We start from the raw sequence: 288,358 nt of genomic DNA, 5'->3' as shown, positions 1-288,358 counted from the left end.
CATAAATCAATATACATGTTACTACAACCGCAATTTGTGTTACATTGCATATACTGAGTGAATGAACGATACCGGATGGGGTAGAGGCCCTTGCTCGCATCTGTAACCAAGCATTCTTGTCAATAGGTCCCAGCATCTTACAAATGTCTTCAAGTTTCCAACTGTTGAAACAATAAAATCTACCTAGAATAACAAAATGCTTTAATGACACTCACGATGGCATACGTTCTTCAACAATAGCACGATGACATGAAAAGGTACTCACGACGCTTTAATGGCACTTGTTGGAATGTTTGTGCTTCATTGCTTTTTTCCATACTGCCTAACAAAAATGAAGAAGAAGAGAAGACTGTAAAAAAAGATGGTCGACAAATCATCCTCGATGCCCACAAATGATTGAACCAGTCGTTCAATTTATAGTTATCTCCACAAGGTAGGAACGAACCAGGAAAATTTTTTTATCTAAGTGTCTTTCTTTGCTTCTCTTTCTCCTCCTCCTTTTTTTGCCTTTGTTTTTAGCTTGTGCTACAACAAAGGCGGAACGTGCAAATGTATATACAAGGAGCGAGAGGACATTTTCATCCAACGCATATCTATCTTACGGAAGGATATTTTCGTCAAAAGCATATCTACCTTTTTTATATGTTATTTTATTATAAAGTCATTGTGGGCAACATTGGCATATGAATTATCGTGGGTCCCAAGATATTCCTTCGTACACACATAAACACGCAAATTTGTGTTTCGGGGAGAACACACACCACCCTCTCATGTAAATATGTTCATATTCTGATAACAAACTGGTAGGTGTCAGACTAACCCCAACTTTCTATGTTGAAAAAAAAAGGAACCCTCATCGAGAACCAAGTCACTTAATGGGCCTCCCTTTGAAAATATCACATTTGTTTTGCAATTATACCAACATTTGAAACTCACGATAAAATTGCAAGAATTTCAAAAAAATGGTTGATATTTGTGACTATGAGAAGAACCAAAAGGCAATTCCATGCCATATCAACAAACAACTTGGACTGTTGAATGAATTCAGGATGGGGACATGGGGCATTGCTACATTGCTCTTTTAATTTTTTTTGTTTTCCATAGGCATACCATTGGGGTTTGAACTTAACGTCCCAACATAAGGTGATGTGCATTAACTGGTCCTACCAAACAAGCCGAGCCCCCTAATGTTATAAAGGCTAACAGACTTCTGTGTTTGCTGGACATCCATCCACGTTCAACATCCCTATGAGCATTTCTGCTTCACAGTCTCGGGGCAGATTCTATCACCACCTATGTTTCTCACTACTTAGATGGGACTCTTTTCATTCATGTGGCCTGCTTTTTTCTTTTTTTGAAAGGCAGCCTGGGATTAGGCAGGCCCATACCAGTTATACAACTATTCCATTGGGTTTTGAACATGCAACATCCCAACACAAGGTGACGCAGTAGCTACTCCTACCAGACAAGCGAAGCCCAAGCCCATGTGGCCTGCTTATTTTACTTATTATTCTTCGATTCTAACCCCACCTGATCTTGCCCACAAGGGCTCCCCTCATCTGGTAGGGATGACTTGTGAATGTCACCAAGTTGACGGGACGTGATGAGTTCAAAACCCACTGGTGACATTCCTTGCTGCAAGGTCGAAGTTAGGCGTACTCGTGGGCAGGGGAGACCTCAAGGGTTTTTATCAACTGGAGGCTAGCCAATATGCAATCGGTGATGGGGGAACTCCCTTGGATTATTCAATAAAGAAAAAAAAAACACCTGATCTTTTTTTTCCTTTTTACGACGAGGAACCTCGTAAATAGTAAACCCTGGGTGGGTGCCCTAATCCACAAAGGCCACCCATTAAGCACACCACAGCTTCTAGGCAAGACGGTTCCACTATCTTCCCAAGAGCCGCCCCAACCCCACCTGATCTTCACCCAGTTGTTTGTCAAACAAATGGCCAGTACATGTTTGTGGAATGACCATTGTTCTTGATAAAAACATTGCGTTTTCTTAAGGCACATTTGGAAGCCACAAAATGATAGAAAAATGAAAGTTGAAAAGAAAAAATGACAACCTTTCCAACCATTTAAAACGCGAGATTTTTTTTTTAAATGTGATTTTTGATAGGAAAAATTCCTCCACTTTTTTTAAATGTGATTTTTTATAGGAAAAATTCCTCCACCTGGGGGTTGACGAATTTTTTCAATAAAAAATTCTTTTTTATTAGGACAACCATTCACCCACAACACATCTCAGCCCATGGGCTGCCACAAGAAGAGGTTCCTCCATCTTCATCGTCATCCTACCCACCACCATTTTCAGGTCTCTCTCTCTTGGATGTGGTCAACCACCTCTCTATCTCTCTGAGAGGGGGCTGATCGACCCCCACCCCTATCTCTCATTTTTATCATATTTTCTATTCAGTTTTTGTCATGCTACACAAACAAGTGAAAATTTTTAATTTAGAAAAGTTACCATATTAAAACTTCTCATTGGTAAAATTTTCTTTTCTTGTGAGATTTTTTCTTGCTTCCAAATATGCCCTTAAGGTGTAAATGGGCAACCAAATGAGTTTCTAGCCTTAATGGAAAAGCATGGACTTCACAACACTAAACAACCATTGCAATTTAGAAATTAAATTGTGTTTATTTAAATGAGAAGTGATCGTGAAACTTCAAGATTCAGCAGATCATGAACCAAATACAATAAATTTATGTTCCCGCAATCAAGTAATATGTTACTTAAGATCAACCTCCATATTTCTTTGAATTCGTTGAAAAGCCGCCATCATTTTTGAGCGTGCATTCGCTAGCTTCACAATGGTTTCTAGTGCTGCAAAAAAATGTTAAGAATACAGAACTCAATCAAAAGTAGCAGGCAAAAGAAGATAAAATATTAGTGGATGTGTCAATAAACCTGTCTCGAATGAAATTTGGGCACCTCTCAGCTTTGGGGAGACCAAAACTCCATAAACAGACAGCAATTTTGATCTTTGCTTCTGGACCTAAACAAGGAAGAATAACATGAAAAATTGAAACTAGGCTGTTAAGATCAGTACCAACAACCAGCTGTTCCACAAATCAAGGGCATCTTCACTATGATATTAAGTCGACTGCATAATCAAAGTGGAAAGAGAGACGATCTGCACTTTATTCAGACCAGAACACACAGAGTGGATTGCACACCTGAGCATCGGAAGAAAGTGAAACTTCATCAATTGCTGATTGTTCTGTGTGGCAGTCCTCTAGTAAGAGCACGCAACAGACACATTTTATTAATAGCTATGTAGATTCCATAAAAAGTTGGATGGATCTTCTCATTGACTAAATAATACCAGCGTAAACAAGAAGGAAACAAAAAAGAAAAACTCAGTTCACAATAAATTGTGATATTATCACCAGAAAATCGGGATGGAGCCCGGCATCGCAACAGTGCACTGTCAGACTTGTGCTGCATATGTGCTTGTGGCTCTGATTGACTAGGAGTACAACTTCCATTGTCCGTGGATTCCCATTTGGAAAGAGTAAAAAAAGGATGTCCTAGAGATGGTTGACTGCTAATCCCCTCTTCAACTTCAGCAGTCTCATCTGTTTCATTTGAACATCAAATTAACAGAATTAGTACATTGAACAAAGAAACCATGGTCAAGTCCATCATGAAGTCTACAAAGATTAAACAGCAAGGTTATGAGCATAGACCTCTCACTTAGGGATGGACTATGGAAGATCAATGGGACTCTGGGAAGGCCTGACCCACCACCAGTCCAACCCAACCCTTATCAGCCACAGGTTGGACCAGGGCCTTATTGGGCCAAGACTCAGGACCTGGGCCCACATACAAGTTTAACCGGGTTGGGTAGGATGAGGCTCTATGTAAATGTATTTTACCCAGACCCAAGACTGGCCCAATTTGCATTCTGGCTAGGTCATGTCCTGATCTAATCAGGTTTCGGGTTGCACACACAGCCCAAACCCTGCTCCATCCTGGAGGGGTTACCAGTCAATGGCCACTCCTAATCGCACTTCGTGCACCACAAAATATCTCTCTCCTAAAATCCCAAAAAATACCTGACATACTTTCATCTTCTAACTTTACATGCAAAGTTGCAGCAGCAGGGTGCGGTTTGAGATAAAAAACTGCACTAGTTACCCGAGAAGTGCCCATGGAATGTCGTGCACTGGCTAGATCCAGCCATCCCTGCATATAGAATGTTAAAGATGGATGCTAGAGACTATGAATGTAACATGTTCATGTAATTACCAGGAAAACAGTGTTGGAAAATGTAAACAGGGGATTATATGCTGATCAAGGAAGAAGATCAAGTCTCATATATTCTAGTAAACACAATTAACACAATTAAATCAACATCAGAAGTAACTCGAAAAACAAACTATCATGTTTAAATATCAGTAGCAACCCAAGACATGATACACCATTCTTCTATAAGCACTTTTTTCCAACCAGTGAATTATTTATTCCCTCAGTGGATCTTGCTCACATAAGACCTTGGAGTAGTTAAACCACAGAACAGGTTCATTTGAAGGCAAATCTTAATCCCAGGAAAGCTCCCCAGAAAGCTGAATCTTTCAATCTTATCCATGTGTCCAGTTATTCTCCAAAAGTCCTGCCTGCATATGGAACCAGTTTCTGTAGCCATCTAATAAATCTAGCTTAAACTTCAATCAGAAGCCTGAAATCATGGAAAGCATGAAACATTCATCATTGCTAAAAGATGTTGGAGGCTTAACTTGAACAAAAATTTCTAACAAGACAAAAATACATCTCATTGAATATTTAAGTGTCATGATCAGAGTTATCGGAAGCTTCATAGATAGGTGGGAAGTGTGCTTCTCCAAAACTCATTTCGGAAGCACGATACTCCTCGCTTCCGAAACTTTATGGGAATCTCGATTCTTCTACGCTTCTTCTATGCTTTCCACACGTTTCTTTCCTGCTTCGCTACAAGCTTCTCTCAGACATCTTTGCATGTTTTTCATGTGCTTCCTTTCACGCTTCCCACTCACATCCCATGTACTTCCTCTAAATTGGTAATTATTATTTTTTAATTTTGAAAAGAATTTAACTCTTACACTACAAATTCATGAAATTTAAGGATAGTTATTTTTATTTTAGTTTTTATTCCCTGCTCATTCTATTAGCATTCACTTCCCATTTGATCTTATATCACTTTCTTTTTTATTCCTACTTCTCTTTTAAATTGATTCCTGGCTTCCCGCTTCTTATGAATTTAAAAATACCTTTCTTCTCGCTTCTGCTCTTTTCTGCTTCCTAATCTGGTAACCTTGGTCATGAATCATGATAGTACCCAATGCTCAGCCCCTGCTCCTCCCACCGGTGTATTTCTTGATACTCCGCATGGAAACTCATTAATCTATGCAATCCTTGTGCCACTTCTAATGTTCCTGGTTGCATAGTAACCAGATGCCATAATGAATAGGAGACCCCATCATACATGACTATATTGTATGAAATGATTAGACATCACTCTTGTCAAAGTTGTTTACTAGGCCATCATTCTTTAAACCCCTCAGGTTTTAGAGAATGAAGGGTAGACAAGTAAAACCAAAGATAAGGCAAAGTTTTAGAAAAAGGTAAAAACTTAGAAGCTAGAGCACTGTATCTTATAAAATAACAATGCGCTGAAAAAACAGATTGGAGCAAATTCAAGTCGCCCTCCCAACTAACACTATCTCACCTACTAAACAAGCACAACCCATGAGCTTGCATGAACACAAGGCCAAAAAAGAAAACGAATACGAGGAATTCTTGTTCAAAAGTACACCTTTCCTTTAATCATTTAAACAAACACTTGGCACGCATTGACATGAAAAAGAAAACGAGAAACAATGGCGTGTCTCAATCTTTTCAATCCAAATGTTTGAATGATATGAAATTATGAACGAATCAAATGATAAGTAACTGATTGAACAATCCATAACCAATGTAACAACATGAAAATAAACTAGCACGAATCTCTGCAAATTCGTCAGAATACCTGCCGTAGGGTAGAAGACAACGAATCGAAGAGGGTGAGGTAGTCGTCCAAAGAGTCCAGGAATTGCAGGGCGTCAAGAGATGGATCACTCATCTTCGCGTTCTCGTAAAAAGCATACGTTGCTCCCTCGATTTCGGAAATGCCGACGTCGGTGATCTGAAATTACCTCAAAATTTTCCAAAAAGCGGACTGGGTTAAGAAAATATTTCTCAAACAGCCGCCTCATCCAACCACAATGCCTTAACCGTAGTTAGCTGATGCAAAAAGACTCTTTTGCCCTTAAGCTGGACCGTTACTCTCTCTCTCTCTCTCTGCGAGAGTAAAGAAGAAGAAGGCCTTGTAAGCGTGGTACACATCTATCGCCCTCTCTCTTCTTCTTCTTCTTCTTCTTCTTTTACTTTCTTCCTATACCCATTGCTCCTTCTTCCGTGCCGTTCTTTTTCTCGTCCTCTTCCTCCGCCACACCTCTTCCTCTTCCCTTCCAATTCCCCTCCCTCATCATCATTGTCATTATCTTCTTCTCCTCTTCCTCCCCCCTTTCCCCCTCTTCTTCTTCTTCTTCTTCTTCCAAGCCGCAAATAGCCCATCCCACCCTTGGCCCCCTTTTCTTCTTGTTCTTGCCCTAACAACAGTCCCCTCTGGCCCCTCATCATCATCTTCTTCTCCTTCTCGCCCCATTCTGCCCTTCATCATCAGCATCGTCATCTTCTTCTTCTTCTTCTTCTTCTTCTTCTTCTTCTTCTTCTTCTTTGCCTGCCACCATTGTCACTCTTCTTCTTCCTGGATCCTATTAAACAGATATAAACTTGTTGGTAAGTAATGCAAGAATTTTGCGTAGTTTTTTACAATGAGCTATTCTTAGAGATTTATCAATTAGGTGTTATGTTCTTAGGCATGAATTTAAACGATTAATTGTATATCGCATAGTGTACACTTGAGAGAGTATGTGAACAAACTATTTATTTAATATCGTCAAGAATATTTGTTTGTGCTAATTTTGATTTTTTTAGCAAGTTTGTATTCTTGTATTATTTATCCTGAATTTCATTATTTCATGCCATTTCGTACATACATAATAAATGAATAAATAAACATTTAAAGGTGTTATGCAATGACGAAGGCCAAAAACAAACGAGAGAGAGCGTCGTACCTTTAGTTCGCTTCTTCTCTTTCTTATTTATTTCATAGAATATCAAAAAACAATTTAGAACGTAGAATTATTACAAGGAGTCCTAACATTTTATGATTGTTTGACAGGCGAACCAACTTTTTCAATACCAAAAGGCATTTTTGCTCTGATTTGAAGAAATCTTGAACTGTTGTAATGTTGCTACTATTTCCAGTTGTCCCACAATTTGTATTTAAAGTTTTAAACCACCATGTGACACCCTCTTTCTCTTCTTGAATCTTTCAGATGGAGAGGTTAATGAAGAAATATCAAAACAAGTACAAAAGGGCAAGAGAGGAAATGGGTAGATGGGAACAACTCCAATCTCAGTTCCTCACCCAATTTGGAAATGCATCTGCTATTATTGGAAGATTGCCGGTAACCTTTTTTTTTTTGTTTAATCCAACTTCTCTTTTCATTTGTACTTTGAAGTTCTGATTGATCTCTTTGACTGTCGGTCCTAATGAATTAGTTTTTAGGTTTTGCAAGACCCTAGTAACTATGGAATCCTGGGTTGTAACCCTCTCATTAAAAAAGAGCTTTTGGGGAAGCAATTGGAGTCCTTGGAAGCGAATTTCTTGGCCTTGCATGTTACAATGTGAGATACTATCCTCGACTTTGAGCTCTCTGTTCTCATATCTTTTTACATAGCTTTCTATAAGGAGGGAGGGAGGTGTCCATGAATGGTGTGTTTAGTTACAAAGTGCTTGAGCTTATTGGTATAGGCTAGAATTTAGTAGTTCAATGGTGTACTTTTACAGACATGGGTATGTGGTAGGAGAGTTACTAGGTCAATGTGATCTATTAACTAGGGAATTGGATGACCGGCAGGACTGTTTGAGACATTATGAACACTATATTTTCCCTGGATCCTTGGGTAGAAACCAAAATAAAAAGAGGAGAATTATGGGACTGTGTGTACTGGCATGTCTATTTGCTATATCTTCTTTAAGGCACTTGTGTTCAGGCTACATCACTATATCCTATCTTTTAAATATATCATGTTCAATTCCAATTTCATGCATTTGAAGTGTCTTGTTTGACTGTTGCTTGAAAGTTCTTCATACATTTTTTGCTCCTGGGAAACTTTGTAGGAAAGAGTTCCATGTCATTGTAAAAGCCCTTGAGAAGATTTCCCAAGATTCTTATCTCCTTCTAAAAGAGGAATGCAAACAAGTAAGCTTGCAACAGATGGAAGCACGGGTTGGAGCTGGCCCAAGTGTAACAGAGTGCCTGGAGGGTCTTAGAATCATTCATGAAATGCATCTATTAGAGTAACATACTCTTTCCAATAATCTTTTTCCTAGTTTCCATTTGGGTATTGAGTGAAAGAATGGATGGGATTGGTAGATGCTGTATCTTTGTTTTTGTTATTTTTTCCTTGACAGGTAGACTATTTTTATAAATTTCCTTCAGTTGTTAGAATACAGAGTCAAAGAAGGGTATTCTATGATATTTGGAGGTTTATTTTGTGAAGGTGTGCATTAAAGGCTTTTTCTGCTGCTTATTCTCCACCTTTTACATGTGACAAAATCTGGAAGGCTGATGCCTAACATGGTAACCGGAGCTTCTGCATCCTATGAACAATTAAGGAATTGGTCACCTAGACATTACTGCTTAATGGCACAATGAGGATGTATGACTAGGAACTATGTAGATGAATAATTTGCTACTTCAGAAATTATGATTTTAAGGATTTTTTAGCCATGTGTTACATTGGTTAGAGTTCTTAGGGATTTTTTCAATGTGGTTTTCTACCAGTATATTGTTTGTTTTTTCTCAAAGTTTATATGTTTCAGCTTGCCTTGATCTATTGGCCTAAAATAAAACAAGATTGAGGAAGTGAATGTATATATAGTGCATGGAGGGACCAAGCCAAACATTACCATATTTTGAAATCTTTTTTTTTTTTTGTTATTGTACAATATCACAAGAGATGTACAGGATATCAGGCTTTCTTGTGTCTTCTCCATCTTCACGCTCATCTCTTTTATTTTAAAATTTGAGATGGATGCCCAGCTTTAGGATCAGTAACTGCAATGTTGTAAATAAAGGAATTGGTGTCATAACTCTTTTATGTTGGTTTCTGATTTGTAAGCCTTTATCTATGCAATTTATTAATTCAAATTAAATGCATTTTTGATGCCCCCTTCCTGGAACACAGAGTTAACATTTTGATGTTATGCATTGTATCTGCAATGAGTTATTTCGTTGGGCATTAAGCCTGTTATGTTCTCAACTTATAATGTTTTAAACTTGTATTATCCCCATTGAAGTTTTGCATTATTTTAGAATTGATAAAGCCAGAAATTGCAGGATTGGTGTCATTTAGGCTGGGTAGCCACTAGCTTGCCAGTTTCCAACCTCTTTGGCACTAAAATGGTGTTAGGGATGGGGGATTTTTTAGCCTGTGAATCTGTAAATAAAAAGAAAATACTTCCGCTGATTCTGTTGCTTACAGTCTAGGTTTTGATTAGGGGATTTCATGCCTGAGATGATTTCTGCTTTCAGGTACCGCCTGAAGTTGGCTGTGGTTTCGGCCCTTAAATGGACTTCAAGGTCTGTAAATTTTGTTCATGTAGTGATAGTTGGATATGTGACAGTAATATTCTGATATTTTGTGTGAAACATGTTTAACTATTTATATAATTGATGTGAGAGATGAAAGCCAAGGAAAGAAACAAAAACACTGGCTGCTGCTTTTATTGAATTTTTCAACAGAAAATATACTGATTAATTTTGTTTTTTTAAGGCAGAAATATATATAATAAGATGCTGAAGTGTATGTTTGCCCGATCCCTTGATAATAATGTTAGAATTAGGGTTTCAGAGTTCCCTGCAAAGAGAAAAGAAAACAAGCTGAAAACACACGATTCTCAATATGGGAAATCATGCCCCTTGCTTTTCTTTTATATTAACCTTTGATAATATATATACTGGAAATACCCCCATTTACATATGACACAAAGAATACTAAGGAGCGACATTTAGGTCAAGAAGAAAAAAAATAATAAACAACACGTCCCAGCATGGTGTCTAACACGGATCTGGATCTTGATCCGGCCTCACGCTAATAGCCTCCCTCAAGTTGAGCATGGTTATCAACCATGGACAACTTTCTTCTTAAGTAGCAAAACATGTTCGTCGTGAGGCCTTTGGTAAATAAGTCAACTACTTTCTCTTCAATCCATACATATCTTGTCTCTATCTCTTCATCCTCCATTTTATGATGAATGAAGTGTTGATCAATTTCAATATGTTTTGTCTTCCCATGCTGGATAGGATTTAATGAAATATTGATAGCCCCTTGATTATCGTATAACAATAGTGATTTAGGTACAATTTCTCCCAAATCATACAACATGTGTCTAATCCAAGTTGCTTATGCAACTGGAATGATTGTAACGACCCCAACTCATACCCCTTAAAAAGTGCAGAATTTAAAAAAAAAAAAAAACATTGCAGAAACATTCTCAGAGATCGCGAGCCTTTACAGTTCTACTCCTCATTGGATAACTCAACCAACCACAAGGGATCTAACATTTATCATCCACACCATAGCAAACCAAAATTTTATTAATTAAGATAGAGTAGTCTCGAGACAATTGCATAAAGAAATTTAGAGTGCATAAACAATTGAATGTAAAAAAAAGCAGAGCCACGTTGTTCATCTGTGAAGTGGTCTATCAAACGTGTATCACTCGTAGCTCTCTCAGGAGCGAGTCGCTTCACTGATCCCCTGCGACTGCGAAAACCACAAAAGTATGGGTGTTAGAAATTCGAGGAATTCTGTGTACGAATCCCTCTAATGAAATAAATGAGCATAAAGAATACAGATAAGAATTCATGCAATATTATGGAGGAAATGCATTTATGACAGATCTTGAAGATATTTTCTTAACATCTTATAAGCGTCGCTCCTAGAACTACTCTGAGCCTGAAAATGATAAAAATTATAGGAATTAGACTACCACGTCTAAGTAAGAAAACTGTAATTATTCTTGCAAGTGGATCGTGTGTCAGGTAGGTGATGTGGGTGTCGTGTCTGATTTTCAGTCTATACATAAACACATAAAGAAGTCGATGCAACAACAATAACAGACATATATCTAAGTAGAGGAGTAGATTATGCAACATTTATAATTAAGCACGTAAAGCATTTTATGCAACTACAACAATTAAGCAAGTAAGGTATTAAGCAATTAAAGCATATTCTATATCAGAACTAACAGTAACATGCATAACATCTATATAACATCCACAATATGAATTCAATTATCTCATATTTGCACATTTTAGGATATCGTTTCATCACAAGCACCGAATATAAAGCATGCTGAAAGAATATGCAAATGTCTCTTTAATGACTTCATCACAGTGATACCTAACTGTTTTAATTAATGTTTATTTTATCTTATCCCGCGGGTACACACGGGCCAAGGCAACCATCTCAGAAAAGAATGTTCGGGGGTATATTATTCAAGGGTATCTTATTAACCCGAACATTCTAACTGAGACTGAAATCCCAAGGGAGCGACCAGTGACCGAGAGAACCTCCCAAAGGCCGAAACCAAAACAGGATGCATCCCTAACTTCTGCAGAAAAACAAAGAACTACCACCTAGGACACATTGGCAGTCTGGGTCCCCCAACTCCGAGGACTGGGACCAACGAGTCGCTTTACGCTCGAACAAAAACATATGTCCCCGAAGTTTTGTACCACCTATCTTCTCCAAGGTAAGCCTGAAACTGAGTGGTTTAATCTTTTCATTTAATTTATTTCCCGAAGTACAGGGCATTTCCCCAACTTCCTTCTACTACCACAGTAGTAGAATTCCCAACCTTAGTCAATTTACCCAGGGTATAAAACCGTCCCAAACCTTTGTCATATTGTTTGCATAACCCACCTGAAGTGCTCCGGTGCCTTTAAACCAGTCAAGCACGAATGTTAATATTTATGTGGGTATTAACCTTTTTAAACTTGAGTGCCAAGGTAAAACCTTCAAGTACCAGGCTTGGTGATTCACATGCCAGCCTTAAACCATAACAATTACACATAAAGGAAAATTTCTCTTATTCATCTATCACTACCATGGTTTTCTTAACTAAAAGAGTGGTTACAACTTTCTTTGACTTGAATCATCATTAACTTAGCTCGGCCCTTTATAAGGATCAATGGTGATAAACTTTTCTAAATGATAATTGGCACATTCACAAACCCACTATTGATAGTTCATTAATAGGAACTTAAGATTTTTATGCATACTATTTACAACATGTTAAAGGGGAAGGAGGCAACTCCTAAAGATCTTGAAATATTTACAATTGTCGAAACTAACATATGCAGTGTCTATAGCCAATATACCAAAACATAACCTTTTGATGTGCATCACAATGCAGGCCGAAAATAGTAGAGTCTGTAGCATATTCTACCTATTTCAGTTATACAACACAGGAAATTCAATGTACCATAGAGGTGACAACTAGGTATTATTCAGATAGCATACTGAAATTCAAAAAAATAAAAATCCAATATGAATCACTCAGCCATTCTACTATATCCCACAGATTAACTAAGTGAGGTACAGTACGGTGTGTTACACAGAAAATACAGGAAAGAACCAAAAATTCATTCAGCCGCATGTACTAAACACCCCTATTTTTCAGTTCAGCCATCATACAGCATATACATCAAACCATGGTTTCAGCCATTCTACTGCATTTTACAGGATTATTAAGTATTAAACAGCATGTTGTATTATGCAGAACCAAACAAAAACAAAAAGAAACAACTACTAGACATTCCTTCAGAACCGATGGTGTGATCGAGATACTCGGCTGGACCCAAAAACCAAAAGCAACTACCTCTTAAGTTCTCCCACATGTTCAATTCGCAAGGTCAACAACTCGTAAACATATCAATTACTCACGGTAGTAAGACAGGAATCATAAACATAAAGAAACGATTAATTGAAGGCATGCGATATTCATCATTTAAGTATCCAAAACAATTTCAACGATGATTCAAACAATATCAGACCTTCTTTGAAACAGTCATACAAAATTCAGACTTGAAAGGATTGAAAAAGACACACCGACTCTTAGTTAGGGCTTTCAATACCAAGGTCAAGAAAAACCCAATTCGAACTAGAGTTTTCGATTGGAAAGGACATAGATTTCCCATCTAAATTCCAGACAAAATAACTAATCCGAGAATGAGGAATGACTCTTCAAGCCAACACCCAATCGGTTAAAAAGGATCTCCCCGCAGTCCTAAATCCCCATCATCTCCTCGAATAGGGTAAAACACGAAAACCCCTAATCATGGTAATATCTATTGTAACCCCCCCCCAAAAAAAAAACATGAAATACCTACAGAAATAAGCACAGTAACCTACCATTATCCGGCGAGGATGTTGCGGCAGTCACGAGGGGAGGTCGGTCGGCCTGGACAGCACCACCACCGGAAAGGTCGGCTTCTCCCTGCAAGGTCTCGAGCTGCATGCCTGAGATCGGAGGGTGCTTTGAGGGTTAGAGAGGTAGAGGAGAGTGAGAGAGAGAATGGGATAGCGAGAGAGGGAGAAAAAAGGGGTTCGGGGGTCCCCCTTTGTAGGAGGGTGGCCACCCGAAAAGGAAGGGAAGCATACCTTCCCGGCGGCTGCAGTGTGCTTCCCCACCTCCCCATCTCCTTACGTGTTAACACCCGATATATCGGGGGAAGGGTTTCCCCCCCTTTGTTATATTTATCGGGCAACCCCTATCGGGTTGCCCCCCCCCCCCCCCCCTTTCTTTATCCCTCCCTGTAATAAAATTTTACAGGGAGTGGGTCGGGTCCGGGTCCGACCCCCGACCCGCAATGCTGGATCCAATTTCGATTTGGATCCGGGTCGCGTGAATAACAGTGGATCCAGGGGTTGGATCCACTTGGGTCCAATAGTGGGTTTGAAAAGTTTAAAATAAAAATTATTAGTTATTTATTTATAAAGTATTACTATTATATAAATACTTTAATACGCACACATATCTTTCTTTTGGATCCGGGTAACGGATCCTAGGCCCAAATCATGTTAATTATAGAATGTATATATAAACATAATTTCTAAGTTCTGTATAAAATTTGTGGTTGTTACAGGTAGTGTATGTGCTCCATCATATGAGGCACCTGTTTTCATAATCAGTACACCTCCAGCCATCTGCATTAACTAGCACCATACAAGTATAAACAAATAGTACAGGAAAAGGCCTGCAAGGCCACATCAATCTCTTAGGTCTTAACAACATGAATAGTGATCCTCAAACACATCTGGTTTCCCAGGACCTGAGCTGACCATGTGTTGGATAATGTGACAATTTTGATTGTCATTGTACTGAAGGATGATGAAGTATCAAAAGAATGTTACCAAGGACGCTTCACTTGAGAATTCTATTTGGACAACTTTGCAACAAGTATCAGTTGTTCCAATTGACAAGGTCTAGGCCTCCATGTGGTAGGGATTTGATTGATTGACAAGATCCTTTTTCTTACTCCAAACTTTGTCAAAGGGAACTTCTTATCATTGTGCAGTATGAATCCAAAACATTTGTCATGCAATTAAATAATGTGCATATGCATATTCTTCTTGTTAAAAACCATACTTGAATTTTATCGTACTACCAAGCTTGGACAGCCTAGACTTTTTATACTTGGACACCCATGTTGGTGTCACCTAATGCCTAGTTTTGCAGGTTGATGACATTCTCTTTGTTTCTGCTATTGTTCTTGTGTATGGTATCTGAAATTGTTGATTCTTCATCATACTTATGCATTCCTTAATGCTTAAGCACAGTTTGGCTAGGCCTTGTCTTGCACTTCTCATGTTCAATATCGTGTTGGTTAATAATTTAACCTTTACCTATCATTTGTAAAGCAGTTCAGGTGATTTAGCTGCCTTTGGTCATCTCCTTGCTGATCAGCCCAACATCCCCAAAACTCAAGGTGTGGGTGGTAACATATAGGAGAATTCTTATTGTATAAAACTAAATCATACTATCCAAAGCACTCCGTGACGACAACCAGAATTATTAATTGCATGATTACTTTATGCAGTGCAACTTATTTTTAACAAGATATTCATGGACGATACTGGTTGATTATAGCTCTACAAGTATGCGTGGAAGGTAAAGTGATACACTTGCTGCAGACTTCAGTGGGAGATTAAACCTGGAACAAGGAACATGTAGCTTCCCTTTCATCAACAACTGGAGCCTGGTGTTGTTGTTATGCATGTTGGAAACATATATCGTTATCAAATGCTGTCATGTGCTTTTCTTTTTTCTTTCATGGCACTTCTTTGTATAGATCATTTATCTTTGAATCGTACCCTGCATGTTAATGCTTGCTTGATTGTTAGATTCTCTCAAATATCACCTTATCACTGCTACTCAGGATACATCATTCTTTCTATGTTGATTCTTTTGTTGTCTTTTTTTTTATGAATGCCCTATGTTTTAGTCCATTTTGATTTCATTACTGAAACCATTACAATGACTTGCCCGATTTCACTTGATCATGCGATGCTGTGGAAAGCGGAGCCATGTTGTTCATCTTTCCATGGCGGCAAAGTTGTCCTTGAAGTTGTTTCTTGATCAAGAAATTTAGCGGAATTGGAATCTACTTCCACTAAATTCTTTAGCCACTTTTAGACCAGAAAGAGGAAGAAGTGGAATTGGATTCCTGTTCCACTGTTTCCTGAATCCAAATACACACACTAATATGTATCTGCGTTCTGGTTCTTTTGTACTTCACTTGAAGTCTTTACCTCTATTCCAGTAGCAGTGATAAGGTGACCATGTAGGATAAAAAAATCAAGCTATTTCCTTTATGCCTTATGTTTGAAAGTTTTAAGTGAATCAGATCAGGTGATCTGTCAAATCATGGTCGGAAAATGCTCTATCAACTCTACCATCCATTAATCTCATCTAACCATCCTCTATGCAAGTGTTCATACTTCACATGATATGATTTCTCCTTTCTTAATATGGATTCCAACCATTCATGATCTGTGTGTGAATGAGTATGCAAGCGTACTGCTTCAGTTGAAGAATACAACAACAACAACAACAACTACGCCTTCATCCCAAAACAATTGGGGTCAGCGATATGAACCAAAAAAGAAATTCATTTTGGGTCTTCCACATGAATCATTTTCCTCCAATCATTTCTATCCAACGCCATGTCCTCGGTGAGGTTCAAAGCATTCATATCCTTTCCTATCATCTCCATCCAAGTCTTCCTAGGCCTACCCCGACCTCTTTTAACTAATATATTTTCCCATTTCTCCAACCTTCTAACTGGAGCATCATTAGGCCTTCGCCGAATATGTCCAAACCACCGTAAACGATTCTCTCGCATCTTATTTTCAATGGGTGCAACACCTACCTTCTTACGTATCTCTTCGTTCCGAATCTTATCTTTTATTGTATTTCCACACATCCATCTAAGCATCCGCATCTCAGCTACACTCATTTTTTGAATATGATGTCTCTTGGCAGCCCAACATTCCGTACCATATAGTAAAGCGGGTCTAATAGTCGTCCTATAAAACTTTCCCTTCAACCGCAATGGCATTCTACGATCGCACAGCACTCCAGTAGCACTTTTCCATTTCATCCACCCAACCTTTATCCTATGATTTACATCTCCATCAATTTCTCCATACTTTTGAATGATGGATCCCAAATATTTGAAATAATCATTCACCGGTATATCTTGCTCACCAAGCTTCACTACACTCCCATCCCTACTTCGTTGCTTACTAAACCGACATTCCATATATTCAGTCTTACTCTTACTCAACTTAAAACCTCTAGCTTCCAATGTCTGTCTCCATAATTCTAACTTAGCATTAACCCCAGCTCTAGACTCATCAATCAAAACAATATCATCAGCAAACAACATACACCACGGTACATTTTCTTGAATTGATCTCGTAAGCTCATCCATCACTATCGCAAATAGGAAAGGGCTTAAAGCAGATCCTTGATGTAACCCAACCGTTATCGGAAAATTGGTTGTCACCCCTCCACAAGTGCGGACATTGGTTACTACTCGTTTTGCTTCAGTTGAAGAATGATAAAGAAAATTTTGGTAAGTTTGATGTCACGACACCATATCATGGGCAGTTGTCTGGATGCTAGGGATGATGGATTAGTGCTGCAAAACGAGTTTCTCTATCTAAGGAAGGTTAGTCTCTTTGGAGAGTGGAGTAAACAGTCTACTGAAGCTCCTGAGAGCCAGCAGAATAGCCAGAAATGGGTCTTTCAAATCCTTTACCTATGGATGCAGGGAGAAGAGAAGAGCCTGACCCACATGGTTTCCACTGGCATTTTTCTTTTGAGATTTGAGCGGGAATATTTGCAAGAGCTCACGTTTAAGGGGTGCTTGGATTAATTGCATGTCTTGAACTTAAGTTCAGAAGAACATATGATGCATGTCTATGTTTGGTTTTTTATGAGGCATGGACATAGGGGTGCAAATGGGTCGGATATCTGATCCGAGTCTGACATGTTATTTTTAGTTCAGATCCTTCAAGTAAGATCTGAACGTGCATTTTTGGATTTGAATCAAATCTGGGTCAATCTTATAGGTAGGATCAAATTCAAATTTGGATCAAAATTTAACTTTTTGCATTTTTCACATGTAAATAGTTTTTTTTTTACTTTTTTTATCGGATCCAGTATCACCACATAGTTTGGATTTGGATTCAGATTTCAGATCTACTGTTCATATTTTGTATTCAAATTTAGATCTAGCATGATCCAGCTTGAGTCCCATTCATTTGCACCCCTACATCAACATGGATGTATTGGGCTTTGAAGGCCTTTAGGGGGCATTTGACTGCGTAGCCCGCTCATCGCATAGGACGCTGGCTCAGTCAAACTGCAGATGCTCGGATGTCCCATGAGACACGATTTTTCTGTTTCGAAAACCCCTACACCCCCTCCCTAGAATGCTATGGATGAGGAAGTGGGGGGGGGGGGGGGTATATATATGATACATTTGTGCTAAATGAAACATGCTAAACAGGTTTTTTGGGTTTTCTCATTTTATATTTTTAAGTATAATCGTACAGATGTGATCTATGTAATTGATTTTATAGGGATCATCTCTTGAAGTGTTCTGGTACATGGGTGAGTTTTTATAAGGTTCGAAAAATCAACTGTCCAAACTCTGTAAATTTTTTAGGCTTCAAATATCATTTTTTTTCATTGAAAACACATAAACCATGTGTGGATTTGGATTCCTAGTAAATCGACCATGCCCAACACATTTATGCGGTTGGAACCATGAAAACAAAATACTGAAAAAGCTTAAAACCCATTTAGCATGTTTCATTTAGCATATATATATATATTGGCTACTAATGAAGGTGCATAACTAATAAGCTAGAAATCATAGGTGTAAGTTGCATCGACTCAATCTCACCACATAGATGTATTCAACATGGTTTTTTTGCTAAGGATCAAGTCTTGGATCGTGTTTGCCTGATGTAAAAATGTGATCTTTTGAATTATGAAATTTTGGCACATTGTGGGCCATTGATTTTTGGACCCTTTTAAAAACAAAATTACTTGTCATAATCACATGATTCAAAACAAGTTTCTCACTAAACAAACCATGAAGATCACATCTATCATGTTTGATCTACAAAAATTTGAAATTTTTTGAAGAAAAAAGTGTTTTCTACTCATTAGTTATGTGCCTTCATTAGTAGCCAATATTTACAGTCGCACTATACGAATAATTCACAAGGATGAAGGTCAATAGCACCGACTTTTCTCACCACTATAGTCTTATTTATTGTTGCTATAGGTCTATAACGGCAACAAAAAATTGCTGCCAATTTTTTGCCTTAGTTGAGTAATAATGGCAACATTTATAGGTCGTCGTTAATGTGTGACCCAACACTGATGAAGAATCTCGTTGGAACTGGGAACATCGATAACGGCGACCCACCTTATAATGATGACATTTTTTTGTCGCCTTTATAGCCTGCAACATAGAGAATTAACTCGTTGTTATGATTGATAACGACGAGAAGTCGTCATTATAGTCTATAAAAGCGATAATTAAGTTGTTATAGGTTGTAACAGTGACATAAGGTTAAGGCCAACAATGGTGACACAATAATGTTGTCGTTATAGGCCTTAAACCTACAAAAATAAATTTTTTATATTAGTTTTAACATTTTTTTATATTACATTAAATAAAAGAGTAAGTACAATTCAAATATACACTTTAAACCTACATTCAAATATAAACATACATATCAAAAAGCAAACACACTTCAAAAATTAAACATACATCATCTTCAACCCCCTACCCTAAATCCTCTCCAAACTTGCAACAAATACACTTTAAGAAACATACATCCTCTCCAACCCCCTCCCCTACATTCTCTCCAAGCATGCAACAAATACAGAATATAAAAACAAACATGCATCCTCTCCAACCCCCTATCCTACATCCTCTTCAAACCTGCAACAAACACACTTCAAGAATGAGTATAATCGGATAATTCAAAAAAATTTATAAAAAAAAATAATTATGACAATATTAATGATGATGATAGCAATATGAGAATTTAGTCTGGTAACTTATAAATATTTTAATCACATTACGATTGAAGGCTCAATGATGTTTTTACATTTTCCTGTACTTTCATGAGAATCTAAAAAGGCATAAAGATACATTAACAAAATATCTTTTCATATTCAAGAGGATATCAACTCCGATTCAATATATATATATATATATATATATATATATATATATATATATATATCATCAGTTTTACACTAACTACAACATCTCATTATGGTAAAAATTAATACAGGACAAACAGAAAAAAAAAGATATAAACAGATTTGTGTTCTTAGAACATAACATGACATAAAAAACTATGATATGTTTATCCAATAAATAGACATCTAGCAGTCTTGTCTATGAGAAAATAAGAGAGATCTAGGACGGGGGGTTCTATCTGAGAGAATCTATAAAGGTCTTCATCTGCTCTCTGAGCTTCTTAGTTTCTTCTCTCGCTCTAGTTGTTGAAGGAGTCGCTCACGCTCTCTCTCGCTCCCGTTCAACTTTTTTCATCCTTTGTTCTTCTCTTAATTGTTGGAGCTCTAACTATGTCACTGTCAGCTGAGAAGATAGCTCTGAAACACGAGTTTTGTCTTTGAATGGAATGACAAATACACATATCCCTCTCACAAGTCCAGACTGCTCTCTGAGGACTTTGGCAAAGATGTCTTGTTGCGACATCGACATGCCTCCTTGTGAATAACATGTTTTATCACTTTCATTCTCCATAGAGTGCAACTTATTCTGCACATGATTATTAGAAACTAATGATAAATGTATAAAATATAATGAATAAATATGGCTTCTGTTTTGCTACTACAAAGTGTGAGTTACTTACAAATGTGTCTTCTACTTTGCTCTAGATGAATGTCATGTAATATGAATGGGTGTACGTCTCTTCGTAAAATGCACGCGTTGTTAGTTTATGCACTTCAATTTTAGTCTGCAAATAACAAATTTAAAATCTATTAAATCAAACATATTTAGCGATATACTACAATATAAAAAATTTAACTTAGGGAATAAGAAACTTACCTTCGTATGAAACCCCTGGATGTACGAAGATGATCCACTGGTATGTTGGACCGTCTATTTTGCTCTATTAACGAAATTTTCTTCGACATCCGTTATTAACCAAAGGAAAAATCAATTAGTTCACAAAAATCTAAAATTTTGAATATTTATTTACTTATGAATATATATCCAATATTTATCATCCAATAGTCTCCAGTAAAAAGTTGTAAATCCTTTTCCACACTTCAGAGTTGACTCCCTCAGAAGAATGTTTTGTTGCTTTGTCGTGGTTTTCAAACCTCTCATAATGCTTGTAAAAACCTTCTCACACCCTAAAATATGATAGTTGAAGCTACTTATCCATGGTAGCACGATGTTCAGCTATATCATTGTTTAAATCAAACTCGACCTGCACGAAATTATCAAAATATAGTTAGCAACACTTTTTTTATGAATTAATCTGGTTGGGTATGTCCTGATCTTTTGTCATCCCGAGAGAGAGAATGGTGCTACAAGCCTTATAGGACATGTTGTATTTTAGAGGGTTGAAGGCGTCTCTTATCCCCATCCCCCAGAGGTTAGGGGACAGGTCTACCAGTGAGTCCTAGGTGGTAGTACCATAGCTCTGCAGAGTTAGGGATGCATGCCTGATTTTTTGCCGACGATTTTGGTTTGGCGTAGGCCAAGACCTGGGACCATGGGTCTGTTCTATCAACTGCCGCATTGCAGGGTTGAATCGCTAACAAAAGAACCAGTTAAGTCATAAGAGGGCAATTAAAATATATAGAATAATAAATACTCCTATGATTGTTTCTGGATGTCTATACCCTCTTTTGTACCAGATGGGTCTTAATAAACAAGAGAAACAATTAATTAGATTTCTTGGAATCACTACTATCACATGCATAAACATATAGTTATGGACATGTAGAGACTACTAAGGTTTATGATTATTGTATGAGATTTATTATATGTGAATGAAAAAGACATGTTTATGTTGGTCATATGATTTGACATGTTGATACAAGCCATGGGATTGGTTGTTGCACGTGAGGTGCTTGTGTTTGTGAAACACACGAGAAATGTCAAATTAAGGTCTATTCCTTTTATATAATTGGATGCAAAGTGCATAAATGTTCTGAGAAATGCCATGTGAATTTATAAATTAGATAATGCATGTCTTAGTCATGAATTGAACATGAGCATGTTTCTTTTGAGAATGAAGAAAGTGAATATTTACAATATCTTGAACTGTTGCATGTATTTCACTTCGAAGCATGCTAGAATGGTAAACTTTCATTTATTTATGCAAACATTTATCATGATTATGAATAATTGTAATGTTGAATACCGTGCTTGAGAAAGAATATGAGTTTGAGATGCATGCATATGAATTACGCAAGTATGAATGCTATGAATGAATGATGATAAATGAAATTGAATATCATATGCATGGTTCGATGTGGATTCCCCTGACTCTCATTCTAAAATGATGGGAACTGCACTTTGATTGCATCAGTACAACGTAATTGTATTCTTTATATTTAGTTTTGGTTTTCGCAGGCATGTGGTTGATGCCCTATAATATTTACAGATAACCTCATGGAGGATTGAAGCAAAGCGTTGATTGTTGCGTGGCAGAAGACTCTATTCTTACCTAGTATGGTCTCTAGAGGACCCAAACATTTTGGGAGGATTATAAACTTGTCAAAATTTAAGTTTCATGTCTAGATCTTTAAACTTTAAGAATTGTAACATTTTGGAATGAGAAGAATGTTAAATTTTTTCCTTTTCATTTCTGCAATGATTATGCATGTGATTTAGAAATTTTGAATTCTTACGTAACTCCTCAATTGTCTTAAACCTTAGATAAGTTTTGCCTTCCACATTTTTGTATCTTTTTCACATGAGAGCATCCTTAGAGTAATAAACCCAATTGAGATGCATTTATGGATGATTTTGTACTGTATATGATACTAAGAGGCTAATATACACTCGCGCAGGCTAATATACACTCACGCTTGTGCTTAGGTGGGTCGTCTAGTATTTGGAATGGTTGAAATGTGGTCGTAGACGAACTTGTGAGATATTACTTCAAAGAATCATGTGTACTTTTATAATAAATAAAAAGTTTTAAATTTTTTCTCACAAATTTGGGTTTGGGAAAGTTTTTAAAAGGTTGAATTTTTTAGGGATGTTACATCTATCACCCTCTATCCTCCAATTTAGTTGTTTATATGTGATAAGGAACACAATTTAATTTTTTTAAAACAATATGTTGTATGGTTGTTGTAGGTAATTAATGATGGCCTCTGGAAGAGTTAAAGTACATTTTCATATCATTGATCATCCTACTTGGAGATCTATAGTAATCTAAAAAACAACTATAAGAAATTTATAGCATTGATGTCTCATAAAATCAGATATGTGAAAGAGTTATTGAGCCTATGGTATAGTTGTTCTCTTAAAGTAGGTAGCCAAGATATATGGATAGATGTTTTGGAGGAGGATGATATAGAGTCGATGTTATTTAGCGGTGATGTTTACTTAGTTGCTCACAAAGTTGAAGACAAGTTATCACTTTGGGAGTTAAATAAGAAGCAGTTAATGAACCCAATGATGGAAATCCTTTGAAAGTCATCCAATTGTCTCAAACATTGAGCTCAGGCACACGGAGGGTATGCAGTTTCGAGAACCACTTATGGATATAGATGTTCAACATGTGGGCAATGAAGAATGAATAATTGATGTTGTATATGATCAAAGGATCACTGCAGATGATATAAAACCACGTGGGCAAATCAGTGCCAGCGATATTTATTGCAGTAATTTGAATTACATCCAGCCTTCCCGGATAAATGACAAAGTTAGGCACAAGTTCTAATTTATTATTGAGACATAGGTGCAATGATGGATGTGAAGTTTTTATGTTTAATCTTGAATATTGAAAATATAGGAATGTTGAATGCCTGAATAAGTTGAAAGTGATAGATACGACGAATCTTGATTTAGTTTGTGTAACTGAACAATCAATTAATGGCAGCAGTGGAAAATCAGGTGCTATTGATAATGATAACTATATTGTGTCGATGGGAGAGAATGAAGACTGATGACATGGGACAAATAATAGCGGGTGAAAGTGATACACATATGACAATGAAAAAGTCAAACCTTTGGTACGTTGTATAAGTTATATAAACATTTGTTGGGTAGAAGAATTATTTTATTTTTAACACTAATGAGATGTGGTTGAATATGTTCGCATTCAATGGATTCTTATATAATAAAGTGCAATTAAAAATCATTGAAGCAAATACATCTCATTTGTATGACCAATTGTGTAACGAAAAGTTTAACGATTGTGAACAATTTTAGTGGCTAACAACAAGCTCAAATGATCAAGCAATTGTTGTCGAAAAAAGGTTTAATGATCTTCAACATTGTTGTAATGTTTTGAAAGATCATGTCATTAGGAATAACTATAAAACAAAATTTATGACGATATACAATAATTGAGTCATTGTCGTATGCACGAGAAAGAACCTGCAAACTATGATTGTTTGCCCCTAGAAGATACATTGCACAAAGGTGCAAAGGGCAGAGCTCTTTCAAGTGAAGAATTATCAAAGTGATCATACATGTAGTGGATCACTAGGCAACCCTGTAGTGAAAAAAATGTTTCTCAAGTAGATTTCAAGTGTTATTCACAAACGCATACATGATAACCCAAAGATAACTCTAAGAGAAATCATGAATGACATAAGTCACAAGGAAGGAATGTAGGTCACTTATAAACAAGCATGGTGTTAATGAGAACAGACTAAGGAGGTGTTGTATGGTTCATTCGAAGAATCGTTCAAGATGTTTTCAACCTATTTAGATCATTTGATGAAAGATAACCGAGGATCACTAGGGTACATTTAGACCGATCAGAAAGATTAATTTCAGTACTTGTTCTTATTCTTTCTTCCAAGCATTGATGAGTTTTTAAAAAGATGCCCTCTAGTTATTATGGTAGATGGCACATTCTTAAAAAGAAGATACAAGAGTATATTGTTGTCAGTCCATAGTATTGATCCTTGTGAGAATGTTTCTAATAGTATTTATAGTTGTTGATAAGGAGTCAACGAATTCATAATCATGGTTTTTGAAGCATCTAAGGAAAGAACTCATATGCTTCGACGAATATAGAGAGAGATTAGAGCTTACAATTATCTCAGCTAGGCATGAAGGTCTAAAGTATATAGTTCCTCATACATGGCCTACATGTCGTGTTGGATATTGCATAAAGTATTTGACAAAGAACTTTTTTAAGAAATTTGGTTCACCACTCAGTGCACTTTGGTGGAATACAGTTTGAGTAGCCATGAGACAATAATGCAATTATTTTCTTCAAAAAAATTTGGAGCAGGATGAAGCCACATACAATTATATTATCACTGACATGAAACCGGAACATTGGGTTAACACTCACTTTTCAGCCAAAAGATATGGGTGCTTAACATCTAATATAACAAAAAACTTTAATTTGTAGATTCTCGCTATATGTGACAAGCCTCTAATTTCTCTTATTGAAAGGCTTCGTCTCATGCTGATGAAACTTTTTAAAAAATGAAATAATGTCGGGCAGCAAATGCATGGTGTTATGGTGTCGAAGATAAAAGCAAGGCCAAAGGAATTGTAGAGAAAGACACAACAACTACGTGTCATAGTAGTGCATTGCAATCGACATCGGTACGAAGCCCGCAATCGATCTTACGATTGTGCTCTTGTGAAGAGTACAGGTTAGCGAGGTTCCTTGCAAACATGCGATCACATGCATTTTGTATGAGGAAAACCTATCAGAGAATTATTGTGATAAGTTCTTCAAAACTGAATAATATTGGGTTGTGTACCATGAATATTCATTCTTCTCGATGACGGATAATGTCCCACACATCGCTCCATCGACGCTTATACTTGTATATCCACTAAAAGCGATTTGTAAATTAGGGCAACCTAAGGTGAAGAGATAAATAACAAATCACAAGGATATTATGTCATACAAGTGCAATATATGTGGTGAGGTTGGTCACAACATGCAAAAACATGAATAATAATATGTTAGAGTACATATGCTTTGCAAAATATTGGATTTGTTAGGAGTTGTTACATGGTTTATTTTTTTGTATTTATCTAGTATTCTTTAATTAATTGTTCTGATATCTTTTGTCTTTTATGTATATGTTATGTACTATGTATAAATTTAAAAGAGAATGTGACAAAAAGAAAACCAAACCTCCATCCCCACCCCAAGCAAGGAACCAATTGTGGTGCATGAGGAAGATGTGCAACAAAAAACAAAAGAGCATAAATAATATGAATTTGGTGAAGAAACTTTGTTGGAAAGTGGTGTAAGTGTTAAGGTTGCTCGTTTGCATAGTTATTTTTTTTACGTTTGTATGCAAATTCATTTGAATCTAACATAAATGTACCATATAATTTGTCTATGTAGAATCTAGCAAGATTCATAGAAAGAATTCAAACGACATTTAACAAGGACATGTAAAGATGAATGAAACTGCCAACGTCCCTTTACGTTACCATATATTTCTTTGTGAGTCTGAATTGTGAGGTGTCTGTTAGTTTTCTATCGGCTAATAAAAACTAACTAGTAAACATTTTTTATTTACAGAAAATGCTTGCAACTAAAGGGCAATGAGATAGGGCAACAAAGTGCTTAGAGAGCAACAAGTTATCATATCAATTCTTTGAAGCTAACAAAGTATTTGTTAGACAACTTTGCGTACTTATAAAACTTAAATTTTTATGTGCACAATGACTTTAAACTTGATTTATGTTGCAGCTCTTAATTTTTGTCAATTGAGACAACTACCACTGAGTTCTTTGAGAAATGGACATAAAAGAGAAGGTATTTAAGTTATACAATTCCATGTGGTCCACAAATTTTGCAATAAAGAACATCATACAATTAGTACGATAAGATTACTTATTCAATAATACACTCATTTTTTTGCATTTGTTTGTTAACTACTCATTTTGCAAATATTTTTTAACTCATTTTTTCTAGTCAATTTTTTCAGCGTGGTCTAGTTACAATTGTTACAACGATTGGTCAGTTGAGACCAGGAGGGTATTCCTCAACAGGAAAATAGGTAATTTCTTTGTATATGTATGTTAACTCAATTCGTACATGTACATGTTCTTGAGGACTTGGTATATGATTGTTACATGTATGATTGTGATATATTTGTCCTCATGTACATGCAATACTTAGGCATAAATTGATATTTGAACTTCATGTAGGTACATGTTTATATGTCATTTTTGTTTTGGCATTTAGGATGTAAAATATAGTTAGTTGTTTGCTAATAACAATTTTTTCATAAATATGTCACAAATTATAGGAGGCATATGATCAAATCCTACGAACACATGAAGAAGAAGGCTTTGGAGGGTGTCAAAAAGAAGGCTGACAGGGAGGTAAAGAACAAAAATGAACTGTAGCAGAACACAGATGGTACAAAGACCATAAAAAATGTGGAGGTTGAGTAGATGTCAAACAGTGAGGTGTCGACTGAAAAAGTCTCGATAGCTGAACTGTGGACAATTATAGGGAGTTTAGTTTGAATTGTTAATGTAAAACTGTAATTCTAAATTTGTATGAATTCAATGTTGAATGAAATTCATTATAAATTATGATATGAGCTTAAATTTTTTATGTTTAGTATGAATTTGAACTGTGAATGAATTTAAGATGATATCTTCTATAAATGATATGTTTTGTATGGATTATGTAAATGATATGTTCTGTAAATGATAAGTTTTATATTTGTAATAGTTAAAAAATGACTTTGTGAGGAAGTTTGCATATAATATAGGCTAAGATGAAGAAGTATGCATATAATATATGCAAAGATGAGGATGTCCGCATATAATGAGAAAATTTGCATATAATATAAGTGAGGATGAGAAAGTCGACATACAATATAGGCGACATTGAAAGTCCTACAAATAGTTTGTGAATAACTTATGTTATATGCAAACTTTCTCATCCTCACTTATTTTATATGCAAACTTCCTCACAAATTTATTTTTTAACTATTATAAACATATAAACTTATAATTTACAGAACAAATCGTTTACAGAATCCATGTAAAATATATTATTTACATAACATATCATTTACAAAACCCATATAAAACATATCATTTACAGAACATCTTACAAACTCATTCACAATTTTACCTCTTACAAACTACTCAATTCAAATTCATTTACAGTTTTTCATTAAAAAACTACAGAACAATCTCACTTACAAAAAAATTACAAAGCAATTGAAGGTTCTGCGGTCACTATTATAGATGCTTTAGGGGCACTCATAGCTGCTTGTTCACCTTATTTGCGTAATCGAGAAGGCAAGTTTTAGTTTGTAACATATCCTTCAACATGTAGATTTTGTCTAGTGCAAGTGCTAACTCTGTTTTTGTTGTGGATACAGTCTTTTTGTGCTTCACTCCAACTTCCTTCTCATCCTCAATGACCCTCTTTGCGAAGGGATTGCCTGCAACCTGCTGGGATGAAGTGCTGCCATAATAGTTGCTAGAAAAGTGGTTGGTGGAAAATTAGTTAGGGACCACAAAGAACCCTAAAAAATTATGTGAAAATAGCCCTCGAGCATGGAGAATCGGTTTTTATAATCAATCGTTAAAAAATATGAACTTCATATGTATATGCAAAGTTTGTAAGGTATATGCGGACTAAGTAGGATATTTGCAAGGTTACGAGTTTTAGTTTAACAATATGCTTGTACCTATTTTTATGCAAACTTCTAAGGTATATACAAACTTAATCAGTTATTGGCGAAGTTTCAAGGTTTGAGGATGTTCACACCTATTTTTATGCAAACTTCTTATATATAAGCACACTTAATCAAGAATTTGTGAGGTTAGAAAGTTTAGTATTACTGGATGTTTGCACCTATTTTTATGCAAACTTTTAAGATATATGCGCACTTAGTTTGATATTTGCAAAGTTTCGAGGTTTGAGTTTAACAGGATATTTGTACATATTTTTATGCACACTTCCTATATATATGCTCACTTAGTTATAGGGGTGGCAAAACCTGACACGACCCGCCAACCTGCCTCTTAGGCGGGTTCGGGTTTGGAAAAAACAAACCCATTTAATAAACGGGTCGACCCGCCTAACCCGTTTATTAAACGGGTCGGGTTTGTGTTAGGGGTATGCCAACCCGCCAACCCGACCCGCCAACCCGTCGACCTGCCAACCCGACCCGTCAACCCGACCTGCCAACCTGAGAACCCGTTTACCCGACCCAACCCATTTATTAAATGGGTTGGCGGGTCGTGTCGGGTTACACGTTTATTAAATGGGATGGGTTCGTGTTTGCCACAACCGACTCGTTTAATAAATGGGTTGGGTTCGGGTTGAGGTATGCTGACCCGCCAACCCGACACGATTGCCACCCCTACTTAGTTAGGCATTTATGAAGTTTTGAGGTTCGAGTTTAACTGAATGTTCGCAAATATTATTACACAAACTTTGTGAAGTCTGCAAAAAAATGTGCAGACCTCATTTTAAGTGAGAGCTTGCAGCACTTGACGAATGAAGCGATATTTTGCACGAACTTCATGAGTGTCGCATATGCAAAGGGTAAAAAAGACATTTCAAAGCTAGCTAATTAAGATTTTGAACATGGGAAAATTATAGGGCATTTCAAGAAACATATCAAACTATCCATACAATATAGTTGTTTTTAGCTATATATATATATATAGTAAATTAAAAGCTTACCCAATAGAAAACCTCTCAAACCTATAAATAAGAAATATTTATCATATTTTTGTTGTTTTTTGAAATTATGACCTTACAAATGTGTTTAGCATGATTGATTTACTAGAATTTGATACTTGAATCATGTATTTTAGATGAGAAAATGGTATTTGGAGCTTCAAAAATTTATAAAATTGTAGGCCATTGATTTTTAAAACCTTATAATAACATATCCATGCATCAAATGTTGTAGGAACTGATTCCTTTAAAAAACAAATGCATAGATCACATATGTAAGGTTTGAATTTCGAAAAAACACCAAAAATCTGATAAATGTTTTTGATTGTATAGGTTTGAGAGGTTTTCTATTGGGTAGGTTTTCATATATATATATATATATATATATATATATATATATATATATATATATATATATATATATATATATATATATATATGTGGGTGTTGGGAAAATGTCTTGGGTAAGTTGTAACATCTGCGATTTTCTTGATTTCGAGTTATTACGAAATTAAGACTTAAGTTATGAAGAATATTATAAGAATAATTATAAAATTTAAAAATATGTGGATTACACAAGAGAATAAATGATTTTTTTCATATATTTGTATTATGGATCTTGGATTGAATTAAGTTCAGATCCAAACCTGAGTTGGATCCAGTGTTGTTTTGGATTTGGTGTTTAAATATGATTCTTTATGGTGCTTTTCATGTATTAATCCATATTAAGCTAGAATAAACCAGAAATAATAAGATTCCAAAGGTTTTATAATCTTAAAAAGGGTTTTTACAAATTTGTTTTCTGAGAAACCTAAAGTTGTGATGTTTGACATATTTTTTTCTAACCAGTTTCAGAAATAAATCGATAACTCTATGAATACCAGTCCAAAAAATCTAAATAAAATCACTAAGATCATCTACACATCTTGATCTTGAATTTAAAATCTTTTTTCTTTCATTTTGGATTTGTATTAATGCATATATGTCTATTTTAATAGAGCTCTAATTTCTGGCCCTGTTTAAAGGATGATTTCAACCCATCTTTGATAAACGTTGTAAACACCTACAAAAAATAACTCTAAATATTTTATAAAAAATTTGGATAAATCTCAATATCTAATATAAGACTGTTCAAAAAGGGTTTTGTCAAAAATAATTTACAAAAAATTCAAGAAATACTTTAATCGGATTAAAATCTTGCAGATTACAGATTCTTGATCAAAACTCTGTCAGGATAGGGTTTCATAAAAGATTTTTAATTGTTTTTAATTATGCTTATATTTATTATTTTTGTAAATGGTCTATTAGGTTGTATTCTTGACAGGTATAGGTAACCACGGCTAAAATCTCATGATTTTATAAGCAATCTTCTATTCTTGATAGATTTTTTAATATAGGGTCACCATATAAACTTATATTTGTTTTAAATTAGTAATTAATTAAGGTTAAAATAATAGATAATTAAAATAATTATTTAATTAATTAAGAAAATTAGTTGGAATATCCTTAGATTAGGACTCATAGGGATTAGCCTTAGAGAGTTCTGGCTGGGATGGAATTCCAAGAAGGGGGAAGCACCCACTTGGTGGATTTTTATTATATAAAAAAAAAGAGTTATCTCTTATTCTTATTCTCAACTCTTTTGATCTTCTTCTTTCTTGGACCTTTTTTTGCAGTCATTCGAGCTCTACCAAGGTCCTAAGATGGGATACGAAGGTCGATCTATGGTTAGAAACTCGATTAAGGTAGGTACACCAATCGTGTAGACACGGGTTTTTCCAAACACATGAAATATGCGTAAAACGAATTTTAGATCTGAACCAATAAAGGATGGCCTTGAAACACCTCTCTAAGGTTGATTTTCAATCTACATAATACATATTTATGGATCTATGTTATTAAAGAATTAAAAAAAAAAATTTGAAACATGACAATTTGCGAGCTTGTAAAGAAAAAAATGATTTAGGGATAGGTTCTTTAATGTTTTCGTTAGATCTTATTATTCCAACATGGTCAATATGTTAATCTTAGTTTATATTGATGAAATATATGTTTTATATGACTTAAAAAATTGTTATATGCTTGAATCCATGTTGTTGTATGCGAAAGATCATTTTAATGAAGGTTTTGGCAAAAATGTTATTAGGGCTTTGTTGTTTTTGATAATGAAAGTTGATCTAAGCATGTATGATGGATTATTTCATGTTTTGCATGATTAAATTTCATGTTAGTACATACAGAATCCGTGTTTTCATGATTGATTAGGGTTTATTATGATTCTTTCATATATAAAACCTTATTTGAGCTATTTCTTGATGGCTTTACGATTCTCGGATAATGTATGTTATTTATTTTAGATAGCATGAATCTGAGCAAATAATTATTGCATGATGATATAAATATGATTAGAGCACCAAAAAGTCATGATTGTTTGGATCTTTACCTTGAATCTTATAATTTCTAGATGGATCTTGCGTGATTTTGGATCTTGGTTTTTTGTCTTCATTTTTTATCTCGACCTATTTTAGAAAAAAAATTGATAACTCATTGAAAATGAAGTCAATAAATTAAAATAAAAATACTAGAGTGTTCTACATATTCAGGGCTTGAATTTAGACTTATGATCAGTATTAAGGCTGAAATGTCCTTTATAACAGAGCATTAGTTTTCTTCTCTATCTGCAGGAATGTTCTCACTCACGATTTTGTTGATTTTAAATACCCCATAAAAACTCATCAAAATAAATTGGAAAAAATCTGGGAGAAAGAAAATAAGTATAAGAAGATCTTATAAAAAGGGTTTTATAAAAAGATTTTTCTGTAAGATTTGAGAAATTCTTCAAACTGAGATAAATTTCTGCAGAGGACAGGATCTGGTTTATATTTTTCATGAACAAGGTTTAGTCTAGGAATTTTCATGGTTTTTCTACAATGAAGTTTTATGTTATATTTTTTGGACTGTTTTCATAAGACATAAGGGAATTATCAATAAAATTGGAAAAGTGTAATTCAGTATTTGGAAGTTTTGGTGGGTTTTCCAAAAATGGGTTAACAGGGACCCCAATTTACACATGAGGCCATATATGATTGCTTGAATGCATTTTACATTATGCAATGTATTCTATGTTACTTTTGTTTTGTAACCATTCATATGACATGCATATTGATGAATATTGAATATTATAGAGCATGATCAGTGTAAAGTGAATTGTTACACATGTTGTTGATTGTTTAAGGATGATCATGAATTGCCTGTAGTTGCAGCCTTTATTTATGCATGTGAGCATATAACATGGTGATAATAATGTATGATATGAGTAGGTGTGTGGGGCTCGGTGTGAGCCAAGGTTTGGTGGAGCCTATGGGTGCCTATGGTGCACTAGAGACAAAAAAGATATCCATGCACATAATCACATAATTGCCTCGTGAATTCCGAGCTCATAGTGTAAACTGTGAGATCTAGATGAGTCAAAAATAGACTTGCTTATGAAATCTCCAGTAGGGAGATTGGGCTGGCGATCCCGAGTGTGTACGATGAACACATATAATTTAATTTATGAGCCTAAAAATTAAATAACACCCATGACCCATTCAGAACAGGTCCTTTAGACTTTAACCCACTTTGGAGAGAGTGAAGGTACATGCAACTGGGTGACCGTTGAGTTGTTTTGGAGAATGGTGGTGTCTTCTGGTCTTCTATCTCTAGTCGTAGGGGGTCCAGACTACCATGTGTCCTAGGTGGTAGGTCTAAAATCTCTACATAGTAGGAATCGATTCTGTGTTGGACTACTGAGAGTTCTCTTAGTTACAAACCGCCCCTGTGAGACCTCGATGTGAGGTTGCAAGTTCTTTCAGTTCAATAAGGTTAATAAAATACATGGCATAATATATCCCTCATTGAATTGGATGAGTTGAAGTTAAGAACTCGAGAGTGTATGTAAAATCTAGAAATTTTAAGAATTTTCCAGATAAATAAATATAGAATTTTTTGCAAAAGAAATGTGATAATATCATGTCTTTGGAATGAATTGATGAATTGATATTGGATCTGAACTGGATCACATGGATCCATTAATTAGATTCGAATTTGGCAATTGGATTCGAGTTCTAGGAAGATCTGAAACCCAGCCCGATTTTAATTCGATCTTGATGGATTGTAAACACCCCAAATTTTCCTCACTCATTCTCAACCAATCCTCCTCAGGCAATGCCAACCCTGTCAGGTCAGTGTAGGAGTCAAACCCCGAGTCAGTTTCAGAAAATCACCATTTTACCCATTTTTATTAGAAAAATTACCATTTTACCCCTAGGTCATCCCGGACCCCAGTCAGTTGGAGTCAACCAAGCTCATTGGTCAGTTCAAGACAGTTAGAATATCAGTTATCTCAAGCTCATCTAAGCTCATAATGAATAAACCATTTTCATTTCTGACCATTCCTGCCAGAATGGGATCATTTCTTCATAAATGAGCTCATTTCTCACTCGAATCCAAACCAATTGTCTTTGAGTCAATCATTCCCAGTCAGTCATGTTCCCCAGAGTCTAACTTGAGCTCACCAGAAGTTCAAGCACTCCAATTTCAGTTTAAAACCATTTCTAAGTGTCCAGGAGCCCATTTCAGCTCTTTTAGCTGAAATTGAGCCGAGTTTAGTCAGTTGAGCTAGTGTTTGAGCCTCAATTTTAGTTCACCTCAGTATTACTGACCTTTGTTTCAGCTCAAATCCAGTTCAGGTTCGTGATTCACTTCATTCCATACCATTTCTCTAAAAATGGCAGCTTTTCTTGAAAATTCAGTCGGAAAGGTCAGTTGAGTCAGTGCCTGGTCAGTTCATTTGAGTTCTGAAACTCTAAAACCCAGCTCAATCTAGCTCATATCAGTTCAATCCAGCTTGAACCCCAATTTTCAGTGTCACTCTGACCCAGTAGAGTCTCGAAAACCATTTCTTGAGCTATTTTGCAATTTTTTGTCAATTTTAATGCTTTTTAAACTGGTACAGCTGCCAATCGGGGTCTAACATCTAAAATTCTCCATTCAGGGTCTGCATTTCGCATGTCATTTCTCATCATTTCATATCATTTCTCAGCATTTCATAACATTTCATCACATTTCATTTCATTTTCGAAGTCCAGAACTCTAGTTTTATAAATTTCAATCCAGATCAAGTTTCAAAAGCTTTCAGAAATCAATTTCAAACCCCAGGTTTTTCAAAATTGACATTTCTACCCCCGGGAGTCTAAATTTGGAAATATTTTCTCGAGAAAAACAATCTGAATTTATTTCAAACTCAAATTTTCAAATTCTACACTAGATTTGCTTCACAACGGGGTATTGAACTTCAAAATCCGAGCTCGTTCCAAAAACTGCCAAAAAATAGCTCGTTTTGTCTGGAATTTTTTTGAAAAGACTATTTTACCCCTTTAATCAGCAAAATGAATTTCAAAAGTGGAATTTGGACCCGCTCTGAGATGGCCCATCCATTTGCATTTTCTTGTTTTAATTTATAAGAAAAGAAAAAAATTTATCTTTTTCTTTATTTTTTTGGTTTGTTTTATTTTATTTATTTTGATTTTTTTTAATTATTTTATTCTTCCTAAGGTGGGACCCACAAGGGGGTCACCCAAACCTCCAGCCCATTTCCTTTCTTTCTTCCTCCATTTTCTTTATTTTTATTTTTATTTTTATTTTATTTTCTTTCCTTCTTTCTTTCTTTTCTTTCTTTTCTTTCTTTCTTCTTCTTTTTTTCTTTTTCTTTCTTTCTTTCTTTCTTTCCTCCTTTTTTTCCTCTCCCAGCCACTCACATATACCCCTTTTCAGCCCCTTCTCTTCCTTTACCTCCTTTCCTTTCCTTTTCCTTCTTCCCATTTTCTTTCTTTTTCTTTCCCTTCCTTCTTTCCCCTTTCTTCCTTACCTCCTTTCCTTCTTTTTCAAAGAGCACAATGGCTACAGCAATCCACGTACGTGGATTCATAAGATACCTTTAAGAACTTAGGTTTTGATTTTTATCAAAACCTAAGTTAGCATAAAAGCAAAAAGAGGAGGAACGACTGGGGGTTCTCATTCAACGCAGCTCTCTCTCTCCCTTGAACTCTCTCTCTCTCTCCCTTTACTTCTATTCTTCCCTCCTTGGCTGCTCCAGCCACAGCACCCTTTCTCTTTCATCACAGCCTTCTTTGGTGGCAGCAAGAGCCCATCCAGCTAGCAGCATAGAATCACCACCACAGCCCACCATGTTGCATCTTCAGCCAGCTCCACCAGAGATCCACGCCATCTTCAGCCAAGCTCCACCTCCAACAAGCTTCATCATCTACCAACGTCAAGGCAGCCTCCTTCAGCCCATTGATCCCGCAGCTCCATCATCAAACACCACCTTGGCCCAGCCACCTTAAGACCCATCTTCCTTCCATTCTCCAAGAGGATTCACGCTCAGCCATTAGCCCTCTCTCATTAAGCTGATTTGATGATTAAAAACTTAGGACTTGATTGTTATCAAGCCCTAAGTCATTTACACAAGAGCATTCACGTAGCCACTGCTACTTTAGCCAAGACAGCCACAGCAAGGTCCAGCCCAACAATCTCCAAGGTGACGGCTGGCAGCAGCTCATTAGCACCCACTTTGATGCCTTCCTTCAGACGGCTTTCCATTGCAACTATCATTGCTCCCGGTGTATACAGACCTTCCCAGGCTCTTTTCCCTTCGGTTAATCCCAGCAAACACTAAGGAAACCCCCTCTAGCCTTTGCCTCAACCGATCCAAGGTAACAACCTATTCTTTGCTTACACTCTACATAATTTTTATCAATGCATGTTGAGTAGGTTTGATCATTGCCTATTGAGATGAGGGATTTAGCATAAAGTTCATTCAAAACTCAGATTTGAGATCATACGTTTCTAAGTTTAAATCATAGAAAATAGCAGATGTTTTTGTTTCATATGTGTAGGCTATATGAAAGAGGTGATTAATCCCATTCGATGGGTTAAGTCTCCCCTTTCAAGCAGCCAAAATCAATGAAGTGCTTCATGCCTCCCTAATATTTATTTTTTTTTATTTTTATGTTTTATCATCATCATGTAGAGTTGATTTTTTTTTTTTTTACATTTAACGTTGCATTTAGTTTTATTTCTTAGTTTAATAGTTGTTTAGTTTAATTCTATTAATAGTTGATACTTAGTTCATAGGTTTTAGACTCATATGCATAGTTCAGTCGATATTTCATGCAGGAATTTTCGTCCAAAAATCCTAGAAATTTTATGATGGTTTCACATGTTTATTATTGTTTTCCTGCCGAAAATTTGGTTAAATTTGGGTTTCGGAACTCTCTCAAACAAATTAAATCCCAAACTGGGATTTCACATTTTCCAAAACTTCAATTTCAGTTTTAGTAGACAAGAACCTCCGAAATAATCATTGTGGGAAATTCGAATCATCCTCCAAAAATCATAGTGGATTCATAATTAAATCTACAAATAATCTGAAAATTTTGAGCTTTTTCCAAGCAGTTTTGGCCTCTGTCAAAAATCGGATTTTCCAGACTTCTGGGAAAATCTCGATTTTCCTTCGTCAGGGTATAGACAGACCTTAATGCATCAAGTCCGCCCAATCTGTAGCTTGTTTGCAAAAACTTTCAACACAAAAGTTATTCCTAACATTATTTCCTGTCATTTCCCTAAATTAGGGATTTTTTGGATCTGTTTCAGTATTTTGTCCGGATTTTCTCTTTCTCTCTAACAGATTCCAATGTCCAGACATTCTAGAGATTTAGGTCTCTGATAACAGTGTGGCTTTTTCCAAACCGTAACCCGAATCCCAATGGTGTCAAAATATCAAATATTTCTCTGTTTGTCAAGGACATTTTACCACAATTTCAGCCTTTTTCCCATCAGTCTTCTATTTTTCCAATGTTTTCTACCGAAACCTATTTGTTTCTCCTAAATCCTAGAGTCGTCGGATTCCGATCCGACTTGCCGGAGTGGTACAGCTCCGACCATAGGTCAAAACCAGAAAGTGTAAAGGGCAAAAATCTTTGCCTTACTGTCCTCTGTCACCCCATAAAATTTGGGAAAATTTTATAGAATTTTGATATCCTAAAACTCCTTTAGAATCAACATTTTAGGCAAAAATCACAAAATTTAGGATTTTTATTTGAATTTCTATGTTTAAAAATAAAAAAAATAGATTTTCGAGCTCCATTCTGTTTTTAGGGTTATTTTAGGTGTCCATGCCAAATTTGGTTTAATTCCAAGTTCATTTGCTCCATGTGTTAGTTTATCTTTAAATTCAGAAGCGAAAATGAGGCGAAAATCAGGTTAAATTTGATATTTTATGATATTTTCGCCATTTTAGGGTTTTTATCATGTACATAAGCATGTAGAATCATATTAGGGTTAATTTCAATCTCATTTGCATTTCATATTTTTCAATTTTGCAAAATTTATTTCAGAAAACCCTGGTTTCAAGGCCATAATCTTGTTATCGGGGGTATTTTGGTCATTTTGACCTAAATTTCGAAATTTCAATTTCTAATTCTCCAAAATTTCATGCATATCATCATATTTTATCATGTTATATTTGATTCATTTCATTTGATTTTCAAAATTCAAAAATTTACAAAATTTCTTTTAGAAAACCCTGATTTCAAGGTCATCAGGGGTATTTTGGTCATTTTGAGCACAATTTCGAATTTTCAAGTTTATTTTCGAAATTTATTCATTATTTATCATGTTTATATCAAAGGGGGTATGATTTTGGGTTTATATCTGAATAATATCCGATAATTTCCCATATTTTCGGATAAATTCAGAAAAACCTACATTTTTGTGCTAACCTTGTTTTCAAGTTTTGCAGGAACATTCAAGAAGAAGACTTAGTTTTTATTTTTTTTATTTCAATTCAATGTAACCTCAAATGTAATAATTTGGAATATGAGTTACTTTTCTGCTTAGAATAGGGCTGCATTGCATATAGTTTAATTTATGCAAATTTCAATATGTGATGTATGATTCATGCACATTATTTCAAATTCACTATGGTTTACACGAATGGCACGTGCACAAGCTCTTATGGAGTTTATAAACTCGGTGGGATTCGTATTTATGGCCATAGTCAGAATACGAAGAAAACCAAGATTTATGATCTTTATATCAGTCATATTCAGCCTACACTCTTAGGCTAACTTCAAAATGCACTGCATTTCTCAAAGTTTAAAAATGATTTCCCAATTTCTCAATGAATATCCCTTTTCAAATTCATATTCATTCATTCATATCATTCAAATTGCATTATTTTCAAATTCATTTTCCAATTTCAATTTCAGAAAAATCAATTTTCTTAAGGATTTACCAAGTCTTTCTCAGGATTGGATTTTCCCAGAATTCTAAATTTTCACATGAGATTTCAAAGTATTTCCCAAGTTCAAATCAAGATTTTCCTATGTTTTAACATTCTTAAATTTAAAAATCCCAAGTTTTCAGAAATCTATTTTCTCAGAATTCCCGTTTTTCTGAGAATTCATTTTCCCTTTCAAAAATCCATTTTCCAATGAACTTCCTGATTTTCTCAGAATTTTCAAATCCATTTCCTCAGAAAAGCAATTCCAAATTTCAAAATCAATTTTCTAAAGTTCAAATTTTCTTGAGAAATCACTTTCCAATGCAAATTTCTGATTTCCAATAAAATTTAATGATTTTCTCAAGAACTCAATTTTCAAGTACTTTTCCAATCAATTTTCAAGCATATTTCAATTTTCCAAAGCAAACATTATATTTTCTCAAACTTGCATTATTTTCAAAATTTCATAGCACAAGCCTGATTCTTTGTAAATTCTAGGAAAAATAGAGCATAATTTAGCTATTTGAGTCGAGTTAAAGCACATAATTGGTCCTTGGTTCAATTACCCCTGGTAAAGGCGCCAAGAACGGTTGAACCTCGTACCGACAGGCGGATCCCATTCCATGGAATTTTCCCGCAAATTTTCAAAACAAAGGCGAGTAATTTTCAAAACCATTTTCAAAACCATTTTCAAAACTTTGGTCGAGTTTGACTCGCGAAATTCGTTTCTCTCTCGCAAGGGAGGGGGAAAATTTTGCGATGATAACATGGATCCAAATATCTTATGGTCCCTATTCGAGACCCAAAAAGCTAATAACGACTTCTTGTAGGTGTGTAAGAAAAGATGAGATAAACGAAATTGGAAACGTGAAGCCCGTTAGGAGAAAAACCTAAACAAGAGTTTACCTAAATTAAACCAGACAAAACATGCAACGAAATGGAGTGTGGCATGGTGGAGTGGCCCGTTACCTCTTGGGAAATTGACGTAGGATCGAAAATGTGTTTTCCCTTTTGACAAAAATGCATAGAAGCTTAGACGCGTATAAATGAATTAAAAGGTACAATATTTATAGCAAAATAGACCATAGTGTAGTGGAGAGGTTCGTTGCCTATTTGGGGACAGACCCTGGTTCAAAACCGCCTACACACGGGTTTTTACATCTTTGCATTTTAAGACCTTTTTACAAAAAACAAAATGTTAAAACCCTAGCCCCGCGTTTTATCTACTCCTGAAACAAATGACAACATGAGAAGTTACCACTTGCCTTTGCAAAGAATTTAAAATAGCTAAAATCTCTCCCATCCTCCACGGTTTTAGGAGGAGCTTGCATGCACAAATGTATAAGGGCAAGAATAAAAAGAAAAAAAGTAGTTAGGGAAAACAAATGTGCGTGGAGGAATGGCAAAATGGTACTTTGGGTTAAAAGTTATCCAAATAAAGAAAACATGGTGGAGGGATGCACGGTTTTAGTTTTTTAAAAAATTTTGAAACTCCCAACCAAGTAAATAAAACCACCATAGAAAATATCATGATTCACGATTTTGCTATTCTCTCTCTCTCTCTCTCTCTCTCTCTCTCTCTCTCTCTCTCTCTCTCTCTCTCTCTCTCTCTCTCTTCTCTAACCCATCTCATAAAGGAAAAAAAACCTCTAGAATCTCCATTAACTCTCTCACACTAAGAGAGACTCCAACCGGAATTGAAGGGATCGAAGCATTGAAGCAAACAATACCATTTTTTTGGGGGCACAGTTCGTCAAATCGAGGTAAGGGGTGTTATGTCTGTGTGCGTGTGCTCGGTGCCCTGTAGCACAAGTATATTGCAGCACCCTGTGAATGCGTGAAAATGCATACATCCATTTAAAATAGTCATGGCATATGGGAGATCAAATCAATCCTCATTTCAGTGATTGATGGAGTTACATAGACTACGATTGAATCTTCTATCATGGGATGTCGATCTACCCTTAATAGGGAGATTATAGGCATAATCCAGATAGCCATGTCATAGACAATGTTTTCTGTTCATAATATATATATATATATATATAACCCTAATTTTTTTTCTAGCTGGTATGTTCAATTACGTTTTGAATGATACTAAACACAAAGAAAGGTGTTCATGCTGATTTGTATGTCCATGGGGTGATGTATTATACTATCATGTAGTTTTTGAATGTTCACACAAATACATTTTTAACGATCCTATCATGTGTTTTTTTTGTTCTTTTGTGTCTATACAATCATATCATAGAAACGTGTTCACACAAATACATTTTGAATGATCCTATCATGTGTTTTTTTCCTTTTTTGTCTATACAATCATAAATCCTATTTGCACATTATCAAGAGATCATGCAATGCATTTGAAATTTGTATGAATATTTAAATGATATGACTGTATCATGCTATCGGATAACCACGTTAACATATGCATTGTCAAGACCTTCAAATGGTATTTTTTTCTAGATGCATTATTAATATATCTTGGGATGCACGAATAATGAAATAATTGTTTTGAATGACCAAAACAAAGGGGGACATAGCATACACTCGAAGGCATTACTGCTGGAGGTGTTCAAAGAAAAAAATGTAGACATTTAGGGGTGTGTGCAATGGCAATGGGAAAATGGGTAGGGGTTGGCTTGACCCCATCCGTGTTTTCGGGTGTATTTGCAAACATGGATGGACCAGACCATTTCAATCGATCTGCCCAGCCCGACCCGGGTTGATCCAGTGTGGCCCGAGGTAGGCGGGCGTTGCGGGTGTGCTACACGCCACAACCAGTGGCAGGCTACAGACCGACAGGGGTCTGCCATGGCCAGCAAGACTTGAATATATATATATATATATATACATATATATATATGAGGTTAAAAAGGGCAGACTGCTTGGACTAACTATGACTAGTTGGTCGTTTCTGTTCGGGTGGCTAAGTGTCCGTGAACACGATAGACTGGGTTTGTTGCATTGAGTCGGAAGGCAGTTGTCACTGCACCCTTATAGGCATAACAAACTAGGGTCAAACGATACCAGCTCCTCACCAACCGTCAGTGACTGGTAGGGTATGGTATCTTGTTCACCTGCCAATGGCAGCAATCATGAAATATTGTCCTATCGATGGCTCATTGCAGCCCGAGTACGGTCGAAAGATAAATTTTTCATGGAAAAATATTTTAAGAGACAAAAATGTCACTACGGCTTCATATGATCGTTATAGTGCCATAGAAGCACTTATGAAGAGTCATATGCCATGAGGGCGTACGAACAATGGCGTACGAAAGCGTACACCCTAGCCTAGAGATGAAAGTTAAATAGTGGAAGTGCTCAGCTCAGGGTTGAGCCAAATTCTTGCAAAAATGGTTGGTGCCTATTAGGCATTGGTTGTGTAATATGCATACACTGTGATTGACCCAAATGTGGGTCAGGATTTTTTTTAAAATCCCTTGTGGTGCCATGATTCACACAACGAAATAGATAAAATATAAAGTATGATCACATAACCTAACTACAAGATTTTGGGTATACCTGGAAGATGGTATATGTTACCGATTTCTTAGGGCTCTCGATACACAAGAAAGACAGTGTATGTTACTGGACCCATATTCTACCTTGGAGAGGGTAGATGGTACAAGCTCTATGAGACAATTAGTTTTTTTGAGAACTAGGAGTCTCATCCGATCCCCAGTCATCGGAGTTAGGGGGCCAAAACTACCAATGCATTTTAGGTGGTAGATCCAAGTCTTCTGTAAAAGTTAAAGGGTGCATCCTAATTCTAGTTCTAGCCATTGGAGAGTACTCTCTCGGTCATGAACCATTCCATTTGGATATCCGTATGGCTAGTCATATGGGGTATTAATTAAAAAAGCATAACTGACCCCCATGTGATCTCAGTCTGATACGATGTTGAATGCATGTGTGTACCCACAGGGTAATTAACAAGAAAAAAAATAAAGTCAGATCACTTTTAGATCTTGTTAAGTACACTTACTACTTGTAGTTGATAGTTTAAAATTTATAGATGTGAATCATTCGTGTGATGAGTGGCTTTACCAAGATTGTTGTACATTCCAATTATTGTCTTATAATTGCAAATCATGTGTTATAATACATAGTTTTATTGATGATTCCACTTTGAGCAAGTTGTAATACATGAATTCTTAACTCTTCAGTATCACTATGAAAAATATTGCACATATAATTGTACACATGACACTGAGCACATTCATATTGATATAATGCTTCTTACTCAGATGGGGTGTAGTCTGACCCCTTCTGAATTACTATTTTTCAGGTAGCGATTAAGTCAGAGCAATTGCGGATGTTGTTGCGGAGGAAACCATGAGATTTTCATTTTTAATGATCCTGCATAAACTCTGAAAAGTTTTTGGTTATTTCATTAATGGGGTTGTAATAACTTTAGACATAATTCTATTTATTGTTATTGAATGTCATTGAGTACTCTCTTGGTGTTACCCTGTAACTTGCCCAACTCATAGACCAAGCAATTCCGCTGTTTAAAAAAAAATCCAAATTTTTTCATGCAAATTGTTGGAGTGTTACAGTGTACCTTCGGACGTGAGAAAAAGTGGCACATAAGAAATCAAAATAGAATCATTGTAATATTCAGTTTATGTATAAATTGTTATTTTATTAGATTCTGGTAATCGGTTTCAAGCCAAGGTGTAGCATAGGTCACACGGGAAAGAGTCCTAGCCTCAGAGTTTTACATTGCCAACACGATGACCGTAGGTATGGTAGGCTGAGCCAACGCGATCGAGTCTTCGTGGCGAGTGCGGGTTCTTCAGCTTATAAATTCAAAAAAAAATGTCTACGGATACAAACATGTTTAATATGTTGGTGATTATAATCTAGTGGCCCTTTCTATATAACATATTTTTGGAATCAAAAGTGTCCCTTTCTTAAGGCACATAAACTTAAGGGAGTGTTTGTGTAACGCCCCAAAATCGTGGACTTGAAACCTTTTATGAAAAAGGTTGAAAGCTTTGAAATCAATCATTTATCAGAGTTTAAAACAGAAGTTCAGCGGAAGATCAGGTTCAAAACAACAAGTTCCTATACCTTGGGCACATTACAACCAAAAGCTGATTTTCCCTTACAAACCGATTTGCAATTCAAATATATATTTTATTGAAATGAAAAGAAGAACCACATTTTGGTAATACAGTTTTAGAAATCCAGAGTTCAAATCAAAAGAGATGCTTTCAAAGAAACCTTATACCACATCCGTCAAAAGAGTTCCCAGGAGCGCAACGTCAGGAAAGGGCATTGCCTTGAATGCATCGCGTCATCATGCCATCGCAAGCTGTCTCAACCTGTTCACCACCTGCCCATGAAAATGGGTCAGTCTCACAACAGACTAGTAGGGGTGCAAAGGACAAGAAAGAACAAAGGCTGCAATAAACAAGATAAACATTAGCTCAAGTAGGAACAAGCAAGACTAGCAGATCTAATCAAAAGTGTTGTGAAGTAAGCAAAGCTCTAGTAAAGCAGACAGCTACGTACAAGAGCAATAAGGATCAGAGTGCTAAACTGACAACTATAGCAATCTCACAGATATAATAGGTGAAGAGTAACTAACTCTATTCACCAGCCAAGCAAAGCAATTGCAAAAGACAGGTATTTATAATAACACTCGTAATACATATACAAGTACCATAGGATGGCTCAATCCATCGACAAGTGATTACATTAATCGTGAGACACAAGCTATTGTATCACAAGCAATTCATAAGCTACACAGGATAAACAATCAACTAGTATGAGAAGTTAGTTATTACCAAGCAAGGAACTACGTAAGCAGTTTAACCAACAAGGATAACGCCTCGACAGGCGTACCTAGCTCAACGAGTAGCATACCGAACTACCGAGCTAACAAGCAAGCAAGCAACGCACGTCACAACATGCATATCTCATGATCATGTATATAAGTTATATCTTGTCTCATTACTGAGCAGGCCGTTGTGGGTACGCACAAGGCAAAACGTAGAAACAGCCGAGATCGATTCGGGGGTCCATTATGCTATGTATATTATTATACCCCGAATGACTGACTGAATCCACTTCCTAAGGGGACGGTCTGTGACCAAGAGAGTAAATCCCCAAAGGCAAACAAAGGTCCAATGGATGCGCATCCGTACTTCTGCAGAAGTGGCCCAAAGGATTTCCCCTAACCTCCGATGACTGGGGAAGGTCAGATCTTTGCCCGAGATTGCCATATATGACTGTCCATCGGAGTTTTGTACCATCCATCCTCTCTCTTGATGAACCGTTCCGAATAAGCACGACGGAGGGTTTCTTAACCGTCATCCCATTCTCATGCTCTGGTCTTTCAACCCAATCGAGCATCTTGCCTATGAAGGCACATGATTATTATTTAGGTGAGTTATACGCGCCATTGCGCGTTCGAGGCAAGCACACAATTCACATCCTTCTCACCGTAGTATGTATCGTACCTATTCAAAGTATAATCACGATGAAAGAGATCAATCCCCAGTGAGGGTAGAAACATCATTCTTGTGATCTCAAACACATGCCATTGCATGTTCGAGGCAGACATAGACCTCTCATCCTACTCATCGTAGTACGCAACTTACCTGTTCAAAAGTACAACCACGATGAGAGGGGAGTGGATCTCTCGCAGGAAATCCCAATGCTTCTACTTTATAGAAGCCCATAGTGAACTCATTCAGTTCCAACTGATCGTGCTCGGATCCTATAGACAGTCGCGAGCAATCTGCCTATTAGGCGAAAACAAAATAACAGGATTAGCTTAATGTGTCAATACACGTTTAGAGGTTACTATAGACCTTTTGTTCTGCTCTTTGTAGTCCAAACATATCGTACGTGACTAAGGATACAACTACTAGAGGAGGAACATGGATCCTTCGTAAGAGATCCAAGAAGACCTTCATGAAGGAAGGCGCTACAGACATGGTTGAACCAGAAAGCCTAGAAACTAGGTCTCGTATCAGAGGTGAGGTAACGTCGATCTAGTGATGACGCAAGTACCTCGCTAGGATCCCCGCCTCACTCGTGCACATGATCCTAAATAAGGCTATCTGAGTCATATCGAATAGGTGAACTAAGGTTGTAACACACCTATCCTGAATGCATCGATTTGGGAGATATGACCTCTATCACTTTACAAGCTATACATTATTGAAAATAGGATCGCACCTAAGACCATCGTCTTTGAAGACCTGAAGTGCATAAGTGTGTGTCGAGACCTTTAAGACAAGTGAAACGATATACACTATACACTCGAAGCTGCACTCAGGGAGTGCAAGCTGACAAGAGGCAAACTCGTGCACATACTAATACAAAGGCAAAACGAAGGACAAGACTCGGTGGGCGAAGCCGCACCGCGAGGGGAGAACGCTAAAGCTCCACACGAAGTATGAGATCATACCTCGATCATCGTAACGCACAAGCAGGCAACTACGCAAGCGACTCGTGAGGTAGGAGATCCTATACTGACCACGCGATTGTAAAAGATGACTCACGAGGCATGGGGTTGCACCTCGATTTAATAAGTGCAAGCAGAAAAAAGAGCATGCGACAAAGATAGGATACATGCACGAACAAGGCATATGCACGAAGCGCAGTAACACGGTAAAGACGAATACATACAAAAAGTAAGTGTAAGAGCAAGCACGTCAGCACAGGAAAGTGAAATACGAAGAGTAAAGTAGAAGCAAAGCCATGGCGCATAAAGCGCGGGGCAATAAGTAAATACAAGAAGTAAAGTGCAAGAACGTAAAGGAGGACCAGGACTTGCATCCTAGAGAACAGAGCAAACATAAGCAAGTAAATGCCAAGGCGCAAAGCGCGGGGCAACAAGAAAGTAAAGTGCGAGAAAGTAAAGAGGACAAGGATCGCGAAACCGCGTCCTTGAGTTAAAAGACAGGAAATGTAAATACAGGAATGAAAAGCCTAGGCACATATATCGCGGCGGCGACAGAAAGGAAAGTGCATGAAGGTAAAGAGGACAAGGATCGTGAAACCGCGTCCTTGAAGGTAAAGACATACATATATACATTATACGTATACATATATCGTCCTCTTTTAATTATCTTCCTTATTTTAGCATTTATGAGTTCATTGTCCTTTCACGCAAGAATCCCCTACCTTAAGGGTTTGCGGGTCCTCGTACGCATGCAGCGTAGGCAAGCAAGATCTCGAGCCACAAAGGGCGAGCTGGATCCACCATTCAATCTGGAGATCTCAAAACATTAGCATATGCCGAAGGTAAACAAGAAGCAACAAGGCATTCAGGTCTCTTGCCTGCAGGAGGCAGAGACAGGAGCTCTGCATCTTGCAAACAAGGGTGCCAGAGGCAGGGGCCTCATCCCTGCTTGGCAACAACAACAGAGGCAGAGAGCAAGAGCTCCCTGTCTGCCAGGCACAAAGAAAGGCAGGGGAGGGAGCAGAGGCTCCCTGCCACACCTGCCACAACTAGGCAGGGGGGGGGGGGGGGAACACCCCCTGCCGGCTGCAAGGACAGGGCAAGGGGGCAAAGCCCCTTGCTAGAGAACAGCAGAGACGCAGGGGGCAGGTCCCTGCTCGAAAACAAGAAAGCAAGGGGGCTTTGCCCCCTACTGGCACAACGCAGGAGGCAGGGGGCCTTGCCCTCTGCCGGCACAATGCAAGAGGCAGGGGGACAAAACCCCCTGCCGAGGAGCAACAGAATGGTGCAGGGGGCTCCGCCCCTTGCAGGGGAACAAACAGAAGGTAGGGGGCCTATCCCCCTGCCGGCAAACAAAAGAAGACAGGGGGTGAAGCCCCCTGCCGAGAAGCAACATCAAGGCAGGGGGACCCCTCCCCCTACCGAGAACCAAACATAAGAGCAGGGGGGCTCAGTCCCCCTGCTGACCTACTGCAAAAAAGGCAGGGGGGTAACCCCCTGCCGACGAGAGGCGACAGGGGGCTCAGCCCCCCCCCCCCTGTCGATCCAACCTGCACAAAAGAAGAAAAGGGGAGGGTTATACCTCCGAAATTAGGGGAGTCGTCAGGCCGAAAGGTTGAGGGCTACCGTCGGTTAAGCCGCCTCGACAAGGGTGGCGATTAGCGAGATGCTCGATGGCTGCTGTCGACTGAGGTCACCGAACGGAAGGTGGTGGCGCTGCCGAAGCTGAAAGGCTGTCGAAGCGTCTGCCAAACGCAGGGAAGAGCAGTAGAGAGGGGAAAAAGGTCAGCGGCAAGTTGCCGACATCGGCGACACAGGAGACAGCGTAGGGGGAGGCGACGATCGCCGGCGGCTGCAGCACCTAGGACGACGGTCGTGGCTGACGGCGAGTCGTCGATGCTCGAGGACTGCAGGGAGGATCGCTGGTCGGCGGCGGTGAGGATGCTGGCTATCGAAGGTCGGCGGCTGAAGAGGAGACAGCAAGGGGGAGGCGACGATCGGCAGCTGCTCGGGCCGTTGGTGGCCCCAGGGGAAAGCGGCGAAAGCGAAGAGGTGGTGGCGGAGTCGCGCGCCGGCGTCTTTGATCGCCGACGACAACGACGTGAGGGAGACGGCGCAGAGGGGAACAGAGCAGAGATCGAGCGAGGAGAGGGAAGGGGCAGCGATCGGGGACTCACCGGAGCTTGGAGGGGAGGCGGCCGGACGAAAACGCTCGCCGGCATCTCCGATCGCCGGCGGCGGCGGCGTGAGGAGGGCGGAGCAAATGAGAGAGAGAAGGGACGAGGGTTTTGCCCCTCGCCCGAGACACTGTGTCCTTTTAAGGACACCTGCTTCTCGAGAAATCGAGAAGCCGGGGCGCGGGTCGGCTCGAGCTCGGATCCAGCCCAGATCCGGGCCCGACATAGGGGGTCAGACCTTGACTCGCGTCCGACACGTGCCGGGCACGTGTCTGACGCGAGTCAGACACGATTTTTTTTCATGGTCTTTACATCCTACCTCCCTTAAACGAATTTCGTCCTCGAAATTTCATAGGAAGGTGATCTGCCTAGATCGCAGCCTAAGGGAACTAGGTAGATTAGGATGCACGTGCGCACACGAACCCCCAGACACATAAGCTTCTGAAGGGATCAGGACAACACATAATGCGTCCCAAAGAGAGTTTCGAAGTCAACCATCTTGGTCGAACCAAACGTATGTGTGAATTCATTATAAACTTGTCTTCGCAAGAGTTCATAGAGAGCCATAAAAGGAGGAGTTTAGCAGAAGGCTTATAAGAATGCTTATTCGCTATCTTCAAGGATGAAGAAACACAGCGAGTCATCAAAGAAAAAGAATCTAGTAGAAGACCATAGGAAAGGTTAATTCACTAACTTCTACTTGACCCGATAAAGGATGAAGAGACAAGACGAGACATTGCTCTAGCTTGCGTTCCTTGAACGGGGTCTCTAAATCATCGTCAAGACGTCGTGTGTCACACTCGCAAACTCTAACAAACTCTGCATCATGAATAACACAATCTATACTCTCTCAAGGCCTTATGTGGCCAACTGCCACCTATCAAGACTCACTTAAGGCGACATACTTTCTCATAAAAGCCCACTCTTCCATAGAAAGTCGAAAACATGATCAAGATCTAAAAATCAATACAGATCTAATTCTCACATCTGAGCTGGGCATATAATCATACTAAAAATGAATGCCAAATCTATAGATTCACAACTGGCTATACTCATCAATATCAGAAGATCAACAGAGCTCACCATAGCCTTTCATGGAAATCAAAGTCCACAAGTTCCTCGTCGGACCTCCTGATCTGAGAAACGTACAACCTCACAAGGGATTACCGCTCTAGATGGTATACCTGGTCTTGGACAGTACACCTCCTCACAGTTCACCGTCTCCGCGGCTATCCGCTCTTGGACGGTGTATATCCTCACAGAGATTCTACCACTCTAGCCGGGTTACCAAATCTTGGTCATACGAACCCTCACAGAAAACCCTTGGGAACCCAATCCTCAACAAATGCCATAATCAAATAAAATCACTACGATACACACATCAACACAAACGACCGCTCACAGGGTCGATAGCCACTAATAATCAACAAGGTCCACGCCGAATCACCTGGTCTAGGAAAATGTACGACCTCACAAGGAATTAGTGCCCTAGATGATATACTTGGTCTTGGACCATACACTTCTTCACAGTTCACCGTCTTCGCGGCTACCCGGTCTTGGACAGTGCACGTCCTCACAAAATTCTACCACTCTAGTGGGTCACCTGATCTTGGTCATACACCCCCCTCGCAGATAATCCATTGGAGATCAAAACCTCAACAGGCGCCATGCACAGTGATACATGCATCAATACAATCGACTGATCAAAACAATTGACCGCACTCGGGGTCAGCAACCACCAATATGGGCATAAGCATATATACCAACAATATGCATCGTATCACTTCACATGGCAGAACAAAACACAGAATCACACATTCTTCCAACAAGGTTCCACGAACCATAATCAAATATCGAATATAATTATTCATCGCATGCTCTCAACAATTCTTATCACGTGGCATATCAATCACATCACATAGAAGATTTAAACTACGCAACTCATCAATGCCACAAGAAACATTATATCCTCAAATAGGACCTCAAAGCATGTGTAATCAAAGCATGAATTTTATACACAGAAATACGCAGATAACATATTATGAATCAACTAAACTTCAACTTACGTAACTCCTACGTAATCCAATAAATTCACAGGATTCAAGTTGTATGTGCAAATAAGACAATTCAAATCTTTGCACCATCATATGCATCCACAATTCTTACCTCGAAGCACATCGCATTCGACCACTTCAGCGTAAAACACACGCACATATCTACAAGACATCTTAGTCCAATACTCATGATATTCGTCAATCATGCTATACAAAGATGATGAAAATCACACAACCAATCATAATGCGAAACCCTGCAACACAGTTACGTAGGCGTGATGTATCATCAAACTACTAATCATTTGTAGTCGTGAGGTGTCATGCACCTAAATGATCTAAACTAATGATTTGTAGGCGTACAAGTCAAACACCTAAAAGTCAAAATTGATCATTTGTAGGCGTGACACGTCATTCACCTAATAAGCATCACAAAGACACCAAGGTCACACGAAACTCCATTGATAAGCTTTTACTTAACAAAAATACGTAACAAAACACACAAAAGCCTTAAACTAAGACTATCAAAGGTGTCTATTCGACGATTTCTATGTGTTCTGTTGCTATTGCTGAGGAGGTTGGAGCGTATTGCCCACTCGCCGAAGGTCATCCACCTTCTTTATGCGACAATCACGGATAAAGTGGCCCACTCTGCCATAATAAAAGCAGCCACCAGAGGCTCGAGGACATGTATGCCCATGGTGAACACGATCGCATCTCAGACACTTTGGGTTTAACGATCGTTGAGGCTCGTTTTCTTCACTTAGCTTCTGTCTTTTAGCGGGTCGACGCTTGTTGTCAGCACTATCTTTGGCAGACTTTCTGTCGCGACGTTGCTTAAAGTGGCAAACTTCAGCAGAATGACCCACCTTTCCGCAAAAATAACAACTATCGAGGTCCCAAAGGCACATCGGATCAGACAAAACATGAGGGCTGACACCTCGCTCTAAATTGGTGCTCTTGCAAACCAACCTATCAACCTTATGATCCAGGTTCTGGACCATCGCTTGGAGCTGCTCAACTGCTCCGGTTAATGCGTTTATAGATTTGATCAGTTTATTGAACGATATCTAAGCAAAAACACATTCTTTAATTAAAATAACTACAAAACAATTTAAGAGAAATAGATACTCACAGTGCGATGTAGATGGCGGATGATCAAGGATTACCACTTTCCCAGTTGCTCTGATACCAAAAGATGTAACGCCCCAAAATCGTGGACTTGAAACCTTTTATGAAAAAGGTTGAAAGCTTTGAAATCAATCATTTATCAGAGTTTAAAACAGAAGTTCAGCGGAAGATCAGGTTCAAAACAACAAGTCCCTAGACCTTGGGCACATTACAACCAAAAGTTGATTTCCCCTTACAAACCGATTTGTAATTCAAATATATATTTTATTGAAATGAAAAGAAGAACCACATTTTGGTAATACAGTTTTAGAAATCCAGAGTTCAAATCAAAAGAGATGCTTTCAAAGAAACCTTATACCACATCCGTCAAAAGAGTTCCCAGGAGCGCAACGTTAGGAAAGGGCATTGCCTTGAATGCATCGCGTCATCATGCCATCGCAAGCTGTCTCAACCTGTTCACCACCTGCCCATGAAAATGGGTCAATCTCACAACAGACTAGTAGGGGTGCAAAGGACAAGAAAGAACAAAGGCTGCAATAAGCAAGATAAACATTAGCTCAAGTAGGAACAAGCAAGACTAGCAGATCTAATCAAAAGTGCTGTGAAGTAAGCAAAGCTCTAATAAAGCAGACAGCTACGTACAAGAGCAATAAGGATCAGAGTGCTAAACAGACAACTATAGCAATCTCACAGATATAATAGGTGAAGAGTAACTAACTCTATTCACCAGCCAAGCAAAGCAATTACATAAGACAGGTATTTATAACAACACTCGTAATACATATACAAGTACCATAGGATGGCTCAATCCATCGACAAGTGATTACATTAATCGTGAGACACAAGCTATTGTATCACAAGCAATTCATAAGCTACACAGGATAAACAATCAACTAGTATGATAAGCTAGTTATTACCAAGCAAGGAACTGCATAAGCAGTTTAACCAACAAGGATAATGCCTCGACAAGCGTACCTAGCTCAACGAGTAGCATACCGAACTACCGAGCTAACAAGCAAGCAAGCAACGCACGTCACAATATGCATATCTCATGATCATGTGTATAAGTTATATCTTGTCTCATTACTGAGCAGGCCGTTGTGGGTATGTACAAGGCAAAACGTAGAAACAGCCGAGATCGATTCAGGAGTCTATTATGCTATGTATATTATTATAGCCCGAATGATTGACTGAGTCCACTTCCTAAGGGGACGATCTGTGACCAAGAGAGTAAATCCCCAAAGGCAAACAAAAGCCCAATGGATGCGCATCCGTACTTCTGCAGAAGTGGCCCAAAGGATTTCCCCTAACCTCCGATGACTGGGGAAGGTCGGATCTTTGCCCGAGATTGCCATATATGACTGTCCATCGGAGTTTTGTACCATCCATCCTCTCTCTTGATGAACCGTTCCGAATAAGCACGACAGAGGGTTTCTTAACCGTCGTCCCATTCTCATGCTCTGGTCTTTCAACCCAATCGAGCATCTTGCCTGTGAAGGCGCATGATTATTATTTAGGTGAGTTATACGCGCCATTGCGCGTTCGAGGCAAGCACACAATTCACATCCTTCTCACCGCAGTACGTATCATACCTATTCAAAGTATAATCACAATGAAAGAGATTAATCCCCAGTGAGGGTAGAAACATCATTCTTGTGATCTCAAACACATGCCATCGCATGTTCGAGGCAGACATAGACCTCTCATCCTACTCATCGTAGTACGCAACGTACCTGTTCAAAAGTACAACCACGATGAGAGTGGAGTGGATCTCTCGCAGGAAATCCCAATGCTTCTACTTTATAGAAGCCCACAGTGAACTCATTCAGTTCCAACTGATCGTGCTCGGATCCTATAGACAGTCGCGAGCAATCTGCCTATTAGGCGAAAACAATATAACAGGATTAGCTTAATGTGTCAATACACGTTTAGAGGTTACTATAGACCTTTTGCCCTGCTCTTCGTAGTCCAAACATATCGTACGTGACTAAGCATACAACTACTAGAGGAGGAACATGGATCCTTCGTAAGAGATCCAACAAGACCTTCACGAAGGAAGGCGCTACAGACATGGTTGAACCAGAAAGCCTAGAAACTAGGTCTCGTATCAGAGGTGAGGTAACGTCGATCTAGTGATGACGCAAGTACCTCGCTAGGATCCCCGCCTCACTCGTGCACATGATCCTAAATAAGGCTATCTGAGTCATATCGAATAGGTGAACTAAGGTTGTAACACACCTATCCCGAATGCATCGATTTGGGAGATATGACCTCTATCACTTTACAAGCTATACATTATTGAAAATAGGATCGCACCTAAGACCATCGTCTTTGGAGACCTGAAGTGCATAAGTGTGTGTCGAGACCTTTAAGACAAGTGAAATGATATACACTATACACTCGAAGCTGCACTCAGGGAGTGCAAGCTGACAAGAGGCAAACTCGTGCACATACTAATACTAAGGCAAAACGAAGGACAAGACTCGGTGGGCGAAGCCGCACCGCGAGGGGAGAACGCTAAAGCTCCACACGAAGTATGAGATCATACCTCGATCATCGTAACGCACAAGCAGGCAACTACACAAGCGACTCGTGAGGTAGGAGATCCTATACTGACCACGCGAGTGTAAAGGACGACTCACGAGGCATGGGGTTGCACCTCGATTTAATAAGCGCAAGCAGGAAAAGTAGCATGCGACAGAGATATGATACATGCACGAACAAGGCATATGCACGAAGCGCAGTAACACGGTAAATACAAATACATACAAAAGGTAAGTGTAAGAGCAAGCACGTCAGCACAGGAAAGTGAAATAGGAAGAGTAAAGCAGAAGCAAAGCCATGGCGCATAAAGCGCGGGGCAACAAGTAAATACAAGAAGTAAAGTGCAAGAACGTAAAGGAGGACCAGGACTTGCATCCTGGAGAACAGAGCAGACATAAGCAAGTAAATGCCAAGGCGCAAAGCGCGGGGCAGCAAGAAAGTAAAGTGCGAGAAAGTAAAGAGGACAAGGATCGCGAAACCGCGTCCTTGAGTTAAAAGATAGGAAATGTAAAGACAGGAATGAAAAGCCTAGGCACATATAGCGCGGCGGCGACAGAAAGGAATGTGCAGGAAGGTAAAGAGGACAAGGATTGCGAAACCGCGTCCTTGAAGGTAAAGACATATGTATATACATTATACGTATACATATATCGTCCTCTTTTAGTTATCTTCCTTATTTTAGCATTTATCAGTTCATTGTTCTTTCACGCAAGAATCCCCTACCTTAAAGGGTTGCGGGTCCTCGTACGCATGCAGCGTAGGCAAGCAAGATCTCGAGCCACAGAGGGCGAGCTGGATCCACCGTTCAACCTGGAGATCTCAAAACATTAGCATATGCCGAAGGTAAACAAGAAGCAACAAGGCATCCAGGTCTCTTGCCTGCAGGAGGCAGAGGCAGGAGCTCTGCATCCTGCAGACAAGGGTGCCAGAGGCAGGGGCCTCAGCCCTGCTTGGCAACAACAGCAGAGGCAGGGAGCAGGAGCTCCCTGTCTGCCAGGCACAAAGAAAGGCAGGGGAGGGAGCAGAGGCTCCCTGCCACAACAAGGCAGGGGGGGGGGGGGGGGGGGAAACACCCCCTGCCGACAGCAAGGACAGGGCAAGGGGGCAAAGCCCCTTGCCAGAGAACAACAGGAGACAGCGTAGGGGGAGGCGACAATCGCTGGCGGCTGCAACACCTAGGACGGCGGTCGTGGCTGACGCCGAGTCGTTGGTGCTCGAGGACTGCAGGGAGGATCGCTGGTCGTCGGCGGCGAGGATGCTGGCTGTCGAAGGTCGGCGGCTGAAGAGGAGACAACAAGGGGGAGGCGACGATCGGCAGCTGCTAGGGCCGTTGGTGGCCCCAGGGGAAAGCGGCGGAAGCGAAGAGGTGGTGGCGGAGTCGCGCGCCGGCGTCTCTGATCGCCGGCGACAACGGCGTGAGGGAGACGGCGCAGAGGGGAACGGAGCAAGGATCGAGCGAGGAGAGGGAAGGGGCAGCGATCGGGGACTCACCGGAGCTTGGAGGGGAGGCGGCCGGACGGAAACGCTCGCCGGCATCTCCGATCGCCGGCGGCGGCGGCATGAGGAGGGCGGAGCAAATGAGAGAGAGAAGGGGCGAGGGTTTTGCCCCTCGCCCGAGACACTGTGTCCTTTTAAGGACACCAGCTTCTCGAGAAATCGAGAAGCCGGGGCGCGGGTCGGCTCGAGCTCGGATCCAGCCCGGATCCGGGCCCGACAGAGGGGGTCAGACCTTGACTCGCATCCGACACGTGCCGGGCACGTGTCTGACGCAAGTCGGACATGATTTTTTTTTCATGGTCTTTACAGTTTGACTGCTTGTTCAAACTTGGATTGAACAACTGTCCAAACTCATGTAATGCCCTAATTTTTTAAACCGAAAATTTAAGAAAGATTTTTTCCTTTTTTTATTATAATAATGCAACGGTTTCATCAACACACTCGTTCCAACCGTATCAAGTACTGGACGACCCGTCTGAGCGCAAGCACGAGTGTGTCTTAGCCTCCTAGTACCAAGTCCAGTACAAAACCACCATCAACAAATCTGATTGAACTATTACATATATCTATTTTTTTCAAAACTAGTATTTGATCATTAGCCTTGCCTTAACCGAATTTAACTCTAGGGAGTCAATCTGCGTATGTACCAACGTTTAATAGCTCCGTAGAACCAAGTTCGAAATTAAAGCATCCAAATGACAAAAATCTTAAATAATTATTTTTTAAGAAACACAACGAAAACTCTTTTAAAATACTGTTCAAGCTTTGAGCAGGTTACAAACACAACACACACGTATGAAACTAAAATAACTAAATCAAACCATGCATTTAATAAATCAAATACCAGTCTCAAACTTTATAAGAGTTGACGGGACATAATCAAGTAAAAAAATGTCAAAATATTAAGTCCCCTTGAAGCCGTAAAGAACTGCGGCCCTTTTGGCATCACCCTAAGCCTACGGTCATCACCCATCAGCCTATTCATTACCTGAAATATTATAAGTAGATGCATAAGTCCACAGCTTCAGTAGATAATCACCAAAACATGTGAACACAAATATTCCAATCACATAAATAGGCATTAACATATTTTCATATAACATCTACATAATGCAATATCACAATATCAAAATTAAGCATAATTTACAATTACACAACTAATCATGCTTGCATTCATATTTCAGAAATAAATATGCTACGATGCTTCATGCAGTTTGCGCAAAATATCACTAAATTCGTCAGATGCTACAAACTCACACTTAAAATGAGGGCTGCACATTTTTTTTATGGACTTAACAAAGTTCGTGTAATAATACTTGCAAACATCCTCTCAAAGTCTAACAAAATGAGGAAGTGCATATATTTTATATGGACTTCCTTAGGTCCTCATATATTTTATGCGGACTTTCTAAAGTTTGCGTATATATTTTATCATGTTTAGGAAGGCCAGTTTGAGTCGAAATATCATTTGGAAGATTGATTAATCAGTTGTTCAAGTCTACATAACATGTTTCTATTTTAGTTTTGAAATTCAGAAATAGGAACCCTAGAGGGGTTTTCGTTTTTTGACTCAAAACATAAAAGTTATAGGTCTGTGTATCAATTTTTCAATGACTATAAAACACACATTTTTTTATGTCAGCTAAGAGAGTTATAAATATAAGAACAAAGACTGTTATGCAAAAAACAGTCACATTTGAAAGAAAGTTCGCATGTGAGAAAGGTAAAAAAAGTTTTTTAATTCTAGATATTTACAATTTTAGACATGGGGGAGAGTATAAAAATTATAGGGTTTTTAGAACAATATTTCAAATTAATTGTACAGTACAATCATTTTCCATTTCTTTTGATAAGGAGTGTAGACTCAGCTAGGTCTTGACCCAGTTGGTTAGTAACATGGAGCTGTTGGTTAAATCTTTGGCTCTGAATCTGATTAAACATTCAAATTGTTTTGTAGCTTAAGTGTTCAACGTATGGTATCCATAGCTAGGGCTGGGAAACGACACAAGTAGCTTGCTGCTGGCTCGTTTCTAAAATTGAGCTCTACCAGCTCAGCTACAAGCCAGATCGTTTAGGTAAATGAGCTGATCATGAACATGGCAAGCTTAGCTCTCAGCGTGGCTTGATCGTATATGCACATTTTACATATTATATATTTTATACATATATTATACATATATTATAGATAAATGCATATTATATGTTTTTTATAAATGTATTATATGTTATATATATTATTGTTTAAAAAACTTAAAAAAACAAACATTTTAGAAAACGAACCAGCTTGTGATTGGCTCGTAATGCTTGGCTCCCAAATCGATGAGCTCATGTACCGTGCCCGAGCAAGGATGTGGCATTAATGAATCAAGCCCGAACAGCCCAAGCTCAGCCCAAGGATGTGCCATTAATGAATCAAGCCCGAATAGCATGGTGTAAAATCTTGTCACGAGGATTTTCTCGGCAAAAGAAAATCTGACAATAAATTGGAATTTGTTGTTTTTCTGAAGAAAATCTTGGAAAACCATATGTATATTTAAATTTAAAATATAAAAAAAAGCTATAAAAATATAAAAAAATGTATAAAAATCACATTAATAATGTTATACTCGTTTGACTAAAACCGTCTGATGGCTCGGTTAGCAAACCTATTTACGAAGTGTGAAGGAGCTTTGGACGAACCGAACCGAGCCGGACTGCGAGCGGTTGGGTTTGGTTTTGGTCCTTGTTCCTTAACGGGAGAATTGACGAAACGTTTTGACTTTGCGGGCCACGCCGGTGTCTTCTCCTTCTTCTCCACGACCTGATTGGATGGATCTCCGATCCTCGGGAGAGAAAACCCTAGCCCTAATTTTATGTTGAATCCTTTTTTTCTTTCTTGCAGAACAAGAAGCGGTCCAAAAGAAAATCGGAAATATCTCGGATTCTTCAAAAATTTGCACAAGAACTGTTTGAACGGAAAAAAGGAGGAAGGTGAAACCTCAGATTTCGATCCGTCACTCGGAAAATGGGGAGGAATTTCTGCGACGCGAGGATCCTTCTTCTCGTTGCTGCGGCCGCCTTCTTTTACATCCAGGTGAGTTTCCATCTTTTGATCCTTTCTCCTGTTTCTAATTATGGATGCGAGTGCGTTAAAAGACGGGGAATCGTTCGTTTGGATCTTTTCTTACACGTCTCTCTCTCTCTATCGATTTCTTTGGCTTTCGATTGCGAAACGCAGTCTCTGGGCAGCTTTTTACCAGCGTTAAAGGGGAAATATGGTTCATTTGGAGGATAATTTGGCAATTCTTGAGGTAGAAATTAGGGTTTTCTTCATTTGAATGGATTGATTTGTGTTATTCAAATGTTTTTTCACGTTTCCATATGCTTCCAGTTTAATCGGTGGATGGTTTTTCATGTTTCCATATGCTTCCAGATCAATCGGTTGTTCATTAGGGCCATATAAGTGTCAAGAAGGCAAGTCACATGATGCACTGAGCATAATGAGTAATCCTTATGATTGCTGCCGTATTAATCGATCTGGAGCACTGATGAACTCACTCACTAGATGCATTGTATATGCTATTTTCGTCCTAGATGTAGTTAAATAGATCAAACTCAGAACCGTCCACATACCGTTGGATCAGCTAGTGAGACCACATAAATGAAACGAAGTCTCGCATTAGCCTCAATCTGCGTATCGATTCATCGGGGATCCTCTGCTAATCATTTTTCTGGCAGTCAAAATTTGTCTCAAACTTGTGCTAAGACTGGAGACAACCCGAATGAGAATAGGCAATGCAGAGACCGACAAAATACCGAAAATACATAAGCATTTCATTTCAAATTGCTCAGGAAGCTGCTGTTTAAACAAGTTAATGTTGCTAGTAGTGATGATCATATTATCTACACAAAGCAAAAGAGTAAGAAATAAAAGAAAGGAGAAGAAATAAAAGTATCATGTGTTTTAATGGATTAAAAAAGACATAAACAACTAGATCTAATTACAAGTTTATAACTAAAAAATCAAAATGACCTTAGATAATAAAACCAGATAGTACATTGTCGCTACTTATGTTAAAAGGGCAAAAATGGCCATGATCAACCTTCGCAATCAGCAACAATATACACATTTTATATAATAAAGTCAAAGGATGGAAAATAACTAACTATTGCCCCAATATACACATATTATCAACATACAAGAAATTCCACTCTCGCAATTAAGAGTCTAGCAAACTAGACCAAGACATGCTCATCAGTCAGATGGTTTGATGGTTTTTCTAGTGTATCTGTATCATGTTCTTACTAGATTTTTTTTTTCATATTCATTTTTAACATTTTTTTGTTTGACCAGTGTCACCTTTCTAATCTTATCCCATTTCAATCTCCTCATTATGTGAGCACAATGTGCTCATCTTATGCTATCTTTTCAATCTTCAGACAACCTTGAACTCCTTATTTTTCCACACTTTGAGGCCAACACTGCTAAATAAAGTACAACTTTTAATCAATGTAAGGTAGGGGATACCTACAAAGGTGAATGAGATGATTAAATCTTGGATTTTTTTTCTTTGCATAATATGAATATTGTCAATAATTTTCTCTCACTTCTTTGCAGTTGCGTCTTTTTGCAACGCAGTCAGAGTATGCAGACTGTCTTACAGCAGCTGTATGTTATATGCCATTTGTTTTATTTTTGTAGGATTTAGGTAGTTGGTAACAATTATTTTTCATGTTGCTTTCATTCAGTGTGTGTGTCTAAATGATGTCATTGTTCAAATGCTTGCTTGTAATATTTCTTTTATTCCATTTCCATTATCTTCATCTTGTATTCATATATTATGTCTCTTATTGAGTGAGAATGGGCGTGTTTGGTTCTGCACACATTGGCATATCTGTAATTTTGAGAGTTGTGTACTAAGGGTATTGTGGTCATTTCCTCCACCAATTAAGAGTCACAAGTTTGTAATTGTTGGTGTTTTTATTTAATATTAGCCATATCACTTGCCGATGGCTTATGGTATATATTTTTATGCAGTTGTATGCTTTCTTGTAATTACCCATTCAAAGGGTTTCAATATATAATTGAAATTTTTTAAAAACTGGCATGATTGGATATAAACATGGTCTGGGAAGCAGAACAGGCATCTCTTTTTGGTGAGATGGTCAAGTAAAAAAGGGATGGAAATGGTCTTTTATATGGTTCAGGTGGTTATTACACTCATGCTGAATGATATGAAAGAGAGGAATGGGAGGTTGTCTGAAGATGTACAATGCAAGCTGGAGACAATACACCAGAAATTGCAATAATACCTACAATTAGTACTGCATTATTATTGGGGAAATATGTATCTTTCTTGGATTTGGCATAAACAGATAGGAGTTCCAGTTTGTGTATTTGAGTTTTTATTGTAACCTTGACTTTAAGTGACCTCTTGGCACCTCTAATGTTTTCTCTTTTGAATAACTGTATATATAGGGGAAATATTCGATAATGGCAACATGATGTCATGCTGCCTCTCAAAGTCATAGGCGCATGTTGTTTTGATCTAATCAGACCTCATAGATGTGTTCAACATGTTCCAAATAGTAGGAATCCACTTTTGAATCATTCCTTTTCTATTTCAAGTTCTTGATCTTCTTTGTGTCTTGCTTCTTTTTTCTTTGCTCTCCTAATCATTCTTTTCCTTTTCTCTAGTCTTTCTTCTTCCTTTTCATTCTCTCTCTCTCTCTCTCTCTTGCTTCCTTTCTTCTTTCTTTGCTCTTTATTCTTTTTCCTTATTTTCTCTCCTTTTCTTCTTTCCTCCTTTCTTCCTTTCTTTTCTTTCCTTGTTTTTTTTTTGCGCAATAGATCACTAAGGTCACTGCTGCTGTCATCTTGTCCTTCCTTGGACTAGATTGCCTATTTTTGAGTTATTTTAGCTTGTAGGTTTATCTATTTTATCTTTGTTTGTCAGTTGTTTTCTCAAGTTCAATTTTATTTTACACAGATGAATCATTCTTCGTTAAAATCTGATGCAGGAGTAGGGAGCGACACATATCCGGGTCCACAGGTTCCAGTTGTTAAAATATGTGTACTCGTACACATATATGTATGTTGAAATATAATCCTTAAATGTACATGTATATTTATATATATATATATATATATATATATAAAGATACGTATACATATATATATATATATGTATACGTATCTCTATTTATATATATATAAATATATATATTTTCTCTTCCTAAAATACCCTCAAGGGTATTCTTGTAATTTGTCATTTTACGCATATTCCAATTGGAATATGCATGTAATTTTTCTTTTATTTTTAGTTTCTTTTTTATTATTTTTTTGTGGTTTGCGCCACCTAGGGAGGCTCCCCAAAGAGTCATTTGGGAGCCCCCAACGGTCACAAATGTGACCGTTGGGGGCTCCCAACGACTCCTTTGGGAGCCCCCTATGTGGCCCCTTTCTTGTGTTATAAATAGGGCTCTCCTCTTTTGTATTCTTAACTCCTTGGAGGAGCTTATGCTACATCGTATATGGTTTTTACCCTCTTCCTCCTATTTCTTCAATAATATTCAACTTATGACTTTAAGTCATATTTATCCCTTTTATGGGTTTATGTATTAGCACTTGATGTGCTTGTGTTGTTCCCTTAAGTGGGTATATTCGCACTTAATGTGCATGTGTATGGGTTCATTATCGAACGTAAAATATTCAAAGTCACTTTCTAACATGGTATCAGAGCAAGGTTGAGATCGAGTTGCTCTTTGGTGCATCGGGAAGCATGGTATTCAAGAAGTTTTTAAAGAAAAATGGTGAAGTATTCATTTCTCTCTCTTTTCTTTCTTAAAGTTATTCGGTATGCATTCTATCTCTTTAGGTATTATATGAAGAATTTAATATGTTTTTTTTATGTGTACTCTTTGTCATTATGTCTTTTTATAAAAATTTGAGTTACTTGATACTCTATTGAATCTTTTTCGTATACATACTTTTTTGTATGTTTTTCTTTGAAATTTTTTAAAATGATAACTTGTTTGGCGAAAAATTAGATATATGATTGCTCAAAACTTAATGGGTCGGTAAAAATTTATGACCATGGAAGCCTTGAATTTATATTTTAAACCTAACTTTGTTTATAAGAATACCTTTTATATATGGTGAGTCTTTAAAGAAAGGTATGTTAAGATTAATATGTTTGTGAGATGTAGTTTTTCGAAAAATGCTTGGCATATATGAAAAATTACTTAATAAGTATTTGATTCACTTACCTAATGTGTCCTTTTTATATGAGCAACATTTAATTAAGAAAGTTTTTTTAATTCCGGTTGAATTAAGTTTTTAAAATAGTCTTATGGAATATGATGATTTTCTTTGCATCTTTATACTCTTAAAAGATTTTTCAATTTGATTTAAAGAGCTTGTCTCATTATAAAATTTATGGTCTTCACTAATGTTTGTTGCGTACTTATTACATTAGAAGTTGATAATAATCTATTAAGTCATGTTTTTTGATAAAACTTAAGGGCTTTTGAATTTTTCCTCAATAAATGTTTAATTTTATAGATTTATGCCATAGTACAATCTTACTTTATCATAAGGTTTTTTAACAAATCTATTATTCTTCTTTGTTGGGATTCCTCTCACTTTAGTGGAGTTTCCCACTTCTTTGGGAATTTTGTGTGTTTTTTGAGCTCTCTTTAAGGAGCCTTTCGGTCCTTATAATCTTATTGTGAGTATATACTCTTTTATGAAGATTTCATAGTTGTTGTGAGAAGATTGTTTGTGAGTATCTTTTCCCTTGCATAATATCCTTCGAAGATTCATTAATACTTGTAACCCTTTGTGGATCTTTTGAGATTGGTTGTGAGCATCATTTTTGTAAGTGGATTTCATAAGATTTTCAAACTTCACCATCTTTATGAATGCCTATATTGGCCTAAGTTTGTTATTTGCTCATTCAAGATTATTGTCATTTAAAAATCTTGCATTACATAAAAGTGCATCTATTATCATGTGTTTCATATAATATGCGTATGGATCTGGATCCAGATCCATACGCATATGCAAACTGTATTCTAACAGGATCCATAACCCGGTAGGGTTTTAAAACCTTGCCCGAGTGTTTCCCTTTCCTCCCTGTAGCCGCCTCGCACGAGAGGGGCTCCCCGTAACCGACGGAGCCACGATATGCTCCCCCTCTGTGCCTTCCCTTTTAAGCAACAAGGAGGAAGAGGAGGCCCTCACGGCAGCCCCCCTTCTCCTGTCCTTTCCCTTGCGTGCGACAATCACCGACGCCGGCACAAAAATTCCCTCCACGACACCGAAGCAGTCGAGGCCGGTGGAATCGCTCGCCTTCTCACGATAGCCGCAACCCTAAAACGCCGATTTTTGAGGTACGGGTTCTCTCTCTTGAAATCGGGTGAGAAAAGGGGTATGGACTGGATTCCATGTAAATTTTTTTGGAAATCTCATCTTGAAATTCCTGTTTTTTTTGGGCTTTCGGTGGGTCGAATCACATGCGGTTAAATTGCGAGTTTTTCACATCTCATATCTTCATATGTTCCTTGAGAAGGATTTAGTTTCAGCAAGCTAGGAAAATTTCAGCTCGTATAGGTTTAAGGTTTCAGGATGGCTTTTTGAACCTATTATGAATCTGGTTCCTGGATTTAAAACTGATTTTAAGTTCGATCAGTGATTTAATATGAATTTGGGTATCATTTGTTTTGTTGGGAGTTCATGATTAGGATATGGATACATTGATTTTTCTTGTTGTATGATGTCCAAATTTGTGGATTAACCCTGATTCCAATTTAAAGTTATTCAATTTTTTTTTTTAGCATGTTTCAATACACTTTTATGGGTTCACGATTTAATGTTGTTCAACATACCAAATTTTTGATTCGTTTGTTCACCTGTTAGTTTTGGATCCCCTATTGCGTAAGGGATTTATGGTACGTATGAATAAGGTCTGCCAAGAATGTGATGTAATTGGATGCACGCATGGTAGGATCCTGTTATGTCAGGATATATTGATTTTTTTTTTATTGCATGTATCTCAGTACAAAGCTCTCTACCCAGAATTGTGATCTGTGGTTTTGGTAATGGAGCGATTGTTGTCATAAGCTCTCTACCCTAGCAAGTTACCGTGATTATTTCATCTAGATATGCATGTTTTGTTAAAATGTATACTCAAAAACATTATTGTAAGTATAAATATATATACTTATATACATAGAGATACGTATACATATGTTATATGTATACATATCTCTATATATAAGTATATATATTTATACATTTTTCTCTTTTTACCCAAAAAGGGTATTTCAGTCTTTTTACATTTTGCGCGTATTCCATTTGGAATATGCTGTATTTTTTTCCTTTTATTTTTGTAATTCTTTTTATTTTATTTTTTTCCTTTTTGCATATTCAAAAAGGTGCATTGGGGGTCTCCCCAATAGAGTCGTTGGGGAGCCCTCAACGGTCACAATTGTGACCGTTGGGAGCTCCCCAACGACTCCTTTGGGGAGCCCCCTCTTGCACCTCTTCTTTCTTGTATAAATAGGGGTGTTCCCCCTTGTTGTAAAATAAGCTTGAGAGTCTCTAGCACTTGCTTCCTTTTTATGAAATACATGCATTATTGCATGTTTATTATTTATACGTTTTTTGCGTATTGTGTTCAAGTGTTGTGAGAGTGCCTTCGTGCACTTCTTTTTTAAGTATTTATGCTTATATGCGTATTGTCTTTTCGTAGACAATTTCACATGGTATCAGAGCTCGGTTGGTGATTAAGGATCGTGAGATTCTTCTTTTTTCGAGTGCCTCGAAAACCGTGCCTTCGGATTCTTAGAAGTTGAAGTGGTGGATCTTGCTTCTCAATTATTTTAGAAGGATCTTGTGCAAGCTAAAAGTTGAAGCATTGTGTTGGTACGCCTCCTCCTTTTCTTTACTTCTTAATGGGTGAAAAAGAGTCTCACTTCGCTCTTGGCTTCAAGTTGAATGGGTCCAACTACCATATTTGGGCCGGGAACATGGAGGCTCACTATGGGGTTATGTGCAAGGCACAATTCCGGAACCGGAACCCAAAATAACCGTGATGAACGAAAATGAAATCAAGATTCTTGAGGGAGAGGAAATGATCAAAGCTCTTGAAGAATACTCCAAGAAGCACGACGAATGAGAAATGAAGAACTTCAAGATTCTTTCTTGGTTCTTCGCATCCGTTGAAACAAAGATTAATGCCAACATTATCAAGTTCAAGAAAGCATCGGAAGCTTGGCATTATCTCGAGAAAATGTATACATCAAGAGATCTATCCCATAAGTATTACCTTCAAAAGAAGGCCCTCTCCCTTACTCAAGGTGAAATGTTCATTAGGGAATATTATGCCGACCTCTCCTCCATTTGGGATGAGCTTTCCATGCTTGAACCAAAATGGAGTGGAGAGACAATTAAACTCCGCCACAAGCAACTTGAAGAAGACCGGTTCTTCAACTTTTTGAATGGGTTAAGACCGGAATTTGAGCAAATAAGGTCATCACTTCTATCCTCATTTACTCCTCCATCTCTTGAAGATGTTCTCACCAAATTAAGTGGTGAGGAGACTCGTATGAGTTTATGTAAACAAGGATCAAATGTTCTTGTGGTTCCTTGTAATCATGAAGAAAACAATGAGGTCAATGCCGTATCAAGACCCGGAAATAATGTAAAGACCTATCGTCCTCCTCATTTCAAATTCCAAAATCAAGGAGGAGATGCTGGACAAAGAGGAAAGAGGGACTATAGCAAGACTATTTGTCACTTTTGTAAGGAACCGGGGCATATCAAGCCCGTATGTCCCAAATGGAAGAGGCTTCTCGCTATGGCCACCACCGGTGTACCACAAAAGGAAGAGGCATCATCAAGTGGGTCACTCTCGTTGAATCAAATAGTGGAAGCCCTTCAACCTCTTCTCAAGGGAGCTACATCCGGTGCCGCCGTGTCTACCTCTTCCATTTCAGGTAGTCTCTTGGCTTTTGGACTCAGGTGCATCTTTTCATATGTCCCAAAACATGTTTTCACTTTTCGATTTTTCAAAAAAATGTTTCTCCATCCTTTGTTTCCACTGCGAATGGAACCTCTCTTGAAATTAAAGGAATAGGTAATTTTGAAACTCAAGATTTTTCCATTCCAAAAATTAGATTTATACCTAAACTTAACTTAAACCTTCTCTCTATTTCTCAACTCTCGGACCATGGATGCAATATTAAATTTTCATGTGACAAATGTTTAATACAGGATCGCCGGTCCGGGAAATTGATTGGGGAAGACTTTAGAAAAGGAGACTTATACTATATGGAATCTCTCCAAGTTCCAAAATCATTTTGTAATGTTGCCCGGAACAAAGATATAAACATATGACACAAAAGACTTGGTCATCCTAATGTCACCAAGTTATCTTATTTACATTTTGCAAAGGATCTATGTAAAAGTTCATTTTCCTGTAATGATTGTATTCTCGGAAAAATGCAAAGTTTACCTTTTGAGCAAAGAACTATGTTCTCATCTAAAACCTTCGAAATTGTTCATTTCGATGTTTGGGGATCCGCACCTGTTGTTTCAAAAGGAAGCTTTTCTTACTATGTTATTTTTGTGGATGATTTCTCTAGGTATTCATGGATCTATTTCCTAAAGTACAAACATGAAGTTTTTACATGTTTTAAAACCTTCAACTCAATGATCAAAAATCAATTCAACAGTAATATAAAGATTTTTAGAAGTGATTCTGGAGGAGAATATCTCTCCAACCAATTTAAAACATATCTTGAGGATCACAAAATTATTCACCAAAGGTCTTGTCCTAAAACCCCTCAACAGAATGGATTGACCGAAAGAAAACATAGGCACATCATTGAGACCACTAGGACCCTGCTTATTTCTCAAAACATTCCTAAGAACTTTTGGGTTGAAGCAGCCCTCGCTTCTGTTTATCTGATAAACCGCTTACCATCTAGGATATTAAGAAAAATATCCCCTTTTGAGATCTTATATAAACTTGAACCTGATTATAATAGGTTACGTGTTTTTTGGTGTAAATGTTTTATACTTACGGATAAAAATGACAAGCTCTCTCCCAAAGCTATCCCTTGCGCCTTTCTTGGGTATTCCGAAACTCAAAAAGGGTTTCGTTGCTATGATCTTCGAGATGATGAGTTATATGTTTCTAGAAATGTAACGTTTTTAGAAAATGAGAGTGGATTTGAAAAAAATGTTTCTCAACAAGAAAATTTTGATTACTCATTCCTTTTTGATTTATTGGCTAGTAATGATGATGTATCTAATGATGATGATGTATCATCAAATCACGATGAGGAAAATGATGGTGATGTTGAAGAACATAACCCTCTCAATGATCAAGAAAACAAGATTTCAAGTGATCCGATAACCTACTCCCGTAGAAACCAAGACACCTTTAGAAGTGCCATTGACCAATATAGTGAGCTTGTACCTACTCTCGATCACCGAAGATCTAAGAGGAATAGGAGACCGCCAACTCGTTTTGTCTCTTTTGATTCTTTTTCACCCCGGTATAGGGCTTGTCTTAGTGCCATTCACTCTTATTTTGAGCCAAGGAATTTTGAACAAGCTAAAAAATGTATAGAATGGCAAGAAGCCATGCAAAATGAACTTAGTGCTCTCAAAAGGGCTGAAACTTGGGATTTCCAAACTCTACCCATAGGAAAGAAAACTATAGGTTGTCGATGGGTTTTTAAAGTTAAAACTAAAAGCGACGGATCCCTGGTAAGGTATAAAGCTCACTTAGTTGCAAAAGGGTATGGGCAAGAGTATGTAATTGATTATGAAGAAACTTTTGCTCCTGTAGCCCGAATGATTACAGTTAGATGTGTCATTACTATTGCATCTATTAAAAATTGGAACATTTTTCAAATGGATGTGAAAAATGCTTTTTTAAATGGTCATCTTAACGAAGAAGTGTATATGGATGCCCCACCAGGCATGAAGATTCCTAAAGATAAAGTTCTTCGTCTTCGAAAGGCTCTCTATGGTTTGAAACAGGCTCCCAAAGCCTGGTATGACAGATTTACCAGTGTAATGTTAGAAAATGGTTTCTCCTCATGTTATACGGACACTGCTCTATTTACTAAAAAATCTAAGGCAGAGATTGTCATATTATTGCTCTATGTTGATGATATGTTAATTACAGGTGATGATGTTCAAGGAGTCAAGGGTATTAAGTCCGTCTTGACTTCAAAATTTGAGATGTCAGACTTGGGTTTTCTGACATATTTTCTTGGAATTGAGGTTGCCTATTCGCAACGTGGTTATTTTCTATCTCAGTCTAAACTTGCTTGTGAGATTATTGACAGATCCGGGATTTTTGATGACAAAGTATGCGAAACTCCTGAAGTTGTGGGAGCAAAAATGAAAATTGACGATGGTGTTCCCTTAACCGATCCTACCCCTTACAGGCAGTTGGTAGGTTCGTTAATGTATCTTAGTATTACTCGACCTGACTTGTCATATGCTATACACATCGCCAGTCAGTTTCAGCACGCTCCCACAACCGTTCATATGAGTGCTGTTCTTCGCATCATCAGATACTTGAAGGGCACAGTAAATAAGGGAGTATTTCTATCTTTTTCTTCTGATTTAAAATTACTTGCTTATACTGACTCAGATTGGGGAGGTGACCCTAGTAACTGTCACTCCACCACTGGTTTTTGTGTTTTCTTAGGTGAATCTTTGATTTCATGGCGATGTAAAAAGAAACAGAAGGTCTCTCTGTCATCCACTGAAGCCGAATACAAAGCCATGACATCCACTACCATGGAAATTGTATGGATTCGACGCCTTTTGGAAGATATGGGAGTGCCTATCAGAGAACCAACAAAGCTGTGCTGTGACAATAAAAGTGCAATCTATATTGCCAAAAACCACACCTTTCACGAGCGAACAAAACTTATAGAGATGGACTGCCATTATGTCAGGGAAGAATACTTGAAGAAGGTCATTGATCTACCATACGTGACGTCTGAGTATCAACTTGCGGACTTCTTCACAAAAGCTCTTTGTTCGCCTAGATTTCATTTCCTTCTTGACAAACTTGCGGTTATCACACCGTGTTAAAATGTATACTCAAAAACATTATTGTAAGTATAAATATATATACTTATATACATAGAGATACGTATACATATGTTATATGTATACGTATCTCTATATATAAGTATATATATTTATACATTTTTCTCTTTTTACCTGAAAAGGGTATTTCAGTCTTTTTACATTTTGCGCATATTCCATTTGCAATATGCTGTATTTTTTTCCTTTTATTTTTGTAATTCTTTTTATTTTATTTTTTTCCTTTTTGCATATTCAAAAAGGTGCATTGGGGGTCTCCCCAATAGAGTCGTTGGGGAGCCCCCAACGGTCACAATTGTGACCGTTGGGAGCTCCCCAACGACTCCTTTGGGGAGCCTCCTCTTGCACCTCTTCTTTCTTGTATAAATAGGGGTGTTCCCCCTTGTTGTAAAATAAGCTTGAGAGTCTCAAGCACTTGCTTCCTTTTTATGAAATACATACATTATTGCATGTTTATTATTTATACGCTTTTTGCGTATTGTGTTCAAGTGTTGTGAGAGTGCCTTCGTGCACTTCTTTTTTAAGTATTTATGCTTATATGCGTATTGTCTCTTCGTAGACAATTTCACATGTTTATCATACGTAATGAGCATCCGTAGGATTTAAATTACGCTTTCTTGTTAATATATTCATTTTATTGTTTAAGATGCATATAGATCTATTTATCATCTTCATATATGGGGTTCTATTATAACCATGAGTGGTCCAGTAGGTGTTATTTAACACAAGCATGTAATTAAATTGATTCTGAACTTCTGGTTATGTCTATATATATTGACATGGAGCTTTGGGGGTTTAATAAAGTTTACTTCAGATTTATTATGTCAATCTGAATCAGTTATTTGAACCTGATTTGTTAGAATGAATCGAGCTTGCATCCATTCTTAAATCTGATATGTCTTGGTTAACTAAATAATGTATTGAAAATTTATTTTTTTGTTTAGAAACTGTTAAAGCTTAATCGTTTTGGATATTTAATTAAACCTGAGACTAATAGGGGTTGTGCCTAGTAGTTATAAAAAAGAAAAAGAAAAATTTCTAGCAGACTCAGTATTGGCTCAAGTCTGGAAAAAAAAAACCATGTATGCTAACTTTCAGATTGTGTCAAGAGTTGGCTAACTTGCATACATAGACTTCAGAGGTGGAGTGGTTAAATTCGGTGTTTATGTGAGTTTGCATGGTTGTTCACAAGTGGAAGATTGCATTGACAGAAATATGTGCACTAACATGCCGCATACGGGTGACATGAATATGTGCATTTAATGAATACGTGCGCTTGTCCTAAGTAGATGAATTGCATAAAAGCATTACATAAATGACCACACTTGAACACTCGCACATAGTTGGTGAACACGTGCATATGATTGTGGTAGCTGAGGCACATTGTTAAATTGGTATGAATGAATGTGCATTTGAAGCATTTAAAAGTAATGCGTTGTAGTATGTTGTGGTTTTCACATATGGTGCATCGATGATCTAAGTGAATCATCGCGGATCTGGACAGTCTCGAGCTTTGGGTTGCTCCTTTAATTGTTTAAAATGTATCGCAAAAATCACATTTATATTATGGTTTTAATTGCGTTGTTTTATTGTTGCCACGGGTGGTAGACCGTGAAGAGCTGCGCATGCTGATTTGTGAGCTTATCTTTGCATGCTGAATTGCAAGCTTATGTTATTCATTCTGCATGCTGATTTACAAATGAAAAGAGATGAATTAATAACGAGATAAAAGAAAATGAATAACATTATAATTTATGTTTCCTGGATGTCCCTTCTTTAGTGTGAGAATCTTGGAGGTTGCGGTTTGGGGGAAACCTTGAGGATACAAAAACTCCGTGTGCGTTGTTGTTGCCCCTGAACCCAATATTGAGGTTCTTCTCCTGGCCACAGTTTTAGGGAGAGTCCGCCACTTTGCCTGGGGGTGGTGTGTTTTAATACAGATGTTGTTTTGGTATACCAAGAAAGTGACGTCAGTGGATGCTGTTTTTCCTGGTGTTCCCGACATTGGATGTTGTTTTCTAATGTTCCGATGGATGATGTTGTTTCCTGATATCGGTCGAGGGCTAAGTTTGGAACCCGGTAATAAAATACAAATTGTGTGCTAAGCTACCCCGGGAACCCTACCTGACCTCGGGGACTGTACCCGTTTGGTGTATTTGCGGGCAATGGTAAATTAAAAAGAGGAACTTAAAGTTGTGTGCATTTAATAGGACATGCATATGGAAAGAGAGAAGCTTAAATGAAAGATAATAAAGGGGGTTCATGCATTGCACATAAATCACGCATATTCCTGCTATGCATTAGATCATGCATGTTTACTTGTTCCTTTGATTGTTATATGTTGATCAATGCATAATGATGTTCTCTCTTGCTTTTAAATGCCTTATTGATTAAATTATAATCCATGTTACTTACTTCGTGTTCCCTCATGCTAAATGTTTAATTTTGCATGAATGGTTAATTGTCTTATGAATTGGGTATAATTGTATTCCTCTAAAATATTACATGGATCTTATTTATGTTCTTTTTCTTATTTGATTCATTAGGGGAACCTGTACGCAGAATTCTTCGGATTTCTGACCCTCTACTTTTATTGGTTTTTCCCAGACGAGGTGATCAGTGAAATCGACTCGCTTCTGAGGGGATACGAGGGTCACATTTGCTTCAGACTGCTTCATTTATGGACAGAGTGACTCTACTTTTGTTTCTTTTAGTTCTTCTTATTTCCTGCAGTTGTTATTTCACTTTTGAGTTGTGTATGAGACTCTTATTGATTCATTAATAAAAGAGTTTAGTTGGTTGGTTATGGATGATAAATGTAAGTTTGTTTGTGGTTTGTGGTTTGTGGTTATCTAACTAAAATTGGAACTGTAAGGACCCCAGGTCTCTGGGAAGTTTTCCGCAACTCTAAGAAAAAAAATCGCATTTTTCAAAGGTATGAGTTGGGGTCGTTACAGGTTTGGTATCAAAGCCCTCACAAAAACTTGCAATTTTATCATCTTTTGAGTTTTAATTTTTTTTTTATTTTTGGTATAAGAGCCTTGTCCTGGAGCGTCGACAAGTGTGACTCGTCCTCCAGAGCAGTCTCCTTCACTGGTAAGGCTATGATATACTTTTATGAAAGTATGTGAACTTCTTGTGTGTTTATGGTTTATTTCTTAGTTTTTTTTTATGAATTAAGAAATTTGTAATGTGCTTGTATAAGTGTATTTATTGTAATTATGGTAAATATACACGACAAATCCTAAGGGGGTAGGATCGATAAGGGTCTAAAAATTTTTGCAAAAAATTTGTGCGTTGTAGATGTCGTATACACGCAGAGGTGCTTCGTCCTCTACTGCTGCTCCCGCAAACTGGCAAGAGCAAAGAGATTTCATGATGGAGGCCATTCATACCCTGACCGAGACCATGACGGCTCAGGCGACACAGACAACACAGGCGATGCAAGCGGCTCAGACCATACAGGCGGCACAGGCTGCATAGGCAGCTGCGCAAGCAGCGACTTGTGACCCTCCTGTCGATATTGTTTCAAACACGGGTGACGTTTCCTTCGAAAGGTTTCTGAAGTTGGACTCGCCTACCTTTTCAGGAAAGGCCGACCTAGAGGCAGCCGAGAGTTGGGTCGAGGAAATCGAAAAAGCGTTTGATGTCCTACCTGTCCCTGAGGACAAGAAGACACCTTTTGGCACGTACCGTCTAAAGGGCGATGCCAAGAAGTGGTGGGACACCCTGCGAAGGGTGAAGTTCTTCGATATTGACGTAATTCCATGGGAGGTGTTCCGGGAGGAGTTCTTAGACACGTATTTCCCCGTGTACGCTGAGGAGCAGATGCAACAGAAGTTCCTCGACCTGACCCAGGGGAACTTGAGTTTGGTGGACTATACCATTAAATTTCGGAGTCTCGAGAGGTACTGCCCGAACCTGTTCAAGAGTGAGAAGACGAGGGCGATGAAGTATGTGTGTGGGTTGAAGGACGGACTCCGGGTACGGGTTTTGGGAGGCCGACCCACTACACTGGCGGATGCGATTGAGACTGCGACGATCCTGAGCGAGGAATGAGAGAGGTTCAGGGGCGACTCGCGGAAGAAGGGTAGTAATGGGGGTAGTTCGGCTGGTGGTGCGAGAAAGAACCCACCAACAAGTGGGAAGGAGCAGGGAGGCAAGAGGCAGCGAACCCAGGAGGGACGTCAGTAGGGTGCGCAGCACGGACAACCTCAACAGAGGCAGCAACAGGGGAAAGCCTAGTCAATGTGTCGCAGATGTAATGAAAGTCATCCTCAAGGTTTTTGTCCGATATTCAAGGGAGTTTGCTACCGGTGCCAGCAGCCTGGGCACATCGCTCCCTACTGTCCGAACCCGCCAGCAGCTCAAGGAGGACAGCAGCAGCAACAACTACAACAACAGAGACCTCAGCAACAACAAGGCCAACGAGAGAGTTTATGCTGTTACAACTTCCACGCAGAAGGATGAGACTGTTCGGATCGAAGGTATCTTCTTAGTTACCGACCTTTGGGCTCGTGATATATTTGATTTTCGTACCACCCACACTTTTGTAGCCGCTTTAATTTCGAGGACAAAATTCTTTTAAGGGGGTAGGGATGTAATAACCGGAAAATTTTCATGTATTTTCCTTTATAAAATAATGCGAAATGTGCGAATGGGCCTAGGATCCGTATTTCGGATCCAGGACCCATAAGGGGGCATATATATAGTTAATATCATATATATATATATAAAGAAATAATAAATATAAAAGTTAGTGCAGGGATCCATAGGTTGGATCTAAATGGATCCAACCTGTGGATCCACATTTCGAGTAAGTCATGGATCCAATTCACGGACCCAAATCGGCAAAGGATCCATTGGCCTTGATAGTGATAGGATCCCGGGTCCCGGACCCGGGCCGCGCCTCCCTCTTAGCAGGTAAGTAACGAAAAAAAGAAGAAGAAGGGGAACTCTTGGACTCGGGTCGGACCCGACCCGGATCCATATCCCGGTAGGGTTTTAAAACCTTGCCCGAGTGTTTCCCTTTCCTCCCTGTAGCCGCCTCGCACGAGAGGGGCTCCCCGTAACCGACGGAGCCACAATCTGCTCCCCCTCTGTGCCTTCCCTTTTAAGCAACACAGAGGAAGAGGAGGCCCTCACGGCAGCCCCCCTTCTCCTGTCCTTTCCCTTGCGTGCGACAATCACCGACGCCGGCACAAAAATCCCCTCCACGACACTAGAGCAGTCGAGGCCGGTAGAATCACTCGCCTTCTCACGATAGCCGCAACCCTAAAACGCCGATTTTTGAGGTACGGGTTCTCTCTCTTGAAATCGGGTGAGAAAAGGGGTATGGACTGGATTCCATGTAAATTTTTTTTGGAAATCTCATCTTGAAATTCCTGTTTTTTTTTTTTTGGCTTTCGGTGAAACCTACTTAGCATTGAATCTGTTTGTCGAACATTACCTTGAACATTAGATCCGCTGGCAAAATAGATTTTTGTTTTGTTTTTTTTGTATTTCGTTTTAATGAATAAAATTTGTGTGCGCATATCTGTATATTTCTGAATCATGTTAACGGGAACTGTAATGGAACTTGATGAACTGCCAATTTATCCTTTAGTGTTAAATCCAAATACTGATATGCAAAAACGAACTCGCATGACACTAATAATTAGTTGGTGTTTTAGATCTCTGTAATAGCAGTATTTATGTTTCTAGAGTAATTTTTCTTGGTTTATGTCATTCAGGGCTATTAACATTTATATTTTACTAGCATATCATTTAGTAGATCTACTTTGATTTCAGAAACATTCAACAAAATGCTCAGTGGAAATATTTCTAGGAGGCGTGTTGTGCTTTTGACACATTCTGAAAACTTCTGAATATGAAACTGTGGTCTGCGTGTGGGTAATACTTTGATCCTCGTAACGGCAGCAAAATATATTTGGTTTTGTAGCTCGTTTCCAAGAATGAAAATCTGTGTATTTATTTGTCTTTCTGGAAAAATATGCTATTTGGGAATCTTGGTAAAACTTGATAACTGATTCTGAGTGTTCTTTTTGGAAATGTTCGGTGAGATAGGTAATTAAATCCTTCCGATCTACATGTTTATATCAGAAGAATATCTGTAAGATATATTCATTTCCAGCTTGCATGTTTTAGCTTTGAAGTATATATTAGAATCTCTGTTCTGCGTGTATTCCAATACACAGGTTACATGATCAGCGTGTTTCAATTAGGGAATATATTTTAAACTCTGAAATAAATATGTGCTTTCATGTTTGTATTTTCTGCACATTTCTGCAGCACACACACACACTCAGTTTGTGACATACTCTTGCTGCACACATTACTGTGCATACACAGAAGTATATATGTGTTATACACAAATGAAAACTGCGTTTTAATCTTTATCGCCATTAAGAATTGTAATCTGTTATGAATCTGCGTATGGGCATTCGCCTGTGGCTGAAAATGGGTGATGTTACACATTTATGAAAAACTGCATTTTAATCCTTATTGACATTATGAATTGTAACCTGATATGAAACCTGCGTATGTGCAATCTGCTTATATCTGAAAATATGTGATGTAGTCTGCGTACCTTCATGTTTGGCAATGTCTGCATTTATGCACCATTACATCTGTATTTTTGGCATTGTAATCTACCTTGGTGTGTATTGACATTTCTTTCATGCACCTGCGTTTCTACATTATAATGCATTTATGAAGGAATTAGTGATTGCTGAAATTTTAATACACTTCTAGCACATCCTGCAAATTCTTGCTTATAAAATTTAAAAACTGCATAAGACGTTAGTACTATGCCAATCACCAATCCTGTTTATATGAAACTTTATTACAATAGTGATAGCTTAGTGACGGTGGAGTTATGTCATTAGCAATTATTGTTTTTATGAAGTATTGCAACTGTATTGATGTTTAGTACATGTTGAACTAAGTTTTAATCGAGCTTGTGATTCGGTGAATCATAGTGGTGACTTGTGAACACGGGTTACACCCTTATATGGGAATATATGTATCATGGTTTAATGCAGGCACATGAATTGCCAAGTTTGGTACTTGAGGGTTTCGCAGTGGGCCCTTGAGTTTATAAAGTTAATTCAAGTTAATACAAATTTAATATTTTTGCCTGACTGGTTTAAAGGTACTAGGGCACTTGTGCTCGACGGTTTAAAGGAACCGGAGCACACTGAGTGGGATTGCACAAGTAAATTGATTTTTGGTAACCTACTTACCTAAGGTAGGAATATTTGAGAATATACTACAATTGTAGTATGATTAGTTATTTGGCAAACACCCGTGGCTTTAAGTATGTGGTTCAAATCATGTAAAACTCTTAAGAAGCCAAATAGCAAAAGAAAAAAAAAATTATAAGTAATCCACTCAGACTCGAGCTTACCTTGGAGAGGGTAAGTGATACACAACTCTATGGACGGATGTTACATTAGCTTTGAGCGAAAATGACTCGTTGGTCCTTAGTCTTTAGAGTTAGGGGACTCAGACTACCAATTTGTCCTTGTAACACCTTGAAATCTTAACCTAAATTTTGAGATTTTTTTTTTAAACAGCGAAAACAAGAAATACTATAAGGTTAAGTATTCCGAAATATTACAATGGGGAGCAAGATCAAAACATTTATTTCATTTCATTATCAATGAATAATAACATCAGAGTTTCTCAAACTATCACTGGAACAGTAAATCCAAAATCTCGATCTGACGTCTCATCCTGTAGCCGCTCATAAGCTCTACTCTTTACCTGAAAAATGATATATTTATAGGAATTAAACTACAACTGTCTAAGTAGGAATTACTGTGATTTTTCTTGCAGGTATATCATGTGTCAAGTATGTGGTGCAGGTGCCGAGTGTGATTTTCAGCATATACAAGAATAAGCAAAGGTCTACGCCACGACAGTCAACAATTTATCAGAAGCTAACTGATAGGTAACATCGTTAGTAACATTTAAATATCCCATAACCACATATACGAATTCATGCAATAATTCAGAGGAATGCATTTATGACAATTACATAATTCAGGTAAGCATTCATACAACATGGTGCATCTATTAAGCATAAAACATTAATCAATACCATGAATTACAATTCAAGTAGAACAGGGCATTTAACATGCATTATAAATTAAACATCACGCATCCACCAATCATATAACAATTAAGGGAATAGATAACATATGCATGTTCTAATGCATAACATGAATATACATGATTTATGTGTAATGCATGAACACTTTATTATATTTCATTAAAGTTTCCCTTTCCATAGGCATGCCCTATTAAATGCATACAATTTAAGTTTCTTTTTTTAATTAATTACCGTTGTCCGTGGATACACCAAACGGGTAAAATCCCCGAGGTCAAGTTAGGTTCCCAGGGTAGCTTAACACGCAATTTGTATTTTATTACTGAGTTTCAAACTTAGCCCTCGACCGATATCAGAAAACAACACCATCCATCGGAACATTAGATCTCCACATCTAATGTCGGGGATACAAGGGACACCTCACGCCCATAAGTGTCACTTCTTTGATATACCAAAACAACAACAACTGTGTCAAACACACCATCCCCAAACAAAGTGGCAGACTCTCCCGAAAATCATGGTCCGGAGAAATAACCTCAATATCGGGTTCATGAGACAAAATAAAGCACACGGAGTTTTTGTATCCTTACAGTCTACCTAAGACCGGATCTCTAAGATCCCCATTCTCCAGATGAGAGATCCCAGAACGTACATTACATTGTTCTTAATCATTATATTTTATTAAAAGTCAATTCTTTAAGTTTTGCAACACCATATACAAAAGTAAAGGTAAAAGCTCGCATCCACCCCTGCGAGGACCCTTAGGAGACTCCAGCCCGCGAGAACAACAAGAACAGTGTAGTAGTGTGCAATACCAACTTGTATGGTTTAAGTGGTGCAATTAAATATATATGAAAAGCAACCAAGCTCACGGCTCTCCAGACCGATGATGATCCATTAGGCCATCGATGCATCACATATCAAAACCAAAGTAATATGTTATTCATAACACTATACCAATGTGCCAAATGCATGTGCATTCATGCAAAACAAAGCCAATCATAATCATGTAATTTCTCAAATCATATGCATCTTTGCCATGTGTATTTCTTACTTCAATATACACATATCCGTGCCCATGCATACTCCCTTGAGCGTGTGTGCACGTGAACAAACCCGTTCATTTTGCATGTTCATGTTGAATGAAACATCGGTCACCTAGTATTTGCATGACTACATAATTTACATGATTTGTTGCATCCCCATGACACCGACTAACCCAATCAATCAAGAAAAATCACATGAGCCTACATGATTGTAAATACGACAAGATCAAATGAAAATTTGCTACATGTTAGATGACTAATTAGCTACGTCATGATCTTCAGTTGTAGTACTTCATAATAGGAGCATCACTACAATATGTGTTTGAATCCCATTGTTTTCAAGACACATTAATCGACGACACAAACAGGCTCAATAGTTTCACTTTAGTAGAATTTAAGTCTTGCAACAAATTGTATCTGGAAGACTATAATTACAATTCCAGTTTGGTGCAAGCTGGACATTTCATCTTTATTAAGATTTATTTAAATATTTAATTGTCTTTACTAACATTAAATGAACCATGCGACTAATCATATGATTGGATTCTTAGGAATGCACAAGGGGATATCTCTGTTACTCACTTTGGGGTTCACACATCCGCACCTTATTCCTATATATACATGACGTAACAGAATTTGAAATTTAACAAGAGAACCACTAAGCCGGGATTAGCAACCACATTTTTTTTATACCAGCAATACTGCATATGCTCCAACACATAGATCAGAACATTCAAACATCTCACTACACAAGATTTGGGGTTTGTTTCGAATGACCTGCTGTGATATTTAATCTTTTGTCTAGATTTAATAACTTCATAAAGCTGTTTGTTAATGCAGTTTTAACTAATAGTCAAATTCCTTTCTGCATCGGAAGCATTCTTTTATATGAAACAATTAAACATTCTGAAATTTACGTCAGCAGCTGAAAAAAATATAGACCGAAGAACAATCAAACAAACATTGTTTAACCACAGTAGGTATCAAGTTTGCATATCTAACTTCACTTAAATAACATGAGCAAGAACCAATGCCTCAAGTCATATGTATATACATCCATATGTCTGGCCAGGCTATGATCAAACATGGCATTGATTTCATTTGTTTTCTCATATCAGTGGTTCCTCAAAACATCACAAGAGGTTGAGAAACGGGAAATTAGTACGACCTACAGTTGCAAGTGACAAACAAGAACTCATGCCGGAGTTCGACAAATGTAAATGAAGGTTGGCTTATAAAAGGAGTTATCATACATTACTAACAGGAATGACAAATCAGAAATACAAGCAAAAGGATATGGTAATTGGTGATCAAGACCCCAATCAAGATTCAACAACATAAATGAAGGTTGATTCATAATAGAGATTATCAAATTTTATAAATAGAAATTTTCCTTATCCTAACTAATAAATCCAATATCCCACCATAACCCATTCTGCTGCACTTCAACACATTACACTAAGCATGCTGAATTGAAACAGGTATGCATAATATTATTACCAAGATAGTATGATGCATCTTGCTCGACTAATAAAAACACAAATGGATCTTAATTGACATCCAGCAAACAAAGCCCCAATCCCCATTGGCTATTTGAACAAATTCACGTCTGTGGAACACGTTACAGAAATTGTTTTCCCAAACCCAAACCCAAACCCAAACACGCAAGATAGAAATTTAAACCTTTAATATATATTTTGTTTTTTTTTTTGTTTTTTTTTCTTTCTTATTTTATTTGGGGGTGTATACGGCAACACCTTACATGCTTGACACAAGGCACATCGCAAATCACAGAATCATACAAAAAAACCTACATCTCATTGTTATATATATATTTTTATTTGGGTTCATAGTAGCCGAAACCCCCAAATTTTCCAATTTGGGTTTTTACGACAGCCAAAAGAAAAGCACTTCCAGTGATTTTGGGGATTCCCAACACCCCACCACTCATGCTCGACATGGGGTACACCCGCAGAGTAAAACAGTAACCTACACATCCGAAACCAAATACCTTTTAGCTGTGGGACAATCTGAAATCCCCCAAATTAGAGGTTTGGGATTTCGGATTCCCAAATTTCCAATGCTTGGGTTTCGCAGCTGTCGAAACCCCCAACTCGCCGATTTGGGGTTTCCGACAGCCATGAGCCAGGGTTCCATAGCAACTGAAAACCAGAAGGACCCCAGTCGCTCTAGTTAGGGCCTCCCTGCAACCCACCCGAACATGCTCGAACACCCTCAATACCCAAAAGAAAAATTACAGAGATCCTACCTGTTTCGGCAAAGAGGTGGAGAGACTGCCGCGGTTGGGGAGGTCGCCGGGGTCGATTGCTCCACCGTCGAGCGAGAAATCGAGAGAGGAGCGAGAGACAGAGGGTAGAAGAAGACAAAGAGAGAGATAAGAGATGAGAGGGATAACGAGACGGAGAGGTGGATGAGGGTTTAAAGAGGAGAGGGAATCGTAAGAGATCGTGAGGGGGAAAGAGGGGTCAGTTACCCCTTTACGCAGCTACCGCCCCTTCACTTTATAAAAAGAAGAGAAGTAAACCCTACTTAGGGTTTACATTCATTCAATTTTATTTTATTTTATTTTATTTCCATTTAACGCATATGCATGCGCGCATTTGGGTTGACCTTGACCCGCGACTCGTATCTCTTTTTGGGTCCTTTGGAACTTGTCTCGAATCCATCAGTGGGTTCGGATATATATATATATATATATATATATTAGGTATTATTAATAAAATTTCAATTAAGAATCCAACTTATTTTATATGGATTTCAAGTAACTTATAATGGATCCAAATAAAATTTAATTGAATCCCTATCATATTTACCCCCTCCAATGTCCAGTATCCAAATGGAGTAATGTGGATCCAGCCATCACATATGCTATTACGGATCCCTCTAAAATGTTATAGGTCCGACATAGAAATTTTCTCATTAACGTCTAATTTAAACTTCGCGGATCCACTGAGTTCTTCATGGATCCACTATCCAATATGACCCTGATATTGAGGATCCAATATCAGAGATCCGAAACAAGAGATTGGAATTTACTACTAGGTATCCACATAATAGGTTTGTGATCCGATATCTGCGATTTGAATAACATATTAGGGTTTTGACATTAAAGATCCAAACAAGATATCCAAGATCTAAATACGTGTTAAACACATAAAACAATAAAAATATCCTGGTACCAGCTTAAGGACATAAATTTCAAGTTTATTTATTTGATAAAAATCACGGGTATTACAGTTCTAGGTGGTAAGTCCTAGTTCTTCTGCAGAAGTTAGGGATGCATCCTGTTGTTTGGCCTTTGGGAGGTTCTCTCGGTTATTTAACCGCTCCCTTAGGATTTCAGTTTCAGTTAGACATTCAGGTTAATAAAACACTCTGCATAATAAACCCTCGAATGTTCTTTTCTGTTATGGTTACCTTGGCCTGCGAGTACCCGCGGGATAATTAAAGAGAAACTTAAATTAAGTATTTCATGTTCCTTGTTATGTAAAAGTTATGAGATATTGTGCTTGAAGTTATTATCATTTATTTATGCTTATTCATGTGTCATAAATGAGTTATGCTATTAAATGATCAATGCTATTAAATGATCATGTGATATCCATTTAATTGTTCTATGTTATGTCATACTTGGAACTTTCTTTTGATATCCACTAACATTACACATTGTTGTTACAATGTACATTTGCATAATCATTGTTTTCTACTAAGGCTTGTTGTAGTCTGATTCAATTACTTTACCATTTTTCAGGTGAAGAATAAAGTAAATCAGAACGGTTGCAGGATGATGTACGGGCTGTGATACATGAATTCTTGATATTCCTGGGACATTTAGAGATTAGATTAGTTAATTTCATTTATGTTATTATATTGTCCGGACATTTGGATTATTATTTAAATTTCCATAGAATGGAATGGATTGTTTTGCTTTGGTTACCCATTGACGTGCCCGAGATGCTTAACCTGGAATGAACTTAATATTTTCGCTGTAAAAAAAAAAACAAAAAATTCTCAAAATTTGGGTTAAATTTCGGGTCGTTACAGGGGAAGTAATACCATGAGTTTGGATGCCTGAAATGAATCCTTCCTCTTCAACCTTCTTCGTCGTGGCCAAACCTTTGGATATTAAGTCGAAATGGAGAGGCAATAGTGGGCAGCCCTGCCATATCCTCTTGCCATCTTAAAGGGAGTGCTGTCCTAATCATTAATGCTCACTAAAATAGAGACTGAAGTGACCAATTCCTTTATCCGTGCTAACCATCTTGCCTTAGACCCCATGTCTTCAAGGCATTTGAATAGGAAGTCCCATTGAACGGAGTTGAATGCTTTTGTGAGGTCCTACTTCAACATGAAAGTGGGATGTTTGTAATAAGGTGTCTCGCCTCATTGGCAAGGATACCACATTCTTGAGTGGATGGTGTAAATGCACATTTAAATGGTGAGTTCAGATATTTCATTACAGATCTCAACCTCAAAGCCAATACTTTTGCTATGATTTTTAAAGGATAGCCTAGTAGGGACATAGGCTGAAACCTTGTTTAAATGTTTAGTATGCAAAAAATCAGGACTCTCTAACATTGTTGGCCAAAAACTGATAGACTATGGTCTTCTCTTTCTTGTTGAATAATCTGATAATGAGTTTGAAATAGTCTAATGTTGGATATGCTGTGAAGCTTTGGCATTCTCTCTTCAGTAGCAAAATGAAGTGGGTTTTTTCTGAGAAAATGTTCTTTTCCACATTGGTATAAATGATCTTTCGCTTGCATTCAACTAACGCTGATTTTAGATAATTCAAGCAGTGGAATACTTGTAAATATTCCGCTTCTTTTGTTCTCAATTAGATCTGGTTTTCTTTAATGGCAAGCTATTATAGTTGAACTTTTCATTCAATGTATCACATGGTTTTGGTTTTCATATTTTTGAATATTTAGGTCATTATGTGGTAGACTAATTTGAACTAGTGTGATACTGTTCTTTTGACTCTGCTGTTTTCTTGATTCATGTTTTGTCATATGAATTTTAATTCCTCCATATGGTTGTGTAGAATTTTTTCTCATTGTTTAATGCTTCTGTTGGTCTTATGGTTATCTCAAAAGGTCATTACATTGTGCTTTCTTGAAGGTAGCATTAGTTATTTGATTGAATATAATCTGTTTCCTATGTTGCACAACAGGTTGAATCTGAGAACCATTGTACAATTCAAATGCGTTCATTGATTGATCAAATAAGCATACAGAAGGGGAAAATAGTTGCTCTAGAAGGTCTTTCTTGCTTCACTATTTCTATCAAATTGTCCCTCATCGTTGGTCAAATACACATGTAAAATGGAAAATTGTAGCTCTAGCCGGTCTGCTAAATTCCATATTTTTTCTGATGAATGGACTCTGTTGCTTATTTGTTTGGTGATCCAATCATAGTGCGTTGATATGGTTTGCAATAGGATGCTACTGGTTGGGCCAATTGACCCTTGGTGATGGAATATATGCAAATAGATTGCTTCTCATTTTAATTAGATGTACTCTTGGGTGGCTAGGTAGGTATGGCCTGTAGTCCTTGAAAACAAAGTGGTAAAGAGTAAAATGAAGCCAAATGCTCTTTGCGAACCAAAGAGAATGGATACTCAAATATTCCTCTAGATTCAGTACCTTAACCGGTTTTATGGGTTGGATATTATCATAAATCAGTACTTGATGGAAGCATATGGGTCGTAGTGATGTGCATGTACGCAAACCCCATTGCAGGTACGTGATTTTGAGTCATATGTATAGTGACATTGTAATGAAATAACAGAAAATACAAAAACAATGCCACTAAGGGCTTTACAAGTTTACGATCACAAAAGTGCATAAGCACAAACCAATACCATTAAGGGCTTACAAGATCGCAACACAATGTGCACAAGCACAAGTCCACTATAGGACAAAACAATAGCCATCAAGGGGCAACAACACAAGCACCAAGTGCATATAAATCATTAAGGAACTAAATAAAAAAACACTAAATGTAAAAAAATATTCATCTTTATTGAGTATAAATGCTTAGGAGAAGCATTGAGTTACAAGGAGGGGGAACACCCCTATCTATACACACAAAGGAGCCATAGAGCCCTTGGGACACTCTCCAACGACTATAAATGGAGCCATTGGGGAGGTCCCAACGAATTTATGTGGCTTTGACCACTATGCCCTCAACTACAAACTAAATATCTAGTTTATATAAAAAATAAATAAAAGACTACTGTGCCCCTAATGTGCACAACCTATTACATGACTAGTGAAAAGATGAAAATACCCCTATAGGATATTTACCTATTACATCATTATAAATAATATATATACATATATATGAATATATATGTATATATGTACAATATGAAACAAATATATATGTATGAAAATACATACATATATACATGTACAACTTAAAAGACACAACATGATAGACATTGGACACAGGAATATATTCTTTGTTTTTTTATAAATTTTTTATTATTTCTTTTGTTTTTCTTCAAAATTTATAGACCATTATTTGTATTTTTATACTTAACCGAGTCTTGCCTAGTAATAAGAATATATATATATATAATATACATATACATACGTGCATAGATACATACATAAATATAAATAAATAAATAAGTATATATATATATATATATATGTATATAACCTACCTTTTAAACTAATTATACAAGTGTCCTTGTGTCTCATTCCTAGATATTAATTTTGGGATATCATCTACCACTTAATGTTGTATCATACCGTATCATACGATACATATCGTTACTATGAAAAAAATGATACGATATACACTCGAGTGTGTATCGTATATGTACCACATGTATCGTATGACACAACTCTATATCGTACCATATTGTACGATACAAGGTGTATTGTACGGTACACCTTCGGCACACTTTAAATGGGCCGAATTATTTTTTTGTTTGTTTTAAAGACCTCTTGAGGGTCGACTTCCTCATTTGTGTAAAGGCTATTAAAGGGGTATCTACGTACCCTAGGAGTCGTGAGAACGATTTGAGGGCTAATTTGTGGGCAAGGGAGAGGGATTTTGTGATTTGCTCAAGAGTGTATTTCCACTATTTTTTCGCTCTAAGAAAGTGGGTTAAGGTAAAAAATCTCTATTATGAGTAAAATTATAAAACTATCATCCAAAAGATTTCTGCTTCGGGGGCTTATGCTCCCGAACCCCCATTTTACGGGTAAGGTGGCACTGCCCCCTTCAACCTCCTGCCAACTTACTGCGAATCTAGATCCGCAAAAATTAAGGATTTATATCAAGGTAGAAATCAGGCTCCACACTCCAACAAAGATGACATCAATGATCCGACATGTCAATGGGGCACTCAAGTAATGAGTGAAAACCAATTGAAAATCGAGTGCAACTATTGCAATAATATTTTTGTTTATGTAATATGAAAATATGAGTCTTGTGACATGTTATTAATTGCAAAATATTTAATATTTTGCATTGTTCTTGTGAGATAGTTGATGTTTGATGATGTCTTATGCAGCTCATAGAGACATAAATGCTTCATATGTGATTTTATGGTTGTATTTTGTGCAATTCATCATTGTTTCATGTATTATGATTTTTTTTTAAATTATTATTTTTTCTGATTTTTCATGATTTTTTATAATTTTTTGATTTGTTTTATTAAAAAATTAATTTTTTTTATGATACGATACGATACGTATCTTATTTTGTGCCCAACCGATATGGGTAACGATACGATACTTGCAACCTTGCTACCACTCATGCTTAATATTCATGGCCACCCTACTTGGGACAGGCTGATTTTGTGATTTTGACATTTGGGCCCATATATGCTATCATACTATGTTTCTATAGATATGCACTTTGGCATTTTATCACTTGTCTACCAACAGCCAAAATGCAATATTATCACAAGCATTGGCAATAGGTTGCCAAGGAGGGAAGGAAAATCTAGAACCACTGCAGGAAGTGTAAACTTTGGTATCTAATCAACCCAGAGCTTCAGATTCAAAAAGAGAAGACAAAACGTCAATAGGACTGCACCCTCATGATTCCCAATGTGGGAAGTCATGCCAATCCTTTCCAATGTATTGAAACTGTTACATAAAACCACTTAAAAAAATACCCCTTTAATACAATACAAGGAATAAAACAATTTGAGGGGCAAAACAGGAATACAAAGAAATAAAAGAATAAAACTAATTCAGAACATATCCAGGATTGGACATGGGTCAGGTCCAGGATCCATATATATAGAAATATCACATGTCAATAGCCTCCCTCAAGTTGTACATGGGTAGTAGAACCATGGACAACTTGATCTTTAAGTACCAAAATCTTGCTAACCCTCTAGTGTAGAGATCAGCCATTTGTTCCTCTGATACAACATACATCACTTCAATCTCTTGATCCTCAATCTTCCTATGAATTAAATGCTGGACTATCTCAATGTGCTTAGTTTTCCCATGATGCACAAGATTCAAGGATATTTTATTGGCGCTTTGGCTGTCACAAAATAATATGGATTTTGTAATCTTCTCTCTCAAGTCGTTTAACAAGTGCCTGATCCACATTAACTTTGATGTGAATGCCATAAACCTGTACTCTACCTCAGTACTATATCTCGCAATCGCATTTTGCTTATTAATGCTCCATGACATTAAATTTCTTCCAACCAAAACATAGTAACCAGAGGTCGGCCTGTGTTCATTGGGATCACCAGCCCAATCTGCATCCGAAAAGGCCATCACTTCTAAAACATCTTCTCCTTGTGATCTCTTCTCATATACCAGACCATCTCTTAGAGTACCTTTCAAGTACCTCAATTTTTTTTTAAAGCTTCCATATGCCCTGCACTGGGCTCATGCATGAATTTATATACTTGATTTACAATATACACAATATTAGGGCACGTGGATGTAAAACCCACTTAAAAAAAAATTCGGACCCGGGCCGAGTCGGGTCCGGACCCGACCCGGGCCCGTCACCGTTAGGGTTTTAAAACCCGACATAGGAGAAAGGGTTTTGAGAAAAACCCTTTCCCCTGTGTGCCGCAACCCCCCTTTTCGACCCGATAAGGATGGAAATCGGGGTTTCCCGAGTTCACGCCTCCTCCCCCAAGCTCTTTAAGAGCACTAGTGGAGGACAAGGGGAGGCACACCTCCCCCTTGCGTCTCCTTCTTCCCTGCGCACGCCTCCAGTGCCGCCGCTGCTGCAACCCACGCCGACGCCGATCGATGACGTCGGCCTCTTCCCAGGTACATCGTCTCCTCCCTCTTCTCCCCCTCACCCCCCTCTTTGTCACCTCGCCGGGAGGCCGACAGGTGGCGCACGACCCCTGCCGTGCCTCCCACCTCCCCTGTGCCCATCGGAGGCCCGACAGGTGGCCTACGGGGCCCCTGTCGTCCCCTTTTTTTCTCTGGGGGATCGCCAGAGTGCCGGCAGGGGACCAATGGCCCCTGCCACACCCCCTCTCCCCTGTGTGTCTCTCTCTCTCTGCTTACCCTCCGGCAGGGGCCATCGACCCCTGCCCCTCTTCTTTTAAAACCCAGCAGGGGCCGATGGCCTCTGCCATTTCTTTTCAAGCCCGACAGGGGCCTTTGGCCCCTGTCACCCTCCCCTCTACCATGACCTGCAAAGGGGTCGGCAGGAGGCTGATGGCTCCTGCCGCCCCGATCCCTCTCTCTTCGACAGGGGCTAGCCCCCTGCCCCTTCGGTGCTGACGGCAGGGGCTGCCTCCCCTGTTGATTTGCTGCCATCGGCAGGGGCTCGACCCCTGCTGATTCGCCACCATCGGCAGGGGCTCAACCCCTGCCGAATCGTTGCCGTCGGCAGGGGCTCGACCCCTGTCGAATCGCCGCCGTCGACAGGGGCTCGACCTTTGCCGATTCGCTGCCGTCGGCAGGGGCGCGACCTCTGCCGCTTCGTTGCTATCGGCAGGGGCTGTCCCCCCTGTCGATTCGCTGTCGATGGCAGGGGCTATTCCCCTTGCCGCTTCGTTGCTATCGTCAGGGGCTGTCCCCTCTGTCGATTCGCTGCCGATGGCAGGGGTTATTCCCCCTGTCGCTTCGCTGCTGTAGGCAGGGGCTCGTCCCCTGCCGCCTCACTGTCATCAACAATCAGGGTTTTACTCCCTGTCAGTTGTTGTTGGGTAGGGGCCGAGGCCCCTGCCATTTGTTGTTCGGTCAGGAAGGGGCCGAGGTCCCCTGTCGCCTAATTCTACCAATGCCTCAGTCGCACCATTAATTATATTAGCAAAATTGAATATTTAACACTCTTGCATATTTACGCAACAGATCCCGATTGTGCTCCGCGGCTCAACCCTCGTATTATCCTCACGCGTAGGCGTACGCAGTTGCACGACATCCCAAGGTAGGGTAAAGTCGCACAAGGGGCAATAAATCTAATTAAGTTGAAATAATTAAGATGTCCATGCTAGTTGTACTTAGATTTATATTGCTTTTGCGTGGCATATTATTCTTGTCTGCATGTTTATGAGTCGAGGTACGATTTTACTCTTCGAGTATTAATTTGCGTATTTGCTTATGGTTTCACACTTTTTGAAATACATATGCCCTTGTTTGCTTGTATACATTTCTGCCTGCATATTTCCTTTGAGTGAGTTACGACTTCGTGTCTCATGTATTACTTATGACCTTATGTGTTTGCCTATCTAAGTGGTCAAGGTATGGTTTGGCACCTCGTGTGTTACTTATGTGTTTTTCGCTTGATGTGCGGCATCGCAAGTCGAGAGTTGCTTGTCGTCATGTTATAACCTGCATATGCTCACATTTATGGTAAATATGTACTTACATAAATGAAGTCTTGTGCCTATCCTGATTCAGTTGTTTTCAAAACACTAAAAGTTGTACTTGTGCATTGCAGTTCTTTAAAAGAGGGTTTCCTCCTGCGAACCCAGTGCTCTTCAGATGACACAGCTTTTGCAAAGTTAAGTTTTAATCCTCGCAGGAATTCAAAGTTACATTTGAGTCCTCCCAAGTCTGTACACTTGGGAGAAATATTTTATAACCCCGATTCGAGTTGCGACCCAATTCGAATAACCCCAATCAGGGGCATGAGCATATGAATGAGTGGGGTTCTGTTGAAGGACTCATTCTTTATTTATCAATCTAGTGTCGCATGTCGATACTAAGATAAATTTTGGATGCAAGATTGATAGTGATGTGCCTTGTGTGAATGACTTAATGTGGCATTATGGCTTTTAAGGATTAATCGTGCCAAATGAGCACTCCTATATTCTTTGGATTGTTATGAAGTTGTGTGTTGGGTATTCCTTATGAGAAGCCCATACACCTCCCTTGTTCAGTATAGCGTACTTTTAGACATGCACAACATGTTAAGTACTTTGTTGATCGGACGAGAGATCCGAGACGACCTTGCATTATGAGATATGCAAGATATTGTTGAAGTGAATTCAAGACTTATCTTGCCAAACTGTGTTGTATTGATTCTTTTGTAGATAATATCTGTTGGGGTTTCTTTTGTGGAACCATTTCCCTTTCATCGTAGTCGTACTTTTGACAAGTACGACCGTACTTTTGACAAGTACGATCGTACTTTTTGACAAGTACGTCTTCTTACGTTGCGATGATTGGATGAGTAGGTTGTGGCAACCTCAATGAGTGCAAATAACAAAATGTTGTGATCACCTAAATAAGTGATGTTTTCACCTTCACCGGCAAGATACTCGAGTTGGTCGAAAGACCAGAGTATATAGAATGGGTCTTCAGTTAACTACTCCTTATGTACTCATTCGAATCGCTGACTCCTGTGAGGAGAGAGGACAGGAAGGTACAAAACTTCGATGGACAGGCCATTAATGGCAGTTACGAGCAAAAGACTCGACTTCCCCAGTCATCGGAGTTAGGGGAATAGGACTACCATAATTATCCTAGGTGGTAGCTCTCCATGTTTGGGATGCATCCATTGTTTATGCTGCTTTGGGGATTTCTCTCTTGGTCACCGACCGTCCCCTTAGGTGCGGACTCAGTCAGCTATCCGGGTTATCATAAAATACATAGCATAATAAACCCCTGGATCAGTCTAGGTTGTTTCTAGAGTCGTGCCTTGTGCGTACCCACTTGGCCAGTTAATATCGAAACATAATTTAAATTCGATTACACAATTTGTTGAGTTATACGCGTATGAAAGTTATGGTGTACCACCGATTCAATACTTATGGAAGTGTGTGTGTGGTTAATGAAATATTGTATTTTGCTAGTTAAATTTCTTATGCAGTTCTTTGCTTGTAGTAGTTAGCCTACTTGTGCCAGTAAAATACTTATAATAATTTTAGCATTGTGCTCATGATAGTTTGCTCTATGACTCTGCTGAAAGCAAATTGCTATTTAATTGCATGTCTACTTGACATATTAAATTATTCTGCTTAATTATGTTCTATATTGTCCTGTCTGTGCACCTACCAGTTTTTAGTGAAACTGACCCATTTTATGGGCAGGTTTTGGATAGGTAATACAGTCTGCGATGACACGATGGCGTGATGAGATCAAGATAAAGCTCTTTCCCTGACGTTTCGCTCCTGAGGACATGTTGGTAAATTTGGTATAAAGGGTATTTCAAAATTTCTCTTTTTATTAAACCTTGAGTTACTAAAGCTGTTTTAGTAAACTTCTTCTCGGTTTCAACAAACAAATTCTCCATCATTGAAATTGCATTTCAAAACCATTTGATTTCAATAGTTGTGCGGAATTCGACAAATGAAAGTTTACGCTGTAATGCGCTCAAGGTCCATTGACTTGTGGTTTTAAAAATATCATTTTCCGCTGAAGTACTATTTAAACTCTGATTATTGTATGATTTCAAAGCTTTTTAAACTATTCTAAAAGTTACAAGTCCTGGATTTTTGGGGTGTTACATGAAATCTTTGGCCACAACTCTATCTTCATATCTCTCTATGCTCCCATCGGGTTTATATTTAATTTTATAAACCGATTTAGAACCAACAACGTTTTTATCTGGTGGTCTTCTCACTATTTTCCAAGTTTGACACTCATGTAAAGCCTGCATCTCATTCATAGCTTCTACCCACCTTTTATTTTTAACAGCTTGAAGAAAACACCTTGGCTCATTCTACCTTTTTATTTTAGTTAGAAATACTTGGTGATCTAGACTAAAACTTTCATAGCTAACTTACCTTCCAATGGGATACTGAATCCTGGTGGATCTTCTCAAAGGAATTTGATTTGCCAATGAATAGTACTGGCCTGATGTCATTTCTTGAGTCACACCTTGTTGCGCCCTATTCTTTTGGTCTTCTTGAATAGACATAGCCATCTTTATATCTGATAACACTTGTTGTCCTTTGCTGTTGGTCCTGTAGCACTCCTTGATCTTCTAGTGCAGACTGATTTTCACCATGCTGTTCTATTGCATTTTTCAATTCACGACACAGGGCAGATGCATCATGAGCAAACAGCTCTACCCTTAACCTTCCATCATAAAACTCTAGTTGTGAATGCTCTTGATTCTCACTCTGAACCAACTGTGTAGGCTGCTGAAAATTTGTTTCATCAAATATGACATTTCTCGACACCTCAATGCACTTGTTCTTTAGATCATAACAATGATAACCTTTATATTCATCTGCATATCTAACAAACTCGCACACATACGCTTTATCATCAAATTTATTTCGCACACTTTTATCAACATGGGAATAACATGTGCAGCCAAAAGTATGCAACATATTTTATTTTGGGTGGTTGCCAAATAATATAAAGGGACTTATTTTTCAGAATTTTCATGGGCATTCTATTTATAATAAAATTAATTGAATGAAAGGCATAGGTCCAAAGTCCTAAAGGAGTGCCACTTGCATGCATCTTAGTTAATCTACTCTTTACAATATGGTGATACTTTCTCTCAACAATGCCATTTTGTTGAGGTGTCCGCATGTATGAAACCCTTCTATTAATTCCGTTATCTTGGAGAAATTCAACAAATTCCTTTGATGAATACTCTCCACCATCACACTAAAAATTTAATATAGAGAAAGCAAATTTATTTTGAACCATGGCAAGGAATTTACATAACAAACCAAACACTTCAAATTTGTGCTTAATAAAGAAAATCCAAGAATAACTGGAGAAATGTCAATGAAAGTAACATAATAGTGATTATTCAAAAAACAATTTAGGCACTGGCCTCCAAACATCAGAATGTATGATCTCAAATGGCTTGGACGTTTATTCAATAGAGAAAAGGGGGAAACATGTGTAATATCCGGAAGAATTAGGGTATATTTAGTCGATTTGGGTCTAGGACCCGATATCCGAACCCATAAAGGAAATCGATAAATGGGTGTTAAATTTAGATTTTTTATAATAAATCTAATTAGGAAAATACTCATGTATTAGGGTCGGATCCACAGTTGGACCCGCAAGGATCCAACTGAGGATCCGTTAGCACAGAAAGACCCGGATCCAAGTATATGTTGGATCGGGTGTTGCGGGTCGCAGGGTTTGGACCTGGACCCGAGTGCGAGCCTTATGAAATAAAAATCAAGAATCGTGCCTCAAGCACGATTCTTGCATTTCAAGAAGTCGAGAGGGTGAAAGGGGGGTTACGCAGAACGTAACCAACCCCTCTTTTCTCGGAAAGAGGTGGAAAGGGGGGGAGCTTGGCATTAAAAAGGAGGGGAAGCCCCCATATTCAGGTTTTGTTTCTCCCACTCGACCTCCCTCCCTCTCACGACCGGTGCGCACACAGTGGAGGAAGGAGCCCTTCACGGCAGGAGCTTCGACCCTCCGCACCCGTCAAGGCTCTTGCGAGGATTTTCCTTCACGGCTGTAGGGGGGGAAACACCATCAGCCTGCACCTCTTCACGACGGAAGCCACCAGCCGCCGGAAATCACCGTAAAAAGGTACGGCTATTCTCGGAAATGGATGAGGGATCGAACGTGGGTTCGATCTTGTATGAGGGTTTGAGGAGAGGGAGGTTATGGGGATAGGATTTCGGGCTGTTACGGGGGTTTTCTTTCAAGAAATAAAAAGAGGGGTTTAGGGGTAACGATCCGGGTTGGGGGATAAGGCTGGTCCAACCCTAAACCCTAGGATTTTCATTTTTTGCCGACATGGGATCGGTGAAGGGCGAAGACAGCCGGTTACGGCAGTCCAGTTCTTGCTTGGAATACCCCGGATTTGGGGATTCTTTAGCCTGGAAATCGATGGGCACAGGCTGGGTGTGTGTGAGTGCGTTAAGCTAGGGGTTTTTGCTATATCTCGTGTGCTCTAATTTGTAGTAGATTACGGTATATATAACCTGTTATTTTCTTTGGTATTCTGAAAATATTTGCTTAGAATATAACATGGAAATGGTAGTTTAAAAGCTGAAAAATTCGATGAAGTTGAGGGTGTATTTAGATCATGATTCTTGCCATTAACTCGATGAAGTTAAATATGTTATTGCTGCATGCATGAGAATTTTGCTATGTCTGAATTTACACATTTGTATTCTTGAAATTTAGAGAAAACAATGGAAGATTATGGTTGCTGTGTCAAATCTGTTATCCTATAATAGAAAAGGTTGGGTACAAAGGGTTGCACAGATGTTGTAACAGGCATGACAACAGCCTGACCCGTTGGATACCTTCAATGGGTACCGATGGCTGCCATTATTAGCATTTTTTTTTAATGCTACTATTGTCTCTCCACAGTCGGCTACTAATGGTGTTTTCTTCGTTATAGAGCCACCAGCCGTAGGGGAATGGACTGTTTGTTCTTTTCTTTCTTTTTATGATAGTATGTGTGCAGTAACATGCTCAGGGTATGTGCTGGATGATCTAATCTAGCTAGTCCAGCCAACAGTCTAAGTAGTGTGGACTACTTAGACAGTAGGACGAAAGGCCGAGTGTGGCAAGCCTAACTACTTCTTATAGTAGGTGCTGGGATTTTACACCATTCTGAAGGATGGATGAATGATAGCATTTCATTTCATGATATTTAAATGTGAGCTTGGTTAGTATACTGCTGTTTGTCTTAATCATGAATGCTTGTTGGAATATGTGGCATGTTACATGGAAGTATGTATTGTTTAATGCCTCATGTGCATATATGGATCAATGTGGGTTTTAAAATGTGATATCATGCATGGATTGTTGTCATGAATTTTATGGATGATGAATGAATGCATAAGAGGTAGGGGGTGTCATAGAGACACTTGTACATGGATAGTACATGCATATGGGGTGAAAATTTGTGCACTTTATTAAGGAAGTTGGTTTTGTTTCCACATTGGCTGCATCACTTACACAACGTAAGATGGTGGCACACTACTACACTGTTCACATGATATTCGTGGGCGGGAGTCCCATCCGAGTTCTCGCAGGGGTGTATGCGAGCTTTACACTTCACTTTTGCATAGGGTGTTGCAAGATTTAGAACTGAATTAAATAAAAACATAATAAAGAACAGTGTAACTTTTGATCTGAGGTCTTCCATCTGGAGAATGGAGATCTTAGAGTTTCCAGTCCTGGGGAGGCTGTGAGGATACAAAAAACTCCGTGTGCATGAATTTTGGCCCCAGAACCCGATATAGAGGTTCTTTCTCCTGGCCACGGTTTTAGGGAGAACCCGCCACTTTACCCGGGAGTGGTGGTGTTGGTCACAGCTGTGAATTTGGTTGGTACCAAAGGAAGTGACACTTGTGGGCGTGGGGTGTCCCTTGTGTCCCCGACATTAGATGTGGAGGTCTAATGTTCCGAGGGTGACTCGGTCGAGGGCTAGGTTGGAACCCAGTAATAAAATACCAAATTGTGTGCTAATTTACCCTGGGAACCTACTTGACCTTGGGGTTTTTACCCGTTTGGTGTATCCACGGGCGATGGAAATTTCAAAGAGAAACCTAAAGTTGTATGCACTAAATAAGGTCATGTATATGGAAAGAAAACTCAAACTTAAAAATAAGATAATAAGGAAGCCATGCATTTTCTTCTTTGCACTAAGTCATGCATCAATTGAAATGAGCTCTAGTTCATGATATGGTAAATGTATGCAATTCATTTCTTAAAAGCATGTTGAAATGTTTTATTATTGCTATGTGTTACTGTCTTACTGTCCTTTAGCCGTGAGTATGAAAAATCTGTTACACTTATGCATGATCGGATGTTGCATGTTGGTTGTATCTGCACTCACTCAAACCAACATATGAAATCTTACTCATGATCTTTGTCTCACCTAATTTCCTTGAAATAGTAGTGCTCAGAATTTTGTTCTGACCCTTCTACTTCGTTGGTTTTACAGGAAATGGAGAGCAGTGAGAGATGAGCTGTTCACTATGGATGGACGAGGTTCACATTTTGGAGTGGATAGTTCGGCAGTGGCAGAGGGATTTTACTTTTGTTTTTGACTCCATTGTTCTCTTCAGTTCTTGTACTCTTTGGTTGTATAAAGAATGATAATAACAATTTACTTCGGTTCATAAATAAATGGTTGGTGTTACTACTCATTGATGATGATTGTCAGTACTTTGTGGTGATGGGATATCCAATGGAAAGTGGAACTGTGAGGACCCCAGATCCTTGGGAAGGTTTCTGTATATAAAAAAAAAAAAATTCTTGCATTTTTGAAAAGGAAGGAGTTGGGGTCGTTACAACATGACTGTTACATATCTAACAACTTGGACACATGGACTCATGACTAAGAGTAGATACAAAAATAAGATTACCAGAAATGAGTCTCGATAACAAGAAAACCACAATGTCCTAATCGTTTCGCGTGGTGGGTCAATTTATGTGGTGGGTCAATTTATGAATGCTCCCAGATCGGTTCACTTGGCAGTTGTACTTAGGATCATTAGGTATGTCAGAGTTTCTATGCACTATGGCATGTTGTAACGACCCCAATTGAGCCTCGTAAAAATAGTGATTTTTTTTTTAAATATTTGCGGAAACACTCCTAAGGATCCAGGGCATATCACAGATTTAATATTACCAAACCACAAACCATACCGTGCATTGAATCAACTGAAGTAATAAATAAAACTTTATTAATTGAATAAATCATAAGTCAAAGTCCGAGAATATCAAAATTGTCTATGTCAATTTGAGCCATCCTGTCAGAACCCAGAACATCAGTCACAACTCTCGTAGCCTCCAGCTAGCCGGTCTGAGACATCACTGAGCATATGTGCCTGTAAAACAGTTTTAAGAAAACGGGTAAGAACCGTAGTCCTTGTACAAATTCCTCTAAAAATTCAAACAGTAAAGGAAATAGCATAAACAAATCCATCCATAAATTTCAGAGGAATCACAAGCAATTAACTTACAACAATTACTTTACCATTCAAGCATTTAACTAAATATCATGCAAAACCAAATATTATACAAAGCCAAATATTCATAAATGCATGAACTAATGTTGAACATTAAAATATGCATGATTCAATGCACATGCATTGAATAACTTATTAAATTATTTATCAGAGTTGCTTTTACATGCATGTTCTTATTAAATGCACACAAATTTAATTTTTACTTTTTCTTAAACCTGCAGATACTCAAAACGGGTACAATTCTTGAGGTTCAAGTTAGATTTTCAATCGTAGCTTAACACACAATTTGTATTTTATTACTGGGTTTCACACTTGTTCTTCAACCGATATCAGAAATTCTTACATAATGCCAGGACATCAATGAAAATCTTTATCCATTGACGTCACTTTCTTGGTATACCAATAACTACATCTGAGTCAACAACACCACTCCCAAGCAAAGTGGCTGAAATATCCCTAAAACCGTGGTCGGGAGGTGAACCACCATATCGGGTTCTGGGGCACAATTGCATACAGAGTTTTAGTATCCTCACAGTCCTCCATGAACGTCATCCAAGATTTCCACACTGTGGAAGGGACATCAAAAAACAGATTAATTATATTGTTTGGTATCTTTTATCAATTCAAAACAAATTTCAAGTTCTTTACGCAAGAACGATTTTGCAAATCCTCATGTAAAAACAATTTTGAGCCCTAGCATTCGTAATTTAACAATGTAATTAAATTTAAAAAATCAATAATTTTCAGAAATAAATTTTGTAATGCATAAATAAAATCAACATTTAGAGCAACACATGCTCCTAGCCTACACGGCTCGCATTGGTTCACATCTGACCACCAACATATCTCTAAAGTGATTTATACAATTTTGCAAAATTTCAATGAACATGCAACACACACAGTTTCCAAACATGTTCACAATGCATATTCAAAACACAAAATATGAATGCACATTAAGCCAAGTACGTACTCATGTGAATGCGATGCTCACATACCTCACCATTTATGATCAATTTCATGCATATAACCAACCAAACATGCATATGATCACAGTCATGCAAACATCAAATTATTTTCAGGTTCATACGTATGACATCCACAATTGCAAACTGATCCATTTAGGATCAGATTTGTGTATCATCTAAAAAAGAATACGTATTCCAATCAGATTTATGTACATTACCAATTTCATATACTCAAATCAACTATGCAGTAAATTTAACACTGATGGTCTGGTTCATGTACATACTCAAAATTATGTACATGTATCGACCATAGCAAGAGAAGTGCAACTCACGGATTAGATTCATGTAGATGAATCGACCACTCAACCATAAACTTATCATAGTTGGCTTGATTATCAAGCCAATAGCTGGGGCTAATCCATCTACATGATCAAAATCATGTACATGGGTCGGCTCGGCTGAAATGTACATGTTGACAACATGCTGGCTGATCCATGTATATGATCATGTACATGGGTCGGCCAGACCTGTATAAATACATATAGATCATGCTGGCCGGTCCATGTACATGCCTAAAACCATGTACATGGGTCAGCCAGGCCTGTACATACCATGTACAGCACGCTGGCTGGTCCATGTACATGCTTAAAACCATGTCCATGGGTTGGCCAGACCTGTACGTACCATGTACAACATGCTGGCTGCATATGCGTGAGTTCTGAACTCGATAAAACTGAAACTTGCAAAACATGTAACTTCGACAAATCTGAATCAAACAGAATATATTCAGATGCATTGATATATAACTTGACAAATCTGAATCAAACAAAATATGCTCAGATGTATTGATATATATATATATATATAACTCAACAAATTTGAATCAAACAAAATATATTCAGATTCATGGATATATATATATATATATATATATATAACTCAACAAATTTGAATCAAACAAAATATATTCAGATTCATGGATATATATATATATATATATATATATATATATATATATATATATAACTCAACAAATCTGAATTAAACAAAATATATTCAGTTTTATGGATATGTAACTCGACAAAATCTAAATAAAAAATATATTTAGATGCATGATCAACAAATCTTATATATATATATATATATATATATATATATATATATATATATATATATATATATATATTCAGTATGCATGAGCATGGGAAATCAATAAAATATACTCATAACCCATAACATCGGCAACTACTGAAGCACACATGCATTAGTATGATATCGACACATAAGTTCTATGCATATTTTCATATGCATAAGCAATAAGATCAACTGAATCTAAAACACAAGTATATTTTAGATGCATGAACAGTGAAATCGATAATATGCATATGCAAGATCAATAAAATCGATGAGTTTGAATATATATATATATATATATATATATATATATATATATTTTCAGATGTATGGACTAGGAAAATCGACATACATGAGAACAAATATATATATGTATATATCTATATAAAACCGACAATACATATACATATATATTGTTTTGAAACCAGATTTCCCTTTTCTCCGCTAAACTCATGCTTAAATCGGTTTAAACAATTCCCTTTCCCGTGCGAATTTAGAGAGAAACCCATACCTTGAATCAAAGTGTGAAGAACTCAGAAAAATCGATGGATATATGTGTGTTTCTTTTCCCTCTTATCTTTCTTTTCTATTTTTCTCTCTTTCCTTTTTCTTTTTCTCCCCTCACACGATTTTTGCTTTTCCCTTTTTTTTTCTCACCCTTTCTCTTTCACACACTTTCTCTCTACCCATCTCTCTCTCTAGAATATGAGTTCTAGAGAGAGGGAGACTATGACCCCTTTATATATATTGTGTTTTAGTCTAGAAGGGGGTGACGTCCCCTCTAGATCTATCCTCTTAATTAGGTAGAGTTCTACTGCATGTCGAACTCTGCTCTCTCTTATCTTCTAGATATTTTATCTTTTTATTATTTAATTTTATTAAATATCCTTAGAGAATATTCCAGAATATCCTTATTTAATTTTATTAAATATCCTTAGATATTACACATGTTCTTCTCATCTTTGTCCGACAAAGAGTTGAGAGCCTTTTGTGATGTTGATTTTGGAGGCTCTACTAGAGATTGACTTTCCACTATAGGGTTTTGTGTTTTTTATAAGTCTCGTGGAAGAGCAAGAAGCAGCAAACAGTTGCATTGTCCACTGCAGAAACCGAATACAAAGCGATGACTCAAGTTATGACTGAGATTATTTGAATTCGATGGTTTTTAGAGGAATTGGGAATTCCATGTGAAAAGAAAACTCAACTATATTGTGATAATATGAGTGATATTCATATTGCAAAGAATTCAGAGTTTCATGAGCATACTAAGCATATTCAAATAGATTGACATTATACGAGAAGGGCTTATGAAGATGGGATTATAGCTTTGGAGCATGTCAGATGAAAGAATCAGATTGCAGATGTGTTTACAAAAAAGTCTTTCTCCTTTGCATTTCAATTCTTTCCTTTCCAAACTTGGAATGATTCCTTTACATCCTTCCAAGTTTGAAGGGGAGTATTGAAAGTTCCTCTAACCCTAGCCTCTATTCTTCTTCTTTCTTAGTAGATTTAACAATTAGACCAACCAAAGGAGGGGTAATCGGGAGACGAAGAAGACCTCACCCTCCTTGATTTCCTCCTCTACCACGCACCCTTCCATCTCAATAGAATCCACCTCGACCTCTTCCACACATGAAAACTCCAGTGGCCAAAACTTCATGTGAATCACCCCTCTGACCATAAACTGGTGAGTGGTCGTAATTTGCAAGGACAACCTTATCCTGTTAAAGAAATGGTGTGGGAGATACGCGTGCCTTATCAATGAACGGGTTCATGGTTTGCATGACAATGTTTCATTAACTTTTAATTTTTGAGTTTGTTAGTAGACACTGCTCATAATGAATTATCTGAAAACACTTTTTGTCCTTCCTTTTGCATGCCTTTGTGCAAACATATGATATATATTTGTGATGAAAATGTCAATGTTGAAATCAATGGATTTTATCTGTTGGATATTATTTTTATTTGATTTTCCCTTCAATTTCAGAAGAAAAGAGACGTCAAGATGAGGAGATTGGGCAATTGAAGGCTCTTGTTCAGGATCTTGAAAGTAGGTTAATTTGTTCTTACTCTTCCTACTCTTTGTAACTAAATCATTTCTTGGGATATATTTCAAGGTGGGGCAGGGATTATATGATTCTCATCTCATGCCATTTTATAATTCACTTTGAATTTTCAGTGCACGGAGCAACTGGCTGTGAATTTTTGCTAAGACAATTCTTATTTCTTTATCTTTAGCTGTGTTTTTTCTCTTTAATTTCAGGCCACAGTTGGCTATGTGAGGATTAGGAACATTGTCTGCAAAGATTTCTTTGAGATTGTCATAGATCAGGAACGTGTGCATTTTAGTCTTTTAGCTGAACTGTTAACTTAGAAGAAGTCAAGCATGGTTGCAAGAAAATGAAAAAAGAAAAGAAAAGTTGCATTGCATGACTGTTCTTTTAGCTGAACAGTTAACCTAGAAGAAGTCGAGCATGGTTGCAGTAAAACGAAAAGAAAAAGAAAAAAAACTTGAGTTGCATCAAAGCATGACTGCTAAGCTCTTAAATTCAGAAGTTTCATGTACTGGGCTGAATGTCAAATGATCTACAGTGGTTTACTCAGCTTGGCTATATGCTTTCCTGTTGGAGAAAGGCAGAGTAGTATATTACAGGTTAATTTACTGTTGTCAATTAAAGGCACTGAACTCTAATACAATTTTTAGATCCACCTCATCTATAAGCTCCAAAAAGTCATGTCATTCTTTTCCTACCTCACTTATTTCTTGACTAGATCCATCTTTGCTCACCTTTCTTTCTAGTTGAAGAATTCCCTTGGTGATAAGGAAGGGTAGGGTGGGAACTATTTCTTCATCATATTACATGCATAGCACAGTGTACAGTGTACATGGTGTATCAGTGTCTTGCAATTATAGATCTACCTTTGGCTCCAAGAATCTCATACCTTTCTGTGCAGGTAAAGACATGAAGCAATTGTTCAGTACGTTAAAGGTGCAGGTAGACTCTATCCTTAATCTATTTATTGATTTACTTTGATTCACGTTTGGGAATATGACACTGGGTGGAAGTGATTTAAAATTCTGTTCCCCACTGGTGGGCTACTGGCTATTGTGGAAGCTTCAGTTTTGCAAACACTTCTCCAGATCCTGCCAAACTATAGATCCGTTGTTACTAGACTAAGATACATTTTTTTCCTTAAAATTTTTAGATCCTATACTTACAACCATTTTCATGCCTGAACTATCAGGAGCCAGTGGCAGCTGTAGTAATCATGGCGTGCAATCGTCCTGACTATTTAGAAAGGACAATTGAATCTATACTGAAGTATGTTTTTACTTTTTATTTAGGTTTGCTTTATGTTAGCACTTGTTATATTAATGTGGGTATGCATTTCTCAGTTTTGCCATGATTGTGTTTTGATGATGCATTGGATGTGAGCAAAATTCTCTCTTATTTTCAGGTATCACGGTTCTGTTGCTTCAAAATTTCCGCTTTTTATATCTCAGGCATGTTAGTCTGAACTTCTGAAACTATTTTAGTGTTCTCACGTTAACATTTCTTACTGACATGTGAGTTGTTTACCTGGTTGGCCTGATGGCACTGATGGGCTTGATGGGTTTGCAGGATGGCACAGATCAGAATGTCAAAAGTAAAAGTTTAAGTTACGATCAAATAAAGTATATGCAGGTGAATTGTGTTTATCTATTTAATTTAGTGTTTTGGTAATGAAGATGGATTTGATCACTGCTACCAACCTCAGTTACACACATGAAGACTCTTGGCATGAAACCCCTTGATGTAAAATTCATCTATCTGCAATTAATGCACATGTTTTTAATTATTAATAGTGATGACATTTGACATTGAAGTTTTTTTTGTCTACACTGTTTCTAGAAAGGCTAATTAGCAAATGTAATTGGTGGATAAACAGTAATGAAACACTAGTGCCAAGAACAATGTCACAAAGTGACTATAAAAAAGGCACAAACACATAAACAAGATGCCACTAATGGGCAAAATACAATGAGCCACAAAGGGCAAATCACCAACCACTCACAATATGAGAAGAGAGAACTAAAGATATAAAGAACTATATATTAAATGCTTAAGAAAGCATTAAAGAATGGGTGGGTGGGTGGGTGGGTGGGTGGGGGGGGGGGGTGCAAAGACCCCTATTTATACAACTATGGGTGTACAACAACAACAACTACGCCTTCATCCCAAAACAATTGGGGTCGGCGATATGAACCAACAAAGAAAATCATTATGGGTCTTCCACATGAATCCTTCTCCTCCATTCATTTCTATCCAATGCCATGTCCTCGGTGAGGTTCAAAGCATTCCTTATACAACTATGGGTGTAACGTCCCAAAATTTTAACCCAAATTTAAGAGGATTTTTTTTATAACAGCGGAAACAAGTCATATTATGGGGTTAAACATTCTGGAACATTACCGTGGAGATAAAACCCAAAACATTCGTTTTATTTCAATATTAGCGAAAATTAACGTTAGAGTTTTATAAACAATTAAATTACAATAAACCCAAGCGATCCCTGGAACAATAAATCCAAAAATCTCGATTCGATGCCTCATCCCGCAGCCGCTCATAAACCCTATTCTTTACCTGAAAAATAGTAAATTAATTGGAATTAGACTACCACGTCTAAGTAGGAAAACTGTAACTCTTAATGCAGGTATAACACGAATCTAGCATGTGATGTGAGTGCCAAGTGTGAATCTTTAGCATATACCAAAGCACGTAAAACAGACTATGCAATAGCAATAACAGACATATATCTAAGTAAGTAAGCAGGTTATGCAACAGCTATAATTAAGCAAGTAAAGCTTTTATGCAACAACAATAACAGTAACATGCATAACTTTCAGGTAATAGTCACAATATGAATTCAATTACTTCATATCCACACATTTCAGGATTTGCATTTCATCACACGCTCAGAACATAAAGCATGTTAGAAAGAATATGAAATTGTCTCTTTAGTAACTCCACTCACTGTGATACCTAGCTGTTCTAATTATTGTTTATCTTTTCTTATCCCGTGGGTACACACGGGCCAAGGCAACCATCACAGAAGAGAACGTTCGGGGGTATATTATTCAAAGTTGTTCTATTAACCCGAACATTCTAACTGAGACTGAAATCCCAAGGGAGCGGCCAGTGACCGAGAGAAACTCCCAAAGGCCAAAACCAAAACATGATGCATCCCTAACTTCTGCAGAAGAACAAAGAGCTACCACCTAGGACATATTGGTAGTCCGGGTCCCCCCCCAACTCCGAGGACTGGGGACCAACGAGTCACTTTAGCTCGAAACAGTTAAACACATGTCCCTGGAGTTTTGTACCACATACCCTCTCCAAGGTAAGCCCGAATCTGAGTGGGTTAATCTTTTCATTTAATTATTTTTCCGAAGTATGGGGCATTTCTCCAACTTCCTTCTACTATCATAGCAGTAGAATTTCTAACCTTAATCATTTTACCAAGGTGTATAGAACAATTTTAATCCCTTGTCATATTGATTTCATAACCCACTCAAAGTGCTCCGGTGCCTTTAAACCAGTCAAGCACGAATGCCCCGGTGCCTTTAAACCAGTCGGGCAACAATATTATATTTTCATTTTCACGTGGATTGACATCATAACTTCGATGGTCTATGCATGACCCTCAACACACTGGCTTGACATTCATATGTCCACAACAAATCGACCCATAGGTTCGGTTATCAGATTACCATTCATCATCATTATTATTATTTATTTATTCTTCAATAGCAAATTGTCACAACGTACCATTAGGTTTTGACTTGTGACATCCCAACACAGGGTGGCATGTATTAAAAACTCTGCCAACAAGTAAAGACACTGTTGGTGTCCTTTATTGAGCATGCAGTGTAGTCCGAGAGATTTGGTAATACAACTAGATACTTTTCTCCACACATTCTCATTTGAACATTCCACAAGATATACAACTTAGTTGGCATTTGATACTTTCAGTAAGTATGTAGTGTTAGGCAATAGTACTTCAGAAAAATATACAACTTAACATGCATAAGAACATTGGAGAATAAACATCTTAATGGCCATTTGAACCTTCTAAATGATATACACTTAATGGGCATTGGAACACTTTAAGAAATATGCATTTGAACATACTAAATTATGCAGCTTAGTATATAAACTTGAATATCATTTTACTATGCAGCTAAATATGCATTTGAGCATTAGTTTAATATATGACTTCATGTACTAGTGAATAACAACCTAATATGCAGTTAAGTTTGCATTGAATATCAACTTGATATGCAACTTTGTACGAAGTTGATCATACACTTACTATGCAGTTACATAAGCATTGAGCATCTAACTAATATGTAGCTTCATATGGAACCGAACATCAACCTATAGGCATCTAATTAGGAATTTGCATTTCACTGAATATGCAGGTAAATGTCAACTTGAATTTCAACTTAATATAAATCCAACTAGATTCTCATTTATACATGTTTTTGGGATTTTTCCCGCAACCGATTACGCATAACAGAAATTTCAAATACATGAGAATATTCCCTACGCACGCACACGGATCAGAAAGCCTCAACCAGGTATGTACATTCAGAGACCTCAATTGTTTCAATCCATTTTCAAATAAATTTAACGATCCCACAAAATAAGCATGGTGATTCCAAATCCCTACTCATGCTGTTATGAACCTATAGATTTCATTTATTATAGATCACTGATATCACATACAGGGCTAATCAAACTAAATTTCAGAATCATATGATGAAACAACAACATAGATTAACATTGATGACAAGAAACGAACAACTTTCTGTTCAGTCCCATTAGCGGAAATAGTGATAACATTTGATTGCCAAGTAGATTTTCCATTAATCGATAATCTAACTTATTTACATATTGTGAATCAAATTCAGTAACTTAGAGAAAACAAATACAGATGATTACGATGTTCAGTCATCTAGAGAAAACACTTACAGATGATTCAGATATAGATGTTCATGAAAAAAAACTAAGGAGCAATATGTTCGATTCTCATGAACGAATCAAGCCTGCGACACTCACTACCTATTGATTACCCCGCATTTTTGAAAAGATGATATAGTCGAGTAAACAAAAGGGACTGAATCAACATCTAGCAGAACAACGACCCCATAAACATTTTCTTTCGTTTAACCGAAACAAACCCTATCGAAGATACAGGCACGTAGCTGGCTTTACCAGAAGAAACTAAACACCTATCGTTGTGGTTTCACATACCGAAATTGCAGACCAATTCAAATAGGCCTACAAACACAGACGCATGCTATTGGTTTTCAAATGCAGAAATGAAAAATTACCTTCAGACACATTGATGTGAAGAAGATCATATATCAAGTAGCTGGTCAAAAAGGAGAAGAGTGCAAACACAGAATGTTGTGTATTAAACGCGGGAAGTACAGTTCCTAGTAGCATGTAATAGATGTAACGTCACATATCAAGGTTGGATATGTTCAACCTATCGTATCCATTCTGTGAAATCACTAGCAATCGTATATATATATATATATATAATTATATATATATATATATATATATATAATTATAAGGACATACAATATCGATTTATAATCCTAATAAGCACTTCGATTTCCCATCCTAGTACCTACTCTTCAAAACATATGAATCACATTTTTAATAAAGAACGGCTGTGAGTAACAGTTCAATAATTGATGTCACTTGACAAGGTTAATCAGCCAAAATTTTTAGTACCAAAACCAAAATTAGACTAACACCATCCCATAACGTCCAAGCGAAAGATGCAGATCAGAGGTCCTAATATCAAATATAAAGCTTGAGCATGCGGTTCCAGAGCTACAGTATGTATACATTACAAGATTTAAAGCCAGCATAACATGATCTTACAAATTCCAGAAAATATACATACCCCGATTTAGACAAGATTTGAAGATCCAATACCGATTTTCTTAAAGACAAAATATACTAAGCACTCATGCAGAACCCAGATTCTGCCCTTGTATTGGTTAAACCCATTCAAATGGGCTGAGCATGCTTGATGCAAACAATCAACATCAACCATAGGAAAATCTACTATCGGAAATCCGAAATTCACAAATCGAGGATTTGGGATTTTCGGCAAACCAAAATCCCCGATTTTTGCTTTGGGATACATAGCAAATCCAATGCCCCCTTTCCAACTTAGAAAACCGGAACCCCCAAATCGGTGATTTGGTGTTTTCGATGACATTAAGTTTAAAAGAAATCCGAGGATAAGGGAGGATCTAGATTTGAGATTCCCTTCACAGCAGCCGAAACTCCCAAATCGAAGATTTGGGGTTTTTCGGACAACCCACACCATAGTCTCAACCCATGACATACCCAACAAGGAGAACACAGAAAATTCCTACTTCTTCCGGCGCTCAGAGGTTGCTGTCACGGGTGGAGGGTCGCCGGCAACATCGGCAGCTGCCGATGGTCGGGGTTGTCGACAGGGATGGGAGCGAGCGAGCGAGAGAGAGACGAAAGGTTTGCCGGCGTGGGGTCTTCTCTGACGAGCCGAGGAAGTCGAGGGAGTATGTGAGGGAAGGAGGAGGAGCAGCAGCATTGCCGGCGTCTGGTGGCCGGAAAGGAAACGGGAGAGAGTTGAGGAAGACTGAGAGAGAGGGTTCGGCTAAATGTGAGAGGAAGGAGGCGAGATATGGAAGGGTGCCACAAAAATCGGAAGGGGATTCGTTATCCTCCCCTTCACCCGGCGGCTGCGCATTGCCCCCTCCTCCTCCTCTTGTGATTTGGCCTGTGTTAGGGTTCTGAACCCTAACACTCTTTTTATCAGGCCTGCATAGTGCCCCCATACTTAACTTCGTTTCTTTTCTTTTCTTTTTTTTTCCATTACGCAGGGTGTGGTGCGGGGCATGGATCAACTGGATCCATGACCCGCGATCTAGCCACGGTTTGGATCAACGACCCATCGATGGTTTGGGGTCCGATATTTGGACCCATACCGATCGAACTGCAGATCCATATATATTTATAATTTTCTTTTTTTTTTATTATTATGTTATTATTATTACAAGCTTTAAAATACCCCTAATGGGCCTTGATGTGATATGGATCCTCGATCCATGGGCTCAAATACACCCATCGGGATCCTACGATCCAAAACTATTTTCTTCATTACCAGGAGGTGAAACTTTGGATCCAGGATTGCTATGAATCCACCCAATCTTACCTTGACCCACGCATCTTCGATGCAAGGATCCGAAATACGATGTGTCCCAGATCCAATTGAAATAAAAATTAAAACAACGATTCAAGTTTATTTATTCGATAAAAATCACAGTTATTACAATGGGGACCAAGAGGAGCTCCTCAACGACTCTAAAGGGTGGATTCTTTTGCCCTTGGTCAAATAAGAAAAGAAAAAGGACAAAAAAATAAAGAAACCCAAAAATGTCCCTAGTGGACCTGAATATTTACCAGGTACAAAAAGACTAAATTGCCCCTAGTGGGCATTACAAAAGACAAAAATAAAACTATATATATATATATATATGAGAAATATATGTATGGATATATATTACAAAAACATTATATATATATTTTAATACCCTCCCTCAAACTGACGGTGAGATCACCGGAAGTTTGCTTAGGAAAAAGGAGAACCGAGGGGATGACAGAGAAAAATCTGCAAGCTGATACTCTGAGGTGACATATGGTAGTTGAATGGTGCCCTGCAAAAACTCGTCCCGAACATAATGGCAGTCCATTTTAATGTGCTTTATTCGTTCATGGAAAGTATGGTTGCTGGCAATGTAGATTGCACTTTTGTTGTCGCAATACAACTTTGAAGGAATAGAGATGACGACTCCAATATCTTTGAGCAAACTTCTTAACCAGACAATTTCAGTTGTAGTTGTTGCCATTGGCCTATACTCGGCTTCCGTGGAATACAACACCTTTTATTGTTTTTTACATCTCCAAGAGATTAATGATTCTCCAAGAAAAACACAATAACCTGTGGTAGAAATACAATCATTGAGGTTATCACCTCCAATCAGAGTCAATATAAATAATTAAATTTGAAGATGAAGAAGATCAGAATAACCATTTTGTTATTGTTTCCTTCAGATATCTGATAATTCACATAACAACAACCATATGAATAGTAGTAGGAGCATTTTGACATTGACTTGCACTGTGAACAACATACGCAATATCGGGCCTGTTAATAGACAAATATGTTAGTGATCTAATCAATTGACAATAAGGAGAGATCTTATAACGGAGTTCCATCATTGGCTCTCATCTTAGCATTTATTACTTATAGAGTCTCCACCTTCTTTTCGTCAGTAAATTCATACTTGACAATAATATTAGATGCCAGTTTCATTTAAGAAAGAACATAGCCTCTGGAAGAATATGTAACTTCAATTCCTAAAAAAATACCTTAGAAATCCAAGGTTAGACATATCAAAATTATTTTTAAGAATATTTTTAATAAACTCAGTGCCTCTTTTATCATTTCCAGTGATGATCATATCATCAACATATAACAACACGATAGTTATTTTGTCTCCTGCATTTTTAATAAAAAGAGCAGTATCAGTATGCCAAGAAGTAAAACCACTATGGAGAACAACTTTGCTAAAGTGGTCATACTAAGCTTTTGGAGCTTGTTTAAGACCATAAGGAGCTTTATTAAGTTTAAGGGTTTTTCTTTTTTCCATCTCAACACTCGGCGAGGGATTGATATAGACTTCTTCACAAAGATATCATTTAAAAGAGCATTTTTGACATCTAATTGATAGATATGCGATTGTTTGATAGATGCTAAGGCTATTAAAGTTATTACACTAGTCATCCTAGCAACTGAAGCAAAAGTTTCTTTATAATCAATTTCATATTCTTGAGAGTACCCCTTAGCAACCAACCTAGTCTTATACCTTTCTAATGATCCATCACTTTTTGTTTTTACTTTATAAACCCATCTACACCCAATAGCCTTTTTTTAAAGGAAGAGTAACCATTTCTCAAGTGTTAGCTTTGTTAAGTGCTTCTAATTCTAGTTTCATAGAATCTACCCAATGTGAATGTTGCTTAGCTTCTTTAAAGTTTGAAGGCTCATGATGAGAATGGATCTTCATTAGACAAGCTCTATAATTTGGGGAAAAAGAATCATATGACACAAATCTTTGAAGAGGTCTAATACTTCTAGAGGACCTTTTAGATAAGGATTCCTCTACTTGGTCATTTAAAGAGAGATTTTGTTAATACGTATCAAGAGCATTTTGATGCTCATTTCCCTCATGCCCGGTATACACTAGAATATCATTAGGATTCTTATTAGGAGAATCATTCCTTTGAGGAGAATTGTTATCATAAGCAATTTCATCATCACAAATCATTTCATTAGAAACATCAGAATCATTTCTAGGTAATAAATCAAATAAAAAATAATAATCAACATCTTCCTTGGGCTTTTGAAGTTTTAATCTATTTTTATAAAGTCTATTTAAAAAAAAAAATGAGGACACGTGCCTTGGTTGATTCGCCGCTTCGGACCCAGGCTGGACCCGGATCTGCGCCCGAGTTGGACCCGGATCCACGCCCAGCCCGGGACCTGGCTTCTCGAACGATCGAGAAGCCTGTGCCTTTTAAAAAGGCACAGGCGCCTCGGGCGAGGGGTTGATGCCCTCGCCTGTTCTCTCTCTTCTCTGCGTTTACGCCCCCTCCTTCCTCTCGTTCCTTGTGGCCACAGTCGCCGGCGAGCGTAGCCGACGACTGTCTCACCCTCGGCACAAGCGCCAACAGTCGTATCCGCCGACCACCTATTCTCCTTTGTTGCGTGGGTGCCAGCGACCCACCGCCTTCCCTTGCGGCTCCGACGACTTCAGTCGGCGCCTTTGGCGCCTCCACACCCCCTTGTTTCTCTGTGTCTGTCGACGACATTGGAGTCTTCGCCGGTAGTCCCCAGGTATGTTAACCTCTCTCTCGTCTTGCTGCGTCGACAGGGGGCTCCGTCCCCCTATCCCTTTGTTTGTCGGTGGGGGGGGGGATGCCCCCTTGCTGCCTTTTCGTTTCGACAGGGGGCTTCGCCCCCCTGTCTCTCTGTGTTTGCTGGAAGGGGGGGGGGGAGCCCCCTGCCGCCTTTCGTTTTGACAGGGGGCTCCGTCCCCCTGTCCTTGTGTTTGTCGGCAGGGGGCAGAGCCCTCCTGCCATCTCGTTTTGACAGGGGGCTCCGTCCCCCTGTCCCTGTGTTTGTCGGCAGGGGGCAGAGCCCTCCTGCCATCTCGTTTTGACAGGGGGCTCCGTCCCCCTGTCCCTGTGTTTGTCGGCAGGGGACGGAGCCCTCCTGCCATCTCGTTTTGACAGGGGGCTCCGTCCCCCTGTTCCTGTGTTTGTCGACAGGGGGCGGAGCCCCCCTGCCATCTCGTTTTGACAGGGGGCTTCGTCCCCCTGTCCCTGTGTTTGTCGGCAGGGGGCGGAGGCCCCCCTGCCATCTTGTTTTGACAGGGGGCTTCGTCCCCGTGTCCCTGTATTTGTCGGCAGGGGGCGGAGCCCCCTTGCCATCTCGTTTTGACAGGGGGCTTCGTCCCCCTGTCCCTGTGTTTGTCGGCAGGGGGCGGAGCTCCCCCTGCCATCTCGATTTGACAGGGGGCTTCGTCCCCCTGTCCCTGTGTTTGTCGACAGGGGGCGGAGCCCCCCCTGCCACCTCGTTTTGACAGGGGGCTCCGTCCCCCTGTCTTTTCTGTGTTGTCGGCAGGGGGGCGAAGCCCCCTGCCACCTTTTTCAGCTGACAGGGGGGCTCTGATCCCCTTGTCCGTTGCTGTTTTCGGCAGGGGGGCAGAGCCCCCTGCCATCTGCCTGGTCGACAGGGGGCTCCGCTCCCTCTGTCTTTCGTCTTGTTTGCCGGCAGGGGGCGGAGCCCCCTACCACCTATTTTTTTTTCGACAGGGATTCTGTTTCCCTGTCCCTCTGTAGTGGCCAGGCCCATGTCTCATCTTTGTCTTGCATGCTAATTTTTTATGCTTGCAGGTTGCACGACGGAGCGCACACGTATCCCGTGGCCCGAGACCGTTCGTACTTACGCCCACATGTGTTTTGGAACCCGCACCCCCAAAGGTAGGGAAAAGTTGCATGAAAGGACTTTGAATGAACAAAACTAAAACTAAAGAAAAAACAATTTAACAAGAGGATGATTATATACGTATACATATAAGTTATATATGTACGTTCTTTAACTCAAGGACGCGATTTCGCGATCCTTGTCCTCTTTATCTTTTCAGCACTTTACTTTCTGTTGCCACCGCGCTTTATGTGCCTAGGCTTTACTTTTTATCTTTTAACTCAAGGATGCGGTTTCGCGATCCTTGTCCTGTTTATTTTTCAACACTTTACTTTCTGTCTTTTAACTCAAGAACGCAGTTTCGCGATCCTTGTCCTATTTATTTTTCAACACTTTACTTTCTGTCTTTTAACTCAAGGACTCGGTTTCGCGATCCTTGTCCTGTTTATTTTTCAGCATTTTACTTTCTGTCTTTTAACTCAAGGACGCGGTTTCGCGATCCTTGTCCTGCTTACTTTTCGGCACCTTACTTTCTTTCGCCCGCGCTTTATGCGCCTTGGCTATTTACGTTTCAGCACTTTACTTTTTGTTGCCCCGCGCTTTACGTGTCTTGGCCTTGTGCTTGCTTTACTTCTTGCCTGCGCCATGTAAACTGCGATCATGCTATTGTTTTTATTTCTCAGGTATCTCTAGAGATTGCTGACAATTTTGAGTTTGTTTTGAGTGCCTCTTTGTGGCCCGTGACTATTAGCCTAGCCGCATCCCTTGGCGATGATATGTGATGCTATGATGAGTAGCACTAGGTGGATAGACCTCATGGTATGCGATAAAGTATAATTGTGGACATCTCACTAAATGGTAATCATGCGCCTTCACAGGCAAGATGCTCGAGTGGGTCGAATAGGCCAAGGCATGTAGAGCAAGGCGATGATGAAGAAAAACCCCTCATCGTACTTGTTCGGGATGGTTCATCAAGGGAGAGGATGGATGGTACAAAACCTCCGATGGACAGGCCATTAATGGCTATTACGAGCAAAGGTCCGGCTTCCCCAGTCATCGGAGGTAGGAGAAATGGCGTTACCATAAGTATCCTAGGTGGTAGTCGCTCGACACTTCTGCAGAAGTTGGATGCATCATTGGGCTCTGTTTTGCCTTTGGGGACTTACTCTCTTGGCCACTGGTCGTCTTCTTAGTAGCGGACTCAGTCAGTCGTTCGGGGTATAATAAAATACTTAGTATAATGGACCCCCGAATGGATCTTGGTTGTTTCTACGTTTTTATACATTGTGCGTACTCACAATGACCAGTTAATAATCAGAACACAATATAGCATGCTCACAGTTGTTCTTCGTTCTTGCTTTTGACTGCTTATTTTACCTTGCTACTAGTTTGCCACTTGCGATAGTTAGAAGGTATGCATGATTAGTCTTGTTGTGACTGCTTATAGTTAGATTTGTTATCACTGTAATACTAGCCTGTTTGTGCTCATGATGATACTCTGGTTAGCTTTGCTATTCACCTGCTTACTGCCTGTTGCATCACTTTTTATCTGCTTAGATTTGAGCATGCTTTAGATTAGTTGTTGTTCATCTTATTCTTTTCGCGCACCTACCAGTTTTCAGGACTGGTCCCATTTTTATGGGTGTAGGTAACAGGTAGGCTCTCCTGACAGGCGGCGGTGCAATGCTACATGATCAAAGCCTCATCTCTCTCGTTGGTGTTCTGACTATTTTTTTTGGGTTTTGTACTTTTGTTATTAAGGGTGGATGACTCTCCTTGTTTTGTACAGACTAAACCTTTTTATGGATAAACTCTTTTTTATCTTTTGCTCACTGCTTGGCTTAGTTAGGAAATGAGTTTGTACTGGGTCTTTTTGCTAACGTGCTCAGAAGAATCGACTTGTGCTTTTATCTAAAACCTTTGGTATCTTTAAAAATCTTTGCTGCAAACTCTGACTTTCAAAGGCAATTTCATTCAAATCTTCTTGTTTCAAGAAAGGTTTTAAAACCCGTGACTCGGAACTCGACTTGTTCTTTATTGACTCGTGACTCAGCGGGTCAACTCGGTGACTCAGATCGGGTTTTGTTAACTTTTGATTTTAAAAGAAAAAAATATATATAATTTGTCTCAAACCATGTTTTTGAGTAAACATATAGTCTCCAAATGTTTGTAAGAATATAAAAACTGCAAAGAGCTATAGAGGTTTGCTTGAATTTGATATCTATACAAGCACTTTGACTAATTCATGACTTGAATTAGAGGATGTGGTCACCATGAGTTCAGTCCTGCTACTACCTACGGTTCCTAAAATGGCCAATCATATATGCTAGCTTGTTTTAAAAGTTTCAATTCCCTCTCTAACAAATCCATAAATGTAAAATAAGGATATATGTGCATAATGCCCAATATCAACATAAATAAGTAATTTTCTCATGTATGAAAACTATGCAGGAAATATATTAATATTTGAATCTGTACAATGCTTGTTCACATAACAAATGGATGACGAAACCTAAATGTGACTTCCTATAGGCACATTTGACCCTCCATATATAGTGAGAATCATTTCTTTAAAATATTTTGCTAGAATAAGTTGATAGCACAGGGTGAACAATAGTTCGAACAACATGGCGATTTTATTCTATGGATTTAAATGATTTTTTATCTTTAAATGATTTTTATTTTCTTTTTTATACAAAATCTGGGGGTAACCCTTGTTAAAATATATGTACTTATATATTTCGAAACTGTAATTTGAAACTCAAAAATCAAATTTCAATCATCCCAGAACTCGCCTGAGTCAGGTCGAGTCAAGCCCGAGTTTTGGCAAACTGAGTTTGCCTTGTCGGGTTGACTCGCTGGAGGGCCGAGCCGAGCCGAGTCAACGAGTTGACTCAGTGAGTTTTAAAACACTGGTCTCAAGTCAAACTTTTGGGGCGTTACAACTTTGGTCTTCAAGAAAAGTCACATTTTTTGAAACATAAAGTTTATTTTTTTTAATATCATAGCACCTATATCCTTTTTTATTTTCACTATAGCCAATAAAAGCACATTCAAGAGCTTTTGGTGAAAGTTGTCTTTATTTGCAACTAAAGATCCTTAATCTTTTGAAATCCGAAGACATTTTGAATAATTTTTCAAAAAGAGAAACATTTTTTAAAAATGAAGATGACATCCTATTTATAAGATATATTACAGAAAGAGCGGCTTTGGCCCAAACATTCTTAAGAACATTTTTGGAAATGATAAGAGTTCTTGTGATTTCAATAAGATGCCTATGCTTTCTTTTGGAAAGAATTTCACTAAAAATAGTTGAGACCCTATGAAGTAGGGATCGTCTTAGTTGCTCAAATTCGGGTCGTAGCTTATGAATGAATTGAAAAAATCTCTCTCTCTCTCTCAATTTGTTCTTGCTTCATGGCAATAACACTTCCTTTCCATTGAGGTTCAAGGAGAGCAAGTTCATCCCATAGAGGGGATAAAATACTATAATAATCTTTAATACTCGTATCCCCTTGGTTCCTCTTACTTTTTCTTGCAAAAAGAAATACCTAAAAAGGTCTCTTTGAGTATACATAGTTTTCATGAAGAACCATGCTTCATTTGCCTTTTTAAATTTGGCTAGATTAGCACAAATTTTGAGATCCACATTATTCATCAACCATGCCAATATTTTAGCATGCTCACTTTTCCAATCTTCAACTTTGGATTAGTATTCTTTATTGTCCTTTACTTTTTCTTCTTCATTCAGGGTTTTTTTCTTCATTTCCTTCCTTCTTGGAGCTTTAATTGAGGCTCCGAAACTGTGCTAGATACATATTCCTAAAGTTTCTTGCCTTTGAGGTTGTTTTTCATAGCGTACACCCATATTCTATAATTGGTTCCATTCAATTTGAATAAAAGATCAATCTTTGCATCTTTATCGGCCATTGTGAAAAAGAGGAAGAGAAGAAAAGAACAAGTGTGTGAAACACAAGCACACAAACAAAAATAATACAATAGTGAGTCCCAAGAGTGTCAAACACCTAAGGGATCTAATACCATGTAATGAAATACTAGTGCCAAGAACAATGTCACAAAGTGATTACAAAGAAGGCACAAACTCATAAACAAGATGCCACTAATGGTCAAAATTCAATGAGTCACAAAGGGAAAATCACCAAACACTCACAATATGAGAAGAGAAAACTAAAAATATGAAAAATGATATATTAAATGCTTAAAGAAAGCATTAAAGAAGGGGGGGGGGGAGCAAAGACCCCTATTTATACAACTATGGGGACCAAGGGGGAGCTCCCATAGAGTCATTGGGAGCTCTCCGGTTAAAAATGTATATATATATATATATATATATATATATATACATTTTTAACCGGAGAGCTCCCAATGACTCTATGGGAGCTCCCCCTTGGTCCCCATAGTTGTATAAATAGGGGTCTTTGCTCCCCCCCCCCTTATATATATATATATATATAACTAGGCTTAGTAACTAGGTTTGTTTAGTTTTTTAGCTTTTTACTTTTTTGGTTTGAATTCAACTAGTCAATAAATGTTGACTAGTTAATTCAAGAGACATTGGGAAGGTCCAACGACTCTATTTAGAGCTGTTGGGCCTCTCCCAACGTCTCTTTGGATTGTGTATATAAAGGGGTGAAACCATGGTTGCCAGTTGAGGAAGCGGGAGCGGGAGCGAGAAGCGAGGCACTTTCAAAATTTTAGGAAGCGGGGAAGCGGGGGACCACTTAGGAGCGATTCGGGAAGTGTCTCGGAAGCGACCTAGGAAGCGTCTCGGAAGCGACATAGGAAGCGTCTCGGAAGCGAGGGGGAAGCGAAAAAAATAAAAATAAAAAATAAAAAATACAAAAAAATTAAAAAAAACAGGGGAAGCGTGGGGGAAGCGAGGGGGAAGCGTGGGGGAAGCGCGCTTCCCATTAAAGGGAAGCGCGTCCCCCATTAAAGGGAAACGCGTCCCCCATTAAAGGGAAGCGCGCTTCCCAAAAAAGGGGGACGCGCTTCCCAAAAAAGGGGGACGCTTCCCCCCACGCTTCGGAAGCGCGACGTTCCGCACTTCCGAAGCGCGCTTCGGGGAAGCGCGCTTCCCCTTTTAGCTAGGCGCTTCCGGTAACTCTGGGTGAAACCCCCTCACAAATGTATGTTTATTGCATGGATTTATATCAATAAAATTTATTTTTTAGCCTCTTGTGTTGATCCGTTAGTGGGTTTTGTGTGTGAGCCTATTTATGACTTATTGTGTGCTTACTTTGGTATTTTGGTGGACTTTGTTGTGGCTCTTTTGCATGTCCACTTTGGTGATTTGGTGAACATCGTTAGAGGCCCTCATTTCCTTATATGGTATCAGAGCCTGGTGATCAAGCTAAAATTGTTTTTGGTACATTAGGAAGCGTGCCACTCCAAATTTGAAAGTATTGAAGCTCTTGCAATTTCTATTCGAAGTGCTCGTGATTGGTGACATTTGCTTAGTGGTAGAGTGCTCGTGACTTCCACTTTTACTCTCGTTCTTTTCTCTCCTCTTTCTCTATTCTTTTCTTTTGTCTTACCCTTGTAAAAATGGATGACAATAAAAATGTCACCATAAAACCCATTAAGCTCAATGATTCAAACTATGTAACATGTGCTTCGATTATGAAGCACCTTATATGGAGAAAAGGGTTGTGAGAATTAGTGGATGAGACCGATCTGGAACCCAAATTAATCCTTACCAAAGTAGAAGGTGGGAAAGAGGTACCTCTTACGGAGGTTGAGAAAAATAAGGTAATGACCACTTATAAGAAAAAGTGGAAGGAATAGAGAATGAGACATCCCAAGATTTTGTCTTGGTTCATTAGTAGCGTCGACATTGCTAAATTCGAACATGCAAACAATGCATGAGATTATATTAAGAGAATGTATTATCTTAAGGATATTTTACATGTGTGCAACTTGCAAGATAAGATACAAAATATGGTTTAAGGAGACAAAAGCATTAGAGAATACTATAATGGTTTGTCCGAACTATAGGAGTAGGTGACTCTTCTTGAACCAAAGTGTCATTGTCCGGAAGACATAGAACTCCGTCAAAATCAAATAGACGCGGAGCATTTTTACCAATTTATTAATGGGTTGAGATCGGAGTTTGAATCCCACCAAATCCACCCTTCTTCATTATGGGAAAGTCCCTTCAATATAAGACACTATTAGAAGAATTAAGTACGAAGGAAAATAGGCTTAAAAAGTAATCTCTAAAAGTGATGACCCAGGTCTAGCCGTATCTAGACCAAAAAACTATGTTCGTACCTACAAATCACCACCCTATAGAAGGCCAAATGATGATAAGCAAGGCAAAGAGCATGAAAGAAGAAAAGTTATTTCTTACTATTGTCGTGAACCGGGACATGTGAAAATATATTGTCCTAAATTAAAGAAACCATATCAGAAGAAGGTTGCCTCTATTGGACTTCCACGAGAGTCAATTAATCTATCTATTAGAAATATGTCATTAACACAATTAGTGGAGGCTCTTCAACCTCTACTCAAAGGAGCATCCTTATCCACGGGAGTCGTGGTCTCTTCGGTTTCTTCGATCTCGGTAAGTCTCTTTGGCTTCTTGACTCAAGTCTCTTTTCACATAACACCAAATAGTGATATGCTATCCGAATGTCATAACTCAAGTGGGTCAAATGTTTTCACTGTTGATGAAACAATCTTTTAAGATAAAAGGAATATGAAAATTTGAAAACATTTTCCAAAATTCAAAAAGATTTTGTATTCCAAAAATTAAATATATTCTTAAATTGAACTTAAACCTTTTATCTGTTTCTCAATTATCTGACCATGGATGTAATATTTCATTTTCCTCTCGTGGTTGTCGTGTGCAGGATCGTTAGTCAGGGAAGCTGATTTGGATATATGGCATAAGAGGCTTGGCCATCCTAGTATATCCAAGATTCAGTTTTTTTCAAAGATGAAAAATTTTACATGTGAAAATTGTATTCTTCTTTAAACGAAGAGATTTCCATTTCAATAAAGAACCTTTGTTTCTTCTCGACCACTCAAGTTAATACATTCGGATGTATGGGGACCAACACCTGTTATATCAAAGGCTTGGCCATCCTAGTATATCCAAGATTCAGTTTTTTCCAAAGATGAAAAATTTTACATGTGAAAATTGTATTCTTCTTTAAATGAAGAGATTTCCATTTCAATAAAGAACCTTTGTTTCTTCTCGACCACTCGAGTTAATATATTCGGATGTATGGGGACCAACACCTGTTATATCAAAGGGTGGTTTTATGTATTATGTAATCTTTGTGGATGATTTTACGAGACACACTTTGATTTATTTTCTTAAACACAAGTATGAAGTTTTCTCACATTTTCAAATATTTCACAATTTAGTCAAAAACCAATTTAAGAATGATATTTTCATCTTTCGCACTGATTCAAGGGGAGAGTTTTTATTAAAAGAATTTAAAGATTACCTAGACCTATACGCTATCACACATTAAAAATCTTGTCCTTATACCTCTCAACAAAATGACTTAGCTGAAAGGAAGCATATGCATATTAGAAAAACAACAAGAACTTTACTTGTTACAAACCAAGTACTTAAAGATTTTTGGGCTGAAGCCACGTTAACTGCAATTTATCTTATTAATAGAATGTCATCTTCTTCTTTGAAAAACATATCTCCTATTGAAAAACTTTTTAAACAAGTACCAGATTACTCTAGATTGAGAGTTTTGTTTTTAATTGCAAAAATGATGCTCTCTCCTCGTGCTATTCCTTGTCTTTTTGGGATATGCAAATAATAAAAAAGGCTATATATTTGACTTTAAAACTAAAAGGCTATACGTTTCAAGAAATGTATCCTTTTTAAAAAAAGAAAGTTTTTTTGAAATTGAGAAAACTAAGAAAATAAATGAGTATTCTTTCTTGTTGGATTTAATTCCAAAGATTGGTGATTGTGACGAAGATCAGAAAGTTAAAAGTGATGTGATGAGTGAAGAACAATCTCATAAGGATCAAGAGTGTATCAAATATTCTAGGCGTGGTAATTCTGAACATCCATGTACTTTTGAAAAATATACCAATGATGAAAAACAGGTAGAAATACAAACCATAAGGTCATCTAGAGTATCAAAAGTCCCTGAAAATTTGTGTCCTATGAGTCTTTTTTACCTAAGTATCAAGCCTACATTGCATTAATACATTTCTATATAGAACCTTCTAACTATGCTGAAGCAAAGGAACACCCTCAATGGGTAGAAGCTATATGAATAAAATTAAATTTCTTCGAAAAGGCGAATACTTGGATTGTCCAAAACATTCTCCTAAGAAAGAAGCCTATAGGTTGTCGATGGATATATAAGGTTAAGACCAAGAGTAATGGAACTCTTGAAAGGTAAAAAGCCAGATTAGTTGCCAAAGAATATTCTTGAGAGTATGAAATAGATTATGAGGAAACCTTTGCTTCAGTTGCTAGAATGACCACAATTAGTATCTTAGTAGCCCTTGCCTCTGTGAAGAAATGACCTATATACCAAATGGATGTTAAGAATGTGTTTCTTAATGGTAAATTGGTTGAAGAAGTCTATATGGAGGCACCACCTGTATAGTTATTCTTTAGGGAAAGACTATTCGTTTAGATAAGGCTATGTATGGCCTTAAACAAGTTCCAAAGGCTTGGTATGACAAGTTTACAAATTATACTTGATGTTGGATTTCAATCTTGTTTAATTGACACAACCTTGTTTGTTAAGATTTCTGATGCGGGTATTATTATTCTCCTTCTTTATGTGGATGATATGATTATCACAGGAGGCGACAAACATGGAGTTGAAAATATTAAAAGACTTCTCAAAACACATTTTGAAATGACTCATTTGTGGTTTTTAAAGTATTTTCTTGGTATAGAAGTTGCTTATTCTTTTAGGGGTTACTTGCTGACTCAATCTAAATTTGCATTGGATATTATTGCCAGGTCTGATATCTCAGATGATAAGAAGGTTGACACTTTCGATGTTGTAAATGTCTAAATGAAGATTGATGATGGAGAACCACTTAAAAATCCAACATCATATAGACAACTTGTCGGGGCACTGCCATATCTCTCAATTACGAGACTTGACCTTGCGCACACAGTTCACACAACATGTCAGTTTCAGCATGCTCCCACCACTGTTCATATGGGGAGCAATTTTGTGCATTATTAGATATATTAAAACTTCTGTTTTCGTGAATTTTTGTTATCTGCTTCTTCATCGACTAGATTTAATTGCTTATACTGATTGGGGAAGTGATCTCAACAACCGACACTCAACAACTGATTTTTGTGTGTTTTTAGGCAACTCGTTGATTTCATGGAGATGTAAGAAGCATCATAAGGTCTCTGTTTCTTTAACTGAAGAAGAATATTGGCTACAACCACTATGGAAGTGGTCTAGCTAAAAAGATTGTTGGCTGACATGGGAGTCTAGATCAAAGGAGGATTCGGAATATGTTGTGACAACAAAAGTTTCATTTACATTGCTAGCAACTGGACTTTTCATGAACGTACCAAGCATATTGAAATGGACTGTCACTATATTTGAGAGGAGTATCTACATGGCACTATTGATCTTCTATATGTTACTTCTGAATATCAGTTAGCGGATTTCTTCACCAAACCTCTTGCTGCTCCTAGATTTCACTTTCTCTTGGACAAATTTTCGGTTATCCAACTGTAAGTTTGAGGGAGAGTGTTAAAAATGTAAATATATGCATATATGTATATATATATATACATGTAACTAGGTTAGTTTAGTTTTTTAGCTTTTTACTTTTTTGGTTTGAATTCAACTAGTCAACAAATGTTGACTAGTCAACTCAAGAGACGTTGGGAAGGTCCAACAGCTCTATTTAGAGTCGTTGGGCCTCTCCCAATGTCTCTTTGGGGACTCTTTGAATTGTGTATATAAAAGGGTGAAACCCCCTCACAAATGTATGCTTCTTGCATGGATTTATATCAATAAAATTTATTTTTTAGTCTCTTGTGTTGACCCCTTAGTGGGTTTTGTGTGTGAACCCATTTATGGCCTATTGTGTGTTTACTTTGGTATTTTGGTGGACTTTGTTGTGGCTCTTTTGCCTGTCCACTTTGGTGATTTGGTGAACATCGTTGGAGGCCCTCATTTCCTTACACTCTCCAACACTTATGACAGTTGGGGAGGGTCCCAACGACTCTAAAGGGTGGATTCTTTTGCCTTTGGTCAAATAAGAAAAGAAAAAGGACAAAATATAAAGAAACCCAAAAATGCCCCTAGTGGACATGAATATTTACCTAGGTATAAAAAGACTAAATTGCCCCTAGTGGGCGTTACAAAAGGCAGAAATAAAACTATATATAAATATACATACATATGTATAGATATATATTACAAAAACATAATATATATATATACAATGTTGTGAAAAGCGTTGGGGTGTAGCGAAGCGCTCCACCAAAAGCTGAGGGGCATAAGCCTCGAGGCATAAAGCGTAAGCCTCAATTTTTTTTGAAAGCTTAAAAAAAACTTTGAAAAAATATCTAAAAATACAAATAAATAAAATAAATGCTTTATTGATGAAGCAACAACCAATAAAAAATAGAAAATCACAAATAAATACCAAAAAATATGAAATTAACATGTAAAAGTAGCATTAATGCAACAACTTGATCTATACAAGTATCTAAGAAACTAATTATATAACTTAGAAACAGATTATATAGGCGTCAAAAAACCTACACAGCATAACAAGATTGACATCAAAATATAACGTCCTATTGTGTATGTATATCTGTTTTCCACACAAATACACATAGATTTATATAATTAATTAAATATATAACATATATATAACTGAGTAGAAACTGATTATACATGAATTATATAATATATGTAATATACACCTGTCCAAACACAATATATATATATATATATATATATATATATATATATATATATATATAATTGAAAAATAGAAATTGAAAAACAAATTATATAACTAAGTAGAAACAGATTATACATGAATTATATAATATATATGTAATATACACCTGTCCAAACACAGAATATATATGTATATAACTGAAAAATAGAAACTGAAAATGGAAAAAAGAAAAAAGGAAGGAAAGAAGAAGAAGAAGAAGAAGAAGAAGACGGAAAACAAAGAAAGTGGCGGGCGAGAGCTCAGAGGAGGAGGAGGAAAAATAACAGAAAAAAAGGGAAGGGAAAAGAAAAAGAGGAAAAAAATTGCGTACCTTGGGTTGACGGGGTCCTTCACGCAGTGAGAGAGGGAGAGTGATACCTCTCTTCTTCTTCCTTTCAGCAGAAAGAGAGGGAGAGCGAGAGACAAGGGAGCAGGGAGACAGAAAGAAAGCGAAAGAGAGGGAGGCCCCTCTCTATTTTTCCCAAATTTTTGGTCAAATGGGGGCTTTGACCCCCATTTGACCCTATAATTAAAGGGGTGCGCCTCACCCCAAGGCGAGTGACCCTATAATTAAAGGGGTGCACCTCGCCCTGAGGCGTACGCCTCGAAGCGTAAGAGGCATATGCTTAAGGGCTTTTGCACTTTTTACTTGCGCCTCAAGGCACAAGGGGCCTCGCCTTGGGGCGAGGTGCGTTTTTAACAACACTGTATATATAACCTATATATTTTAACATAAACATCCATCAATTATGATGCTCAACTTAATTTTTTGTTCAGTTGCTTGAACAAGCCTATGTGATATGTCTATCATGATCAGTTTGTATTAACGAATTTATTATTTGTTTATTTAGTAGAAATCATGTTTCACATCCAGAAATTTAGATATTGGAAGTCATTTTTTAATAGTTACATTTTGGTGCATTCTGAACCATCTATTTTTGTCCTTAAAATATATTTTATGATTTAATTTGGTTATTCCAAAATATGTTCCATGGTAAATCAATGATGAATAAATCCATCTATACAGATATGTATAGTGTGAATCTTATCTCTCTTTTGCCTGTAGCATGGCTTGTTTGAAACTGCATGGTGGTTAAAATATTTTTGATGCTTTGAAAATGTTGTGTTTCCTGAATGTTAATTGTTTCTGTTTTGTTGCAGCATTTGCAACTTGAACCAGTGAAAACAGAAAGGCCTGGCGAGATTATTGCATACTATAAAATTGCAAGTAAGGTTTATCGTTATAAGAAAAATAATTTTAGGTATTTAACTTCTTTTCCATGTAGATAAGCTTTTCTTCTTCAGGTCACTACAAGTGGGCCTTGGATCAACTCTTTGGAAAATATAATTTCTCGCATGTCATTATATTAGAAGGTAACTGTAATGCCTTCTATGTGATTCTATTAGGAGATTTTTTTTAAGTTTCCAATTCAATGTGTTTTGATGTTCCGTTTCCATCCTTTTGTTATTTTATGGGGTCTAATTTGCTGAAGTTAGTAACGTATTCGTGAAAGGAAGATGACATGGAGATTGCCCCAGATTTCTTCGACTATTTTGAGGTGGCAGCAAAACTCCTGGACAATGACAAGTGTGTCTACTGGGACCCAGTTTGATCATGCACTCATCTTTTTCAAAATTTAAGAGTAAGCTTAGACCTATTTTAAATGTTTCTTTTATTTTTTGGCATGTTATCATAAAAGAACGATCATGGCTGTTTCTTCTTGGAATGACAATGGACAAAAACAGTTCATAAAAGATCCCGGTGAGGTTTTCATACATTACTGTTACAATTCCATTAAATGGGCTTATTACAATTGGGTGTCTTTTGTCTGAATTTCTGTTTTTACTTGCTGGCTGCTGCAGAAGCTCTTTACCGTTCAGATTTCTTCCCTGGACTTGGATGGATGCTGTCAAAGTCTGTTTGGGATGAGTTGTCCCCAAAATGGCCAAAAGCATATCCTTTCTGTTCCAAATTCTTTTATTAGATGAAGTTTCTTCATTTTGAGATTCTGTTACTGTCGTTTTTTCTTTTTGGCATTCCACAATCCTTAACAGTGGCATACTTATTGGGATGACTGGCTGAGATTGAAAGAGAATCACAAGAATCGGCAATTTATTCGTCCAGAAATTTGCAGAACTTATAATTTTTGAGAGCATGTATGTGTAACTGTTCTAGAATCTACTAAATATTGTCAAAAATATCAGTTTGGATGATAAACACTAAACCTCTTTTTCATCAATTTGGTCATATTTAAGACTAACTAATAATTACTACTAGAATTTGTTGTGTCAAATCTAAGCAATCATATTTCTCATTCCAGAATTCATCATGTTCAATCTAAGCAACTATTTCTCATTCTAGTTATTTGTTGTATTTCAGCATTTCTTTTTATTGAGAACCTTTTTATATTTTCAAAATCAATGTGAACCCTTTGACACTTGTGTTGGAGACTTATAGGCTTAGATAATTTTTACTATAATATCGCGTATTCTCACACTTAGTCATTTTGAGATTTTCAAAAATTTGACTAAGTATATAAGAAAAATCGTTTGATTCTCAATTGTAGGCCGATGTTTTGGAGTCTGGGCCTAAACGAGCCAATTAAAAATTGATAAAAAGTTTTAATTTTTACCTTTAAATTCAAGCGAAATTCGGGTTATTTTTCGGCAAATTTCAGAAGTGAATTTTGAGTTATATATCGTTGGATGTGTCTCAAAATTCTGAGTGTAACAATATTTTATTTTCCTTGATTTGGGCTACGGTTGGCCCAAAAATCGCATTTTTTCAAAAGTTGAGCAGTTTGTCGGTTCGGATCCGGATTTGGATCCGACCGGACCTGATGATTTTGATCCAAATTAATATGGATTTGGTCTCTATCTAAGACCCATAGTAATCTGGATTGGATCCAACCTAAGATTCTTTGGATTTTTAAGATAGATTTGGATCTTGGATCCGGATCGAAATCTGAATCCATGCCCAACGATTTTTTTTCCAACTTTAAATTCATTAGAAACTTTTAAATTGGAGTTAATTAATGTTAAGAAGCCTCTCAAGTTAATATGGTAATTTTTGGTAGCTTATGGAAATTTATTTATTATTTAATATAAAATAATTAATTAATTAAATTTCGAAAAAATAATTCGACATTTGATTAGGACTCTTAGTTGAGCCCTTAAACACACCTAGAAGCATCTAAGAAGGTGTTAGAAAGCCTATTAAAATGAAACTTTGAAAAAGTCAACACGAGAATTTTAAAATTTTCGAAACTCTAAGAGAGAAGAGAGTTTCAGCTGGGGCTGCACTCTCTTATCTAGCCCATCTAGCGCTCTATAAATAAGTCAAAAAAAAGGGGAAGAAAGAGAAAGAGAAGGAAAAAGAGAGAATGGGAGAGGAAAAGAGAAGAAGAAGAAGAAAAGAGCTTCTTCTCCGATCATCCGTCGTTTTCACCATTATTTTTTTGTTCTTTTTCGATCTACGGTAAATGTATAGGTTCTTCTCTTGTTTCGAATAAAAAAAAGAGCATGGATTTGTATTCCATGCAATATTTTAGTGAAAATCCATGGGAAAAGTGTAAATCTGAATATTTACTTTAATATGGGTGTTATGTTTCTCCTTTTGGGGTTTATTTTGGGGCAAATACGTATGTCAATGCTTGTGTTCGTATATGTTCTTCGTTATGTGTGGTGAATCCCTAAATCGGGACAGATTTGCCATGTTTGTAACATGTGCAGATGTAAGAACTCAAAAAAAAAAATTTTTGTTTGGATCCGGGCCGGATCTGGACCCGGATCCGACCCGGGTAAATCAGTCGGCTGCGTGCTTTTAAAAGCACGCAGCGACTGAGGGAGGAGGCTCTCGAAACCTCCTTCCCCCTCTCGTCTCTCGGTCTTCCCCCCGACTCGTCTCTACGCCCTCTCTCTCGCTGGAGACCCCGGTCGACCTGCCGCCACCTGCGACCTCCTTCCGATGCCGCCGCTGCCGCCGCCGGCGACTCCTCAGCTTGTACGACGGATCCTGCTCGCGCTCCGCGATCCAAGCCGCCAATCGCGTACACCCGCGGACGACAACAAGCTTGCAACTCTCAAAGGTAGGGGAAGATTGCACAGAAGACTTGGACAATTGAATTGAGTTCAATTAACTAAAAAGGACAATTAAATAAATATATATGTATATATATATATATATCATATATATTTATACGAGTACACATTTAACTCAAGGACGCAGTTTCGCGATCCTTGTCCTTTACTTTGTCGTTGCGCATCGCGCACAGGTATTGTGTTGCACTCCTGTTTACAGTTCCTTTACTTTGCCGTTGCGCATCGTGCAAAGGTTTTGCGTTGCACTCCTGCTTATAGTCTTTACTTGCCGTCGCACGTTGTGCGAGGGTTTGCGTTGCACTTCTGCTTACCGCCTTTACTTTGCTGTTGCGCATCGTGCAAAGGTTCTGTGTTGCACTCCTGCTTATAGTATTTACTTGCCGTCGCGCGTTGTGCGAGGGTTCGCGTTGTGCTTCTGCTTACCGCCTTTACTTTGCCGTTGCGCTTAGGCTCTTGCTTTTGCATATGTGTTGGTATTGCCTTGCTTTTGCATATGACGTGCAGGTTCTTGCTCTTTGCGTATGCCTTAAAGGCATCCTCGTGGAGGATGCAAGAGACATCTATCACTCACTCTTGCGACAAGAGTTCACTTGGGAGCTGGCGATACACCTCCGTTTAAGGAGAGGGATACCTCACAAGGATCCTGGCTTTTCGTGTGTGCAGTCCTGCAGAGTCGACTTGAGATTTCAGGGAGCTACGCAAAAGCATCAAAGACTGCTCCAAATCGAAGCATTTGGAAGGATGTGACTGGCTGGTTCTGCTCGCCTTTTTGGCATATCTCGGGTGATCCCGAATTGGGGGTTCGAGCGAACTTCTTAGCGGGTGTTCTGTTGAGAAACCCGTATCCCGTCTATCGAGGCCGGTATCGAGTCATGCGAGACATGTAGATACCCCGATAGCGGATGTGATTCGAGATAATCACATGCATAATGTTGGCACAAGGTACTGTTGTTTTAAAAGATAGAGTAAAGTTGATAAACTTTACATCTTTGTGAAATACTCTTGTTGGGGCTTCTATTGAGGAGCTATACCCCTTTCATCCTAGAGTACTTGTAGTCGTGCACGACACGTCTAGTACTGCGATGATCGGATGAGACGGTCGTGCGACCTCGAACAACGCTAAATGCAAAATGCTGTAATCACATAAATGACCTCACATTCGCCTTCACAGGCAAGATGCTCGAGTGGTTTAAATACCACAGCATAGAATGGGTCGTTAGTTAAGCAACCCCTAACGCACCCGTTCGCTTCTGGTTGTCTGTCAAGGGAGAGGACAGATCGGTACAAAAACTCCAATGGACAGGTTGTTAACAACCACCCCACGGGCAAAGATCCGGCCTCCCCAGTCATTGGAGTTAGGGGATAGGGGCTACACAAGTTAGCTCAACACTTCTGCAGAAATTGGATGCATCCGTGGCACTGCTTTTCAGCCTCTGAGGAATCCTCTCTCGGCTAATGCCGTCCCCTTTGGAGCGGACTCAACTAGCTATTCGGGTTATCGAAAATACATAGAATAACAGACGCCCGAACTAGTCTCAGTTGTTTCTATGTTTTGCCTGCGCGTACCCGCAGGCCAGTAATTATCAAAACATAAGGTCTGTTCACACTGGTCATGGGTCGTGAGATTCACTTGCACTACGGATTCGCTTGCACTACTGATTCACTTGCACTACTGATTCGCTTGCACTACTGATTCACTTGCACTACTAATTCGCTTGCTTGCTCGATAGTTCAATATGCTACTCGTTGAGCTGTGTACGCCTGTCAAGGCGTTACTCTAGTTGGTTAAACTGCTTACGCAGTTCTTTGCGGAGTAATAAAGAGTTTCTCATGCTAGTTAAATGCTTATAATAATAGCATTATACCAGTTGCTACATATTAGCATTTGACTTGCTTTATCCCTTGGTTGAACTGTTTGGTGCTTATTGTAGCGTAACACTTGTTGGTTTGCATCTCTTATGATTGATGTGATTGCATACAGCTCGTAATCTACGAACTGGTGGCAACTAGGATTGATGTGGTCGCTTGTCTTATAAGCTGTTTACATATTGTGATATAATTGTTGTCGTATGATTGCTTATGAATGGCTTGTGATGTAATGGTTTATGCCTTACGATTAATTTAATTACTTGTTCATGGACTGAGCCATTTTATGGTAATTATATGTTTTACGAGCATTGTTATGAGTGCTTGTCTTATTCAGTTGTTTTGTTTGGCTGACGGGTAGAGTTAGTTACCCTTCGCCCATAGAATCAACTGAATTGTCATATCTGCGCGTTCTCATGTGTCGTTTACACATGCTTTGAGGGCCTATTTGAGGATTGCAATATTCCTCGTGGCAATTATACGATGCGTAGGATTATATGTTTCTGCGCGGAGTGATACAATGCATATTGCTGATATACATGCTTGTGCCCATATTGTGGCTACTGACCTCGAGAGCAGTCAACTGTTCAGAGCAGTCGATTGTATAGATGCGTGTATCACCGAGTAGGGTGTCTGACGAGCACCTGATCTCCAAAGGATTATCTGCGAGGGCGTGTATGATCAAGACCAGGTACCCGGCTAGAGTGGTAGATTCTCTGTGAGGATGTACACTGTCCACGAACGTGTATCCGCAAGGACGGTGAACTCCTGTGAGGAAGTGTATGGTCCAAGATCAAGTATACCATCTAGAGCGGAATTCCTTGTGAGGTTATACATTTCCCAGACAAGGTGATCCGACGTTGATCTTGTTGTTGGTATTAGTAGCTATCGACCCCAAGAGCGGTCTTTTGTGTTGATGCGTGTATCGCAATGATTTTCATTGGATATGGCATATGTTGGGGATCGGTTTCTCAAAGGTTTCGCTGTGAGGTTATACATTTCCCAGATCGGGTGACCCGGCTAGAGTGGGAGATCTTTGTGAGAATGTACACTGTCCACGAACGGGTAGCTGCAAAGACGGTGAACTCTTGTGAGGAAGTGTAGGGTCCAAGATCAGGTATATCCTCTAGGGCGGTAATTCCTTGTCCGGTCGTATATCTCTCGGACCGAACGATCCGACGTGGATCTTGTGTTTTCGCTTACCATAAAAAGTTATGGTGAGCTGTGACGATCTTCTGAGATTGTCTGTGATAGCCAACTATGAATTCATAGTTTCGGCTTTCTGTTTTAGCATGATTACATGCATGACTCAGATGTGAGAATCAGATCGTTAGTGATTTGAGTTAGTGATCATGTTTTGGACCTTCTACGGAAGGGTGAGCTTCTCTGAGAAGGTATGACGCCTTAGTGCGTCATAACCGGTGACGGTTAGCCGCGTAAGACTTTGAGAGATGAGGATAGATTAAGGTTGTTCAGGACAATGCGTTTGTTAGAAGTAGTGAGCGACAAACGATGTCCTGATGGTGATTAGATGCAGAGACCTCGTTCTAGGAACGAGGACAAGCTTGATGCGTAGTAGTTCTCAGCTTACGATCAAATGGATCGTATGCTGCGTTGGTCAGTTGCACTGCTTACTTGCTTTGAACTGCTTACCTGCGTTAAACTGCTTACTGTTTGCACTACTTACGCATTTGCATTGCTTACTCGTTTGCACTACTTACTCGCTCGCACGCCTTATTCGCTTGTACTGCTTACGTGTTTGCACTATTCACCTGCTTGTATTGCTTACCTGTTTAACTGCATATCTGCTTTAAACTGCGTAGCCTACTGAATTAAATGTACTTAATTCAGTTCCTTGTAGTCTCTCTTGTGCACCTACTAGTTTTTCGCGAAACTAACCCATTCTATGGGTACAGGTGATGATTAGGTACACTACAGGCGATGGCGCGATTGCAAGATGGCTTCAAGACTTCTTCTTCCTGCTCTTAGCTCGCGTCCTGAACGCTTGGGTTTGTATCGGATTTCCCTTAGGATATCTGAATCTTGTGAATTTTGGTTCTTTTAGCTAACGTGCCCAAAGTTGTCAGCTTGCCTTATGATTTATCAAAGAAAAATCTTTCGCTGATTTCATAATCAAACTCTGAAGGAAAGAGATATTTCTAGTCTCTTGCCTGTTTTTCTGAAAAGGTTAGCAAGTTTGAAATTTGGGGCGTTAGAGCAAATCTGGTCCAGATTTAGTGCATGAGAAATCTTAGATACTTAATGCAAAAATCGGCATATGCATGTAGGTTTGAGAGAAAATCTGTTCATACATGCATAAGCATGTTTACTTGGCCACAAATCTGTGCATACCTGAATGTATGTTTACCTATCTATGCACTTTTAAAACATGAATTCATAAATTCTTGTGTTTCTAATCTAAGAGTCTTATAATCATTCTTATGTGAAAAAGGGGTTGCAAATACTTGTATGTGAATTTAGACACATGTTTATGTGAATTTTTTCTATAAACATATATTTCTCTGTGTAAGTGCAAAGGTACACTTATTTGTGGGGATCAGGCATAACCGAATGGAAGGTGCATATATTCATGTAGGCATGGGATATGATAAGTTGCTTATACATGCAGTATGGCCATAAGTGTGCATATGCATGCATTTTCGAAAAAGAACATGTGCATCTTCCTGCACAGTTGCAACGTTCTCTTATTGTGGTAGGTCTGGATAAATGCCTTCAAAAACAATAATAACTTATACATATATATTTTTGAGGGTTCGCAGTCTGGCCCAGACGTGGCCAGACCCGACCACGTGCTGGCAGCCATGACAGGCCCAGCTGAACCGAGTTCAGCTGGCCTGGGCTGCCAGGTCTGCCGAGCCGGCCGGACGTACCCAAGTGGGTTCGGCTGGCAGGTTTTATTTGACAAAAAAAAAGATATGGTTATTTCAGTTGGGCTGACTGTCCGCCCAGCTGAAATATTTTTTTTTGTCTTTCTTTTTTTGGCTGGCCTAATAGTCCGGGTTGGGCATGCTGCCAAACCAGCGGATTGTGATGGCTGGGCTGGAGCTGAGCCCCAGCCGATTGGGTCGGCTCAGTGCGGCTCGTTTTTTTTAAAAAAAAGATAAGAAATATATAACATGTAAAATAAATACTTGTGTGCAAGTTTAAAGGCCCAGAATTGTCCATGTGCATTGTATGGTCAGTTTATGCATATGTGAAGATTAACTTAGCATGTGAAATTTTCAGTTATGCTTGCTTGGCTATTGGTTTTAGATATGGCTTCATGCATGCAAAAGAATGATATTTCTCACATGCTTAGACTTGTTAGGTTAGGCATGTTCAAGATATTGTTGTAAGGTTGTTTCACGTGCATGTGCATACATGAAGGTTGATATGTTTTTGCATGTAAATAGTTGTATGAATGTTGTTGTTTGCATGCTTGTGAGGAATTAGCTATGCATGACCATGTCCCTATTATAATGTTGTCTACTTGTACATCTTGCTGCCATGTGCAAAGGTTCCTAATTTTTTGTTGTTTTACTTATATACAATTGCATGTTCATTTGCATTTGAACATGAAAGGACTCGTGGAAGAGACGTGTATCTTGCATGAATATGTAAGCACATGCATATGAAAGTGTTATGTGCATTAAGCACTTACAACATTCACTAATGAACAAACAAAAGGGCTAACACCCAAACCCACAAGAGACAACACAACATAAAAATATAAAAGTCTCTTATTAAAAAAGAGAGAGAGCTCTCAAGAGTGAAGAATACAAGAGGGGTTCACCCCTATATATACACAAATGAAGGAGAGGGGGGATGGCCATAAGGCCTTAAAAGGAGAGCCACCTAGGGGCTCCCCATGTAGTCGTTGGGAGCCCCCAACGGTCACAAATGTGACCGTTGGGGGCCCCATCGACTTCATGGTGGGGCCCCTTTTGTGTGAGCAAAAAACATAAAAATAAAAAATATAAATTACAAAAATTAAAGGGGAAAATAAATGAAGAATAACAAGTACCCCTATCGGGTACTTGTGAAATGACTAAAATACCCCTATCGGGTATTTTAGACAATTACATATATATATATATATATATATATGAATTACATGTATTTTAATGCCCTCCCTCAAGCTTTACGGGGATATAACCGAAAGTTTGTTAAGGAGAAACAAAAAACGATGAGCAGCAAGGGCCTTAGTGAAGAAGTCCGCCAACTGATACTCAGATGTGACGTAAGGTAGTGCTATGGTTCCTCTTAGGTATTCATCATGTACGTAATGACAGTCCATCTCAATATGCTTAGTACGCTCATGGAAGGTGTGATTGCTTGCAATATAGATTGCGCTTTTGTTGTCACAACATATCTTCGAAGGAGTAGAGATGACGATGCCCATATCACTGAGGAGACTTCTTAGCCACACAAGCTCCATGGTTGTAGTGGCCATAGCACGATATTCCGCTTCCGTTGAGGACAATGATACTTTGTGCTGCTTCTTGCATCTCCAAGAAATCATAGTCACCTAAGAAAACACAAAATCCCGTAGTTGAGACTCGGTCATTGGGATTTCCTCCCCAATCAGCATCAGTATAAGCAATTAAATCAAGTGACGAGACAGAGGAAAGAAAGACTCTCTTAGTTATGGTGTTTTTGATATATCTGACGATCCTTAAGACCGCACTCATGTGCACGGTTGTAGGAGCATGTTAAAACTGACTAACAGAGTGGACGACATGAGCTATGTCTGGCCGAGTGATGGATAAGTAGGTTAGAGACCCAACAAGTTGCCAGTAGGATCCTCGAGAGGTGTTCCATCTTCCAACCTTAATTTTGCATTGATGACTTCTGGGGTTTCTGTCTTCTTATCATCGGAGATACCAGATTTGGAACAGATGTCAGCAGCAAGTTTCATCTGAGAGAGAATGTACCCTCGAGGAGAGTACGCTACTTCAATCCCTAAAAAATATCTTAAGAAACCAATGTCAGACATGTCAAAATTTTCTTTCAAAACCTTCTTAATATCATTAATGCCTTGCTCATCACTTCCAGTGATGATCATATCATCAACATAAAGTAGTAAAATAACTACTGAAGACCTTTCACTTTTCACAAACAAAGCAGTGTCAGTATAACATGAACGAAAATTCAAACTTATCATAACATTACCAAATCTATCATGTCAAGCCTTTGGGGCTTGTTTTAAACCATATAATGCCTTCTTAAGTTTGAGAATTTTATCTTTACCAATACACACTCTTGGAGGAGGATCCATATAAACTTCTTCATTTAATTCGCCATTTAGGAAATCATTCTTAATATCTAGTTGATAGATGAGTCATTTTTTGACTGATGCCACGGCAATAAGAGTCCTAACACTGGTCATCCTAGCTACGGGTGCAAAAGTTTCTTCATAATCTATATCGTATTCCTGAGCATATCCTTTTGCTACTAATCAGGCTTTATAGCGTTCTAATGAACCATCACTTTTAGTTTTAATTTTGAAGACCCATCTACATTCAATCGATCTCTTTCCAGTGGGTAATGAAGTTATTTCCTAAGTTTTTGCCTTTTCAAGGGCACTAAGTTCTAAGTTCATGGCTTCAACCCATTGGGGAATGTTTTTGGCTTCATTATAATGTGAAGGTTCATGAAATGAGTGTAATGCAATTAGACATGCTCTATATCTTGGAGTTAGAGATTCATAGGAAACAAACCTATTAGGAGGATTGGAGATTCGGCCGAATCTCCTTAAAGAAGTTTCTTCTATGTTGGACCCTTGAGAGTATTTTTCTAAGGCGCTCATTTGAGCTTGTTGACCACGCCTAACATAGGTTTGGATTGGTCTATCACTTTCATCTTCAATATTGTCAAGAGGAACATCCTCTAGGTCATTCAACGACTCATTAGAGATTTTCTCTTCTTGAGGAGTCTCATCTTCTTGGGAAAGAAGATCAAATAAGAAAGCATATTCACTTTCGTCAATATCTTTAGTTTTCATAAAACCATTTTCATTTTCCAAAAAGGTTACATCTTTGGATACATAGAGTTTGTTATTTTTTAAGTCAAAACATCTAAAACCCTTTTGATTTTCTCCATATCCTAAGAAAACACATTCAATAGCTTTAGAAGATAATTTGTCTCTTTTATGAGTAAGGACAAAACATTTACACCTGAAAATTCTTAATCTATTGAAATCGAGTGTTCTTTCAAATAGTTTTTCATATGGAGATGTATTTTGTAAGGATGAAGATATCATTCTATTTATCAAGTAAGTTGAGGTTAAGGCCGCTTCGGCCCAAAAACTCTTTGGAATTTCTTTGGAAATAAGGAGTGTCCTAGTGGTTTCCATGATGTGTCTATGCTTTCTTTCGGCTAAACCATTTTGTTGAGGAGTCCTAGGACACGATCTTTGATGACAAATTCCATTTATTTCTAAATATTTTTGAAATTCATTTGATAGATATTCTCCACCTGAATCAGATCTAAGAGTAGAGATATTATTTGAAAATTGATTTTTGACTATCATATGAAATTTTTTGAAGAAGTCAAAGACTTCGGATTTTAAATTGAGAAAGTAGATCCACACATATCTAGTGTAGTCATCAATGAAAGTAACATAATAGGAGTATCCTCCTTTAGACATGACCGGGGAAGGACCCCAAACGTCGGAATAGACTAACTCAAAGGGTCTTTTGGACACAAAGGTTCAATTTGGAAACGGGGTGGATTTCATTTTGCCAAAAATACAACTCTTGCAAACAAAATGTTTCTCATTACAAAATTTCTTTCCAAATGGAAAGGAGTACATTTTTTAGAAGCTAGGATGTCCAAGTCTTTGATGCCAAATTTCAATATTTTTATCTTGGACATGGTTACAAAAAGAGTTGGTGGGAAGTTTCAAGTTGCTCATGTAATAGAGATCTCCCTTCCTATGGCCTTGCCCAATCTGCTTCCCGGACCGGAGATCCTGTATAGAGCAATTTGTAGTTGAGAAGGAGATTTCACATCCATGATCACATATTTGAGCAACAGAGAGGAGATTTAGATTAAGTTGAGGTACCACTCTCACGTTTGGCACAAGGAAATCTTTAGAAAAATTTAAGGTTCCAAAACTTTTTACTTGTAAAGATGTACCATCGGCGGTTGAAACATAGGAGTTTTTAGAGTTATTACACAAATCGGAAAGCTCATTTTCAAGAGGAGTCATATGAAAGGAAGCTCCAGAATCAAGGATCCAAGAAGACATACCTGGAGGAGAGGAAGAAGCTATGGCGGCACCCGAGGTTGATGGAATCTTGAGTAGAGTTTGTAGTGCTTCCGATAGTTGGGCAAGAGAAAAAGACTCCTTCCCTTTGATAGTTTCCTCCTTCTTTTGAGTAGCTTCTTCAACGGAGGCAACCTTGTTTTTAGGTGCTTCATTCAACTTAGGGCAATTAGGTCTTATGTGACCCGATTCTTGGCAATGATGGCAAATGACTTTTCTATAGTTGCCATTATAATTATTTTGCCTTCCAAAGTGTGGAGGCTTATAGGTTTTTACATGATTGTCGGGTTTAGATACGGCCAAAACATCATCTCCTCCTTTAATCATGGCAAGACAAGTTTCTTCTTGACATATTTCGTCTATGACATCTTCCAAGGGAAGAGGCTTAGATCTATGAAGAAGGGAAGATCTAACTTGTTCATATTCGGGCCTAAGCTCGTGTAGAAATTGGAAAAAGTGTTTTTTTTTCATTTGTTCTCTTCTTAGTTCCACATCCACACTAGAAACCCACTTTGGTTCTTGTAGAGATAACTCATCCCATAAGGGTCCAAGAGTCCTATAGTAGTCTCTTACACTCATTTCTCCTTGCTTGATAGTCCAGATTTTTTCTTGAAGAAAGAATTGACGAGCAAGGTTTTTTTGAGTAAACATACCTTTCATAAAGAACCATGCTTCATTAGCCATTCAAAACTTAGCAATGTTGGCGCAAATCTTGAGCTCCACATTGTTCATGAACCAAGCAAGAATCTTCGCATGCTTACTTTCCCAATCTTCCACTTTAGATTGGTGATCTTCAATGGCCTTCATGCGAGCATTTTCTTCAAGAGCTTTCTCTTGATCACCATCCATCTTAGTGAGTTGGAGTTGTGGTTCCGGAATGGTGCCCATAACATATCCCCAAAGTTTTTTACCTTTGAGGTTGTTCTCCATGGCGGCGGCCCACATCATGTAGTTGGAGCCATTGAGCTTGAAGGAGAGATCAATCTTTTGTTCCCCTTCCATTTAATCACTCACAAGAGAACAAACGAAGAGAGATACAAAAAACAATAATATAACTATTCAACTAGCTATATTAAGAAGAAGAGCATACACAAGGCTCTGATACCATGTAATGAAATATGCAGAAAAACTAAGAGTGCATTAAGCACTTACAACATTCACTAATGAACAAACAAAAGGGCTAACACCCAAACCCACAAGAGACAACACAACATAAAAATATAAAAGTCTCTTATTGAAAAAGAGAGAGAGCTCTCAAGAGTGAAGAATACAAGAGGGGTTCACCCCTATATATACACAAATGAAGGAGAGGGGGGATGGCCATAAGGCCTTAAAAGGAGAGCCACCTAGGGGCTCCCCATGTAGTCGTTGGGAGCCCCCAACGGTCACAAATGTGACCATTGGGGGGCCCATCGACTTCATGGTGGGGCCCATTTTGTGTGAGCAAAAAACATAAAAATAAAAAATATAAATTACAAAAATTAAAGGGGAAAATAAATGAAGAATAACAAGTACCCCTATCGGGTACTTGTGAAATGACTAAAATACCCCTATCGGGTATTTTAGACAATTACATATATATATATAAACATATATATATATATATATATATATATGAATTACATGTATTTTAACAAAAGCATCATGTATTTTTGTCGGTATGCGATTGCATGAGTGTTCACATGTGTTAGTTCTAAATGATTCATGAATGAAAGCATGCATTTGGCATGAACATGTGAGCCTATTCATATGAATATTATTATTTCATGCACATCTCTAAATTGACATTCAGGATTGTGCATCGAAAGGCATGTGATATGAAAAGAATGCATTGGCATGTTCCTTAAGATTTTTGTATATGAATGCATAGATGATCAAGATGGATCATCATAGGCTGTGGAAGCCTTGAGCTGGTGTGCTCCTTGTTTTACTTGTATATGCATTGCAAAGATCTCATTTGACATTGTGGTTCTAATTGCACTGTTCTATTAATGCCACAGGTGGACCGTGAAGAGCTTCACATGTGGATATGCAACTTATGTTATTAATTTTTCATGGAGAATTGCAAATAATGGAAATTGATATTAATAACAAGATAAATAAAGAGAACAATATAATTTACGTTCTTTTGATGTTCCTTCTACGGAAAGGTAATATTGGGCTTATCAGTTTTAGGGAACCGTGAGGATATTAAAACTCTGTGTGCATTATTATGCTCCTGAACCCGATATTGAGGTTCTTCTCCTGGCCACGGTTTTAGGGAGAATCCGACACTTTACGTGGGGTGGTGTGTAGACATAACTGTTGTTTTGGTATACCAAGAAAGTGACACTTGTGGATTTGGATGTCCCTGGTGTCCCCGACATTAGATTTGGATGTTTAATGTTCCGAAAGTTGTTTCAGTCGAGGGCTAAGTTTGAAACTCAATAATAAAATACAAATTGTGTGTTAAGCTACCTTGAGAACCTAACTTGACCTTAGGGATTTTACCCGTTTAGAGTATCCGCGGGTAACGATAATTAAAAAGAGGAACTTAAATTGTGTGCATTTAATAGGGACATGCATATGAAAAAAAAACTCTGATAAAAGATAATAATTTATTCATGCATTGCACTGAAATCATGCATATTCTTGCTATGCATTAGATGATACATATTTACTTGTTCTCTTAATTGTGATATATTGTTCCCTTAATTGTGATATATTAGTGAATGCATGATGTTTGTTCTCTAATACATATAACATGTCTGTATTGTTTAAATTGTGATCTCTGTTATTTATTAAATTGTTCTCTCGTGTTTATTAATTGTTCTTTATTGCATAAATAGTTAATTGAGTTATGATTTTGTTATAATTACATCTTTTTAAAATATTACATGAATCTTATGTATGTTCTTTTTACTTATTTTTTTCATTAGAAGGATTCGTACACATAATTTTTTGGATTTTGACACTCCTATTTTTGTGTTTTTCGCAGCCTCAGACGCCTAGTGAGGCGACTTGCTTTGAGAGGAGCTATGAAAGGACCACACAATTGCTTGATAGATTCTTTTGGACAGTGTGGCTCTTCCTTTTGTATTATTTATGTTCTTTTTGCTTTATTTATTTTTATTTGCTTATGTCTCAGACTCTATGCATTTGAATAAATAAAATTTGGTTTGAAAGATGAGTATAAGATCCCTTCTGGTGGTGTTTGTGTGTAACTGTAAAGGCCTCGGGTCTCTGGTAATGTTTCCGCACTTGATTTTTTTTTTGCCATTTTTCATGGGTACGAGTTGGGGTCGTTACAGGTTTGGTATCAGAGCCCACCACAAAATTTTATATTCTATCTTTTTTTACTAAAAGTCTATGTTGGTAATTGAACCCTGTCCAAGAAGGTCAGCAAGTCGTGCCTCGTGCTCAAGAACAGTTTCCTTCACTGATAAGGCTATAAGGTACTCTTGTGAAAGTATGTGAATTTCTTATGTATTTATGGTTTAATTCTTAATTTTTGCAATATGAATTAAGAAATTGTGATGTGCCTGTATAATTGTATTTATGGTAAGCGTACGGGATCAATCTTAAGATGGTAGGATCGATCAGGGTATGACTTTCAAAAGTTTTTATATTTTAGATTTATACCCACACTTATTTGTTATGTTCTAATTTCGTGGATGAAATTCTTTTAAGGGGGTAGGGATGTAATATCGCGTATTTTCACACTTAGTCATTTTGAGATTTTAAAAAATTTGACTAAGTATAGAAGAATAATCGTTTGATTCTCGATTGTAGGCCGATGCTTTGGAGTCTGGGCTTAGTTCAGGTCTCATTGTCAAGGCCTAAATGAGCCAATTAAAAGTTGATAAAAAGTTTTATATTCGACGTGTAAATTCAAGCGAAATTTGGGTTATTTTTCGGTGAATTTCGGAAGCAAAATTCGAGTTATACATCGTTGGATGCGTCTCAAAATTTTGAGCATAACGGTATTTTATTTTCCTTGATTCGGGTTACGGTTGGCCTGAAAATCACATTTTTAAAAAAATTGAGCAGTTTGTCAGTTCAGATCCGGATTTGGATCGGACCGGATCTGATGGATTTGATCAAAATTAATATGGATTTTGGACTCTATCCAAGACCCATAGTAATCTGGATTTGATCCAGCTCAAGATTCATTTGGATTTTTTAGATAGATTTAGATCTTGGATCCACATCAAAATCCAAATCCATGCCCAACAAATTTTTTTCCAACTTTAAATTCGTTAGAAACCTTTAAATTGGAGTTAATTAATGTTAAGAAGCCTCCCAAGTTAATATGGTAATTTTTGGAAGCTTATGAAAATTTATTTATTATTTAATATAAAATAATTAATTAATTAAATTTCAAAAAAATAATTTGATATTTATTTAGGACTCTTAGTTGAGCCCTTAAACACACCTAAAAGCATCTAAGAAGGTTTTAAAAAGCCTATTAAAATAAAACTTTGATATTCCTGCTATGCATTAGATCATGCATATTTACTTGTTCTCTTAATTGTGATATATTGGTGAATGCATGATGTTTGTTCCCTAATACATATAACATGTCTATATTGCTAAAATTATGATCCATATTGTTTATTAAATTGTTCTCTCGTGCTTATTAATTGTTCTCTATTGCATAAATAGTTAATTGAATTATGAATTTGTTATAATTGCATTCCTCTAAAATATTGCATGAATCTTATGTATGTTCTTTTTACTTATTTGTTTCATTAGATAGATTTGTATACAGAATTTTTTAGATTCTGATACTTCTACTTTTGTGTTTTTCGCACTCTCAGACGCCTAGTGAAGCGACTTGCTTTGAGAGGAGCTACGAGGCTCTTTATTTTGCGTTATTTACGTTTTTTTTGCTTTATTTACATTTTATTTGCTTATGTCTCAGACTCTATGCATTTGAATAAATAAAGTTTGGTTTGGTTTTGTTTGAAAGATGAGTATAAGATCCCATGTGGTGGTGATTGTGTTTAACTGTAAAGGCCCCGGGTCTCTGAGAATGTTTTCGCATTTAAAAAAAAAATTTGCTACTTTTTCATGGGTACGAGTTGGGGTCGTTACATTTACGGTGCTACAAGTATCAGTGATTGGCAAATTCTGCTTTCTGTTGGTTTTTACATTATGTCCATATTTTTGGAGTGTATGATTTACATTTGTACCACCTTTTTCCTCAATACTTATTGGTTTTGTTTCATTCCTTAACAGGGTTCCAGCATGGGACAGTTCTTTAAGCAATACCTGGAAACAATCAAGTTGAATGATGTTCATGTATGTAATGGGTATTTCATTTAGACTTTTGTTCCTTTTTCTAGTATATAAGGTCTTACATCTGGTTTTTATGTTGGTGAAGGTTGATTGGAAATCTATGGATTTAAGTTACCTATGGGAGGTAAGGTTCTTCCTTTAACGTTATAAAGCACTATCTCTTTCTTTTAACCATTTGATAAACTATTGAGTTGATAACTGCAGGATAATTTTCTGAAGCATTTTGCTTCAATCGTATCAAAAGCCACACCCGTCCATGGAACTGATGTTGTCTTGAAGGCATACAACATTGATGGTGATGTCCGGATCCAATATAACGACCAGAGGGAATTTGGACAAATTGCACGCCAATTTGGAATTTTTGAAGAATGGAAGGCAATTATGCTTACTTTTCATTTTGAACCATTTCTTCTTCAGCACTCTATCAGCTTTTATAAGTATAGATAATAAATATCTTAAAATGAGATACAACTTATAATCGTTATAAAATCTCAATCTGGTGTTGTAAGTTAGCTTTAAAATAGTATTATATGCTATGTAGTCCTTGAGATATTTGATAGTACAAAAGTTCCCATGATCAGTCCTGACTGACGATTGGACACACTTTGGTGGGACAGCCCCTCATTGTAAATGAGGCTTCACAGAGAAACATGAAACTACTTTTCAGATAAATAGTGTGTGTGTGTGTAATGTCATAGACGGCAATGTGCGTACTGCGTTAATTTTGTTTTTAGACGTCACATTCTCATTTCATGAACTTTGATTCCAGAACATTTTTGGGCATATTTTTAATATTGAAGTTGTGTTTCTTCCCTGTGGTCAGTGCTACTCATGTGCACTCTCCTGCTATGCATAGCTATACCATGTATTCATTTGGTTGCTTTGTTGAGGTTTGCAATATCAAAATGCCCTTTTGGGTGACATCTCAGGTCACTGCTTTTGTGACTAGGGATGCAAATGGACTGGGTTTGGTTGGATTTGCAATCCAAATATGACACTTTTTTCTTGGATAAAGATCTAAATGTAGGATCCTTTTGTGTATTTGGATTGGATTCAAATTGATGTTTTCTATTGGATCTATGATCAGGTCTGGATAAAATCCAATCCGTTTCTGCCTTGTACATGCAAAACCCTCATTCTTGACCATTTTTTACCAGATACAATACCGCCAAATTAATTTTGGATATGCATTCAATCCCAGTACTTTGGTCTAAACCTATGTCACATAGGTGTAGGTGCGGCGATGCGGCACTTTAAAAAAACTTGGGTGCGGGGGTGCGGGAGTGTATATATATATATATATATATATATATATATATATATATATATATATATATATATATCACCACCTTTCATATTTTTTTTATTGTGGGTCCAAAATGGACAGTTATGACCCTGGGTGACCGGGTGCTGCACCCGCAACTGAGTCGAGTCGACGCGGGTGCGGCACCCTTTTGGCCGAATCCCTGTGACATTGGTCTAAACCATGTTGATATCCATACCTACTGCTTAAAGTTGGATCCAGAGTTGCATCAACCCTGATCTGGCTCCAATGCAACATGTTTTCACCTCTACTTGTGATCACAGACTTTTGGAGCATACTGAAAAATAAACTTGGTTGGGCGTGCTGTCTAAAATTTCAGTAGTATGGTTGATTGTTTGGCATTTAGATTCTCTGGCAAGTTCTCATTAAAAAACAGAAGTTCTTTCTCTCTCTCTCTCTCTTAAAGAGAAGTATAAAGGAAGCTCTTATGGACTAGTTCTTTTATTACTTTCAGGATGGAATACCAAGAACTGCATATAAAGGAGTTGTGGTATTTAGATGGCAGACATCAAGACGTATATTTCTTGTAGGTCCAGATTCTCTTCGGCAATTTGGGATTCAAAACATGTGATTCTGAAACCGGTGAGCCTTCTGGCATTTCTGTGAATTTTATGTTGTGTGAACTTCAGGTTCTGTCAAGCATCAATACAGTTCTAGCCTTTGATAGCTTTCTGTAGATGCAAAATTTACAGAAGATTGAAAATGCCTAAGCAATTTTGTTACTGTAGAATAAAAAAAGTTTCTGTGGGAACCTTAATTCTTATGAAAAGGTTCCTGAACGAACTATTGTACAACAAGACATCAGCTACCTAAACATGATCTAATCAGTATAATCATTCAAACGATTTTATGCCATAGAAAGGGCTGCTCAAGCAAGGAATGGATCTGTAACTTGAACTTTGTGCAAGTAATAGATTCTTCTACCAGAGCTCCAGACAAGAGTAAGGTATTGTAGTAGACAACTGAACAATTAACATTTGGGAATACAATCATTTTCACATTCATGCACTTGCATGTATCCAATTACTTGACAATTTCAACACTAGAAGACTTGGATTAACATGGGGAGTTTCATTTTGCATATAATATCGAGTGTCACATAGTCAGGATGTATTGTCTTAACAGAGATTATAACATCATCAACAAATCTAGTGCCGCTATATGTGGCTGGCCTTGCAATTTCATTTATTTCTAAGACTAGAAAACAGAACCAGTCCACACTCCTTTACATTGCTTTTTTCCAAACTTTCGTTGGTCTTTCTCTTCTCTGGTTCATGTTATAAAATTTTAACTCATCCTTTTGGATAAATGTTGTATATATTGATTTTGAGAGATAGGTGAGGATAGAGTAAGCCTTTTGAAGGAGAAAAAGAGAAAAAGGAAGATATGGAAGGTTTAGATCAGTAGATGTTCGGTCAGCAGGAGGGTCGATGAACATGCTGAAGCAAGGGGTAACCCTGTGCTTTGAAGCAGAAAACTTAAACTTTTCTCTTTCGAGGTTTTGTAAATTTCTGCAGGTTATGTTCTCGTTGCTGACCTAGAACTGAAGTAGAGCAGTTAATACAACTGAATCAAGGAGATTACTTTCAAATGTAGAAGCCTGGGGTTCATTTTGAGGACGAACCCCTAGCTTTGTTTCCATGTAATGAAGAACCACAGAAGAAACGTAGTAGCTATTATTCATTGAACGCCAACAACGAGCATATATTCCCGTTTACAACTACAATGTAAAATGACAGTGAATGCAGATTGACTAAAATGTCCTAAAGGAAAAACTCTAATAAGCATACATTGATATAAGTCAAAAGGGACTGAAATTCTTATGTGATATATATATATATATATATATATATATATATATATATATATATATATATTGGAATTAGAATATACATGTGAAAAGAATGATGATTGAGAGTATAGTTTGGTGGGTTAAACGACTCCAAGAAGTATCTCAGGTGAAAAATCTGAAATTTCAGGGTTTGGGAGTGAGCATTGAGAGTAATTTGTGATGGTGCTTTGCTTATTTCCTGTCTATTTTAACTTACTGAGGCCACTTAAAAACAGGAATCCACATTGCATATGAAACTAAACTGGTGCTCAAGCTGGTTCGTGGTGACGGTTGAGACTTCACATGTGATCAGAGCTTAGAATTCACAGATACAGGATCCGTGTCTATTTTCTGTAGCATTTGTATGATGCAAACTGTCGTGTCACCGTTTGCATCAGTTGTCTCAATCACAATTCTTTTGAGACTTTCACTGTCTGAAACTACTGGTACATCATTGTAAGTAGTAGGCGAGCAAAATCCACTGTTCAGTTTTGTGATACAGATTCGTGTGTGAATAGGGATTGAATATCAATCTTCCTATAGAATGATACGAAGCTCCTTTCTTGTCCAATTAAGATATACCATTTTTTCACTTGTGTTTCGTTGTTCTTGTCTTACTATGAAAATGTGGGACATTTTTATGAAGAGAAAAGAATGCATCATATAATTTAACCACAGAGGTACGCCACTATTGCTTAGTTTTGAAATATCCAATAACTGAGAGCTAGATTAATCCCTTTGGTTGGACCAGCATGGTCAATTTGATGTCACAATAAAAGGTTTGAGTTAAATATGGCGATTAGCACCGTTTCTCTGGTAATATTACTGTTTAGCAGCCGAATTTCAGTCTTAGTTGATGGTTCTCGGGTTTGGGTGAAGTGGGTGGGGGAAGGGGATATTAGGTCAGCTTGACATTGGGTCCGGATCCAGTCCAGCACCTCATAATTGGATCTGGATCTAGACTCACCCATTTATGTTCAAGGTCCAACCCTCGACACCTCTACTTTGAAAGAAATTGATATATTCCCCATTACATGTTTGGTTGTCATATTCGAAGGTATCACATAGCCTATTCTGCAGCATATTGTCTACTACTAGGATTGCCCACGATTCTGTGCTGAACCCGGTCAAGTCTGGAGAGAGATCTGATTCTAAGGTACTCTTGTTGAACAGAGGTACTGGTCTGAATGGACGTGGCCTAGGCGGCTCCAGGTTGAGGTTATACCCAAGTTTAACCATGTAAAGCTCTTGCTTATTTCATTTACGGGGTTATTGTGGTTCTAGGTCCAACTAGTATCAGAGCATGCATGACCCTAACATATAAGCTTATTGGATCTGCTTGGGTGATGGGGTCCAGGAGAGATTGACGCTCTGCCGTATGACCCACTCTCAAGCTGTTAAAACCCCTCAGCTGCCCCTTTTGCTCACCAGGGAGCCTGCTGCTTTGGCCTTAAGGCAAGGGACATGCACTTCGAGTATTGAACTCAAGACATCCTAGAATCAGCAGGGCTGCAAATCAGAAGAGATAATTTTAAAATCTCTTTTAACTTAGCATCTTGTAACATATTGTGTATTTTGTAACATATTGTGAAAACCTACTTGGTTTCAAATCGGAGTGTCAATGGGCCAGGTATGACCTGATCTCGGCCCATACCAGATCCATTAGGGGCTTGGTAACAAAGGAAGGGCTTCAATTAACTATCCAGGTGAGATCTGGATAGCATACATACCACGTATGGTTTATAAAATTTTATGCCCATGGGTTCGACCCAAATTTCAATTAAGATCTGCAATTTTCAAATGTAAAAACTATAAAAAAAATGTTATTTTACCGGGAACAGACCAAGTCTGGTTTACATAATTTTATTGGACCCAGATATGGTTTTTCTTATGAAGGATCTGGTTGGAACCCAGTCCAGCACCTCCTAATCGGGTCTGGGTCTAGACTCACCCATTTATGTCCGAGGTCCAACCCGTTGACACCTCTATTTTCAAAGAAATTGATATATTTCCCACTGTATGCTTTGTTGACCTATTTGAAGGAATCACATCCAATCAGATTTGGCACCCTATTTCAATCACATCTTGAGCAGAAATGCATAAAGGTAGACCAAAGCGCATACAAAGTGTTTCTGCGTGCACGCTTGCACATACAACACACATGCTCTCATTAAGGTTGTATTACTGATTTTGATCCAGAGTTTCTTATTTAGGTGAATTATTTCTATGGGTAGTTTGATGCATTTTCCTAAAAAGCCTTTTAATTTTTTATATTCATCCCATGTTCAAAATCACAAGTTAATATCGGAATGTAAAAAGACCTTTTTACCTTTCACACATAAGATATGTGACTTTTTTTGCAGAATAATCCTTGTTCTCATATTTGTATCTCTCTGATCATATGTCAAAAACTTATGTTTTTATAATCGTTGAAAAGCTGAGACGCAGGTCTATTATTTTCGTGTTTTGAGTCAGAACCGAAAACCCCTTTAGGGTTTGTGTTTTTGAGTTCCAAAACCGAAATATAAATGTATACCCACCCTTTAGGTTGCACATTTTTCATTATTTTTATGCTATTTTCTACCTACCTGCACCAAAAATCTAAAAAAATAATAAAATAAAAGAAGCAGATCGAGACGTTAGCTTTCCACTGCCATCAAGATCACCTTGATCTGATGAGCGATTGAAGATATATATCATTTGAAAGATAAATTGTTCTTCCTAAACATGCAAACAACGAACATAGGTGAGGATGAAGAAGTCCACTTAAAATGATGTCTGCATGTTTTTCTTTTGCGAACTTCACGAAGTTCATATAAAATTATATGCGATTTTTTTTCTATTAAACTTGAATAAAATGAGAAAATTTGCATATATCTTATGCAAGGATGAGGAGGTTCGCATATATTTTATGCGAATATGAAAAAGTCCTCATATATTTTATATGAGAATGAAAAAGTTCACATATATTTTATGTGTGGACGAGGATGTCTACATATATTTTATGCGAGGATGAGAAAGTGTACATATATTTTATGCAAGGATGAGAAAGTTTGCATATATTTGACGAGGAAGACCACACAAAGTATGCATAAAATAAATGCAAACCCCTTTATCCTCACATAAAATATATGCAAACCTCTTCATCCTTGCAAATATTGATATTTTTTTCCTATATTTTATGTGAACTTTGTGAGGGAAAAAACGTGTGAATTTACCATTTAGTCAGAAGGTACGATATAGTCAAAAAGTCTATCTTTCAAAGAACGTTTCTTCCAAACTACTCATCAGATCAAGGTGAATTTGGTGGCATTGAAAAGCTAACACATCAATCTATCTGCCTTAGATTTTCAATATAGGTGGCCAAAAAATAACATAGAATAACTGGACTTGATATAACCATGCATATTTAGCTTCATTTTTTAGAACGTTGTCAGGGATGTATCTAAACACCCGTTCATCATTTTCCTTATTGGGAAGGTATTTTTGTCTAGTTTTTTTTTATGTTTTTCTAAAATCCTTTATCTTTTGAGTCAAAAACCTCCTCTGCAAGATAGACTGTTCAATCGTTTTAGTTTGCAGAGCATGTTTCTATTCTAGTTTTAGAACTCATAAACAAGAATTCTAGAGGTGCTTTTGGTTCTTTCTCAAAACAGAAAAATTATAGGCTTGTGTCTCAGCTTCCTAATGACTTTAACAACACAAGTTTTTTATGTTAGATCAAAGATATATAGATCTGATAACAAAGACTGTTTTGCAGAAAATAGTCATATATTTGAAAATTAGATATTTGTGATTTTTGAACATGAGGAGAAAACAATCACATACTTAAGAAATTCACATATATTTAGGAAGTCTGCATGTACAAAGGGTTAAAAAGACTTTTGAAAATCGGATATTTGTGATTTTAAACATAGAGAAAATAGTGAAAATTGTGAGGCATTTTAGAAAATGCATCATTTTTGCCGTACAATAAGTTTTTGTTATTTCTATCTGATTTCACCCCTAATCCTGTAAATTTGGTCTTGTTTTTTCTTTTTGTTTTTCTCTAATTTTGATTACTTTTTATGTCGGTTGGCTTGTGTCTTGAACTATCAAACTATATTAACAATTCTTGGCTCTGTACATAAAACCTGTACAATTTTTTTTGAAAGGCAAGCTGGGGTTAGGCAAACCCCTACCAGTTATACAAAGATACCATTTGGGATTTGAACTTGCAACGCCTCAACACAAGGTGACGTGCACTAGCTGCTCCCAGCAGACAAGTGGAGCCTTAGTTTGCAAAATCCATACAGTTTTGTTTTATCAACTATGGACTCATTTAACTGGTGGGGACCTGCCTAACCCTAGTGGTACGTTGAATAGTAACTGGTGGGGGTCTAAATAACCCCAGCTTGCCTATAAAAAAATAATAATTATGGACTCATTTTAAAAGTCGGCTTAAGGAATAAAGGATAAGAATCACGCAGAGCAGATCAAGTGATCGGGCCCAAGTATTTTACAGAGTAAAACGTAGTGATTTTTTATGTTTTGTGTTTAATATAGAAAATCACTGATAGTGTAGCGATTTTCTGTGTTTGTGTTTTAGTTCTTTCTAAAGTACTTGGACCCATCACCTAGCCAAGTTTTAAGAACCGCTTTGCAACTTTTAAATCCATTTAAGCATACCGAATTTTCAAACGAGGACAAGGTGATCTCTTGCTGGCGGTGGACAGCTTTAGAAAGGTGGTCAAATCATTTGTTATTGAATGTGTTAAAAAATAAACTATTAAAGAAATGATGTTGGACCAAATTTTTTTTCTTATACATTTCCTTTTTCTGATTAAGAATTGGATAGTACGATGTATTGGAGATAGGATCATCTTGTTAAAAGTTCCATTTATCTAGTAGTACTTGGCAGTGTAGGTGCTCTCCGAAGTCTGCTTTCATTAAAAAAAATCTAAAAACACGGCTAACTATATATATATATATATATATATATATATATATATATATATATATATATATACTACAAAAACAATTTATTTTTTGAAATGCCTTATAATTTTTGAAATATGCCTCACGTCCAAAATCGCAAATAGCCAACTTTGTTAGGACCTTTTAGCCCTTCATATGTGCAAAACTCACTAAGTTTGTGCGATATATCGCTTTGCTCATCGAGTATCATAAACTCTCACTTAAATAGATGTTCACACATTTTTTTGCGGACATCACAAAGTTCACATAATCATATTTGCGATCATCTTGTTAAACCCAAATCTTGAAACTTCGCAAATGTCTGACTAAGTTTACATAAAAAAATGTGTGAACCTCCTATTAGACTGAACCTCATAACCTCAGAAATATCTTACTTAAGCTGCATGTGCCTTACGAAATTTGCATTAAAATATTTGTGAACCTAGTAACTTTACAAATATTGGACTAAAGTCACATATATATTTTTTGAAATGAGAACACTGAGGGGTTACCACAAATTTATATTAAATAATAATGCATTTACAAAAGATCTCCCTTAGGGAGTAGCCAATCCGTTGAGTTGTCTTTCCAATTCAAATTATTAAAGAATCGAAAGCATGAAAAGAACATAGCCTATGGCCATCAGAAGGCCTTTAAATAAAACATTCTTACATAAAAAAAATTTGATCAAAGTAAGCACTAGGATTGATGAATGGCGTCCCTTGACAGCTCTCCTCACGGTACTGCACCACGTTTGGTCGGAAATCATGCACATATGTGTTCCTTATTGAAGTGATGATAATAAAGGCAAACAATCTCCTTCAACGAAATTTGAGGTTGAAGCTCTCTTCATCCCTCCTAAGCAAAAAAAATGTATCTCTGTTGTAGATGGCAAATGAGAGAAGATCCCACCCTCTATAGGTACAAGATGCAAAACTGATCACATGAATACTAGGTTTAGGTAGCCAATAATTATCAACTATCAATATGTTTTTACACAGTGATGTAAATTTTTTCTAAGTAACCGTCTCTCTATCCAGCAAATTGTTCACTGCAAGATGCCCAAACCAGTTTAGTAATTGCAGATCTCACCAGGAGCCCTCCCCCATGATAAGATGTGTTCCTCAATTTTCAAATATTTTAGTAAACTATATGCTAGTTGCATATATGATACTGAATTTGAGATACTGTACGAACCACTTTTTAGTAACAAGGAGATCTACAAATATGTGACTATTTGTGCAAATATTTGGCATACAAACTTGCATAATATCACATGCTTGTTTAATCATATATAAACTCATTTTTATTTATTTTATTTTTTTCGTTGGCATATGGAAAGAATCATACACAAATATTTGACATGTTTGTCGAATAATATAAACCCACAACATTGTTCCGCTCCCCTTATATCGAAACTAAGTTGCTTTTAGGTGCATTCTGATAAGGTTGCGGTATCATCCTTCTCATCAACTTTTTCGATTAGGTTAAAAGGTGAGTTTTATATAATCTATATATACAATCTGAAAGTGTTGTAGGATCGATGCAATGAGCACTAGAGGGGGGGGTGAATAGTACTTTTAATCCTCGTCTTTGAAATTTGAAGGAATTTGAATACTGCAAAGTAATCACACACAAAGAACAAAAGAATTTTATCCTGGTTCGGTCTTCCAGACCTATATTCAGTCTCCAAGCAAAACCCGCTTGAGATTTCCACTATCACACTTGTGTCACCACAAGAACAAACATACCAAAACTGGTCCCACTTTCAGCAACAACCCTGCTGAAAGTAAACACCTCTTTTAAACCAAGGAAAACTTTTTCCTTTTACGAAAAAAAAAAATAATCAACTTACAAACCACTTACGAGCCTTTCTTATGAATGCAAATACAGTGAAATAGGCTTCTAAGGTTGCTGAAATACTCAACTCACAATTTTACTGACTCACAAAAGGAATCAGAGTGAAAACCAGAGTGAAAATACTCAGTGAGTGAGACAAAGAATATTTGAATGAATAGGAGTCAAAAACATTTTGATCTTTTAAATCAATGTAATTCGATTCAATTTGATTGTTTTGAGTGTAGATCACACTTATAGCTAAGGAATTTCATACGTTGGAGGTACAAAAGGGTGTCAAAATGGTCAGTTTTGAACAATCAAATCATTTAAAAAATTGAAAAGATGCACCTTTAAAAGTTTCAAAAAACAACTATATTAGTTGATTGGAATAGTTATTAGTCAACTAAAATCAAATATTAGCGGACTGTCAGTTAAATTCAGTCGAGTACTGTGTCTAGCCTAACAAATTTAAATTTTGGTTTTTGAAACTTAGTCAACTAAAGAAAAGTTAGTCGACTGATGAAAATCATTAGTAGACTGAAAAAACTTTCAGTTGACTCTGCTAAATTTTTCAAAAATCAAACATTCTGTCTGGTCGACTAAGAGTCAATTAATCGACTAATCAGAAAGTTGACGTTTTGCTTTGAAAAACTAGCGTAAAAAAGTTAGTTGACTGATGAGTCTATTGGTCGACTGATAAATGAGAAAATGTGAGTAAAGAGTTTTCTAAAAAAAAATCGTTAAGGGTTCTTTTAGAAAAGTTTTTCTTAAGTATTTTTATGTAAAATGCAAGTAAGATATGCAATCAAAGTAAGGCTCTTACAAGAATCTAAGATTTTTAAAGAAATTTACATTTACACACTTGTCTTCATAGATTCTTCAACGAATTCTTCAATTTTTATCCTCTTGCTTTATTGCCTTAACTGAAATTCAGTTATTCTACTTGTTCATCATCAAAATCTTGTACTTGAAGTGTCGTGTACAACTTCTTTGTCTTAACAATCTCCTCCTTTTTGATGATGACAAACTAATCACAGATAGAACATTGATAAACAGATAGAGAATTTACTTGCCTTATCAATATGTTGTCAAAACATAAGAAGTTAGCATATATATCACATCTGCATATTGATTGCCATATATCACACATTGTGCACATGCATATTGTTTTTCTTCTCCTGCACATGCATATTGTTTTTCTTCTCCCCATATATTACATATTGTTGTTCTTCTCCCCCTTTGTCATGATCAAAAGGAGTAGGTGGGGTCAAAGTATAAGCAAAATGCAAATACAAGTTCAAAATATTACAACCCAAAAAAAAAAGTTATTAAAGCAATATCAGTAAACAAAGTTCAAGAAAAAATGTTAGTCTTAAAAAATTTCAAGTAAAACAAAGATTTCAAAAAAAAATATATGTCTAATAATGAGCAAATGCCTAGTTCTCTTCTAATTCTTATAAAATCTTCATTTTTGAGTGGTTTAGTAAAGATGTCGACATGTTGTGCATTTGTGGGTATAAAATTTAAAGAAATAACACCTTTTAAAACATGATTTCATAAACAATGATGTCTCACCTCAATATGCTTAGTTCTTGAGTGCTGAACAGGATTTTTCGAAAGATTTATAGCACTAGTGTTATCACAATAAATTGTTGTTGTAGATTAATTCAAAACCAAATTCTCTTAAGGTTTGCTTCATTCATAGTACTTGTGAATATGTTAAACTAATCGCTATATATTCTGCTTTAGTAGTTGAAAATGATATTGAATTTTGTTTTTTACTAAACTAAGAGACTAAGGAATGTTCTAAGAAGTGACAAGTTCCACTAGTACTCTTGCGGTCAGATTTGCTTTCAGCAAAATCTGCATCACTATATGAAACTAAATCAAAGGAAGATGATTTTGGGTAAAATAATCCAAAGTCTGAAGTATCTTTCAAGTATCAAAGAATTTGTTTTACAGCAATTAAGTGAGATTCCTTCATATTAACTTCAAATTTAGCACACATATAAACACTAAACATTATATCAGGTCAACTAGCAGTTAAGTATAATAGAAATCCAATCATACCTCTGTAAAACTTAGTATCTATACTTTTACTATTTTCATCTTTGTTAAGAGAGGTAGTTGTGCTCATAAGATTTCTTCTTGACTTAGATGAGTCCATGCCAAATCTTTTAAGAAGTTCTTTTATATACTTGGCTTGGTTAATGAAGATTCTTTCTTCAGTTTGCTTTATTTGAAGTCCAATGAAGTAGTTCAATTCTCCTATCAAGCTCATTTCAAACTCTTCTTGCATAGCTTTAGCAAAATCTTTGCAAAAAAAATCATTAGTAGAACAAAAAATTATATCATCAACATAAACTTGCATAATAAGAATATCTGAATTTATATTTTTAATGAAAAGAGTGAAGTCTACCCGACTGAGGGAAAAAACAGATTTTTCTAGAAAACTTCATAGTCTTTCATATCATTCTCTTGGTGCTTGTTTGCGTTCGTACAAAGCTCTTTTTAATTTGTAGACTCTTTCTAAATATTTCTCATTATCAAAGCCTAGAGGTTGTTCTACATAAACTTCTTCATTGATGTATCTATTCAAACATACACTCTTAACATCAATTTGGTATAACTTAAAATTCATGTAGCTAGCAAAAGTAAGCATCATTCAAATTGACTCCAATTGAGCCACTAGTGCAAAGGTTTCATAAAAATCTATGCCTTCTTCTTGGTTATAGCCTTGTGCTACTAGCCTTTCTTTGTTTTAAATGACTTCGTCTTTCTCATCTAGCTTATTCCGAAAGACTCATCTCGTTCCAATTGCGGATGATCCTTTGGTCTATCAACTAGATCCCATACATCATTCCGAGTCAATTAGTTAAGTTTTTTAGACATGGCCAAAAGCCAAAATTCATCATCACAAGCTTCATTGATATTCTTTGATTTTATTTTTGATATGAAAGCAAAATTTGTAATATATTCTTCCAATTGTCTTTTAGTTTTGACATCACTCTTTATTTCTCTAATAATCTGCTTATGTGGATGATTAAGAAGTTCTTTCCAAACTGGTGGAAGATTTCGATGAATGTTTTCTTGTAAAGCGCTTTCTATCAAAGGTTCTTCTTGAGGTATAACTTATTCTTCTTCGCTTAGAGGTATAACCTGCTCATAATTCTCATCAAATATAATATGTAAAGACTCTTCAATGCAAGAAGTTCTTTTATTAAAACTACGATAAGCTTTGCTTCTAGAAAAATATCCAAGAAATATTGCTTCGTTTGATTTTGAATCAAACTTATCAAGATTATCTTTGATATTTAACAAGAAGCATTTACTATCAAAAAATTTGAAATATAAGATCTTTAGTATACGATCATAATATAATTCAAAACATGTTTTATGTAAAAATGATCGAATAAGAACGCAGTTTAAAACATAACATACTTTAAGGAGCTGCTCTAGGAAAAGAAAAGTTATGAGAAAGTCCATATAAATCACAAAACTTTAGAAAAGATTCATTTTCAAATTCTCCTCCATGATCACTATGCATAGTAATAATAGAGGTAGATTTTTCATTTGTAATTCTTCTACAGAGTTTAGAAAATTAAAAAAAAAAAATCATTTTTGCTTTTTAGAAAAATCACCCAAGTAAAATGAGAATAGTCATCTACTATAACAAAAACATATTTACTATCATTCAAACTTTGAATTCTAGATAGTCCAAATAGATCTAAATGTAAAAGTTTGAGAGGACAATTTGTTGAAACTATATCTTTTGCTTTAAAAGAACTCTTGATTTGTTTACTCATTCGGCAAACATCACATAAATGATTTTTTTATATGATATTCTAGGTAGGCCTCTAACAAGATCATTCTTGGATAACTTAGAAATTTGAAGTTAACATGCCCATGTCTCTTGTGCCATAACCATTGAATTTTATTTGAAGCAATAAGACATTTTTCATTGAAAGTGGGTAACTCATTTAGATAAAGTTCATATACATTATTCTTTCTCTTTCCTTTAAAGATGATTTTTTTAGAACAAGAATCAGAAATTTAGCATAAATCAAGTTCAAAAGAAACGAGAAAATCTTTGTCACATAATTGACTAATAGATAGTAAATTATGCATTAATCCATCTACTAAAAGAATATTTTTTATCAAGAGAAATTTTAGATTATCAATATTACCAATACCGATTACTTTTCCCTTACTATTGTCACCAAAGGTGACGATTTCTCCATTCTTACTTTGAAAGGTGAAAAATAACTCCGGCCTTCCAATCATATGTTTGGAATAACCGCTGTCCAAGATTCACTTGTTCCTTATTTTGTGTACCTATAACAAAATTGGAACATAAAGCATTTGACCCCTTTTTATTTTCGGGTCCATGAGAGTTAATCTTAGGAATCCATATCCATTTGGATTTTGGTTTTCTTTGAGAATAATTACTCTTTCTATCATAAAATGATTTATCATTTTTAGAAAGATAAGATGGATAATCATGTCTAGGCTTATATGCTTTGGAAGTACCATGATGTGATATGTTTCTACCATGATATTCATGTCTAGAAAACTGAGTTCTTTAAATCAATGATTGAGAATTTTGACTTTGATTCTTTACCGCATAATTTGGTCTATTTTGAGTATCAAAGAAGCTATATCCCAATTCAGTTTTGTTAACTGAGCATCTTTGAGAACCCAGAAGTCTTTTTAGATTTTCTTGACCTTTAGTGAACTTAGTCACTATAGAGAGAAGATCTTTAGATTTTTCTTTTAAACTAGACATTTCTTCTTGTAAGACATTGGTTCTAATGCCAATTTCTTTTATTTTAGATGGTGTTTAAATCATTGGCTTCCTCTATTGCTGTGGTTTTTCTCTCCCTTTCAGGAGTTAAATACCTTAGGACTTTTCTAACTAAATTCACTTGTGAATATTCTTTCCCAAAGGATTTGAGAGTATTAGTAATATCGATCATTCTAGTTATCATATCAGAAATTGACTCATTTTGCTTTATTTTAAATAATTCAAATTTATGAACTAACGATGCAATTTTAGATTCCTTTATCTTTGACGTACCTTCATTAGTCACGAGAAGAGTATGCCAAATTTCATTTGTAGTAGAACATTGAGAGATACGATTGAACTCTACTTTGTCAACGACATAATATAGTGCGCTCATAGCTTTGGCGTTGAGTAAAGCAGTCTTCTTTGCTTCATCGGTCCATAGGCTGAAATCAATTGATAGTGCTTGATGCTTTTCTGAAATGACTCTCCAAATTTCAAGATCCATGGATTGTAGGAATATTGTCATTCTTACTTTTCAATAGCCATAGTTTTTTTTGTCAAAGAGAGGAGGACGAACTGAGGATCATCCTTCTTTGTGCTGAGAAGATGTTGTTGCCATGCTAGATGATGGTAAGATCAAAAGATAGCAAACCTTGCTCTGATACCAAATGAAAGTGATATAGAATTGATGCAACAAGCACTAGAGGGGGGTGAATAGTACTTTTAATCTTCATCTTTGAAATTTAAAGGAATTTGAATACTGCAAAGCAATCACACACAAAGAACACAAGAATTTTATCCTGTTTCGGTCTTCCAGACCTACATCTACTCTCTAAGCAAAACCCGCTTGAGATTTTCACTATCACACATGTGTCACTACAAGAAAAAACAGACCAAAATCGGTCTCACTTTCAACAATAACCCTGTTGAAAGCAAACACCTCCTTTAAACCAAAGAGACATTTTTCCTTTTATGAAAAAAAGAAATAATCAACTTACAAACCACCTACGAGCCTTTCTTATAAATGCAAATGGAGTGAAATAGGCTTCTAGGGTTGCTGAAATACTCAACTCATAATTTCACTAACTTATAAAAGGAATTGGAGTGAAAAAACAGAGTAAAAATACTCAGTGAGTGAGAAAAGAATACTTGAATGAATAGGAGTGAAAAACAAAGAATTCGATCTTTCAAATCAATGTAATTTGATTGTTTTGAGTGTAGATCACACTCTTATTTATAGTTGAGGAATTTCATATGTTGGAGGTACGAAAGGGTATCAAAACAGTCAGTTTTGAACAATCAAATCATTTAAAAAATTGAAAAGACGCACCTTCAAAAGTTTTAGAAAACCGCTATATTAGTCGATTGAAATAGTTATTAGTCGACTGAAATCAAATATTAGCAGACTGACAGTTAAAGGCAGTCGACTACTGTGTCTATCCTAACAAATTTAAATTCTGGTTTTTAAAACTTAGTCGACTAAAGAAAAGTTAGTCGACTGATGAAAATCATCAATAGACTGAAAAAACTTTCATTCGACTTTGCTAAATTTTTCAGAAATCAAACATTTTGTTCGGTCGATTAAGAGTCGATTAGTCGACTAATCAGAAAGTTGACGTTTTGCTTTAAAAAACTGGCGCGAAAAAGTTATTCGACTGATGAGTCTATTGGTCGACTGCTAAACCAAAAAATGTGAGTAAAAAGCTTTCTAAAAAGATTTTTGTTAAGGGTTCTTTTAGAAAAGTTTTTCTTAAGTATTTTTAGGAAAAATGCAAGTAAGACATGCAATCAAAGAAAGACTCTTACAAGAATAAATCTAAGACTTTTAAAGAAATTTACATTTACACACTTGTCTTCACAGATTCTTCAACGAATTCTTCAATTCTTGTCATCTTGCTTTATTGCCTTAACTGAAATTAAGTTATTCCACTTGTTCATCATCAAAATCTTGTACTTGAAGTATCGTGTACAACTTCTTTGTCTTAACACAATCTCCCATGCGTATTTGTGTCTGATTGTTGTTGTGGATGTTTTTTGTATATTTTTTGTGATTTATTTAGCATTTGCTACCAGATTTAGTCTTTAAGATTTATTATATTTAATGTTTTTTCATAGATATATATTTGTTTATGTTGTAAATGTTTTATGTTTGTTTGTCCGTTAATTAATATTTATTGTTTTTGTATTGGTGTTATGGGGCTAGGGTTCAATGTGCATAATCATTAAATAGAGGATAGTTGATTTTCAGAGTGGTTGTTGTAGTTAGTTTTATTAATTGAATGCATGAAGTGCATATGAGTGATCTTTTCTCATGTGTTATTTTCATTAGATAAATGATATGTTTTTGTGGTTGGCGTAAGCAATTAATGATGATTTTTAAAATGATTAAAATATATTATATTAATATTGATTTTCTTACTTGGAGATTTATAAGGTCTCCAAGGCAAAAAAACAAAACAAAACAACAAGTTTATATGTGATTTAATAAGCATGCGATGTTACACAGGTTTCATGCTAAATATTTATGTAGTTTGTCACATATTTGTGGATCTTGTTATTGAAAGGATGTTCACACAATATCCTACAAATTTAGTATCATATATGTGACCTTAGTCCAATATTTTTGATGTTACGAGGTTCAATTTAACAAGAGGTTTACAAATATTTTTATGCAAATTTCGTGAGGTATATGCAGATTAAGTATGATATTTACAAGGTTATAAAGTTTAGTTTAATAGGAAGTTTGAACATTTTTTAATGCAGATTTTGTAATATATATATGCAATCTAAGTAAGGTATTTGCAAAGTTTTGAGATTTGGGTTTAATAGGATGTTCACAAATATGATTATATGAAATTCATGATGTCCGCACAAAAAAAAACATGTCAACCTCCTTTTAAGTGAGAGTTTGCAATACTTGATAGCGAAGCGATATATCGTGTGAACTTCATGAGTTTTGCACATGAAGGGTAAAAATGTTTTAACAAAGTTAGTTATTTGCGATTTTGGACATGAGGGAATTTCAAAAATTATGAGGTATTTGGGAAAATGTGTCATTTTTTTGTACGATCATTTTTTGTATACATTACATGTATTATTTCAGTCACATGCCAAGCCCACTCCCGGTTATTGGAAGAAATCGAGTTTAATGAGCCTTCAATAGAAATCAGCTCCAATATTGAATCCAAGTAATGAGTTTCCTGGAAAATAGTGTCTGAATCTGAGCATGATGCACCCGCCACAAGGAACTCACCATTCCTATACTGGACTGCAAAGGCAATCCTTGACCGATGACAGTACCAAACAGAGGCAATTTGGATATCGATTTAACTTCTGGTGGGGGAAAAGATTTGGCACAATGTTAAACTTGGCCCAATTCTGCACCAAAGTGAGAATGGATGGATCCCACAACTTCCGAAGAAAGATCTCTGATCAAAATGCTTGCAAGTTCCTACTTAAATCTACTTATGGAATAAGTGTCCCCGTCATGAATAACCCTATTCCAGATGGCCCAACATTTTCATAGTACGGAAAATATGTTATTATTTGGCTCAAAATTATATCCTTTTTGAACCAAGGTCTTTGGCAAAAACAATCATTTTTTTGCCTAGTTTTTTTTAATGCATTTTAGAGAGAAAATCTCACTTTATGAAAAGTGTTTAGTTTCACATTGAACATCTTTGAAAAACACATTAAGTTTAAAATGTATAAAGTTGGCTTAAAGGGCTTTGGAGCTTGTCAATTAAAATTCAGGCTTGAACTTAGATTGAGATTCGACTTGATCCTACTTTGACCAAACTTATTTTGGATAAATTTGTACCTCATAAAACCACTTAATAAGCTTTTATTAAACGTTTGATGGTTGTCCAAGGTGACAAGGCTTTCAAGGGGCTTGTCAATTAAACTTTGGGCTGGCTTAGATTCAGCTCAATCTTGATTTGACTTTGACCAAACTTATTTTATACAAATTTGTACTTTATAAAACATTTATTAGACATTTTGATGGTTGATCAAAGAGGTCATTTGCGATCTTACTATAAGGCGAAACCTAGCCTCAACATGTTGGGACATGGGCACAAGCAGCCCATTGTAGGTGGCCGTTTGATTTTTAATGAGTACATGACCCATTTGATGATGGCCATTTGAACGATACATGGTAGATAGATGCTTCTCATTTGGTGGGCTTTTATGAACCCATGCATATTGAGTCCATATAAACCTAGCTGTCTCAAGTTGGTACATATGTGAATTTTCTTCCTCTCTCTCTCTGTCTCTTATTTCTTGAGAGGTTGTTCAATGTCTATTTCAATCACTACTAGCCTACTTGACCTAAATCTATAACTTGTGTAAGTTGTGGTTTTTGTGTAAGGTATGTATTCTCTCTCAACATGTGCAGTGTTTACTTCAACCACTACTATACTTTGTGTAAGGTATGTATTCTCTCTCAGTTCCTGCCAACTTGTTCTTAGGCATTTAAATAGATTTACAATTTTGTAGCTAGATCTATAAAAATAAAAGTGTGTACCATCGTACCAACGGAGCTCGGTTGGTCTGGTAAGAACAACTAGTGTACGTCACCTTGTGTTGGGGCATTGTAAGTTTATAATCCCAATGGTATCATTGTATAACTGGTAGAGGACTTGATTTAAAAAAAAAGTGCTTACTGTTGGGTGTAAGAAGAGGAGGTGAGAGAGAATTCAAATAAAGAAAACTTGGGCTGTTTTTCTTTTGGAAAAAGTTGGACTTGATGATGTGGAATAGTCCCATATTCAAGTGGTTTGAGTTTATTGTGGGCTTTATAACCTACATGTAAACTCTTACACTTGTTCCTAAGAACAAGAGGATGGGATGACTACCACACATGCGCGCACGCGCACCCGCATGCTGTGCCGAGCCGGGTTGGGGCGGAGTAGGTTCGGGTAATTGCGGGGCGAGGCGGGTTCGGGTAATTGGCCCTTTAGGGCCATATCCAATCAAGACCAAAGTACCTTTTTGCCCAAAGTTTCTGTGATTATTTGGATTCATTAATGGGTTATGAGAAATGATAACGGGTCACGACTTCTCGGAGTCCATGCCCATTAATGGGTCTTGTCTCTTCGGATTCCGTTAACGGATCTAGACTCTTCGAAGTTCGTTAACGAGTCTCGGTGCCTCGGATTCCGTAACGAGTTCTTTTCACGTTTTGTAACCGTTCGTGGGTTATAAAACGTGGTTAGGGTTGAGGTTACAAAGATGCTGTAACACAGAATTCTGAGAAAGAAAGACTGCATTTTCTCTCTCCCTGCCGCTCTCTTTCTCTCTATTGAGTTTTCTTTGAAGGGGTTTTCTGCAACATCGGTTCGTAGAGATTGTCTTCGAAGAACGATCCTTCGGAGTGCACCGGTTTTGATCGTCGATGCTATTGTATTCTGGGAGAAGGATGTCGAACCCTGTTTGCACTGTATGTGAGGGCAAATCTTCTCTAAGGAAAGTACTTTCGTACGCCTTAGTCATTTACATAATATTAACATGCTTTGAGTGTTTTTATTGTGTTCTATGCAACTGTTTCGTGATTTGCTTTTGTCTGGATTTTGGTATGATGCAGAAATCGACATGTTTGCTCCCTGTTCTAGTTTCAATCAACGGTTTAATCATGTTGATTTATTTGTTAGATTTATATAATGCTGTTGATTGTGAAACTGTGAAAAGCTATCCAACACTTCCACCCTATGGTATTATTGTATACAGAACCATCATACATTTTTCCTAATGTATTATTTTATTCATTTATTTATGAGTTGCTGAGTCACGTTGAAGCTTCTCTGATCGGAGATCCACTTCCGTCTTTGCCAACCATGATCAGACGTGACCGTGGTGGTCCAACCTAATCAGATTAATCACAATTTCCTTTGAAACTACATGCTTATCTAAAGAGCCTTCCAAAACCTTATTAGCTAAATCATAAACAAACTGCAAGCAAAAGCTTGCAATTTCTGTTCACCACCACCATATGCAAAAGTCCGCTCTTTTTCCACAGGTGATGTTGATGGAGAGATGATGATGATCATCATCACCATCATCAAGTTTATATGATTCATTCATGATCTCCCACGTGAAGTTGCTTTTTTTAGACGGAGAATATCTTGAGAGTAAAATAAAATCAATCGCCCACAAACAGCTGTTTTTTTGGATGTTCGAGTAGCCGTATTAAACCAAAGCCATCTGACAAATGTCAAATACCCACAGCTGCCACTTGTCATGTGATTGATGCTGTTTTCTATCACCAAAGAGTGGTCGGATCCAGGCAGGGAATACCTGAAACCCGATCCATTGACATATCTCTGTCTATAGATAGAAGAAATAGGGATGCGAAACGGTTTGGATTCTGAATTTCTGATTGGTGAAAAAAGCTCATACCATATCCGTATTTTTTTAGTAGCAAAAAATTAAAACCATATCTGATCATAATTGCCCAATTATTTTGACTTACCAAATCTTACCAAACGGAGTCGGATTCAGTTGAATATCAGGTAAAAAATCTAATCCATTGACATAACTGGATAGAAACATGGTGTGCCATAATCTGGATCTGGGTCAAGTGTGAGATCCATATCCGGATCCACACGTATACTGGCCCGGCTGGTGAATGTAAACACTTACTGCCAAGAGTTTAACCACTGTCATGGCGGTGCTCTCTCTCTCTTACGACTTGCTTGTGGCCCATGGATGATGGTGGTGATGACGACGAAATGGTTGCCCCCAAAACACAAAATTTCCCGTTTCCTCTCTCTCTCTCGTTTGTATTGCTTGTGGCCCACTGGATGATGATGATGGTTGTTGAACCGACAAATTTCCCGTCTCCCCATCTTGTTTAGTCATATGCATCTCTCTCTGTAAAAGTGAGAAAAGAAAAAGAGTAAAAAATATCTCCTTCTCTGCTGTTCAACCCGATCCGTTGGTGAAATTACGTGGAAACCCATTCTGTGGTATCTGCACGCCCCTGTACAAGAGTTAGGTTGCGGAAACCGCCGAAAAAGTTGTGGGTTTCTTTCTCCATCCTTCTTCGCGGTACCAACATAGAGGCGAGAGATTAGTCCTTGCTTCATGGAAATTGTTTTCTTTGATCGGTTTTTGTGATGCTTCCTGGCTGACTGGAAGGTGAGGCCGAGATTCTAGGATGGTGATTGAAGCGCTTCGAATGATTGATAGTCTTTTCTTTGTTCGCTAATTTGAATTTTGGGTTTCCTTTTATAGCTCTTAAATTGATGTTTGGTGCCATCATTGCTTAGTTTTCCTATGTGTTTCTTGAATTCAGTTGATTTTTGGATTGTAGGTTTTGAGTGCAAATGGTTTATAATAAATTTTTTATTTTGATGCTTCTTGAGTATATTTTGTAATTGTTATTCATTACCCATAAGAAATGGATGATCTAGTCGTCATGCCATTTGCGTTTTAGATTGAATATGGAAACTTGGAGGGGGAATTTGGTTATTTAAATACATCTCAGGCAATAATATTGATCAACGCCCACACATTTATGCGGATTTTGGTTGTTTGGGCAGTTTAGCTTTTCAAATCTGGAACAGTTCTTCTAATTCCACATTGTTTTTGTTTTTGTAGTGTTTAGAAGAGAAATGGCTGATGGTTGGAGTTGTAGTTCTGATCTTGATAGCCAGTCCGATGACAGTCATAACTTTGGAAGTAGGCACATAGAGCCGATATACGATGCGTTTATTTGCCCTCTTACTAAGGAACTCATGCGTGATCCTGTCACTCTAGAAAACGGCCAGACTTTCGAGCGAGGGGCAATTGAGAAATGGTTCAAGGAATGCAGGGAGAATGGGAGGAAGCCTGTCTGCCCATTGACATCACAAGAACTGAATTGTACTGATCTCAAACCCAGTGTAGCTATTCGGAACACAATCGAAGAATGGTATGCAAGAAATGAATCTGTTCAGCTTGATATCGTTAAGAGGTCGTTGTATGTGGAAAGCCCGCATAAGGAGGTGCTGAATGCCTTGAAGTTCATTCAACAGTTATGCGGAAGAAAAAAATCAAATAAGCATGTCATTCCCAACGCTGAGTTGATACCCAAGATTGTTGACATGTTAAAGAGTAGCAGCATGACAGTGAGATGTAAAGCACTTGAAACACTTCGGATAGCCGTTGAAGGGGATGATGAGAATAAGGTTGTTCTACACATTGCTAAGAATTTTTGCCTAGGATTTATAAATATATGAGGTAAACATGCTCATTTGTCAATTTTTCCAATCTTTCAGGAAGCTCTGGCTGAAGGCAATAATATACGTACTGTTGTTAAATTCTTATCACATGAACATTCCCAGGAGAAGGAACAAGCAGTATCTTTGTTGTTTGAGCTTTCAAAATCTGAGAGATTGTGTGAAAAGATTGTTATGGTACCTGGGGCGATTCTTTTATTGGTTGGAATGTTTAGCAGCAGATCGGAAAATGTGTCAACCTTTGACAAGGCAGAGAAGACATTGGAGAACCTGGAGAGCTGTGAGGGAAATGTACGGCAGATGGCTGAAAATGGTAGACTTCAACCTCTGCTTAGACTCCTGCTTGAAGGTACCTCATCTCTTCTCATGTTCCTTGAAAGTTGTCTACCAAATGCCTCCCTCCATCCTTGAGTTTAAATTTTGTGTATTTCTTGGTAGTACAATTTGTAATGGTTTCACAATGATTGTGCTTGCAGTATGTTTGACTAATATTCTGACCTTTTTTCTTAGCATTGTTTGCTGAGTCCTTGGAAACTCATTCTTGCTGCTTTTCTATACAATGATTTCCCCTCATGCTTGTTGATTCTTGAAGCTAATTTGTTTTTTTTTTATAGATATTTGTGGCATTTTCTCCATTAGAAATCTTAGAAAGCTTGTCATAGTCCTCCAAAATTTGTTATTATATGTGTCCATTAAAATGCAAGAAAGCTTAGAAACCATAGAGTTTCAAAAGATTGTTAAAATCTTTATTTTTATTGATAACATTAGTTTGTTTTTCATTACAAGCTTTCTTACCTCGAGTGTCTTCTCCTTTTTATGTCTCTTATTTAAGTATCATTATATGTAAACAAGATGTTTGTTCATACCTTCATGTGTATTTTTAGCCCATTGTTGGCATTGAGATTATACTCTTGATCACTTGCTTTTTAGTGTCATTATATGTAGACAAGAGATGTTTATTCACACATTCGTATGTGATTTTATGCCATCGTTGGCTTTGTGATTATGCTCTTGTTCTAGTTGTTGATACACTTGTTTTGAGTGTCATTATGTGTAGATAAGAGATGTTTATACACACCTTTGTGTGTGTCTTTGACCCTTTAGTGACTGTATGTGCTCTTGTTCTAGTCGCTGATACATTTGATTTTTGAGGATTGGAAATCTTATGAGGTAATTGTTTGTGATGGTCAAACTAGTGTTTTAATTTGCAAAATTCATTCATTATGATGTATGAGATTTTTAAAATCTCTTCATAATTTTTTTAAACTCATTTGCTCTTTTATGAGAAACAGGTGAAATATTTTCATTCATTTTGCATTGTATATGCTTTAGTTGCATGAGTTATTTTATGATTAATTATCTTGCATAATTTGCATAAAATTATGTTTTTTCAAGCATATATTCAATAAACAAATATATATATATTTTTTTGCTTGTGTTACCCTTTGTTGGCTCTTTGTATTGTCTCATAGTGGATTTATGCTTATGCACTTTTGTGCTTGTATTATTCTTTCGTGTCTTTGTCTTGTACATGCTTGAACTTATATGTGCTTTTGTACTTTGTTTTTGTAATTCTACATATTTTATTATATGCTTTTCTAAGCCTTTCATTAATGAAATCTCTTATGTGTATGCCTATAATAGCTATTGTGTATATTTGACACTTGGTATTATCTTTTGAAAAATTAATGTTTTTTAACACTCTTGTCTTTTATGTCTTTCGCTTTTGTAAAACTGTCTTGTGATTTTAACTCTTTTGTGAGTTCTTTCTTTAATAATCATGTCCTTTTTGTGATATATATATATTTGCATGATTTTCATAAAACAACTTTACCATTGTTTGCATCTCTTTTAATATTATTGTAACGACCCCAACTAACTCTGGTAAAAATAGTAGAATTTTTTTTTAAAACAATTGTGGAAATAAACCCAAGGATCCAAGGCCTCACAGATTTAATATACCAACCCACAAATCAAGTTGTGCATCGAATCAAATGAAGAATAATCAAACTTTATTAATTCAATAAATAACGTCAAATAGTCTCAGACATAAAAATCGTCTGTCTCAGTGGAGCCACTCTGTCATAAATCAGAAACCAGTCACACAAGACTTGCAGTCTCCAGCTAGCTAGTCAGGACATCAGTGAGCATCTGTGCCTATAAAACAGTTTTAAGAAAATGGGTAAACCAAAGTCCTTTGCACAAATTCCTCTAAAAATCCAAACAATAAAGAAAATAACATAAATTTTAGAGGAATATCATAATTCAACAACTTACTACAATCAATTTACCATTCAAGTATTTAAACAAAATATCATACAGAATCAAATATTATGCAAAGCCAAATATGTATAAATGCATGAACTAATGGTGAACAGTAAATATGCATGATTCAATGCATATGTATGAATAACTTATTAAGTTATTTACTAGAGTTGCTTTTGTATGCATGTCCCTATTAAATGCACATAATTTTAATTTTAATTTTAATTTTAATTTTTCTTTAAACATGCGGATACTCAAAACAGACACAAATTCCCGAAGTCCAAGTTAGGTTTTCAGTTATAGCTTAATACACAATTTGTATTTTATTACTGGGTTCTACACTTGTTCTTCGATCGATATTAGAAATCGTCGCCTAATGTCGGGACATCAATGAAAATCTTCAACTATTGACACCACTTTCTTGGATACTAAAACTTCAACTAAGTCAACAATAACACCCTCGGGCAAAGTGGTTGAATCTCCTTAAAACTGTGGCCGGAAGGTGAACCATTATATCGGGTTCAGGGGCACAATCCTCACGGTCTTGGTATACCAATATCAGAGTTTTAGTATATTCACGGCCCTCCAAAGCCGCCATCTAAGATTCTCATATTGTGGAAGGGACATCAAAGAAGAGATTAATTTTATTGTTTGGTCTATTTTACCTTTTCAAATAAATTCAAGTTCTGTACACAAAAACCGTTTTGCAAATCCACATGCAAAACAAATTTCGAGCCCTGACCCGCACAATTTAACATTGCAATTAATTTTGGAAAAACTATTATTTTTGAAAAATAAATTTTGCAATGCATAAATAAAATCAACAACAATTAGAGCAATACATGCTCCTGGCCTGCGGTCAGTAATAGTTTACATCTTACCACCAACACATCTCTCAATAGTGATTTATGCATCTTTGCAAAATTTCAATGAATATGCAACACACAAATGAATGTGCATGAAACGAAACGCATACGCATGCCAATCGATGCTCGCAGAACACACTAACATGATTAATTCCATGCATAAATAATCAAACATTCATATGATCATATTTATGCAAACATCAAATAAATTTCAGATTTTTGCGTATGATATGCATAACTGCAAATTGATCAAAATCAGAATCATGTTCATGTATCATTTCAGAAAGAATGCATGCATCAATCTTAAACATGATCAAATTCATGTACTAATTCAACTATACAAAAATTTATTATCGAGCCAACAACTGGGCAAATTTGAATTTACAAATCAAACCATCATCTATTCGGTAGAACTGAATCAGATCTGCCTAATGAATACACTTGGCAGAATCTGATCCATAATAATTCACCAAAACTTGGCGAATCTGATCAGGTTTACTTACCCATAAACTCGACAATCTAGAACCAGATTTGCGTATACAAGAAACTTGGCAAGTTTGATCAAAATTATAATGACCCCAACTCATCTCCGTTGAAAAGTGATTTTTTTTAAACAATTGCGAAAACTAAAAACCCAAGGATCCGGGGCCTCACAGACTTAACCAAATTCCAAACCGCAAGGGATCTTTACAGTGAACCTTCCAATAAAAAAACTAACTTTATTAATTAATAATCAAAGTCTAAGAACAAAATTAAATTAAAGAGTAAAATCATAAAGCCACATTGTCCAAGAATAACAGAAGTCACACAGTTTTGTAGACTCCCTGTGACAGTCGTCATCATCACTGGGCCTCGGCTCCTATGAAAAACATAGGAAATACTGGGTAAAAATCAAAGATTCTTTGTATGAATTCTTTTAAAAATCTAAATAGGCAAGAAAAAACATAAATCAAATTCATGCAAGTTTTCAGAGGAACATAACTACAACAATCTCATAATTCAATTATCATTTAAGCATTTAAAAGCAATTATCATGCAATAACAATATCTCACATTAATCTGAACAAGTAAGAATGCATGAACTAATGCACATGCATCAACAAGTTATTAAGTTATTATCAGAGTTTTTTTTTTTCCATGCATGTCCCTATTAAATGCATATAAGTTTAGTTTCATTTTTCATTAAAACTTGCAGATACTCAAAATGGGCACAACAAATTTTTGAAGTTAAAGATAGGTTCCCAGTTGTAGCTTAACACATAATTTGTATTTTATTACTGGGTTCAACACCTGTTCCTCGATCGATATTAGGAATTGATATCATTCATCAAAATATTAGAAATCAACATCTAATGTTGAGACACCAGAGAAATCGACATCCACTGATGCCACTTTCTTGGTATACCAATAACAACAACTGTGTCTACAACACTATCCCTAAATAAAGTGGCGGAAAACTCCCTAAAACCGTGGCCGAGAGGCGAACCACCATAACGGGTTCAGGGGCACAATCGCGTACGAAGTTTTAGTATCTTCACGGTTTTCCCCAAACCGCCATCCAGGATTCTCACACTATGGACGGGACATCCAGGAAAAAGTATTAATTACATTGTTTATCTCTTTTATCTTTTTAACAAAAGTCAAGTTCTTTACAAAATAATCATTTTGCAAATCAACATGCAAAACACAACACAGATCTATGTCACATGGATGTGGGTGTGGGTGCGGGGGTGCAGCACTTTCAAAAAACTTGAGTGCGGGGGTGCGACAATATATATATATATATATAATTTTTAAGTTTTAACAGTTAACAATATTAACACTAATGAAATAAAAAATAATTATCATAATATCATCAAATCAATTCATCATTATGCATGCAATAAATCAAATTAACAATCTACAATTTTATTCTACATCATAAAAACCAACACCACAATTATAAAAACAATCAAACAAGTAAAGTAGGAAAGAAGTAAATTATATAGTATACTAACAAAAGAAACAAAAAATGCATAATTATATACCAAAAGTATATCCTACACAACGTATATGACGATGAGGTAATAGATCATAATAATTTTCTTCTTTATCATTAAATGCATCGTAAGAAGGAAGACTAGGCTCAGATAAATCCATGTTTGTAATGTTAAAATCATGCTCTCCCTCTAAGTCACATTCTTCTGGGTTTACATCTCAAAATTTGGATGATCCTTGTCTGCATTACAAACCCAATTTGAAAATGTTAAATACAAGTATATTTAAATGAAAAAACTAAAAAATAGTTAAATAACTAAGAGAGCAAATTAGTACCTGTATTCATCATTGGTTCACGAAATTAGTCAAAGATTTGAATGAACATATACTAAATCCTCTGCACGCTTGCTGGTGAGTTTGTTTCTCTTCATGTTATGGATTTGAGAATATGTGCTCCAATTTCTTTCACAACATGATGAACTAGTAGACTGGGATAGCAATCTCAATGCAAGACGTTGGAGAAGAGGTGTTTCTGATCCAAATGTTGACCACCATGTAATAGGATCTATATTATTCTCCTCTCTTGCGAGTAATGTTTGTTCATATAATCTCGAAGATGCAAATTTTCCAAACTCTTGTGTGACTTGATTTAGAATATGTGATTCTGGATAAAGTCTTGTCATACACATATTTCTATGCCTTGATAACTCTGAGTCTAAATTTGGAGGGATACGACCAATACCACCTTCCTGCCACTTTTTTGCATAATATTTTGGATTAAGAGAATGTGCCATACAATGCAAACGAGTGTTGCTCTTATCCCATCTTCTGACTAAACTGAATGAATATGGTTAAAAATTTCCAAATCATCAAATGCAGGATTTTTTCCTTCACGCTTGAAAACTACAACTTTTATTTTTTCATTCATATTATCCCACATTTCATAAACTTTGTGAAGCATGGGCTCATCCTTATCAACTTCTCTCAATATTTCTCAAATAGGTTGAGTAAATTGAAGGAAATATACGACCCTGTCTCAAAACTCATCATCAACAATAAATTTCTTAATTTCTTGAGTCTTGACATCATTATCAGCATGATAGAATATCCAATTATCATCAGTCACTATGCTAACCAAAGCATTTTTGACTTCCTTGATCTTCTTCATCATCACAATGATGGACGCAAAGCGTGTTTCAGCGACCTTCAACAATTCTAGGTTAGAATGCCTATTAAATATAACATTAGCATGATGATGGTTGATAACAAAATTCCTAATGCTTTTGACATTTTTTTCTAATTATTCAATCCATAAACATAGAGCATATGTTGGTGATTTTTCTTCTTTGGGGTTGCAGATGCTCTTGAGGGCCAAATTCAAGCTGTGTGCTATACAGGAAGTCCAAAAAATATGAGGATACTCAATCTCCAAACTCAATGCTGCACTTTTACAAACTAGAGCATTGTCTGTGATGATTTGTACTACTTTCAGATCACCCACTTCTTTTATTACTTCTATAAACAACCCTTCAAATACTTAACATTTTTATATTCCCCTGATGCATCAACTGCTTTCAAGAATATTGGGCCACTAAGCGAAGAAGCAATGAAATTGATTAGTGGACGCCTTTGAATATCTGTTCACCCATCAGAAACAATGAAAACTCCATTTTGCTCCCATGAATAGTTTTTAATTTCTAGCAATCTCTCAACGTTTGCCCTCTCTTCTGCAAGAAGTGGTTCAGATTTTTTCTAAGTTCGAAGGTACATAGCCACTCAAATTATAATTTGCCAAAGAAGTAACTAAATCCTTCTAATAAGGATTTCTAGCTCCATTAAATGGGAGTGAACTAGAATAAAAATACCTCGCTACTTTTCTATCCATCGCCTCCCTTCTATATGTATTGAATGATGCTTGTATCGTTCCTCTTCCTATACCTCCTACATTCACTTTATTTTTTTAAGCATCTTCTTGGTGGCTTAAAAATGACACACTAATTGCACAAGATTCACTTATTGTTTTGCTCTTCTCATATGCTTCTTGTATTTTATTGTATTGTTTTTGCATTGCCTCATCAACTCTTCTGCATTATGAAATGCCATGTCTTGGTATTTTCAACAAATGAGCCTTAACTCTTGTGTAAGACCCAACAAAATCTCTTTCACAGCGCTTGCATCAAAATCTCTTGTTTCCACCACCTCCTTCTCCAGTTTTTACAAGCTTATCTATATGTACCCATAGTGGCCCCATATCGTCACTTTTAGTACAATTATCAGCAACATTAGCAGCAAAACTCACATGTGGGGATGAGGATGACGCAAGTCCTTTCCCTTTATCTATCATTTTTGTCCTGAAAACACAAAAAAGATTATATTAAAATCAATTATGCACACAATCAAGATTTATAATATTGAGTGCAAAGTTAATAACATATACAATAAGTTCTAAAAAATATAGTAGTAGTATGTATAAATAAATACCGAAAGGTACAAGAAATTTAATGTATACATGGGGTCATTAATCATTAAAGCCATGAACCTAGATTCAGTCACCTAAGATAGATAAATTTAATTTTATAATTTCCATCATATCCAATTCATTCAGTTGAATCTCAGTTTTTCTTCATAAAAGTACACTTTGCAGCAAGCAATACTTCAGTGTTTTGGTAAATGCAACTGGTTCTTGTTTATTGTATTTAGAACAAGTTAAAAAGTTTACAGCATCGTTGCAAGTTGCTTTCATTATTGCCTCATTAACTATCTGTATACATAAATAACTGAATTCAGAGCAAGAAAGGGTCATTACGAATTTGCAAAAATAATTATTCAAATGAGTGAAAAAATTGAGAATTTTCCAAATTTCAAGGCAATATGCAAAGGTAATGTAAAACAAAAAATACATTAGTCTTAAGCAAAAAATCCCTATCAGAATTACTATTCATTGATTTTATGTTTTTCTTCGAAGAGGAAAAATAGAAAAAGGGAAATGAAAAATCAAGTGGATAAATAAAAGAGTAAAAGCAACGAGACAATGTGTTCTGATACCATTTTGATGGCAATAGATGAACCATCCTCAGAAGCTCAGTGAAGCTAAGCTCTAACTTGTGCTTTATATGAGAAGTGGAGAACTGTGAAATTTTTATTTTTGAGAGTTAGGTGAATGTGCAAATGTAATGCATTATCATTTCATTTTTTTTCCAATTCCTGTGTAGATCCAACGGAGTGTTGAAGTACTACTACCGCTTGCAAAAGAGAGTACATGACCTAGAGAAATTTTCAGAGAATAGTCAAAAAGACCCTCTCCGACTCAAAAGAGAGTCGGAGAGGAGAGGAGGAGAGCAGAGGGAGTTTGAGAAGAGAGCAGAGGGAGTTTGAGAGGAGAGAGAGTACCTGAGGAGGAGAGGTTTGGCGGAGCGGTCAGCGGCGGCGTCAGGGTCTGGCGAAGAGGTTGATCGACGTCGGCTTCAGGAGGAGAGGAATGGAGGATTAGGGCAAAAAATTTTTGCTCTAATCCTCCTCTTCGCAATCCTTTTCATCAGGCATTTTTTTTTAAGTCTAAAAACTAGACAAAAATGACCCTGGGTGCGTTGACCGCACCCAGGGTTAGGTTGACTGCACCGGGTGCCGCACCTACATCGCACCACGTCAACGGGGGTGCGGCACCTGGTTGGCCAAATCCCTATGACTTAGACACAGATCCTTGGCCCGTTACAAATTTTAACAGTGCAATTAATTTAGAAAGCCAATAATTTTAAAAGTGAATTTTGCAGTTACATGTAATTAATTTAGAAAGCCAATAATTTCAAAAGTGAATTTTGCAATGCATAACACTAATCTTGGAGCTACACATGCTTCTGGCTTACACAACACACAATGGTTCATATCTAACCACCAATGCATCTTATGCAAAATCCTTAGTGAACATGCACACACACAGAGTTATTCAAAACATGTCCACAATGCACATTCATTCACATGCAACAATAATGTACATATAAAACAATTTGCATATGCATATGAATGTAACGAAATAAGCGGAAGAAGCCAAGAATGCTAAAGCATTCACTATGTCCCACACGGACAAGTGCAACAAGCACAAAAGAGGAAATCCACTAAGGGATATACAAAGGGCCTTATAAAAAGGCTACACACATGAAAAATAATATCACTATTATTGAAGAGGAGCTCTCAAGAACAATACAACATACATGGGGGGTTCCCCCTATTTATAAGAAAAGGGGAGACCAAAGGGGCTCCCAATAGAGTCGTTGGGAGCCCCCAACGGTCACATATGTGACCGTTGGGGGCCCCAATGACTCCATTGTGGGGCCCCTTTTCGGTATCCAAAAAGTACATATTAAAAAATAAAAATAAAAATAAAAAACAGTAAAATAAGAGAAACAAAATAAGTACCCCTATGGGGTACTTTGTGAAACGACCATAATACCCCTATCAGGTATTATGGTATTATTACATATGTTTTAACACCTCCCCTCAAACTTTACGGGGGAATGACTGAAAGTTTGCCAAGAAGGAACAAGAAGCGAGGAGCAGGCAGGGCTTTGGTAAAGAAATCTGCAAGTTGATATTCTGAAGTGACATATGGCAGTGTAACTGTCCCACGAAGATATTCATCACGTACATAATGACAGTCCATCTCAATATGTTTAGTCCTTTCATGAAAGGTGTGGTTGCTGGCAATATAGATGGCACTTTTGTTGTCGCAACAAAGCTTCGAAGCACCGGTAATTTAGACTCCCATATCTTGAAGAAGACTTCGAAGCCACACAAGCTCCATTGTAGTGGTTGCCATAGCCCTGTATTCTGCTTCAGTAGAAGACAACGAGACTTTCTGCTGTTTCTTGCACCTCCAAGCAATTAGCGAATCTCCTAGAAAAACACAAAAGCCAGTAGTTGAGATTCGATCATTTGGGTTTCCTCCCCAGTCAACATCAGTATAAGCCAGTAAGTCTAAGGAAGAGATTGAGGATAAAAATAGCCCTTTAGTCAAAGTATTTTTGATGTATCGAATGATCCGGAGCACAGCACTCATATGCACAGATGTAGGAGCATGCTGAAATTGACTTGCAGAGTGCACAACATGAGCAATATCCGGCCTGATGATAGTCAGATTGGTGAGGGAGCCTATGAGTTGCCTGTAGGGCGTAGGATCATCTAGCAGAACTCCATCCTCCAGTCGTAGTTTAGCATTGATAACCTCGGGAGTCTCCACCTTTTTGTCATCTGAAATCCCAGATTTGGAACATATGTCTGCAACAAGCTTCATCTGTGACAGTATATACCCTCGAGGAGAGTATGCTACTTCTATACCAAGAAAGTACTTGAGAAAACCCAGATCAGACATATCAAAATTATGTTTTAACATATTTTTAACATTAAGAATACCACTTTCATCATTGCCAGTGATGATCATATCATCAACATAAAGCAGAAGGATGATGATACTATTACCTGCACGTTTAACAAAGAGAGCAGTGTCAGTATAACATGAACGAAATCCCAATTTTAACATGATAGCACTAAATCTATCATACCAAGCCTTAGGGGCTTGTTTAAGACCATATAAAGCTTTTAATAACCAAAGAGTTTGACCTTGGTTAACATTAATTCCCGGCGGAGGGTCCATATATACTTTTTCATTCAACTGACCATTAAGAAAGGCATTTTTAACATCTAATTGAAATATAGGCCATTTCTTAGATGATGCTACTGCTATTAGAGTTCTAACACTTGTCATGCGAGCCACGGGGGCAAAAGTTTCCTCATAATCGATGCCATATTCTTGTGAATATCCCTTAGCAACTAATCTAGCTTTATAACGTTCTAGGGAACCATCACTTTTTGTTTTGACTTTGTAGACCCATCGACATCCTATAGCTTTTTTATTTGGAGGAAGATGAACTATTTCCCATGTTTTAGCCTTATTTAAAGCATCTAGTTCAACTTTCATTGCTTCAACCCAATGAGGAATATTTTTTGCTTGATTATAATGGGAAGGTTCATAGTAAGAATGCAAGGCAATTAGACAAGCTCTATATTTAGGTGAGAGAGTTTCATATGAGACAAACCTATTTGGTGGAATGGATTCTCTAGAAGAACGCCTAAGAGAGGTTTCTTCTAGGGGTTCATTAACCCGCAAGAATTTTTCTAAAGCACTAATAGGTTGTGCTTCCTCACGCCGAGTGTATACTTGGAGATTGTCACCATTAGTTGGTGATACATCATTATCATGAGTATTTTCTAAAGATTCCGGATGACTCAAAAGATCATCATTTGAGTCTTCTAAAAGATCATTGATAAACATATAATCAATTTCATTTGGTTTTTCCAAAATTTCAAATCCATTTTCATCTTCTAAAAACGTCACATCTTTGGAAACAAATAATTTATTGTTCTTATAGTCAAAGCATCTATAGCCCTTTTGATTTTCACCATATCCTAAAAATACGCATTCTATTGCTTTAGGTGACAATTTATCTTTTTTATGCAAAAGAACAAAGCACTTACACCCGAAAATACGAAGACGATTGTAGTCGGGTGTCATATTGAAAAGTTTTTCATAAGGAGAGATATTATTCAATTTTGAAGATGGCATCCTATTGATTAAATAGGTGAAGGTCAACACGGCTTCGGCCCAAAAATTTTTAGGAATATTTCTAGAAATGAGTAAGGATCTAGTGGTTTCTAAAATATGTCTATGTTTTCTCTCCGCTAGACCGTTTTGTTGAGGAGTCCTTGGGCAAGATTTTTGATGACAAATGCCATGTTGTTTTAGATATGATTGAAAATCATTTGATAAGTACTCTCCACCCGAATCGGATCTAAGAATGGATATTTGACTTTGAAATTGATTTTGAACTTTTGCATGAAATTCTTTGAAGAAGTTAAAAACTTCCGATTTAGCATTAAGAAAATAAATCCATACGTATCTAGTATAATCATCAATAAACGTAACATAATACGAATAACCACCTTTGGATAAAACCGGAGATGGCCCCCATACATCGGAATGCACCAATTCAAAAGGTCTTGTTGTCACAAAAGTTCTAATAGGAAAAGGAGTAGACTTCATTTTTCAAAAAATGCAATTGATATCTTTTTCTTTACAAAACTTGTTTCCAAAAGGAAAAAGATACATTTTAGAGTAACTTGGATGTCCAAGTCTTTTATGCCAAGTTTCAATATTTTTGTCTTGGACATAAGTACAAAATGAGGTATTTGGAAGTGTTAAGTTATCCATAAAATAAAGGTCTCCCTTCCTATGGCCTTGCCCAATCCGCTTCCCGGACCGGAGATCCTGCACAAAGCACCCTTGGGATGAGAAAGATATTTCACATCCATGGTCGACTATTTGAAAAACGGAAAAGAGGTTAAGATTTAATTTAGGAACTATTCTAACTTTTGGAACAAGAAAATTTTGAATATTTTTAGAATCAAGAGTTCCAATACCATTTATTTTGAGAAAAGTTCCATCGGCCGTAGAGACACAAGATAATTTTGAATTGGCGTGCACATTGGTTAATGCATTTTCATGAGGAGTCATGTGAAAAGAGGCTCCGGAATCTAAAATCCAAGAGTACGTACCAGGAGGTGATGATGAGGCAATGGCGGCACCGGAGGTGGAAGAAGTGACATTTAGAATTTGTTGAAGAGCCAAGGAGATTTGTCCAAGAGTATCTTTGAGATCCTCGTTCTTGCCGTCATCTTCTTTGGTGGTGGATTCTTCAACGGAAGCCACCTTTGGCTTGAATGCCCCATTTAGCTTTGGGCAAACGGGTTTAATATGTCCCGGCTCATAACAATGGTGACATATAATCATTTTTCTTCCACCACTCCCTTGCTTACCAAAATGAGGTGGTTTGTATGTTTTAACATGATTGCCGGGTTTAGATACAGCAAGAACTTCCTCTATGCTTTTACCCATGCTATGCCTAGTTTCTTCTTGAGTAATCTCGGCAATAGCCTCTTCTAAGGGAGGAAACGTGGATCTATGGAGAAGTGAGGATCTCACTTGTTCAAATTCGGGACGAAGCCCAAATAAAAATTGAAACAATCTATCTTGTTACATTTGTTTTTGTCTTAGAACCACATCCTCCATAGATACCCATTTAGGCTCTAAAAGAGCCAATTCATCCCACAAAGGATTTAGAGCACTATAGTAATCTTGTATGCTCATGTCACCTTGTTTTGTGGTTCTTACTTTTTCTTGCAAGAAATAAGCTCTTGCAAGATCCTTTTGGGTAAACATACCCTTCATAAAAAACCAAGCTTCATTTGCCCGGCGGAATTTTGCAATATTTGCACATACCTTGAGTTCGACATTATTCATAAACCATGCTAGGATTTTTGCATGGTTGCTCTCCCAATCTTCCATTTGATGATTATAATCTTCAATGGCCTTGAGACGAGCATCGCCTTCAAGTGCTTTCTCTTGATCTCCTTCCATCTTTGTGAGCTTAAGTTGGGGTTCCGGAACGGTTCCCATTACATAACCCCAAAGCTTCTTGCCTTTGAGATTATTCTCCATTGCGGATGCCCACATCATGTAATTTTTTCCATTGAGTTTGAATGATAGATCGATCTTGACTTCCATTGCTACACAATGAAGATGTGAGAAAGAAAGGAAGTAGAGAGAGACAAGATTTTACCTTTAGAAGATCGTATGGCTTTGATACCATGTAATGAAATAAGCGGAAGAAGCCAAGAATGCTAAAGCATTCACTATGTCCCACACGGACAAGTGCAACAAGCACAAGAGAGGAAATCCACTAAGGGATATACAAAGGGCCTTATAAAAAGGCTACACACATGAAAAATAATATCACTATTATTGAAGAGGAGCTCTCAAGAGCAATACAACATACATGGGGGGTTCCCCCTATTTATAAGAAAACGAGACCAAAGGGGCTCCCAATAGAGTCGTTGGGAGCCCCCAACGGTCACATATGTGACCGTTGGGGGCCCCAATGACTCCATTGTGGGGCCCCTTTTCGGTATCCAAAAAATACATATTAAAAAAGGAAAAGAAAAATAAAAAACAGTAAAATAAGAGACAAAATAAGTACCCCTATGGGGTACTTTGTGAAATGACCATAATACCCCTATCGGGTATTATGGTATTATTACATATGTTTTAACAATGAATACTTGCTTGCAACATGCATTTTGCCATCATGATTCATCTCATGCATAACATCCAAACATGCACATGATCATGTTAATGCAACATCAAAATAACTTCAGAAATTACGTGTTCATGATATGCACATCTATGCCAACATAATATTCATTTGCATGAGTATACAAAAATAATAAGCACTTCTGCCAATTCGAGTATGCTCGGGATACTGTACATGACCACCGAGTCATAGCTATGCTGCCCTCATGCACAGGACAACATTAGCATGTTGTTGGCAACATGTTTCTCATGCATAGACATGCAGCCAATAGTAGTGGATAGCGGACAATGTTGCACATAAGTGCAACACTACCCTGCACTACATCAACCCACATAACTCATACATATAACACATTTAACAACATTATAACAGATCATATGGCAACATTTAAAACCAATTCAGTATTTAGCCAAACCATGACAGTATAAAGAAAATATTCCATCATAGTGCTAACATAGATCGACAATCCTGATTTTTGGGCTGGTTCGATGCCAACCCATATGGCAGTGTCAACATAAGCTCGGGCAATAAAACATTGATTTCATCAACTCAACATTAAGGACAAATTTCTGCTTTGTTTCCTTTTTGTTAACAGCCGAGTAAATTTTTCCTGTGTAAAATAATTTCCGGGCAGGCTTAACACAAGTAAATGTATCGGCTAAGTCAAAACTTTATTTATCTCTTTTTTTTTCTTTTACAAGCTCGGTTTGGAGACCGATACACAGACAACCAAGTATATGAAAAAACTGAACCAGATCTGTCCATAATGAAAAGATCGACAGGTCTGTCCCATACATCATCTCATAAGTACGTTGTATGCATAATTATACAATTCATAAACAGTTTGGAAATGTCTAAAATCAAAAACATAATTTTAATGGATCATGTGTCTATGTCAAAACCAGTTTCGAACCTGCCTAACAATGTCCAATATGGCTTTAATATAAGACAGTCATGACAACCTCAAAATAACTTTATTATAAAACATTATAAGTGCTGGAAAACATAAATGACGTTATTATGTCTCATAATAGAACATCAGCTCCACTTCCCTTTGTTTTTTTTTTATATATATCATATTCTAAGCTGATGACTATCGGCTGGAATCAGATTGGATATAATCTGATCAGACTTGTTCCAGCCGATAGTCTGACCAGAAATACCTGGTCACGAATTGCAGCCAACATATCAGTTTAGAAAAAAGTTAATTTTAATGATAGTTTGTAATATAGTCCTGCCATGAAACATAAATAGTGCTGAAAAAACAAAGTAAAATCACACTTCTCATCAATAAGAGAAACTCCACTATTATTGTACAACCAACATATTTTTCTCATCGTATATAAAAGTGTCTAAAGTCAGTTTTACTATCACGGTCATATCAGCAGTTATAAGGACATGCTGGAAATCTAACGACAGATTCGCATGGCCCCACCAATCTGCAGATCTGTGCACTTATGGAAAACGACAGATCTGTCCACATGGACAGTGAGACAGGTTTGTCCAGATCTGTCCACATGCAAAGTGTGACAGATCTGTTCATATGGACAGTGGGACAAATCTGTCCACATGCGCAGTGGGACAGATCTGTCCACATGGACAATGAGACATGTCTGTCAAGATCTGTCCACACGCAAAGTATGACAGATCTGTCCATATGGACAATGGAATAGATTCAGCTATAAGCACGAAATAAGAAAATCGAGTACATGCCATGACCGAAATAAATGGCTGATTTAACATTATATGTATATATATACACACACACACAAAATCAATGTTATGCATATATATTCTTGTATTCTAATTCAGATTTTTCCCCTTTCTTTTTTTTCCACCAAAAACATCACATAAACTTAATTTAGGCTATTTCTTCCCGTTCGAATCGGTAGAAGAACCCGTACCTTCGATCGAAGATGGAATCGATAGGAAAAATTCTTTGGATGCCCAGAACGGTAGATCCTTCTCCTTCTTTCCTTTCCGTGTCCTCTTTTTTTTTCTTTTTTTCTTTTCTTTTTTTTCTCTCTCTCTCTAGAAAATGAAATCTAGAGAGGGGCGAGTTAGACCCTTTTATAATTTTTTTTTTGGTCTTCTAGAGAGAGAGTGACGTCCCTTCTCGAGTTTCCCAGTTGGTTATGAGATAGAGTTCTTCTAATGTAGAACTCTATCTCTAACCTCCTTTTTCTTTTTTAACTATTTTTTTTATTTGGTATTTTTATTTTATTTTATCATTTTACTTTAACCCCATTTGGGCTCTTCTAGAATCCCTAAATAGGTAGCTGCTATATCCAAAAGAAATTTCAGAATTAATTAATTTTAATATTTAATTAATTATTTATTAAATAATAATTTTTTAGAAAGTTTCAGAGGGTATCTCACCCCTCTGGGAGTCTTTTTAACTTGAAAATCACTCAATTAAACCTTTATATTGAATTTAAAACTTTGAATTAGTTGGACTTAGATTTTAGATCTGGATCTGGATTCAAATACAAATCCAATATCTATATGGATCTTAGCCTGGACAAGATCGTAATTAATATGGGTCTTGGATTGGGTCTAGATCTATATTAACTTGGGTCGAATGGATCAGATCCAATTCGATCCAATCCAGAACTAGTCTCATCGAGGTGGGTCATTTTTGAAAAAATGCGATTTTTGGGCCAACTGTAGCTGAATTCAGAAAAACAAAATATCAATGTTTTCAGAATTTTGAGACGCATCTAATGATATATTACCTGAATTTGTCTTCGAATTTTACTCGATTTTAAAAGTTAAAAATAAAAAGTTTTACCAAATCTTAATTGGCTCGTTTAGGTCTTGTCAATGGGTCCTGGGCCACGCCCAGACTCAGCTGACTCCACCTAAAATCAAGGATTTTTATCGACTTTACGAAACACTTAGCTAAATTTTATGAAGTCTCAGAATTTAATATTGTAGAAAAACATACGATATTACAAGAATTGCATGCTCAAGAACTCGACAAGTCTAATCAGATTTGCACACTAAAGGAAAATCGACAAGTTTGATCAAATTTGCATACCAATGCAACTCAAGTCTGATAAGAGTTGCTTACTAGGGAAACTCAACAAGTTTGATCAGATTTGCACACCTGAGACTTGACAGATCTGATCAAATTTGCATATCTATAATAATCGACATGTTTGATCAGATGTACACACAGTGGAACTTGGCAAGTCTGATCAGATTTGCACACACATAAAACACAATAAGTCTGATCAAATTTGCACACAATAAAAATTGGCAAGTCCGATCAAATTTGCACCCATGCGAAGTTCGACAAGTCTGATCAAATTTGCTGACTATTGAAACTCAACAAGTCTGATTAGATTTGCACACTCGTGAAACTCGACAAGTCTGATCAAATTAGCTAACTAATGAAACTCAGCAAGTCTGATCAAATTTGCACACACATGACACTCTGCAAGTCTGATCAGATTTGTTGATTTATAAAACTCAGAAATTCTGATCAGATTTGTATACATGTCAAATCTGATCCAAGAGGCATATACAGAACATGCTAAAATAAATTCAGCACACAAACAAAACTTAGCAAGTTTGATCAGATTTACACACATGCAAAACTCAGCAAGTCTGATCAGATTTGCTCACATAAGAACATCGGCATTGACAAGTTTGATCAAATTTGCTTACATGTAGAAATCAACAAGTCTGATCAGATTGCACACAAATCAAATACAACAGATTTTTAGATAAGAAAATATTTTCAGCAGCATGAATAATCAAAACAAACAAATTTAACACAGCAACACATGATTAGTTGTATGCGTGTGAGCTCGATCAATTAAATACCATCAAAAGTAAAATATATATATATATATATATATATATTCATTCATATGCATAACAGGAAAAAATAATTAACCTATATTGCATGCTCACATCAAATCAAGAAAATCGACATCTATAGAAATAAAAAACATAGATATTTTTAGGATTTCATACACTAGGGAAATCAACAATCTCAAGAAATAAACATATATATATATGTATATATACATAAAATCGTCACTTTATATATGTATATATTCCTTTGAATTAGATTTCCCTTTTTCCAACTAAAACGTATATATAAAATCTGATTTATACATATTTCTTCCTGTACAAACTTAGAGAGAATGTAACGACCCCAATTCATACCCGTTAAAAAGTGACAATTTTTTTTTAAACATTTGCATAAACATTCCCAGGGCCTTTACATTTATAATCAATCCACAACCACAGGGGATCTTACACTAACCAACTTCATTAATTAAAATCATATAGTCTGAAGACATATGCAAAAGAATATAAATAAATCAAATTGTGGAGCTACTCTGTCCTTAAATGAATCTGTCAAGTATTCGTGTAGCCCTCGTAGCTTCTTGTAATCGCAGGTCTCCTAACTGGGCCTCAGAGGCTCTGAAAACCACAAAAGTAAGGGTATCAAAATCAAAGATCCTGTGTACTAGTTCCTCTAAAGGATCAAATAAGTAAAAAGAACATAAATAAAATTCATGCAATATTTTAGAGGAATGTAACTATGAAAAATTCTTAATTCAATTAACCATTCATGCATTAAGGAACTATTACTAAACAATAGAGAACAATTATTAAGAGAAAATAATTATTAAACAATAGAGAACATCAATTAAGCAGTAGGGAACATGTATCAAACAATCATTAATTTAGCACATGTACGAAAACAAGTAAATATGCATGATCTAATGCATAACAAGAATATGCATGATTTCAGTGCACATGCATTAATACATTATTATCTTTTATCAGAGTTTTCTTTTATATGCATGCCCCTATTAAATACACAAACTTTTAATTCCTCTTTTTATTACCGTTGCCCGCAGATACTCAAAACGGGTAAATAATTCTCAAGGTCAAGTTAGGTTTCCAGTGTTAAAAATATATATACATATGTATATATACATACGTATATATACATGTCTATATATAGATTATGTAATCTATTTGTAATACCCGATAGGGGTAAAATAGTCTTTTCACCATTTCTCGCATATTCATTCTTTTGAATATGTTTTTTATTTTTTTTGTATTTTTCCTTTTTTATTTTTTCTTTTCCTCTTTGTTTAAAGCATTGGGGGTCCCAACATAGAGTCGTTGGGGCCCCCAACGACTCCATGTGGGAGCCCCCAATGGTCTCTCATGTATCTCTTTTGTGTATAAATATGCAGTTATCCCCCTTGTATTAATATGCCTTTCAAGGCCCATTTTAATAAATATTCCATAATATTTTCATGCTTGTGTAGCCTTTTTAGGCTTTTATATTGTCCCTTTGTGGACTTCCTGTTTGGTTGTCGTAGTGCTTGTCCATTATTGGATTTTGTGAATGCTTGTGCATTCTTGGGTTACACTTCTGCCGCGTCATCACGGTGATCTCCTCGAAAAGCGGGCCACTCAAAGTTTAGATTTAAAAAAAGAATTTACTCGGTATTGTTGGAAAGTGAGGATCTCCATATTCACCTGTGCAAAAACGAGAAGAAGAAGAGGCTGCAAAAACTCGTTCTTTTAACTCCAGCGTGTTTTACATTCTATAAGAGGTTTAATATATAACTATTACATAACCTTTTTAGGGTACTAAAATACCCTCTAATAATATACGAATTTACAACAAACATCCATCACTTTGGATCTTGATCCGATCCATTACAGAAATCGGGTCCAGACCCGACTTAAATTAGAGAACCAAAAACGACTTCTTTTCAGCCTCCCTCAAGTTGTGCATGGTCCTAGACCATGAACAACTTGCCTTTTAGAAACCAGAATTTGTCTTTCGTCAGTCCTTTGGTGAATATATCTGCAACTTGCTCTTCAGTTCGCACAAACACAGGTTCAATCTCTTTCTCTTCAACCTTCTTTCTGACGAAATGCTGATCAATCTCAATATGCTTTGCTCGACTGTGATAGATGGGGTTAAAGGACATATTGATGGCACTTTGATTATCACACAACAGGAGTGAACGAACAATCGGTTCTCCCATCTCTGTTAAGAGATGTCTTATCCATGTAGCCTTAGCAGTCGCAGCAGCCATCGATCTGTACTCCGCCTCTGTACTTGACCTAGCGACTGCCTTTTGCTTTCTACTACTCCAAGAGACCATGTTGGATCCAATGAAACTACAATAACCAGATACAGACCGTCGTTCATCTGGGTCACCCGCCCACTCAACATCAGCATATATAATGATTTCATGGCCACCTTTATTGAATTCACTTTTCCTGTACACCAGCCCATCACCAACTGTACCCTTTAGATAACAAAGTATTCGCTTAATTGCCTCCATGTGCGATGTATGAGGTTCATGCATAAACTGAGATACTTGATTTACCGAATAGACTATGTCAGGTCTGGTGAAGGTCAGATATTGTAACATGCCCACGATGCTGCGATATCTAGTGGGATCCTTATATAGATCTCCTTCTTTGGAACTCAATTTTTGATGGACGATGCTTGGAGTTGCTAATGTAAAAGTATCTTCAACAAGATACTTTAGTCGATAATGCAATAACCTTGAGAATAAATGTGTGAACATACACACCCAAGAACACTTGTGCACAACAAGCACAACACACCGAATCACAAATGTGCAAATGCACTCATAAGTTTCATAAACAACTAAAGAGGTTGGGCTATAATCCCAAATCCCTTAGGAAAATACAAGAGGAGCTGCCCATATATATAGGGCTTGGAGGAGGCCTTAGGAGGGGCTCCACATAGTCGTTGGAGCCCCTCCAACGGTCACAAATGTGACTGTTGGAGGGTCCAACGACTAGTGGGTTGGGCCCCTCCCAATGTAAGTACAATGCATTAAATGCAAAAAGAAAAAGGAATAAAGAAAAAAGAAAATAAATACAAAAACATATTCTCGAAAAAGAATATGTGTAAAATTCCTAAACTACCCTTACTAGGAATATATATATTTTATATATATAATTGGTAAATACATATACATATATTATATATATGTATATGTATTACTTTATATATATGAAATATATATGCGAAATTACAAGTTGGATTACATAATTTAACACCCCCCCTCAAACTTAGGGCAAGATGACCGAAAGTTTGCCAAGAAGGAAGTTGAACTGCGGAGCGCACAAGGCTTTAGTAAAGAAATCTGCCAACTGATATTCGGACGTGACATAAGGAAGATCAATAACTCCTCGGAGATATGCTTCACGAACATAGTGACAGTCCATTTCGATGTGTTTAGTCCGCTCATGAAAGGTGTGATTCTTTGCAATGTAGATTGCACTCTTGTTGTCGCAGCATAGCTTGGTGGGTCCTTCAATTTTGATCCCCATGTCTTCTAGCAGTTGGTGAATCCAAACAATCTCCATGGTAGTAGTTGCCATGGCACGATATTCAGCTTCCGTTGAGGAGAGCGACACTTTTTGTTGCTTCTTGTATCTCCACGAAATTAGTGAGTCTCCTAAGAACACACAAAAGCCAGTGGTGGAGTGACGGTTATTTGGGTCACCTCCCCAATCTGAGTCAGTATAAGCAATCAATTTTAAGTCAGAAGAAGAGGACAGAAAAACTCCCTTATTTAGAGTACCCTTTATGTATCTTACGACTCGTAAGATGACACTCATGTGAACGGATGTAGGCGCATGCTGAAACTGACTTGCAGTATGGACTGCATGGGATATATCTGGTCTGGTAATACTCAGATACATCAGGGATCCTACAAGTTGTCTGTAGGGTGTAGGATCCAAAAGGGGAACCCCATCATCAATTTTCATCTTTGCTCGTACTACCGCAGGAGTTTCACAAAGCTTCTCATCTGTAATACCTGACCTGTCAATGATCTCAGAAGCAAGCTTAGTTTGAGATAAGAAATATCCTCTAAGAGAGTATGCTACTTCAATTCCCAAAAAATAAGTTAGAAAACCCAAGTCAGACATTTCAAATTTATCTTTTAAGATAAATTTTATACTCTTAACCCCGTTAGAATCACTCCCAGTGATGAGCATGTCATCAACATACAGAAGTAAAATTACAATCCCTGCATTGGATTTTCTAACAAATAGAGCAGTGTCAGTAAAACAAGAGGAAAAACCATTCTCAATCATAACAGAGTTAAATCTATCATACCAAGCCTTGGGAGCTTGTTTTAGGCCATAGAGTGCTTTCTGAAGACGAAGCACCTTTCCCTTAGGAGTCTCCATTCCAGGAGGAGCATCCATGTAAACTTCTTCGCTTAAGTCGCCATTTAAAAAGACATTTTTCACATCTATTTGATAGATGTTCCATTTGTTGATAGAGGCAACAGTTATAAGACATCGAGCAGTGACCATACGAGTTACAGGAGCAAAAGTTTCTTCATAGTCAATACCATATTCTTGACTATATCCTTTTGCAACCAAGCGAGCTTTATACCTTTCAAGGGATCCATCACTTTTAGTTTTTACTTTGAAAACCCATCTGCACCCTATTGTTTTCTTGCCTTCAGGAAGATTTTGAAATTCCCAGGTTTTGGCTCTTCTTAGAGCCTCAAGTTCATTGTCCATGTCATTAATCCATTCAGGGCACTTTCGTGCTTCTTCAAAATTTCTAGGTTCTATATAAGAGTGGATGGCACTAAGGCAGACTCTATATCTTGGTGAAAAAGAGTCATAGGAGATGAACCTAGAAGGAGGCCTTCTACTTCTCTCAGTTCTACGAGGGATCACTTCATTCTGAGAGGCACTGGAACTGGCATCATTATATCTGTCAAGAGCACTCCTAAAGTTGTTTTGATCTCTATGAGAGTAGGTGATAGGGTCTCTAGGTAATCCAATAGGTTGATGTGACGAAGGAGGCAAGGAGATGTTTTCCTCGGTTTTAAATTCATTTGGGTTACTTTGATCGGACTCATTATCACTAGTATCATCGTCCTTATTCAGTAAATCAAATAAAAAGGAATAATCAATATTTTCATTATGGGGGTCACAACGTTCAAATCCACTAATATTTTCCAAAAAACTCACATTTCTGGAAACATACAATTTATCACTTTTGGTATCATAATAACGAAACCCTTTTTGGGTTTCAGAATAACCAAGAAAGGCACAAGGAATGGCTTTAGGAGAAAGTTTGTCATTCTTATCAGTGAGAACAAAACATTTACACCCAAAGACCCTTAACCTGCTATAATCAGGTTCCTTATCATACAGTTTTTCAAAGGGGGAAATTTTGTTTAAATTTTTCGATGGGAGTCGGTTTATGAGATAGACAGAAGTAAGGGCTGCCTCAGCCCAAAGATTTTTTGGAATGTTTTGAGAAATGAACAAAGTACTAGTTGTTTCAATGATGTGCCTGTGCTTTCGTTCGGCTAACCCATTTTGTTGAGGGGTTTTCGGACAAGATTTTTGGTGAAGAATACCAAAATTTTCAAGATAACTCTTAAATTCATTTGAGAGGTATTCTCCTCCAGAGTCAGACCTAAAGATTTTTAAACATCCATTGAATTGATTTGAAATCATCATGTGAAAACTTTTAAAGGTTGAAAAAACTTCATGTTTATGTTTAAGGAAATAGATCCAACAAAACCTAGTATAGTCATCCACAAAGATCATATAATATGAAAATCCTCCTTTTGACATTACTGGAGCCGGTCCCCATACATCGGAATGGACAATTTCAAATGGTTTTGTCGTAAACATGGATCTTTGAGGAAAAGGCAAACATTTCATTTTCCCAAGAATGCATTCATTACACAAAAAGTCACTTTTACAAAGATGTTTAACAAAAGGCAAATAGGAGATTTTAACTATATTGGGATGACCCAATCTCTTATGCCATACATGAATATCTTTGTTTTGGACGACGTTGCAAAATTGACTCTTGGGAACTTGAAGAAAATCTATGTAGTAGAGGTCTCCTCTTCTAGAGCCTTCCCCAATCAATCTCCCGGACTGGCGATCCTGTATCCAACATTTATTAGAAGAGAATTTTATATCGCAACCATGGTCCGAGAGTTGGGAAACAGAAAGAAAATTTAGGTTAAGGTTTGGAATAAAACGAATTTTTGGAACAAAGAAGTCTTGTTTTTCAAAATTACCTATTCCTTTAATCTCAAGAGATGTTCCGTCCGCGGTTGATACAAAGGATGAAAAAATTTTTTTAGAAAAATTTGAAAGAGAGCAATATCTAGGGGTCATGTGAAAGGATGCCCCGGAATCTAAAAGCCAAGATGTCTTACCGGGGGAAGAGGATGACATAGCGGCTCCGGAAGTACCTCCCTTGAGAAGAGGTTGTAGTGCTTCTACGATTTGTTGAAGAGAAAAAGACTCACTTGATGAAGAAGGTCGTTCTTTAACTTGAGATGCCATAGCCGTTGCAATCAATTTCTTCCATTTAGGACACAAAGGTTTGATATGTCCGGGTTCTTTACAATGATAGCAAGTCACTTTGCTATAGTCTTTTTTGCCATACCGATCATTTCCTCCTTGACCTTGATTCTTGAAATGAGGAGGTCTATAGGTCCTCATGTTATTTCTCGGTCTTGACACGGCATTAGCCATTTCACCATCTTCTTGAGTAGGAAGTAACAAGAATGCTAGGATTATTTTTGCCAATCCCCATACGGGTTTCTTCACCACTTAGCTTGGTGATAACATCTTCAAGTGAGGGGGATGTGAAGGCGGAGAGAAGAGAGGACTGAACATGTTCAAATTCGGGTCTAAGGCCATTTAAAAAATTGAAGAACCGGTCTTCTTCAAGTTCTTTGTGCCTTAATTCGATTGCCTCACCACTCCATTTAGGTTCTAGGATTGCGAGCTCGTCCCAAATAGAGGATAATTCGGCAAAATACTCCCGAATGGTCATGTCGTTTTGTTGGAGAGTTAAAGCCCTCTTTTGGAGAAAGTACTTGTGGGATAGATCTCTTGAGGTGTACATTTTCTCAAGATATACCCAAGCTTCGGAAGCCCTTTTAAATTTGGTGATATTGGCGTTTATCTTAGTTTCAACGGATGAAAAAATCCAAGATAAGATCTTGAAGTTCTTCATTTCCCAATCATCATGTTTCTTAGAATACTCTTCAAGAGCCTTTTGTCTTTCATCCCCTTCAAGGATCTTAATATCCCCTCCTTCAATAATGGTAATTTTGGGTTCCGGTTCCGGTATGGATCCATGAACGTAACCCCAAAGCCCCTTTCCTTTAATATGGGCTTCCATATTACCGGCCCAAACATGATAGTTTGAGCCATTAAGCTTAAACCCAAGGGAGAAATGGGAGTCTTTTTCGCCCATTAGAGAGGAAAGAATGCAAGGGATAGTACGTACCTTAATTACTTTTCGCGTCTTTCTTGACAAGAGAGGCTCCTAAAATATTGCTTGAAGAAGGTGATCCTCTTTGATTTCAAAAAACTTGAAGGCACGCTTTTCGAGGAATGCAAGAGAAGGCAAATCGCAATTCTTCTTCTTCAACGAGGCTTTGATACCATGTAAAAGTATCTTCAACAAGATATTTTAGTCGATAACGCAATAACCTTGAGAATAAATGTGTGAACATACACACACAAGAACACTTGTGCACAACAAGCACAACACACCGAATCACAAATGTGCAAATGCACTCGTAAGTTTCATAAACAACTAAAGAGGTTGGGCTATAATCCCAAATCCCTTAGGAAAATACAAGAGGAGCTGCTCATATATATAGGGCTTGGAGGAGGCCTTGGGAGGGGCTCCACATAGTCGTTGGAGCCCCTCCAACGGTCACAAATGTGACCGTTGGAGGGTCCAACGACTAGTGGGTTGGGCCCCTCCCAATGCAAGTACAATGCATTAAATGCAAAAAGAAAAAGGAATAAAGAAAAAAGAAAATGAAAATAAATACAAAAACATATTCTCGAAAAAGAATGTGTAAAATTCCTAAACTACCCTTACTAGGAATATATATATTTTATATATATAATTGGTAAATACATATACATATATTATATATATGTATATGTATTACCTTATATATATAAAATATATATGCGAAATTACAAGTTGGATTACATAATTTAACAACCAATGGCTTACAATCTTTCATGCCTGCTCTACAAAGAATATCCATCGTGTATTTGTGTTGAGTAAGAGTAAGTGTATCACACGTTTTATCAACTTCTACTCCAAGAAAATATCGCAGATCACCGAGATCTTTCATTTTGAATCTCTGATTTAATATATTCTTTACCTCCTCAATATGATTTCTGTAGTTCCCTGTGATGATAATATCATCGACATATATTAGCAGAAGAGTGGTTACATCTCGTTCATTGTAGATGAATAATGAGTGATCTAGAAGATACCGAGAGAAACCGTGCTTCTGTATTTCCAACGAAAAACTCTCAAACCAGGACCGAGAAGCTTGCTTCAATCCATATAAAGCTCTTTTCAACTTGCATACATAATGATTGGCATCTTGTTCTGCATACCCGATGGGTTGTTCCATATATACCTCATCTTTTAGGTCCCCATGTAAAAATGCATTTTTAACATCTAGCTGGCTCAACGTCATCCATGTTCAATGGCAAGACCCAACACAATACGAATGATTCCCATCTTAACAACAGGGCTGAAGGTTTCATCAAAATCTTGTCCTTGTTCTTGTGTGAACCCTTTGGCTACAAGTCTAGCTTTATACCTTTCAATGCTTCCATCTGGTTTGTATTTTATCTAGTATACCCATCTCGACCCAACTACATTCCTGTCAAGTGGTCTAGGCACAATTTCCCAGGTACCACATTCATGTAAAGCTTCCATCTCTTCATTCATTGCTTCGATCCATCTTCTAGAGTTGACAACTTGATAAAAAGTGAGAGGCTCATCCTCTTTATTTATGGATGTTAGGAACAGTTGAAAATCCAATGATTTTTTTTTATAACTAACCCACCTGTCAAGCGGATGTCGAGCCCGCGTGGATCTTCTGATGTTGTCCAACATATGTGGAGCGAAAGTAGAAGGATCAGAATCATTATCACGAGAAGTGGATGAGGGCTCTTGCTCTTTTTCTCGCCGGGTGTATACAATACTTTTATACTTTACTGGCTCCAAGTTTTGTGTGGTAACCTCTTCTGTTTGGGGTATATTTGATGACTCCTGACATATTTCCTTCTGGCTGCAATCTGCAGGACAATCTTCTCTAGCATTAGAGAATAGTTCTGAATTTAACCATGGATCGTACACCTCAACACTTGGACCTGAACTAGCAATATGAGAACTTGGATCAACAGGCTGATTGTCAAAGTTCATCTCGTCAAAAACGACATTCCTCGATATTTTGACACGTTTGCTCAATGGATCATAACACCTATACCCCTTATAGTCTTCAGCATATCCCACGAACCTGCATTTCAATGCTTTATCCTGAAACTTATTTCTCAATGAGTTGTCAACGTGAACATAGCAAACACATCCAAACACACGTAATTCATGATAGTCAGGATGTATTCCAAATAAAGAGAAAAAAGGAGACTTATTTTCCAAAATGGTCATGGGCAATCGATTTATCACATGAACTGTGGAGTGGAAAGCTTCTGTCCATAGAGTGATAGGTAAATTAGTCCCGTGCATCATGCTCATTGCACTCTCAACAGTATGTCGATGCTTTCTCTCTGCAATTCCATTCTGTTGAGGTGTATGTGGGCAAGACACTCTTCTCTTTATCCCATTATGTTGAAGGAAACTAACAAAATCACTGAAAGAGAATTCCCCTCCTCCATTGCATTGGAAATTGAGTATATTGGTAGAGAAATGATTTTTGACAAAGGAATGAAAATTTTGGAACAATCCAAAAACTTCTGATTTATGTTTCATGAAGAATATCCAAGTATAGCGGGAATAACTATCAATGAAAATGAGATAATATTTGCTACCAGAAACAGAAGCAAATGGGGCAGGGCCCCAAACATCAGAACATATGGTCTCAAAAGGCCTTGAAGCTCTCTTATTAATTAAATTGAAAGACAAAACATGACTCTTACATAAATGACAACTAGGACATTTTATTTCACTGGCTTCTGAACTCAGACTGGACTTAGGAATGAAATTATTCGAGACAAGTTTTTCAATAAAATGAAGACCACAATGACCCAAACGACTATGCCAAAGAGTTGGCTTATTACATTCAGATATGGCAAACACATATTTAGAAGGAACAAAAGACGAATATTGAGGCTTCAAGGATGAATCAGCAGAATGAACAACGAAGGAAGGATCTTCTTGGAAGATGTACATGTTGCCTTGTCTTTTTCCTTCAGCGAATGTCTCCCTCGTGCGAAGATCCTTGACATAAACAAAAGAGGGAGTAAATTCAACTGAGGCATTAACATCATCAACAAGTTTTGAGACAAAAACAATGTTCTTCTGGATATTAGGAGCATGAATAACATTTGAAAGATTAAGAGAAGACTTGGACATGGGTATAATGGCATTTCCAATATGCGAGATGGAGTGATGAAAACCATCTCCTGTGACTATGCTACTCTTACCCACATAAGGGTTAAGATTCAAGAGTTTACCCGCATCACCTGAGACGTGTGTCGCTGCTCCGGAATCGACGTACCAAATGCCTTTATCATTTTGTTTCATATTTAAGCCTGCTAAGGCTGCCAATAACAACTCTTTTACTTCTCCATCCTTCTTAGCCTCTGTTTGTGGAGTTTTTCCCTTATTTTGAGGTTTGAACCAACAATTTGCCTTAATATGTCCTTTCTTATTGCATAGGAAGCAGGTAGGAATAGGCCTTTGTCCTGGCTCCTTATAAAAGGAAGGATCTGCCTTTTCCAAGTCAAGAAGTTGGAATTATTCAGCTTTTCAGAAACCAATTGGCTAAGGAAGTTGGAGGAAAGACCTGACTGTGGAAAGGTTGAGTCCATTGGTAAAGAAAATGGAAAGAAGAGTCTGAATCAAACAAAAATTCAGTCACCCGAGTATCCTGCCTTTTTTTTTTAAACAGACTTATTATACTCGGGTATGACCAGATAGGTAACTGATTTAAACAATTTTCGAGACACAACTTGAAAATCGCACAGAGGAATATGAAAAAGTGAAACAGAATATTGCAAACTGTGGCAGCACAATATCGATCTTTATATCTATAGTATCCAGACTTAAAACATTTCAATAATGAATATCAAAAGAAGGAAGTAGTTTCAGATTTGATAAACATGAAACAGGACAATTAATAATTCAAGAAAAAAGGGAAGAAACATCACAAGTATTAATCTTAACGACTGAATATGCAGATTTAAGTGAACACCTCTGGAATCAGTTAACTGATTATAGGGGAATCAGTTCTGAAAAAGATAATCACACATCGAAAAAACAGAAAAGAATATAAGAGAACATGCGCTGAGAGGTTACCAGATCTGAAAATAGGTTACCAGATCTGAAGATGATCACACATTGACAAAACAGAAAAGAAGATTTGAAAAAGGAGAAAAAGACGTAACCATTAACTGGGTTACCAGATTTGAAAGGAAGGAGGAGACGTACTCAGAGGTCGGGTTACCAGATCTGAAAGGATTCTTACCAGGGCCGAAGTAGAATAGGGAAGAAAGGGACGCACGCAGAGTTCATGCAGAGTTGGAGTTGGATATGGGTGATCTTTCTGGAAGGCAATCTCAGGCCCAACATTCAACGCTGCTCTGATACCATGTTGGAAAGTGAGGATCTCCACATTCACCTGTGCAGGAAAGAGAAAAATGAGAAGAAGAAGAGGCTGCAAAAATTCGTTCTTTTAACTCCAGCGTGTTTTACATTCTATAAGAGGTTTAATATATAACTATTACATAGCCTTTTTAGGGTACTAAAATACCCTCTAATAATATACGAATTTACAACAGACATCCATCACTTTGGATCTGGATCCGATCCATTACAGAAATCGGGTCCAGACCCGACTTAAATTAGAGAACCAAAAACGACTTCTTTTCAGGTATGTATCACATACTTTTTAAAAGGTGTCTCTTGTATTATTTATCTCATGCATTATGCATGTGAAAACATTTATTTTCTTGATCATTATATATATGATTATATATATACTTTGGTTATTTTCTTTGGATTATCTACTTTAAATATTTACTGTATGCATTTGAAAATATATTTAAAATGTAGTAGCATCTTGCTAAATATGTTAAAAATGAATAGTTCTTTAAAGAAATTATTTAATTCTTGTGCGTAAGCATATTTTCATAAAATATTTGTTTTAACTATGCATATTGTCATAAAAATTATATTTTACAAGAATATATGGTTTTCCTTTAAAATCTTAAATATTATGCTTTTCATATTGCTAATTCTCTTATTGTATGCATTTGGTTTTATCATAATAATTATTGGTAATCATTATGAATTTTATGAGTTCCTTAAAATTTTAGAAACTTGTATGAAGTACACCTTATATCATCATGTTTTCTTTAACTCTTTGGTAATATCGTGGATATTTTTGCATACTCATATGATTTCAATGATTCTCTCATTTTCCCTTCAATAATATTTTTCTTTTGCTTTTTAGCATTTAAGCCTTAGTGGTTTTTTGTGTATTTTGTACTTTATGTGCTTGTGATATTTGGTTCTTTATTAAATCCTCTTGTGTTATCCCTTGTAATTTGTATTTCTGCATATCTCATTACAATGGTTAGCTTTAAGATGTTTTCTTCATTATGCAAAACTAATTCTTTGAAAAACATTCTCGATTGATTATGCTTGAGAATGATCTTCGATACTTGTGTTCATCTCTATTTGACTTTTATATAGAAAGTAAATCTTGTATTAGAAGCTTTGAATGCATTTTATAATGTTAATTCGTTTTCTCTAAAAATGTGTCATAATCACATAAAAATAGATTGTATTATGAATTATGTTTGGTATAATTTCATAGCTTCTATATAACCTATATGGCTATGAGTTATTAGATCATCTTATTGCTTCTAAGTATTCATGGTTGATAGTAATTATGTTTACTTTTGAGATTGTAAAGGTTCTTCTAAAAACTTTATATATACTATTTCCTTAATATATTACATGTTTTGTTTGTCTCATAGTAGACTTTTGATTTAAAAGACTTCCTTTTAAGATAATATGTTCTTGTCTTTTCTTTAAAATTATTAGATCTTTTATATGTAATGTGCCCTAGTGCATCTATTCCTTGATCGATAAATTTATTTTGAGGAATTGATTATGTCAAGCATGATTCTTGTTTATTCAAAAGGTTGTCATTGTCACGGGCCTATTTTCTTCAATGGGCCAGCGCGGCGCGACGGTCCTTCCTTATCGTCGCAAGCCTACTTATCGCTCGCTTGCCAGTCGCGGAAGCTTGTAATCAGAATGCAAGAGAGTAAGAGAGAATAGAGGGAGAAGAATTGCAATCACAAGAAGCAATCACAACGAGGGTGAACAAAAGAAAGCTCAACGCATTTGATTCATTCACAATTTTGCCCACAGGCTAATACAGTTCAAGTATACGGGCTGCCTCTTCGGGGTATTGATTCACTTGAACCGGGCAGCTTACATTAGACTAAACAAAAGCAAAACAGACTCTAAACATAACTTTACAATGTAAGTCACAAGGGAATATGCTCTCTCCTTCAAATCATGCACCGTCCTCGGTGCCATCTGTTTCATGGTAAGCTCTGACTTCAGTCGAGTAGCGGTTGTTCATCCGGAAAGCTGGCTCCCATGTAGGTTCTGTTGTTTCCTCCCACTACACTAAGTATTTCTTCGCTTCACCCAAGTAGTTGACCTTATGACGAAGGATCTGACTGAGGTGCTTCTTGGCCCGTTGTGCTGTTGGGGCCCTCTGTATGATGGGAGCGTGTTGTGGCATGCTCCGTTCCAGATCTCCATCGTCTGAATGGAACTGCTTGAGGTTGCACACGTGGAACACCGGGTACACCTTGAAGTCTGGGGGCAACTCCAGCTTGTACGCCATCTTGCCCACCTTCTTTGTGATGGTGAAGGGTCCTTTATACTTTCTGAGCAGTCCGCGATGTCGCCCGCGAAAGATGCATGTGCGACCTGGATATAACTTCACTAACACTTGGTCTCCAACTTGGAACACAGCGAGCCGACGATGCTTGTCCGCCCACTTTTTCATTCTCTTTGCCGCCTTGTGTAAGAATGCCTTCGCCAACTCATTTTGCTTGTGCCAGTCGCGAACAAACTGATAGGCGAAGGATGACCTTCCCTTTTCTTGTGCAGCAAGAGTGTGCGGGGTTAGTGGCTGCTTCCCCGTGGCTATCTCAAACAGGTTGTGGCCTGAAGACTCGCTTTTCTGCAGATTGTAACAGAATTATGCCACATCAAGGAGCTTCACTCAATTTGTAAAACCCGCGTTTTCAAAAAAAAAAAAATGTTTTGGACCCGGGCCGGGTCGGGTCCGGACCCGACCCGGGTCCCTTCTTCATTAGGGTTTTAAGTAACCCGAGCAATCCCGAGCACCGCACACCCCCCCTGCGATATCGGGCGAATTAGGGAAACCCATCGAGGGTTTCCCCATTCGTTGCCCCCTGTGCCTTTAAGAGAGGCGTTGGAGGGCGAGGGGAGTCACGCCTCCCTCTCGCAGCCCTCGCCCCCATCGCGCCGGTCTCCTCCCTCGCTGCGCACGCCGCCGACGCCGACCACCATCTCCCAGGTACGCCGTCTTCCCTCTTCTCTTCCTCACCCCCTCTCTGTCACCTCGCCGGGAGGTCGGCAGGCGGCTCACAGCCCCCGCCGCGGCCTCCCACCACCCCCTTGTGCCCATCGGGGCCCCGACAGGTGGCCTACGCGGCCCCTGTCGTTCCCTTCTCCCTCTGGGATTCACCGGAGTGCCGGCAGGGGACCTATGGCCCCTACGACACTCCCCTTTCTCTGCCACCTTCGTGCTGTCGGCAGGGGCCCCGCCCCTGCCGTCTCGTGGCCATCGGCAGGGGCTGGCCCCCCCTGTCGTCTGGTGCTTTCGGCAGGGGCTGGCCCCCCTGCCGCTTCGAGGCCGTCGGCAGGGGCTGGCCCCCCCTGCCGTCCTGTGTTGTTGGCAGGGGCTCAACCCCTGCCACTTCGTGTTGTCGGCAGGGGGCTCAGCCCCTGCCACTTCGTGGCCGTCGGCAGAGGCTGCCCCCCCTGCCGTCTGGTGTTGTTGGCAGGGGCTCAGCCCTTGCCACTTCGTGCTGTCGGCAGGGGGCTCAGCCCCTGCCACTTCGTGGCCGTCGGCAGGGGCTGGCCCCCCTGCCGTCCGGTGTTGTTGGCAGGGGCTGATCCCCTGCCACTTCGTGGCCGTCGGCAGGGGCTGGCCCCCCTGCCGTCCGGTGTTGTTGGCAGGGGCTCAGCCCCTTCCACTTCGTGCTGTCGGCAGGGGGCTCAGCCCCTGCCACTTTGTGGCCGTCGGCAGGGGCTGCCCCCCTGCCGTCCTGTGTTGTCGGCAGGGGCTCAGCCCCTGCCACTTCGTTGCTGTCGGCAGGCAGGGGCTTGTCCCCTGTCGCTTGTCTGTTTTCGGCCAGTAGGGGCACACCCCTGCTGTCTCTCTCTTTTCCGATCGACAGGCCGATTTTCTATTTCTCTGCATGATGATTAGAGTAGCACTGAATTCTCATACTTTTGCAGACATCGTATCGAACCACGCTCTGGCTCCGCGGCCTGAGCCTCGTATCATCTACACGCGTAGATGCACACAGCTGCACGACATCCTGAGGTAGGGGAAAGTTGCGCAAAAAGGGCAGTATATGAACTGAATTAAGTTGAAATAACTAAAACAGTCATGCTAGATATGCCTAAGTCATACTTTATTTCCTTCTTGTACTTATCTGCCTTGCGTATTTACTTGCTTGCACGCTTATTGGTTGAGATATGGATTCGTACCGTGTTCCTTATTTACACATTTGCTTGCTTGCTTAGATATGTGACTAATGTATGGTTTCGTACCTCATGCCTTGTTTGCATAATTACTTGCTTGTTTAGGTATTCAATCGATGCACAAATTTATACCTCGTGCGGTTTGCTTATACTTCTTTCGCTCAATGTGCGATTTTTGCATGTCGAGTATTGCTTAGTACTTTGCTATCACGCTATAATGTTCTCATGCTCGCAGTTATAGTATACAAGTCAATGCAGCCTTCTATATATCCTGTCCTTGCTAATTTTTGAAGGATGCGAGTTGCGCTTGTGCACAACAGTTCCTTTTAAAAGGATTCCTTATGCGAATCTAGTTTTCAGATGCACCGTTTTGCAAAGGTTTCGAAAGTGCAACTAAGTTTTTTCAAGACAATACTTTCGAATAAAATGTTTTACAACTATAATGTGATATTTTAATATGATTCAGAAACCCTGAAAAGGGTCACAACTTATCAAGGGTGCAACCTTGCAAAGCAAGCTCGAAGGTTTTGGGAGTTTCAATATATATCAAGTAAGTCTCTCAAATTGCCGTGTCTTTGGAGAACGGAAGCTAGACTCGCAACGATCTTCTGCATGCAATGTATATCGTCACTTCAAAAGAGTGATTCGAGGCAAATCTCGTATCGTACAACATGCCATTGTGTTAATATAAATTAAAAGACTTGATCTTATGAAACAAAATAATTATTGTATCACTTCTCTTATAAAGGATAAATGTTGGGGTTTCTTTTGAGAAACCGTTTCCCCCGTTTATCGTAGTTGTATCTTTTAATAGGTATGGCCATACCATTGGACAGGTACGTCATGTTGGCGTTACGATGATCGGTTGAGAGGTATATGGTAACCTCGAAACGTGTTTTGGCACCTTATTGCAATCAGGTAATGTTGATGATCGCCTAACACGCAAGAGGCTCGTGAGGGTCTAAAGGACTAGAGCATGACAAATATGAAATTGAATGATTGTACTATGTACTTTTACAAAGCAGATGTGTTGGGGATTTCATATGAGAAATCCATTCCCCTCTCATCGTGATTGTACTTTTGAACATGTACGTTGTGTATTACGATGAGTAGGATGAGGGGTCCATGTTTACCTCGAACGTGCAATGGCGCGTATAACACACATAATGGTGATGGTTTCGCCTTCACAGGCAAGATGCTCGAGTGGGTCGAAAGACCAGAGCATGTAGAACAGAGCGGCGGTTAAGAAACCCTCGTCGTGCTCGTTCGACATGGTTCGTCAAGAGAGAGGACGTATGGTACAAAACTCCGATGTGCAGGTCCTTTAATGACAGTTACGGGCAAAAGACTCGGATTCTCCAGTCATCGGAGTTAGGGGAAATGGGCTACAAATGGTAGCTTACAGTTGGATGCATCCACAGACCACCTATGCCTTTGAGGATTTACTCTCTTGGTCACTGACCATCCCCTTAGGAGCGGACTCGGTCAGTCATCCGGGTTATCTAAAACACATAGCATAATAAACCCCTGGACTGGTCTCGATTGTTTCTATGTTTCGTGCCTTGCGCGTACCCGCCTGGCCAGTTAATATCGAAACATAATTTAAATCTGATCACACAATTTGTTGAGTTATGCCCATATGAAAGTTATAGTGTGTAACAAGTTCAGTACTTATGGAATTGTGTGTGTGGTTGATGAAGCATTGTATTTCTTATGCAGTTCTTTGCTTGTACTAGTTAGCCTACTTGTGCCAGTAAAATGCTTGTAATAATTTTAGCATTGTGCTCATGATAGTTTGCTCCGTGAATCTGTTGAAATTAAATTACTATATAATTGCCTGTCTGCTTGACATATTAAATTATTCTGCTTAATTATGTTCAATATTGTCCTGTCTGTGCACCTACCAGTTTTTAGTGAAACTGACCCATTTTATGGGCAGGTTTTGGATAGGTAATACAGTCTGCGATGGCACGATGGCGTGATGAGATCAAGATAGAGCTATTTCCCTGACGTTTCGCTCCTGAGGACATGTTGGTAAATTTGGTATAAAGGGTATTCCAAAATTTCTCTTTTTATTAAACCTTGAGTTACTAAAGCTGTTTTAGTAAACTTCTTCTCGGTTTCAACAAATAAATTCTCCATCATTGAAATTGCATTTCAAAACCATTTGATTTCAATAGTTGTGCGGAATTCGGCAAAGGAAAGTTTACGCTGTAATGCGCTCAAGCTCCATTGACTTGTGGTTTTAAAAATATCATTTTCCGCTGAAGTACTATTTAAACTCTGATTATTGTATGATTTCAAAGCTTTCTAAACTATTCTAAAAGTTACAAGTCCTGGATTTTTGGGGCGTTACACAATTTTTCTGATGACACTAACAAAGTGCCTAAGCTACTGCTCAAGTATCTCGTTGATGTGCTCTATTTGCTCATTTGTCTGCAGATGGAAGCTTGTTGAAAACAACAAATCAGAGCCAAGTAGCCGAAATACTTCATGTTAAAACTTGCCCGTGAAGCGAGCATCACGATCACTCACAATGCTCTTTGGTATGCCTCAGTGTTTCACCACTTGCTTTATAAACAACTCTGCAGTCTTCTCTACAGTTTACTTCTTAGAAGTTGGGATGAAGGTGGCATACTTTGAGAAACGATTCACCACAACTAGAATAGAACTGAGGCCCTCTACCTTTGGCAGAGTAACAATGAAGTCCATGGAGATGCTATCCCAAGGACGTTCTGGAATTGATAGATGCTCAAGAAGACCGACAGCCTTCTGGTTTGTCCCCTTATCTTGCTGGCAGATGAGGCATGTTCGCACATACCCCTCCACGTCGTCCATCATTTGCGGCCAATAGTAGCCCCGCTCAAGGAGTGCTAAGGTCCGCTCCTGACCAGGATGGCCGACCTATAGTATATCATGACACTCCTTAAGCAGTTGTCAGCAGAGGCTTCTTCACCGCGACACGAAGACGCGTCTCCCTTTTGTCATGAGGAGACCGTCCTGTAGCCAAAATCGTGGAGTCTTCCCTGCTTGTGCCAGAGAAACAAGGTGCTGTGCCGCCGGATCCTATTGCGTACCTTCGCGGATGCGGTTTAGCAATGCGCCCTCCAAATGCACTTCAAAAGGCTCTACGCGTGCAACTGCCAATTTAGCCCTGCGGCTCAAGGCATCCGCCACAACATTGGTCTTTCCAACCTTGTACTCTAAGGCAAAGTCGAACTCAGCCAAAAACATCTATCACCGAGCTTGCTTAGGCATCAACTTTTTCTGTGTCTGAAAATAACTCGTGGCAACATTGTCCGTCTTGACGATGAACTGAGCACCCAGAAGGTAGTGCCGCCAAGTCCTGAGGCAATACACGATGGCGGTCATCTCACATTCATGCACCGTGTAATGCCTCTTTACATCTTTTAGCTTACGACTCTCATATGCAATCGGATGACCCTCCTGCATAATAACTCTGCCGATGGCAAAGTCTGAGGCGTCTGTGTGGACCTCAAAGGGTTTCGAGTGATTAGGCAGTCACAGCACTAGCTCCATCATTAAGGCTTTCTTTAAGTCGTCGAAGGCATCTTGGTACGCTCCTGTCCAGAGCCATACCCGATTCTTCTTTAACAAATCTGTGAGGGGCTCATCAATGAGGGAATAGCCTTCGATGAAACGTCGATAGTAGTTTGTCAAACCAAGGAATGACCGCAACTCTGGTACTTTGCTTGGCGAAACCCATTCCTGGATGGCTCTTATCTTTTGCCCATTCATACGCAGCACACCACGCCCCACAACGTGGCCAAGGAAGCTGATCTTCTTTTGCCTGAAGAGACACTTCTCTCGTTTGACACATAGGTCATTCTCCTTCAGCACCTGAAACACTGTTCGCAAGTGCCCGACATGTTCCTCTATGTTACTGTTGTAGATTACGATGTCATCCAAGTAGACTACCACAAACTTGTCTAAGAACGGGTAGAAAATCTGATTCATTAGGGTTGTGAACGTGGTTGGAGCATTCGTCAACCCAAATGACATTACTAAGAATTCGTAAGCATCATAATGGGTGACACAAGTTGTCTTCGGCTCATCGCCATCTGCAATTCTTACCTGCTAGTAACCCGATCTCAAGTCTAGCTTTGAAAAGACTCGGGCACTGCCCAACTGATCGAACAAGTCTGCTATTAATGGCAACAGGTACTTGTTCTTCACCATGACCTTGTTCAAAGCACGGTAATCCACACATAACCATTTGGAGTCGTCATGTTTCATCTGAAATAGGATCGGGGTACCAAATGGAGCTTTCGATGGTTGAACGATGCCTGCATCCAACATCTCGTTTAGCTGCCTGTGGAGCTCTTTCAGCTCAGCTGGCCTCATGCGGTATAGAACCATTGCGGGAGGCTTCGCTCCTTGGGTCAACTCAATCTTATGGTCGACCTCGCATCTTGGCGGAAGATGCTTCGACAATTTTGGAGGCATCACCTCTCGAAACTCCTTCAACATTGGGGCTAGGGTTGGCTGTACTGCTGCTTGCATCTTCTCTTTTTCTGCGTGCACGACAACTAAAAATGTCTGCTCTCCATGCTTGACACCCTTCTTCAGCTGCATTGCCGATAATACTGAAGACTTGCATTTCTGCGTAAAGCACTGCACAGTGTGGGACAAGTCTAGTCCCATGATCGTTAACGTGTTAAACTTTGGTAGCATTATAACATTCTGGCTTCGCAGAAACTCTATACCCAAAATCATCTTAAAATTGTCTAGGGGCACCACAGAGAAGTTGGCTTTGCCGGCCCAACTCCCCACTTGGATAGCCACATCTCTTGCTTCACCAAGGATGGGCTTGGCCTCAAAGTTTACCGTTTTGATGGTCTTCTGCTTTGGCCTGGGCTTCAAGCCCAACCGCTCTGCCTCTTTCCGCGAGACGAAATTTTGTGTGGCCCTGGAGTCTATCATTGTTGAAGTAAACTTTTCATTCGTAATGACTTCGAGATACATCAGTTCTTTTCTAACCTGCATGTTCTAAACTACACAACTTCTAGCTGCGTTAATCGATCACATGACCCCCATCTTTTATTGCATGGTTTCAGTATCATTACATTCTGCCTGCGCAACATTGTCATGCTCGTCGTCCTTCACGAGGCGCTTTGGGCACTGCCTGACGATATGCCTATCGCCACAGAACCAACATGTCACAACCGCACTCTTGTTGTTATACTTTGTGTGGTTTTGTTTCTTATCGGATTGATGGCGTGTCGATGCCTCCCCTTTGTTCTCGCGTCGCTCATCCTTCTTGCCTCCGTGGTCAGGCTTCTTCCCGACCTTGGTTGATGGGGTGAAGGGCTTGCGCTTAGTGTCAACTAAGCGCTCGGTCGTCACGTATGCATCTTCCAAAGTACTGGGATTACTCCTTTCCACTTCGGACTGTGCCCATGGCTGAAGTGCCACAACGAACCAGTTGTGCTTGTCCTCGTCTGGCATGTTAGGCACCTCATGCATAAGCTTCTGAAACGTTCTGACATAGTCTTGCAATAAACCAGTATGTTTAAGATCTGCCACCAATCTGTAAGTCTGTCTTTGCATATTCCTCGACATAAAATAGTTGCGCAACTCCATTTTGAAGTCGTCAAAGGTGTCTATCACGCATTGACCCCTCTCCATGTCACTGCGCTTCCGCCTCCACCAAGTGATAGCATCTCCATCGAGTAAAGCTGCTACAGCCTTGATCCTAAGATCTTCAACGATCACATTCTGAATATCCAAGTAGTCTTCTATTTGGAACAAGAAATTCTCAATGGCCTTGCTGTCGCGAGAACCATTTGTAAGGGGATATTGCGGAAATATAAAAAGTGCTTATGAGCACTTACAACAATGAATAAAAGAGACAATATCACAAGTCCACAAAGGGACAATACAAGCACAAGCCTTTAAGAAGGCAACAATATAAAAAGCCTCTTATTGAAAAGAGAGAGAGAGCTCTCAAGAATGAAAATATACAAGGGGTTCACCTCTATTTATACAAAAGGGAGAGGAGAGAAAGGGAGGCCAAAGGCCTCAAAAGGAGAGCCCAAAAGGGGGCTCCCATGGAGTCGTTGGGAGCCCCCAACGGTCACATTTGTGACCGTTGGGGGCTCCAACGACTCTATGGTTGAAGCCCCTTTTGGTCCTTAAAAAATAAAAAAATAAAAGTAAAAAATAAAAAAAGAAAAATACATTTAATAAAAAACGAAAATAGTTGTTTTCTAAAACAACCATGTGAAATTACAAAAATACCCCTATCAGGTATTGATGTAATATTATATATATATATAAGAGGTACATTTTAACACCATTGAACTTTGCTGGTCTTGGCACATCAATCCTTGATGGCCTCTCACCATTTTTCTTATTTTGGGTCAATGTCCGCTGTAATGTGCGGTTCTTCAACTGAAACTTCCCTACTTCAGTCTGCAAGTTTGTCATTGTTGTCGTCAACGAAGTGACGACCCCAATCCATACCCCTTTAAAAAAGCAGAATTTTTTTTTCTAAGAGTTGCGAAAAACTTCCCAGAGACCTGGGGTCCCTACAGTTCCAATTTCAGTTGGATAACCACACACCACAAACCAACTTACATTTATCATTCATAACCAACCAACTGAACTATTTTATTAATGAATAAATAAAAGTCATATTTAATGTCAAAAGTGAAATATCAAATTGCAGGAAATAAGAACTAAAAGAAAACACAAATAGAGCCACGTTGTCCGTAAGTGAAGCCGTCTGAAACAAATGTGGCCCTCGTATCCCCTCAGAAACGAGTTCATTTCATTGATCACCTGTGTCTGGGAAAAACCAATAAAATAAGAGGGTCAGAAATCCGAAGAATTCTGCGTACAGGTTTTCCTAATGAATCAAATAAGAAAAAGAGCATAAATAAGATCTATGTAATATTTTAGAAGAATACAATTATAACCAAATTATAAGGCAATTAACCAGTTATGCAACAATAAAATAAACATTAAGCATAAGGGAACTCTAAGTAAGTAACAGTGATTATAATTTAATCAATAAGGGCATTTGAAGGCAAAAGATATCAACATCATACAATGATCAATATATAACAACCAAGTGCACGGGTAAACATGCATGAACTAATGCAGAGCAGGAATATGCATGATTTATGTATAATGTATGAACCCATATTATCTTTCATTTAAACTCTCCTCTTTCCATATGCATGTCCTATTAAATGCACACAATCTTTAAGTTCCTCTTTTTAAGTTATCATTGCCCGCAGATACACCAAACGGGTACAGTCCCCGAGGTTAAGTAGGGTTCTCGGGGTAGTTTAACGCATAATTTGTATTTTATTACCGGGTTCCACACTTAGCCCTCGACCGATATCAGGAAACAGCACCATCTATCGGAACCTTGGAAAACAACATCCAAAGTCGGGGACACCATGGAAAACAACATCCACTGGCGCCACTTTCTTGGTATACCAAACAAACTCACAGTTGTGACTAACACACCACTCCCGGGTAAAGTGGCGGATTCTCCCTAAAACCGTGGCCAGGAGAAGAACCTCAATATCGGGTTCAGGGGGAACAAAATGCACACGGAGTTTTTGTATCCTCACGGTTTCCCCTAAACCGCAATATCCAAGATTCCCACGCTAAAGCAGGGACATCAAGGAGAAAGTGAATTACACTGTTCTTTATTTTCATTTATCTGGTTATTAATTCATTTCTTTTACATTTGCAAATTTATATGCAGAATTAATAACATAAGCTTGCACATCAGCATGCTAAGCTTGTCACGGGATCACCGCCCGTGACAACATAGAACAGTGCGGTAAAACAATAATATTACATTTGATTTGTTACAATGCATCAAAATAACTAAAACAGAGAACAACTGGTTCTCGAGGCTCACCCAGCCCCTAATGATCCAATTTGATCATTACTACCTTCATGAGCAAAAATCATAAAGAGTATGTCACTTATGCATTCTTATCACACACTTTTCAATGCACATTCATCTGTGATCAAAATCAATAATATTTTAATACATGAGCACGAGTTTCCACACCAACAATGCAATGCATACTTTCATCCATTGCACAATCCCTGCCAAATGCATGATTTCGTTAATGAATTATGCCAGTTAAAACGTACGAACACTCATGCCATTTTGATCTTGCAAAAGCACCTAAATTTCGTATATGTACATGCACAAGTAAGCCTGCTTGCAACAACAATTTTGAATAAGTATCGCACAAGTTCATTCACATAAGGAAAAGCACCCCTTTTGTATGCATATGATTAAGCCCAATACACTTAACATAATCTGAAATATTTGCATGCATAGCCTAACCAATTTATTTTTCATAAAGAGAGAATTTGGGCCTGTCCAATACCAAACTGCATATATATTTTATATATATATACATATATGTATATATATATATTTTTAAAAGGGAGACTGCTCTAGCACCCAGCTGACAAACAGTCGGCTGGGACTCGGCTCCAGCCCAGCTGACTCGGTCGGCTGAGCTTGGCAGTCACCATACACGCCCAGCTGGGCCAGTGAGCACCCTGCCAAGGCCTGGCAGAATGCTGCCCAGCTTGCACCAGTCCAACCGGGCTGGACTAGGCCTGACAGGGCCTGGCATGCCCCAACCGACCCACTCGGCTGGGCTGCCAGGTGTCCAGCTGGTACGAAGATGGATCTGGTTCAGCCTGACCAGACCCCAACTGAGCCATGTACACGGCGAAGCCCCACAGGCTTGCACAGGCCTTTGCATCCAGACTTTTTCTACAAGTACTCCAAAGGGGATAAACATACCACTTAACACCAATGTTCTCAACTAAACCAACTGCCCAGTGCATGCACATTTAGATATCCCAACAAAAGTAAGTTAAGACCAAAATTGAAAGCACATAAACATACTGTATTTCAAATCCTAAAAAGAAATATTGCCCATATGTCAAGATAGATAATACTCATGCAGTTAAATTTTACACTAAGTGGACGGTGAGTCTCATTCAAATTTGGAAATTTTATGCATAAACTGAAACAGACTCAAATGTGCCTAGAAAATGCCTTGTGTAAAATGTCTGCCATAGGCTGCCAAGCGTACCAGCCGATTGGCTGGCCTGGCAGGCCTGTTAGACCTGCAATAGGTCTGCCCATGGTTGGCCTGTCAGGGCCGACAGCTGCCCCAACCGAGCCCAGCTCGGTTGGGCTGCCAGGCACCCTACTGCGGCCAACAGCCCACATTAAAATATGTTTTTTTTTTGTAGCTGACAGCATACCAAAATCCCTAAAAAGTTTCAGAACAGCATGTATGCTCACATAACTCAAGTATACACATATTTACAAAGTTCATAACCATGTCATGAAATAAATATCAGTCATAAACATACGTTCAGCAATGTTTTTGGCCTTATTTCCAGATTTACATGTCTTACTAATCCACAACATGGGTTCTTCAAAGAAAATTAACATCACCATGGGGCTCACACATGACAATCCCTATTTTGCACAGATAAAAATTCTGTTTTACTATAAGAATGCATCCATATGTACGTTGTTTCAAATAACCTAAAACAAAAGACCATGAAACACATGGATTTCATCAATGGATTGTAGAGTAAATGCTTAGATTTACTCACCCACATGGTTCTACACTAAAATACTTCATGGAAATCGAATCCATATTCGTTTTCCTCATTTAACCCAAAAGAAAACCCTGTACCTTGTTGAAGATTTCTCCGGCGGTCTTTCCGGCAATCGAAGGCTGCCGTGGCGGAAACAACGAGCTAGCTGGAGTCGCCCCTTCCCTGCTACCGTGACAGGGAGTGTGGCTGTTTATTGCTGCGGCCCTCGGTGGTTGTTGGTGGCCAAAGCTCGCCGGCGACCTCCACCACTCCGATGCACGCCCCCACGAGAGAGAGAGAGACGAGGGAAGGGAGAAACGAGAAAGATGAGGGAAGAGGGTGAGACCCCCTCTTCCACCTCCCTTTTTATTGCCGAAACCCCCCTCTTCCGAGAGGCGCGGGGTTCGGTTACACCAGCCGACCCCCCCTTTCCTTGTACGCGATCGGGGTTAGGGTTCTCTCAGAACCCTAACGCCTGCTAAAGATATCGGGCTTCTGTTTCACGCCCCCCCTTAATAAGCGATATCGGGTCCGGGTCCGAGCCCGTGACCCGCGACGCTGGGTCCATTTTAATACTGGACCCGGTCTCGCCTACGAGTGTTGGATCCTCAGTTGGATCCGTGGATCCAACCCTATATACTAAAGTTTATTTATTTATTATTATTTTTTTTCTTATAAACACTGTTAATTATTTATTTAAATATTATAAGTATAGTTTTAATACCCCATTGTGGGTTATTTACGCGTTCTTTTATGGATCCGGTAACGGATCCGAGGCCCAAATTTAGAAAAATACTTGTTATTTTCAAATAAATTTAAATAAATAAATTACAAAAATTGAGGTTATTACATCACCTGTCCTTGCAGGCTCACCATCACATCATTCAGTCCACCGAATGATTCAATTGCGTGTGAAATCGCTTCTTCGTGCGAAGCCACATCTTTCACCAGCTTGTTGATAGGTTCAACCATCTGCTCTTGTCCTCGAGGTGAACCCATTTTCTCAGCTTCAGCAACTGTCTTGCCTTTGGTGTTACACAAGTTTTGATAGGGCGCCATGATGTCTTGCTCATAAATCGTAGCCTGTGGGCGTGTCTATCGACATCGACTTCGGAGTCCCTTCCCCAGCACAAGAACGGGCTCTGATTCCACTTGTCACGTGCCTATTTCTTTCAATGGGCCAGCGTGGCGCGACGATCCTTCCTTATCGCTGCAAGCCTACTTATCGCTCGCTTGCCAGTCACAAAAGCTTGTAATCAGAGAGTAAGAGAGAATAGAGGGAGAAAACTTGCAATCACAAGAAGCAATCACAACAAGGGTGAACAAAAGAAAGCTCAACGCATTTGATTCATTCACAATTTTGCCCACAGGCTAATACAGTTCAAGTATACGGGCTGCCCCTTCGGGGTATTGATTCACCTGAACCGTGCAACTTACATCGACTCAACAAAAGCAAAATAGACTCTAAATGCAACTTTACAATGTAAGTCACAAGGAAACAATCATAATACATATTGTTTTGCACTTTTTCTAAGATTGGTCATCTATCATTATTGGTTTTTTCGATTTGAAATTATCTTTTCATATCGGTTCCTTTTATGAACTCACCTATTTGGAAAATGATTTCCGTGAGTATTCATTACCTTTTTATGGCATTTGTGTTGTCCATCACAGACTTTTATATGATGCATCAATCTTCTTAGTCTTATTTTTGTTGAATCAGAGATGTTTGAAGGGGTGAGTGATGTGCATCTCGTTTTATGTCATTTTAGATTGTCAACTTGTCGTTTGACAATTATGTAATCTCTGATTGCGAGTGTATTGAATCACTCATTTGTTTTTGGCCATTGTTTTTATTATGTGTATTTGTAATGGATATCTAATTTCTTGAAACCATGGTGTTTCAAAATATGGTCAAAATTGATATTTTTTAATTGCATTATTGTTTTCATTACAAGCTTTCTTACCTCGATTGTCTTTTCCTTTTTTATGCCTCTTATCTAAGTGTCATTATATGTAGACAAGAGATATTTATTCACACTTTCGTGTGTGGTTTTTAGCCTATTGTTGTTTTTGTATTCTTGCTCTAGTAGCTTATACACTTGTTTTAAGTATTATTATATGTAGACAAGAGATGTTGATTCACACCTTCATGCGTGATTTTTAACCCATTGTTGACTTTGTACTTTTGCTCTAGTAGCTGATACACTTGATTTTGAGTGTCACTACACATAGACGAGACATTTGTTTACACTTTCGTGTGTGATTTTTAGCCCATTGTTGGCTTTGTGCTCTTGTCCTATTAGCTGATACACTCATTTCAAATGTCATTATATGTAGACAAGAGGTGTTTTTTCACACCTTCGTGTGTGATTTTGGCCTTTTAGTGGCATGTTGTTTATGCTCTTGGTCTAGTCACTGATAAACTTGATATTTGAGGTTTGGAGGACTAGGAGGTGATTGCTTGTGATAGTTAAATCAATGCTCTGATTTATTCATTCAAATGTTTGAGAATTTTTTAATCTATTTAAAATTGTCTAACTCATCTTTTCTTCTATGAGAAATAATTGATTGAAATAATTTCATGCATTGCATTATTAAAGTTTGCAAAATATCACTCATTGATATTTGTGAGAATGTAATTTTTCACAAATTGGTGTTGATTTAAAAATTCCATTTCTCCTTGTATAAGTTTTAAAATCTCTTTGCATAATACCATTTCTTGATATTTATGGGATTTTTTAAATTTGTCATCTTCCACAAATTGGTTTTGATTTGCTTATATCATTCCCTTTGTCATGTGGGATTTTTTAAATTCTTTAATGAATATCTTAAAAATCTTTACTATTTGTTCCTTCCTTGTATGGAAAAATATTTATCGATAAAATTCATAACATATATATATATATGTATGTATATTTGATCCTCTATACTTAAAATCACTCTAGGATGGTTAAGTGAATTGTGTTTTTAATTGATTATCGTGTCCACATTGTGGTATGCATAAATTTAATTAGCTCTTTCTAAAGATTTTGAGTTCTCTAAATACCGATTTTTTTTCATGTGCATGGTTCAGATAATTGCATGCATAAAGTTAATTAGCTCTTTCTAAAGATTTTGAGTTCTCTAAATAAAGATTTTTTTCATGCTTTTGTGCATTTGTAATCTTTTGTGAGTATTTCATTATGCCTTTGTGCACTTAGCCTCTTTGTGATTCTTGTGGGTTAATCAAGTCATCTTTGGACTTTATCTTATTGAAGATAATTTCACATTAAAGTCATTTTTCGGACTTGATTTTCTTTTAGTCTTGAAGACATTTTCACATTGTTTATAACCAATGCTTCTTAAGCATTTTTGTGATAAATAAAGATTTATTTACTTTATTTGTGTTCTTCCATTTATACCATTTTAAGGGTTTTGTTTGAAGTGTCTTTAATAGATACTCGTTTGAGAGATTCATATGCTTTTTGGAAGACCACCATTCATTAAGAGAATTTTTATGCATAATTGTTTATCTCTTCTTAATGAATCATATGTCCTTTAAATAATCAAATCTTCTTATGATCAATGTTATGATTTCTTGAAAAATAAGTTGATTATGATCTAATTTCATCTTTGAGGGATGCTCCTATTGTCTTTCTTAATATCTAATGATTCAAAAAGTTATTATTATTTTGATTAAACCATTTTATTCTTGCTTTACAATATATTGTTGAAAATTTTTGCAACTCTTTGGGTAAAATATTTTTCTTGTGTACTTGGAGTCTTCCTTTGGTTTGTTCTTTCTATGCAGGATCTTTAAGATATGATACCTTCGATACATCATAGAGATAACCAATGAAGGTGCTTGGAGATGATCATCAATAAAAGCGTTTTAAAGATTTATATTTGCAAGAATTTTTTAAGATGATATAAAGATGAAGATTTTCTTTGAAGACATGGACTTCTCAAGATTTTTTGTATTTCCAAACTTTCGGGATATAAAAATATATATACATATGTATATATATATACATACATATATATATATATATGTCTATATATAAATTATGTAATCCATTTGTAATACATGATAGGGGTAAAATAATCTTTTCACCATTTCTCGCATATTCATTCTTTTGAATATATTTTTTATTTCTTTTGTATTTTTCTTTTTTTATTTTTTCTTTACTTCCTTTTTGTTTAAAGCATTGGGGGTCCCAACATAGAGTCGTTGGGGCCCCCAACGACTCCATGTGGGAGCCCCCAATGGTCTCTCATGTGTTTCTTTTGTGTATAAATATGGGGTTATCCCCCTTGAATTAGTATGCCTCTGAAGTTTGAAGGCCCATTTCAATAAATATTCCATTATATTTTCATGCTTATATAGCTTTTTAGGCTTTTATATTGTCCCTTTGTGGACTTTTTGTTTGGTTGCCGTGGTGCTTGTCCATTATTGGACTTTGTGAATGCTTGCGCATTCTTGGGTTACACTTTCGCCAATTTTCTTACACTCAGTTGTAACTTAATACACAATTTGTATTTTATTACTGGGTTCCACACTTAGCCCTCGACCGATATCAGGAATCAACATCATTCATCGGAACATTAGAAATCAACATCTAATGCCAAGACATTATAGAAATCAACATTTACTAATGCCACTTTCTTGGTATACCAAAAACAACAGCTGTGTCTACACACCACCCCCAGGTAAAGTAGTAGAATCTCTCTAAAACCGTGGCTAGAAAGTGAATCACCTAATTGGGTTTAGGGGCACAACAACACACATGGAGTTTTAGTATCCTCACGTTTTTTCAAAACCGCATGTATAAGATTTTCACCCTAAAAAAGAGACATCTAGGAAGCGTGAATTATACTGTTCTCTTCTTTTATCTTTTTATTATTTCAATTTCTTTATTTTGCAAATCAACATGCAAAATTAATAACACCGGTTTCGCAAATTAACATGCAAAACTCATCACGGGATCACAACCCGTGGCAACATGGAACAATGCAATTAGAATAATAATGTCAAGTTTGATTTTTGCCATGTATAAAAACAACTAAACAAAGAGCAACACATGCTCAAGGCTTACACGACCTACGATGATCCACTTTTGATCATCGATGCATCTAAAGCAAAAATCATAAATAACATGCCATTCATGCATTAATATCACATGCTTTTCAATGCACATTCATACAAGTAAATCGAGGATGTGCATGAATAACAATACTTATATGCATATGTTCACATGATCATACCAAATACATGCCTCCACTCATGAATCATCTCAAACTAAAACATGTGATCCCTCATGCAATTATGTACATGCCGAAACACATAAATTTTTTGAGTTACATATGCACATGTAAGTAATTTTGCATAAAGACATTGATCAAGCATAAACAATCAATTCTAAGCATGTGAAAGTCTCGTTCTTAACATGCATAAAGCCAAATCTATTACAATAAGAAAATCTGGAAATTCGCATATCAAACTGAATTTCTATTCAAGCTCAAATAGGCACTAGTATGCATGAACTGAAAAATTGGTCATGTATCAATCTGAACATCATTTAGGCATAATCTGGACGTATAATGACATCTGATGCATGAATAACATAAGAAAAATCTGCACGTTTTAACAAGTAGGAATACCATACATTAAATTTTCTTTTATCTGCAGGCACATAGCTGGCTCTGGTACCCTGCTAAACCCACCCAGCCGACTCGGTCGGTTGGGTCAAACCTTCTGCTCAGGCGACAATGGATCGGCTTGGGCCCTAAGTTAATAAATAAAAAAAAAACTTTTTTTTTCTGTTTGACAGTGTGCCAGTCCAAGCCGACCAATCAGCTGGGACTGGACTGCTCCAGATTCAATCCAACTGACTGAATTGGCTGGAGTCATTATATATATATATATATATATATATATATATATATATATATATATATATATGTGTGTGTGTGTGTGTGTGTGTGTTGTTAGAAAGTGAGTTGGAATACATTGGGTTCAATAATGAACCCATACATATGCACGTGAAGTGCAAATATACCCATTAAAGGGAAACAACACAAGCACATAATGTGCTAACCCATAAAACCCATAAAAAGGAAAAAATATGACATAAAGTCATAAGTTGCATATCATTGAAGAAACAATGGACAAGGGGTAAAATCCCCATTACAAATGGAGCATAAGCTCCCTCAAGAAGTAAGAAAATACAAAGGGGAGAGCCCCTATTTATAAGCAAGAAAAGGAGCCACAAAGGGTGCTCCCAAGAGAGTCGTTGGGAGCCCCCAACGGTCACATATGTGACCGTTGGAGGCTCCCCAACGACTCTTTGGGGAGCCTCCCCATGTGGCACTAAAGCCAAAAATAAAAAGGGAAAAATAAGAAAAATAAAAAAATAAAAATGGTAAATTACAAGCAATATTCCAAAGTGGAATATGCGCAAAACAGGAATTTACAGAAATACCCTTTTGGGTGAATAAAGAATATATATTTATATTCATATATATATATATGTATGTATATGTATCTATATATATATGAATATAAATATATACGAGATTACAAATGACGATAATACACATATTTTAACATCCCCCCTCAAACTTTGCGGGGAAAAACCCGAAAGTTTGGAAAATCAAAGGGAAGTCTTGAGGCGAAGTCCAATTCTTCAAAAGGCTTTAAGGAAAAACTCCATCTTCATGACAGTTTGAGCTAGATCTTCAAGTCCAATTCCCCATCAATCGAATCCATGATGTATCTAATGTTCCACATCTTAGCGATCCTGTAGAAAATCAACAAAGAAACAAGTAAAACATATATTTGCACTTTTACTCAAATGGACCATTTCTAACTAGCATAATTATGGATGACACATGTTAGAAATTATGCAAATTATGCAGAAATGACACTAAAGTTTCAAAATCATACATCATGTTAAAACAAACTGAGCGAAAGTAAATTATGCAAAAATAAATTGCAAGAATGCATAATGCATTCATAAGGTCCAACATTGGACAAATATAACCCCATAATGGGGAATAACAAAATGATCCACGAAGGGATACCACAAGAAGCCTACGAAGAGGCATAAAATACATATGCTTTATTGAATGAGAGCTCAAAAAAGGCCATAAAGAGCATATGCATATACTTATCATTAAATGAATTAATACTCAAAGAACTTATTAATGATCATGCTTCAAACATGTAATGAAGTGCCAAACAAGAGAAACGAAATCTCCAAACATACTTTAGGCAAAATAAACCCAAGAGTTCACAAGGTTTTAAAATCATTTATGAAAGTCATACTTAATTGACAAAATACACATTTTGCATATAAGGGTGGCAAAAACCATAAACACTTAATATATAGATTAAATGCTAAGAAATCAACTTGATATGCATATCAAAAATATGATTTACTTGAAAAACACAAGTCATGGATGAAATTTTGCAAATTTCAACAATAGTTTATCCATTACAAACAACTTTCTCATTAGTCCTCCAAAACTCATAAATCAAGTGTATAAGCTACTAGATCAAGAATATAAAGCCATTAAAGGCCAAAGACACACACAAAGGTGTGTAAAAGAATCTCTTGTCTACATATAATAATACTTGAAATAAGTACATCTACGACAAGAACAAGAGAATACATGCCAACATGGACTAAAAAGTATCTCTTGTCTACGTAAAAAATACACTTAAAACCAAGTATGTTCAGCTACTAGAACAAGAGTAATAAGCCAACCATGGGCTAAAACATAATACATCTCTTGTCTACATATGATAGCACTTGAAATGAGTGAAATAAGCCAACCATGGGCATACATCTCAGCGACTAGAACAAGGACACAAACGCCAACATGGACTAAGATCACACACGATGGTGTGAATCAACGTGCCTTGTCTATATATAAAAACACTCAAGACAAGTGTGTTCAGCTACTAGACCAAGAGAGCAAAAGCCAACAAAGGGCTAAAAACACACGAAGGTGTAATAAGATTCTTGTCTACATATGATGACACTTAGATAATGGGCATAAAAGGAAAAAACTTTTGAGGCAACAAACTTGTAATGAAAATAAACCTCGAATAAAACAATACTCCTTTTGAAATGAATTCTCATGCATGTAAAAAATATCTTCAACAAGATACTATAATCGATAAAATTATTGAGAACAAATGTGTGAACATACACACACCAAGAACACAAAATCATAAATTTATTGCCATGTAAAAGTATCTCCAACAAGATACTACGATCAAGACCTTAATATTCTTGATAATAAACCCACCACGAATGCATAATAAGAATGCTTTAGAACACTTGTGCACAAAGAGCACAACACACGGAATCACAAATGTGCAAATGCACTCATAAGATTCTTAAACAAATAAAAGGTTGGGCTATAATCCCAAAACATATTGATTTTAAAATATACCTTAAAACATTTAAGGTTTCAAACACCATATGTCCATCACATTTACATAGAAGCATCCATAATACCAATGGCCACAAAAAAATGAGTGACACACTCATATACCAAATCATTCTAGAGTCCCAAGGTGCCCATAACTCACCTCAACCCCCATCTATAATATGGTAAGTGGACAATCTAAAAAGACATAACAACGAGTGTCACACTCATAATTAGAGATCATATACCAAATCATTCTAGAGTCCCAAGGTGCCCATAACTCACCTCAACCACCATCTATAATATGGCAATTTGGACAATCTAAAATGATATAACACGAGGTGCCCATAACTCACCTCAACAAACATCTCTAATAAAACAATAATAAGGCCAAAACAATGATGCATTAAATAACATGTGATGGACAAATATAAATGCCACAAAAAGGCAATAAACACTTTAGGAATCATTTTTCAAAGAAAAGAGGACCGATTAAAAAAGGTCCAATAATCAATAATGTGCTTTATAACAACAATTTTGCATAAACACAAATTATGCTTAATCTTCAAACAAGTCATTTATACCAAAAACTTATTAAGCAATAAACACAACAACATAAAGAATTCATCAAGACAATCAAGCTTTTAATCAAAGAAATCATAAGAACCGTAATGGTTCACAAAGAAGGCTTTAACACAATACTCAAGGAAAGAATATTTAAAACACTTAAAAATTTATAGATTTAGGGATTAAGTCCCATACAACAATTTTAAAAAATCCTTTGATTGTGATGAGATATGCGGAAACATACAAAGTGCTAAAAGCACTTACAATGATTTAAAAAGGACTCAATATCTAGATTCATTATATTTTTCACAAAAAGAAATGTGCATAAAGGCTCCATAATGCAAAAATATCTACGAAGAGACAATACACATGTAAGCACAAAAGGCTTTATAAAAGATATGCACGAAAGCACTCATACAATACTTGAACAAATACACACCAAGGTGTAAACAAACATGCACTAAGGCATGTATTTCATAAAAAAGAGGGAATGCATACAAGCGCAAATATTTGAGAAACAAATGTGCACAAAATACAAAAATACACAAAAGTGAGCAAATATGCACTTGATAAAAAGAGCAATGCTTGAAATTCTCAAACTTTAACAATTGCAATTGAGGACAAAGAAAACTATATTATGGCCAATGTAGGCATTTTTAAAAGATATTATTAAGAGGTTTCGAAACCTTATGAAAAATACAAACCAACAAGTTTATAAAGATGAAAAATGAAATCATTTATACCAAAAGGATGCAATAGATGAACTATGCACTCTATGTAGTGTGAGAAATTCCTTTTTAAAAAATCTTTCCTAATGGTTTATCATAAACAATTTTTCAAAAAAGAAACATTGAAAAACTTTTAGGAGTTCTTATAAGCTATCATTAACAAGAACTACTTTAGGATTCAACAAAGATTTTAGATGTGAGAGATTTTCATATAAGGATTATATCAAATTTTTCAAAAAATGCACTAAAATTCATAATAAAAAAGAGGAACTCAAATCAAATTAGGGTTCATATGAGAATTAAGAAATTTTAAGCAAAGATCATTACTTTAGCAAGAAATCATATATATAATTTTAAAAATTAACTTATAGGTCAATCATGAGATACTTATGTAAGAATTATAAATCTCACATAATTGAAGGTAATTTTAAAAAACATAAATTGCTATTATATGCGATGAGTAGTTAGATAGACGTAAATTATATATTTGAACAACAAACGAGTTCACCAAATTTGAGGGAGATATTTTTAAAATATACGAGCATACGAAATGTGAAAAGACATAATTCAACTATCATAACCATTAAACGAACAAACTATATACAAGAAACATATTTTCAAATGCATAATACTTTAAGAAAAGGAATACATACCGAATAACTTCAAAACAAAAAGGAAGAGCAATGAATACTTCACCATTTCTTGAGCGACACGCTTTCCGTTGCACCCAAGGACAACCCCATCGTGACCTTGCTCTGATACCATGTTAGAAAGTGAGTTGGAATACATTGGGTTCAATAATGAACCCATACATATGCACGTGAAGTGCAAATATACCCATTAAAGGGAAACAACACAAGCACATAATGTGCTAACCCATAAAACCTATAAAAAGGGGAAAATATGACATAAAGTCATAAGTTGCATATCATTGAAGAAACAATGGACAAGGGGTAAAAACCCCATTACAAATGGAGCATAAGCTCCCTCAAGAAGTAAGAAAATACAAAGGGGAGAGCCCCTATTTATAAGCAAGAAAAGGAGCCACAAAGGGGGCTCCCAAGAGAGTCATTGGGAGCCCCCAACGGTCACATATGTGACCGTTGGAGGCTCCCCAACGACTCTTTGGGGAGCCTCCCCATGTGGCACTAAAGCCGAAAATAAAAAGGGAAAAATAAGAAAAATAAAAATGGTAAATTACAAGCAATATTCCAAAGTGGAATATGCGCAAAACAGGAATTTACAGAAATACCCTTTTGGGTGAATAAAGAATATATATTTATATTCATATATATATATATATATATACATATATATATATATGTATATGTATCTATATATATATGAATATAAATATATACGAGATTACAAATGACGATAATACACATATTTTAACATGTGTGTGTGTGTGTGTGTGTCTTTTTTTTGTAAGAATACCTGCCCAACCGACTGGTTGGGCTTGGAAGGACCTAGGCCTGCCCAGTCGACTGAGCCAAGCTCGACTGGGCTGCTAGTCAAACCTAGCAAAAAGACATATATATATATATATATATATATATATATATTTCATGTCGAGTATGCATGCATATGCAGGCTTGTATTCAGGTATGCATGTATATGCATAGTGTAACGACCCCAACTCGTACCCCTGAAAAGTGCAATTTTTTTTAAAATCAATTACGGAAATCTTCTCAGAAACCTTACACCCCATCTTTCAATCCAAACCTAAACTGAATCAACTTTATTAATTAAAAAATGATAGAATTATGAGACAAATAAATAAACACTTTAGAGTGCAAAAAGAAAAATAAAAAGAAAGAGTCCCGCTATCTATAGAAGTCTGCCAGACAGTCATGTGATCCTCTCATAGCTCTTCTCATGAGCAAGTCGCCTCATTGGGCATCTGAGGCTGTGAAAACACTAAAAGTAGGGTGTCGGAATCCAAAGAATTCTGCGTACTAATCTCTCTAATGAAACAAATAAGTATAAAGATTACAAATAGGATTCATGCAATAATTTAAAGGAATACTACAAGAATAATTGCACAATATCAAGTAAGCATTAAGAATATTCATCATGCGACAAGATACAATATTATACAATTAATCTTACAGGACAAGTAAAGAAGCAAGTAAATACATATGATCTAATGTATAACAAAAAAATGCATAATCTCAATGCACATGCATGAATAATTTATTATCTTTAATGAAGTTCTCTTTTATATGCATGTCCTTATTAGGATGCACACACATTTAAGTTCCACTTTTTATTATTATCATTGCCCGCGGATACTCAAGACGGGTAAAAATTCTCGAGGTCAAGTAGGGTTCACAAGGTAACTTAGCACACAAGTTGTATTTTATTACTGAGTTTCAAATTTAGCCCTCGATCGAAACAACCTTCGAAACATTAGACCACTTATCTAATGTCGGGACACCAGGGACCACCCATCCACAAGTGCCACTTTTCTTAGTATACCAAAACAACAACTGTGTCTACAAACCACCCTCAGGCAAAGTGACAGATTCTTCTTAAAACCGTGGCCATGAGAAGAACCTCAATATCAGATTCAGGGTTACAACAATATACCCAGAGTTTTTGTATCCTTTCGGTTTTCCCAAAACCGCAACTCCAAGAGTCTCATACTCCAGACGAGACATCTCAGAATGTACATTACTTCGTTCTTTTTCTTTAAGTTATTATTAATAGTTGTTTCATTAATTTGCAATTCAGCGTGCCAAATTAATATCACAAATTCGTATTTCCAAATGCGAGGCTCATCCCGAGACGCCAACCCGCGGAAAAATGCAAAACAGTGCAATTAAAATCACAATATCCAATATGACTTTCGAAATGCATAAACAAGTAAAGCAAGGAGCATACCGGCTCAAGGCATTCCACTGCCCATGATGATCCAATTTGATCATCTATGCATTCATATGCAAAAATCATTAGGAACATGTCAATGCATTCATCACATGTCAGATGCTTTCCAATGCAAAACCATGCATGCCAATGACTATATCCTTAAGCATGTATTCATATTCAGATGTATACATTCATATAACCATACCCAAAGCATGCTTTCATTCAAGTAAACATCAATCTCATTAAACATGTGACCATCCATAACATTTTGTACAAGCCAAAAAATATATTTATCACGTGTATGCTTATGCAGCTAAAACAATCTTGCAATAACATATTGCTAACACATGTCATAGCGGGTCAAAACATGTGAAAGAATCCCGTTCTTAGCATGTATAAGAATCAGTACGTATGTACTTAACCAAATCTGGAAATCTAACTACATAGCCATACACATTCTTTTTACGAGTTCATGTGCATTTGAACCAAATTTTGAAATAACATAATGCTAAAGCAGGTCTTATTAAGTTAAAACATGTGAATAAAAATACACCATATTCAGCATGCATTACACTCGAAATACATACACTTAGCAAGATCTGGAGCTTTTAAAATGCATAACGAAACATATCCTATATATATATAATTTGTTTTTGTAAAACGTAGCCAGCACCTGACAGGGTGACACACGGCCCAAACTGGGCATGTGCACCGCCTGTCACAGGCTGCTAAGGAGTCGAGCTCCACTCGGCTGGCTGCCAGCCAACCCAAGGAAAATTATTATTATTATTTTTTTAAAGGTTCCAGCCAGCCCGGTCGGCTGGGCCTGGCAGCCAATAAACAGGCCCAGACCGGGCCTATCCACACTGCGAAGGCCTGACAGCCAGTCAAGTGTCACTTGGCTGGGCTGCCAGTCAGCCCAGACCCAAAGAACCCCCCCCCCCCCCCCCCCCCCTTGTTTTTTTTTTTATATATGAATAGGCCAGTACCCAGCCGACTGGTTCGGCTGGGCCTGACATGGGTGCCACACGGCCTTGCTAGGCCTGTGCACCCTTTGTCATGCTGCCAAGGTCTGGCAGTCAGTCGAGACCCACTCGGTCGGTTGCCAGCCATACCAACCTACAGAGTTTTGAAAGTTCTATTTAAAACTTTGCCACACAAATATATATATATATATATATATATATATATATATATATATATATATATATATATATATATATATATATATTAACAGAAAGCAGTCCCTTGGGGGGCTGTCAGGCCAGCCCAGGCCTGACAGTCAATGCACAACACAAAGACATAGCGGATATCGCTTTTCTTCAGCAATCTACGTAGTTTTTGGCAATTTACAATAACTTTAGATAATAACTTCATAACAGAAACCTAAATCAACAAAATCTGCCAGATCGATTGAAAACCACAAAATGAAATACCATATTGGTAGAAGACAGAGGTATCCATCCTTAATGATTTCTCAAATCCTTTAATTCCGCAACACTGAGAGCACAACAACAATAACGCCTTCATCCCAAAACAATTGGGGTCGGCGATATGAACCAAAAAAGAAAATCATTCTGGGTCTTCCACATGAATCCTTCTCCTCCAATCATTTTTATCTAATGCCATGTCCTCGGTGAGGTTCAAAGCATTCATATCCTTTCCTATCATCTCCATCCAAGTCTTCCTAGGCCTACCCCGACCTCTTTTAACTAATATATTTTCCCATTTCTCCATCCTTCTAACTGGAGCATCATTAGGCCTTCGCCGAATATGTCCAAACCACCGTAAACGATTCTCTTATCTTATTTTCAATGGGTGCAACGCCTACCTTCTTACGTATCTCCTTGTTCCGAATCTTATCTTTTATTGTATTTCCACACATCCATCTAAGCATACGCATCTCAGCTACACTCATTTTTTGAATATGATGTCTCTTGGCAGCCCAACATTCCGTACCATATAGTAAAGCGGGTCTAATAGTCGTCCTATAAAACTTTCCTTTCAACCGCAATGGCATTCTACGATCGCACAACACTCCAGTTGCACTTTTCCATTTCATTCACCCAACCTTTTTTCTATGATTTACATCTCCATCAATTTCTCCATACTTTTAAATGATAGATCCCAAATATTCGAAACAATCGTCCACCAATATTTCTTGCTCACCAAACTTCACTACACCCCCATCATTACTTCGTTGCTTACTAAATCGACATTCTATATATTTTGTCTTACTCTTACTCAACTTAAAACTTCTTGCTTTCAATGTCTGTCTCCATAATTCTAACTTAGCATTAACCCCGGCTCTAGACTCATCAATCAAAACAATATCATCAGCAAACAATATACACCACGACACATTTTCTTGAATTGATCTCATAAGCTCATCCATCACTATCGCAAATAGGAAAGGGCTTAAAGTAGATCCTTGATGTAACCCAATCGTTATAGGAAAATTGGTTGTCACCCCTCCACAAGTGCGGACATTAGTTACTACTCCTTCATACATATTTTTAATTATACTAATGTACTTGAGAGAGACACATTTTTTCATCATTGTCCACCAAAGAACGTCCTTAGGTACTCTATCGTATGTCTTCTCCAAATCAATAAAAACCTTATGCAAATATTTGTTCCTCTCTCTATATCTCTCAATAAGTTGTCTAAGAAGATGTATAACTTCCATAGTTGATCTTTCAGGCATAAAACCAAATTGATTCTCCGATATCATGACAACCTTCCTCAACCTAGACTCAATCACCCTCTCCCAAAGTTTCATGGTATGACTCATGAGTTTTATACCACGATAGTTTGTGCAATCTTGTATATCAGCCTTATTCTTATATAGAGGCACCAAAGTACTATTCCTCCACTCATTAGGCATCTTATTTGTTTGCCAAATCTTGTTAAAAAGATTTGTCAACCATTCTAAACCTTTCTCTCCCAAGCATTTTCAAGCTTCGATAGGTATACCATCTAGGCCAACTGCCCTTTTTGATTTCATTTTCTTTAAAGCCTCTACAATTTCTTTCTTTTGAATCTTGCGCATGAAGTCACGATTCATCTCATGAAAAGGAATGGAGAAGTCTCCAAGATCCTGAGCATGACTTTCATTAAATAGCTTATCAAAATAATCTTTCTATCTCTCTTCATCTTTGACTAAAACCCTTTGTGTTTCATCTTTGATACATCTAACCATACCCAGATCCCTCGATTTCTTATTTCTCATCTTTGCAAGCCTATAAATATCCTTCTCGCCCTTTTTGGTATCCAACTTGTCATAAACCTCCTTATATACCTTATCCCTCGCGTTTCAAACTACTTTTTTAGCTTCCTTCTTTGCTATCATATATTTCTCTAAATTCTCATTATCACGACTCTTACTTAGATTTCTATAACACTCTCTTTTAACCTTAATAGCTAATTTGACATCCTCGTTCTACCATGATGTATCTTTACCTAGCGGTGCACCGCCTTTAGACTCACCCAATACCTCCTTAGCCACCTTTCTCATGCCACCCGCTATCTTATTCCACATTGATTCTGAATCCTCCTCGAGACACCAATCAACTTCCTTAACTACCTGCTCTACAAACATTCCTTGTTTAGTTCATTTCAGTGCCCACCACTTAATTCTAGGAACTATCCTATATCTATCCCTTTTGCGGCATTGTCTAATTCTAAGATCTAAAATTAAGACTCTATGTTGTGTAGCTATACTTTCTCCCGGTATAACCTTATAATCGATGCAACAACCCTTATCTCTCTTTCTAAGTAGGAAAAAATCTATCTGACTCGTATTAACCCCACTTTTAAATGTTACTAGGTGAGACTCCTTCTTCCTAAACCAAGTGTTTGCTAAGATCATGTCATAGGACAAACCAAAATCTAAAATCCTTTCTCCACTTTCATTTTTTTCTCCTATACCATAGCCTCCATGGATACTCTGAAATCCATTCCTACTAATGCCTACATGTCCATTAAGGTCACCGGCACCGCCGATGAAAAACTTTTCTCCATAAGATATCCCTTGTACTACTCCATCTAAATCTTCCCAAAATTGACGCTTAATGGAATCATCTAAACTTACTTGAGGTGCATAAACACTATTAACATTAATAATATACATACCTAATACTAATTTAATAAGTAAAATCCTATCACCCTTCCTACGGACCTCAACTACATTATCTATAAACTCACGACTCATAACAATCCCTACTCCATTTCTATTCCTATTTATTCTTGTATACCAAATCTTATATCCCCAAGGTTCTATCACTTTTGCTTTCTCACCTACACATTTAGTCTCTTGTAGACATAAAATATCAATCTTTCTCCTACACATAACATCTACTAACTCTACCAACTTACCAGTTAAAGACCCTATGTTCCAAGTGACTAACCTAATTTTATGGTCTTGGACTAACTTCTTTATCCCCACCCGTCCAACAAAGTGAGGGAACCCTTGCCTATTTGACACCACACCCGGGCGCCGGTGTGACGCGTTGCTTCTGGGCGACGACCTAGCAACCGTTGCCCCACTGCCTCCGGGGCTATAGAGTACAACGCGTCGCTCAGTAGGGAACGCCCCAACAAAATTCTCATATTGGTTCATATTTTAGGGTATGACTAAGTTTTTATGCTGGCTGTCACTGGCCTATCGTAACCCTCCTTTATCCGGGCTTGGGACCGGCAGTGTATAACTAAACAGTTATACACAGGCGGAGCTACAACACCGAGAGCACATTCCTCAAAAATTACATTTTCAGCTAACCAGAGTACACTGAGATCTATGTCCAGCCCTCGAATTCAACAACTATCAGAATCAAACAAAGGTACATGTTTTGTACCAAAAACCCACTCAAATCCTTATCTGGCTTTCATGTAGAGAATGCATTCAACACCTGTCTGAAACTAATACACTCCATTGAAGCAAAGCAAAACCCTACCAATACACTGCTATATCAGAAAAAGATCTTGTTACTGGTTCTCAACCTGGAACATTGTGCATTCACTCCATCATTAAGAACTTAAAGAGAATACTACTATTTCAGATCACTCAAATAAATTCAATGATACATCAAAATCCTAACAACTGTCTGTTACAAACACAGAAAAAAAAACTAATCATATCAGCAGACTTTTTTTTCCAACAAAATATCGTATGAAATCAAATAACATGCCCACTTGATCTACTTCACCAAAAAAAAAAAATCAGATTAGATTGTCTTTCAATGTAAAACCAGTCAATTTCTTCACTAAACCTCCAAATTAGAGAAGTCTCAGATTAAAGCAACAAAGGAAAATTTAGACAGCAATGCTTATCAGATGAAACCAAATTAACCCATGACCAGCTCCCGTAACAATATCTTGACTCAACAGAACATCACAAAGCTAACAAAAAACTTTGAAAGAGCACATTAAACAAACAATATCAAATGAAACCAAAGATCACCAAAAGAATCATCTACATAAGCATATGTACTTCCAACAAACATTATGTTTTAACCTATACAGAATTTTTATTGCATAAAAGAGTGAAAGTAATTAAGAACACAACCATAGAGGAAGATCTATGCATCCTCCTCCATGTGCTTTTTACGAAAACATAGATTTAAACACTCTTTACATGGATTTTCATCAAATTATTGCATGAAAATCTAATCTATATCAATTTCTCACTTAATTTAAGAGAGAAAACCCATACCTTGAATAAAAAAAGTGAAGACAAATATGGGTGAAGGTTGAAAAACGTGGGTGGAGGGCTGAAGCAGCTCTCCTCCTTTCCTTCCTCTTTTTTTCTTTCCTTCTCTCTTTCTTCCTTTCTCGTTTTTTTTTTTTTTGACTTTATATAGCCAAGAGAGAGGGTGATGCCCCCCCCCCTTTCTCCAGAAGGGCTGGAGAGGTAGGGTCTCCTCATAAGAGGACTCTCCCTCTCACCTTCTTTTTTCCAAAAAATTCCAAACTCTTCCTTTCTTTTTTTTACTTTTTTAAAGTCCCTTCTTAAAACTTTTCAAGGCTCTTTAGGTAAGTACACAGACTCTATTTAGAAGTCCTTCTCAACCCTAAAATACAAATTTCAGAATTAATAAAAAGTAATTAATTATTTAGTATTAAGTAATTAATAATTATTTAAAAGTTTTCAAAAATATCTAAATTAATTTGGGAGACTTCCTAACCTAAATTAACTTCAATTTAAAGCTTTTAAATGAATTTAAAGCTTGAAAATTTGTTGGGCATGGATTTGGATTTGGATCCGGATCTAAGATCCAAATCCATCTCCAAAAATACAAATAGATTTTGGACTGGACCAAATCTAGATTAATGTGGGTCTTGGATAGAGTCCATATCCATATTAATTTGGATCAAAACTATTGGATCCAGTTCGATCCAAATCCGGATCCAAACCGACAAACTACTCTTTTTTTGAAAAAATGCGGTTTTTTGGCCAACCAAAACTCAAATTTGAAAAAGTGACATACCATTGCGCTCGGCATGTCGAGATGCATCCAACAACATATTACATGAATATCAAATTTCGCCCAAAAATAACCCGAATTTCGCTTAAATTTAAAAGTAAAAAATTAAACTTTTTCCCATGTTCTGATTGGCTCATCTCGACCTAGCTGATGAGACCTGGACTAAGCCCAGACTCAAAAGCATCAATTAAAAATCGAGGTTCAAAAGATTTTTCTCCCAAACTTAGCCAAATTTTCGAAAATCTCAAATTTAACTAAGTGTGAAAATACGCGTTATTACATCCCTACTCCCTTAAAAGAATTTCGTCTTTGAAATTAGAACGTACCGAATAAGTGTGGGTATACATCTAAAACATGAAAAGTTTTTGGAAGGTTATACCTCGATCAATCCTACCCTCTTAGGATTGATCTTGAATACAATTAATATAATCATATCACCATTTATAATGTACACCAAAAAGAAATTCTTATGCAACTATGCTAGCATGTCATCATAAAAATTTAAACATTCTTAAAAGTATCAAATAACCTTACCAGTGAAGGAGACTGCTCTAGAGCACGAGGCACGACTTGCTGGCATTCTTGCACAGGGCTCAAATACCAAAATTAAAAACTTAAATGTTAAGAAGATGGTAAAAATGTAAGATTTTGTGGTTGCTTTGATACCAAACCTTTAACGACTCCTACCCCTGAAAAAGTGCGATTTTTTTTTAAATCAATTGCGGAAATCTTCCTAGAGACCCGGGGCCTTTACAGTTCCCCCACAACTAGGAAACTCGACACACCACAAGGGATTTTACACCCCATCTTTTAATCCAAATTGAATCAACTTTATTAATTAAGAAATGATAGAGTCATGAGACAAATAAATAAGAACATCAGAGTGCAAAAATAAAAATTAAAAGAAAGAGCCCCGCTGTCCATAGAAGTCTGCCAAACAGTCATGTGATCCCCTCGTAGCTCCTCTCATGAGCAAGTCACCTTATTGGGCATCTGAGGCTGCGAAAAATATCAAAAGTAGGGTGTCAGAATCTAAGGAATTCTGCGTACGAATCTCCCTAATGAAACAAATAAACATAAAGAGTACAAATAGGATTCATGCAATAATTTAAAGGAATACTACAAGAATAATTGCACAATATCAAGTAAGCAGTAAGAATATTCATCATGCGACAAGATATATTACACAATTAATCTTATAGGACAAGTAAAGGAGCAAGTAAATACACATGATCTAATGTATAACAGAAAAATGCATAATCTCAGTGCACATGCATGAATAATTTATTATCTTTAATGAAGTTTTCTTTCATATGCATGTCCCTATTAGGATGCACACACATTTAAGTTCCACTTTTTATTATTATCATTGCCCGCGGATACTCAAGACAGGTAAAAATTCTCGAGGTCAAGTAGGGTTCCCATGGTAACTTAGCACATAAGTTGTATTTTATTATTGAGTTTCAAACGTAGCCCTCGATCGAAACAACCTTTGAAACATTACACCACCCATCTAATGTCGGGACACCAGGGACCACCCATCCACAAGTGCCACTTTTCTTAGTATACCAAAACAACAACTGTGTCTATACACCACCCTCAGGCAAAGTGACAAATTCTTTCTAAAACCGTGGCCAAGAGAAGAACCTCAATATCGGGTTCAGGGGTACAACAATACACACAAAGTTTTTGTATTCTTTTGGTTTCCCCAAAACCGCAACTCCAAGAGTCCTATACTCCAGACGAGACCTCTCAGAATGTACATTACACCGTTCTTTTTCTTTAAGTTATTATTAATAGTTTCATTAATTTGTAATTCAGCATGCCAAATTAATATCACAAATTCGTATTTCCAAATGTGAGGCTCATCCTGGGATTCTAGCCTGCAGAAAAATGCAAAACAGTGCAATTAAAATCACAATATCCAATATGACTTTCGAAATGCATAAACAAGTAAAGCAAGGAGCATACCGGCTCAAGGCATTCCACTGCCCATGATTATCCAATTTGATCATCCATGCATTCATATGCAAAAATCATTAGGAACATGTCAATGCATTCATCACATGTCACATGTTTTCCAATGCACAACCATGCATGCCAATGACTATATCCTTAAGCATGTATTCATATTCAGATGTATGCATTCACATAACCATACCCAAAGCATGCTTTCATTCATGAACCGATTCAAGTAAACATGTGGACCAATGCATGCTTTTAATCACGAATCAATTCAACTAAGCATGTGAACATTCATGAATCAATCTCATTAAACATGTGACCATCCATAACATTTTGTACAAGCCAAAAAATATATTTATCACCTATGTCACATGGGTGCGGGTGCAGGTGTGGGGATGCGGCACTTCCAAAAAACCTGGGTGCGGGGGTGTGAAAAATATATATATATATTTATATATATATATTTATATATATAGGACTTATAACCAGTTTTTTTTTTGCTGGTGTGTTTGTTTGAAGACTTGTTACCCACGTTCTGCTTGTTGTGTACTTTGGCGCAACAGGACAAAATTGATGAACTGAAAGGATTGGCAATCTGATCGACCCAGCCTGCTGCGTTCTGCTGACTTTCATGATTCAATCATGTCTGAAACTCCCTGGTCTCTCACAAAAAAAATATAAGCGAAAGGTTTGATGTGGTTTGTTGGAGCGAGAGTCTTCACGAGGCTTACGGCTCCACCGCCACTGCCTAGGGTTCTTCAAATTTCATTTTATATACAGTTGTACACAAATCTCTGGTCTGGACTCTGGATGACAGCTAAAAGAAATTTATTGGATTTGACATGTGGAAAAGAGAGGTCTACACCAGGCTACGGCTAGAGCACCCATCTTGTCAAGAGAAAAGTGAATACTAATAGCCACCAAGGCTACCACCACCATTATCATTTATTATGTAGAGAGAAAATCCTTGATGAAGAAAGATCTGGATGGTTGAAGGATAAAGACTTCAAAAGGCTCTTGAATTTTGGTTTTAATTTTTGAGGAAGATGGATCATCATTTCCAAGTTAACAGTATGTTTTCCAACATTGCAAATTCATTGTTTGGAGGCAGGAATAGCATGGGATGCCAACAAAGCTCGTCAGATGTTGTGGACACAAGTGCCCCTTTATAAAACAAGAGCAGCAGCAGCAAGCAAGCATCCATGCTTCGGCTGTTCCGTCCTTTCATTCTCTCATCACTACCTGCAGGGATCCAGCAAAGGGTGGGGAGAGGTGAAGAAACTGGAAGTTCTCGTCAGGGAATAGGCAACTCTAAAGAGACATAAGCTATCAAGGCCAAAATCAAAATCCAGCAAGGGGCGGGTTCCGTTGCGCGGTCAGCTGTCAGCTGTCAGTAGAAGTTTTTTTTTTAAATTCCGCAGCCCATTTGATAGGAAAAAATTAAAAAAAAAAATCAAAAAATGTCGAGTTGACCGCACCCAGGGTCGGGTTGACCGCACCCGGTGCCGCACCCCCACGCGCACCCGCATCGCGTCGCGTCGACGCGGGTGCGGCACCTGTCCGGTCGAATCCCTGTGACATAGTTTATCACGTGTATGCTTATGCAGCTAAAACAATCTTGCAATAACATATTGCTAACACATGTCATAGTGGGTCAAAACGTGAAAGAATCCCGTTCTTAGCATGTATAAGAATCAATACGCATATACTTAACCAAATATGGAAATCTAACTACATAGCTCTACACATTCTTTTTACGAGTGCACGTGCATTTGAACCAAATCCTAAAATAACATAATGCTAAATCAGGTCTTATTAAGTTAAAACATGTGAATAAAAACACACCATATTCAGTGCGTTACAATCGAAATACATACACTTAGCAAGATGCATGTATATGCAGTTTTTCATTCAGGTACGCCTATATATATAGATTCACAGTCAAGTAAGCATGCTTATACAGATTTACATTCAGATATGCATGTATAATCAGATTTACCATCAAGTGAGCATGCATATGCTGATTTTACATTCAGATTTCACATGAATCCTATAAAAAAATAATTTTCCATGGAACATGCAACTAAACATGCGGTTCTAGCATGAATCAAAACAAAATTTCTGTTTTAACATAGCAACAAGCATGCAAAGAAATCTTATAACTACATGCAGATCGTACTTTTTTTCTTCTTCAAGACAGTAGTGCACTAGATCTGGACTAGATCTGCGCATGTTTAATACATGGCAGATCTGTCCAGATCTATGGATCTGCGACACTTCATATATACATATATATATATATATACCTATATATATTTATATTTCAAAATAAATTCTGGAAAAGGGGAAACTCGTTAATCCCACACATGTATCTTGGAGTAAATATTCAGATTTTCTCTTCTCTTGGGTTTTTACTAAAACCTTGCATAGAAACCGATCTATGCTCTTTTTCTCATTCGAATCAAAAGAACGAACCCATACCTTATTTTTTGAAGTTCGGAAAGACCGAAAGATCAACGGATATTTGGAGAAGGCCTTTCTTTTTCTTCCTTCTCTTTTCCTTCTTCCTTAGTCTCTCTCTCTCTCTCTCTCTCTCTCTCTCTTTTTCTCTCTTTCTTCTTTTTTTTTTTTGAACTATATATAGAGAGGATAGGGGGGTGACGCCCCCCCTCTCTCAGGACCCTTCTAGAGTGGCTGGAGAGAGTACTCCCCTATTTGGGAGTCTCTCTCTCTCTCTTACTTTCCAATATTATTAAAATTCTTTTCTTTTGGCTTTTTCCAAATTTCTTTCCTAAAGAAGTCTTTCTTCATTTTCATAACTCTTCTAATTCTTATCTCTTAGCAATTTAGGGACTCTTTTAAAGAGTCTGTTTAGTTAACCAAAACTGAAATTCAGAATTAATTTTAATTTAATAATAAATTAATAATTAAATATCCAAAAACTTTCAAAGGTTATCTTATCCCTCTGGGAGTCTTTTTAACTCTAGTTAACTTTAAATTAAACTTAAATATTGAATTTAAAGCTGTATTTTCGTTGGGTATGGATTTTGGACCTGGATTAAGATCCAAGATCCAAATCCATGTCCAAATTCCAATTGAATCCTTGGCTGAATAAATTCCTAATTAATATGGGTCTTGGATAGAGTCCAAATCCATATTAATTTGGATCAAATGCATTGGATCCAGTCCGATCTAAATCCGGACTTGGCCCATCGAGGTGGTCCTTTTTTGAAAAATTATGATTTTTGGGCCAACTGTACCCCGAATTTAGAAGAGTAAAATTTCATCACACTCAGAATTTTGAGACGCTTCCAACGATATATAACTCGAATTTTGCCTTTGAAATTCGTCCGAATTTAACGCGAATTTTGCTTGAATTTAAATGTCAAAAAACGAAACCTTTATCACCATTCGATTGGCTCATTTAGACTTTGTCGATGAGACTTGGGCGGAGCCCAGACTCAAAGAACATCGGCCTAATATCGAGGTTTTATCGATTTTTCTTCTGTACTTGCCAAATTTTCGAAAATCTCAAATTTAACTGTGTGAAAATGCACGATATTATAGAGAAACCGGTACCTTGATCGTAGCATAGAAAAAGACTCAAAAAATTGATTGATGTATGGAAAAACTAAACTTTTATTTTTCTTTCTTTCCTTTTTCTTTTTCTCTCTCCTCACACAATTTTGGGATTTCTTCTTTCTTTTTCCTCTAGCTCACTCTCTCTAACCCTCTCTCTAACTCTCTCTCTAGAATACAAGTTCTAGAGAGAGGGAGAGATCCACCCCTTTTATAATATTTTTAATATATTATTTATCTTCTTTTTATTTATTTTTTCAACATGAATTAATCTAGAAGGGGGTTGGTGTCCCCTCTAGATGAGGCCTAAGAGAGTAGAGTTCTACTCAATGTGGAACTCTACCTCTTCTAGATAATCTTAATTAATTTTCTTATTTAATTTAATATTCTAAAGAATATTCCAGAGGTTGTCACCCCCCTCTAGAAGTCTCTATATGGTAGAGTTCTACCTACCTCATCCTCTTTTAAATTAAAGTTTATTTTAAAGTTTTAAATTGGCCATAGATGAATTTCAGATCTAGATCTGGATCTAAGATCCAAATCCATATGGATCATGCCTGGAACAGATCCTAGTTAATATGGATCCTGGATTGGGTTAAGATCCATTTTAATTTGGATCAAACGGAGCCGGTCCAGTCCGATCCAATCAAGAAAAAGTAAAAAATAGAGGCGGGTCATTTTTGAAAAATGCTATTTTCAGGCTAACCGTAATCCAAATTTGGTAAAACAGGCTGCCAACGTGATCAATATTTCAAGACGCATCTAATGGTGTACATACCTGATTTTTGCCTGAATTTAACCTAAATTTTGTTCAATTTTTTGCTTGAATTTAAAGATTAAAAATGAAAAATTTCTCAAATTATAATTGGCTCAACTAGGTCTTGTCAATGGGCTCTGGGCCACGCCCAGACCCAACTGACGTCACCTATAAAATGACTATTTTTTCATGATTTTAACATTTTAAAATAAATATATACTTTAAAATTCATATTTTTCGAATTTAAAGTTATGAAAAAATACACGATATTATAATTATTCTATTATGGTCGAGTTTGTCAATGACTGTCATGTTTGAAGTTAATGACTGTTCAAAATCAATTCTTACTTTAAATGATTTTGAAAATGTTAAATTAACGTATTTAATATTTTATGTTTGTGTGCTTGGCCATCCTCTCTCCATAATATATATATATATATATATATTTATTTATTTATTTATTTCTTATTAGATTGTTCTTGTTTTGCTCTCTTTACAAGTTCTCCAAATATTGGTGGTATGGATGATTCTAAAGACATTTCAAGAATATTAAGAATTGATGATATTGAAAATCCTTTATGTAATGAAACATATGATTGAGTACTCCTTAAAGAGGCACCTAATGGAAGAACTTGATGAAGTCTATGAAGATATTTTCTATAATGGGTTTCTTCTTTTGTAATTTCAAACTTAGGATGAGTCACGGTAAGTTTGAAGTGGGTTGTTAAGATGAATGTATTTTTGTATGTATATATATGTGTATGTAAATACGTATGCAAATATATTGTTTAATATAATATTTATTTATATATATATTTATATACATATATATAATATATAATATATAATATATATACATGTAGTTGTATATATAATATATATACTATAGTCAACTTAGGTTGACTAAGTCAACTGAGGTTGGCTGTTTCTAGCTGTTGGAAATGGTCCAATGACTAGATTTCTAGCCATTGGACCCTCTCCAACAACTAGAAAAGGTATTCCCCTTTTTTCTCTTCTCTACCTTCTTATCTATAAATAAGTGGGTGTGTGCATGAGTGAGTTTTGAGAGAATGATGGGTAGTTCTAGATATTTTTTAGTGTTCTTGAGTGCATTTTGTAGTGAGTTTTATATGTATTTTATTGTTCATTATCAATGAAATCATTTATTCACAAAACTTGTATTAGCTTGTATCTTGTTAGTATTCAAATGTATTTCGATTTGGCATTTGGATTACAATTTAGAATGTTTTGGGTTATGCGTCATTTCGTGACAATTAATACATTCCTATATAAAACCTTTCAATTATGCTGAAGCAAAGGAACAACCTGAGTGGGTAGAAGCTATGGGAGTGAAATTAGATGCCTTAGAAAAGGACTCTCCAAGACATCCTCTTAGGAAAGAAACCTATAAGTTGTCAATGGGTATATAAAGGTAAAACCAAGAGTGATGAAACTCTTGAAAGATACAAAGTCAAATTAGTTGTTAAGGGATATTCTCAAGAGTATGGAATACATTATGAGGAAACCTTTGCTCCAGTTGCTATAATGACCACAGACCTTAGTAGTCCTTGCCTATGTGGAGAAATGACCTATATACTAAATGGATGTTAAAAATGTGTTTCTCAATGGTAAATTGGTTGAAGAAGTCTATATGGAGGCATCACATGGTATAATTATTTCTAAAGTGAGGTTTTTCGTTTAGATAAGGCTTTGTATGACCTTAAACAAGCTCCAAAGGCTTAGTATGATAGGTTTAGTCAAGTTATATTTGATGTTGGATTTCAATCTTGTTTATCTAACACAACCTTGTTAAGATTTTTGATTCATGTATTATTATTTTCCTCTTTTTATATGTACAATATGATCATCACAAGAGGCGACAAACATGTTAAGATATAGCTTGCGTATGGATCTGGATCCAGATCCATACGCACGGTATGTTAATATAACACATGCTGTATATTTCTCATTAATGGCATCCTTGTAATATCTCTGATATTACAAGGATAGTTGTATAACTGTTGATTTATTTATATATTGATTAGGGCTTGGAGGTCGTGCATTCTTATTGCCGCCCCAGCCATTGTGCTCTCTCTCTCTCTCTCTCTGTGTGTGTGTGGGTCCTGTAGATGCTATACCAGATCTCAAAACTTTTATGGTATCAGAGCTTGCGTGAAGAAGATCTGGAATAGCAGATCGTGAACAGCGTGCGTGAAGAAGATCTGGAATAGCAGATCGTGAACAACGTGCGTGAAGAAGATCTGGAATAGCAGATCGTGAACAGCGTGGGTGAAGAAATTCTGAAATAGCAGATCGTGAACAGCAGCAATCAGCAGATCGAGAACAGCGTGTTCAGCGTAAACAGCGTGTTCAGCGTAAACAACGTGTTCATCCCAAATCTCATCAACACCCATTTCCCGATCGTGAACAGCAGCAATCAGCAGATCGAGAACAGCGTGTTCATCAGATCGAGAACAGCGTGTTCAGCGTGAACACCGTGTTCAGCGTGAACAGCGTGTTCATCCAAATCTCCCCTTCTGAAAGTTGGTACCTTTATTTTCCTTTCAGCGTGAACAACGTGTTCATCGACTGTGTTCATCCCAAGTTCCTTCTTTTCTGTTACTCTATCGTCTGTGCTGGTTCCATTTTTTTTTTCTCTTGCCTAAACATCACCAACTGTTGTTTCATTTCCTCTTTGCTGTTTTAGTGTTCTTTGTGCAACACTTTTGGTCGTACAGGTATATGCCCTATTACAGTTTTTACTGATTGATTAAGTGATCTCAAATCTGTTTATTTCTTTTCATTCATCGTGTTTTGCTTATTCATTATTCCACTGATATGGATTATTCTTCATCTTCGTCATCCGGTCCCTCTGCCAATTTCTTGAGTCAGCTCGTTACAGAAAAACTTACTCATTCTAATTTTTTGACCTGGAAAAGGCAAATCCTTCCTTTTATACGGAGTCAGGATCTCGATGAACATTTAGATGGTTTAGTTCCTATACCACCACGGCTTATTTTGCAGGAAACCAAGGATGAGAAGGGTGACACAATTACCATTTCCATTAAGAATCCAGAGTATACAGCTTGGAGGAAGCGGGATCAGTCTTTGGTTGCTTATATTACGTCAACACTCTCTCAAGAAGTGTTGGTTACTCTTTCAGATGATTGCACTGCGGCAGATCTGTGGAGTAAGTTGTCTCAAACATACTCTCAGATATCAGAAGCCCGAGTTATGTACTTAAAACATGAATTTCAAAGTTTGAAGAAAGGCTCCATGACAGTCATGGAATACATAGGCCGCTTGAAGAGTATCACTGATCAATTGGCTGTTGTTGGAAGTGCTATTGAAGATAAAGATAAAGTTCAACAACTTCTCAATGGATTGGGTCCTGATTTTGACATGTTTACCATAGCTTTATCATGCCTCCCTCACTTGCCTACTTTTGACGACCTCCAAGCGAAACTTCTTCAGCATGAGATGATTATGAAGCAAAGGGCAGAAGGAAATGAATCAGCTCGTCCTCATTCAGTTTTGGCCATGGACACTTCTGTAGGTTTTGGACGAGGGAATGGAGGTCATCAAGGAGGCAGAGGCCGCGGACGTTTCGGGCAGGGAGGACGTGGTATCTTGCCTACACCTAATATTTCAGGGGCTTTTAATACAGGGAATCAGAGGAGAGTGCCCACTTGTTTCTTATGTAACAAAAGAGGACATGTGAAAGCTGATTGTTGGTTCAATCCACAGAATAGAGGAAAAATAAACAAAATTGAGAATAAATCAGCTACTGCTCTGGACACAAAAGTGCCATCCACAGATGTGCAACAACTTTTGTTATCAGCATTGTCACAGATGTCGATCAAGCAAAATGAACAAGGCGAATGGTATGTTGATTCAGGTGCCGCCACGCATGTTACGGGTAATGCGGGTAAGTTATCTCACTTATTGCCTTACTTTGAAAAAGGTAGTATAGTTACGGGAGATGGAACTTATCACTCCATTAGTCATACTGGCAATGCACATATCCCTATGTCAAAGTCCTCACTTCACTTGTCCAATGTCCTTCTTGCTCCTAATATTAAAAAGAACATTGTTTTTGTAGCTAAACTTGTTGACGATATGAATTCTTCCGTCGAATTTACTCCCTCTTCTGTTTATGTTAAGGATCTACGAACGAAGGAGACGTTCACTAAGGGGGAGTGACAAGGAAACATGTACGTCTTCAAGGAGATTCCTTCAGTGTCTTCGTCTTCAGTCACAGTCCTCCAGTTGCACTCGTCCAAGCATTCTTCAGTGTCTTCGCCTTCAGAGTCTTTGTTTTTTCCTTCATTGAAAGTTTTTAATTCATCTCATTGTAATAAGCCAGATATTTGGCATAGTCGTTTGGGACATTGTAGTCGAGGTTTCGTTGAAAATCTTGTATCTGATGGTCTCCTTCCAGAGTCTAGTTTATGTTCATTTTCTGATGATAATAATAAATATTCTTGTAACGCCCCAAAATTTCGACTTGTGATTTCGAAAATTTTATCTAAAAACCTTTCAAAAATTTAAAGTTTTAACTTTTAAAAATGACAGCGGAAGACATTTAGAAAGGAACACAAGTCAACAATTCTGGGTACGTTAGCTGAAAAACCATCATTCACATGTACAACAACTTAAAGAAATTTAAGAAATAAGGCAATAGATTAAAATCTGCAATTTATTACAAAATGAGCATTTTATTCCAAAGTTCAATAAATCTAAGAAAACTCCAAAAAGTCCCAGAGCCAAGCCGCCAGCAGAAAGAAGATGAATCTTGATCCACGTTGCACCACGCCATCGGCCGCCAGTGAAGTCCTACTCCTCACCTGCCCATGAAATGGGTCAGTTTCATAACAAACCAGTAGGTGCACGAACAGATAAGCAGAATGAAAATAAAACAGGACATTCATGAGATAAACAGTTATGATATTTAAGCAACTTTAGTCTATTCTAACAAATGTAATAAGTGCAAAGAGTTGTTAGTTGAAGCAGTGTAAGTCTCAGTCATCTACAACTATTCATGAATATATTCTTTAAGTTCTAATATTAACTGGCCTGTGGGTACGCACAGACGCGAAACGTAGAAACAGCCGAGACCGATCCGGGGGTTTATTATGTCAGGTGTTTTCATTAACCCGGATGGCTGACTGAGTCTGCTCCTAAGGGGACGGTCAGTGACCAAGAGAGTAAATCCCCAAAGGCATTCGTGGCCCATGGATGCATCCAACTTCTGCAGAAGTGCCTGGGAGTTACCACCTAGGATAATTTATGGTAATCCCAATTCCCCTAACTCCGATGACTGGAGAAAACCGAGTCTTTTGCCCGTGGGGTGGTTGTTAACAACCTGTCCATCGGAGTCTTTGTACCATCCATCCTCTCCCTTGATGAACCGTGAAGATCGGATGGGTACGACGGGGGTTTCTTAACCGCCGCCCCATCCTACATGCTCTGGTCCATTAGACCCACTCGAGCATCTTGCCTGTGAAGGCGAATGATCACCATTTATGTGATCTCAGCATTGTGTTAATTGCACTCATCGAGGTTGCTACAACCTCATCATCCCACCATCGTAACCCACATGGGACGTACTTGTCCAAAAGTACGATCGTACCTTCCTAGAGGTACAACTACGATGAGAGGGCAACATAATGTTTTATGATTCTTTTGGTTCATGCATAACATGAATTGCTCTCTGAGCAGAGGGGCCTGTGGAGGCCGGTATTATCTCATGGATATCAATAAGGAGTTTCTTAATCACTTTGAGGTACTGAATGACCTCCCGTACTATTTGTATCATACTTATCTTCAGGTCTAATTACGAAAGTAAATTTGTGGGTTCTCGATAGATAACCCATCACAAGGTTTTATAAATGTCTGTATTATGCTTGGCATGCTCGAATACTAAGAATCAAGAAGTCGCATCCAAGATTCATTAGGCAATAATCAATAAGGCATTTATAGTAACTTATAACAGTGAGCAAGGCGAAAATATAGGAATAAGGTCTTTCTAGCAATGAGTCTACTCGTAGAGCTTCAACAATAAGCATGAAATTTCAAAAGAATACAGATGCAGAAACACAACACAGATAATCACCAGTTAGGAAATTCTACGAGTGAGAATGCATGCCAAATAAACTATTCTATCACAAAATCCTTATAATTTTATTTCATTCTTACAAACCCATCGTGCGACTTTCCCCTACTTCGGGATGTCGTGCAGCTGCGTGCGTCTACGCGTGTAGATGATACAAGACTCGGGCCGCGGAGCCAGAGCGGGGGTCTGATGCGAGGTCTGCAACAGCTCTACTTTAATTATTATGCGGAGAAGTAGAAAAACAAGTCTGCCGATAGGAAAAGAGAGAGGCAGCAGGGGTGTGCCCCTGCTGGCCGAAAACAGACAAGCGACAGGGGACAAGCCCCTGCCTGTCGACAATAGCGGGGCGACAGGGGATGAGCCCCTGTCAAAACATAGCGTGGCGGCAGGGGGCCAACCCCTGCCGACAGCCACCAAGTGGCAGGGGCTGAGCCCCTGCCAACAGCATGAAGTGGCAGGGGCCGAACCCGTGCCGACAGCACACGGTGGCAGGGGCTGAGCCCCTGCCAACAACAATGAGATGGCAGGGGGCCAGCCCCAGCCAAAAGCACAGGACGGCAGGGGCCAACCCCTGCCGACAGCAAGAAGTGGCAGGGGCTGAGCCCCTGCCAACAACACACAGTGGCAGGGGTTGAGCCCCTGCCGACAGCACACAGTGGCAGGGGCTGAGCCCCTGCCGACAACAATGAGATGGCAGGGGGGGCAGCCCCTGCCAAAAGCACAGGACGGCAGGGGCCAACCCCTGCCGACAGCAAGAAGTGGCAGGGGCTGAGCCCCTGCCAACAGCACACAGTGGCAGGGGCTGAGCCCCTGCCGACAGCAATGAGATGGTAGGGGGGCCAGCCCCTGCCAAAAGCACAGGACGAACCCCTGCCGACAGCAAGAAGTGGCAGGGGCTGAGCCCCTGCCAACAACACACAGTGGCAGGGGCTGAGCCCCTGCCGACAGCAAGAAGTGGCAGGGGCTGAGCCCCTGCCGACAACACTGGACGGCAGGGGGGACCGTCCCTGCCGAAGGCCACAAGGTGGCAGCAAAAACAAAAAAAGAAGGGGGTGTCGCATGGGCCTCAGGTCCCCTGTCGGCCCTCCGGCGAACCCCAGCGAGAGAAGGGGACGACAGGGGCCGCGTAGGCCACCTGTCGGGGCCCCGATGGCACAGGGAGGCGGTGGGAGGCCGCGGCAGTGGCTGTGAGCCGCCTGCCGGCCTCTCGGCGAGGTGACAGGGAGGGGGGTGAGGAAGAAAAGAGGGAGGAGAAAATGGAAGAACGGCGTACCTGGGAGTGGTGGTCGGCGTCGGCGGCGGGCGCAGCAGGGAAGGAGACCGGTGCGAGGGGGAGGAAGCTCGAGAGGGGAGGTGTGCCTCCCCTCGCCCTCCTGCAATGCTCTTAAAGAGCTCGGGGGGTGCGATGAAAGGGAAAACCTCGGTGGGTTTCCCCAATCTACCCGAAAACGAAGGGGGAGAAGTGGGGGGGGGGGGGGGGGGTGCGGCGCTCGGGATCCTGCGTCGGGTTACTTAAAACCCTAAAGAAAATGGGTCCGGGTCGGGTCCGGACCCGACCCGGCCCGGGTCCAAAACAAATTTTTTTTTTTGTTGTGGTTTTTACAATTCTTCATGCGAACTCTGCAAAAGTCATGTTCTTCCTTTTCATATTATAAATAAAAGAGCTTCAAAGCCATTTGAGATTATTTGTTCTGATGTTTGGGGACCCACACCTATTCCCTCTCTTTCTGGCAGTCGTTACTATGTTATCTTTATTGATTCCTATTCCCGTTATACTTGGATATATTTCTTAAAACACAAGCATGAAGTTTTTCAAATATTTCGGGAATTCCATTCGATGGTCAAAACAAAGTTTGCCTGTGATATTGTGCATTTACAATGTGATGGTGGAGGAGAGTATTCATTGAACGAGTTTATTGCCTTTCTTCGGGATAAAGGAATAAGTCGACAGGTTTCTTGCCCTCATACTCCTCAACAAAATGGGGTTGCAGAGAGGAAACATAGGCATATGTCGAGAGCGCGATGAGCATGTTACATGATAGCAATGTGCCCGTTAGTCTCTGGACAGAAGTTTTTCACACATCTGTTCATATCATAAATCGTCTTCCTATGGCACTTTTGGATCGGAAATCTCCCTATTATACTTTATTCGGGCAACATCCCTCTTACGATGAGCTGCGTGTTTTTGGTTGTGTATGTTATGTACATGTTGATTCATCTCTGCGAAATAAGTTTCAGGACAAGGCTGTCAAGTGCAGATTTGTTGGGTATGCAGATGAATACAAAGGTTATCAATGCTATGACCCTACTACAAAACGTATTAGGACCTCTAGAAATGTTGTTTTTGACGAACGAAATTTTCAGGTTAATGACTCTGCAGCGTTGCCATCTCGAGAATTAGAAGTATATGATCCATGGATGAGCGCAGATCTTTTTGCTAATACCAGAGAAACATGTCAGACAAATTGTCCTCCCTTCAGCTTGAGTAGGGAATTGAATGACTCACAGATGCATGTTGAATTATCTCCAATTGAGTCTCCAGCTCAGCCACCCCCAGTAGAACGCTTCTCTGGACAGATATATACTAGACGGGACAAAAATACTGAGCCGAGGAATGTGGAAAGCATGGCCAATGATTCGGCTCAAAGGCCGTCACGCATTAAGCATCCTATTCAACGATGGGTGAGTTATGAGACCTTCTCCCTTGATTTCCAGTTGTTTATGTCTCAGCTCACAAAACAGGATGAACCCACTTGTTTTAATCAAGCTCTTCAATCCCGTCATTGGACTGAAGCTATGAATGAAGAAATGGAAGCTCTTCATGAATGCCAGACTTGGGAAATAGTCCCTCGGCCAGAAGGAAAGAATGTAGTTGGCTCCAAATGGGTTTATAAAACAAAGTATAAGCCTGAAGGAAGTATTGACAGATATAAGGCGCGACTTGTTGCTCGAGGATTCACACAACAATATGGTGAAGACTACGATGAAACTTTTAGTCCGGTAGTCAAAATGGGTACTATTCGTGTCATCATATCCCTAGCAGTCGATCGAGGTTGGAGCCTTAGCCAGATGGATGTTAAAAATGCATTTTTGCATGAAATTTTAAAGGAAGAAGTGTATATGGAGCAACCTCCTGGTTATGCCGAGAAGGATCCTACTGCCTGGGTGTGCAAACTAAGGAAATCTCTATATGGGTTGAAACAGGCGTCTCGTTCCTGGTTTGAAAGTTTCTCTATGCAAATTCAGAGTTATGGTTTTAGAAGATGCTCTCTGGATCACTCACTTTTTATTTACCAAAAGGCAGACATTGTTATACTTCTTCTTATATATGTTGATGACATTGTGATCACTGGGAGTTCAGATAATCATGTGCAAGACGTGAAGCAGTTTTTAATGAAAACTTTCAAGATGAAAGATTTAGGGGAGTTGAGGTACTTTCTTGGTGTGGAAGTTGACAGACAACAAGACACATTGACACTCATGCAACACAAGTACACTCTTGACCTTCTGGAAAGAGCCGGCATGACGAATTGCAAACCAGTCAGTACTCCTAGTGTATTACATCAAAGGCTGAGCTCTGAAGATGGTCATCTTTGTGTCAACCCTACAATGTATAGAAGTCTCGTGGGAATGTTACAGTACTTGACCTTTACCAGACCTGATATAGTTTATGCTGTCAATCAGGTATCCCAGTTTATGCATGCTCCAACGGAGGGTCATATGGAAGCTGTGAAGCACATTCTACGCTATTTAAAAGGAACTATAGGAGACGGACTTGTTTATCGCAAGAACGATAATCTGGATAAAGGACATGAACTCATCACTTATACAGACGCAGATTGGGCAGGGGATCCAGATGAGAGACGATCTGTCTCTGGATATTGTGTTTATATTGGACACAATTTAGTATCCTGGAGCAGCAGAAAACAAAAGGCAGTGGCACGATCGAGTACAGAGGCTGAATACAGATCGATGGCTGCAGGCATGGCAGAAGCCACATGGATTAGACACTTATTGAGTGATCTTGGGGAGACAATTATTCAATCTTTTCTTCTATGTGACAATCAAAGCACAATAAACATTGCATGTAATCCTATCCAGCATAGCAGAACGAAGCACATTGAGATTGATCAACATTTCATACGGCAGAAAGTCGAGATGAAGGAGATAGAATTACATTATGTTCGAACAGAAGATCAAGTGGCAGACTTGTTTACCAAGGGGTTAACAGGACGTCAATTTTGGCTATTGAAGAGCAAGTTGTACATGATCCAAAATCACGTACAACTTGAGGGAGGGTGTTAAAATATAGCTTGCGTATGGATCTGGATCCAGATCCATACGCATGGTATGTTAATATAACACATGCTGTATATTTCTCATTAATGGCGTCCTTGTAATATCTCTGATATTACAAGGATAGTTGTATAACTGTTGATTTATTTATATATTGATTAGGGCTTGGAGGTCGTGCATTCTTATTGCCGCCCCAGCCATTGTGCTCTCTCTCTCTCTCTCTGTGTGTGTGTGTGTGTGTGTCCTGTAGATGCTATACCAGATCTCAAAACTTTCAAAACAGTGAGTTGAAAACATTAAAAGATTTCTCAAAACACATTTTGAAATAACTGGTTTGAGGTTTTTAAAGTATTTTCTTGGTATAAAAGTTGTTTATTCTTCTAGAGGTTACTTGCTGACTCAATCTAAATTTGTTGGATATTATTGCCAAGTCTGGTATTTTAGATGATAAGGAGGTTGACACTTCCGAAGTCGTAAATGTCAAAATTAAGATTGATGATGGGGAATCACTTAAAAATGCACCACCATACAAACAACTTGTCGGGGCACTGTCATATCTCTCAATTACGAGACCTAGCATTGCGCATGCAGTTCACATAACAAGCCAGTTTTAACACGCTCTCACCACTGCTCTTATGAGAGCAATTTTGCGCATTATTAGATATATTAAAACTTTTGTTTTTCGAAGACTTTTCTTGTCTACTTCTTCATTATTAGATTTAATTGCTTATACTAATGCTGATTGAGAAGGTGATCCCAACAACTGACACTCAACAACGGGTTTTTGTGTGTTTTTAGGTGACTCGTTGATTTTATGGAGATGTAAGAAGCAACATCTTTCTTCAACTGAAGAACAATACAGAGTCATGGCTACAACCACTATAGAAGTGGTTTGACTAAGAAGATTGCTCGTTGACATGAGAGTCCAAATTAAAGGAGCATCTAGAATATATTGTAACAACGAAAGGTCCATCTACATTGCTAGCAATCAGAATGGACTCACTATGTTCGAGGGGAGTATCTACATGGCACTATTGATTTTTCATATGTTACTTATGAATATCAGTTGACGGATTTCTTAACTAAACCTCTCGTTGCTCGTAGATTTCACTTTTTGGACAAACTTTTGGTTATCTAACTGTAAGTTTGAGGGGGATTGTTATAATATATATATATAAAGTAACTAGGTAACTTTAGGTTTTTACCCTTTTTTTCTTTTTGGTTTGATTCCAGCTAGTCAACAAAGGTTGACTAGTCAAACTTAAGGGATGTTGAGAGTGTCCAATGGCTCTATTCAGAGTCGTTGGGCCTCTCCCAATGTCTCCTTGGAGGCTCTTTGGAATGTGTATATAAAGGGGTGAAGACCCCTCACTAATGTAATGTTTCTTGCATGGATTCCATTTGACTAAAACAATATTTTTTATTTGTTAGTGTTTTGTGTGCCCATTGAGTGGGTTTTGTGTGTGAGCCTATTTATGGTTGTTTGTGTGTTCATCTTGGTGTTTTTGTTGATTTTATTGTAACTCTTTTGTGTATCCACTTTGGTGATTTGAAGAACATTGTTGGATGTTCTTATTTCCTTACATGCCACACTTACTCTTGAAGTGAGAGGTTTTTGATAGAGCACACTCCAAGTGGCATGGGCAACAGATTGACTGGATTGGGAAGGAGAGAGGGATCTTCTAGTTGTCCTACGGGTCTGATACCAATCGGTTCTTTTTTCTTTTTGGTTTAATCTTAATTTTATGTCTGAAAATATTCGTGGCATTATTCATGTTGGGTTTCGACTTGCTTTGTTTGGGACCCACTATTTATTAGCTATATTGGTTTTGATATCTCATCAAGCCTGTCTGTCTGTTGTATACCCCTTTATCTGAATCCATTCATTATTTTTTCTCTCAAAAAAAACATAATGACATTTGGTACTACCCATTTTTTAAATAAACTAGATGTTTCTTTCCTCTTAAAAAAAAGAATTAGATGTTTGACTCTATTTGACCAATCCCGTACTAATAATATTTATTATTTAGAATGAGAATTTTATTTTTATTTTCTTGCATATTATAATTTTTGATATTATGTTATAATCTTATTTATGATATATAGTACGGAATGTTGGGCTGTCAAGAGACATCATATTTAAAAAATGAGTGTAGCTGAGATGGATGTGTGGAAATACAATAAAAGATAAGATTCAGAACGAGGAGATACGTAAGAAGGTAGGCGTTGCATCCATTGAAAATAAGATGAGAGAGAATCGTTTACGGTGGTTTGGACATATTCGACGAAGGCCTAATGATGCTCCAGTTAGAAGGATGGAGAAATGGAAAAATATATTAGTTAAAAGAGGTCGGGGTAGGCCTAGAATGACATGGATGGAGGTGATAGGAAAGGATATGAATGCTTTGAACCTCACCGAGGACATGGCATCAGATAGAAATGAATGGAGGAGAAGGATTCATGTGGAAGACCCAGAATGATTTTCTTTGTTGGTTCATATCGCCGACCCCAATTGTTTTGGGATGAAGGCGTAGTTGTTGTTGTTGTTATGATTTATTTAAAATTGGATATAGTTTTTAATTTGCTGAGATTTTCCCAAGATTTACCCAAGAAAAAACAATCTTTCCAAAATTTCCTGAGATATTCCCTTGCCAATGATTTCTCCATAACAGAATTTCTGACATCGGGTTCATCTGAAATGACTATCATTTGCATCAGAAAAGTGTGATTGTGACTGTTGACTCAGAGTTGGTGTCTAGACTCTAGATTGGAAACTGGCAGTCGCTTGGATATTAATCATCTCCTCCATCAAGCATTTATCACTATTGTTGTTCAAGAGTGGCTCATCCATACCTGTTAATGGTACAATAAGAAGTTGCCAGGAAAAGAGTTGTGGTATACAATGGGTTCTTTGTATATGTGAATATTCCTGTGTGCTTGCAATAATGCTGTAAATATGGAGAATACCCACGAAATTTGTACCAGCTTCAAACTTATAGTGAATCTTTTCCTATGTTTCTGGTTAAATTATTGCTTTATCAGCATATATCCATGAATTGTAGTAGAGCCACAATCCCAATTCAAAACATGTAGGGATGTAGAGTTGGTCTACTTTGCTCCCTGCTCAGATTGTTCAGTCTTAGGATTCCACACATTGAAACCTAGGATTCAGTGGAAAATTCTTGATTGTAACTTCTAATTCCATCCCCTTCCCGATCAGAAGCCTCCAGGAAGATGCTCCGAGTTCTCTAAGATATTTGATTGGTTGGTTGCCAAGGGCCAGTGATCAGCCATCAATCTGGATTTGTAACCAGTGCTATCAAAATAGGATTTTGTCATATGATACGAATGTTGCCATCTTGCATCAGAAAAAAAGATTAACAGACCATGTCAGAGCTATATGATATGTCCCTTTTTCGGTATTTGAAGTCTAAAACCTTTCATACATTGTTTTTATTCAATGGATAAGTTGATATCTGATATTCATAATAGGTTCGATCTCGTCCAAGTTAGCTGATAGTACCTTGTTGGTGCACATGTTTGTCAATCATCTGTAGGCAAATAGCTTGCTTTGACAATGCACCTTGTTTTTGGTTCTAATCATGAATTGGTTGTTACAGAATTTGACGACCTAATAACGAATGTATCTAAGTTTTTATATTTTCTTTAATTGTTTTTAGTTATATCTTTTACTGCATATTCTCTCATTTAATAATGAATATACAAATTACATTATCAGTGTACGTTATTATAACCTCACTGCATCGTTCGAACATTTGCTTTGAAAATTTTCAGGGTCACCAGAAACCAAGAATGCTATGGCTGCGTATCTGAGCGAGTTGGCTTTAACAAATGATGTTAAGGTACTTGTTGCCAAAACTGTGGGAGGAGCACTTGTTGACATCATGCGAAGTGGCAGTACTCAGGCTAGAGAATCTGCTTTGAAGGCACTTAACCAGGTATCATCATGTGAGACCAGTGCCAAGGTTCTCATCGACGCTGGGATCCTCCCTCCCCTTGTGAGAGATCTGTTCACTGTTGGTTTCCACCAGCTACCGATGAAGCTGAAAGAGGTCTCAGCAACCATTCTTGCCAACATTGTGAGCTCAGGGGTTGACTTTGATTGTATCCCTCTTGGACCTGATGGCCAGACTCTTGTGTCGGAAGACATAGTCCACAACCTTCTCCATCTTATCAGTAACACTGGGCCTGCTATAGAGACCAAGCTTCTTCAGGTGCTTGTTGGGCTGACTGGTTCTTCTGTAACCGTTCAGAATGTGGTCTCGGCCATCAAGAGCTCTGGTGCCACAATCAGCCTTATCCAGTTCATTGAAGCTCCACAAAGGGAACTACGAGTTGCATCCTTAAAGCTTCTCCACCACCTGTCTCCTCACATGGGTCAGGACCTTGCTGATAGCCTTAGGGCCACAGCCGGACAGCTGAGCAGCCTACTCAATGTAATTTCTCTTGATATTAATGGGATAACAGAAGAGCAAGCAGCTGCAATTGGCCTGTTGGCTTATCTTCCCTCTGAGGACTCCAATCTCACTAGGAGATTACTGGACGAAAGTGCTTTCGATACTGTTATTAGCCAGTTAATAAGAATTCAGAAGGGTGAGATACGGGGTGGTCGCTTTGTCACACCATATACAGAAGGTCTTGCGTGTGTTCTTGCAAGGGTCACTTACATGCTGCGAGAAGAACAAGATGCAGTGAGGTTAGCACAGGAGCATAATCTTGCAGGTTTGTTCACAGACTTACTTCAACCCAGTGGGCTCAATGAGGTGCAGAGGGCATCAGCCACAGCGCTGAAGAACCTTTCCTTGGAGTCAAAAAGATTGAGTAGACAACCGGAGGTGCCTAATCCTGGCTTATGTGCTTCAATTTTTGGTTGTTTCCCGAAGCAACCAACTGTAACAGGTCTCTGTCGGCTTCACTGTGGCATCTGTTCTTTGAAGGAGAGCTTCTGTCTTCTTGAAGGGCGGAACTGTGTCTCCAAGTTGGTCTCATGCTTGGACCACCAAAATGAGAAGGTAGTGGAGGCATCACTGGGAGCACTTTGCACACTGTTAGATGATACTGTGGATATTGAGCAGGGAATGCATGTCTTATGTGAATCAGAGGCTGTCAACCCAATTTTTGGCATCTTGCATGAGAACAGAACTGAGGGGCTGAGACAGCTTGCTGTTTTTGCGGTAGAGAGGCTTCTGAGGTTCGAAGTGATTGTCAATGATGTGGCTGGGGATCCTAATCTGACCACGTCCCTAGTGGATGCGTTCAAATATGGGGACTTCCGGATGCGGGAAATTGCCGAGAGAGCACTGAAGCATATTGACAGGATCCCCAACTTCTCCGGCGTGTTTCCGAAAACTCAGTAGCATTATGGTGTGATTGATTATTTGTCTCTTGAAGGCCATAGCTCTTGATACTTGATGGGGTTGCAGAAAGCTGATTATCTTTGTCTATTGAAGGCCATGTTTTTTTATAGCTCTTGATACTTGATGGGTTGCAGAAAGCTGATTATCTGTCTATTGAAGGCCATGGTTTTTGATATTTGATGGGTTGAGGAAAGCTGAAGCTCTGAGCTTCATTTTCTTCAGGGGCTGTTCTTCTCTAACCCTGCTCTGCTACGTTGTTGGTGCATGATGTCTGTCTTTGGTCTTTCACTGCAATCCTCCAAGCACTGAAGTATATCCTTGCCCATTTTCTAGGATTCTCTCTCTCTCTCTCTCTCTCTCTCTCTCTCTCTCTCTCTCTCTCTCTATATATATATATATATATATATATATATATATATATATATATATATATATCCCCTGTGTGTGTGTGAAATTATTTGTAATTCTTATTCAGATAAATTATGTTGTAAATCTTGGTTCTCACGTTTGATGGCATGGCATTTGATGAAGTTTTGTGAAGGCTCAAATCCAAGCTTTTGAGTTTCAATCAGCTGTGAGGTGATAAAAATTGGCAGGGGGACCTCAAGGGTTTTACTAACCAGAGGTCCCTTAATGTGCGGCCGGTGAGGGGGGGGGGGGGGGGGGGGGTGTTTCCCTTGGCGTGGCCAAAATCATTTATTAGCACCCCCACTGTCGTGGGTAGATGAGGTTATATTGTTTACATCTTGGTTATACTCAATCCCCATCAGACATATCACTTGATGAAAATGTGCATGGGCCCTCACATTTCTTAGTTTGGACGTACGGCTTCCAGATGGGGTGCAGTGAAGATCTAACATAACCCATTATCTGTTACCTATAATATGACCTGATCTCTCTCTGGGCATGATATGTTGATAAAAGCCATCAGTGAGCCATGTTATTATCGTCTTTCTACCATTTTTGTTAAAATATCAAACTCTCCCAGTAGTTCCACTTCTTGAGAACGCATAAATCAGATGGTTGTAACTTTCCTTATTTGGAGATCCATCTTTCACCATCCATCTTCTCCGTGAATTTGAATCTCTCTTCTTGTCAAAGAAATTGAACGCCAAAACATTTGAAGTTAATGGCTGGGTGCATGAAGCATGAAGTGTTTAAGAAGCTTCCTACATGAACATTGTTAAAACAGGCGCTTTTCACCTAAAATGAATTTTAACTCTTTTTTTTTTATCAAAATATTCAATATAAAGTAGATTTTATAATTAAAATTTATTAAAATAATATCATTCTTTTAAAATAAAAAAGAAACTTTTAATACCAAGAAAGTTCATTTTGGCATTTAGAAAAACAGGCTTTTCATGTTTCCAAAGCAAGTCTCATAAAGTATTAGAAGAGTCAAAGAAACATATAGGTTCATGCATTAAGGTTTGAAGAAGCTATCGGGACTGATGTGCACCCTCCCTTCTTGCATAAAGCATGGCTCTGAGTGTTACAGATGTCTGTGGTATGTTCAAACTGACGTGTTTACATGAGCTTCAAAAGCTTAAGATTAGGGGTGTCAATGGGTTGAACCTTCACCGATCAGATCCAACTCTGAGGTGTTAGTATCCGCCCCGACTGGACCTACCAAAAGTAAAACCATACCTGGGTCCTACAAGGGTAATACAAACAGAGCACGATAAATTACTGATTTTTTATACATTTTACTCAAAAAAGGATCTTAATGGGGATTTGGGACGGACCCAAGTCTGGTGAAATTTTATAAACCATACCCAACTTGATATTTTAATTGAACCACACACATGCGACCCAGATAGATACTCAGGCCCTTTTCTTTGTTACCAAACGATAACCCTACTCGATCCTTATGGACTGGGATCAAGTCATACCTGAACCATTGACACCCTTATTTAAGATCATTCCCAAGTATCCTAGTCGTTCATAGGCCTGCATTACGGGATCAAATGAGATAAATGGATGGTAAGGTCACACTCATAACCGAGGGATCTAAGGCCCTGTTTGGAAACTTGGAATTGGAGGACGCCGGAGTGGATCTGGGGAATACCCAGGACCACGACTGTTTGGGAAGGATGGAAAAAAAGGGACTGGGGTGTCATTTGCCACTTCCAGTTCCTCATTTCATCTACCACCTTAATGAGGTGGTAATTGCCAACTATCACCCTGGTTCCTACGCCAACAGAACTTCCGACTGCTCCAGTTACTCTTCCGATACCCTTCCAACATTGTAAATGAAGCATTAAAGTGGCATTTCAAACATACAACTGGTTGGAAGTGGTAAATCCCCATAATAGTTATACCAATGGCCGCAAACATTCAGATGGATTTACCAAAACCATGAGAACTATGGATTCTGTATTTGCATCCTTAGCTGCCACCGAAGCCGAGTTTTCGAACAGGGCCTAAGTTCAATTACCTCAAGGTTGTTGTCTCCAGCTTACCAATTCAAACAAAAAAGAAAGGGCCCTGCATCAAAATCTCAGCACTCATCATGCAACACCCCACATTTGACCATACAATTCCTGAACCCTATGACCAAATCAGTACTCAACAACTTTGAGAATTGAGTTATCCATCTTCAAGGAAGGCTCAACAATGAAGTGAGCAACCATATCTGGCACCTTATTTTCTTCCGGAGAGATTCTAGCTTGACCGTAGTCTTTTATAGTCTTTTGGTGTTGGGAACAAGGATATAATTAAGTTCTTCACCAAAAATAAGAAAAGTAATGCCGGCATAACTGATACTTTAGACCAACAGTCTGTCACTTCTGATGGTTGTGGGTTCAAGTTGTAGCCATGTTTGGTGGTTGCACACGATGGATGGTTCTTACCAGATTGTCACCATGGTTGTCCAATCTGCTGAACTCTATGGGTGTCTTTCATTTGAAATCAAGTTCAGTATGTTTGTGTCCCAAAGAGCAATAGTGATAAATGTTGAATTTTGAATCCACCGAAAAACTAAAATAGATCGTTAATTTGTTAGTGCTAAATCGTTGAAAAGAACATAATCTAAACTTGATGCGAAAGCGTACCTAAATTCATTGGTGCTCCGATAGATCTGTCACGGGTATGATCTTCCAAAACCTTTATACATGGCTTTGCCTTTTCTCTAGACCTAATGAGAGAGACATTTTCTCTTGATGATGATGGGGGAGCCAAAAGAGAATAATCACTATATATGATTTGGGGACCATAGAGGTCTCTACACATAATAAGATCATACTATATGAGATATCATATGGCTCAATCATATGAGATCATATAATACAGGTCTTAACCTTAGACAACGTATAATGTGTGATTGAGCATATGTAGGTCCACATGATTTTTCTAACAATCTCTCACTTGAGCTACATATGTTACCTTATAATCACATATTACAATCTTATGAACTCAAAAAACATTGTCTTATCAATTGATATATGTAACAATCTGGTCCATTGATCATGTCAAAATAGAACTAAAGTAGTCTTCATTACAAATATCATAATTGGACCCATCAATGACCACATATATTGACATAACCAAATAACATAGATCAAGTATGGATGTGAAACATAAAAATTATATGTGATGTGATCCAAACATGCCTATTTTCAATTGATCCTACCTTAATCTTTAGTGAGATCATGACAAATGAGTATAGAATGAAACCGAAACCTAAACTTTATACTGAAGTGGTAAAAAAAACTTTATTATATCATAGAACGTCTAAATACATACTTCCACTAAACCAACATATCATTAAATGATATAACAACCATTCGAGTAGTATGCTCGTGAAAGATCTTGGGCGGCAAACCTTTGGTAAGCGGATCCTCAATCATGGAGTTTGTGCCAATATGTTATATTGATATCTGACTATTCAACACTCTTTCTTTAATAACAAGAAACTTAATGTTAATATGATTTGACTTCGTCGAGCTCCTGTTTTTATTGGAATATAGTACTACTGAATTATTATCACAAAATAACTTTAGCGATCTTTCAACATTATCCAAAATTTGCAGTCTTTTAACAAAGTTACGTAACCATATTCCATGATTGGATGCCTCATAATAGGCTATGAACTTTGCTGTCATAGTAAAAGAAGCAATGAGTATATGCTTGGCACTCTTTCAAGAAATAACTCTCTTGACCAACAGAAAAACATAACCTGACATGGATCTACGATTGTCTTGGTATCTAACAAAGTCGGAATTAGAATACCCAATGATCTCCAACTGATCTGACTTCCTGTATGTGAGCATGTAACCTTTTGTTCTTTGTAAGTACTGCATAACCTGTTTGGCTGCTTTTCAATGATCAATATCTGGATTACTAAGATATCTGCCTAACATCTCAACAATATATGCTATGTCCGGACGTGTACACACTTGAGCATACATAAGACTTCCCACAACAGTTGCATAGAGAATCTTTCCATATCTTGAACTTCAAACTGATTTTTGGGGCACTGAGTGATACTAAACTTGTCTCCCTTAGCAACAGGGGTGTCACCTAGCTTACAATCCTTCATGCCAAATATATCCAAAATTCTTTCGATATAGCTTTTTTGCGACAACCCAAAAATACTTTGAGAACGGTCTCGACGTATCTGGATCCCTAATACAAAAGAGGTGTCACCAAGATCTTTCATTTTAAATTTCTTTATCAGAAATCTCTTAGTTTCATGCAATATGCCTATATCATTACTAGCAAATAATATGTCATCGATATATAAAACTAGAAAAATATATTTATTCCCATTGAACTTATGGTATATGCATTCATCAACTACATTCATCTCAAAATCAAATGAGAGGACAACTTGATAAAATTTATAATACCATTGACGAGAAGCCTTCTTAAGTATATAGATGGATTTATTTAATTTGCAAACCATTTCGTTTGCATTGACTGAGACAAAATATTCTTATTGCACCATATATATTGTCTCATCAATGTGACCATTAAAGAATGTAGTCTTTATATCCGTATGATACAACTCCAAATCATAATGAGCCACAAGTGCCGTCATAATTCTGAAAGAGTTTTTCGTAGAAACCGGTGAGAAAATCTCTGTATAGTCAATGCCTAGCTACACTTTGGGTAAACCCTTTTGCAACAAGACATACCTTATATCTTTCCACATTACCCATTGAATCTCTCTTGGTTTTAAATATCCATTTACAACCAATGGGTTTTATACCTTCAGGTAATGGGACAAGATCCCACACGTCATTGTCCTTCATGAATTTAATCTTCTCATGCATGTCATCTATCCACTTTTGAGAGTTAGAACTCTTTACAGATTGATGAAAGTTGATTGAATCATCTTCCCTTAAGCATGTATCAGCCTCATGTTCTTATAGAAAAATAATATAATCATCTAAAATTGTCCTTCTCCTCTCTCTAGTGGATTTTCTTAATGTCATTTGTTCTTGAGTTACTTGAGGTGTTTCTAGAGGTTATTGAGTTTGTACTCCAGGAGGAAAAACTTGATTTTGGATAGGAAGATCTAAAACATTGCCTTGATCTAGATTTGTTGGGACACTATTAGAAAAAGAAATCTGATCATTGGCAACAACAACTATAGGAAGAAAAATATACTCTTCTTTAAAAGTAATGTGTTTTACCTTATCACTTCCCCAAAACTCAGCATCCTCAAAGAAATAAGCATTTCTCGTCTCAACAAAGAACTTATTCACATGGTCATAAAATTTATAGCCCTTGGATCTTTCAGAATACCCAACAAAATAGCAGCTAACTGTTCTTAAATCTAGTTTTTTTCATGTAGCCTGCATGGCCTAGCCTTAGCTAGACATCCCCAAATATGAAAATATTTCATACTAGGTTTTTTGTCTATCCACATTTTATATGGGATCTTGGTTACTGCTTTAAATGGTACTATATACAATACCTAAGTTGTAGTCTTTAATGCCTCTCCTTAGAGGGACTCTAGTAAGGTAGAATGAAAAATCATACTCCTTACCATATCATTTAAGGTCTTTTTTTGTCTCTCAGCAACATCATTCATGCTAGAAGTACCTAACATGGTATACTGATGGACGATACTATATTCCTTTAAAAATTTAGCAAAGGGCCCTAGACATTATTCACCTGATCCATCATATCTACCATAGTATTCACCACCACGGTCATACCTGACGACCTTAATCCTTTTGCCAAGTTAGTTTTCAACTTCAGTCTTAAATTATTTAAACACATCCAGGGACTAAGACTTTTCATGAATTAAATATAGGTACCCATAATGAGAATAGTCATCTATGAATGTAATAAAATATTGTTGACCATTCCAAGAAGCTGTAGGAAATGACTCATAAATATCTGTATGAATTAGTTCTAAGACGTTTGTTCTTCTTTCGACACCTAATTTTCTTATATTTGTTCATTTCTCTTTTATACACTCAACACAAACCTGAAAGTCAGTGAAATCAAAGAAATCAAAAATTTTACTTGTCACAAGTCTTTCAATTCTTTGTTTGGAAATATGACCTAAATGCTTCTGTCATAATAAAGCAGAATTCTCATTTGTTAATTTTTGTTTTGTACCATGAGAACTTGAATACAAGGTTTTATTATATGAGACAACAATATTAAGTAAATATAGGTTATCAACCACAGATAAAGAACCGGTCCCACTAAGATTTGAATTAAGAAACAATTTAAATTGACTATTTCTAAATAAACAAGAATAACTAGATTTGTCTAATACGAAAATAGAAACCAAATTTTGTCTAAAAGATGGTACAATGTATATTTTTTTCAAATCTAAATAACTAACAATCTTTAATAGTAACATAAATGTCCATATTATCTCAACTTTAACTGATTTTTCATTGCCCACATAGATGAATCTTTCAACATCAATTGATGTTCGACAACTTAGACAACCCTTCATAGACACACTTATGTGAGTGGTAGCACCAGAATTCATCCACCAAGTGTGTTTGGGTACAGAAGTCAAATTAACTTTAGAACAAACCAAAGTAGAGCATATCTTTCTTTTCACGCCAAGCATGATATTTGGTAAAGTCCTTCTTCATGTGACCCTCTCCTTTGCAAAAGAAATAACTAGACTTTGAATCCTGATGTCTCTTTTATTTCTTCTGCGATGGAGGGTCTACTGCAGCTTCCTTATTCCTTTTCTTTTTCTTAAATTTGTTCTTAGAGGCTATTGCCAAATGAGCACTTTATGTCTTTTTTGCTTCATTCTTTCCTCTTTTTGCACATAGTGTGAAATGAGCACATTAAGAGTTCATTTGTCCTTTTGGTAGTTATAACTGATCTTAAATTGACAGTATTGTGCAGAAAGAGATATCAAAACTAAGTGCACGAGTAAGTCCTCAGACAACTCTAACTTTAGTGCCTTTAGTTTTGAAGCAAGATGTGACATTAGTATAATGTACTCTATAATATTTTCTTTACCTTTATACCTCATTGAAACAAGACTTGAAAAAAGAGTACTTGTCTCAGCCTTTTCGTTTTTAGCAAAATATTTTTTGATTTCTTCAAGGAACCTCTTAACATTAACTTCTTCAGACATAGTGCCCCTGAAGGATTCAAGAATTGCATATTTCATGATCATAAGACTTATGTGATTTGATCAATCCCACCACTGAGAGTTCCTTTTATCCTTCGTAAGAGCAAGTAGTTGATTATCTCAAAATGCAATATCCAAATCCATACATCTGAGAACAATCATAACGTTCTCTTTCCAGTTTTTGAAGTTAGAATCACTCAAAACAGGAATTAAATTTATATTTGCAGATATCGTAGAAGCAGAAGTATTAACTGAATCAAGAATAAAATAAGCTCACAATTAACATACATTTTTACATGTATTTTAACATAAAATAACATATTTAAACTGTAGTGAACCCTATTATAAGATACCTAGTACAACATTGACATTTATTTTTTGGACAGAAATATCAACTTGTAAGTGGTACTTTTATTACAGTAATCAAACATGAATAATTAATCATTTCAAACAATGAGCCTTTCTTTGAATCAACTTATTATTTACATGAAAAACCATACAACTGTCCCATATTTATTATTGAATATATATATATATATGAGCTTGGCCAAATAATAATCTTTCTTTGGGTCGATCACTATTTGCATGAACATCAAATATATAAATATCTCAATATTTCAAACGAGTCAATCTACACACGAGAGGTTATTTTGGTAACGTATTGTTTTAATCAACTCAATTAGAATATTGGATCTTTATTCTGAAAAGAATATCATGGTTCAAATACATCAATACATGCATATGAACAAAAAGAAAACATAAACACAATCCGTATAGGATTGAAAAATAATTGAAGATGACCCTCTAAAGTGACCCAAAATGCGTACTTAATGGTCCTGAATTTAAAAATAAAATTTCTTAATTTTTTTTTTATTATTACAAAGCTCATGAAAGGGTTCGGCCCATGGGATTGGGTCGGACCCATCAGCGGGTCAAATTAGGCTTGTCCCATCACAAATTAGACCCCCAACACCACAACCAGTACAAGGTCTGGGCTAACAAGTCAGGTCTGACCAGACCCGACCTGCGGGTCAGACCAAGCCTGGCCTGACACGGGTTTGGCCCGCCCACCGGTTCTGGTTCGATCCCCTTAACCTGATGGGGACCGAACCAGGTCAGCCCATAAGGCCTAACCCAGACTGGCCCAACTTGAGTTAGCTGAAAGGGACGTCGGACCACCCAATACTCATGGTCGAACCAGCCCAACATAGATGGCTGAATTGGCCCAGCCGACTGAGTCGGCTGAAGGCTGCCGAACCGTCTCGTGCCTAATGGCCAAACCGGCCTGGGACGATGTACCGGTTGGTTCCCGAGTCAACCCTGGGTCATCGGGTCGACAAAAGTTTGATTTGCTCGGGTCACTACAATGCCTAAAGACCGAACCAGTCGACTCACCCGACCAAATCATCTGAAGCCCAGAACCAGACATCGATAGCCGCAAACGGAGCATCGAACAAAATGTCGTTTCCCACCAATGGAGGGCCAAACCATATGCCAATTGTCGCTGACCCTCGAAAGACACCGCTGATGGTTGAATTTGGCCCAGGATGCCGACGAATATGCTTCATCCGGCGATGGCCGAATCCAATCCAGGATGCCAACAAACACGCTTCATCCGGCGATCTGAGCAGCAAGCCCCCCCTTCCCCCCCCCCCCCCCCCCCACCCTGTCTGACATTCTGATTGGATAACACCCCGTCTGGCAAACCAAGAAAGGAAAAAAAAACCTTCGATCATTTGGGTCTGGATGGCAACACCCTTTCAGTAAACCTGAGAAAAATCAAGGGAGGGCCGATCGGCCCTCCAGTCTGACTAACTGAAAGGGAGAAGGGCCTATTGACCATTCCTGTCCGGTCCACTGAAAGGGAATGAACCCCTTTTCGGTCAGGCGGCGATCAAATATACATAAAAAAAGGAAAAGGGCCGAACGGCCCTTCCACTTGTCGGGTAACCTTAGAGTGAGGGCTAAATGACCCTCCCTCCCGTCCGAGCACTTCCAAACAACACGAGGGGAGTCAATCGGACCTCCTCCACCCATGCCCTTGCCATCAGTCAGAACAGATCACCACAGCCAACGAAAAAAAATGAAATATATAAAATCGAATATTTCAGCGATTCAACGGGAACAAGCCGCTTTGATACAAATTGTTGAATTTTGAATCCACCGAAAAAACTAAATAGATCGTTAACTTGTTCGCGCTAAATCATTGAAAAGAACATAATCTAAATTTGATAAGGAGGCGTACTGTAAGGAACTTACTTTTTGCAAGCGTCCACAGGTTGCCTGTTTGGAATCTCGACATTGGGATGGGCGTTTTTGCATTTGGTGTTCCCTAGGCAAAATAGCTAGGAGGTGGCTGGCAAAGCAGCTGCCACTTCCTCAAATGCATAAAGTCCATAAATGCCCATCCCAACTACCGATCTTGGGGTGGTTTCTCTTTGTAAATATAAAAAAAAAAACAAAACAAGGCAAGCAGGATGGAGGATAACCCCATGGATTCGAATCCAGAAGGCTGAAACCTCTTTTGTTATGATAGTGTGACGTAATCATCTCATCTACCCCAAAAACGTGCTTTCTTGGTGCAATGGATCTTATCACTAAATTCACTGAAACTCATTGATTTCATCTCAAGATCAATGGCTAATATTAACCTCATTTTATTGAGCAGGTAAAAAGCTCCAAAGGACTAAGCACAATACGATGATCCAAGGTTGTGGCCAATCTTCATCAAGATCAACAATCAAATGTGATCTGAAATGAAACCGAAACGCCGATCCGTAGAACTGCCACCCATCCATTGACATCCCTAGCACCTGCACGGATCGAGCACCAGCACTGATAAAACCAGTATCAGAAATAACAACCTCCAGGCCATAAGAAGGGTAAGTGGCTAACTACCCAAAGAGTGAAGTGGAAAACATGCAAAGGATTCACATGTTCACAATCTAATGCTTAAACGGGAACTTACCATGACCCCTACAACAACCGTATATTGCACTACCTACAAGTTCTCAAGCAAACAAAATAGATCTTATTGAGGGGTGTTAATGGGTCGGGTTTGGTTCGGACTCAGATGGAACCAGACTTGGACCCAGTTTTTGAGTATGGTATTGAGTCCAGACCCGGGTCTAATTGAGCCCACTATAAAAAAATCATACCCAGACCCGATAAGAACTACATGAACCAGACCCAGACCATACCCGGTAAAACCATATTTTTTTATCATTTTTACATTGAAAATTTGCGGGCCTTAATTGGAACACAGGTTGGGTCCAGGTCTGGTATAAAATTTCACAAACTATACCCGAGTTCATGTATTAATCAGACCTTCAGGTCCAGACCCGGGTCTTAATTGGGTCTTATTGTTTATCACCATACCCGGACCCTATAGGGTTTGGTTCAGGTCGGGTAGGGTTCCAGTAAACCCAACCCGTTGACACCCTTGATCTTTTTTTTTTTTTTTGAAAAGCAAGATGTGATTAGGCAGACCCCTACCAAATTCATTCATTGAAAATTCAGTAAAATCATCATACATCATTCTTTCCAGGAAACCAGTCTGGGGTGATCTTTCCATGATTTCTGGATTCTCCCCCATGGCTAGTTCTAGCTATACAGATGGAGTTATATTTGGGTTTGTAAATATTAACCCTTTCAAAACTGTGCAGTAAGTCCCTCACTTCCTGAAGGATAGTATGGCTTGTATCTCTCTACCTTCCAAGAGTTTTTTGACAATGACCACTAGATCAAATCTACTAGACACAATATACACTTTAGCACAAACTAGATATAGGATGTACAGCCAGCCACTCCACTTGGTTTTTATACTCATCTAGATTGAGAAACAACTTGCTTTAAGGTAGAGGCCGGTATGGCTACGGATGGTGAAACCAAAATGCCATCCTTCCTGATATATACTGCAAATGCTTATCTGAATCCATCCCGGTTTGGGAGGACACCAACACAATAAACTCCTCCATTGAGCAACAACAGCTTCTACCGAGTTGTTGAGGACATGCAGGACGTGTTCTCTTATTACTAACAGCAACCCTTCTTTCTGGAGTTGTCCCATCGCATGTCAGACTAATCCAAAAATCTGAGAGTTTCTCAGTTTCCATATTGTTTGGAAGGACCTCTCCCAGCTCCACCGCACTGTCCTCTCTTGGAATTTAGTTTTGAACCACGTCTGTATATCCAGAGTCAAATTGCTCGTAGGGTGCCATTTGACACCAAATAAGTTAGTTGTGCTTACCCATAACCATGCTGAAACTAGGTGAGCAGAGTCCTCACTTGCTGATGCACAATGACCTAGCTTACGAAGTCTTTCCTGGGTGAGAAAATGATCACTCAATGCTGGGAATGCTTTCTTGACCCAAACAAAATCATAATTTTTTCGCTTCTGACCGCGAGATCTGATTGTGTCCCATACAGGGTGACAAGAGAAGGCCTCTTTTGGGAGCCACTTCAATCGATCAGGGGGGGCTGGCGCCCACTTTTGAGAGTTGATGATAGGTTTAACTGAACTAGGGGCTCTAATAAGGGATTCCACAAAAACACAATTCGGGGCCTGGGAGGCATCCAACTGATCGCAAACCTTGACTGTTCGCAGGCTGTGGTAGAGAATTTGCTTGGTGTTGTTGACAAGGAGGTTACGGCACCAAGGGTCAAACCAGAATTTCACCTGTGAGCCTCCCCCAACTTTCCACCTGATATGGTTTAAAGTAATTGCTGCCCCATGTTTCACACCCTTCCATCTAGATGACCCAATGTATTTATTCCTTTGGACCCATATGGACTCCAATTTTTGGTACTTGCTACTAGTTAGGTCCAAAGGGAGTCAACCTGATTGGCCACCTTCCAAGCCAACTTAGCAAGACAGGCCATATTCATTTCTTTTATACATCTTATGTCAAGACCTCCCTCCTCTGCAGTTTGCAAATGTTGTCCCATCATAAGAGATCTTGTTGTCCCTTGCCATAGGAACCTGCACAAGATTCTTTCAATGGTGGCAGATACGTTAGCAGGAAGCGAGGACCCCATCCAATAGAAAGGACCATTTTGATGAGATTTTTGCCCAGAATTTTATTTATCAATGGTTCACACATTGACTTGTTGATTCTCCCTATGAAGAGATGAAGAGAGGCAGCCATAGGTACATGAGAGGGAGCTTACACGGCCCAACCACTCCATCTAGCTATAGACTCTACTCTGCTATGAGGCAAATTACAGTAGAGGAAAATGGATTTTTCAGAACTAATCTGGAGCCCCGAGACTGCCTCAAACGATGCCATTAATTTCAAAATTTTTGGAATGGCTTGATTGCAATCTCTCAAAAAGAATAATGCATCATCTGCGAAGAAGTGAAGCCACTTGAAACCTCCTAAGTCTACGGGAGAGATGAGACCCAGATTGAGGTTTCTTGTAAGTCACTCCATGAAAAGGAAGAACAGATGTGGAGACATCAGGTCCCCCTGACGGATTCCCCTGCTTCCCCAAAATTGTCTGCCTATTTCCCCCATTCACAACCACGACATAGGAGGGAGATCTAACACAACTCATGATTATTTTTGTCCACCTATTTCTAAACAAGAAGAAAAGTAGTGTCTTCCAAAAAGTCCCAATCAATCCCGTCGTAGGCCTTAGCCAGTCAGCCTTGATGATTACCCCCCTTTTCTTACTTGCGAACATTGAATCCATCACATGTTCCATGAGAACTCTTTCCTAAATGCTACCACCTTTCAGAAAGGCTAATTGATTCGGGCTGATAATCCTATTTAGGATCCCCTTCATCCTATTAACAATAATCTTTGAAGGCACCTTGTATACCCTATGGGACGAAATTGAGATAGTCTATCATCCCCCTCCTTTTTTGGAATCAAAACTATGTTCGTGCAATTGATTTTTTTGAGCAGTTTTCCTGAATGAAAGAAGTTTTTAACTGCTCTAGTAACGTCGCTGCCCACAATGTGCCAAAATCTTTGAAAGAAAAAGCCAGGAAATCTGCCAGGGCCGGGAGCACTATCCCCATCTAGCTCAAACATTGATTTCTTGACTTCTATATCAGAAACCTCTGACTTTAGGAGAGCGACTTCCTCCTCCAAAACCTTAGGGAGTCTCTCTTTCGCGAGACCGATCCTTGTTGTTGGAGTCTTACTGAAGAACTTCTCAAAATATTTCGCCACTTCTTTTTTGATCTCCTCCCTCGCACTTACAGTTGTGCCATCATCCATGGTAATAGAAGAAATGTGATTCATTTTTGTTGGAGCAGACGCCCAGTCTTGAGGCCAGCACCGGCTAATCAATAAACCCAAGGAGAAGGAGAGAGAGAGAGAGAGAGAGAGAGAGAGAGTATTATTCATTGATCCCTAATCCCTTTAAATAGGAATTAATCAAAGAAAGGTTTACAAAAAGAGTCACACATAATTTAACTTAATTAAGTATGACTATCCAAACTTATAAATATTACTTTTTAACACTCCCCTTCAAGTTGAAGCATATATATACCTATCATTCTCAGTTTGTCACAACATCTGCAACTTGTTTCTCTGAAGCCACATGACTAGTAGAGATATGTCACATCTGCACTGAGTCACGTATATGTGTTTTGTCCTCTCATGAAACACAGGATTGTTAGCTATATAGGTGGTTGCTCTATTATCACACATCATTAATATTGGGGCAGGAATCTTCACTTGTAAATCTTTAAGAATAGATCTAACCCACATCATTTCAGCAGCAGTTTGAGTCATAGCTCTATATTCAACACTCGATCGGGCTTCTATTTTTTTACTTCTCCAAGTAATTAAGTTTTCTCCTACAAACACACAAAACCTAGTGGTGAACTTTATGTCATCAATGACCCCTGCATAATCAACATCTTGAATATACAACTATATCAAGTGAGGAGCTTTATTTATACAATAGTCCCTTTCCAGGAGAGGATTTCAAATACCTGAGAATCATCATCGCAACCTGCCAATGCAATTGAGTTGGCTTGTCCATGAATTGACTTATCTTACTCACAACCAAGGAAATATTTGGTCTTGTCACAGTAACATATAGAAGTTTACCAACCAAGGATCTAAAACTTCTACTATCAACCGGTTTTGCTTGTTCATCATACATATGAAGTTTCAAATTCATTGGGATGTTGGCTGGTTTGGCCCTTAACATTCATGTTTCTTGCAATAAGTCAAGCACATATTTTCTCTGTGATAGAACTATTCCCACTGCTTTGAGCCACTTCTATGCCCAAGAAGTATCTAAGTGGACCAAGATTTTTTGTGACAAAGTACTTCTAAAGATGAACTTTGGTATCTGAGATATCCCTGGCACTGTTTCCTGTGAGTATAATGTTGTTCACATGCACAACCATAACCACAATACCAGCATATGTCTTCTTAATAAACATTGAGCGATCTGATGCCGACCTGTGGAAGCCAAATGCAGACATAATTTCAAATAATTTTTGAAACCACGCACATGAACTTTGTTTTAGACCATATATAGCTTTCTTTAATTTGCACACCTTGTTACACTCTCCCTGAACTTCAAACCCTGGAGGTTGCTGCATGTACACTGTCTCAGACAAATTGCCATACAAGAAGGCGTTCTTCACATCTAATTGGCACAAACTCCACCCACTATGGACAACCATAGATATGACAAGCTGAATAGTCCCAAGGCAAGCCACTGGAGAAAATGTTTCAAAAAAGTCAACCCCATATGCATGTGTGTACTCCTTGGCCAACAACCTGACTTTGTATCTTTCAATAGAGCCATCTGAGTTGTACTTAATGGTGTAGACCCACTTACATTCGACAATATCTGCATCCACTGGAGGGGTAACCAACTCCCATGTGTTGCGTGAGAGCAAGGCATTCATCTCATTTTGCATAGCGTGCTTTCACTTGTGGTCCAACAACGCTTGATGATGATTAAGTGGAATAGATGCGACAGATAGAGCTAAGAAGAAATTCCTCATGTGACCCCCAAGCCTTGCCTCTGTAACAAACTTAGAAATAGGGTGTAATATGCATTGTCTTTTACCTTTCCTGATAGCAATCGACCTATCATCGTCCACAACAGAAAGCTCAATATTTTCAGGAGATCTTACCTCAGAGGAAGGAGGTGGTGTAGGTTCTGTTTTAGGAGGTAATCTATGAGTGTACACCAGAGGAGGCTCACGATACCGAGCCGTTGTGGAAGACTGAGAAGTAGAAATACTCTAAAAATTTGACTCTAAGGGAAAAGAAGGTATAGGTAGAGGCATGACATCTCCTTGATCAACATGTAGTCTGGACGCAGTGCTTGAGAAATAAGGGACAAATTCAAAGAAAGATACATCCGCACTAACATACTCTCGACGGGCAATGGGATCATAATACCGGTATCCCTTTTGTTTTTTAGGATATCCAATGAAAACACACTTGGTGGCTTGTGCAGAAAGTTTATCACGATTGGGTCCCAGTTTATGAACGAAGTAGACACATCCAAACACTTTGAGAGAAATTGAGAAAAGAGGAGCATTGAGATATAGAATTTGCAAAGGAATTTGTTCTCCCAACGATAATGAGGGCATACAGTTAATAAGGTGGCAAGCAGTGAGAATAGCATCCCTCCAATATGAAGGGGGCATATTAGATTGCAACATAAGAATGCGAGCTACATCTAGAAGATGTCTACGCTTCTTTTCAACGACCCCATTTTGCTAAGATGTATGGGCACAATTAGTTTGAGGGCGGATGCCATTATTTCGATAAAATTATAATAATTCATTAGATTTGAACTCAAGAGCATTATCAGTGCGAATAATCTTGACAAGAGAATCAAATTGAGTCTTTATTTTAATAACAAGAGACATAAGAATGGAGGGAACCTCCGACCTCTCTTTTATTAAGAACACCCATGACAATCTAGAAAAATCATCGACAATCACTAAGTAATAACAATTCTGAGACCTACTAGAAACTTTACTAAGTTCTCATACATCTGCATAAAGAATTTCAAACAATCTTTGACTCGATGGACTCTGACTGGAAGGAAATGAACTCCTGTGGTGTTTACCCAACTGAAAGGCTTAACACTGAAACGAAGCAGAAGGAGGAATCTGAGGAAGAAGTCTACAAAGTTTTGGCAAAGGGACATGACCAAGAAGGAGATGCCACTGATACAGACTGGTCGACAGATCGGACACTGAGTACATGACTCTAATTGGTTGATGTAAATAGTAGACACCCCCTCCTCATGGCCTCCTAGTAGACACCTCCTCCTCATGGCCTCCACCAATCCTCTTCCCCGTCAGCAAATCCTGAAAAATACAACACACATGATCAAATATCACCCTACAGTTGTGCTCTTTAGCAATATGACTAACTGACAATAAGTTTTGAGGAAAGGATGGAGAATATAGCACATTAGTCAACTGAAGTGTGGGGGAAATCAAAACATTTTCTTCGCCTACTATGGGAGATGAACTTCCATCGAAAAGTACAACATTGCAATGTTCAGCAACAAGATTTAACTTAGAAAAAATTTGAGAGGTCCCACACAGGTGTCTGGAAGCACCTAAATCAATAATCCATCTACTACCTTGGTAATTCAATTGATCACCTGCAGAACAAGCAACATCAGCAACTGGAGTAGCAACACTTGAACTGGAAGGCCGGCGAGACATCAACTCATCATACTCTGCACGACTGAGGGTAACTGAATCGCTGGAGGAGCCAGTAGGATGTCTCAAGTTTTGCAACTTGAGCCTTAGTTGCATTTGGTTTCAAGGAGGAAGTGGGGGGTCAACCAGTTTTATCCCAACACCTATCTTCAAGATGCCCCAATTTACCACAGTAAGTGCACTAAAGCCTACCTCTTCCTTGAGAGTTGAAGACATTACCTCTTCCATGTCCTGCGGTGACAACTAGGGCAGATGCCTGTGATTCAGATTGAGTTTGAGGAAGAGTAATGGCGAGTCTACTCAGACGGTTGTAGGCCTCTACAAGTCAGAACCAGTTAACATCTGAACTTTTGCAACAAAATATTCTGATGATAACCCAATAAGGAATCTGGTAACCATGGTCTGCTTCTGATGTGTCTTCTGTTTGGTGCAACATAGGGGCATGTGTGCATTAAGCCTCTCAAAGGCAGATTTGACAGACACATAATATTGGGTCAAAGTCTGTTCTCCTTGTTGCAACTGGTAAATCTCTTACTCAACTTGTAGTATACGACTAACATTGGTCTCATGCGAGTAGGTATCTCAGATATTATCTCACATTTGTTTGGCTGTAGTATAATAAATAAGACCATCGGCTATATGAGGCTGCACACTATTCATTATCTATGACATGACAATATCATTGTCTTCTTTCCAGATGACATATTTTCCAATATTTTCAGATGGTTCCTGTTCCAACAAGATATGTTTCTTTGGATGACCAGAAACTGACATCATGAAGGTGCAAGACCACCTTGCATAGTTAGAATCATCTAACTTAACCGAAGGCCCATATGAAAATGAGTTTGCAAAGGCCTTATATTCACCAAGAACCTCTCTCTTTTTATTATTGTCTTGAGCACTTAAATCTGCTATACTTAGTTACAGGAACAAAGAATAAAAAAAATATGCCCAACAGAGAAAAGATCTAAACAGAACCAACAACAAAACACAACCAACTCTTTATTTAAAGCAGGATATTCCACGCATCTGAAGCCACTCACCAGGGATAAAAAAAAATAGTCGGCAATGTCTAATCAGACCTTAATATTCTGATCATCTCCCTCAGTCGATATATGTTGTGCGGTTTAGGACTCCATCAATATTATGCCTAGGACCACGCTGAGATCTGGTTCTGTTCTTTATATATATATATATATATATATATATATATATATATATATATATATGGTCTGACCACGGGTAATCTACACCATCCAAAAACAAATATTCTTCTTAAATCTAATCAGTGTTTCCAGGTCTGATCGACGATGACCATCAGATCTCTATCCACGACCATTGAAGTTTTCCTTTTTTTATTTTTGAACTACACTGATCAGATTTCCACCAGATTTGATCATCGACATCAATTAAATCTTTATCACACCAGATCTGATTTCAGATCTGGATCTTCAACGCTAGACAAATCCCTATGACTTTCTGTCAGATTTGATTTCATATCTGCGCCGACAACACCAACCAGTGAATCAGATCTCCACCTGATTTGATTTCTTCCATGATCCACGACACTTGCTGCAGCATCCCACAATCAACCACAGCAGCATCCCACGACCCATGATCAGCAACAGTATCCCAGGAGGAAACACCACTTTGATACCATGTTGGAGCATACGCCCAATTTTGAAGCCAGCAACAGCTAATCAATGAACCCAAAAAGAAGTTGAGAGAGAGAATACGTATTATTCATTGATCCCTAATCCTTTTAAATAGAGATTAGTCAAAGAATGATTCACAAAAAGAGTCATACATAATTTAACTTGATTACTTATGACTACCCAAACTTATAAATATTACTTTTTAACAATTTTGATATTTCTATTGCAAAAGAAAGGAAGGAAGAAGGTTGTATTTCGATCCCCCTCTTCCACCCATCGACACCAGGCTTTCTGTTTCCACATTGATTCTTCAATTTTCTAAAGAGACTGGAGCTTATCCTTCAGACTGAGCTCCTTCAAGAGTCCTTTAGTGTCACCCTTATCCAACAAGGGTTGACAGGCTTCCAGCTCCACACTGATTACCTTAATCCTTTCAAAAATTGTCCCCAAAGAGAATTTTGCCCAATTGACTAAATTTCTTTTGGTTGAGGCCAATCTAGTTGCCAGCACCAACATGGCACATCCCCTAGGTTCATATTTTCATCCATCTTTTATAATAAGCTTGCATTCTTCTTTGAGAGCCCATCATTTAAAAAATTTAAAGGATGTGATTGGATTCAAAAGGGGGGCAGAGGTGATAAGGATCCCATGATGATCTGAAATAAGTTTGGGGATCAATTTTTCGACTGTGTTCAGGAACCTCTGCACCCACTGATCATTGACCAGACATCTATTTAGGCGTCCTGCTTTGAAGGATTGGTCCGTCCGTTGATTGGGCCACGTCATGGTTGCATTAGGGGTCTAAACCTCAGTGAGACCACACACCTCTATCGTGTGGTTAAAATCTTCACTGTCAGTGTGTCTAAATCGAGATCCCATCTGTTCCTGAGAGTGTCTAGTGGTATTCCAGTCCCCTGAAATGATCCAAGGAATGCCCCTTGGGTGATGCCACAACTAGCTTCTTGTAAACCCCCCTTCGGCAAAATTGCCGGAGGGGATAAACATCGAAAAAAAAATGGTTTCCCATTTGGGAAAGTCGTTTTCGAGAATTCGAGAAAGGGTGAGGATAAACCTCACCCCCAAAATCCGCGGGAGGGGGCGAGGGTTATCCTCAACCCCCCTCACCCTACGTGAGGGTTATAAAAACCCTCATGCAGGTCCTCCTTCCGCACCCCACATCGAGAAAAACAGAGAGAGAGGGAGGAGACTTACCGACGATGGCGATGGTGTCGGCAAGGTAACCCTCCACCGTCTTCTTCATCTTTTTCTTCGTTTTCTTTTTTTATTTTGAGCAAAGAGGGCCGACAGTCATGGCTGCCGGCGAGTTTCTGAAAAAAAAAAACAAAATAAAAATCAAAAGAGAAGATACAGAGAGAGAGAGAGAGGGTCGGTCGACCAATGTCGGTGGCCAACCTCCCTCTGCCAATGAGGAGGACAGAGAGGTTCAGCTCCGGCAGCCAGCCCCTCTCTGTGTGGAGGAAGGGGGGGCGATGCCCCTTTTCCACCCCTGTTAGGGGTTTTATCGGGGGACCAGCTCGGTCCGGTTGTGACCCAGACCAAATCGGGTCGGTTGACCTAGACTGAGCCAACCGATCAAAAAAAAAGAAAAGAGGAAGACCGGTTCAGCCTGGGTGCCACCCAGACTGAACTGGGTCGGTCCGGGTCGCACCCAGACCGAACCGAGACAGGTCAGAAAAAAATTTGTGTACCGGTTCAGGGGGAACCGGTTCTTGCCGAGCCGGGTTAGGTGGGTCAGTTCAGACCAACCTGGGTTCTGGCCAAACCGGTTCATGAGTGTGGGTTCAGACTGAATCGGGTTTGAGCTGAACCAGTTTGATCCAAACCAGATCTGATTGAATCGGTTCAGTCTAACTGGATCAGGGTTCTTGATTCAGATCCTGCTGAACTAAACCAGACCTGTTCTGGATCCGATTGGATCATTCTCGAGTCCAGACCCAGTCAGACAGGTTTGGATCCAGTCAAACTATCCCAGATCTAGTAAAGCAGGTCTGGATCCAATCAGAATATTCTGGATCCAGACATGCAGGTTCAGATCCAGTCAAATAGTTCTGGATCCAATCAGACTGTCCTGGATCCAGTCAAATAATCCTGGATCCAGTAAGAGTGTATGGATCATGTCCTAGATCCAGTCAGGATGTTTTGGACCGAGTCATACCATTCTGGATCTAATCAAATTGTTCTGGATCCAAAAGAGTAATGAATCTGGATCCAAACTGATAAGGTTGGATCCAGATCAGAAATGAATTCAGATCAGTTCTTAAGATAGTCTCAAATGGTACTGAAATCCGAAATGACCAAAATACTTATTTGGATACCTGAGATCCATTTCGGTAAAATGGACATAACTTTGCACCCCGAACTCGGAATCGAGTGAGGTTTAGTGCGTTGGACTCTTATCGTAGAGAAGAATCTACTAGTCCATATATTTCAATAAAATCAGTCATAAAAAAATTGAGGTTTTATGAGTAAATTCATGAGAGGTATTTTGGTAATTTTGTAAGAGGTTTTGTGAATTAATGCAAATATGTTAGTTAATGACTAGATCCTACTGTTAGAGCATCTTGAGACTCACTTTCGGTGAAAACACGGTGTTCATACTTGAGGTAAGGGATATTATAAGTAATCTTAGATGTAAATAAACTTTTTTACGTTGCTTGTTACTGTAACGTTATAAATGATTAACATAATTATTTTGGGGTGAGACCATGACATGCATAAACTTTCATACTTGACATTATGAGTTGATTTATATATATACATGTTGTAGTGATATGCTTGTTAGTTGTGATATGTCATGCATGATAGAAAGAAATTGTATTTCAATTGCATGTCTATATGATTATTAATATCATGCATTGTGATGAGACTAAGTTTAGATTAGAGTCCCATTTAGTTCATCCATGTTGTATGAATGAATATTTTGAGTTCAGCATGCATGGCCTCTTAAATCCCGAAAGTGACAACCTTTGTCAAGGGCTACCTGGTTCGCGGCCAGAGTGCAGCCACCACGGGGAGTGGGCCATCGGTGATTTAATGATGAGAGACACTACATCATTGTGTGCTAAGTGAGAGAGGTGTGAGTCCTAAGGTCATCATGAGATTAAGAATGAGATTTTTGTGATCAGTCACGACATCACTCGTGAAGAAATGAGTGAATTATGAATTTGAGAATGTGGTTCAATGTGTGAACTTAGTTATGACTTAGGGTTACACTCACACTGGTTTGAGAATCTGAAGGACCATGGATGGTTGATAACCATCATGGTTAGGATGTAGCATGAACCATACTGAGATTGAGAGTTTGACCTCCCGACTAGCTACCGGTGGGGTCTCCGTGGTGGTTCACTGTAGTGCCTGATGGTCTGGAGACCACTGGAAGTGTATGGTTCATTGTCTGACCAACATGTAGAATTGGAGTATTCTACGGGGTTGCTACGCCCATAGACGGTTATGACCAGTATAGCCAACTTAGTAATAATGGTGTGAGGAAGAGTATTTGAGAATGATAATAGGAGTAATTAAAATATACAAACATATGTGGTGTGTTGAAAACTAAACTAAGATTAGGGGTTTAAAGTCCACTACAGTTGTAAGTTAATTATTTATTTACTTATAATTATTCTTTACTGTGTTGTAGACTCACCCCCATTTTTGTTAATTACAACTGTAGGTTCCAGACATTAGAACAGTTAGCTTATGAACGACTTTTCCTTCTTCAGCAGAGCATTTGGTATATTTTACTTTCATTGTCATTGAATAAGATGTATTTGCTTTATTTTGTTATGAATGATGAACAATTGTAAGAAATAATTAACTTATGAGAATAAAATGAAAAAAAAAAATTGATCACGTTTTCTCTGTGTAAACTTTGTACTCTTTCCATCTGAGAAGTAATACCAACCGAACTTGGATTCCTAAGGTCCCAGATCGAGGTGTTACACTTCTTCTAAGCGATTCATTTCTATCATACACCCCAAAGGCCATGAAGATCTCATTAAGCCATTCTGCTATTACTGTCCTAAGCTGATTTGTAGACCAAATCAATCTTGGTCGTATTGGGATTCCACACGCACTATGCTCTGATGCCTCAAAGTTTCCCAACAGTCCATATCCAAGAAACCCCTTAACAATATCTTGAAACTTGTCCTCGGTTATCTTGGATTCAAGAAGGAAAGCTAAATCTACCCGCTGCTCTCCAAGAACGTCGAGGATTTGCGGGCGGCCCAACCCCCCTAACATTCCACCAGATCATCTTCATAGGGAACATTGGGGGGGGGGGGGGGGGGGGGGGGGGGTGCAGGAGGGAAGAGAAGGGGCCCGTAGTCCTCCCCAAGGACTCCAAAGCCTACCGTCTGGCTTTCCATTCATCCTCTATACAAAGCTCTTCATGCATCTGTTCCATCACATTTGTGAGCTGCCGACCGATTGAGGGGGGCAGAGGTGATTGGAGTAGCAGTTGGGAGAGGCTCCTTTCTTCTTAAAAGAGGCATGGGAGGAGCGGACTGCCCCTAAGTTTTCTTTACCGGGAGAGCGTATGTTCGAAGTTCTCTGGTTGAGGCTAGTACGAGTCATGATCGTAGGAGTTGGGTCCTGCCTTGAGTCCAGAGATGGTTCAGGACCAACCTTCTTAGGGTCCCCTGTAAGCTCATTTTCAAAAGGATCAGTACGGGTACCAAAGGCACGTACCTGTCCAGCCGGATGTGCAGCTTTCTTGGCAGGTGTCGCATAAAGGAGGAGGTCCTGGGGATGTGTGTGTCTTGGGAGGCAAGCTTGCCCTTCCGTGTTCGGGGCCCCTTGCACTTCAGATGCTGCGTGTCCTCCTCAATCGAGTCAGCTTCCATGGCGTCGACCACCTGCGTCGTCGTGTCTGCTTCCGCACCCAGAGGCTCTGCTGGATCTGGGGTTGCTCTTTGCCGCATGAAACAAGGTTGACACCGAAAAGCAATCAAACTAGAAATTAACTATCCATCCATGGCCAGTTGTAAAACCATTATAAATTCTCTTAAAAAAGAGGAGCTACAGTGTTTCTCCAGCAGTAGTTGAAACAAGCGATTTATGTAACAATGTTCACAACCAACTGCCAAATGAACCTAATCAAACTCCACAACATAATTGAATCCAAAATCTAGGTCTAGACATGGATGAACTGCGGATATATATTGGTTACGATCGATTGCACCTACAATCAACATAGCAAAAGTTTTTATTTTCCTTTTTTTTTTTTTGGTAAATCTATCCTCATAGATGTGATCTGTGTAGCCTTTTGGATGGCTGGAATTTGACGTGTGTAAAGGCTTTTCCGATGATGTGAAAATCTACGGATGTAAATGAACCAAATTTTTCTGTTTAAAAAATATTTATCATTGAAAAACACAATCCAAGGGCTGATTTCCTCTAAATTGACCATGCTGAACACATGAAAGAGGTTAGATTGAGTTAAAATGACAAATCATAAATTCCCAACTAGATTGTCGGTATCATCGATTTAGCAAATACATACCCATTAACTACTATTCATCATATGTTGGATTTATACAACTTATCCAAATGATGTTCATTGTCCAATTTACTATTTTTAATAAACATATACAATGAATTGGGCCTAACTAAATTTTGATCTAAAAATCTCGGGCGGACTTGAACAAGAGCAAATGGATTCAAACAAGAAATTTGAAAAAATATAGTTACAACATGTTTGAAAATCGAACACTTTTGAATTGCAAATGACATTTTCAAAATTTTAAGGCAACTATTCTGGAGCACTTCATAAGAAATTTGCAGGCAGATGTTTTTGAATCACTTGAAATTCCTACATGGAGGGGGGGGGGGTATCAGATGGCTTTGGTTGATGAAAATTGAGACGGGATAGGTCAATAGCATAGTTACTAGAAGCGCCTCCCTAAGGGGGGAAGCATGCTTCTGAAGCAGAAAGCGTGGAGGAAACACTCTCCACATTTGTGGAAAGTGCCCTTCTCACTCGCATCCCCCTCGTTTCCCTTTGGATTCCCACTTGTTTCTCCCTCATTTTTTTTCACACTTCTTTTTCCACTGTTCATATGCTTCCACAATCGCTTCCAAAACAAATCCCGCTTCATACTATTTAACATTTGCTTTCATGCCTCAACGTCATGACTCGCTTTCCCTAACCATTCAACACTTTTTAAAACTTTATCATGTTTTTTTAACACTTAGCTTCTTGGTATCTATGGTCGGTAGTTCCATTAAAATATCCCCACAAGAAATATCCTACGAGTCATGAAGCTTCATGCCTTGAGGCAATTTGAGGAGGAAAGAGCTCCAGACTGATTGAAAGGATGATCTAGCATACAGTAATATAAGATTGTCATCGTGTCTCAAAACACAAGAGCCTTAAATTAAATTCATTGGACATACAAAAAAATGAATCAAAACATGAAAAAGTTTGTCACCTTTTATTCATTCAAAGGTGCATACCCAAAACTCAACCATTTCGAAAGACACTCAAGATCCAAAGAACATGATTATTTGCTGAACAGCATACCACTAACCAAAACATCAAGCCATCATAAAGCATATATGCCTGTATACCTTTTCTCCTACGTGTGCTCTCTTGGTTCCATTATTTTCCCCACTATCAACAGCTGCTATCCTGACAGGAACATGCTGCAATATGCAAGGCTAAAGGAGTATGTTCTTAAAAGGTGACTTAGAATAAGCTGAAGCAATTGAGGGAAACTGATGTATCAAGTTTTCAACCCTACATAAGCTTATTTCCTTTGAAGAGGAACTATTTAGATAAGTGAAGAAAGATTGTTCACATTGATTAACAGATGAGAAGGATTTACCTGTTTTTTCAGTCTAGTACAGTCACGGCAGCCAGCCTTAGCAAAACAGGTTGATTGTGATCTTACCAAATCATCTTAAATGTTACCCAAACGTTTTTCATCAAGTTATGTCGGGCGTCCCCCTTACATAGGATCATGAAAAGAAAGACTTCTGCAATAAAGACCATGTTCATGAACTAGCTGAGAGTCTAGCATTACAAAACTCCCAAAGGTTTGTATTTTTCTTAAAATTTTGCCAATCATTACATATATCTCGCAAAAACAGATACTTGGTAATCTTTATTGCAATAAAGACACAAACAGAACTAAGCGTTTCAAATAACTTATAGTTGCCATAATCCTAAAGCCAATGTTGAGTAAAAAATGAGGAAGGCCAATATAGAACAAAGGGGAAAAATAAATGCAGCAGCATAGAGAATACATCTCATAACTCATGCTAGATGGTGCAGAAACTCTAGCACAGTCCGTATATCTGCAAGATTAATTACAATTTTTAAAAAGGGGGAAAAGGTACGGAAGAGGAAACCCAAGAAGAATTTGATGGAAATGGCCTCCATATAGTCCTTCAGTGGCAGTTCTATTCTCAGTTTCACAACTTTCAGATTTAGTCATCAACATGGTTAAGTTTAGCTCTTGTATGGAGAGAGAGAGAGAGAGACAAGTGGATTTGATCCACCTACTTATCTAGAAAACCGAAATAAGTTAGGATATTGATTATGGCCCAGAATGCAAAATTACAACTCATTCCAGCGTTCTGGATAAGAGGGTGCAAATACCCTCAAATAAAAATAGGGAAAATAGAAACACCTGATGTTGAATGTATCTTCTTAAGACCAACTTATGCATAATAAGTTAATAACACCCAACAAAAAAAGTTGCCCCATAAAGCAATGCCCTCATAATTTAAAAGATTCCACTAGCAGCTAAGCCTGAATATTAAAATGCAAACTGCCGAACATACCTTTAATCTGACGTCCCAGGAGAGCCTGATAAGATGATTTTTAAATTCTTGATCCATTAAGCATAGTTTGAACCACAACTTTGTACCATTTCCTCAAATTTTATACACAACCTAGAAGAATTCTCCATTGCATGTGCCACAACGTACAACCAAAACTTTTATGCACTACCGCTAAGACAGGAAGAATACGAAAAGACAGTGATGACAGATGGTATATACAGGAAAGGTCAGAAAATTAACTCTATAAACTTGCCATCAAGCATTGACCAACATGGATAAACCCCGCAACAGCACCACCAACAACGCCAATACAAATGCTTCTATCACCATCACGAAGGAAAACCAAGGAAATGACCCACAAATAACCATCTCATCGATGAACCTCCATAAGAAAACATGCAGCTTTACTTCACAAGTTGCTAAACAAGAAGCCTATAAGAAGTCAGTTCTTCAGACAAGGTGAATTGCACTACTCTTTTACCTGAATGTATTTGTGAAGTTGTCAGAGCATTTAACACTGAAAATTGATTCACTGTTGCATACAAGTGCATTTTAAACCACCTTGTCCAGCATTTTATACCAAAGCTCTGGAGATATCATGACATTATAAACTGGACACTAATCTGCACTAACCATGACAGAAAATTTGAAATATAAATAGCAGAAGGTAGTAGCTATTGAAGTCTACTTCTTGAAAGCCTTGCAGAGTAGCTTAATAACAATTAGCTCCTATTTTTTTAACAGCTTTTTTTCCTTCCCATATAATATTCTGCAACTGTAAAATCTGATCAACCTCCTTATTAACTTTTCCAATGGCAAACTATTTTCAGCTTTCTGAAGTTTGATAACTACAATGTAGTCATCTTTATTTGTCATCGTTAGCAAAACCAAAGCTACCAGAAGCATCATATAGAGGCAAGAAGCAAGCTTAAAAGTGTTGGTTTAGAAAATGCAGGATCCCCTCGTTCCCAAATGCAATGCAATCACACATCCCCATGTCTCCTCTAAGTTCCCTTCATGCTTCATCACACTTCCCACCCACTTCATGTCATGCTTCTTTTAAATAAGGAAGTGCAATCCTTAAAATTAAGAATCTAAGTTTTTAAACCAAAAACACAATCTTTAATAATACATCTCTTGATTTTTAACATGTTAAAAAATGCTAAAACTCAGATTAAAATAAACAGTTAAACTAATAGAGTAAAATCAATTTATAATTTTACATTCTTTCTCATATTTTCTTCTTCTCCTGGCATCCAATGATTTATAGGTTCATTCGTTCACGTAAACTCTACTAACTTCATGAATTAGAATTCTAATGTTTTGCTTACTATAATGACTAAGTATTTCAAGATTCCCAATGCAATCATGAAGAGAAAAACGGAAAGCAATATTAAAGACCTCTTTTGTAAGCTAACACTATACTAAAGTTGTATATACTATTTAGTTTTAATTCTTGAGAATATAATGTTTCTAATTTCATGTCTCGCTAACATGGATCATATGCTTTAATTGGAGAAAGAAACATATTGCATGTTTGTTTTTCATATGATATCATTTCTACTTCCAGTTCCGTTCCTGTTTTTCTTGTGGTTCGATTCTTATTCTGATTCTCATTTTAATTCCCTTTTAGTGTCCAGTTCAAGTCATGTTTCTCTTGCACAATTGATGCACATTGCACTTCCAGTTTGCTTCTTATTTCATTTCAAGTTTCATGCCCATTTTGATTCTAGTTCCATTCACATTTTGCTTCCAAAATGGTTCCCACTGGTGACGTTTAAGAAATTTCAAGATGTCTTGCTTCTTGCTTCCAATTTCCATATCATTTTTTGCTCCGTCTTCCCAATCTAACAACCTTAAGCAAAATGACTAAGGGTGCCTCAACAAAGAGAAAAAAACATTTCTAACATTAATAACTCAACCTCTGTAGTACCTAGTTCTGAAGTACATAAGGGCAAAATAATTAGCATAACATGCAAACTAATCCATCCATCAGGGTTTCACTTTTAACAGCAACATACATGTGCAATCACCATATAGCAATGGGAACCGTACCTTTTGATGCAGGAAGGTTGTAAGTGAGCAAAGCCGTTGTTCAACATTATCTCCACATTGGAACAAACAATGGTTTTGCTGATTTCCGTTACTCTCCAAACCACATGAGCACCAGGAAACCAGTCAATGAGTGAGTAGATAGCTAGCTCAACTTACATATGGTTATGCAACAACTGGTCTAAAACATGTGATTTGAGGGGGTTCGCAATCAAGATCTTGATGCATCTAGTAGCTGTGAATCATATGATTACCTCTGATAATCATTTAAATAACAACTGTTGAGAATAGGTGGTTTTAAGTTAAGTCTTTTTATATTATCTTTTTATATTAGAGGCTATTTGAAATTATTTTGTCATAAAGGGCTTAGATGTAATTAGTCTTTTTAGCCTCTCTCTATTTAACATAGAGAGAAGCCCTAATGAAGGTATGAAGTGTTTTCTCTGTGCAGCCGTCTCTCCCTCTCACTCTCTCTCTCTCTTCTATCTTTCCCTCTATCTCTCTCTCTCTACCTAGGGTTTGGTGCTTCCTTCAACATGGTATCAGAGCCACGTGCGATCTTGGGTGCCTGAACTCCAATCTCAGTTTCCTTCAAGCAATATCAGCATCTGCATAAAACCTATTGGTGGATATCGCTCCTCTGTTGATCAGCGATCAACGCCTCTTGGTGAAGATCAGATTTGGCGACAGATTTGTAGTCAGACCTAATCATGACAATGAAGATCTGACTGGAGGTCATGACTCACATCTGAAGCCAGATCTGGAAGGTGGATGAAGACCCAATGGTCGAGGGTGCCAGAACTCGTCGTGTACAGGGTGAAGATCTGAAAAAGGGGGAGGAATCAGATCTTACTCAGATTTGGGTATGTTTGTTGTGATCAAGGAAGGCTTGGGAAAGAAAATCAAGTCTTCAATTTTCTGTCATGGTTGAAGTCGCCAGCTGCTACCCATCAAGTGGAGATCGGGTCTGCTGAAGATTGACATGGAAGTTGATTGTGGTGGGTGGATCGTGGTTTTCTGCCCTGATTTTCTGCTGTGATGCCGTGATCCCCTGCCGTGAGTCCTTGTTGTGTTTATCTCTGTCGTGATGCTGTAATTTCCTGCACAGTATTGTTGTCGAGTTAGTTTATTGTCGTGGTTTCTGTGAGTATATGGCTGGGAGTATCGTGGTTCCTGCACTGTATTGTTGCCGAGTTCTTTGAAGGCCTATGTTTCTGCATGCTCAAGTTATAGCTAGTTGTGAATCTGGATGGTAAGTTTATCTCAGATTCTATTTTGTTGTTAGATTTCAGAAGATGAATGTTAGCGACCGTGTTCCCTGCTGTGTCATGATCTGTTTGGCTGGAAAGTGTGTGCTATGAAAGCAGCATATTAACTTATTGCAGAATTTTTTTTAAGCAGCAGGCGTGATTCCCTGCAGTGTGGGGAAACTATTTTGTTTGTGGGAATTGGTTTTTGTCGAGGGATTCTATGTTGAGTTCTGCTACTGGTTGTCTTAGTGGCTGATGCGTGATGATAACACACGCTATTCCTTGTGTTACTTGAAGCCTGTCCAGATTTTATCTCTGGTGTGGAAAACTGTGTAGTCGCGGAAAATTGATGTGTGATAGTCGGAAAACCAGACACATCTTTATCGTGTTAGATGTGTGATCTTGATTTGCAACCAATAGCCATCCGCGGTTGAGGTGGAAGGTGTTGGTCAAGTTTCTTTAAATTTGTTTTAAGTTTGGATCTGAATAGTAGCAAGTCACTTTTCTCAGATTTCATTGGTGAAATCAAAACTTGATATAGTCGGGTTCGTAGTTGATTGTGGGTGTGCGCGTGTGGTTGCTCCTTGATTTTGTGAATCTAGCCAATTAGTTTATATTATGGCTCAAGTGGTTAAATCAGATGCAGATTCCTCCAAGGATTATGTAACACTTAGCAGGGCTGAATATGACAAGCTCCTTGCTTTACGATCATCCACTTCGAAGTCTTCTGTTGCGGAGGTTGTGTGCTCGGCAGGTGATGGCCTATCTGGTCAAGGTGATAGGTGGATCATTGATTCTGGAGCCTCTGGTCACTTGTGCGGAAATTCGAGTAATTTTTTGGGTTTAAAACCTGTGACTGGTCAAAAAGGGGTACTTCTTGCTGATGCTAGTTCTTCCCCAATTGTAGGGCAGGGAAGCATGTCTATTACTCCTACTCTTCAATTGTCGCATGTTCTTTATGCTCCTTCGTTTCCACAGAATTTACTATCCGTCAGTCGAATGACAAAAGATTTGAATTGTAGAGTGATTTTTGATCCTATGGGGTGCACCTTTCAAGACTTGCTGACGGGGAGAAAGATTGATGGCGGCTATGAGGAAGGTGGTCTGTATTACCTACTCCAACCAGAAGTTTCGGCCTATTCAGCTGGTACATCATCCTCAAGTCCTCTATTGTGGCATCATCGTTTGGGTCACCTTCCAGTGACAAAACTTCGTCGTGTCATTCCTCATATACCTCCCTCAGTTTCTTTTCAGTGTGAAACATGTCAATTGAGAAAACATTGTCGAAGCTCTTTCCCTACTAGTCAGAGTTCGTCAAGTCAAGGATTGTTTGATCTTCTTCATGTCGATGTGTGGGGTCCGAGTAGGGTTCCGAATAGGTCTCAGTGTCGTTATTATCTAGTTATTGTTGATGACTTCTCAAGGTTATCGTGGGTGTTCCTGTTAAAAGATCGGTCTCAAGGTCCTGTCATTCTTAAATCTTTAATTGCCGAGATAAAAACTCAATTTGATGTATGTGTTAAAATTGTTCGCACTGATAATGCTCTTGAGTTCAAATCCAAAGACTTACTTTAATTCTATTCTGGTAATGGGATTCAACCTCAATTTACATGCCCTTATACCTCCCAGCAAAATGGAGTGGCTGAGAGGAAACATAGACAAATCCTTAATGTTGCTCGGTGCCTTATGATTCAATCCAATATGCCTGCTTCATACTGGAGCGATGCGGTTCTGACAGCTGGTTTTCTGATAAATCACATGCCGTCAAGCTCTGTAGAAGACCATATCCCTATTCAAATTCTCCATCCAGAGGCTCCTCTCTTCCCTATCCCTCCTAAAGTTTTTGGATGTGTGTGTTTTGTGCATAAGCTGGGTCCGGATCGAGATAAACTTGCTGCGCAGTCTATTAAATGTGTTTTCCTTGGGTATCCTAAGAACCAAAAAGGATATCGTTGCTACGACCCTATATCTCATAAAGAGTATGTTAGTGCGGACATTACCTTCTTTGAGTCTATTCCTTATTTTTCAAGTACTACTCCCAGACTACAGGAGAGCCTTGGTGATATCCTTCCTCTGCCGATTCCTCCCTTTCCGTTAGAATCGCTTCCTCCTCAGTCCTTGGTTCCAGTGTCAGGTGTGTCTCGCTTCCGAAACCCTCCCATAGTATACACGCACAGGGTGCCTCCGACCTACATGCCGCCATCACCTCCTTCTCCTCAGGTAAGTAATTCTGAGCAAAATGTTGCCCCTACATCTGATGTTGATCTTCCCATTGCTCTGCGCAAGGGAAAGAGACAATGCACTCTTTACCCCATCACGCAATTTGTATCAGAAGCTAATCTTGGGGCAACTATGAAGAATTTTATTTCTGCTCTGTCTGCCTCTTCTGTTCCGCTTCATCACAGTCAAGCTCTAGTCGACTCCAACTGGATGCAGGCTATGCGTGATGAGATGGATGCCTTATGGTCTCGAGACACTTGGGACTTGGTTGATCCTCCCACAGATGTAGATATTGTAGGCTGCAAATGGGTATATAGCATTAAGTATAACTCGGATGGGTCGATTGAACGGTACAAAGCCCGGTTGGTTGCAAAAGGCTACACTCAGACTTATGGGGTTGACTTTTTTGAAACTTTCTCTCCAGTTGCTCGTCTGGGCACTATTCGTCTTGTTCTTTCTGTTGCTGTGCACCATGGATGGCCCTTGTTTCAGTTGGATGTCAAGAATGCCTTTTTGTATGGGGATTTGCATGAAACTGTCTACATGCAACAACCTCCAGGGTTCGAGGTTCAGGGGGAGTGTCAGAAGGTGTGCAAGTTGAAGAAGGCTATTTATGGCCTGAAGCAGAGTTCGCGGGCATGGTTTCACAAATTATTTGAGGTAATGTCGAGCTTTGGATTTGTCAGGTCAGCTTCAGATCATTCTTTGTTTATCAAGAAAATCAGTACTGGAATTGTTGTTATGGTGGTATATGTCGATGACATCATATTAACAGGGAGCAGTGCCCAAGATATTTCTGCAACAAAAGATCATCTTCAGAAGCACTTTGTTACTAAAGATCTTGGTCACCTTCGATATTTTCTGGGTATCGAGGTTGCAAGAAACAAAGAGGGCTTAGTGTTGTCTCAAAGAAAGTATGTGTTGGACTTATTAAAAGAGACTGGAATGCTAGGAGCTAAGCCAACTAATATTCCAATGGATCCCAAAACTCACATGTTCGATGAGAAATCTGACTATGTGGATAGTGTCAGCTTTAGATCCTTGGTGGGTAAGTTGCTATATGTGACTGTTACTAGACCTGACATTTCATTAGCCGTGAGTAAAATCAGTCAGTTCATGGACAAACCTACAAAAGTTCACTGGGATGCAGCTATGATGGTTCTTCGGTATTTAAAGTCATCTCCTGGAAAAGGTTTGTTGTTTAAACGAAATCCATCGTTGGATGTGGTCGCCTACACTGACGCAGATTACGTAGGATCTGTCGAAGATAGGAAGTCAACATCTGGATTTTGTGTGTTTGTGGGAGGAAATCTTGTTACCCGGAGGAGTAAGAAACAAACCGTTGTAGCCAGGTCGAGTGCTGAATCTGAATACCGGGCAATGGCCCAGACAGCAGCTGAGATTATGTGGGTAAAATCAGTCTTGACCGAGCTTCAGGAGAAAGTATCCCTGCCTATGTTGATGATGTGTGACAATAGGGCTGCTACATATATTGCCAACAACCCAGTGTTTCATGAAATGACTAAACATATTGAAGTTGACTGTCACTATGTTCGTGACCTGGTTCAAGCTGGGTTTATCTGCACCGATCATGTATCTTCCGAAGATCAAGTAGCGGATGTTTTTACCAAAGCTCTGGCGAGACCTAATTTCTCAAAATGTTGTGACAAGCTGAGCATGATTGATATCTATGCTCCAGCTTGAGGGGGAGTGTTGAGAATAGGTGGTTTTAAGTTAAGTCTTTTTATATTATCTTTTTATATTAGAGGCTATTTGAAATTATTTTGTCATAAAGGGCTTAGATGTAATTAGTCTTTTTAGCCTCTCTCTATTTAACATAGAGAGAAGCCCTAATGAAGGTATGAAGTGTTTTCTCTGTGCAGCCGTCTCTCCCTCTCACTCACTCTCTCTCTCTTCTATCTTTCCCTCTATCTCTCTCTCTACCTAGGGTTTGGTGCTTCCTTCAACAACAATAAAACTGCTGCTAGAATAACAGATGTGAGAAAATTGCAAATAGAAAAGATAATAAAATTTCTCTGTAAAAGAAAATAAAGGTTAATGCTGAACATGATGACAAAATTAAGATATCTATCATATCACCTGTTTATGGACGACTCAAGTAGATCCTGTAAGAAAACCTTAACTATGAACTGCCTTGACCTCTTAAAAAGACAGCGGTTTGACAAGTACCATGAAGAGAACAAAATGCAAGGAAAGAACATGCATACATGCAGCTGGTGGAAAGCACTGCTGATGACAATGGGTCTAAAATACAAGAAAAGAATCATGGGGCATGTTTGAAGTGCAGCATCCTCAAGAAAAATAATAGCAATATTTTACAATAAAAAATTACTATCAGGAGTTATTAGAAAGGAACGCTTCCAATTCGGCCCATATGTACATATCACATTCCATTAAACAAGTAGATTTGATATATAACTTATATCCAGACACTTATTACGCTGTAGATAAAGACGACACTACAATACTATACACATCATTACCCTCCTTTTCCTCCACCCGCTAAGATCTGACTCTTCAATCCTGAATTCCTTCTTAAGGGAGAGGGAAGTCATCCATGCCCAAGTACTTAAATGGTAAATCATCCACCGAGTCGCCGTTCTTGAATTTTGGGTCCACATAACCTTTCACTTCATGAAAGAGATTCAAGTTATCAACCAGCTTATGGAAGATGTTGCATCCTGCACACTGAGGAAAATATCGGAAACAATGAATGAATCGTTTCAGAACGAACGGTAATGCAAAAAAATAATTCAAAAAAGCGTGCCCAAATCGATTTTTTTTTATCTGGATTGAATCCAAATCAAGACCTTACAGAAAGGTCTTGATTAAGCAATGGTTGAATCACCACGAGACGGAACAATTGGAACATGCAATGTTTTTTTTTTGTTTATTTGTTTTCACACAATTTCCATTCTTAAAACACGTTCAAAATATTCAGTATGGGTATGATACCTGCACGAAGACGGTGCCGTCTGTGTAAGCATGAGGATTAATGGCGCGAGTGGTGCGCTGCCCGCACACATTGCAGGTGAAGGCAACCCTCATGCGACGACGAGGAGATCTGGTGAAGAGGGACCACGGGAAGGTCGAGACCCGCCCGGTGCCTGATTCCGTCTGATCCGCACCGGCCGGAACGGGAGGGCCTTCCATCCCCGAATCAGTGGTCCATCCTCTACCGGCCAAGCTCAGAACCAAGCCCATAGCTTCGTCCTGCATCAGTTGTCAAAACCATCAAATACTTTTTGAGCAATTCCATTTGCAAACAGAAACAGGAAAAAGGAAAAGACGTAAATTGGATGAGAGAGAGACCTTCGAAAGATGGGCGAAGGAAACTTTATCCTTGAAGAGAGGAATAAGGGTATCGTTTTTGGAGTCAGGAGATGATGGGTCACCTTGATTGCTTCCATGCTGACCTGCAAAGTACCAACAGAGAAACAATTAGGCGTTAATCGATCTACCCAATAGAGAGAGAGAGAGAGGGGTGGTGGGTATACCAGAAAAGAAGGTATTTCTGCTGGAGAAGAGGACGGGGAAGTGCGAATGATGGTGGTGGTTGCCGGGAAGTGGAAGGGAGAGGCTGCCGCTTATGGTGGTGGCTATGGTCTTCCTGTGAGGGCTGAAGATCGACGACGATCGGGAGATGGTTGCCACTGGTGCAGCGAGGGCCTCCATTCTCAGAGAGAGATAGAGAGCGCTGACTAAAATGGCAGATTTAGCTTCTCCCTTTCTCCCAACCCCACTTTTATACGGCCCACGAGACACTACGCTGCTTGGATTGACGTAACGTGAACGCAGCGTCCTCCAATCGTTCATCTTCAAGATGGACGATTCCAAACAAAACACGTTGTTGGTCACCTCCTCAGATCGCTATGATCACATCATGCACAGCAAGCCATGTTACGAGTCTCTGGTCCAGGCCTTTGGCCGAACCTACGGCATATTATGGAACTAATAAGTCTTTTAAGCCAATAAAAACTATTTAATTATGGCATTTAATATGTATTTGGATAATTCAAGAGAAAAAAACTCATCACCGACACGTTCGACTGAACTTGTTCGAAAAAATAAATAAGCTGAACTTGAACAAGGGTTCAGGTTCGGTACATTAACATGTATTTGGGATAAGCTCGGTAAGCCTGATGCTCACATAGTTATATAAAAAAACTTAGATTTTATATATGTATATAATTTATTCATAATATATATTCCTCTATTTCAACGGATAAGCCATTGGTTTTCTTCTGATTTGGCAAGGGTTCAAATCTCACAATCTTTCACCCTTTCAAAAAGTTTTAAAACCTCTCGTTTCAAACCCGGCTCGTGTGCATCCCTAAATGCCACTCGTGGGTTTTGAACTTTCTAAACCAACAAGTCGATCCTACCAGATGAGGGAAACCCTTGTGGGCTAAGATGTTGTATGCTTATCATAAAAACCCTCTTAGGGTTTGTTGACCAGAGATGCTGGTCGTTGTCATAATTTGGAAAGTTTTTTTTTTTTTTTAGCATACGATATTCTAATCCAACCCTTACTTTATGGTAGCCTATTCGAGACATGGCTTTTAAATCTAATATCTACTCCCATGATAGAAGCAGAACCTACCTAAGTTGAGATTTGACCTAAGTGCGCCTCTCATGCCTTTTCATTTTTTTCATGTCTTGTGATTTTTGTGTGCTAATCACAATACATACCCTCATGATACCTATTTTTTGAATTCTACCCAGCTTGACCCGACTTAATTAGGCTCAAACAAGCCAAACCTATATTCTAACCCGATTTAGTTATAATTGGGCTTAGGTCAAGCTCAGGTTATAACCTTTAGGCTGAACCTAATCAACGAGGAAAAAAATCATGTGAAATGTGATTGCATACTTTTAGTGTGCGGCTGCATCTGATTACCCTCAATCACATTGCACCTAATTCGGGCTAAGATAAAACAATAAGTCTGGCCCAATCTAAGTTTAATCGAAAATGGGTTGTATTTTGCAGCCTGAGCCCAACCCAAAATGGGTTGGGAGGTGGCAATCATGTCGGGTCGATGGGTTAGCGGGTTAGAACACTTCAACACGAACCCGACCCGTTTATTAAATGGGTCAGATGTGGCAAACACGAACACGATCCATTTATTAAACGGGTAACCCGACCCGACACAGTTAACCCATTTTAATAAACGAGTCGGGTCGACCCGACACGATTATATCTCTCCGTACGTTGTAAGCAAAAAATAAGAAGGGGGAGTTATTTTGAGTAAGAAGAAATTAAAAAGAGTTATACTTTTAGCTTGATTTGATGTTAAAAAAAATTAATGTTTTTTTTTTCAGATGAAAATATTTAATGTTATTGCTCTCAAGTCTTATCACCTTTGCGATTAACTTTTCACATCTTCCTCTTTTTAACATTTAATGCTATTGCTCTCAAGTTTTGTCACCTTTAAAGGATGAGTTTTAAATATTTAAAAGTGCCGTGTATATTTAAAACAGGTCGACACGTCAGTTTGGATTACAAATGAGTTACGAATTTAATCATTTCAAAGAACCATTTTAAATATAAACGGGTTGCGGGTTGACGGGTTCATGTAAACGGGTTGACCCGCCCGCCTAACCCGTTTATTAAACGGGTCAAATGGGTTGGCGAGTTGGCATACCCCTAACACGAACCCAACCCGTTTAATAAACAGGTTAGCCGGGTCGACTCGTTTATGACACGAACCCGTTTAAGCCAAACCCGAACCCACCTAAAAAGCGGGTTGGCTGGTCGTGTCAGATTTTGCCACCCCTAGGTTGGGTACCCGGTAGCTTCTTCTCAAGCACCCGAATGACCACAACATACTCCTGTCACTCCTTGCCCACCCATCGAGGATGTGTTTTTGTTTGGATTAGGCTCGATGGGTTTTCATTATTTATGCATTACTCTTAGGCTTGTCAACTGTGGGGCTCAGGGCCTGATGGAGGCAATCAGGTGCTTAATGCACAAATTTTGTGCCATGTGATTGCACCGGATCCTAGGCAAAAGTTTATAGAGGGATTTGGGAAGGGCGCTTATCAAAAAGTACTCTTTCAAAACCCAAGGGTTACACTTGCCTTAAGCAAACTTACTTCTCACTTGCCTCTCAAAC

The 288,358-nt window shown here is 38.0% G+C and overlaps 4 protein-coding genes, 2 long non-coding RNA genes and 1 pseudogene across 13 annotated transcripts; 3 read left to right on the top strand and 4 right to left on the bottom strand.

Annotated features, from left to right (window-relative positions):
- Window positions 1-2,620: 2,620 nt before the first annotated feature.
- LOC149832664 (uncharacterized) lies at window positions 2,621-6,215 on the bottom strand. Of its 5 annotated transcripts, none has more exons than XM_090012541.1 (6): window positions 6,011-6,215; window positions 4,062-4,191; window positions 3,393-3,581; window positions 3,180-3,238; window positions 2,911-2,998; window positions 2,621-2,826 (listed from the first exon to the last, which is right to left on the bottom strand). In XM_090012541.1, the coding sequence occupies exons 1-6, from the start codon at window positions 6,101-6,103 to the stop codon at window positions 2,732-2,734; spliced, it is 654 nt and encodes a 217-aa protein (XP_089868667.1). In that variant the 5' UTR covers window positions 6,104-6,215; the 3' UTR covers window positions 2,621-2,731. The 5 variants fall into 5 exon arrangements, with proteins under 5 accessions (XP_089868667.1, XP_089868670.1, XP_089868668.1 ...); XM_090012544.1 differs by having other exon boundaries at window positions 2,935-2,998; XM_090012542.1 differs by having other exon boundaries at window positions 4,071-4,191.
- A 140-nt stretch (window positions 6,216-6,355) lies between these two features.
- LOC149832663 (Pentatricopeptide repeat (PPR) superfamily protein) lies at window positions 6,356-15,552 on the top strand. 2 transcript variants are annotated; one of them, XM_090012539.1, is made up of 7 exons: window positions 6,356-6,822; window positions 7,425-7,556; window positions 7,658-7,776; window positions 8,273-8,452; window positions 9,690-9,737; window positions 15,088-15,152; window positions 15,264-15,552. In XM_090012539.1, the coding sequence occupies exons 2-7, from the start codon at window positions 7,425-7,427 to the stop codon at window positions 15,305-15,307; spliced, it is 588 nt and encodes a 195-aa protein (XP_089868665.1). In that variant the 5' UTR covers window positions 6,356-6,822; the 3' UTR covers window positions 15,308-15,552. The 2 variants fall into 2 exon arrangements, with proteins under 2 accessions (XP_089868665.1, XP_089868666.1); XM_090012540.1 differs by lacking the exon at window positions 6,356-6,822 and adding an exon at window positions 7,278-7,331.
- Window positions 15,553-19,448: 3,896 nt separating this feature from the next.
- LOC149832662 (uncharacterized) lies at window positions 19,449-20,747 on the bottom strand. Its single transcript, XR_016433124.1, has 2 exons — window positions 20,641-20,747; window positions 19,449-19,694 (listed from the first exon to the last, which is right to left on the bottom strand). It is a non-coding gene; the product is annotated as an uncharacterized LOC149832662 (long non-coding RNA).
- A 37,813-nt stretch (window positions 20,748-58,560) lies between these two features.
- On the top strand, window positions 58,561-145,822 carry LOC149832660 (alpha-1,3-mannosyl-glycoprotein 2-beta-N-acetylglucosaminyltransferase-like; annotated as a pseudogene). The gene is made up of 19 exons (XR_016433356.1): window positions 58,561-58,855; window positions 60,380-60,430; window positions 84,258-84,345; window positions 101,496-101,558; window positions 102,464-102,498; window positions 102,755-102,831; window positions 102,968-103,013; window positions 103,132-103,194; window positions 124,721-124,787; window positions 124,865-124,933; window positions 125,078-125,147; window positions 125,260-125,321; window positions 125,423-125,513; window positions 125,623-125,716; window positions 142,017-142,079; window positions 142,162-142,200; window positions 142,281-142,451; window positions 143,855-143,982; window positions 145,468-145,822. The product of XR_016433356.1 is annotated as an alpha-1,3-mannosyl-glycoprotein 2-beta-N-acetylglucosaminyltransferase-like (transcript).
- LOC149832661 (uncharacterized) lies at window positions 79,820-81,541 on the bottom strand. Its single transcript, XR_016433357.1, has 2 exons — window positions 81,333-81,541; window positions 79,820-81,052 (listed from the first exon to the last, which is right to left on the bottom strand). It is a non-coding gene; the product is annotated as an uncharacterized LOC149832661 (long non-coding RNA).
- Window positions 145,823-163,540: 17,718 nt separating the features above from the next.
- LOC149832659 (U-box domain-containing protein 43-like) lies at window positions 163,541-250,337 on the top strand. Of its 2 annotated transcripts, none has more exons than XM_090014636.1 (4): window positions 163,541-163,949; window positions 164,412-164,980; window positions 165,071-165,380; window positions 248,419-250,337. In XM_090014636.1, exons 2-4 carry the CDS (start codon window positions 164,426-164,428, stop codon window positions 249,999-250,001), a joined length of 2,448 nt encoding a protein of 815 aa, XP_089870762.1. In that variant the 5' UTR covers window positions 163,541-163,949; window positions 164,412-164,425; the 3' UTR covers window positions 250,002-250,337. The 2 variants fall into 2 exon arrangements, with proteins under 2 accessions (XP_089870762.1, XP_089870761.1); XM_090014635.1 differs by having other exon boundaries at window positions 164,412-164,983.
- Window positions 250,338-284,518: 34,181 nt separating this feature from the next.
- Window positions 284,519-285,977, bottom strand: LOC149832658 (uncharacterized). Its single transcript, XM_090012538.1, has 4 exons — window positions 285,740-285,977; window positions 285,555-285,658; window positions 285,198-285,455; window positions 284,519-284,930 (listed from the first exon to the last, which is right to left on the bottom strand). Exons 1-4 carry the CDS (start codon window positions 285,915-285,917, stop codon window positions 284,778-284,780), a joined length of 693 nt encoding a protein of 230 aa, XP_089868664.1. The 5' UTR covers window positions 285,918-285,977; the 3' UTR covers window positions 284,519-284,777.
- Between the last annotated feature and the right edge of the window lie 2,381 nt (window positions 285,978-288,358).

The sequence above is a fragment of the Nuphar pumila genome, chromosome 7 (assembly GCF_984573655.1).
Source record: "Nuphar pumila chromosome 7, dmNupPumi1.hap1.1, whole genome shotgun sequence".
Lineage (NCBI taxonomy): Eukaryota > Viridiplantae > Streptophyta > Magnoliopsida > Nymphaeales > Nymphaeaceae > Nuphar > Nuphar pumila.
This window is presented reverse-complemented; position numbering and strand designations above follow the sequence as displayed.

What these genes read in the sequence shown, in the direction of transcription:
- LOC149832664 (XM_090012541.1), bottom strand. Translation starts at nt 6,103, where the DNA reads ATGAGTGATCCATCTCTTGACGCCCTGCAATTCCTGGACTCTTTGGAC. An exon ending in TGTCTTCTACCCTACGGCAG is followed by an intron (nt 4,192 to 6,010) that starts GTATTCTGACGA and finishes TTCTATATGCAG; the next exon opens with GGATGGCTGGATCTAGCCAG. An exon ending in AGAAGATGAAAGTATGTCAG is followed by an intron (nt 3,582 to 4,061) that starts GTATTTTTTGGG and finishes CAAATGAAACAG; the next exon opens with ATGAGACTGCTGAAGTTGAA.
- LOC149832663 (XM_090012539.1), top strand. Translation starts at nt 7,425, where the DNA reads ATGGAGAGGTTAATGAAGAAATATCAAAACAAGTACAAAAGGGCAAGA. An exon ending in TTGGCCTTGCATGTTACAAT is followed by an intron (nt 7,777 to 8,272) that starts GTGAGATACTAT and finishes GAAACTTTGTAG; the next exon opens with GAAAGAGTTCCATGTCATTG. An exon ending in GCCCTTAAATGGACTTCAAG is followed by an intron (nt 9,738 to 15,087) that starts GTCTGTAAATTT and finishes TTTGTAAAGCAG; the next exon opens with TTCAGGTGATTTAGCTGCCT.
- LOC149832659 (XM_090014635.1), top strand. Translation starts at nt 164,426, where the DNA reads ATGGCTGATGGTTGGAGTTGTAGTTCTGATCTTGATAGCCAGTCCGAT. An exon ending in GGGATGATGAGAATAAGGTT is followed by an intron (nt 164,984 to 165,070) that starts GTTCTACACATT and finishes CCAATCTTTCAG; the next exon opens with GAAGCTCTGGCTGAAGGCAA. An exon ending in GCTTAGACTCCTGCTTGAAG is followed by an intron (nt 165,381 to 248,418) that starts GTACCTCATCTC and finishes GAAAATTTTCAG; the next exon opens with GGTCACCAGAAACCAAGAAT.
- LOC149832658 (XM_090012538.1), bottom strand. Translation starts at nt 285,917, where the DNA reads ATGGAGGCCCTCGCTGCACCAGTGGCAACCATCTCCCGATCGTCGTCG. An exon ending in CCTTCGCCCATCTTTCGAAG is followed by an intron (nt 285,456 to 285,554) that starts GTCTCTCTCTCA and finishes CAACTGATGCAG; the next exon opens with GACGAAGCTATGGGCTTGGT. An exon ending in ACGGCACCGTCTTCGTGCAG is followed by an intron (nt 284,931 to 285,197) that starts GTATCATACCCA and finishes TATTTTCCTCAG; the next exon opens with TGTGCAGGATGCAACATCTT.